Here is a 287,467-nt window from a genome sequence, read left to right as displayed (position 1 = left end):
ATAGAATGTCTATTCAAAATCCTCATTCTAGCTGATATAAACAGCATTAGAAGGAGGATGCAAGATACAGAAGAGTACACTTGCATGCTTTCAATTGATGAAAATTGTGTAATATCCTTATTTTTATTTAAAAAGTTTGGCAAAACAAGTGTATCTGTTATAGTTGCCTGCATAAATGCTTGTTTAAGTTATAATCTGTACCAATGGAACTTATGCTTATAATGTACTGTATCCTCTGTTAAAATAGGAACCCTTCCCTGTACATTGCTTAAGTCTTTGATTGATCTTTTTTTTTTTCTAAGAATATGGTCATCTCTGAGTTATCTGGTTTATACTTACCTAGGTATGAAGATGACATCTATGATCGAAGATGGACCCCCAAAAAATTTACCAAAGAAAGACAAACTACTGAGTTAGACATTAATAATACAAGTCCTTCTCATGTCCCCAAGTCTGCGCTGGAGACCGTCTGCGTACCTGACAAAGTTTCTGATTCCCTGAACAACATTAAGTGGGAAACGACTAATAAAGCTGATGAATTCTATGTATTCATGCACTTCACTGAAACTAAAAAACTTGATACCAATGAATTCAGAGAATTCAACATTTACATAAACGATGAACTATGGTATGATCAACCGGTCGTTCCACCGTATCTAGGTGTGACTTCCATTTACACAGGGAGACCAAAAACAGGCGATGATGTGTACAATATCAAAATCGAGAAAACAGAAAATTCCACCCTTCAACCAATTATTAATGCTTACGAGGTATATTCAGCAAAGAACTTTTCAAACAACGGAACATATGATCCAGATGGTATGTATTTCTACCAAATTGTTTTGTCATTTCCTATATGGGTATTATATAGTCATGGCCTTTATTTGCAATGAAGCCAATAAAGTACCTGCTAGATTAACACACATAAATTTTTATCTGTATGTGTAGTCTCTGCCATTCTTAACATCAAGTCTAAATATGGAGTGACAAAAAACTGGCAAGGAGATCCTTGTGAACCACAAGACTTTGTTTGGGATGGTCTCATATGCAGCTACCCTAGTTCTGATCACTCTGCCAGGATAACATCATTGTAACTGTTTTTTGTAATATGAGTATTAAGTTTTTTCTATATTATATTTTCATCTTTTTACATAATTTGTTACTGTTTTAGACTTCACACATTTCCCACTTTGCAATTTCGTGAGCTTAATTATGTCTATTGTTTAACACATACATATTAATTTTATTTATTTCTAATACTTGATTTCACTATTTCAGGAACTTGTCGGCGAGTAAGCTAACAGGTGAAATACTTGGTTCAATAGTCGATCTCACACAATTAAAAACTTTGTAAGTGCGCATAATCAACAGTAGTCTATTTCCAAGATGCCTGTCTAAATAGTTGCTCCAAGTATATTCAGGTTCAGTTAACTGTGAATTTGAAACCCATCATCTTTGGTTCCTTTTTCATCTAGGGATTTATCTCACAACAACTTAAAAGGGCAAATACCAGAATTTTTATCTCACCTGAAATTAAGTGTCCTGTAAGTTATTTATACCCTTGAACAACCTTTCCTTGATATTACAAGATGCAAGAGTAATTTATGTCATCTTATACTTTTATTACACACGCAGGAACTTGGAAGGGAATAAGTTTACTGGTCCAGTTCCAGCTCAACTCCTAGAAAACCAAAAGAATGGGATTTTGTTATTCAGGTTTATAGTTTACTCTTTCATTATATTTTTACAGAGTACAAAGTTTGTCTACCTATAACACTTCATATCATCATCTGCAAGACTCAGCTTCATATGCTATATATTATATATACAGTTATGACGTTTCCGGAGATGAAAAGAAGAACAATAAGTATATACCTATAGTTGTTGGAACTGTACTTGGGTCGGTATTCTTGGCTGCAATATTTTTTGGCCTATGGATCATCAGAGGGAGAGTAATGCGAGGTATTAAAACAAATATACAGTGCATACCTTTGAAAGTTAAAGTTATTGGTAAAATTAAATATTATTTTGCATATGCTGAGGCCTGAGCTATATAATTTGTTCCATAAACAGTGTTTAAGCAATCTATTAAGAAACCACAAGAAAATATAAGTGACATAGAGGGAAAGGTTAGACGGTTCACATACTCCCAGGTTTTGGACATAACCAAAAATTTGCATGAAAAGCTTGGTGAAGGTGGTTTCGGCGAAGTATACCGTGGCTCTGTAGGTGACATTCAAGTTGCTGTAAAGATGCTTTCTGAATCATCAGATCAAGGCTCAAGAGAATTTCAAACCGAGGTATCCCATCTTTTAGTTTTTCTTATTACCATGAACAATTGAACATGCACTATGAGTTTCAATTGCAGGTCAGTCTGCTGGCGAGGGTTCACCATAAGAACTTAACCTCTATGGTTGGTTACTGCAATGAGGACACACACATGGGTATCATTTATGAGTACATGGCTGAACGAAACTTAGAGGAGTATCTTTCAGGTAAATGTTGTTTCACTTTTGGCAGCATGCTTACTTCCCAATATATATTTAGGTAATTTACAGAACCTGATCAAGTAATCATAGATTGATGTATTCAACAATTCTATTGGAGTAGATGAATCAAAAGGCTGATAATCAGTTTTGAAACTTTATGGACGTAGGAAATAGCAAAGGCATTTCCAGTTGGGTTGAAAGACTTCAGATAGCACTGGGTGCGGCACAAGGTTAGAAGTCAAATCTTAAGAGTATTCTAGTTTATTTCCATTCTGTTGTATAATCTATATATGAGTGATTCTTATTACTGTAAACATGAATAAAGGACTGGAGTATTTGCACCATGGATGCAAACCTGCAATCATCCACAGAGATGTCAAAACAAGTAACATATTATTGAACCAACAATTCCAAGCAAAGTTGGCTGATTTTGGGCTGTCTGAAGCTTATCCGGCTATAGGCGGCACCCATATCTCGACGGTTTTTTTTGCTGGCACTAATGGTTACATTGACCCTGAGTAATTAATTCTTACTTCTTTTTTTCTGAGTTTCATTTACTCAACTAAATATGATTATTGCATACTCTTAAGATAAAATAATTTGACAATGATATCTAGATAATAATCATAGGTTTAACCAGACAGCGTTCTGGTCTTGCCAGAATTCCAAAAATCACAAAGAAATAAACACAAAAGCTTTATTTGCACAAGAATTCGAAAATTACAAGGAAATAAACATAAAACCTTTAATTGTGAAGGAACTTGACTTAAGTGTGACAACCTGTTCAATTCATAAGTTTTTTTCTAAAATCGGGTCAACAATCTAGTCTTACTAGAATTTAAGACTTTCAAAGAAATAAATACTGAACCTTTGCTTGTACAAGAACTTAATTGTGATAACCGGGCCAATTCACAGGTGTTTTCCAAAAATCGAGTCGAGTCGAGTCCCATTTTAAAATCTGAAATAAGCTAAGCTTCACTAATTTAGAAGATTATAATTTGTTGTTGCACTTAATAGTAACACTTATGGTTATTAATTAAACTAAAAGTTTACTGGATATGGGACTGGGATTTAGATTAATAATGCCAATCATTTTGGTTTTTGCAGGTCCAGGAAAAATAATAGGCTTACAGAGAAAACGGATGTGTTCAGTTTTGGGGTTGTTTTACTTGAAATGATAACAGGAAAACGACCACTTTTAGGTCCTGAAGGCAACATTGGCATTGCTCAGTGGGTTGGCAACAATGTCCAAAATGGTTTTATTACACAGGTTGTAGATGTGAGGTTCGAAGAAAATTATGACAAAGATTCTGTCCGGAAAGCAGTTAATTTAGCCCTGACATGTGCAAGTGAAATTTCATCCAGGAGGCCAACCATGGATGAAGTGGTGAAAATGCTAAAAGAGTGCTTGGCTATAGAAACTGATAACCTCGATGCTGATCCAAACGATTCAAATGATATGTTTTCTACTGATCCAGAGAGATCATTGTTCCCAAGATCAAGGCGTGCAAGTTAATGATTGTTATTATCAAATTTTTTGCTATGCAGTGTTATTATTGTTAAGCTCGCACCAATCAAATTGGTTTTTATATTTTCTGTTAAAAATTCGATCATGTTAGAGTACTTGTATCTATCTTCTAAGAAATTACAGGCAGTGAGTACGCGAGGTATATGTGGAAGTCATGATCATACAGTAAGAGAGTTTGTTGTGAAAATTGTATTCAATTACTTACAAACAAGACTGAAGAAATGAACTTATGTACAGGCTGTATCCTCTAACTAACTCATGTACTATGACATAATTACCCCTAACTTGTAACTACCTACTGGACTGTGCTTATTGCTCAATAGTATTAGTTCATTACATATAATCAAGCTTCAACTTAATTCGAAATTTCTAAGTCACAGTCATTGCTAATGTTTTTACTTGAATGCCCACTCCATGTTATTGTCATCAGCAATTCCAGTTTTATGTAGTGTATATATGTGCACAAGTGTCGGAACTCACAAAGATATTGGGATTTTTGAATTTTTACAACGAGTCTCATTGTATGTGTAATTTCTATGTTGTGTTTGGTTGCGGTTAATGAAATGGAATGGAATGGAATGAGTATAAATAAAAGAAAATAGTAGAGTGGAGGAGGGAGGATTTTGAAAAAAAATGAGTGAGTGCAAATTTTGTATGATAAGATTTGGGTGAAAAATAGGTATGATAAGGAATGGAGTATTCCTTCACAAAATGGAGGGTTTGAACTCTAGTTAAGAGGGATAGGAATGAAATGGTTGAATGAATGAAATTATTATACATTCAACTAAATTATAGTTCAAATCTCATTCCATTCCCCCATTTTCATTCACCCCAACCAAACATAACATTAGGGTCCAAATTGTACTTAATATTGTTCATACCCAATTAAAAAAACAAAGATATGTAACATATGAGCGCGAATTGGATTGCTAAAGTGGTAAGAATATAATCTCTGTGATTGTTCGATCCTCTCCCTCACTTCGAGAATTATCTTATCGAATACAAAATACACACAAAGATAAATAGCACGTACTCCCTCCGTCCCAATCAATTCTATACAGTTTCCTTTTTGGGACGTCCCATCATTTCTATACATTCCCAAAATAGCAACTTTTTACAATATAAAACACTATTACACCCACTACTTTCTTACACTATCTCCATTCTATAATAATAAAAACACCATTACACCCGCTACTTTCCTCCACTATCTCAAATCTATTATTAAAAATAAATGGGTCCCACCACTTTATCTACTTTTCACCTAACTTTACTCATTTCTTACCCTTTTTCTTGGTCTCCGTGTCCAATCCCAATGTATATTATTCATTGGGACGGAGGGAGTAGCATGCAAGAGCTGCATTACAAAAATTGCAACAACAATAATAGCTGATGGAATTTAAGCTAGAGCATTACCTGAATGCCGTGAAGTCACCAACGGAGATTCAGCCATTATTTTTTTTTCTTTTAAAAAAAAAGCAGCTAAAAATTTGAAGCACCAAATAATCAAAAATGAGGACTCCATTAACAGGTGGATTGCACGATCAGGAGGAACAGCAGTTTCTGCAATTTCAAAATTTTGAAAGAACGATCAAAGGCTGAAGACTTTAGGGTCTGATTTTTCGAATTTCAGAAGTCATTAAGGCCATGTTTGTTTGTTTCACAGGTGTTGAACTTAAGATTACATAATAATTATAATCGTTTGTTTTTAGTTGATTTTGCGACTGCTTTTAGTGTTTTCATTATTTATAATTTTGTAATTAAATATAATTTTCAACACATTTTTCAAAGTTGTATTTGTGATTGTATATATGATTGCTACCAACGGCATATATGGTTGCAACCACAGTAGTTTTGTAATTTTTTTAAAAGATATTATTTGTATGATTTATTTTAAAAAATTTGTAAAAAAATCTTTTAAATATGAATATATATGAAAAAAAACTCTTTATTTTAATACACCAAATTTATTAGAAAGAGAAAGGTGAAAACAATTAGACAACTTCTTTATTGGTTCGGAAATGATTTTTATTTATATCGCGTTGATTGGGCAACAGAGGTAGGAGCAACTTTTAACATCTACTTTTCGTGACTCGTTTGTGTAAAAAATAAAGAAGTACTTTTAAAAAGTCGTGCGAAAGAAGTTGGAAGTGAAAAATGCTAATTTTTTTTTAAAACTTTTACTTTTTTTCCGAACACTTTATAATCTATAATTATTAATTTATTTTTCATTTGTACATCATTTTTTTATTTTTAAATAAAAAGTGATTTTTTTAAGTTAATCCAAACGATCCCATTTTCTAGTTAAAAGAATAAGACCTATAAAAAGAAGCATATGTGGACTTAACACGTCTGTGTCCAAGGTACTGAGATTAGGGTACATGCCAGTCACTGGCATGACTGTAGGCATGTATTTTGTGAAAAGGCATGCTCAAATGGCATGCCATTTTTCATTAAATATAACAAAAATCGTTGCATCATTACAAGATTGATACTAAAGTGCACTTACAAATATAACAAAAGTTAATAAATATTAACAATAGAATTTAGTACAGTGCTAACTTATATTAATAGTTTATCTAATATTTAACTATGAAGTTGGACTATATTTAAAATTTTCAATATTTATAAGATATAATATTTATATAATATTTATTATTTATATAAAAAAATTAGTAAAAAAGTATACCAAATGGACAAAAAGCATGCCTAGAGCATGCCAGTCTGGCATGCCCGAGCCGCTGCTGTGACATAAACCCTAAGGTTGTGTTTGGTTGGGATGAATGAATTTTAGTAGGAATGGAATGAAGGTGTGAATGGAATGGTGGGAGAATGGAAAGAAGGTTGAATGGAATGATCATTCAAGGCTCTTGTTTGGTTCATTCTTTTAGATGGAATGGAATGAAGCATTCCATTCATTTTAGTTGTTTGGTTAGTCAAAGGAATGGAATGGATTTAATAAAAAAATTTATTTATTTACAAAAAAAATTTATTTTTTTAATTTAAAAATAAACATCATGTGTGAAATAGCAAATTAAATTATAAACGAAATAATATCACCAAGATAATACAAAAAGAAATCCAAAATATTTAGTTGAAAGATAACAAATTTCTACTGTTATCAAAGCATTAAACACTCGCTTTATAGAGTTACCACATACATGGAGTTACCAAATAGTTACCAAATACAGTTGGTGAAATGTGTCAAATGTTAATAAAAAGTGCAGGAAGGACATAAACAAAATATGGTCTCAAATCTCCTTGTTTAGAATAGCATTCACCAAAACAATTTTTTCCGCTGCTGGTGCTTCAAAAAATAGTATCATCAAGTCTTCATCATTGGCTATTCTCTTTGCAACTTGAAGTTTCTGGAGCACTTCGAGTTCTGGAATCTTTGAAAGTTCTTGATTGAGTTGTTTCTTTTTCTCCCGCATATCTTCTTCAGCTGCGATGAGGAGTTTAGTGGAAGCCTCAAACTGATTTGCGAGCCTGTCTGAAGCAGCATAGACAGCCTCTAACAATGCATCTGCATTTCCTCTTTTTCTTTTCTTCATGCTTGTTGACTCGTCAGAATGTGTGACTGGTTGAGCTTCCTGGACTGATAGTTCATCTGCAGCCTCAGTATTAAGTTCTTCCACAACATCAGCAAGATTTTCTGCTAGATTTCCGGTTGCTCTATCTTTTCCAAAAATAGTACAGAGTTCTGTGAACCATGGCATAGCTGTAGTCTGCCATTTAGATGCTCCTGGGTGAACCTGCGATAAAAATTAGATACTAAGATAAAACATAAGAAATAAGAAAGATGATGACATAGAACTAGATACATGTTCATTAAATTTTGATATTGAGATTAGGTAAAAACTACTGTATAACTAAACACAGTTAATTATCTACATGTCCCAGACATTTGTATGGTGTGGGAAGAACTATTTATAAACAATTATTTGGTCCCAGTAGTCAATGTGCTACCAGAAAAGTTAACCTATAGTCAATATCAGAACTTATTAATATCAGAACTTATGTTTATTTTAAGTTGCCTATTGTCGATATTTATTGTTCATATTACTGTAGGTGTTTAAAAGCAAGTGACCTGGCAATGGATGTATCAAGTACAAAATTATTTAAGATTATCTTATTTGATTGTGTGTAAAACAGAGATGCATCCGAAGGGCTTTATTAAACTTAAATTGTAATATTGTCACAAGTTTAGTTTGCAAGTCAGCTACTTGCCTGATAATGGGTCAGGGCACTAAAAGGCCTCGCAAAAATAGATGTACATGAAAAAAAATCTCCTGCTTAACTCCACAAAAAAAAAATGCATAAATAGAATCCTATTAAGCAGCAAAGCTAACTACAATCTACAAGAATAATGCACAAATGATGTGTGGCTTAAGCAGATAGAGGTTGTTTATCAGAGAAAATGCCAATGGTGGCTACTGGCTACATCAGAAGAAAGAAAAATACAAGAACTCCAAGGCAAGAACTATAGTTTTAAAAAGACAGAAAACAATAGCAAGCACCAGCTAACTTGTATTCTAGTTTTTTTTTTCAAACTCTTATATGCTAGCAATCAAGAAAACAAGTCCAATTATATTATTAAGTATTCCATAACAGCATCTCATTTATAAACTTAAATATGCCCAAGTCTGGAGTAGTTAGGATGTTCTTATATGCTAATTTACCATTAACATTTTACCCATAATTTAATTAATCAAAAGTTCAAAACTGAATCTCTTTGCTATTTAAACAAGCTAAGCTTCCTGTACTTGGTGCATTTAATCTCTTTGCTACAGGACATTAAAAGACTGACCAAGAGCTGACAGTTTTCGCTCTTCCAGGACAAGAGCGAAGATTAAGAGAAAACAGCTAGACACCGGACTTCAATATGTTTTTCAGTTTTGTATTCTCTGTATCTAGAATTTACAGAAATCACTACCATTCTGTCCAGGCTCCTTTGGATAGCAAATTTAGGACATGGATGAAACAATAATATCGATAATTAAGACAGTTGCTTTAACCGCCAAACCTTTTCTATTTATTGTCAAAACAGAGGTATTTAAAGAGTTATATAAATGTGACCAAATAATGCAAGTGCTTCTCTAATATATCACATGACAAAAATCCTGAACTGTTACCTTAAGATATTGAAGCCACACGTCCCTTGGAGCTGTAACAACATGGTTTTCTGAGTTCCATCCAAATCCTGAACTGTTAGCACCATATCGGAGATCATAAACTGCAGTAAAATCCTTTTTTAGTGTCTTAATCCGGGATTCTATGTGAGGCTTTCCCTTCAAACCTGCTTCGGGAAGTTTTGTTTGCAATGAAGTCTCAAGAAAGGTCAAATATCCAGGTTTAAACCCATTGTCAGCTTTAAAATTTCCAGAATTCATAAGCTCAATCAGCGATTCAACTAATTTTTCATCTTCAAAATCTGTCCATTTCCTTTTATTCCTTCCTGCACCTCTTTCTACAACTGATTCAGTTGGCTCCATTTCTTATTATAACCTGTGTAAAAGAACAAACAGAGTTCACAACTTTACATTTCAGATAAATACTATCAATCATGCTGGTATTATAGTCTAACTAGCTGAGATTAGGCTTGTCACCACCATACTCGACTTCCTGTCTAGTCTCTCTTGTACTGGTCTCATACAAAAGATAAACTTCTTGCTATAATATCAGCAAACATGTTACAAGTTCTCTACAATTTTCACTTTCTGGGCATTTCTCGAGAAACCTATAAACTTCATTGACAATTTACACTGAAATACAATAGAAAAGCATGCTGGTATTATATATTTGTTGCAGAAAAAGGTCCATTAAATCAAAGGGAGAGTAAAGAAAACTTCGTCATATATTTGTTGCAGAAAAAGGAAAGAAATTAGTAAAGAGTTTAGGCACTGCCAGAATGTAACAAAGACTAGACAGGAACTCCAACCATGCTGGTATTATAGAAAAATTTCTTCATATAAATCACAGCACTAACAGTAGATGGACAGAGAGAATAAGAAATCAAACCAGGTAATAATATGTGACTACTGCATATAATAAGAAATCATTTTCAGAACCATAACTAATCAAAAATTAATGCCTCGAAGAACCCCTCCATTCACTATATATTGTTTCAGCTAAATGATCCCTAAATGATGTCCATTCGGGAGTTGTGCCAATGCTTGTGATATTGTCTTCTATCCCCTCATGCTCCATATTTGTCCTCCCTTCTCTTTCAAAGTCGATTTCACATGGATCATAAGTCATTTCATTTCTAATATAATTATGTAAAACACAACAAGCAAGAATTATTCGACTTTGAATTTTCGGAGGGTAAAATGAAGGACTTCTCAAGATTGCCCATCTCTTCTTTAAGACGCCAAAAGAACGCTCAACTACATTTCTAGCCGTCGAGTGTCTCATGTTGAAATACTCTTTAGCACAAGTAGGTTGATGTTCATCGTTCCAATCATTCAAGTGGTACTTTTGTCCTCTATAAGGTGCCAAGAATCCTTCTCCATTAGTATAACCCGCGTCTACTAAATAGTAAGTACCTTCAATTTGGACATATTTTAGTACTTACATATTATACAAAGCATTTAAAAAAGAACACATTAAAAAACAATTAGATGATTCTTTTTACCTTTTGGGACTTTGAGTCCATTTTTTCTTGACAAAGCATCTTTTAAAACTCTCCCATCAGCCGCGGACCCTTCCCGACCAGTCAATACATAAGAGAACTGTAAATCTGGTGTAACCGCGGCAAGGACATTAGTAGTAATTTCACCCTTCCTGTTTCGATACCTAGCCTTGTCTTCAGCAGCTACATTCATTCTTATATGTGTCCCATCTAGAGCCCCTAGGCAATTCTAATAAACAATAAACATATAATGAGATAATTTTTAACTATTAGATATATTCTAGCATAAATTTTTTCGAATTGTTTGATTGTACCTTAAAGTACTTCCAATTTCCGTCGGTTGAGTCATTTGGAATCGGTTCAGGATGCTTAAATTCTTGTAACCTCAAGACCCCGAGAAGAACCATATGAAAGTGTCGACTAATCGATTCAGTCGACCTTTGAAAAGAGGTGCTTATAACACTCATTTTCTTATGGTGCGCTAATATATATAGAAAAACGGCAACTTGTTCAACAACATTCATATGCTTACTATCACGTATGTATCCTCGTGATTCAAGTGTATAGCATAATTTATGAAATGCTCCCATGTTCATTCTAAGATTCTTAACACAAATGTCATCACTTTGATTAACTAACCTATCAACATAATTAATTCTTTCCATCTTAAAAATGGAATACCTAGGCCTTAATGCCACCCTTAATCCTAACAACACAATCATTTGAAAAAACCAATGAACCGACCCAATCATTTTTAGCTGCTCCAAATATAAAATAAGTCTCTTCCTTTGAATAGTCTTTCTTCTAGTTAGTGGAAGACGTGCCATACTGCATATGATCAGATTTGATCCTTTGAGGATATTTATCAAACATACAGGTACATAAATATATACAAAATACACACAACTGCAGATATATACAAATCTATACACAGAAGATAAGATAAGCTATGAACACAATTGCATATCAGTTAACAAAAAGCTATGAACACAATTACAGATCTGTTACATCTATACACACACATACACACACATTGAGATATAAACACAATCAAATCAAAATTAAAATCGTTAATATTACACACATATGTATACAAATCAACCATAAACACACAAATAATCAACTATAAACACACAAAATTCAAAAAAAAAAAACAAACAAAAACGAGATAGAATGTGTAAGAACAGGCTCGTAATAAGCTATGAACACGCACAAAGCTAAATCTATGAATTAGTTGTTCTTTTTGGATCGATTTCATACCTGTTTGTTCAATAGATTCAAGCTCGAGAATTGATAATCCGAAATGAACGAGCAGAGGCGACGAGAGAGCAACGAGAGGTTTTTTAATTTTTGGACTGAGAAAGGAATGGGCTTGTCCCGGTGTTTTGAGCTGGAATAAAACTTAAGTGGGTCAAACGGAAAGGAATGAGGCTAAGAGTAACCAAACAGCCAAAAAAAATTATGGGCTGAATGGACCTTTCCATTCCATCCTAAACTCATTCCTTTCAGCCCAACCAAACAGGCCCTAACTGAGATGCAAGTTGCAACGTCCAAGGTCTTGGTCTGCTTGGACATATGCAAGTATGAACTAGTACCTTTCACACAAAAAACATTACTGGTATTCGCCCCAAGTCAATGGTAATGTACTACTCGTCCAAGTTGTAATATTGAATGGGTAGAAGCACTTTCTTCACCGAGAAAAGTCACACTTTGTCGATTATATTATACTCCCGGTCATTTGTATACGTTGAGAGACTGCTATAAAATATGATTTCATAATACTTTTTTAATAAAATTTAGACATCAAAAATTTTATTCCAAAATAAAATATTGAAAATAATATTATGAAACAATATTTTTAAAAAGCCTTAAACAGCGTGCCAAAAAGTAACGCATATCATTTTAAACAATATAATTTGATTATTATTTATGAATTAATCTACTTATATATTCTTAAGAAATAAATTAAAATAATTTAACATTCTAGAAAGTAAATTATTCAAATATCAGATAACTTCTTTGTTGGTTCCGAAATTATTCTTATTTATATTTTCTATTTAAAAGAAGAACACGTATAAGAACGTTCATTTAGGAAAATGTTAAATCCAGAGCTGATTTTTAATTTCCAGAGCAAACAAAACTTGAAAAGATAAAACTGCCCGTGCATATACAATAGCAAAAGGAAAAAAACAATGTGGAGGGAATTTCGTCTTTTCATGCCTTTTCAGCTCTGAAAATTAAAAAACAGCTCTGGAAATAACATTTCCCTTCATTTAAACTGCTGTAGTAAGATTTGTTAGTAATCAAAGAAAATGTTCACAAAATACTGTTTACTGTTGACACTTGTTTTCACATGCTCCCAAGATTCTTTACATTTTGCTCAAGCACAGGATGATAATCCTCCAGGTTCAGAGTCTATACTATTTTGCTTATTATGCTCTTGGACCTTGCTTAACTCTTAACCCATGCAAACAAATATGTGGTTAACTGCTTGTCCTGTTATTTGATTCATGCAGGCTTTCTAAGCATAGATTGTGGACTACCTAATGGTTCTGACTACAGGGAAAATTTTACCGGACTATACTACAAATCCGACGCAGACTTGATTGACAGTGGGGAGAGTATCCGTTTATCACCTGCCCTCATAGGCGATGGCCTATTAAAGCACTTGGAGACGGTCAGGAGCTTTCCTGAAAGAGAGAAAAATTGTTACACTATTAAGCCTTTCCGCGGGAAAGGTAGCAAGTATCTGATAAGGGCAAGCTTCATGTATGGTAACTATGATTCGTTGAACCAATTGCCAACGTTTGATCTCGATCTAGGACCAGACACCTGGAGCACAATTGCATTTGAAGATAGTTTTAAGGTTGTGAGAAAAGAGATATTGCATATTCTGTCTTCGGATTATGTACATATTTGTCTTGTAAAGACAGGCTCCACGACGCCCTTCATCTCTGCACTGGAGTTGAGGCCTCTCAATAGTTCCATGTATCCAATTGATGCTGGATCATTGCTGACATTTGGACACATAGACTGTGACTCTACGCGTGGCAATGCAGTTATCAGGTAACTATCCCGCGTAAAATGTTCTTCTATCATAAAACTGTTTTCTTACCAGTTAACTGCTGATATTAGACTAATCAATTTTGAATAGGTACCCTAATGACATCTATGATCGAAGATGGATATCCACAAACTGGACCAGTACAAAAGTAAGCACTTCCTTGGACATTGATAATAAAAATGAGTACCTAGTACCGATGGATGTGTTAAGGACCTCAAGCATAGCAGAAGGAGCCAATGATCCCATCCAGTTCTATTGGGACACGACGAATGCCACTGAACAATTCTATATATACATGCACTTTGTTGAAGTGGAAAAACTTCAAGCCAATCAATCTAGAGAATTCAACATCTACATAAACGGATTCCTGTGGAATGATGAACTGTTGTATAATTTGGTAGTAACTTGGATTTTTCTGAAGTCGTGTGAACACTTTCAGATTGAAGTTATTTGTGGTTCACCAAATAATTCAATCGGATAAAGTCAGAAATTCTGCAAGAAGAGAGAATGTGTATTGTTGTGTATTTCAAATGAACCATATACTTGAAATGATCAATGCAACATCTATATATAGATGTCAATAGATGTGTCTTTTGACAATAGACACGTCTAATCCAAATAGATTTGTCTAATGGCAATAGACACATCTTATCCCAATAAATGTGTCTAATGTCAATGGACAAATCCAATGCCAATAGACACTTCTTTTCCAATAGATGTGTCTAATGCCAATGAACATGCCTCATAAGCACTAATAATCATAATAAACTCGAACTAAGCATACACTCCGTACTCTCCTGACTTGTTCGATGTAATATTATGATTACATTGATCAACTAGTTAATTCAATTTACACTAAAATAACCAACAATCCTCCCCCATTTTAGTGTAATCCATAATCAACTAAACAAAATCACAACAAATAACAGAGTTATGCATAAATGAAATATCATGACGATTGAATTTCACATTAGTATATTACACATTTCAAATATTCGAATATCAAGGTATCGCGATGGATTGAACCTCTACTATTCATAATGAATACATGAAGATAATATACACATAACTTTACATTCTCAAATTTTCTTACTTGACACTATATTTTACTAGCCTTGTGTCCCAATCCTTCGTAAGCATATCAAAGCCAAGTCCAAGCTTCTTGAAGCGGCTAAACTTCATGCTCAAATAGGTAGTTCTTTTATTCTCGCACCTGCATATGCGATTTTTCAAAAGAACTATTAAGAAGATAGACTTCAACCTCTTTATCTTGCAGGTCTGAACACATAACTTGGGATGATGCTTTAATGTGTTCCAGTCTCTAGATGTTAAGTTTCCACATTGAATTCAACACCTGATTTAATCTTAGGTGAGAATTGGGTTTCTCAACATGAGAGACTTTTAAACAGACTTTAATCCCATCCCCACAGCCGACTTGTGCACAAGATCTCTACTCAATCCTTTGGTAAGATGATCGGCTAAATTATGTTGAGTTCTTATAAACTCCACTGATATAACACCGTGAGTGATAAGCTCACGAATCATACTATGTCTAACACCTATGTGTCTAGATGTGCCTTTAAACACTTCTCTATAAGCATTAGACAAGGCAGATTGACTATCACACCTTATTGATATGGGTGATATAGGTTTTGGCCACAATGGAATTTCATATATCAGATTTCTTAGCCATTCAGCTTCTTTACCAGCAGCTGATAATGCCACAAATTCAGATTCCATTGTTGAGTCTGTAATGCAACTCTGTTTCTTTGATGACCAAGAGATAGCACCTCCCCCAAGAAGGAATACCCATCCACTTGTGGAAGAATGATCTTCCTCATTGGAAATCCAACTTGCATCTGAATGACCTTCAATAACCGAAGGAAATCCAGTATACGCCAAACCATAATCCATGGTTCCTTTCAAGTACTTAAATACTCGGCTTAAGGCTTGCCAATGATGTGAACTTGGTTTGCTAGTGTACCTACTAAGCTTTCCAACAGCATAGGCAATATCTGGCCTAGTGCTTATCATGGCATACATAAGACTACCAATAGCCCTTGAGTACTCAAGTTGAGATACTGAAACACCTTTATTTGGTAGGAGTTTAATACTAGGATCAAGAGGAGTGCTAACTGGAGAACAATCCTTAAAATTAAATCTTTTCAAAATCTTCTCAATATAATGAGATTGAGAAATTGAAATACCATTATTCTCACGCTTGATCCTTATACCAAGAATCACTTCAGCCTCCCCCATGTCTTTCATATCAAAATTAGATGACAAGAACTTCTTGGTTTTATCCACTTGATTTTGGTCTGAGCCAAAAATCAACATGTCATCCACATATAAACAAATTATAACTCCTTTACCAGAAGAATCAAATTTGCTATATACACACTTGTCTGCTTGGTTAATAACATAACCATTAGACAAGACCACTTTATCAAATTTATCATGCCAATCCTTAGGTGCTTGCTTTAGACCGTAAATTGATTTCTTCAATTTACACACCTTGTTCTCACAACTAGGCACAACAAACCCTTCAGGTTGTTTCATATAAATCTCTTCATCTAATTCACCATTCAAGAATGCAGTTTTTACATCCATTTGATGAATGACAAGGTTGTGTATAGCAGCAAGTGCTATTAACAACCTAATAGTTGAAGTCCTAGCAACAGGAGCATAAGTATCAAAATAATCAATCCCTTCCTTTTGTCTAAAGCCTTGGATTACCAATCTGGCTTTAAACTTATCTATCGAACCATCCACCTTTATTTTCCTTTTGAAGATCCATCTATTCCCCAATGCTTTACAGCCAGGGGGCAAATCACTCAATTCCCATGTATTATTATTCATGATAGAATCCATTTCATCCTGGATAGCTTCCTTCCAAAATGCAACATCTCTCGATGTCATAGCTTCGGTAAAAGTTTTTGGATCCTCCTCAATAATAAAACAATATTGGTATTGATCTTTAATTTCATCTCTAGAACCCTCAACTAGATAAAGATGAAATTCATCTCCAAAAGACTTTGCTTTTCTAGCTCTAGTGCTTCTCCTTGGTTCAGACGGTTGATGAACATCTTCAGTAGAAACTGAGTTCCTACTAGAAGAAGATTGAAGCATGTCCCTCGGTCTAGGTATAGATGTAAATCTTGTTTCATCAAAGATAGCATCTCTTGACTCGATAATCGAGTTCACAGGCACATAGTCATTAGATTCTAACACATAGAATCTATATGCGATGGAATGCTCAACATAACCAACAAAGATACAATCTATACCTCGTTCACCCAAGTTTCTTCTTTTGGGTTCAGTGAGTCTTACAACTGCTCTACATCCCCAAACTCTCAGAAAACTCAATTTTGGTGACTCTTTATACCAGAGTTCATAAGGGGTAATTTTATTCCTCTTACTAGGAATTCGATTCAATAAATAACAGGCTGTCAACATAGCCTCACCCCAAAAACCCTCACTCAAACCCGAGTAGGATAACAAGGAATTAACCATTTCTTTCAAAGTCCTATTTTTTCTTTCTGCCACACCATTTTGTTGTGGTGTATAAGGAGCCGTGGTTTGATGTATTATACCAGTAGATTGAAAATATACCGGATCATAATACTCACGTCCTCTATCGGTACGTAGATTTTTAATCAAGGTACCATGATGATGTAGCTCTACTTCTTCTTTATATATTTTAAAGGAGTCAAGAGCTTCATCTTTCGCATGCAACAAATATACATAACAATATCTAGAAGCATCATCAATAAAAGTAACCACATATTTTTTATTTCCTAATGATGGTGTAGAATGAAAATCACACAAATCACTGTGTACCAATTCTAATACATCAGACACCCTATTAGCAACTTTAAAGGGCTTTCTAGTTATCTTTGTTAACATGCATGTTTTACATTTTTCATTGTTTAAATCAATAGTAGGTATGAGGCTCATTTTAGACATATCCTTTATTCTTTTATAATGTACATGTCCTAGTCTAGCATGCCATAATTCTGATTTATTCAAATTTAGGCTAGTACTAGTAGAAGCCATGCAAGAAGATTCATCATTAAATGGAGTATTTACATTCAACATAAACATGCCATTACATAAGTAACCAAAGCCAACAAAAGTGCCATGTTTTGACAAGATATACTTGTCACTTTCATAAACTTGCTTATATCCACAATTATTTAATACAACACCAGACAAGAGATTCTTTCGAATCCCAGGAACATACAACACATTATTCAAATATATACATTTTCCAGAAGTAAACACTAGCTTAACATTTCCTAGCCCTTTGATCGGTTCAGTTGCAACATTTCCATCTTTAAGATAGATCCATCTTCAATTGGTTGAAATTCTGTGTACCAACGAAGATCTTTACATACATGACTTGTTGCTCCAGAATCAATCCACCAAGCAACATTATCATCCTGCACATAAAATGCCTCAGATATTGATGATACATAATTCTGACCAGAATTACAATTTTTGATCAAAATCTGACCTTGTTGCTTTTCTGGATCCTTGGATCCACTTGGACCAGCGTTAAGCCTTTCTTGCTTACTTTTACCAACCCGACAATCCTTCTTGAAATGTCCAGGTTTGCCACACTTCCAACATGCAATCTTAGGCCTCTTGTTGGAAAAATTGTTGTTGTTTCCTTTGAATTTCCGTTTATCACCCTTGCTGGTTTTAGGATTCTTATAAGATCCACCATCTTCAACCATATTCACAGAAGAGTTACCGACTTGGTTCTTGCCCTTAGGATTATTCTCATTTTCTTGAGTCCTCAAAGCCTCTTCAATTCAGAAGTGACTTCCAAGTTCAACCAATGTCATATCTTCTTTATTATGTTTCAAGGTGTGTTTAAAATCCTTCCATGATGGTGGCAGTTTGTCAATAACACCATAAACAGAGATAGATTCATCCATCTTCAAATTGTGTTGAACAAACTGTCCCAGAATCCTTAACAATTCATTGTATTGTTCCATCACCGGTCTAGAATCGACCATTTTATAGTTCATAAAATTACTGACAAGAAACTTCTTACTAGAAGCATCTTCTGCCATGTACTTGGATTCAAGAGAATCCCACAATTCTTTCGCTGACTCAACATTTTGATATACATCGAAGAGGGAATCAGACATACCGTTTAGGATGTGACCGCGACAGATGTAGTCATCGTTTTCCCATTTGCAGCGTTGCCTTGTTTGTTCAATAGTTTCATTCTCAATCTCTTCGGGCATGGGAGTACTTAGAACATACACAACCTTTAGCGTGGTCAACAAAAAATGCATCTTCTTTTGCCATCTTCGAAAATCTTGACCCTCAAACTTGTCCAATTTTGCAAACTTACTTGTCATGTCTTTTGCAGATTCTCCGTTCGTCATCTTCAGAATATAATAACTTCAATCTTTGTTGTAGAATTTGGTAGTAACTTGGATTTTTCTGAAGTCGTGTGAACACTTTCAGATTGAAGTTATTTGTGGTTCACCAAATAATTCAATCGGATAAAGTTAGAAATTCTGCAAGAAGAGAGAATGTGTATTGTTGTGTATTTCAAATGAACCATATACTTGAAATGATCAATGCAACATCTATATATAGATGTCAATAGATGTGTCTTTTGACAATAGACACGTCTAATCCAAATAGATTTGTCTAATGGCAATAGACACATCTTATCCCAATAAATGTGTCTAATGTCAATGGACAAATCCAATGCCAATAGACACTTCTTTTCCAATAGATGTGTCTAATGCCAATGAACATGCCTCATAAGCACTAATAATCATAATAAACTCGAACTAAGCATACACTCCGTACTCTCCTGACTTGTTCGATGTAATATTATGATTACATTGATCAACTAGTTAATTCAATTTACACTAAAATAACCAACATGAACCGTTTGTTCCAGGATATCTATCTGTGACGACGTTCTACTCCAGAGGCCCGAAGACAGGTGAAACCAGGTACAGAGTCATGATCAACAGAACAGAGAGTTCAACACTGCCACCAATTGTCAATGGCTATGAGATTTATAAAGCTAAGAACTTTTCAAACCTTGGAACAAATGAGACAGATGGTATGTTTGCTAGAAAGTTTGAATTCTGTTAACACAAAACATACATAAATATAATATAAATTCATCTTCTCGCGTAGTTGCTGCCATCCATAACATCAAGTCAACATACGGAGTGATAAGAGACTGGCAAGGAGATCCATGTGAACCAGAAAAGTTTGCTTGGGCTGGTCTTCAATGCAGCTACCATAGCTCCGATCACTCTGCCAGGATAATATCATTGTAAGAACCTTTCGTATTTACATTATTGGTTAAACTGATTAAGATTTATAGAAAGTCTCATTTGCATTTCAAAACTAAACCATATTAATATATATTCACACATATCTTTCTGTATTCAGGAATTTGTCCACAAGTGGACTGACTGGTGAAATAGTTCCTTCTGTAGCCAATCTCACGCAACTAAAAACGCTGTAAGTGCACATAACCAACTTCAGATCTCTTGTCAGCCTAGCATTTGGTGGCTTCAATCAAGTTCTATCAAGTTTTTAGATTGGAAATCATATTCTTTGGCTTCTTTATGTAGGGATCTATCTAACAATAATTTAAGCGGGCAAGTGCCAGGATTTTTGTCAGAAATGGCTTTAAGTGTCCTGTGAGTTATTACATTCCTTGAATCGGCTTTCCAGTGAGACTCTACAACTGAATAAGGCTAACTTAATCTTCTTATTACACACAGGAACTTAAAAGGAAATAACTTTACAGGACCAATTCCAGCTCAACTTTTAGAAAATAAAAGGAAAGGGATTCTAATATTTGAGGTTGGTAACTTTCTCAGTTACCAACCTTTCAAAGAAATAAATACTGAACCTTTGCTTGTACAAGAACTTACTTGTGACAACCGGGTCAGTTCACAGGTGTTTTCCAAAAATCGAGTTGAGTCAAGTCCCATTTTCAAATCTGAAATAAGCTAAGCTTCACTAATTTAGAAGATTATTATTTGTTGTTGCACTTAATAGTAATACTTATGCTTATTAATTAAACTAAAAGTTTACTGGATATGGGACTGGGATTTAGATTAATAATGCCAATCATTTTGTTTTTTGCAGGTCTAGGAAAAATAATAGGCTTACAGAGAAAACTGATGTGTTCAGTTTTGGGGTTGTTTTACTTGAAATGATAACAGGAAAACGACCACTTTTAGGTCCTGAAGGCAACATTGGCATTGCTCAGTGGGTTGGCAACAATGTTCAAAATGGTTTTATTACACAGGTTGTAGATGTGAGGTTCGAAGAAAATTATGACATAAATTCTATCTGGAAAGCAGTTAATTTAGCCCTGAAATGTGCAAGTGAAATTTCATCCAGGAGGCCAACCATGGATGAAGTGGTGAAAATGCTAAAAGAGTGCTTGGCTTTAGAAACTGATAACCTCGATGCTGATTCAAACGATTCAAATGAAATGCTTTCTACTGATCCGGAGAGATCATTGTTCCCAAGATCAAGGCGTGCAAGTTATTGATTGTTATCATCAAATTTTTTGCTATGCATTGTCATTATTGTTAAGCTCGCCCTAATCAAATTGGTTTTTCGGTTTTTCTAGTGTGTGCCCATGGGCACACAATAAGCACAAAATTTGATAGTTTTTCTATGTTTTGATTGGCTTACACTCCTTTCATAATGATGGCCCCCCTACATTCACACCAACCACACCAATGAAAACACACCAAATTTATGAGTTTCCGTGATTAACACGTGCCCCTGGGCACACACTAGACAAACCCTTGGTTTTTATATTTGCATAAAATTTCGATCATTTTAGAGTACTTACATCTATCTTCAAGAAATTACAGGCAGCACGATGTACGCTAGGTCATTAGTTCATTACATCAAATCAAGCTTCAACTTAATTCGAAATTTCTAGGTCACAGTTATTGCTAATGTTTTTACTTGAATGCCCACTCCATGTTGTTGTGATCAGCAATTCCAGTTTTATGTAGTGTGTGCACACGTGTCTGAACTCACAAACATATTAGGATTTTTGAATTTTCACAACGAGTCTCATTGTATTTGTAATTTTTAGGGTCCAAATTGTACTTAATACTCATTGTTATACTAAATGAGCGCGAATTGGATTGCTAAAGTGGTAACAATTTAATCTCTGTGATTGTTTGATCATCTCCCTCACTTCGGGAATTATCTTATCAAATACTACCTCCAAATTAGATGAGCCAGTTGACTTTGAGCACGTAACTTTAGGTACATTGATCGTCTACTTCCGAAATTTATTTTTTTATTTTTTCTTTTATAAATGAAAATTTTATATTTTAATTTTTATTTGCAAAAATAAAATTTTAAAAATAAATCATGTAGCTATGCGGTCAATGAACCTTAAATTATGTGCCCAAAGTCAACGGGGACATCTAATTTGGGATGGAGGAAGTACAAAATACACACGAAGATATATATTCCCTCCGTCTCAATTTATAGGTCCAGTTTGGAAAAAAAAAATTTCCCAAAATACTTGTCCCTCTCTTCTTTCAATACAAATTTATCTACATATTAATTGTGATTTTTTTGAAACTCAACATTATTCTCATTTCTCAATGCACTAAATCCCTATATTTATTATGATTTTTTTGAAACTCAACAATATTCTCACTTATCAATGCACTAATTAATGATACATGAGATAAGATTCCATCTAACCAACTTTTTTCTTAATATATATGTTTATTCCAAAATGGACTTATAAATTGAGACGGAGGGAGTAACACGTAGCATGTAGCATGCAAGAGCTGCATTACAAAAATTGCAACAACAATAATAGCTGATGGAATTTAAGCTAGAGCATTACCTGAATGCCGTGAAGTCACCAACGGAGATTCAGCCATTAATTTTTTTTCTTTAAAAAAAAAGCAGCTAAACATTTGAAGCACCAAATAATCAAAAATGAGGACTCCTTTAACAGGTGGATTGCACGATCAGGAGGAACAGCAGTTTCTGCAATTTCAAAATTTTGAAAGAACGATCAAAGGCTGAAGACTTTAGGGTCTGATTTTTCGAATTTCAGAAGTCATTAAGGCCATGTTTGTTTGTGTCACAGGTGTTAACTTAAAGATTGCATTTTCCTGAACAATTATAATCGGTTGTTTGAAAAGCATCTCGAGCCGTGTCCCAACTAGATTTTTTAAATATATAATAAACAATTTAAATTTTAAAAAATAGGGATTTTATGTTGATAGACAACTCCAACAATAATTCTTATTCTATATTATTATTATAGTATTAAATTTAAATTCTTTCAACAAAAAGATAATAAGAAAAGCATGGGAAAGAGTGTCTAACAAGTGAAAGTTGAATATTTAATGATTAAAAAACAAATGAGGAATGAGTTACAGATTACTTATTTATGAGGAATGAAAAGTGGATCTTAAAATATAGGGAATATTTATGAGGAATGAAAAGTGGATCTTAAAATATAGGGAATGAGTAGGGACTCTGCTGGAGTGAGTTTTTGTCCATATTCCTTAAAATTTTAGCTTAGGACATGGTATAGCTAATCTGTTTTCGGTGTTTTCATCATTTGCAACTTATTTTGTAATTAAATACTCCCTTTGTTTCATATTACATGTCCATTTTTAATAACTAAAATTATTTCAAATTAGCTATCCCATTTTAACTTTCAACGCAATGTAGTCAATAGTTGTATATCCTAATGAACTTTATACCACATCCTACTAAATTATATTTCCTAAATCAAATATATCACACATATTATACTTGGTCAATGCAATAAATACAATAATAAATGAAAGTTTTCTACAAAAGTTAGTTTTTCTTAATACGTGTGATTTGTTCAAAAGTGGACATGTATTATGAAATGGAAGGAGTATAATTTTCAACAATTTTTTCAAAGTTGCATTTGTGGCGGTATATATGATTGCTACCAACGGTATATATGGTTGCAACCACCGTAGTTTTGTAAATTTTTTAAAAGATAGTATTTTTATGATTTATTTTAAAAATTTGTAAAAAATATCTTTTAGATAGAGTATATATGAAAAAATGCCCTTTATTTTAATACACCAAATTTATTAGAAAGAAAAAGGTGAAAAGAATTAGACAACTTCCTTGTTGGTTCGGAAATGATTTTGATTTACATAGGGCTGCTTGGGCAACGGAGGTAGGAACAACTTTTAACTTCTGCTTTTGTGAATCGTTCGTGTAAAAAATTAAGAGGTACTTTTGGGAAGTCGTGAGAAAGAAGTTTATAAGTAGAAAATGCTAGTTTTTTCTTAAAACTTCTACTTTTTTTATGAACACTTTATAACTTATAATTATTAATTTATTTCTCACTTTGACTCCACCTTTTTATTTTCAAGTAAAAAGTGATTTTTTTTAGTTAACCAAATCGGCCACATTTTCTATTCAAAAGAATACGACGTATAAAAAAGAAGCATATGTGCACTTAAGAAGTCTGTGTCATGAACAGCAGTCATAAAGTAAGTCTACTAGAGAAATTTGCAAACGAAAGGGACTGAGATGCAAGTTGCAGCGTCCAAGGTCTTGGAGACTTGGACACACGCAAGTATGAACTACCTGTTACACAAAAGACATTACTGGTATCTAGAGCCGGCCATTCGGGCGGTTCGGGCCGGTTCAGGCGGTTTCCGAACCGTCGTCGGTGAAACTGTAACCGGCACGTCAAGACTGACGGCCCGGGCCGGGCCGGAGAAAACGAAAATCGTAACCGTGTTATACGGTTTACACGGGTTGGACGGTTCGGGCCGGTTAATGTGGGTTGGCAGTTCACGGTTCCAAATTTGGCGGTTCAATGTGTGTCTCGTGTCTCAGTACAGTGCGTGCGTGTGTTTTATTTTTTTGTTTTTAGTTTATTTAGTGTTGTTTTGTTTATTTGTTTTTAGTTTATTTAGTTTAGTTTAGTTTTTTATTTTTAGTTTTATAGTAACAGGTTTAATTTCATTAATTCTTAAATTTAAAAAATTCGTAATAAAATTGTTTTATATGATATTAGTTTTGGAAATTAGTTTTGTCAAGTATTAATATGAAATTAATTATCAAATTGTAAACTAATAAATAATTACCTAAATTTAAAAACTTAGCCGAAATAAAATCAACTAAATTATTTTTTTAAAAGAAAATTACTTAAGTTTAAAAACTTAACCGAAAGAAAATTGACTAAATTATTATTTTTAAAGAAAATTACCTAAATTCAAAAACTAAAATGAAATGAAATTAAGTAAATTACTTTTGTAGTTAACGAAATAAACTGAACAAACTAAACAAAAACTAACAGAAATAAAAGAAAAACTAACGTATTAAAACCCATGTGCAAAAAACAGAAAGCAAAGAAGTGTAATTATATGGACATTCAGCGGTTCCACGGTTTGAAACCGCGGTTCCAACCGGGCCGGTTCCGCGGGTTCCCGCGGTTTCGGGCCGGTTACGGTCCGGTTCCCCATTTCTCAATCCGGATTCGGCACGTGTTCAGTATCGGTTCGTGCCGGTTTCGAACCGGCCCGTGTTTAGACGGTTCCGGGCGGTTGAAAACACGGTTCGGGGGGTGCCGGTTCAGTCGGTTCGACCCGTTTGCCGCCCCAAGTCAATGGTAATTTACTACGTCCAAGTTGTAATATTGAATGGGTAGAAGCACTCCCTGTTGATTTCTTCACCAAGAAAAGTCAACCTTTGTCGATTATATTATACTCCGGTGATTTGTATAAAATATAGTTTCATGATGTGTTTTTAATAAAAGTTTAAATATCAAAATTTTATTCAAGATAAAAATTTTATTCAGAAAAAAATTGAAAAAAAATTGTAGAACTATAATTTTAAAAAGCGTGTTAAAAAATAACGCATACAATTGAATGAGACATATGGACTATGGAGTATCATATTAAACAACATAATTTGATTATGATTTATGAATTAATCTACTTGTATATTCTTAAAAAATAAATTAAAATAATTTAACATTCTAGAAAGTAAATTATTCAAATAACAGATAACTTCTTTGTTGGTTCCGAAATGATTTTTATTTACATTTTCTATTTAAAAGAATAACACGTATAAGGAAGAAGCATATGAGCACTTAACAAGTGACTCCCTTCTTTTGAACTGCTGTAGTAAAATTTGTTAGTAATCAAAGAAAGATGTTCACAAAATACTGTTTACTGTTGACACTTGTTTTCACATGCTCTCAAGATTCATTACATTTTGCTCAAGCACAGGATGATAATCCTCCAGGTTCAGAGTCTATACTATTTTGCTTATTATGCTCTTGGACCTTGCTTAACTCTTAACCCATGCAAACAAATATGTGGTTAACTGCTTGTCCTGTTATTTGATTCATGCAGGCTTTCTAAGCATAGATTGTGGACTACCTAATGGTTCTGACTACAGGGAAAATTTTACCGGACTATACTACAAATCCGACGCAGACTTGATTGACAGTGGGGAGAGTATCCGTTTATCGTCTTCCCTTATAGGCGATGGCCTATTAAAGCACTTGGAGACGGTCAGGAGCTTTCCTGAAAGAGAGAAAAATTGTTACACTATTAAGCCTTTCCGCGGGAAAGGTAGCAAGTATCTGATAAGAGCCAGCTTCATGTATGGTAACTATGATTCGTTGAACCAATTGCCAACATTTGATCTCAATCTAGGACCAGACACCTGGAGCACAATTGCATTTGAAGATAGTTTTAAGGTTGTGAGAAAAGAGATATTGCATATCCTGTCTTCAGATTATGTACATATTTGTCTTGTAAAGACAGGTTCCACGATGCCCTTCATCTCTGCACTAGAGTTGAGGCCTCTCAATAGTTCCATGTATCCAATTGATGCTGGATCATTGCTGACATTTGGACACATAGACTGTGACTCTACGCGTGGCAATGCAGTTATCAGGTAACTATCCCGCGTAAAATGTTCTTTTATCATAAAACTGTTTTGTTACCAGTTAACTGCAGATATTTGAGTAATTAATTTTGAATAGGTACCCCAATGACATCTATGATCGAAGATGGATATCCACAAACTGGACCAGTACAAAAGTGAGCACTTCCTTGGACATTGATAATAAAAATGAGTACCTAGTACCGATGGATGTGTTAAGGACCTCAAGCATAGCAGAAGGAGCCAATGATCCCATTCAGTTCTATTGGGACACGACGAATCCCACTGAACAATTCTATATATACATGCACTTTGTTGAAGTGGAAAAACTTCAAGCCAATCAATCTGGAGAATTCAACATCTACATAAACGGATTCCTGTGGAATGATGAACCGTTTGTTCCAGGATATCTATCTGTGACGACGTTCTACTCCAGAGGTCCGAAGACAGGTGAAACCAGGTACAGAGTCATCATCAACAGAACAGAGAGTTCAACACTTCCACCAATTATCAGTGGCTATGAGATTTATACAGCTAAGAACTTTTCAAATCTTGGAACAAATGAGACAGATGGTATGTTTGCTACAAAGTTTGAATTCTGTTAACACAAAACATACATCCATATAATATAAATTCATCTTCTTGCATAGTTGCTGCTATCCTTAACATCAAGTCAACATACGGACTACGGAGTGATAAGAGACTGGCAAGGAGATCCATGTGAACCAGAAAAGTTTGCATGGGCTGGTCTTCAATGCAGCTACCATAGCTCCGATCACTCTTCCAGGATAATATCATTGTAAGAACCTTTCGTATTTATACATTATTGGTTAGACTGATTAAGATTTATAGAAAGTCTCATTTGCATTTCAAAACTAAACTGTGATATATTCACACATATCATTCTGTATTCAGGAATTTGTCCACAAGTGGACTGACTGGTGAAATAGTTCCTTCTGTAGCCAATCTCACGCAACTAAAAACGTTGTACGTGCACATAACCAACTTCAGATCTCTTGTCAGCCTAACATTTGGTGGCTCTAATCAAGTTCTATCAAGTTTTATATTGGAAATCATATTCTTTGGCTTCTTGTTTATGTAGGGATCTATCTAACAATAATATAAGTGGGCAAGTGCCAGGATTTTTGTCAGAAATGGCTTTAAGTGTCCTGTGAGTTATTGCATTCCTTGAATCGGCTTTCCAGTGAGATTCTACAACTGAATAAGGCTAACTGAATCTTCTTATTACACTCACAGGAACTTAAAAGGAAATAACTTTACAGGACCAATTCCAGCTCAACTTTTAGAAAATAAAAGGAAAGGGATTCTAATATTGAGGTTGGTAACTTTCTCAGTTGATAAATTTTGTTCAGATTCTTATGTATAACAGGATATAGACTGTTGCTGAGAATAACATGCTGATTCACATGTTTAGTTTTGACGGTCCGGGTAATGGTACAAGTATAGAACTGTGTGGGCCTGAACCCTGTAAAAAGAAAGGGAATAGTTCAACTCCTGCAGTTGCTGGATCTGTAGCTGGTTCAATTCTACTCGTGGCGGCCATATTGTTTGGCATATGGATACTGAGGAGACGATCACGAGGTACTGTAAAAAGCTAATTGTCAATAACTTAAGGTCATTGTTGGTTACTTAGTATACTAATCTAAATTGATGCAGTATTCTTCAACTTAATACTCATGTTTTTGGGTTATATGTTGATCTATTAAACATATTTCCCATACAGTAGCTAGGAAATTGGATAACCAACACCAAGTAAATAATGGTGACCTAGACAGAAAGAATAGACAGTTCACGTACAATGAGGTCTTGAACATCACTGGAAACTTCAAGAGAGTGCTTGGAAAAGGTGGTTTCGGCACAGTGTACCATGGCTATGTAGGCAATACTCAAGTTGCTGTCAAGATGCTCTCTCCAGCTTCAACTCAAGGCTACAAAGAGTTCCAAGCAGAGGTATGCCATCACCACGAGTTATTCTTTAGTTTTTGTATGAACATGTACAATAAGTGTGTCTCAATTGCAGGCTAGCCTTCTTCTCAGCGTTTCCCACAAGAACTTAACCTCTCTGGTTGGTTACTGCAATGAGGGCATGAACATGGGAATCATTTACGAGTACATGGCTAACAGAAGCTTAGATGAGCATCTATCAGGTAAGTGTTGTTTCACTTTCTGGCAGCCTTGTGTTTGTAGGTAGCATACGTTCCAAAAATTATGGTACTCAACTGTTCTATTGGAAGAGATAAGAATAAAACACTGATCGTTTCATACGTACCACAGGAAAAAACTATGGTATTCTGAGGTGGGAAACTAGACTTCAAATAGCACTTGATGCAGCACAAGGTTAGAAGTCAGATTTTACTAGCATTCTAATCTCATTCCTTTTTGAGTACAACTCTTACTCTTAGTATTGTAATTTGTAAATGTGAATGAAGGTCTGGAGTATTTGCACCACGGATGCAAACCAGCGATCATCCACAGAGACGTGAAAACGAGCAATATATTGTTGAATGAACAATTCCGAGCAAAGTTGGCTGATTTTGGGCTGTCTAGAGCTTACCCAGTGGACGGTGGCACTCATGTCACCACCATTGTTGCTGGCACTCCTGGTTACCTCGACCCCGAGTAATTGACATATTCTTCTGCCTTTCTGTAATTTTTAGCTGTTTCACCAAAGCTACAATGAATTTATTTATCATTGACAAAAGCTTTCTTTCTGCAGTTATAACACTTCAAATAGATTAACAGAGAAAAGTGATGTGTTCAGTTTCGGAGTTGTTCTGCTTGTGATGATAACCGGAAGACCACAGATATTAACAAACGAAGATAGGACTCACATTGCACAATGGGTTGACTCTATTGTCCAGTATGGTGATGTTAAACAGGTGGTAGATCCGAGGTTTGGAGGAAAATATGATGTGAACTCTGTGTGGAAAGCAGTTGAATTAGCAATGACATGCGCGTCTCGAATTTCATCTAGAAGGCCAACCATGAATGCTGTGGTGATGGAACTAAAAGAGTGCTTGGCTATAGAGATTGGGAGTAATGATGCAGATCTAGACAATTCAATTGAAATAGCCTCAATGGATCCAGAGAGCTCTTTAGTTCCGGGACCTAGGTAGTTTAGTTCCATACCTTTCTATTAGGTCTTGTACGATCAGTGCATAACGAATAAGTCTTAAGTACATTATTATGGTTAGATTGCTCTTCATGACTGGTATTTGTGTACACCAATGAAATAATGTGACCGATTTTCTATCTCATGCGAAATTTATTTCTGAATTCAGTTCAAGAGCAATACATACATATTAACAAAAAACCGAAAAAATAGCAAGTACTAAAACAGAGGAGTTATGGAGGTGAAGCTTGCAAGAGAAATGCATAGATTCTTCTACTTCTTTTTCAGGTAGAGTGGCTGAGATGATGAACCGCGGAATCCTGCAGCAAACTCCCACTAAACCTTTTGACGATTCAGACCTAAGCACTTTACCAGAAAAATATAAACTCTATATCGAAATTTTCATATTATGTACTAACCAAAGTTTTAAGTATTGCATTTGAGATAAAACGAGTTTCCAGATGGCATTTGGGGTAAAATGGATGTAGAATAAGTTATAAATCACATTGTGAATAGTATTGGATTTTGTTAAGAATATAATAAGATCATCATAAATCTAATTTCAAATATTTTAAAATTGGCGTTCAGGTGAGCCAGATTCTATGTATCCTCAGAAATACATAGGAATCAGTAGTCAAAGGACTACTGATTGCACTACCAATTCTCTTCCATTACACATGAAACAGATGAACATTCTTCAAGAACTTTACAGAAAAATCCATTGATAATAATTAACTATCCAATCAAATTTACGAGACCTGAAAGTTAAAGCACAAACTGAAAATCTGTTTACATCAACAGTCTGAGCTCAAGGTGGCTGAGTTACATTGACCCTGAATAACTAACTCTTACTATTGTCTTTCAAATATTATTATTTTGCTGAATTTGGTTATTGCTTACTCCCCTTATAAAAGGGTTTGCCGATATATTCTTCGTAATTTAGCAAATGGTGGTGATAAATCTAGAAGAGTGCTTCTCTATAGAAATTGGTAGCCCCGCAATGCTTATGTTTTTAACTTGAATGCCAGCCTCGTATTGTTGTGATCCGTGAATCCAATTTAATCTTACATTACTACTCGTATCTCATAATCCGATTCCTACCGGGACTTTCATCCAAGATACTGAGGCTATCTCCGATCACAATTTTATATATAGAGCAACTTCACCTTCATTTTTCGCCTTTTTCATTTTATATCTTGTTTCCATCTCCAACCATTACTTCAAACGCTACTTTATATACCACTTCAAACATTAATTATAGTACAAACCTCTGCTTTATATGTACAGTACAACTTCATATATAGAGCAGTACAGTAAATTACTTTATATATAAAGATAAAGTAATGGATGATTGGAGAATGATTACTTCATTTATTAAACCGAAAGTGAAGAAATATAAAGTTTGAAGCAGTGATTGGAGATGCCTAACAGTTTACATTTCAATCAAGCAAAATTGCTTCATCGGCATAATCTTCGGTGATTAAGCTGTATGTCATCTAAACAGTACTAACCACAGGTCTATGTTAAAGAAGTTACTAGAACTGAACTCAAATCCCAAAAATGTGAAAACGCTATGTGCAGTGCCGGATGGCCTGGACCTAACAAATACTTCGAGAAGGAGACAAATTGCGCTTGTAATACAGCTGTGGTTACAAACAATACTGGACGGAAAAACTATGCAGTCACAACCTTTCTCTAACCTGCCATGAAACTGTGAGAATGCTGCAACTGTTAAAGAATAGGTCTTAATTGGATCATAAATTATATTCATTATTTGAATATATCGACTTTGGACAACCAAAGATACCAAGGACTAATACTAATTTAGCTAGGGATGGTAAAATAATCCGATCTGATAATTTGTCACTAATTTAGCAAGGGATCGCAAAATGATTTACCAATAGTTTGACAGGACAAAAAGGAAGGAATCATGTGGAGCTTGTTGTTAGTGACAGACTGAAAATGTGTTTCACCTTTCAATAATGTAGTAATATTGCTCAATGTGAACAATACGATGGGGGACCTAGAATTGCCTTGGCTCTGGAATCTGGTCGTAACCAGGAGTAAGCTTTTGATTCAGTGATTAGCTTAAGACACTTTAACTTTCAGACATTCGGTCGTGCTATAGCTTTTGTGTAGGGACAAATTCTCAAAGACTGATATAATATCTCCAATATGGTTGATTGCGAATATGTGGAATTTTATTTACTCAGACATTTACGAGTTCTCCAGTCCACAATTTCTGGTATCACAAAGATACAAAATTCACTAAGATTAACAATCAGCTACAAGATCTTACAACCTAATTATGTTGAAGAACCCGGAAAATAACAGCTAATAAATAACAATCAAATTGTATTCTAACTACTTGACAATAGAGACATTGAAGCCTTTACAAATATTTAGTTTTAAGATATGATTAATTTGATTAATAAACCTAAGAATTATTTCCTCAGACCACTCCAAAAAGTAGAAGGAAGCGACATTCTATAACAAATACTGCATGCTAATACCTGTCGGTTCCAATAAGCTTATCCATTGAAGCACTCTGTTAGTGAGAAAAAGGATGTTATCAATAAACTGTTTACTGTCTGTGGTTCTCACGTATTTGATTAATTCAGTACCTCGAGTTCATGCACAGGATGATAATCCGCCAGGTTTGAATCTTATATTACGTTGCTTATTTTCTTACTATGACATATCTGCAGACACAGAAGTATTGAGAGTTGTCCTGTTCTTCCAATCTACCAGGCTTTCTAAGCATAGATTGTGGATTGCCAGAAGGTTCTGACTACACGGTAAGCACTACCGGAATTTACTACAAATCTGATTCAGACTTGATTGACAGTGGTAAGAGTATGAGTTTATTACCTGCCCTCATAGGCAGCTCCTCAGAAAAGTACTTTTCTACTGTCAGAAGCTTTCCTCAAGGAAAGAAAAACTGCTACACCATCCAACCTTCAGCCGGGAAAGGTAACAAGTATCTGATAAGAGCAAGTTTCATGTATGGTAACTATGATTCTTTGGACCAGTCCCCAACATTTGATCTCAATCTGGGAGCAGACACCTGGAGCAAAATTGTATTTGAAGATAGTTCAAAAGTTGTGAGAAAAGAGATCATACATATTTTGTCTTCAGATTATATACATGTTTGTCTTATAAACACTGATACAGGAACGCCCTTTATCTCGGCACTAGAGTTGAGGCCTCTCAATAATTCCAATTCTATGTATAAAATAGATTCTGGATCATTGCAAACCATCAGCCGGGTGGATTTCGTCTCTGTAAGAGGCAATGGAGTTATCAGGTATCTATCACAATATGTAGTATGTGCATCTAATATCATACAAGTATAAAACAATTTTGTTAAGTACCATTTATGTGCAAACTTCTGAATAGGTACCCGAAAGACATTTATGATCGAAGATGGGTATCTTTAAATCTGACAAACACAGGACTAGGTACTATGCTAGACATTAGTAATGGAAATATTTACCTCGTCCCGAAGGATGTACTGAGGACTGCAAGCACAACAGAGAACATCAAAGATCCCTTAAACTTCTATTGGGACACGACTAGCACCAGTGATCTAATCTATATATACATGCACTTTGCTGAAGTTGAAAAGCTTGGAGCTAATCAATTGAGAGAATTCAACGTCTACCTAAACGATAAGCTATGGAGCCATCAACCTATTGTTCCAGGGTATCTAAGTGTCTGGACCGTTTACCCCGAAACACCAGAGACAGGTAATACTAGGTATGCAGTCAAAATCAATAAAACAGAACGCTCAACTCTTCCACCAATTATCAACGGCTATGAGGTTTACGCAGCTAAGAAATTTTCAGAGTCAGGAACAAATGAGACAGATGGTATGCATTCCCAACAACTTTTTTCGTGATATCCTATATATAGACTAGTCATTGCTTGTATGTAGAATTTAGTCAGTAAATAAAACTGTTGAATGGTCATGATTGCTAGAATTCTGAAAGCAAACATATATTTTTATCTGTATGTGTAGTTTCTGCGATTCTAAACATCAAATCTGCGTACAAAGTGATTAAAAACTGGCAAGGAGATCCTTGTGAACCAGAAGACTTTGTGTGGGATGGTCTCAAATGCAGCTACCATAGTTCCGATCATTCTGCCAGGATAATATCATTGTAAGTGCTATAATTTGCATAATGGAAAGGAGTGTTAAGTTTTCATCTTCAAACACACTTATGTATGTCATTTGAATTCAGGAACTTGTCCACGAGTGGACTGACTGGAGAAATAGTTCCTTGTATAGTCAATCTCACACAATTAGAAACTTTGTAAGTGTACATGACCAACATCATTCTCCAGATAAATTTAGCTGGATTACATGTTAGATTGACAATTTTTTGGAGGGGTTTTTTTAGGGACTTATCTAACAATAACTTAAGCGGGCAAATTCCAGGATTTTTATCTCAACTGGCTTTATTAAGTGTCCTGTAAGTTGGTTTAAATCTTACTAGATAAATTTCTATCAGACATTGTGACTGAACTAGGTAATATCTAAATATTCTCACCATTTACACACAGGAACTTAAAAGGAAACAACTTTACTGGGCCAGTTCCCCCTCAACTCCTAGAAAACAAAGAGAAAGGAATACTATCACTGAGGTTAGTAAGTTTTCATTCCTATAACTACATAGAGTATAAAGAATTTATAACACCATTTCAGATTCAGCTACTATGCCATTTTATGTTACAGTATTGATGACAATCATGGAAACAACACAAATATAGAGAAAAAAAGCAATATGTCAACTCCCGTTGTTGTTGGATCTGTGGTTTCCGTAGTTCTACTCTTGGCTGCAATAGCGTTTGGCATATGGAGAATGAGAGGGAGAGGTACTGAAATATTTATACAGTGAAAAATTTCAAAGGTCTCATTATTGTTAAAATAAATTATTATTTCGCATACGTTGATCTATATTTTTTTCCTGTCAACAGTGTTTAAAAAATCTGGTAAGCTGCTACAAGTAAACAGAAGTGACCTGGAGAGAAAAAACAGACATTTCACATACTCCCAGGTCGTGGACATCACTAGAAATTTTCAGAGAGTGCTTGGTGAAGGTGGTTTTGGCAGGGTGTACCATGGCTATGTAGGTAACGATCAAGTTGCTGTCAAGATGCTCTCTCCATCATCGACTCAAGGCTACAGAGAATTTCAAACTGAGGTATGCCATCTATTAGTTTTTGTTTTTAGCACGAACATGCACTACTAGTGAGTTTTAATTGCAGGCCAGTCTTCTGATGAGGATTCATCATAAAAATTTGACCTCTCTGGTTGGTTACTGCAACGAGGGCACGAACATGGGTATCATATATGAGTACATGGCTAACCAGAGCTTAGATGAGTATCTCTCAGGTAAATGCTGTTTCACGGTTGACAGCAATATTTTTGTAGAAAATTCACAGAAGCTGTTCAAAATTTTCATACATGTGGTAGTTAACAGTTGTATTGGACTAGATAAAATGAAGCTATGAAAGGCTAATATTTGTGTCAGCTTTCATGGATACAGGAAAAAGCTATGGCATTTTCAGTTGGGAAATCAGACTTCAGATGGCACTGGATGCAGCACAAGGTTAGAAGTCAAATTTTACGAGTATTAATAATATTATAGTTTAATTCCTTTTTGTTGTATAACCTCTAGTATATATGTATAATAGGACTGGAGTACTTGCACCATGGATGTAAACCAGCAATCATCCACAGAGATGTGAAAACAAGTAATATTTTATTAAATGAACAATTCCAAGCAAAGTTGGCAGATTTCGGGCTGTCCAAAGCTTATCCGGCTGAAGGTGGTACTCATGTCTCAACAGTTGTTGCGGGTACTCCTGGTTACATTGACCCTGAGTAATTGACTATAACCTAAATCTTGGCTGCTTATTTTTTTGTTATTTAGTATTGGTGGCAAACGGCGTTAGAAATTTTCCCAGATCTTTATTTTACTTTTAGAAATCATCCAAAAGTACCAAAAAGATAAATTACTTAACACAGAACCTGAAACTGACAACAGTCTAATTCCTGCAGTTATGAAAATTCAAAGAGGCTTACGGAGAAAAGTGATGTGTTCAGTTTTGGGGTTGTTCTACTTGTGATGATAACCGGACGACCACCAATATTAAGAAATGAAGACAGGACTCACATTGCTCAGTGGGTTGACTTTATAGTTAAAAATGGTAATGTTACCGAGGCTGTAGATCCGAGGTTTGGAGGAAAATTTGATGTGAACTCGGTGTGGAAAGCAGTTGAATTAGCACTGACATGCACATCTAGGAATTCAACTAGAAGGCCAACTATGAATATGGTGGTGATAATTCTAAAGGAGTGCCTGGCAATAGAAATCAGTCGCCACGATGCTTATCCATACGATTCAACTGAAATGTTCTCCACTGATCCAGAGAGGTCATTGGTCCCCAGAGTGAGGTAGTTACCTACCTCAGTATTCTCGGCATTGTCTTATGTCATGTGGTGACTATTGTTCTTAATTCAATGACACAAAAAGTCCCTTTCATATGTCAAGTGTTTCGGATAACTCAGTTTATGAGAAATCTTCCACATTATTGTCTGAGTCGAAATGAGAGAAAGGAATACCTTATGCAGAGGTGGAGGAGTTGTATACTGAGCGTTAATCCACTAGAAAGAGATTCTGTTGAGTAAAAAACGCATAAATAGCATAAAGATACAAGGACTTGTATGAATTCGACAATATCCTGATGGGAAAAAAAGGAGGAAACGATATAAAGCTTGTTCATGATAACATGATTCTCCCAAAAAATTAATAGAAAATCAAAAAACGTGTTTCAGTTCAATGTGTATAGCAACATGGGACCAAAATGCCTTGGCTGGGGTCGTCACAGACAGCAATCGTAACCTGCAGCAAGGCTTTTTTTTTCAGTGATTAGCTAAAGAGACTACCTAAGGTGGTGCTATAGCTTTTGTGTGGGGGCAATTATCAGAAAATTAAGCATGTCATATTTTTAGATTCGGTCATCCACCAATTCCCCAGTCCCTAACTTTAGTTGTAAAGCAGATTCGTAGGTCACTGAAATCAAGTTTGGAGCATAGCATTTGTCGATTTTGGAGCGTAGCAATTGACTCGGGTCGCTGAAATCAATTTTACATTTTAGAAAGGTGCTAAAATTCTCTTACATAAGGTTGTTTACGAATCAGTTGCTTGTGAGTTGTGAACAATCTCGAACTTGATTAGTTAAGGGCTTGATTTGGCTTCAGTTGCTTAGAATTCGAGCCCCATCTCCCACACAAAAAACTCTTCGTCAAGAAAACGAGGTTGAGCTGAGCTATTAGCATATACTACCTCTGTCCTACAATACATGTCACTTTGATTTTTTTCACGTAATTTGAGATGCAAATAAAACATATATTTATATATTATTTTTAATTTTTTTTTTCTGAATAAAAATATGATGTTATACTTTTATTCAGAAAAAGAAAATTTGAAAAATAATGTATAGAATTATGTTTTATTTGCACATCAAATTACGTGTAAAAAGTCAAAACGACATGTATTTTGGGACGAAGGGAGTACGACTCAAGATCATTGGGCTTAGCCTCAACTCGCTAGACACTAAAGCTAAACCTTTTTTTTTTTTTGCATACATCCTAATTTTTTAGTTTCTTAAACATTTTAGGTTTAAAATTACGGTCTAGATATACAATTCGTGAATCATTCTTAGATTTTATTGATGTTTGTTTTTTGTTTTTTAGGTCAAAATTGATACTCCCCCGTCCCTATTTATCTGTCCACTTTGGAAGTAAAAACTTGTCTGTATTTATCTGTCCATTTATATAACCAAAGCAAAAATTTTCATTTTTACCTTTATTTATATTTTCAACGTGACTGATAAACATGTTAGTTTAATGCCAATATCTCATCTAAAAATCAGAAGAGTCTTTGACTTTGTTCTTCTGGCTGTAAATATCATGACTATTACTCACTGCTTCATTAAATTTGTATTGGATAATGGAGTAATCCCACCAGTATTTTCCTACAATTAAAGCATTAAATAAAGGTATTGCTGGAAGTTTCTTATCAAACTTAAATTTTCTTAATATATGTGAAAATATTAAAAGTGGACAGATAAATAGAGACGGAGGGAGTATTTAGTTCTAACTTTACTAGGATCTTTATTTTTCGTGTGCATGTTAATGAGCTGTTCTTGGCCAAGCTCAAGCTCGGCTTGGCTTGCAAGTATTCGATAGAAACTCATTCCAACAGAAAGGGGCGATTCCAATGCTTCATAATGTGTATTCTCGAATTCTGAAACACTTAGCTCGAGCATAAACAAATAATCAAATATTTTATGCGATAAAAAAAACTCGGCTGAGCTCGATTCATCATAAACACAAAAAATTTAACCTCTCGGTTGGTGAACAACCCCAATCTTGGAGATGGTCTGATTTACTTGGCTAATTTTAAAAGGTACAAGGATGACATTTACAATCGAACGTGGAAATCCATCACTGACTCGACCAACACTGGTGCAAGTGGCGGCTTAATTAGTGCGAGTGGTGTAATTTAATTGACTAATTTTATTGTTTGATTATATTTTTAGCTTTATAATTTTGAATATTGTTTGGTTTTAATAGGAATATTCGTAGACTTTAATTTTAGTCATCTTTTAATGCTAAGTTGACATTTTTTAAATTCGTTTATATTTGAAATTTGATTTTTTTCTACGTGCTATAATTTGAATTTTTGTGTCTTCATTACAATATTATTTGATAGTCTTTATTGTTGATTATTATACCTGAATTTAATTATTCATGGGGGCATAAAAGATGGCTTTATTGTGCATTAATGAGATATTATTGCGCCATTAATGGTTGATTGGTTAATTGGTGTATACCAAATTTACATTATGGTGATAATGATAATTAGCTAAAATCGTGATACATTTGTTTTCAATTTTAAATTGTTTTTTCTTATTTATATTTTAAATATTTATTGAGATATCAGTTAGTTATTTTCTGATAAGATTTATATTTTATTTGCTTGACAAGATTTTTTCTTATAGTTGATTATAATCTTACCTATGTTTTTCAATTTTCAATTATTTTTATTTATATTTTAAATATTGATTAAGATAACAGTTAGTTATTTTCTGATGAAATTTATATTTATTTTGTATTATTTGTTTAGGTATCTAACCAAAAAGATCTCATTATCTCTTTGGTGTAGATTTTTTAATGTTTTGTTTTACTTAATTTTATTTTACTTTCGCTATTCTTTAATAATTATATTATATTTATATCTTTTTCTAATATTGAGTTTGTTGACATTTTCTTTTGTCATTTTAGATAATTCGATTATTTTTATGAACTTATTATGTTCTTTTATTTTGTTGTATTTTTTCAGGATACTCGAGTGGAAGGAAGAAGAAAAGTTGAACCTCTTATGGGTGTTTTCTTATCGAACATTTAAAGCTTTATTGTCTAAGCGTCCCCGGTCATCTTTGCATGTCTGAGGGTTAGATGGTAAATTTTTTTTGAACGATCGGAAATCCTGGCAGCAGCTTTTGTATTTTGATACAATTCGTTATACGAGAAAGCATCTTGTGACAAAAAAAAACACAGACGTGTTGAGACTGCAATTAGGCCAAACAACATTCATGATTCCTTGAAGTTCTCCGGGGACACGAATCATGCAAGTGATCCGTTCAAATTTAGATCACTACTGTTCACCGATCCAAAAATTGTTAATATTAAAATATTATTATTTTGATTATTGTTAATGTTATTAAAGCTAGATTAATTATGATTAGAATATAATTAAAACGACGATTAACTAGAAATTAAAATTGTAAACTAAATAAAATTTCAAAACACATGAAAATTAAAAACATGAAATAAAATAATACAACATAAATAATTAAGCAATAATACAACTTTAAATAAAAACTAAATTATCAATTTAGTCATCGTCTAAATCATTTGTTGTTCCTCTGAGATAAGGGCTGTAAACGAATCCAGTCGGGGTCGAGTTTTACCGAGTTCGAGTCGAGTTTTTTTTTATTGAGTCGAGCCAAACTCGATTATCTTATCGATCTGTTTTCTTGGTTCGAACTCGAGTTTGTAAACGACCGAGTCGAGTTCGAGTTCATAACGAACCGAGTCGAGTTGAGTCGAAACCGAGTCGATCGATAAAAATTTCAAACTTTTTTTCATTTCTTCGCTTTGATTTTGTCTACACACTTAAAAAATAATAAATTTTAAAAGTTTAAAATAAAATGAACAAAAACCAAACGTCTTATTGTTAATCCATTCTTTAAATAATATAAATAAAATTATTTTTTAATATATATAACTTACCGAGTCGAGTTCGAGTTTAACGAGCTGAACTCGAATACGAGTCAAAATCGAGTAGAGTCGTGTTGAACATCTAGAAAGCTTAGATTGACTCGTTAAACTTATCGAACATGTTTGGTTGTTCAAACTTGAACTCGTTAACGAGCCGAGCCGAACCGAGTCGAGCTTCTTAACGAGTCAAGTCGAGCTTCTTAACGACTAGCTTGGTTCGTTTACAGCTCGGTTCGTGATAATCAAAATACATTTCATAATTGTTATTTGAGATCGTTGAGTTTTTCTTGAGATGTTCGAGTTTGGGATGTGGATCTTTATTCTTGAACTTCGAAATGTACTAATTAAGTATCTACGGCAAGAATATACTAATTGTGAGAAATATTATTTAATGCTTCTAATTTATGTTTATGTACCGTTTTATGTTTTTCGAATTATTTTTTAATATTTTATCTTTGTTTAGTTGTTGATTTTATTATTATAATTAATGATGAACTATATGAATATAATAAAGATGAATGAATTTGGATCCATATTTGGATCAAATGATTGGAATAGGATTTAGATCCTGCCCTAAACTTGGATCATGTAGTTATCCAAGTGTGTATACATGGTTGGAGTTAGGGGTGTCAAACGGATACGGATTTGCTTATATCCGTATTTGTATCCGCCAACTAAAAATCGAATCTGAATTCGGATCCGAATCCGCAAATTTTTGAATAAAAATATCCGTATCTGCCCGGATATTATTCGGTTACGGATAATATCCGAATCCGCATTTTCACACCCCAGAAACCAAATATACATTCTGAGATTGAGATCAGAAGAAGCCAATGGTGCAACCGCCGTTTTGTATTTAAGTTTATGGTTTGGCTAGTGTGTGTACATGTGCAAATGCTAAGCGCGAAATTTAATGTATTTAACTTGTATTGAATGGTGGAAATTTAATGTTAGAAAATTTTATTTTAAATATTAATTCTTGTTCAAAATTTATATATATATATATATATATATATATATATATAATAAATTTATATAACTATTATTATATATATAAATTATTTCGAATAAGGATACGCCTATATCCATATCCGTATATGCAATACCCAGATTCGAATACGAATAATATCCATTTTATTTCGGATACAGATTATATCGGTTTTTTCTCGGATATGGTAACGAATTTTTTGGATGAATACGGATTTTTCGGATTTTTTGACGGCCCTAGTTGGAGTTAGACTAACCACTCATGCTAAAGGTGAGACAGAGAGACACAAGACGGAAGAAATATTATTATATTAGTCATAATTTGTTTCTATGTTTCATCCAGTACTTATTATCTTAAAACTTATCAAAAATAGTCAATGAGTTCCAGCACTTTCTCACTTTTTCTCCATTTTCACACTACTTTTACTCCACCATTTCCCTTTTATATATTAAAAATCAATAGGTTCCACCACTTCACCCACTTTTCTTTCTCTTTTCTACAACTTTGTACATATTCCATAAGTTCAATGTCCAAACTAGACATACGAAGGGAGTATATAATTATATATTAGGGATGTAATTGAGCTGACGCGCATGAATGAGCTATAAATTGAGCTGATATACTGATGAAAGAATATTTAGCCTTGCAAGGTGGTCCTTGCTGATTCACACGGGATTCCACGTGCCCCATGTTACTCGAGTCAGAACGTAAGCTAGTGATGCTTTGGGCTACCGGACTCTCGCCATCTAGGGTGCAGTACTCCACCGCTTCGCCTAATAGCACGACGCTTGTATTGCTCTCCCACAACCCCGTTTTCACAATTTAGGCTGCTCCCATTTCGCTCGCCGCTACTACGGGAATCGCTTTTGCTTTCTATTGAATCTGACTCATAGTGATCATTTATCAAAGAATAACTCTGGCTATCAAATGATTGAACAACAGGGAGCAATTTACTTATGATACTTCGTTGACATTCATAAGTAACGTTTGACTCGAAAAGAACTCGATCCGGTTTAATTTGATTTATTAAGAACTGAAGCTTAAACACAAAAATGAGATTATTTTGATAAATTTCAAAAAGTGTTTCTTGCTTAAAATAAAAGTGAGAAGTAGAAGTATGAGATAAAAGTTAGTATTCTCAATTTTTATAAGTGTTTTTAGATTTTTTATACAAACGGATAAAGAAAAATTTATCTAAAAAGCTAAAAACACTGTTATCCAAACAAGCTCAATAAATGTTGACTTATTAATAAACATTGAACATGATCAAAATACAGTCAACTGATATCAATAGGTTGCGAATAAATTTTGTAGCAAGTTATAGGTTGTGAATAATGCCGAGTAACTTCACTTTATTGATTTGTTAGGCCATCTCCGGCGGTTGTGATTTAAAAATCCAAATTTCAGTCGAACGCCAGCAGCGTGATCCAAATACTGATTCAAATTATTTTTTTAATAAAATATTATATAAATTTATATTAAATTCTGCAATCTTAAATTTAATTTTTAATCATTATTAACTACTTGTATTATATTAATTACTTAATTTATTATATGTAAAAAGTATTTAAATTATATACTTAATTGCTAATTAATTCTGAAATTGAACACTTTATTGATAAGAATTGAATCATCTACACTTCAAATGGATCTTCAATTAACCATGTTTATCTTCAATAATCATATTAGTGGAAGACTCGCTTTATCGAAAAGGATTTAGATCAATATGGAAGACTCGCTTTATCGAAAAGGATTTAGATTTGATCATATTCGACACATTCTTAAAGATTCTAATGCATTCTATTTCCAATTTCAATGTAATTTGCATTTCTATTATTATAATTTTTTATTAAAACATTAATTTTATTAATTATTAATTATAAATCATTATTAATTAATTATTAATAATCACAAATTAATTTTAAATCTGATAAGCGAAAGATATGAAAATAACAAAATTATTAGTTTATAATAAAGTAGGTGATCCAAATATAGACCAGTGAACAGTGTTGATCCAAATTTGGATCAGTACTAGTGATCCAAATTTGATCACTTTTTGAATCTGGAGAAGAATTTGGGATAATCTGCCCCAAATTTGAATTTTTGGATCACCGCTGGATTTTTAGTCAAAGTAACAACTAAAAAGGGACGGAGGTAGTGTCATTTTATTGATTTGTCACTAATTTATTGACAATTTTAACAATAATTATTTTTTAATTATCGAGTAATGATATATTATTAAATTTGTATAAATGTTTACATTTCAATTATTTGTTTAAGATATTAGTAGTTGGAGTCTGTTAATTAAAAATACATTATATATTATATCAAATATTCATGGTATTGATTTATTCACATTAATAATATATAAACTATATTTAATTTTAATATTTGAAGATTTGTTTTTTAATTTTTGATTTTTATTTATCGAACATTTTATATTTCTCTTTTTTTTTTATGAAACATTTTATATTTCTCTTAGTTAGTACTACAAGTGGTTTAACTGACCGTGAACCAATTTCGGAAATAATATATTTAATTTACATGTGAGTTTGAAAAAACTCGTGAAAGTGGTTATTTGTAACTAATATAGTCATATTTAGGGTCTGTTTGGGATTGCGGTTGAAAATTGCAGTTGTTCTAAGTAAAAATGCTGTTTAAAAAGTGCCGTTTATAAAAGCTGAGACTGTTTGGTAAATTTGATTTCAAATGTGCTGTTTAAGTAAAAGCTGAAAACAAACTGTTTGGTAATTTTTTTTAAATTACTGTTTAGAGTTTTAGTTATAAATAAAATAATATTTTTTATATTATTTATAGACAAATATTGAACAACAAATTATAGTTGTATAAAATAAGAAAATAAAAAATTAATTAAGATAAAAATTAATTTTTTACAAAGGAAAAAAAAAGCTAAAAATTAAGTCAAATTATAACACTCTAGGATTATTCTTTAAAAAAAAAAATAGGATTACGAGTCAAAATCCAACTAAAACACTATAGGAGTAATGGAGAAGGAGGATGCATGATGCTTGCTTTATCTAAATGAAAAGGTAATTTGTTGTAATAAAAATCTTTTATAAGTTTACAACAAGTTTTCTTAACATTTGCAATTTATTAATACTGCTTTTTTAGAAAAAAAATTAACTATTGTTTTTGAATAATGTATCGGGTTTTTAAAAGAATATATGTTTTTTTTAATCAAAAAGAATATATGTTATTAATATTAATATATATATATATATATATATATAATTTGTAATAATATATATTTCATAAGTTTATTTATAATTTATTAAAGTCAATCTCTTCATTAAACTAAAAAAAATATAAAGTAAGTAATGATATAAAAATCATATTTAAAATATAAAATTATGTAGGAATAACTATTAAAATTTATGATTAAAAACTATATTCTATTTGCAAAACTATATAAATAAGGTGAAATATTTTCAACAATAACTTATCATTTATTTTTTATATTCAACTGTAAAATAAAGTAATTTTTAGTATTAAGTATTTTTAAATGCTTAACGGGCAATAATAATCCAGATTAGAATAAAAAAAATATTTCATAAGTGTGTACTGCTTGTTTTGTTTTAAGAAAAAAACAATTACATGTGCTAGGGTTTGATTCCAAGACTTGTAATAGCGGGTTGCAACAGCCGCTTTTGTGAAAAGCAGGGGTATACCTGCTTTCTGTAAAAGCAGCTTTTAGACAAAAAGCGCGGTTAGAAAAAGCTGTTTTGGACGTTACCAAACAACCTTGCACCAGCTTATTGACAAAAAACTGCTGTTGTAGTTGACAACCACAACCCCAAACAGACCCTTAATTTTGAACTTGAATATACAAACTAAAAAAAATAATACCTATATTAGAAATATAAGCGACGAGGAGGACTTTGTAGTCTTCGCGCGGGTGTCTTTTGGCGGCTTATTCAGTTGCGGCCTGTGTCCTTGTACTGTCAAGGAAACGTGAAACTCTGTGTATATATTTGTGAGATTGTTTTTTTTTGTTAAGTCAAATATATATATTAATCTCGGAATGTCTTACAAAACAATAGCAAAAGAACCATTACAAACAGGCATAAGCCAATCCTAACAAAGTAGGCCAAAAGCTGCAAGAGACTCCGAGAAAAACACCGCTAAAAGGAGCACCGAGGCATAGAAACTTAAAGCAACTAGCGAATACATATATATAGCAGGAGCGGGATCACACATAGAACAGATAGACTAAGGGTTGAAAACCCTAGTCTCAGAGACCGCCTTGACAGCATCAGCACCAACACTAAGCAGCGCATTCACATCCAACCCAGTGTCATCCAACACAGGAACCACAGCATCACCAACACTAAAAAGCGCATTCACACCCAACCCAGACTCATCTAGCACAGGAACCACAGCATCACCAAAGTCCATAGCCGCTTCCACCTGGTCGAAAGGCATAAGCTCTATACCATACTCACCAGCTAAGACATGATCAAAAGAATCCTCCAGCATGTACTCGAGCAAACCAAGAGTACCCAGACAGGCGTGGTGCAGAATGTGTTTGACACATAAGCCATTCTTGACATGTGCCTCCAGATTGAGCTCAGTCTCGCCAAAAGCAGGAGAAAAACGCAGAAGAGCACCGGACTCGAGGGCAACAATTACACTTTGGGAAAGAACCCCATTGTCATAGAAGGCAAAAGATTCATAGCCTGTGTTCTTGCCCTTGAAAGCCCTAGAGGGCATAAAAGGATCCAGGAAGGGCGAAACTCGAGTGGAAGGCTGCTTACCCATCACAGAACCACATTCTTCACAGAGAACCCCATGCTTGCGTTTACGAGTGAGAGGGCGAGGAGGAGGCTCCGCATTGTCCACCTCTCCCAGCCCCATGTGTTGCACCATCTCAAAGCCTGGATCAGCAAAAACTAAACCCATGTCCTGGTTTAGAAGAAATTGAAGGTTCCCAACAGAGGCATCACCAGGCATCTCGACAAACTCAGACAAGTGATGAAGGCCATAGTCCGCCAAATAAACTGCGACATAGTTCATGTGGTCAGGAATAAGAGAGATTTTCCTAGACGCAGGAGCTTGGGCAAGGACGTGATGGTTTGCATGGAGAGAGTTAAACACACGGAACGCCTCCAGTAGTTCTTCAGGAATAATAAACTGGTCTTGATCACTAATAAGGTCGAAGATATCCCTATTAGTGGTCTCAATGAGGACAAGATCCCATTTTTTCTCTTTAGCATGCACAAGTGCGGCTTGAATTCCGGCCATAATGGCCTGCTCCTCCGTCAAATGGTTCATGGGACCATGAGCACCCCAAACTTTCTTACCATGTTCCTCCCTCAAAATGACCCCAATAGCGACAGAGTTGCCCAAGGCCGAGGCGGCAGCCAACACATCGCAATGGACATTCGGCAGCCAACACATCGCAATGGACATTGAGCTTGTAGAACCCAGCCTGAGGAATATCCCACATATGTTCCATAGAAACAAACAGAAACTAGAGATGAAAATAGAAGAGAGAAAACAAGAGAAGAAAGAGTGACAAGGCATGAGAGAGTGAACTGAAGAGAGAAGTTATATGGAGGAAGGTACTCATTACAAGTAGCAGAAGGAGTGTTGGGGAATGGGAAACACATGTATTGCCCAATGGACAACTACGAAATCCAAAAGAAAAACCCATTGGGAAGATAAATGTGTGCTGCAGAGCTGTAAACCAGGAAAACCTAGCCTATAGGTGACTGTATGCACAACTGTGTACTAGACATACTAGTCCCTAAAAGCCCAGGAAAACTCTCAACAGAAAGGGAATTTGAAAATTAAAAGCAAGGGAGAGAAATAGATGAACTATGCAAATCCAGTGGCTTATCTCCAATTATTGGGCTTGAGGTGTGGCCCAGAACTCCCAGAAAGACTGCCTGTTAACTCCCAATTTTGCTAAAACATCCGCTTCTTCATTAATACTCGAGGGGACAAAATGAAGGCTAATGGACTCATGAAGAAGACATTTATCACCAGAATCAGGACCAGTAGAGGAAAGTTTTTGTCCAAACCTTCAAAGGAAGCATTAATAGCAGTTGTAGAATCAGAATAGACAACAACCTTGCCCAGGTCGCCAGGGAAACGCTGTACAATATTTAGTACATGCAAAATTGCCATGACTTCAGCCTCATGAATGTTTTGTGCTTGTGTAGGGCCAGAAAAGGTGTAGCACTTTTTCACAGATTTCGACACCAGTACTCCCCTAATACCACCCCTTAACATTCCCCACTCATTTAAACGCCATGCAGCGTCCACCATGCAGACCGTATCAAAAATTTCACGTCGAACTTTCCAGTAGTTCGACACGTCCCTATAATGTTGTGCATGAATGAGCCCAACAAGGTTTACCCTCCAAAGAGGGAATTGGGCGAATGGAATGGTGTTCGAGACCTCTCCCCACTTTGATATTCTGAATAAAATTAAATTCTGGAATTCTACCTTTGTAATCTTGACTTTGTTGAAAATGAAATCGTTGCGGGCCAGCCAAATTGTCCACAGAGATGCAGAAACAACCAGTTGCCAGATCCGCCTAACAAACTTGGCTTTATAGAATTTAAGAATATAAGGTAAGCAGAAACCAAATTTAAAAAGGGCCACATGCTTAATACTCCACCACGATTCGATATAATTCCAAGCCCAAACACCCAAATCACACTCCATAAAAAGGTGCACCAAGGTTTCTTCCTTCTGTCCGCACCAAGTGCACAATGGAGAAACATCTTTTATTCTCCGACTGAGCAAGTGGTTTGTAGGCAGAACTTCCCATAGTAATTTCCATAGAAAAATAGAAACTTTGGGAGAGGTTTTTAGCTTCCAAACTATGCTCCATATCTTTGATTGACTAGGTCCAGTGTCAGTCTGATTGAACATTAAACGTTTTGCCAAAGAAGTGTTGAAAGCACCGCGTGCTGGCTCCCATACCAGCTTATCATCTTTATTGTTCAATGCCACCCTTTCTAGTCAAGCATATAAGAAAAGAAAAATCAGCTTGTTAATCTGGAAGGAGGGGGCAGATCCACAAAGAGTTGCATTCTGGAGAGGAGTGTAATAAGTTCAACATTTCATTGACCGAGCAGTGAGCCATCGCTGATTTACTATATAAACTGGGGAAGCGATCAGCTAGTGCCATGTCAGACAACCATGAATCTTCCCAAAAGAACACCTTAAGACCATTCCCGCACGCCCAACGGAATTTCATTTTGTCCGAAATCAGAGAGCATTAGGCTGCATTTTTAACAGACAGGAAGCTGCGAACTATTGGAGAAGAATTCTTCGAATTTAGTCCTCCCAAGTTATAATTCCGTTGTGGACCGTAACACTGCACAAAGAAATTATTCCAAAAGGAACCCCGTTCATTATATGGCCTCCACCACCATTTGGCGAGCAAAACGTTGTTTCGCTGTTGTACCGGGGCAACCCCAAGCCCCCCGCCTGTTTATCCTTGCAAATACGGTCCCACCCAATCAGGTGAATCTTACGAGGAACATGAGAAGATTCACCCCACGGGAACTGTCGACACAACCTCTCTATGTTATTAGCGACTGAAACCGGTAGTTTGTACAAACTAAGCCAATATATAAGAGTACTATCAAGTGCTTCTTGCATAAGTAATATAAACTTCCCAGACATAGAGACATTATTCGCAGCAAACCCACTGAGTTTGCGTTTGAGACGTTGTAGCAGTGGATCCCAAAACTTGACAGAAGACGGAGACGACCCAATTGATGCACCAAGATACGTGAATGGTAAACTGCCATGCATGCAGTTAAAAACTATAGTTCACCTACTTAAGTGAGCTCAGTGGTGCTAAATCCATATATATTGCTCTTAGAGAAGTTGACTTTCATACCAGATAATAGTTGAAAGCATTGCAAGATACGTTTAATCCCCATAACCGAATAGTCATCATCGTTAATAAACAAGATTACATCATCTGCGAATTGCAAGTGGGAGATGTAACTAGTTGTACCCTTTATGGTGATTCCTCTAAATATACCAGATTGGATCCCAAGCGATAGGAGGGAGGATAACCCTTCACCAACTAGATTAAAAAGTAAGGGAGATAGGGGATCACCTTGTCTTAGACCGCGTGAGGGACAGAACTCTTCAGTTGGGACCCCATTGACTAGGACCGAGATACAGGAGGTTTCAAACAACTTTCGGATCCAACTAACCCATTTAGGGCCAAAGTTCATGGAAGACAGAGTTTCAAAAACGTAGTCCCATTTCACCCGATCAAAAGCTTTCTCAAAATCAATTTTAAAGATGAGTCCCGAAGTCATTTGTTTTTGAAGAAGAGATACCAACTCGCTAGTAATTAAAATCCCATCAGTTATTTGACGCCCTTAATAAACACTGACTGATGATGCGAGACCAAATGAGACATTAGAGGTTTTAGTCTGTTGGCCATGACTTTGATTATTAACTGGAAAACCGTGTTCATTAGATTGATGGGTCTAAATTCTGAAGGATGTAGAGCAGAAGAGATTTTGGGAATCAATGCGATAAAGGAAGAATTACTTCCCAAAGGAAGTTCCCCTTCACGATGGAAATTGTCAAAAACATTCATAACTTCTTCCTTAATCTCTGGCCATAGCAAAGCAAGCACCCCTGCGTTTATCCCATCTGGCCCGGGTGCCTTGGATTTATCTGTCATTTTCAGAGCCTCGTCAACCTCATCCAATTCGAATTTTTGTTCAAGAATGGATCTTTGTATATGGCTTAACTTGCATGTGAATATGTCCCCAAGGTTGAAGATTTTCCTCACATGTGGTTCCGTTAGCCTCTCTTTAAAATGAGAATGTAGAGCCGCTTTTATACTTACTAGAGTAGTGAGTGTAATCTCACCCACCTGAAGCTTTCTAATTGCATTGAAGGCTCTTCTCTTAACCATTACTGAATGGAAAAATTTCGAGTTTTGTTCTCCATGTAGTTGCCATGTCACCTTTGCTTTCTGGAAAAGCATACTCGCTCTAATGTTATATAATCTAGACAGTTCAGAGCGGATTAAGGACGCTTGTTCTGTATTCGCTATATTAAGATCCATGTCTGCTTCTGTTCTAGCTGTTCAATGTTTGAATCAACATTACCCAACTGATACTTATTCCAGGTGCGTGCAACTTCCCGTAATGCCCTGAATATAATCTGAGGATTTGTATCTGAAATAGAGGTCCAACAAAGTTTGAGATTCTGAGCTAAAACAGGGTCTTGTAGCCAGCAGTTAAAGAATTTAAATGGTATAGGGCCCCATTCACTGACCTCGCTCTTAAGGACTATCGGTCTGTGATCCGAAAGTTTCCTATGATGGGCTTGTAGTTTCCATCCTCCCTTGTCAAACCATGTAGGTGTTACCAGAGCTCTGTCCAGCTTTCCTTTTTTATTGCTTGGTCCAAACCAAGTAAATAAGGAGTTGATTAGGGGTACCTCGACTAACCCTGCATCAACTATGAAGCAATTAAAGGCTTTGGAGACTCTGTGGTTATATGCAGCCATGCTTTTCATCCACTGAATGAACAGCATTAAAGTCACCCAGAAGGCATGCTGGAGAACCATTCAAGGCTAAAATCTCACTACACAATTCAGACCACAACTCCTATTTTGAGCCAGCTGATTGGGGAGCATATATGTTAAAGCAAGAGAAAAAAACAGTCATTCGACATGTTGTGTCCTTGTACTAAAATCCAGTGACGGGCCACATGGGTTCGAGTAACCAAAACAGTCCCCTTGGACCAAAGAGTAATCAATCCTCCAGAGAGGCTTCTAGACGGGGATTGTATCCAACCTACATCATTTCCCATTCCTAGTTGCGAAATCATTTTCTCAGACCACTGGGTGCATTTAGTTTCTTGTAAACAACAAATTGTTGGCCTCACCCTCGAGTTTAGTTGCGCCACTTGTTGTCTACTAACCAAACTGCCAGCTCCCCGGACATTCCACGACACATAAGAGTTTAAATCCATTAAAACTTAAAAATGACAGTAGACAGATCTATAGTCTCAGCAAGCTAGATTGCGCCTGATTAATTCCAACGACTCCTCCTTGGAGTTGATAGGTAATAGCCCCATCAAGAGTCCAGTTTCATAAACGGATTCAGCTTCATCATGCGCCGGGTTGAGGAAAAATTGGCCTATATGTGGAAGGCCTTCTCCTTTTGTTTTTCTCCTCCGTGGAACTTTGAAATGTTTATTGACCGAATTCTGCTTTGGTTTCCTGGGTCTCCCTCGCTTTGATTTTATTTTCATCCCACCAAGATTCATTAGCAGGCTCTCAGTGTCAAAATCCGAAGCCTCTCGATTCCGCTCCTCAGGAGAAGAGATTACATGATCAGAGGTGTGAATCATGTGTGATGATATGGAATTACCTTCTCTTGGAATCCAACTGGCAGTATTCAATTGAAGGTCGAATTGAGAACCTTCAGGGGCCTGGTCGTTGTCATTCAATTTTCCATGAAGAGAAGTATGATCATTTAACCCCATAATGCTAATGCTAGCCAGAGTGGTCTTATCAGGAATTTCTTGCTGGAACTCGTGCTGGGATTTGTGTTGTTCCCCCTCTATTCCTGCACTGGCCACATCTTCCTTACCCTTTTCCTCAAAACTATCTTCAACATACACATCCTCTGGACTACCAAGTGGAGTTAAGGGGTAAACTGCAGACTGGGTTGATGGCTCCTTGGTAGAACTAGGCACTTTCAAGGACTCATTAGCTACGGGGAAATCGCGATCATGTTGAAAACTAAGTCTAGGACCATGAGGGAGAGAGTCGTCACAAACATCTGAGAAGACTGATTGTGTATCATTGAGAATAATAGTTTCACCACTGGTTTCTACTATTCGAATTCTCCACATTTTTCCCCAAGCTTGACTTTTTTATATACTGAAATGTCATCCATAAGACTAGTTTCCAGTAAGAAAGTAGGATTCTGGTAGAAATTGTCCAACTCATAAATTTTACCAAAATGAATTATTACCCCTTGATCTATTAAGATTGCTCTGAGATTGGGTTTAGTCCATCCAATTATAGGGAGGCCCCTAATTACGACCCAAGCCTTTCGAGTTGGGGGGAGGTCCTCAATACTTGCCTTACGTACCTCTTCGAGACCTATCTCAAGGAAGTCTCTGTCCAAGCAGTTGAATTCTTCCTCATCATAAAAATAGGCTAAGAAGCTAGTGCTGGAGATTCCTCGAATATGAGTATTCTTAGCTCCTAAACCCCCTGCAATCATCCCAACAGTTTGGACAGTCTCATTCTTCACTGTTATGAGGAAAACACTAGTTTTGAGCATTGTAGTCATGTCTTCACTTAGCATTAATTCAGTTGAATGATCCACCTCCACTGGTGGGGTTTGCTCAGAAGTATTGGGATGTTTTGTCGTACACCCTTTATTGGATTGCAAATTAGTCTGGGAATACAGAATGAAGTACCCGTGATTTGGTACAGGAGAGCCTTGTCCATTCGATTTGAGAGGAGAGACTTTACTTTTCTTACCCATCCTGACATTATTGGCAGGCTTGGCAAAATGTTGTTTCCCTTTTGCTTTAGCCAAATAGAGCTTGGAGGAGCCAAAGTCCGAATTAGAGAGCTTATCAAATATTGAAGCCACCTCCTGTACATTTTCCATAAGCAAGAAACCAAACCGATTGCCATTTTTGTCCTTCCTTCTAGGAAGGATTAGGTCCTTAATTTTCCCTGCCTTTTTAAAGAATTGCCATAAATCCTTGGCATGTGTGTCTTCCTGGAACCCAGTGAAAAACACACATTTACTAGTCTCTTTATCCTCCATTGATTGGGAGGCCTTGCTTGTTCTTTTCCTCTTGTGTACTGTTTGCCATTCCCCCTCCTTTAGCAACACCTCCTTAAAAGAGTTAGTTCCTGTAGGGCTTATGGGAGGCTCCAAGTTTACATGTTCTAATGTATGGTGATGGATTTGTCCCAGGGCTAGAGACAGAGCCCTGTCGTCCCCTTTGAGTGCATCGTGAAGAACTGATTTCTCCACCAGGTGTGCATGCTCCTAGACAAAGGTGCGAGCTATTCCCAGGTTAATGTTAATATTCTTATTGACATATGCTTCTTGTTTGTAAGACCTCCCATCGCCCTGCTTACTAAGTGTGAGGGAGCCATAGTGAATTTGGTTAAGGGCCATGCGAATTCCTTCCGGATCACCTGAAAATGCTAGTGATCTGGAATTCGGATGAATTAGATGTTCATTCGCAGCAAAAAACTGTTGCAGGTAAGTTTCCTGCATCTTGATTGCATTTGGATCTTTTTGCACTATATTTGTCTTCAAGTTGTCGGCCTTGAACCACCAACCTTCATTGAACAGTTGCCGATGAATTTCCCACAGTGATTCCTCATCCCCTTTCAGACCCAATTGTAAAAGCTCAGGATTTAGAGCCTTACTAAGATAATCAATTCGCTCCCAAGCTATCGGAGCCAAACTGTAATTGCCCTTTTCGAAAGATTTAACCATTTCCCAATCCAGGAGGAACCAATACTTACAAGCAGGGGCGGAACCAGGATTCGGAGTTCACCTGGGCTGGGTCATGTTAGCGAAGGAAGAGCTAGTGCGGTGGTCCGGTGGAAGAACAGTATGGAAGAGACTACTAGCATAGTCGATGGAGGCGTGAAGAGGGGAGCAGAGTTTGCACCTCTTTTTATTCACATTAATATTTATTTTGGAAAACAAGCGTATGGACCATGGATTTCTATTACTTATGTAAATAGATTTTAGTGTATTGGGCAGTAATTCATTGGACTGCAGGTTGCAACTTCCACTAAAAAGTATGGGCTCTGACTAATTTTACCTGGGCTGCTTATAATATTGGACAGATATTATGTATAAATTCTATTGTTATTTTTGAGTCTACTTGGGCTGCAGCACACCCCAGCCATGGGCTGGCTCCAGCCTTGCTTACAAGCTTCCATTGCGTCTCTTTTTAGATTATCCCCACCTTTGATACCATTTTGCTGCGTATCTTCATTCTGGATTCTGCGATTGGCATTGTGTCGGACCCTAATTCCCCTTCTTCCAGTCGGAGCTCCAGTCGCCATCTCTCCGTTTCTACCACAATTGTATTCAAGCTGATAATATAACTGAACCAGACGGAGGGAGTATTTAACATAGTTAGTGTTGGAGGAAGCAGGGGTAATTGTGTGGCTAAGAGTTATATTTTATCTTTGTAAGATTGTTGACTGTGATACATTCGGTTAATGCCAAGGGGCCCCTGACTTATGCAAGGAAGAAGAAAAAAACAAGGGCACTTCGGTCAAGTAAAGAGGCCAAGGTCAATACAAGTCAAGAAGCATTAGTACAAGGGCAGACTAGTAATTTTAAGCAAGGGGAGTGGGATTAGATAAGGCTGGGGGAGTAGAGAGATGGGGTATCGAATGAGTAAAGTGTGAGTTGTTTCTTGGAGAGCGTTGGACCTCTCGAATGTTCAGATTTGTTTTTCTTATTCTGTAATTGCTGAAGTTAATCGAAGTTTACAGTAGTATTTACTTAATTTCTCATATCTATATAGTGAATTCATCACAAGTGGTATCAGAGCAATTCGTTCCTATGGGTCCTCCTAGCGTCACTCAACGGCTCGAGGTGCTTGAAGAAAGATTGTCCGATCTCGATTCGGTTTTGTCTGGCATGGTAACGAAGGTCATGGAGTCTACCATGGAGGCGATGCGCCGTTCGTTGACAGATCTGCCTTTGGAGGGTCAAAACCTAGCCACCACAAAGTTGGGGACGGAAGTGGAGGCGCTGGCGAGTCGTCTAGAGGGTCGAATCTCTCGCAGCCGTGAGTTTCAGGAGTCCCTCATCACCTCTTTCAGAAATGAAAAAATGAAGTTTCAGTCTGAGATTCGTAATACTCTTACTGAGATGCAGTCCTTCCAACCCCCACCAGCTGAGAAAATCATCGGGAGCATAAATTTTGCTGGGGCAGGATCGTCTACCCCAGGGGCGAAAAAAGGGTTTGGATCTGGTTCCAGTTTGGGTGGCTCCGGGAAGCGAATTGACGGAGGCACTTATGATGGGGGTGGACAGAACAACTGGCGTTATCGCAAACTGGACATGCCACTTTTCGACGCTAGTGATCCAGATGGGTGGATCCCGCGTGTGGAACGCTATTTTGCGTTTTACCGATTGTCCGAAGCTGAGATGTTGGAGGCTATGGTTGTGGCGCTAGAAGGAGATGCCCTCCGTTGGTATCAGTGGGAGCACAAACGCCATCCCGTCAGGCGTTGGGCAGATTTGAAGATGTTTGTGTTACGACAATTCAGGCCATTGTGTGGTGGTTCGTTGTATGAACAATGGTTGGCAACATCCCAAACCACTACTGTGCACGAGTATCGCCGCAAGTTCATAGAGACAACTGCACCGTTAGACAGTATATCTGAGGATATTCTCATGGGACAATTCATAAATGGGTTAAAGGATGAAGTCAAAATGGAGGTGCGATTGTTGAACCCAATCACGTTAGAGCATGCCATGGAGACAGCCTTGAGGGTGGAAGAGAAAAATCAGGTGCAAGGCTCCAAGAAGACATGACTAGGACCTATACGCTCTGGGGGTTGACCTAGTTTCAGTAAGGGTCCGTCTTCTTTATCTAATTGGGCAGTGGGACAGCCTACTAGTCCACCAGTCAGCCGTCCTTGGGGTTCCACCTCCTCAGAATCTCAGGCTTCGATCACCTCCTCAAAATCAAGCCCCTCATCTCCATTACAGGGGGAGGTTAGACGTCTGACTGATAAAGAGCTGCAAGATAAAAGAGCAAAAGGCTTATGTTACCGTTGCGATGCCAAGTGGGCTGTTGGCCATCGATGTCGCAAGAAGGAGCTTAGTGTATTATCGATTAATGAGGAAGATGAGGTGTTGGAACAAGAGGAAAAAGAGGACACGGCAGAGGTAGTGACTGAGGTGTCGCTGAATTCGATAATTGGGTTTTCGAATCAAAAAACAATGAAATTAATAGGGGCCATAGGAGACTATGAACTGATTGTAATGGTGGACCCATGCGCCACACACAACTTCATCTCCATAGAGGCTGTGCAGTCGTTGGGAATTCCCATAGAGAAGTCAGGTGGATTTGGTGTTTCGCTAGGTAATGGGGACGCTGTGAGAGGGGAAGGCATTTGTAAAGGGGTTTGTCTGAAGTTGGAAGGGGGAATTGAGGTGATTTCAGATTTTCTGCCTTTGGGGCTTGGTTGCTTGGACGTTATATTAGGAGTGCAATGGTTGGAGACGCTGGGTGTTGTCATGACGGATTGGAAGAAGCAGGTTATGATGTACGAATTTCAAGGGGAGCCTGTCATGTTAAAGGGTGATCCCACACTGATTCGGTCACAAATTTCCCTCAAGGCCATGGTCAGGGCGTTGAAGAAAACTGGAGAAGGGGGTTACTGGGTCGAATGGAAGCAGCAGTGGCGAAAGGCCCAGAGGAGAACGCAGATGTGCCATCATTTTTGGTTGCCACCATTATCCAGTACTCCAAAGTCTTTGAGGAACCCACTGGTTTGCCACCCAAAAGGTCTCATGAACATGCCATTGTGTTAAAGGAAGGAAGCAACCCCGTAGGGGTGCGCCCCTACAGATACCCGCAATGCCAGAAGGACGAAATAGAGAGGCTTATCCAGGATATGTTAAAGGCAGGGATAATAAAGCCTTCCACCAGCCCTTTCTCGAGCTCGGTGTTGCTAGTGAAAAAGAAAGACGGGTCGTGGCGATTTTGCGTGGACTATAGGGCTCTCAACAAAGAAACTATACCGGATAAGTATCCGATTCCAGTGATAGATGAACTACTTGATGAGCTCAATGGGGCAAAAATATTCTCCAAGTTGGACTTGCGGGCGGGTTACCATCAAATTCTTGTGAAAGAGGAGGATACTCACAAAACGGTATTTCGAACCCATGATGGCCACTATGAGTTTCTTGTAATGCCGTTTGGGTTAACTAACGCTCCCACCACTTTTCAATCATTGATGAATAATGTGTTTAAGCCCTTCTTACGCAAATTTGTCTTGGTGTTTTTCGATGATATATTGATTTATAGTAAGGATGAGCAAGAACATTCCGACCACCTGCAACTGGTGTTGGGAAAGCTGGTTGATCATTGCCTGTATGCGAACAGAAAGAAATGCGAGTTTGGCAAGAATTCCATAGGGTATTTGGGTCACGTCATTTCAGAACAGGGGGTGGACGTTGACCAAGACAAGGTGACTGCTATTCTGGAGTGGCCCCTACCAACCAATTTGAGGGAGTTGCGAGGGTTCCTCGGGATGACAGGTTATTATCGCAAGTTCGTGGCCCATTACGCTCACATAGCACAGCCACTGACTGAGCAATTGCGGAAGGACAATTATGGGTGGAATGAGGCTGCTACTGCAGCGTTTGAGTTGCTTAAATCTGCTCTCACAAAAGCACCGGTTCTGCGGATGCCAGATTTTCAAAAGCTGTTTATTGTTGAGACAGATGCCTCGGGATATGGCGTGGGAGCCGTGTTGATGCAGGAGGGTCGCCCAATTGCGTATTTCAGCAAGTTGCTGGGAGTTCGGGGACAGCAAAAATCGATATATGAAAAAGAGTTGATTGCCATTGTACTGGCATTGCAGAAATGGAAGTATTTCTTACTGGGCAGACATTTTGTCGTACGTTCGGATCAGCAGAGTTTGCGATTCTTGACCCAACAGAGTGAGATCAACCCAGAATATTAGAGGTGGATTACTAAATTACTGGGCTATGACTTTGAAATCTAATTCAAACCAGGCACGGCCAATCGAGTCGTTGATGCTTTGTCGAGGAAACAGGCAGGCGAGATTGTGTTGTGTGCTTTGATATCATCCCACGGAGTGTGTTGGACCAAACTAGAAGAGGAGCTTAAGTTAGACAAGGAGCTACAACTCATCATTTCGGGGCTACAGGCCAACTCGCCGAATTCGGGGAAGTTTAGTCTGATTGATGGCAAATTGTTGTATAAAGGGAGGTATGTGATTCCTCGGACTTCGAGGTTTATTCTTTCAATCTTAAAGGAATATCACGATTCATTGGTGGGTGGTCACAATGGTGATGTGAAGACATATCTTCGCACAGCTCAGGACTGGTATTGGAGGGGAATGAGGAAGGATATAGAGAGTTATGTGCGGCGTTGTGACACTTGTCAACGGTATAAAGTGACACAGCAGTCCCCTGCAGGCTTATTACAGCCACTTCCGATTCCTCGGCTGGTGTGGGATGAGCTCAGAATGGATTTTATTGAAGGGTTACCGTTGTCACAGGGGTTTAATACCATACTGGTGGTGGTTGACCGTCTCACTAAATATGCCCATTTCATAGGGTTGAAACACCCGTTTGATGCTTTCAGTGTGGCTGCTGTTTTTATTCGCGAGATAGTCCGGTTGCACAGATTTCCCTCGCCAATTGTTTCGGACAGGGACCGAATTTTCCTGAGCACGTTTTGGAAGGAGTTATTCAAATTGCAGGGCACCAAATTAAAGCGGAGCACCTCGTATCATCCTCAAACGGATGGTCAATCCGAGATTGTTAACAAGAGTTTAGAAACCTATCTGCGTTGTTTTGCTGAGGGGAAGCAAAAGGCATGGGCGAAATGGTTGTCGTGGGCAGAATTTTCATATAATACATCCCCACATTGTGCCACAAAAATGAGCCCGTTTAAGGCACTATACGGCAGGGGTCCACCCTAGGTGTTGAAAATATCTAAGGGACAGACTCCTATTAACAGTTTGGAGGAGTTGTTGGGTGAAAGGGACGCCATTCTGGATGAATTACATTTTCAATTGGTGAAGGCTCAAAACAGGATGAGGAGGGTTGCTAATGCTCACAGAAGGGATGAGGTTTTTGCAGTGGGGAACTTGGTCTTTCTCAAACTCCAGCCATACAGGCAGAAGTCATTGGCAAGTCGCCCCTTTGAGAAGCTTGCTGCTCGTTACTATGGTCCTTTCCGCATCTTTCAGAAAATAGGAGAGGTTGCCTACAAACTGGACTTGCCAAGTGATTGCAAGATTCACCCGGTGTTCCATGTATCCCAGTTGAAACGGACAGTTGGAGCCACTCAGGTCTCCACCGAGATACCACCCCACTTGTCAGCTGAATTAGAAATGGTAGTCACTCCAGAAGTTTTATTGGAAGTCAGGCAGCTGCAAAAAGGGAATGAAAAGTGTGGAAGTTTTGATCAAATGGCACGGGCTTCCTGACTATGAAGCAACTTGGGAGGAACTGAGCATGGTAGCTATGCAGTTTCCGGATTTTCACCTTGAGGACAAGGTGAGTCTGTGGGAGCGGGGTAATGTGATACATTCGGTTAATGCCAAGGGGCCCCTGACTTATGCAAGGAAGAAGACGAAAACAAGGGCACTTCGGTCAAGTAAAGAGGCCAAGGTCAATACAAGTCAAGAAGCATTAGTACAAGGGCAGACTAGTAATTGTAAGCAAGGGGAGTGGGATTAGATAAGGCTGGGGGAGTAGAGAGATGGGGTATCGAATGAGTAAAGTGTGAGTTGTTCTTTGGAGAGCCCTGGACCCCTCGAATCTTCAGATCTCTTTTTCTTATTATGTAATTGCTGAAGTTAATCGAAGTTTACAGTAGTATTTACTTAATTTCTCATATCTATCTAGTGAATTCATCACATTGATTTGATAGATAATAACATAAGTACAATAAATTATCTTTGTTATTTATTAAATTTCAAATAATTATTAATATCTGATATTATTCTTGTGATCTTGTACTATTTGACTGAGGGAGGATCGAATACTATTTAATAAGAGGCAAAATAAAATTTGTGCATATTCAGTCATTACTTGATTAACATACGTAAACTTCTAAAATACATATTCATTTTAAAATGCATAGCAAGAAGTGTAAACATTAATAACAAAATTACATGAATATTCATTTTATTACATTGATCATATATTCATATTGATTCAAAATGCTGATGGTGTCCTTAATATTTGCTTATGATGTAGATCTTAGGAATATAAACCGATAAATTAGTATGTGCGACTTAAATTTAGTCTTGGGCTTGAAAATATATACAAATTAATAATACTTGAACAAAAAAAAAGGAAAAAAAGCGACGACGAGGACTTTAGAAGCATCGTGGTGGCGGCTTATTCAGTTGCGGGTAGAGACGAAGATTCAGTGTCTTTTACTGTCAAGCAGACGTTACCTTTATTCTGTCTTTGTTAGGCCATAGGCATGATTCCTACTCACGGACCGTGCACATTGGTCGTTCATGTTCTTTGCACGTATTTTTGAGTATTTTATAAATTATAATTTTATAATATTTTTAAAATTTATTATATTTGGTACTCCCTCCGTCCCACCCAATTCTTTACATTGGGTTTGGGCACGGAGGTTAACAAATATATATAAAGTAGTGGAAAAGAGAAAGAAAAATGTGGGTGGAGTGGTGGGACCCATTGATTTTTAATATATAAAAGGGAGATAGTGGAGTAAAAGTAGTGTGAAAAGGAAGAAAAAGTGATAAAGTGGTGGGACCCTGAGCCTGTAGAATAGTAACGTACTCGGACAAAGGTAATAAAAACAGACACCGCACTATCCAGCAAATACAGAGGAAGAAGGAAAAACATACCATATGCACCAACCATTTCCTCAGTATATATCTACTTAAGTTTGGCATATATATTATCATCAACCACAATTTAGTTCAATTAGTGATCATCAAAAAGATGTTATCAACATCCTGTTTATTTCTGTTTGCACTTGTTGTTGAGTTTTCCATTGATTATCCACTAGTGCTTGTTCATGCACAGAATGGTAATCCGCCAGCTTTAATTGAATTTTATGTATTATATATATATGGTTTTGCTTTAATGTGAAAAACTAGACTTCGAACTGTATATGAGGCTTTATGTTAACTTCATTTCTTGTTTTGTCTTAACTATATCAGGCTTTGTGAGCATAGATTGTGGATTGCCTGAAGGTTCTGACTACACTGTACCTTCTACTGGAATCCACTATCAATCTGACGCAGACTATATCGATGGTGGTGAGAGCAGAAGTTTAGCATCCATAGGCAACTCTCCGGAAACATACCTAAAAACCCTCAGAAGATTTCCTCAGGGACAGAAAAACTGTTACACCATCAAACTGTCGCCCGGGAGACGTAACAAGTATCTGATACGAGCTAATTTTCGGTATGGTAACTATGATGGTTTAAATGAATTACCTGCATTCGATCTCAACCTGGGAGCAGACACCTGGAGCAATATTGTGATCCCAGATAGTGCGACAACTGTTAGAAAAGAGATCATACATGTTCTATCTTCAGATTATGTACATGTTTGTCTCATAAAGACAGGGAATACCACCCCTTTCATCTCATCATTGGAGTTGAGACCTATCGAAAGTGCCAATAACATCTATACCTCTGCTTTTGGATCATTGCAGAGCCTTTATCACAGGGATTGCACTGGAACGCCCGGTATATTTACCAGGTATAATACAGTCATCCTAGCTAGCACTTTAGAGCATTCCATCGACATAATACAATTAATGAATCAATACTCCCTCGTCTCTCCGTCCCTTTGAAATCTATAATTGGATGTTCCACTTAATTCTATATTTTTCAAAACTTTCCCAAAATATTAACTTCTTATAATATAAAAAACGCCAACCACCCGCTACTTTCTACTTTTTCAAATTTATTAATTAAATATTCATGGGTTCCATCACTTTACCCATTTTCCCTTCTTTTTCCCGTTACTTTATACTACTACTGTATACACTTTTCTTAGTTAGCGTGTCCAATCCAAACATATAGAACACAGAGGGACAGATGGAGTATGTGAATAGACAATGTAAAAGGCTGACTGGTTACTTTGAATAGGTACAGTGATGACATTTTTGATCGAATATGGTGGCCGGTTAGCTGGAGCAGTACAGGAAGCAGAACGCAGTCAGACATTAATAATTTGAATAATTACCGAGTACCAGAAAATGTGCTGAGGACTGCCAGTGGACCGGACAACGTAAGTGAACCCTTTGAGTTCTCTTGGGACGCGACGAGTGCCAGTGATCAATTTTATGTTTACCTGCACTTTGCTGAAGTGGTAGAACTACAACCCAATCAATCCAGAGAATTCAACATCTACTTAAACGAACAACTGTGGTATAAAGGACCGTTTGTTCCACTGTATTTGGAGGTGAATACCGTTTTATCTAATTCAGTAGTGACAGGCAAAACCAGGTATACAATCTCACTCAAGAAAACAGAAAATTCAACCCTTCCACCCATTATCAATGCCTACGAGATTTATAGTGTGAAGAAATTCTCAGACTCAGGAACAAATGAGACAGATGGTATGTATTCCCAGCATTTTTTCCGCATATCCTAAATATTAACTGGTCACTGCATCTAAATTCAGTAAATGCAGCTGTTCTTAACATTACCAGATTTCTGATAACACACATGTATTTTATCTGTATGTGTAGTCTCAGCGATTCTTAACATCAAGTCCACATATGAAGTGACAAAAGACTGGCAAGGAGATCCATGTGAACCACAAGACTTTCACTGGGAAGGTCTTAATTGCAGCTACCCTAGCTCTAATCACTCCGCCAGGATAATATCATTGTACGCGCTTTATTTTACATGATGCGACTAAGAGTTTATTAAATTTTCGTGTTTCCTCTGTTCTTTATTCCTACAACTTTTGACACTATTTGAAATCAGGGTTTTAGGTAATTTGTCCAAATGTTGTTGGTATTTACAGGTTGCCACTGGACGTGGCACATGCTCCTCCATTGATTCCTCATTTTCACTGTTCAGATGTGCACTGTGCTTGGTTTGCAGCCCACGTGCGTGGCCCCCGCATGGAACTCTGCTCCGTGATTGGTTAACGCATTTACGTACTGAGTTTCTGATTGCCAATTTAGCACAGTACTGCATGCATGCTTCGTGTACAGGGTGTTTATAAAATTTGTAACTCCGAATGATTTTAGTTGGGGAATAAACTATATATAATTGAATGCAATTCAATAATATGTCCTTAATGTCCTTAAAAAGAATCGAATTATAAATTATTTTTCTAAATGAAAGCCAACAAACAATTTAATAATATTCATTAAAAAATGAACAAAAAAGTGCACCTGCTTGAATTATAAGCCTTTAATAATTAAAAGATGGCTGGACAAAATTATAAAGAAGACCAATTAGTTAATATTTCGTAAATTACACTCCTTTCGTACCCTTAATTGTTTACATCGAGGGACGAGGTCGTGGCAGGTATTTTAATGCTCTCATAAAAATATACAACATTTAAATGGGTACAGGGTGTTTATAAAATTTGTAACTCCGAATGATTTTAGTTGGGGAATAAACTATATATAATTGAAGACCAATTAGTTAATATTTCGTATTTAATTATAAGGGAAGTTGTGAGAAAAAAAGCTTCTTTTCCTAAATTACACTCCTTTCGTACCCTTAATTGTTTACATTGAGGGACGAGGTCGTGGCAGGTATTTTAATGCTCTCATAAAAATATACAACATTTAAATGTGTAAACGTGAGTTAATAGTTATGATATGGAAAATATCATAAATTTATGATTTTGTTTACGATAAAAATGACGAAAACTTTGTACAAAACATAATTTTTTTAATTCACGTCCCATAGTGACGTGGCGAGACCTTTTATGATATTATATGCGCACGTGAGGAAGGCGAAGCAGCAGTTTACTAACAGCAGCTGTTTCTGAAAACGTGTTACACACGGTTTTGCTTTTCATCTAACTCAAAACTATTGATATAAACATCGGGGCCGTTTGGCTGAGCTTAAAAGAAGTGACTTATTGCTTAAAGTAAAAAAGTTGATTAAAAGTAGAATTCAGCTATCATATTATGTTATATATTACAAATATCCAGAGAACGATATTTATCTTGGTTCAGATAAAGTAGTTTACGAAATTGTGTTATATATTACAAATACATTTAGAGTGTGTCGATTCACCTATTTGTAGTTGAAAAAAGTGTTTTATATATATCGAATACATTTTTGTATGTTGTGTTTGTTTTGGGTTAAGAAGAATTTTTATTAATTTTTAATTTCATAATATTGGCTATTATATTCAACTACTAATTTTTCAATATATAATATTCTTTTAAATATTATATTACTAATGAAAGTTTTCCACTGAATATTTTGGTTGCAATTTTAAAAATTCTCTTTCTATGAATTATTTACAGGATCGGTAATGCAAATTCTCGAAGTGATTTTTTATGATCCAAATTGTGTTTCCAAATTTAACAAAGTAAATTAGTGAATTCATCTTAACAACAAACTGTGGAACAAATAATTTCAACTGCACAGTCCACATATGACACGCTAAAACTCCTGTCTGTTCACTTCCCTCTCAATCAAATTTTTTGGAGTAACACAAAATCAGAGCATAGTTACGCGGCCACGCTATCTTTTAAGTCAGTATAAATACCATCCTATCATAACTCGATACAATTGCGCTAACCCAAACATGACTCAGATATCAAGCACACCTCTACAGAAAAAGCGAAAGGTCATTGCATCCAATGCACCTTTGATGTCGTTGGACATCGACATTGTCATAAAAATTTGCAAGCTGCTTCAGAAAGATGGTTTTCTTGATCTCTTCTTCTTCATTCAAGTCTGGTTCCGTTTTCAGTCCCCAGAAGCTGTCACCATACTACTTCACAACCTAGACTGGAGTACAGTTCATCAGGTCGTGGAACCATTTCGGAATCTTGAATGTCGGGTCTTCAAACAATTTCTTAAACACTGCCTCAAAGCAAGGGTTAGAGGCGCTCTCTGCTATTTTGCATGTAAGAAACTAAGTCGAGGTGAGAACCCTGACCATCATCTTCAAATACTGCGTGACCTATCAGCTGATGATAATCTTGCTTTTCTTGCTTACCATATATTTCAAACTCTGTACCATCCGTCCACACTGAAAGAAAATGCAAGCATTCTACATGAGAAGTTAATTCGTCATGCTGAATTTAGATCAGATTTAATGAATAACTGCACAACTTTGAATGGGCGTCATAGGAAATACTACAGGTTCTGGTACGGCCCGGAGGATATGTTTCCACAGAATGGTGTATGCTCCTTTTTTGTTTCTGGCAAAGATGATCATAATATGGATCCTTATGCTCTAGGTTGCTCATACAAGGAGATTATAAGTACATCGTGCCCAGAATGTGTAATTGTAATGGTCATCTTCAAAATAATCAGAGGATTTTAGTCATGACTTTTGTAATATGCAATATATTTTAAAAAACACATTTACGATCTATTTCTCATTTTAATGTCCGTCGTCTCCTGCATTCATGAGCTGTATAGCTCAGTAAAATAACTACTACATAATCTTCCTTGAACATGCATGTCAAGGAAATCCTGATTCATTACTCTTGCATGCAAGCTTCTCCTGCAGTAATTTTTATATTTTTACTGCATCGTTCTTCCAAAGATTAAAGCAGAGTTAATGGTTGAATGCGAAACGCTCATACGTTGTCCATAAAGTAATTATTATGTCCCGGCTGTGAATTTATTTTTATTATCAGTAACTGTAGTGGTGGTGTTGGTAAACACTTAAATAATGAAGCGGCCGCCTGTTAATATTCCAGTAAAGCGTAGATATGCAATTTCCAATATAAGTTTGCAATTATATATTCCAGCTTATATATTTTTGAAAAATTCCTGGATATATATGTGTGACCGCCAAAAAATATATCCCTCCGTTTCAAAAATTATGACGCTTTGGCCATTTACACACATTCCAGATTAATTTAATCAATGGTTCCATTCGGAATTTGTGAGGAACGTCATGACTTCAATAGTCCGACGAGTAGATCACAATGTGGGTTGGAGTAATGTCCCGAGAATAATTCTAGAGGATCGTATTGCCCCGTATTCATACAGAATTTGTGATGGTCATTACTACCGGAAAGAATGGCCTTCTATGTTCGGTGACATCGTCACATGCACATGCGCCAACTGTTTTCTTGATTTTATTTTGATTTGGACATGTAGGCAGGTTGAAAGTATGGTAAAAATTAAATTTTACCATACGGTTTTTTATGATCTAATATTTGATTACATCTTTTTATTTAGGGATTTTTTTTGTTGAAAAGTAATATTTTTTATTATGGACTACCCGGTTAAAGCATTTATAGTATATCATATATACATAAAAGCATTTGTTATTATTTTCTTCGTTATATTGGCGATTATTTATTATCATATATTTGACAACGAGAAACCATACTTAAAGTAATTACATTTGGCTTCCACCTTGAAAAAATAAACATCCAACTGAATATAGGCAAAGTTATCTTCAAACATCACTATCACCATTTATAATTCGAACACTAAAATGATGGAACGAGTTAAGTGGTCCTTCAAACACACATAAATCACCCACTGCTAAGCCCAAATCATCTGCAAATTGATCCCAACCTGAATTGATTGTGGTTCTGTCCCCATTCTGACGTTGTTTAACCTGCAGCTTCCAACAAGCACTTCCGGAATAAACACTGATGTAGTCTGTTCTACTCCACATATTCCACAATAGTCTGTACTCTGCAGATATATTCTTTAACAAACAATCATGTAATACATTGTCAGCAAAAAAGACGTTGCTATATATTCAACACATTAGTATCAAGGAATTTGACTAAACCATAGTATTCTAATGCTAGAAACAAAAAGATAAACATACCACACCAGGACAATTTGGTTGCACATGACATGGTTGTACCCTGATTGAGAACTTTGTTTCTACAGTCGGTGCAGGCATAGATTCATCTGTGCAATATATCCAATTAGATTGCATAAAACACACCCGTGTTAGGATAAATTGAATAATGTAGTAATGACAACAGTTACAACCCATCTTTTTACCAGTGGACATCGGAGTTCCCTGAGACAACACTTCAACAAAATCATCATCAAATACCCCAACTGACAAACTCACGTTACCGGCATAGTTTAATAACAACATGTTATATTTGTTCAAATCAGGAATACCCAAATGTTGACGAACTTGATGAAACCCATGTAGGGCACCAGTAGAACGATTAAATCCACCAGAAACTTTCTTGCCATTGCTAAGAATATAATCAACAAAACAGCGTAGAGACAGATCATTCACACAACGATTAATGAACGACCGAGGAGGTACCTAATTACAGAGCACACAATAAACTTATTTACAAAAGGGCATTATTACAAGGACCATGATATTTAAGTAATCATTCGTACTTACTAATTCATCATGAACTGGATTCCCCTCAGTCAAGAATGTAATACCATGTAGGCCTCCCTTTTGTAAACTTACTAAGCATTTATTCAAGATTAAAACAAAAAACATAAAATCAATTGTAGTTATTTCACATTGAAACAAAGAGATTCGGATTTTAGTTAATGTACCTTTTCGTGGACGACCGTTTTGTGAAACATGGACTATGGCAGGATAATCGATCTCACAAAAATCTCTTCCTAAGAGGTAAACATTGAAACCATCTACGCCGTTGTACTGAAACAAAAACAACTCACCGCCTTCGAGGTCGAAATCATCATACAAACACTGAACACCCAAAAATGTTCCCGAGTCATAGCTGAATGTAATCTGGACCCGGTATCCATTCCGGAATTCAAGAAATAACATCCGAGGAATACGGTGACCATGTTTCTCGCAGAAACGATGAGGGACACGCTACAACATGATAAATGTATATTCCTGTTAGACAGTATACTGAATCGAGACGACAAAGTACAGCAAGAAGATGAAATAGTTGACTACCTACCATTTCATCGGAGAAAATATCATCTTCAGTTACAAACTTGAAAAATCTCTCGGCAATGAACCCAGTCACCTCCATCCTCAACAAGCTAATTGCAGATGTTATCAGATAAAACACAGTTAAAAATAGAAATTCATAGCACTCAGGCTTCAATTCGCCCAAAATATGGTTGACAGTTTCGTATTAAATTATACGAAAAGATTATTTTATCGAAGTACAGTTGTCATAAAGTGCTTACCTAAAACAATGTGAGTGAAGTTAATTCAGCTGGAATATGAGAATTTGTAATTAACGATTTGTCATTTGAAAAACATAGACGTTTGAAATTGAGTCATTTGTGGTTTCATAATTTGTCATTTCCAAATCCAAAAAAAAACGAATGTAAACAATTTTAAAAATTATTTATGATAAACAAACTTATGAAAAATAAGCCATTTCATTATGGCCATTCGTTAGACATTCTGCACACACTGTTTCTGCACAGACTGTTGAAACCAATTTCCAAATATGTTACCCAATTCTATTTGACCCATTTAATAATTGGCTTCTATATTACCATTCGTTATGCATTTTGCACACACTATTGAATCCAGCTTTAATTATTACGAATATCTTATGAAAAATATAATTTGAAAATAAGTGTGATTTTATTTTATTTTATGAAGACGAAGCTTCCATAAACTATGTGTGATTTATTTATTTTTACTGTTCCACTCAAATCATTCTTTGTGGTTATATATTTATATTTATGCAGTATAAAAAGTATGTTTTGTTTGTATTTTAAAACATTAAGTCAGTTTTTAAAATCATTTCGTTTTCTGCAAGAACGAATGCATGTTAAATGTGTGTTCGGCATTTAAAAAAAACAATAATGAATTACAACGCTATAGCTTCCCAGCCCTGTTCGTGTGTATTTTAAATCTCCATTTACTATTTATAGTATAAATTGTAAATGAAAATAAAATTTACTTAAAATAAACCATAACGTATTATATTGTTTCCCTGTTCTTGATACTATAATTTTTCACTTTGAACATTTATATTTAGTGTTTTATCCGAGTGAAACAAAATTGAACTTTTCAACTTTCGGTTTTTCGAATTAGAATTGATAATCAAAATTTTAAATCATAAATACACGTTATGAATTTGAATGGTCAACTTTCATGTGGTAATAATATATTCTAATCGTTGTCAGGAAATAAGATAGATACTAATATTATGTGGTAATAATATATTTTAATTGTTGCTAGAGAACATTTGAAAGCTAAAGATTTGGTCTCACTTGGATAAAACGCTAAACATAGGATGCTTAAATCAAAAAATTAGAGCTGGTATTTCATTTTAAAGTATTATGTAAGTCAACTTCGTAGCAGTTAATCGTGACTAATAATTTTATAACATACAATTAAAATAACCAACGTTTTTTTAATGATCATCAAATATGTTTTATGTTTGGGTTTTCATATTTTGGATGTTCGTCGGCTTAGTGTCTGGAGTATCTTTTAATTGTACGAAAAACCGTAAATTGAAGAAATTGGCGAAAAATAGTTAAAAAATAATGAAATTGGTCAAGATTTTCTAAATGTGTAATAGCGAAAATGTTTTAAATAGTAAAACTAATATATTTGTTGCTGTGGTAATATATATTAACTTTTTTGTTGTAATTGGTTATTGGAATTTGATATGTACGTAAGGCTGTATATACCTAATCGTGTGGAACTGTGTTGTCGGATATTATGGTTATTAATTTTTATTTAAAAAATTGATGTTGGTATACCACTCGAAGATTTGTTGACATATAAAGGAAACCATTAATATTGTAAACTATAATTTTAGAAAGCTCACATTTTGTCATTCTACAAACAAAATGAAAATCCTGACTTTTCCTTCGACTGTAAATGATATCTTTTAATATTCTCAGCGATATATGTGGAAAAACTAAAGCAAATGTATGTTGTACATGTGTAAAGCATTGTTTTGAAACACTGTGACTCTTTGTCTTCTAGCGTCTAGGTCTATATAGTCATTATTTATTTTCATTTTATTTTGTACAAGTAAAACTGCTTCTCTCTCCCTTTCCATTCCAACTCTGCAAGCACTAGCTTTACACATACAACCATTAACTCTTCTATATAGTCATTATTCAACTGTTCAAGATGATGAGGGAGTTCAGAATTAATGAGTTTATGTTTCGTCTAAACATTGAACTTATGATATCAATTTGCAACCTTTTGCTAGAAAACAGTTTTCTAGACTTCAGTAATTTTTTTCAGGTTTTGTGCTTCAGGTGTAGTCGTGCAGAGACATTGGAAGTTTTACATGGTCTGGATTGGAGCTGGATGCACGAGGCCGACAACTCTTGGGTGCCGTTGGTTGTCACACGTTTCACGGCGTTTCTTAACAAGTGCATCCAAATCCGAGTAAGCGATGCCTTTTGTTATGTTGCATGTAAGAACCTGTTTGTTGGCATAAACCCTATGTACCACTTAAACGTTCTTAGAGAGCTTTCGACCACCCATCATTTGTCGTTCCTATCCTATCACATTTTTATGTCTGTTTACGACATAGAATCTGTACAGTTCTGTGCTCGCTCTATTGCCTGTCAGGTTTCAAGAAGTGGCCACTTCAAAGAATATTTGTTGAAGAACTGTCGAATTCTTAATGTGCGCAACGACTATAGTCGTGTGGGATGGGTTCGTGATCCATCATTGCCTCCACCGTTACCTCTGTGTGCGCTCTTCCGTTCCGATTCAGATGGCCATTTCAATCCATATCGATGGCCTGCTCTGTATAAGGATATCCTCTCAACTGAATGTTCGTTGTGTTCCCTTCAGATCTTATTGTTAATTATTTTTCGATGATCCGATATGCTATTAAAATCACTAGCCCTTCTTGATGTACTTCAATTTATTGTTTTGTCACATTGCAGTTTGCTAATATGTTACGGGAAATCTTCTTGATATTTGTCTACAATTTTTTTTATTTTTGTGCGTTTTATCCTGATGGATTTCTGTATAAATTTTGCCCTTTATGGTTTTGTTATTTTATTTGTTCAATGTTTGGAGAATTTAACAATCCTACGATAATGAAAATAATATACCGATGTAATGAGAAGTATAAGTTAACGGAAAATTATTGATAACATTAACTTTAGTTCGCTTAATTAAAGTATGTTTGTTATAATTTACTATGAGATAGTTATTTGTTTGTGGAGAGAGTATTTATAAATAACGGCAAATTAATACGACGACGAATTAATTGTATTTGTATTATTCATCGTAAGCAAATATAATGTTCCTGGTTGTTGGAATTGATTAAATTAATATTCGTTTATCTTAACGGTGGTGGGATCATAAAGATTTGAAATCTAATCTTGTGTTCAATACACGCCCATTCGCAGCAAGTATATGAGTATATGGTTTGGTCTTGCAGTTACTCCATCCATCCATTGATTTTGTCCAATGTTCCCGATTGCTTGGTCAAGGTACTATGTTTTCAATAGAGATTATGAATTGCTTTTTCGTTATTGCGGAAAACGTGAAACACATGTCATACTCTCTCCGTTTGCTTTTACCAGGAGTTTTTTTTTGGCACATTTTGTGCGATAGTTACTTTATTCAATCGGATGTTATGATAGTAGTATCTAAATACAATTTTAATGTGCTTCTTTCTTGAAAATTATTAAATATTAATAATTTAAATTAAATCAATTTTAATTTGATTAATTTTACATTTTGAAGATCATAATGTAACAACAAAAATAGACGGAGGGTAATATGAGTTCATATGTTTCTGTTTGCACGCGGTTTTGTAAGATGAAATCAAGCAGATGTATATGTCTCTTACCTTTGATATGTAAAAACAAAAACGATAGAAGTCATGCGACAAAGATATGGTATACAGTAAAGATATTCGTAGAATTGATCCGAATATAATGTAGAATATTGGTTGACTAACATTGTCTTTATTATATTTGTCCAACGTCCCATGACATTTCAAACCGAGTGTCAAAAGTTGTAGTTACACATAACATAATATGCGTCCAAATGTTTATGTCCAATGTTTTTTAATAAAATATGTTATTTAATTTTTACATTGTGTATTAATGATAATTTGAAATATACGTACGTATATATATAAATATATGCATGTTTTTTTTATAGGAAAAAGTTTATTGGTTAGGACTATTAAAAAAAGGTATAATGTTGTATGTAGTGTGCTATAGTTAAAATGAATAGATACCATTGTTGCGGATATTGAGTGGGTGTTTTGGAGTTGGATATTGAGTGTGTCATTATTTCAACTCTCCCTTCTTTAATGCATGTTTTAATGTTTTTTTATATTTTGCATAAGTATTTTTTCATTTAAATTTTTGTTTTCTATTTAACGAAATAGTCAAATACATGAATACCCATATAATACCTTATAAGTTATAATAAACAATATGAAATATTCGAATATACTAATTGGTTATAAAGCAAAACTGACTTTTAACTTCTAATTGACTTCTCCACTTTAAGCAATAAGTAACTTCTTTTAAGCTCAACTAAACGGTCCCTAAATTCAGAAGGTGGATAAATTTTAAAGTTGGAAATCCAAAATATTTTTGTAGTTTCAATATGAATGGCACGCATGTTAGAATAACCATTAACATATAATTGGAGTTTAGTAGTACGTCACCCGTTTTAATTTAAGTATGAGTTTTTTTAATTCGGAAGATCTCATAATCCAAAATCTATTTGTAATTTTAGTTCGATTTTGGTGTTGAGTAGTACATCCCCCCTTTCCACCTGTTTACATGTATGATTATTATTAAAATATTATTTTAAATGTGAAATATGATATGAATGAAATATGTCCAGTATTGGGCTTTATATTATTATTGTGATGAAAGATTTGTTTTTTTGATTTAGCAGATTATTCGAACCTTTTTGAAAACCGTGCAATTACTTTACATTGGGACAATAACTTATTGATCACAGCCGTTCTCTTTGAAATCTTGCGTGTTACACTATTTATCTCTGCCAAAAGCGATAAGAATCTTTTCAGGGCAAGCAGACTGTTCAATGCAATATTAATTAAAAAATCTCATCATTATATTATATATACACTTCTGGTAGAACAAACCCTAAAACTAAAATTCTCCACACTCTTCACAACCAGCCCCAAATACAATTTAGTGGAATGTCTTCTTCACCTCAGAAAAGGTATTATATGTAAAAATGTCACACACTTTTGTTTTATGAATTGTTTTAATTTTGTTGTGTGATTACTAATTTGTTAGAATTAGCTTAAATGTCGATGCAGATGATGTTTTCCAAATGATTGACGACTACGTGCCTGACCGTAAGGAGGCAATGGAAGAAAAGCTCAGCGAGCTAAACATTGGTATTTCTAGGATTTCAGAGCAGATGGAAGAACTGACTCGCTGTTACAAGGAGTTTGTGGCCAATTTTGTTCTTCAGCAGAAGGTTTTACGCGAAGAGATCCAGGTTCTTCGTCGTGATGCTCAGAGTTTCCGTAGTGACCTCCAGGACCAGTCTTAAATTTGGTGTATTATGTTTCAATATCATCTGTAATACGAAGTGTTGTACTAACTATCATCGCACTCTTGATATTTCGCTATGTATGTTATTTAGTTCAAGATTGTGTTTTATTGAAGTAAGAAATTGAACTATCACAAATTCACAATTGTATGAAACTATTATAATTGTGTGAAACTATTACAAAAGTGTGTTTTATTAAATGTTTTTATATTATCAATTTTTTTTTGTTAGTAGTATGAAACTAATTAATTGTATTTCACCTTGCGAGAAAGGGTTTATTTTTTAAACCAGGTAACCAATATCTTCAAATAACACATTTTGCTCACCTCAGATGGACAGTGCCACAAGTCGCAAGTACGCAATGTTTCAGTAGATATATTGTAACCAATTGTGTTAGTTGGGATAGTGATTTTTGCCTAATTCAAATTCAAAAAAACCTGTACATGTTGTCTGTGCTTTGACATGAATTGGTGGCTGTCCACTTTATCAAAAATCGCGCAATCCATTGTCTGTAAACCTATAAGCTAGCAATGTGATACCTGTCACTGTTACTTATTGCATGGCGCAGCTACTTAAGTGCATTAAGTCAAGACCTATTTCTATAGCTGTTCTTGCATATCTTTTGAACCAGCCTTCGTCGCGGCATTTTGTGTGTAATTGATGTAGTATCATCTTGATTATGGATTGTGGAGTATTAATATCCCGAGAGTATGCCAGCTTTGAAAGTGAAATGTAGTAATCTGATTTCCATCCACTTCTTAAATTTTTTTAAATCGAATACTTCCCATGTTCCATTTTTTAAAGCATATTAATTTTTAATGTACTTTAAGTTGTCATTTTCAAGTTTTCTAAATAATGATAGAGTGATTTGTAATCTTTGGTCAAAATTTGGTTAATTTGACCGTCTAATTGATCTACTAAAACACGATTGATGACATGGTTATTAAGTTACACCAACAAATCCAAGTGTAAACGCAATAATTTGAAACCTCACCAAAATTCAAAGCTAAGAACCAACATAATTGAGAAAAGATAAACATTTCCCGAACTAATAAAATAGTAATTATTTTTTTCTTTGAAATTATTATAATTTCATAAATTGTTCGCCCATATTATATATTAATGTATATATTTTATAGCCGCAAATGAAGCCATATCATCGAACACCTTATTTTTATTTGAACCGTGTGTTGGCGTATGTGAAATATAGTTTCAGGACGATGACGTCATATAATTTGAAATGTGTGGTAGACTTTTTGGAAATCCAGGGACCGTTCGGCAAAGGTTTAAAAAAGTGATTCCATGCTTAAAGTAACGATGTGGAGTAGAAGTGTTCAAAATCGAAAACTTTTTGTTAAAGTAAATAAGCAGAAGCTGTGATTGAGAATCTAGGATTCTCAGATTCATAAAAATGCTTGGTTTATAAAAGCAGAAGTTATTAGCATAAATTACTCCTGCTTCCCAGATAGGCCCATGGTTCTGTTATAATGATGTCATATTATTTTGTCAAATATTAGGTTTAAATTAATATTTTTAGCATGTTTTCATAGATCTTAAAAAATCGTGAAAAAAAGTCAAACGTCTTATATTTTAGAACATGTTAGTATTCACAATATTTTACAGCGTATTTTTTTAAATTTCGTTTTAATATAGTGTAATAATATATTACAACGCTGCACAATTTTCCCAATTCTTTTAATGCATGACGTTGCAAAAGTTGGCACATGATTTCAAATGCTGTGACTGAACAGTTAAAAGCAATATATTTTAAAAACTTATCATCTGCATTTTAAAAATATACGATCAAATTTTTAATTCTACAAAAAACCATTAATTATTTTTTTCTTTGAAATTATTATAATTTCATAAATTGTCCGCCTATATTATATATTTATGTATATATTTTATAGCCGTAAATGAAGCCATATCATCGAACAGGTTATTTTTATTTGAACTGTGTGGTAGCGTATGTGAAATATAGTAATATCCCGAGAGTATGCCAGTTTTGAAAGTAAAATGTAATAATCTGATTTCCATCCATTTCTTAAATTATTTTAAATCGAATACAAAATTGTGTTCCATTTTTTAAATCATATTAATTTTTAATGTACTTTAAGTTGTCATTTTCAGGTTTTCGAAATAATGACAAAGTGATTTGTAATCTTTGGTCAAAATTTGGTTAATTTGACCGTCTAATTGATCTACTAAAACACGATTGATGACATGGTTATTAAGTTACACCAACAAATCCAAGTGTAAACGCAATAATTTGAAGCCTCACCAAAATTCAAAGCTAAGAACCAACATAATTGAGAAAAGATAAACATTATCCGAACTAATAAAATAGTAATTATTTTTTTCTCTGAAATTATTATAATTTCATAAATTGGCCGCCCATATTATATACTAATGTATATATTTTATAGCCGCAAATGAAGCCATATCATCGAACACCTTATTTTTATTTGAACCGTGTGTTGGCGTATGTGAAATATAGTTTCAGGACGATGACGTCATATAATTTGAAATTTGTGGTAGATTTTTTGGAAATCCAGGGACCGTTCGGCAAAGGTTTAAAAAAGTGATTCCATGCTTAAACTAACGAAGTGGAGTAGAAGTGTTCAAAATCGAAAACTTTTCGTTAAAGTAAATAAGCAGAAGCTGTGATTGAGAATGTAGGATTCTCAGTTTCATAAAAATGCTTGGTTTATAAAAGCAGAAGTTATTAGCATAAATTACTCCTGCTTCCCAGATAGGCCCATGGTTATGTTATAATGATGTCATATTATTTTGTCAAATATTAGGTTTAAATTAATATTTTTAGCATGTCTTCATAGATCTTAAAAAATCGTGAAAAAAAGTCAAACGTCTTTTATTTTAAAACATGTTAGTATTCACAATATTTTACAGCTTATTTTTTTAAATTTCGTTTTAATATAGTGTAATAATATATTACAACGCTGCACAATTTTCCCAATTCTTTTAATGCATGACGTTGCAAAAGTTGGCACATGATTTCAAATGCTGTGACTGAAAAGTTAAAAGCAATATATTTTAAAAACTTATCATCTGCATTTTAAAAATATACGATCAAATTTTTAATTCTACAAAAAATCATTAATTATTTTTTTCTTTGAAATTATTATAATTTCATAAATTGTCCGCCTATATTATATATTTATGTATATATTTTATAGCTGCAAATGAAGCCATATCATCGAACAAGTTATTTTTATTTGAACTGTGTGGTAGCGTATGTGAAATATAGTTTTAGGGAGATGACGTCATATAATTTGCAATATGTGGTAGACTTTTTGGAAATACAGGGACCGTTCGGCAAAGGTTTAAAAAAGGTGATTCCATGCTTAAAGTAATGAAGTGGAGTAGTAGTGTTTAAAATCGAACACCTTTCGTTAAAGTAAATAAGCAGAAGCTGTGATGGAGAAATTAGGATTCTCAGATTCATAAAAATGCTTGGTCTAGGAAAGCAGAAGTTATTAGCAGAAATTACTCCTGCTTTCCAGATAGGCCCATGGTTCTGTTATAATGATGTCATATTATTTTGTCAAATATTAGGTGTAAATAATTATTTTCTAGCATGTCTTCATAGATCTTAAAAAATCGTGAAAAAAACTCAAACGTCTTATATTTTAGAACATGTTAGTATTCATAATATTTTACAACGTATTTTTTTTAATTTCCTTTTAATATAGTGTAATAATATATTACAACGCTGCACAATTTTCCCAATTCTTTTAATGCGTGACGTTGCAAAAATTGGCACACGATTTCAAATGCTTTGATCGAAAAGTTAAAAGCAATATATTTTAAAATAACGGCATCATCTTTATTTTTAAAATATACCATCAAATTTTTAATTCTACAAAAAACCATTCATTATTTTTTAATTTCTGGTCAAGCCACTTAAACCTATGTTACCACGGCAAAAGTGTCTTATGGGCAGAAAAACAGAGGGTGTGTATTCAATCATTATATTTCACAATTAATCCCTCGATCCCATTTCAATTGTTAAGTTTTGTATGTCAACTATAGAATTTTTTTATATTTGACCAAGTTTAGAAAACCAATATGCTACTCCTTTTTGTTGGATGTAACAGTTTTTGACTTTTTAATTTTTTACATTTAACTGCTTTGGGTTACCGGTTTTTCTATGGTGTGCCCAAGTGCACACACTAAACACTAATTTTTATGAGTTTGGTGGATTTTTATTGGTCATGTAATCATAAATATGGATCCCCTATGCATTTGCACCAACTCCACCAATTAAAAGCCACCAAACTCATCAAAATTAGTGTTTAATGTGTGCCCTTGGGCACAGACTAGAAAACCTTTATCCCGATGAAAGGAGTATTACTAAAGCCACAGTTTGTCCGTGTTCCACCCAAACCCAATAGTTAAATGGTTACATTTTGAAGCTTAAAATCTTAACAATAGTATTATATTACATATAAGAAGTCAAATCAACATACGCTCCATACACCTAACAAAACACATTTATTCATGCATTGGCCTAATCAGTCTTCATCTATAGGCCTTTTTACATTACAACCTTTGAGGCCATACTGTTTCGCACAATGGAGTCTCTCTTCTTAATGGAACTTGAGAATGAACCATGCAGCAATCGTTTATTAAAGGTACGACTTGCAAGGAAGTGGTTAGAAACGGGAGAAGATGATTCCGTCCTTGGTCTAAATCTCATAATGAATGATCAATATGTAAGTTACTTTAGCATATCACAACGTTTCCTGTTTTGGTAACCATAATGTTTGTACTAATGCCCACGTATTATATATATTGAACTGTTTAGGACAATCGCATGCATTGTTGGATTCCTTCACCAATTTTTGTAGAAATGGATAAGGCTTTTGTGAAGGGTGGGCTATATGCTATTGGCAACTTTCTCATCACTCCGTATACCGGGAAATACCGATGTTTTGAAGCTGGTCTGCATATAGTTTTCACTATTACTACCGTCATTTCTCCGCTGATTGAGCCCTTCTGTTCCATTGCTGAGGAAGTATTTAACTTCACAAATCTAAAGAATATCCCTGCAGCTCTTGAGCATGATTCCCATCTGATAGGTAAGTGAATATATAAATGTTTCGATATTATTTAAAAATTTCTACAGTCTTCATTTTTTTGAATGCATGTTATGACCATACGGAGTCTTTGTAGACGTTGTTGGTATCATTGAAGATGTGAAATACCCTCAGATCGTTTCCAACCGAAACAACAATCAACAAATTTATAGAGATTTTGTTATCACTGACTTGGTGTAAGTGCACAACTGCTGATTACAGGTTCAATAGAATCATAACCTTCTTATTTCGTAACAAGATATCAACTTATTTGCCACCTTTTCGTACTTTTTTATTCAGTGATTCTGTAAAAGTTCGTTTCTGGGATCACTTCGCTCTGCACTTCGATACTCTTTACAACGAAGCCACCGTTCGCCCCGTTATCATTACCATATCCAGCTGCAAAATGAACCGGAACAACTACAGTGGTGTAACTACTCTCACCAATATGCCTGCAACGAGTATTCACATGAACGGTAACTGTCCCCGTGCGGCGACTCTACGCCATAGGTAATGTTAATATGTTACACCAGCTGTTATCTATCCTTTAGTTTTAGTCTCATAATTTATTCTTAATTTTCCAGGTTCTGGGAAGTTAATGGATTATGAAGAAGCTCTGCCTGTAGCCGATATATATATATATTAGAAGTGTTTTCTACTTTTGGTCCATCATTTTGTTTATATCAATGTAAGACAATGCAATATTGGGTATTGCTTTTCCATTTCCCGCTCCGTACTTATTTTAATTATTTTGCGACAATGTTGTCCTTTATAATATAATTCTATTCCAAAAAAAAGCTTGAATTTACTTATGTATGAAGTTATTTTAAGAACTTGACTTTATTGATGGACTCGCTCTGTTCTTTTTGAAATACGAATTTAAGTATTCAAATCGAATATTATATGAAATGTAAATGAAGATGTTGTTGGCCTTAGAGGAATTAGAATAGTAGTATTGAAAGTCTAAAATCAGAATTTATATTAACCCCAAAAAGCAATTAAACTAACATTTTTTATTAGTTGGTAAACTGTCTTAAAAAGCACAAAGTAAAAATATACAAAGCAAAAATATACAAAGTAAAAACTGATATTTCATTTGTGTGTAGAATATACAAAGTATAAACTGACATATGATTTGAAATTAATTTGTAAAGGAATTTTTATAGAAAAGGATGGCACAGTACCTTTTTTTTAGATTAGAATGACTTTATTTTGTGTTGGATATCTGATCATAAAAGGCATGGTTAATATTTAGTAATAATATTTGTTTCCCGTGATTTTAAAAACCTTGCATGTGATTTTTACGTACCAGACCACGAAATTTTTTGACGTTGAACAGTTGAAAGAGTAATAAATGAATACAGTGCATATTTGCATGTAGTATATTAACGGGTAGGTGCATGCATGATAGAAGTGGTTGTAGGTCACCAATTAATGTTAATGTAATCTGGGCTGTTCAAGTTCTTACGCTTTATAAATTGTTCCATTTATTGGTGGTGATGTTATTTTGTGTTCCAACATAGATAAAAGTAGTCCATACATTACTCTGCTTATCTTACCTTTTCCATTAGAGACCTTCGTCAAAATGCCTCGCATTCCACACACCGACCATATTCTATTACACCTAAATTTGGAAATAGTGTTAGCGCTGTTTGCTCTTCTGTTAGAGTCTGATTTTAAAGATTTCTGTCATCTGTTCCAAATATGGTTTCCTTACCAAAGAAGGGAATTCGTTCATCAAGTTTTACAGAATTTAGATTGGAGTGTTATGCATAAATATGATACTCCCTGGTTGGAGGATGAGTACCAGCGGTTCTCCATGTTTATTACCGAGTGCCAGAACCGGGGAATAAGACACGCGCTTTGTTACAATTCGTGTAAGAATGTTCTTTTGGGCAATAATGTTCAGTACAACCTGAATACATTACTAGCTCTTTCGCATACTGACACGTTGTCTTTCTTAGCGTATTATACTATGTTGCCCGTATACAACAGTGCCTTATCGGATTACTGTGCGGGTCACTTATTTCATAAGTTCAAGACAAGTGTACATTTTAGAGATTTAATTTGGAAACACTGTGAAACCTTGAAGGGTCGTAACCAGAGGTTCCGGGGTGGATGGAACTGTACACCTCCGTTTGTTGCAACTGAACCTTTTTGTTCATTTTATTTAACGACCGCTGGCTCCTCTCCAGAAGTGAACATATACCGTTCCCTTCCAACGCTTGAAGAGTTGTTGAGGTGTGATTGCCCGAGAAAGTTTCAAGCCATTTTATTTTTTATAGTTTTTATATCATATTAGTATCCAGCTATATCAGTACAGGCATTTAATGCCCACCTGCTGTTTGACAGTGAAGGATCATTGTGCAGTGTGAGTATCCTACTGACGGCAAGCACTATTGTCATTTCCATAGAGTTATTGAGTGCTACGTAGTTGTGTATCTTTCCATGCTTTGATATTGCTACTCTTGCTTTTTGTTTCAGTTTTATTGTGGCGGTTTACAAACTCCACAAACCACGTAAAGTGTCAAACTAAAGAAACATAAGTCGCGCGCATTGTTAAGTTAGCTGTTTCCCACCGTTTTCAACTTGACAGTAAAATTATTTGAATAACAAATTAATTGAAAATTGAATGTTTGAAATGATCTGGCTCTTACACTAATTAATATATAGGAGTAATAAACAAAGGTGCCGTGTAGTGGACTGTCTGTTTAATCTTTTCATAGGGAAATGTTATCGCTGGCATTTCATTAAATTTGTTTGTTTGATAATAATTTCACGTAAACACAGTAAACAATTGCGTGTTTCAATGCCGTAAAGATTTACGCTCCCAAGAAAACAATTCAATACTCAGTTGTCAACAAGTATAGTAGTATATAATGTTAAATAGTGAATGAATTTAACAAAGAAACACAGTGTTCGAATCATTTTCCAGTGGTTTGCAAGTTGCAAGTATGGCATCCTCATCGCAGAGAATTTGTTCAAGTCAGGGAAGGTATAAACAAAGTTTAAGTCTTGACTAATATACTCGACGTCTGTTCTTATCTGATTGTTTACTAAAATTACGATATACCTCAGATCCATCTAACTTAATGTTGTTTCATGTAGTTCAAAGCCAGAAGGTTTCGATGATAACAATGCTGATGATGAATACGAATCAGGTCGACATGAGGCGTTGGAGAAAAGTCTAACAAATTTGAATATTGGTATATCTAAGATATTACGAAAGGTGGGCGAACTGAGCTGCAGCTACAAGGAGTTTGCTGAAAACTTCGAACTTGAACAAAAGTATCTGTGTGATGAACTGAAGATGCTTAGGAACACTGCTGATCAATTGAAGAAATTTATTTAATAAATCGTTTTATTAAATATTAGAAGTCGTCTTTTATCATCTCCTACCAGTGCATGTTAGATTTCAAATGTTTACGCTATAATTCTGTATTTTTTGACCGAAATTATCGTAATGGCGGTGTTATATATATTTTATATCGGTATGTGTTCGTAAGTTGAAACTAATGAATGAATTTGTATTTGACTTAACATCATATTTGTTTTAGTCAGCTCCAGCCTGCCGTCCTATTTTTACCCTTGGTCTGTAAGAACTTTGCAAATTATGTTTACTACTGTTCATGTTTTAAATAATCGTATTCAGTTTTATGTAGATGCAGAATGCAGTATGTGTAAACTTTTGTTTGAATGTGCAAAGTTTAACTCATCACGGTCTCAATCAGCTTAGCATTGGTCTGTAGCTTTTAGTAGGCGTTGAAAATTGAATGGTAGCCCTTTGTATTTTTGGTCAAATTTTTTTTGGCCTTATATTTTCGACATGGGCAGACATTTGTATACCATATGTAGTTTTTTTTACAGTAAAACTCTATATTGGGACATAAAAATGAAGAATTATATTAACTTTTAATACAGACATAAATATCAATAAGGTTTTCCGTGAAGTGAAGTGCATGGTTTCAATTTTGTTAAACAAATGTTGCAATGTTACTTTCAAGAAGGCATTGAGATATAAATGACCGGCAGAAGTGCACGAAACTAACATTCTTGGATTTGAGAAAAAAAATTACCAACGTGATATAAAAATATTAAATATTCAAGTTATCTAAAATTTCTGATTTTTCGGCCATGATAAAACCTCGATTTTATATGAAGAGATATTTAATTTGGCTAATGAGATCCAGTGACCGACAAATTAATTCAACTATGATGTAACCGTTCTTATTTTTGTAGCTTGGTATTAAAAAATAAAGCTTAATTTTTATACTGTTAAGCAAAATATAAAGAAAAACAGAAATATAATATTTACAAATATTTTGCTCTGTTTAATATCGGTGAATCGCAGTCGCTATGTATTTTACTTTGTGATGCTTCGATTTTGGCGCTTTTTGTCGAGCGACAAGTCCAAGTGATCTGTTGTAAGTCAATTTGTATCAATAAAAGTGGCAAATCAAATTTTATTTTTTGAACAATAGTATTTAAAAAATAAAGAATGTGACTATCCCCTCAACTCACCTACAAATGTGTCCGAAAACCTAAGGCATAGATTATAGAAAACAGAGACATAATCCCAACAAGAGGACTCCCCAAGTACAGAATTTGCTCATTGGTTCAAAATATATATGGATAATACAATAAAATTTGTAATCCAGTTTAAATAAATAGAAAAAATTGTAAGAAACAATATTTAGTACCATTTCGTTAGCCAGCTTAAGGACACGTGCCCGAGTTAATATCGACACGTAAACAAAATAGAGATAGTCTCCCCGTCCCATTTTAGTTGTCACATCTGGGTTTGTGCCGGTCAAACTGATCATTGTTTGACTGGAATTTATCAATATTTTATTGATTGGATTACCACTGTTCACTTAACCAAATTTGGATCACCTACTTTATTATAAAATAATGATGTTGTTATGTTGTTCACCAAGCTTAAAATTATATTGTGATTGTTAATATTTAATTAATAATAGGTTATAATTAATAATTAATAAAAATGTTGTTTTAGTAAAACTTAGAATGATAGGAAAATAAATTTCTTTGAAATTAAAAGTATATAAAATGCATAAAATACAATCACAATACCGGGAAATAACTAGAAAATAGTACATTAAATATTAAATTTTATTTAGTCGAACAGTTTATTTTCGTTTCCTTCGAGATAACCAAAACATTTTATGTAGCTGTCGTGTCATTTGGAGATCCTTGAGTTTAATCTTGATGTTCTTAATTTTGAGATACTTTCATGGAGGTTAAAAAATAATATACAAAATTGGTTGTATATGAATGTTCAAATTTACAATTAAATTTAAGATAAAATTTATGTAATATAATATACAAAAAATAATTTGGATATGAATTTGGATCACGCTGCTAGAGTTGATTAGATATTTGGATCAAAATTTGGATTAGTTGATGATCCATAATTGGATTTTTGGATCACACATGCTGGAGATGGCCTAAGTACTCGCAGCCTTTTTTCAGGACTTGTGTTTATTTCCCAAACAGTTGAATCACTTAAAAAGTTTTAAGTTTCTTTTGACTTCTACTCCCCTTTTTCTTTAACAAAAAACATTTATTTTGAATTGACCTAAACGACGTTAAGAAATAACAGTGTCGAAACTGTATAAAGTTTTTGACTTTAAGCTTAGAAACGTCTATATGCGAAAGAAGTCATAAGTTCACTTGAACTCGGAAATAAGCAAGTAGCTCAATTGAAGTCAAAAGTTAGTTTGAGATAGTTTGTTGAATGACTTGAAATATTTGGAATTTTTTTTAGATAAAAATTAGTTGTAATTCATAACTTACCCACTAATCACTTTTATGTTTTTTATTGTATTTTTAATAACATATAAGCCGTAAATAAGTCAAAATTTCTTAAACAAACATTATTAACCTTAACATGTTAGATTAGCCACATTAAGTCAAAAGTTATGAACTGAGCCAAACGGTTTGCAGATCACTCTTGGAACAAACTTTTGAGCAAAATTTGAATTATGGCTATGCAACTATTATTTAAAAAAAAAATTGCTTCTTATCATATCTTTTCACAATTTTTAATAATCATAGGTTGTTAAACCTCAGATTAGCATATAATTGAAAAAATGACTATTTACAATTTCAAAAACCAATATATATATACATAACGTGTTTCAATTAGTAATATATATACATATATACATATATATATAATTAATACAACTAATTATATATATAAATTATTATAATTAAATCCTCCATCCTATAGTAATATACTAAAGGTAATTGGGATTATAGTTCCTTCAAAACATTTAACTTTGTGTAAATTTTTTATTCACTAATTTAGCAAAACTTGATTTTTTAGATCATACAATTTCACTCCGTCTCAGAACAAGAGTTGCTCTGACTATCTTTACTTAATCTAAGGTGTAAGAAGAACATACCTTTATGCATTATTTATGCGAATGTGATTTTTCCTTAAAACAAGTATAGATGTAAAATTGTTATTGAGAAAATAAAAGCAAAATAATTAATCTAGGGAAGTATGTATGTTCCACTCTGCATATGACATAAAAAGTAAAATACCGTTCGATTTTCCTCGGTTCACATCACGTCATTCATTTACCGTTATTTCGTAACGTTGTCATTGGTACAGTGATGTAGTCTAATTTACTAATATCCAAAATTCAGTGCTTCGCTTCTTAGCTTTATTAAGCGCCAAGCATAGCAGAACCAAAAGTATCCTTTCGTTAAATCGCGGGAACGTTTTCCCGCAAAGTTCAGTTGATCCTGTCTATATCTTACTCCAAATAAGTATGACTACGTTCAAAAGCATACACGTAATCATTTCTTAATCCATTCACCTGTTTCAGGTAAGCATCATTCTTTCAGTTTCCATTGTAGATGCCCTTGCAATGTTTCATGTTCTTACCACTGCAGGTGTTTTCCAAAACAGATTCTACAAAAAATCATGAAAAGAAGAACATATTTGAATCCCCTCTCAGATATTAGTAACGTTTCCACCATAACACAAGGATCTCAATGCCATACACAGAATGAAATCTGCAGAACTTCTGATTTGTTGAATGGTATCTTGCTTTTCTGCTGGATTATAAAACTTAGCTTCGCTATATTTGTCATCTTAATGTTATACATTGACAGGGCGACGAAAACGTAGGGTAATGTGTAAGGAGAACTGGAATCCTATCCTGGATATAAGTGACAACGGTAGCTTTGTTTTTGCCAGATTATATTTAATTTTTGTTAATGTACATTTCATTTGTTAACTACTGAACTAATCCTAGGTATTGGAAGCCAAGCTTCAAACAAACCTTCAAATCAGTTATTGAACATCGTAGACAAGCAAGACGGTATAACTTTTCCACGTTATTATAAGAATAGTTGATTATAAATTGATATAAATATATAGTAGTCATACATAGTGAAATTGTCTTCCATTGGAATGTTTTAGCTATGCCTTCACTATGCAACAATGCAGTATCTGGCGTCGTTGTAAAAGAATCTTCCTTGACTGAAGGTAATTTTTACAAACATTTACCGTATAGATTATCAATCTTTATCACGATCCTACATCAAAGTTTGTATTTTGTATAATCTCTTCACTTATTGGGTGTTACACCTTCCAATCATTGTTTGCTACCTTGCTTATAGTGCACGAAAGCTGTTAGCCTTAAAATTTGGTTGTATTTAACTGTATTTTGTTTCATAGCAAACAAATATAAATTAAAGAACTCATTTTATTATGATTCTCACTTTTGATTTTGTCTTAATAGTCTCACGTGCCAAAAATAAGTTTTCATAACTTATAAATTATGTAAAATCTTCTCATTTTTTGTTAATGTATTAATCCAGCTGAACGGATTTTAAAAATGAAAGTACATTTAACAAAGAAGGGATCAACGACACGTAAAAGTGAGTTCATAGTTAAAACTTATGAATTATAATGTTTAGACAAGCAGCTGTTAACGTCTTATCTAATTTACCGATCTATTTGCAACAGCTCAAAACATACAATATATGTCACTTGGAAGACCAAGTGAAGAATGTGAACATTGTCATTCAATAATGTGGAAAGAAGAACGAAGCAATAAGACTGTGATCAAAGGTAAAGCTCGATTTATGAAGTGTTGTATTGATGGAGAAATTCGTCTGCCCGAAGCAAATAAAACACCTTCATATCTCAAAGCTTTGTACGAAGACCCAGTGCAAGGACCTAAATTTCATGAAAACGTTACAATATACAATCAAATGTTTTCCTTCACTTCAATGGGAGGAAATGTTGACAGATCTATAAATAATGGTGGCGGTCCTGTAGTATACAGGTTGAATGGTGTTAACATTCATCAATTTGGCTCTTTACTTCCCACTGGATCATCTAATCCCAAATTCTGTCAAATGTACATTTACGACACTGAGAACGAGATTGTAAATCGAATGAGATGGATTGATAATCCTGAGAAACGAGGGATCAATCCCCGGATTGTTGAAGGGCTAATCAAGATGTTTGACGAAATTAACGTGTTAGTCCAGAAATTTCGTCAAGCACGTGATCGTTTCAAAGAGGATAATATTGTCCAGTTGAAGATACACTTGAAGGCATCCCGATCAGTTAGTGGTCGTCCTAATAACATATCTCCTTCAGACGAAGTGGCTGCAGTTCTGGTCGGGGATACCAAGTATACAAAAGGAGTACGTGACATCGTTGTTGAAAGCAACATAAAAGGTCTTACTCGAATCCCAGAGATTCATCCTCTGCGAGCTTCTTTACAATTTCCCATACTCTTTCCCAACGGGGAGGACGGTTACCATGAACACCTACATTATTACAAGAAAGGAAAAAGAAAAAATGGAGACAAGAAGAGGGAAAAAATAACGGCGAAAGAGTATTACTCCTATAAACTTCAAGTCAGAAAGAACCAAGGCATGTGTGTGTGGATTTTTTAATAAATTCAATCTTCACCCTATTGACATTATGCAATTATATTACAATTTAATGTTTTGGTATATTTTGCAGATTATACCTTGCGTTTGGGAGGTAGGCTTTACCAACAGTACATTGTTGACTCCTTTTCATCCATTGAGCAAGCACGTCTATATTGGGTTAAAAAACATCAAGAGGAGTTAAGATGTGATCTGTACAACAATATCCGTGATCAGGTTAGAATTGGTGACGGTGATAGTTCAAACGTCGGTAAATCGTACATCTTACCATCATCTTTTACTGGTTCTAAAAGATATATGCAGCAAAACTTCCAAGATGCTCTGGCCGTTTGTCGTGTTATTGGACATCCTGATCTTTTTCTTACTATGACATGCAACACTGAATGGGATGAAATGCAAAAGATGATGGATCTTTTACCTGGTTGCCGTATTGAGAACTGCCCTGATATTATAGCAAGAGTTTTCAAACTAAAAGTTGATCAACTTTGCAACGATATTCAGAAGAATGAAATATTCGGGAAGTGTATTGCACGTAAGCGAATTTGGGTGAAATTACATTTTCCATTAACTGTATGCATCGCTCTCATTCATAGGTGAATAATAGTTTTTGTGTTAATATGCCTCAATTTTTGCAGTTATGTATGTGGTCGAATATCAGAAGCGCGGACTTCCCCATATTCACATGTTAATATGGTTAGACGGCTCAGCTAAGCCAAAAACCTGTGAGAAAGTTGACGATTTGGTCAGTGCTGAACTACCAGATCCCGAGACCGAACCCGAACTTTACGAAATTGTAAAGAAATTTATGATTCATGGTCCATGTGGAAAGCAGAATCCCAAATGTCCTTGCATGAAAGATTTCAAGTGTACTAGACATTTCCCAAAGAAGTGAGTTTTTTTTTCTTTGCTATAACTATCCTATCACATACTGTATTTATTAAAGATTAATAAAATCTTAGCGTTACACAGGTATTCACCGTCAACATCATTTGATAGTTCAGGCTTTCCCATTTACAAGCGTCGTAAAACATCAAGCAATGTCAAATTCCGCAAAGGTGTTTTGGATAACCAATGGGTTGTACCGTACAACAAATATTTACTCCTACGGTACCAATGTCACATAAATTTAGAAATATGTGCTCATGCAAGTAGTTTGAAATATTTGTTCAAATACTGCCTTAAAGGACATGATCAAGCCACTGTTCTCATAAACACACAGAAGGTAACAGATGTACCTGGAACGAAAGAACAAGTCATAGATGAAATCAAAACCTTCCTCGATGGTCGTTACATATGTGGTGTTGAAGCTGCTCATAGGATTTATGGTTTTGATGTTCATCATAGGACCATAGCCGTTCAGCGTCTTCCTTTCCATCTTCCTCACCAAAAAGCCTGTACATTTCGCAGCAAAGATGACCTTGCTTCTGTAGAAAGGCTGTGGTCAATGAAGAAGAGCAAACTAGAAGCTTATTTTGAACTAAATAAAGTTGATATATCCGCTCAGAAATATTCTTACAGTCAAATCCCACAATTTTACGTCTGGGACGGCCAATCATCAATGTGGTGTTCAAGAAAGAAGGGTTATCAGATTGGTAGGCTGACTTACACTCATCATGGTAGCGGCGAGTTGTGGTATTTGAGAATGCTTCTTTGTAAAATATGCGGGCCAACTTCTTTTAAAGATCTTCTTACTGTGGGAGGAGTTGTTTATCCTACATTCCAAGCTGCATGTGATGCTCGTGGATGGCTTGCCAGTGACAAAGAATGGGACGAGGCTCTGACTGAATGTTCTTCTGTAGGCTTTGCTAACCAAGTACGTGAACTGTTTGTTTACATAATATTAAATTGCAAAGTGTATGACATAGGAACCCTGTGGATCAAACATAATCTTAAAATGTCGGAAGATATTTTATATAAAAGGAGGAAGGTAACAGGCAAGAATGACTTGGTGGTGTCTGACAAGGAAATAGAATTTTACACCCTTGCCGGTAAGCCCTCGCAAATATATATATGTTTTTTGTCACTTTGTATTGCTTTATGTCAGACGAGTAGTAAATTAAGTACAATTTTGACATTTATTTTGTTTTTTAGAAATTGACAATCTTCTTCGTTCGGTTGGAAAATCGCTTCAACATTTCAAGAACTTACCTCAACCAGACGGCTCATACTTGAATTCTGGAAATGACAATCTAATTGTTGAAGAAACATCATACAACACTCAAGAGGAGCTCCGGAGACATAATGAAATGTTCAAGCAACTTAACCATGAACAACTACAAGTTTATCAAAGTATAATTCATTCGGTGGAAAACAAAACTGGAGGAATGTTTTTTGTCTATGGTAGTGGAGGTTGTGGGAAAACCTATTTGTGGGGTACTATAATTTCTAAACTTCGATCACAGCGTAAGATTGTTCTTCCCGTAGCTTCATCAGGAATTGCAGCAACATTAATGCCTGGAGGACGCACGGCACATTCACGTTTCAAGATACCTATAATCATTGATGAAGATTCCTCATGCAACATTTCACACAAATCTGACATTGCCCAGCTCTTGAAGAAGACTGAGCTTATCATATGGGACGAGGCGCCTATGCAGCACCGTTATGCTTTCGAAGCATTAGATCGTACTTTACGTGATATAATGAAGTCAGTTTCGCAAGATAGGCATGAAAAAGTTTTTGGCGGGATAACAGTGCTTCTCGGTGGCGATTTTCGCCAGATACTACCCGTCATAAACCGTGCACCACGTAGTGAAGTGGTATCCGCCTCTATCAATCGTTCCAGATTGTGGGATGAATGTCAACTTTATTTGCTTACTGTAAACATGCGAGTGAGTAAAGGCAAATCTGAAAAGCAGAAAGAAACTGCAAGGCGTTTCAATCAGTGGGTGCTTGATGTAGGCAATGGTAAGATTCCCAGTTTCACTGAGACCGGGGATGTTTTTGATGATGTAGACATTGAGATTCCAGAAGAATTTTGCATAAAGTCAGACAACTTTTCCGTGGAGGAAATCATCAATTCAACCTATCCGGAGTTGCTATCAAATTACAAAGATGAGGTTTACATGCGTGGGCGAGCTATTTTAAGTCCTACAAATGAGATAGTTCATGAAGTCAACGCTGTAATTCTAGAAAAGTTGCCAGGCCAAGTCCACTCTTTCCTTAGCATCGACTCCGCTGAAGAGATTGGGGAATCAGAAGAAGAGTTCAATGCATCATTTCCAATTGAGTATCTGAATGCTCTGAATGAACCAGGCCTCCCGCCTCATAATTTGCTACTCAAAGAGAATGTTGTGGTCATGCTTATGAGGAATCTAAATCAGATTTTAGGCTTGTGCAATGGTACAAGAATGATAGTTCGAAAATGTTTGAAACACTGTGTTCTATGCGAAGTAATATCCGGTGCACATAAAGGTACCCTGCACTTTATCCCACGAATAGAGATGTCTCCAACTGATAGTCACCTACCCTTCAAGCTCAACCGGCTTCAACTGCCACTTCAAATTTGCTACGCGATGACTATAAACAAGTCTCAAGGTCAGTCTCTCGACAGTGTCGGTCTTTACCTGCCAAGATCTGTGTTCTCCCATGGCCAGCTTTATGTGGCTATTAGCCGGGTAACTTCTCCATATGGCTTAAAGATTTACATAAAGGGTCCAAATGGCGGAAGTACCAACGTTACCAAGAACGCTGTCTACGAAGAAGTATTCTACAATCTACCCAATGGTTTGAATTAGAATTTAATTTGCCTTACATTAAGTACCACTTTGTTTGCAGTCAGTGTTCTCAGACACTTTTTCATCACCCTAATTAAAAAATTTCCAAGTAGTATCAATGAAAATATGTCTCCCAATATTGTCTCAATAGACCACTAGCTACATAGCAATATCACCTTCTGTTGTAATTGTCTATCAAACTCAAACCACATTCAAGTTTCTTAAAGCATCTGGTGCTCAAATACGTAGAAAATTTGTTCACTTATCATCAGCAGGCAATATTTGTACCTCATACTTCTTTTCGATTTCATTGCAGGTAAATATACACCTGTCTCCTTTCCTTGGCTTCATCATTTCAACAAATTTGTTCCATCCTGCATGAATTGTAATGCTTCCATCATTCCTCCTCACCTCCATGTTAATCGGCCCAGTCGTACAGTTCACAGTGATGATGTCCCTGTTCTTCCAGCTTTTGGTAATATTTTTGTAAACCGTGCTGACACGCTGTAGGGAAAAAATGAAAGGATTAGCAATGTAGTTGGTCACAAATTAAAGCTACATACAACTTAGACTTTCTAAAAAAAAACTCACCACTCCATGAACAACACGATCAAGGTGAGAGGGTTTTATAATAATTTCCCACTTCAGACGGTTTGTAGAGCTACTCTGCTGTAAATCTGGCACCAAAAAAGAAATCAGCATTACATGTAACTGCCATCATGTTATTGTACACTTAACCAAAACCTTAAATTCAATAAGCATTTGATAAAACCTCAGAACAATACAAACCTGGTTGGACACTTTCAACTCCACCAACTTGAGAAGTTCCCTCTTCTGTCATGATTTTAGCCTTTTTTGGCTCATCTGTACGAATATCCAACAATCAATAAGTTTAGAACTTTTTACCATCTGTACGAATATTCATTCTCATTTAAGAAATGTTATTTATTTTACCAGATCTGGGGTTATTTGCCGACACCTGACTATCATTTGCTCTTTCCTTTCTCTTTGTCATAATTTCTGATCGTTGTGTGTTAGTTTTCAACAATATCTCCATTCCTCTCTTTTTAAAAGCTCTCAACTTAAAAACTCCATTTCCCATGTATGAAAAAACAACAATATCAGAATGTTCTATTTTGTTATCGCTAAACAAACTTCTCAATCCTAAAAGTACCCTTTGATTCTCTGAGTGCTTAACAGGAACACTAAAGCCGTCACTCACTACACAAATACAATCACGTGGCACTGAAACACCTGTTTTGACACTGAATGCAAACGGTATAGCCTGGATTAAATAAATTGGATATATATGTCAGGATATGAATAACAACCAACCATGGATAACACATAAATCGAAAGGTATAGTTATGCCACTTACAATCTTCCCTGTGTGTAGCGAATAATAGTTGATGCCACAAATGAATGTTAAGGGGCTAGAAATCAAGCCTGTTACCACACATCAGTCAAAATATATTAGGATTTAATAGAATTTGCTGTAAATAAAGCAATCTAACATTTAGTGAAGTATTATACAATTATCAATAATGTTACCTTCCATCATTGCCGTCATTGATTCTTCCTCTCTCTTCACCGGAAATGCCTGTATAACACATGTCTCAAACATTAAGGACTCTTCTTTTGGTTGGACTACCAATATCTCTCCAATTCGTAATTTATTTTTGTTGTAGAAATTTGTCCACCCTCTAACAAAGCAAAATTCCCCGTTACGGTACTCAAAGATGAAGGGATAAGACCTGAATCCCATAGTCATCCAAAGTGTCCCACTGGAGAGATTTTCATCTCCAATATCAAAACCTTTTCGATCACCTTTATTGCGGTTGGTTAACCGTCTGATAGAATTTTCATTAATTTCATAAAAAACAGGTTGCCTAGCATATGTTTGTCCAAACACAGCCAAAGTTGCATAATCTCTGCAATCACAAATTTGCTGGTCTTCCACCCTGCCATCCTCTATATGTGAGTCCATTGATTCTTTGACAGTCGATGGATCACATTGGAATCCATCATCAGAAAATAAAGTCAAAGTGAAACAGTTTAAATCAGTATAATCTATTAGCACTGGCCAGAATTTGTTTATAGCCACAACCGACAAGATTTTTTCAACGCCCTCAATCTTCCTCTCCATAGCATTGAATTTCAAGGCGAAATCCAATGAATTGCTCATCTTCAACCTGCAATCCCTGTCATCCTCCAAGCACCAACTTTGGACCAATTCATTTGGAACCACCTGATATTTTTATAGGTAAACAAAACCAAATCTATTTCTTAGATTACCTACACAATCGCTACCACACATGGATAAAGATAGTCAAGAAAACCAATACAGTAGAAGTGGCTCACTATTGAATCACTATGTAGATAAGCAACAAAAGATTTTGATTGATTCATTTGTGACCCTGCACAATCGATTACACAATTAAATCAAATTCTTTGAAACAAAAAACTAAACTAAATCTCCTTATTTTAGTATACAATCCGGTCTTACCCAACTCACCAGGTTGTGCATGTGTTGCAGTGGCCATAGTCTCCAACTTTGGATTATAAGTAATACCATTCCTGCCTCCTACCTTCACTAGGAATTTGTTTCCACCTTCATATTCAAACCACAGTATTGAACCATGATTTACATTGAAATGCCTGCAGAACCTATTTAACCCTTTTTTCATAAACAGTCCTGAATCGTACTGTTGAATTCTAACTGCCCATACACTGTTTTCTTTCCAATGTTTAAGCTCAATATATCCGTAATGTATTCCTTCTCTCGGTTCGAACATAGATGACGGTATCCTCTACAGATTAAACCAAACCAGTTTAATTACAACTATGTACAAGAATCCTATGTAGCATGCAAATTGAAATTAAGATATTAGTTTTTGCAATACCATTTTCCTGAATTTGCCTCCACTGTGCTCCACTTTTCTCCAGAAGTCAATTCCTTTTTTAACCTACAATTCGAGTTTATTTGGAATAGTTGAACAATTTCACTGAATATGTAATGCAGGAAACAAAACGTGAAATACTGCAGCTCAATTGCTTAATTAGTAATGAAATTACAAAGTGTCGAAATTAGTTACCTCTGCCGGCCTGTTTCTGGCTGATTCCATTGTTGTACTCCCCTTTTTTTCCTGATATGGTTTGTGCTACTATAAACAGCGGTACAAGAAGAAGACTATTACTTGATCCTGTCAGTTTCTACTCACTTGACTTACGAAAGAAAAAGCCCTCAAGGGCCCACCAAAATAGGTATTTGCAGGGAAAAAGTTAATGGGCTTTTATTGCCTGTATCTGTCACGCCGATAACATTTGCCCCGAGATCTCAAGATTGGTCATTTATACTACAAGCTAAATGTGATATCCTTCTAAATTTTGCAGGAATTATTAAAAAAAATGTTAACGAGAAGGAGTTAATTGACACAAATGATTTCACCTGACAGCCCACCTATTTGATTTATTTTTCGATTAAGATAAATATAAATTGTCTCGGTTGCTTTTTAGGATAATTTGATATGCCGACGGAATTAAAATTTAATATATTTAGTCGAATCCATAAATTAATTACTTAAACAAATGCGGATTCTAATATCCATGTTCTACTAAACTTTGGTTACAAAAGGTTATCATTAATTTAATAACCACAATTTTGTAAACTTTTAATTAAAAAAAAATTGTTCAATAGTATAGTAAATGACCATATTTTTTACCGGCCAAGTTACACAACAATACAAAGCTTTTTTGGATATAGTTGTAGAAGTAATTGCTTATTTTAATGCATTATCTAAATAATGAAAATTTCATGATATGATAACAATACCACTCAGCAAATTTGTCATCAGTTGAATGAAAAAGTAAAGTCATAATTTGTTCTAGAAATAAAAGAAATTCAAGGAAATTCTATTACATCTGCAACTATAAGTGTCACCGTTTAGCTACTGAAAGTCGAACTTGAAGATGCGGGGATAAAATGTATCTAAATTAAAATAAAGCTAAATGTGGTGGTAATAATAATTTCCTCACAATGAAACATAAGACCCGAACTGTTCATAACATAACAGTAAATGTCCTAATTTTTTACCGACCCAATTGTTAATTCCATATGTTTGGATTCATCATGTTTCATAGAATTGGCTTTTCATACATGTTTCAATTTGCACCTCGCACAGTAATAGTTGTAAAATTTTTTTATTCAATCATTAAAATGAAAAAATTTAGATTATAATAAAAAAAAAAAAAATTAAATAATGCCAACGTATATATAGCTGGTGAAGTAAATGCTTACTTTAATGCATTATCTTTATAATGAAAAAATGATAATATAATAATAGTTATGCTCATCCAATTTGTTGGTACTTAAATGAAAAAAAAAAAAAATCTTTTCTCTAAATAAAAAAGTTTCAAGAGAACACTATTAGCTATGCTATTATAAGTGTCTAAATTTTGTTACAGTAAGTTTAACTTAAAGATTTCGAAGGCAAATGTATAAAATCTAAAACAAAGCTAATGTAGGGGCAGTTTGGATTACCTTAAAAGAAGTGCTTCTGACTAAAAATAAACAAGTGGAATAGAAGCTAGAAGCAGGAGAAGAATTATAAGTGATTAAAGTGTTTGGGAAAAAGTAGAAGCCGTGAAACAGAAACGAGCATTCCTAACTTTTTATAAGTGTTTCTTGACTTATTACACAGACGGTACGAATAAGTGCTCATAACTTATAACCCAGAAGCTGGAGTTATAAGTTCTAAACAAACACCCGCGTAGTAACTTCTTCAATTGGTTTTGTACTTATTTACGTTACAGTGTTTTGCACGTAATTTTAAGTGTTTTAAACTACTATTTAAAGTATTTATTTAAAAAAAATCTTTTCTCTCATTTAAAAAATACAATAAAATTTTTGAGTCACCGCAACTATCAATTAAAATTATCAAAATTTTATCACCCGGCCAAATAACCTTATCAATTATGCCAAAAGTCAAAGTGCAATAAAAATTTTAATCTTAGTAAATAAAAACAGCTAAAGGTCGAAGTAATTAGTTAAGCTACTATTATTGCAAATAAAAAAGTCGTCCCTTTTATTCAGCATTGAGCTTCTCTCGCTAGAAACTCTATCTTCATAAAGAGTATTAGGGTTCTTTTTGTTCATCAGTTAATTATTCAGTCTCAAACCCTGTTACAACCTCAATTGTTTGTAATCATGTTAACATACGTTCCATCTTTGAATTTACTTACACCATCTTTCGTCAGATCGGCAGTTGATGTTCGAATCCTATCTCTTTGGATGCTTGACAATTCTGAGGAATCATCGGAGCAGTTCGGGTTGAACATGAAACTATTAGACCAGAAAGTAAGCCTCGCGTCATGAGATCTTTACTTTCCAATATATATGGATCATTCAAATTATATCAAATAATGGATTACGTTGTTCTATTTTAACAGGAAAATTCAATTGAAGCTTACATAAACCCTAGGCTTGTGCGTAAATTCCAACCCTTATTACACCAAGGTGAGATGTATTCGTTATCCAATTTCACAGTTGCTGTTTACACCCAACACATGACTCAACGAGCATCTACAAATCCGTACTATATCCTCTTGCGTGAAGAGTCTGAAATCCAAAAAATCCATGTTGATGATAGAGCAATTCCAAGATATGCTTTTGATTTTGTGTTATTTAAGCACATTCGTCATATCAAACAGGACAACAACATACTTATCGGTACAGTTAATTTAAATCACCATTGTCTCTCCCCTGTTCGCTTATGTGAAATTATAAACTGACTAAAGTGTTGCCCTTTTTTTGATAATTAGATATAGTCGGACTTATTGGCTTTGTAGAACCTCCTTGCGTTGTCATTAACGAACAAGGTCACGAAGAAAAGTCTGTGGAATTCGGAATTACTGATGGAATGTATGTGTTCTAATTTCAAAAATTCTAAAAACTATATCTATTTAAGGTGATGATTGTATCTTTAACCCTGTGCAGTTGATCACATATTTTTGTAGTCAAATTTTCCAGGTGATTCTGAGGGATAACATATGTGAACAATTTCTTGATACTATGTCTGAATTAAACGACCAGTTCTCTGTTATCATACTTCAAAGTTGCAGACTTCTGATAGAATGTGGTAATCAGATGAAATATTTATATTATCCTTTCCTTTTAAACCTTTCATACATTATCAATTAATTTTTCAATTAACGTTAAGAAATTTTCTTTGTTCCCTTTACTTTCTCATTGTTTGATATCTAGGTGTTTACACATTCACCAACCATCCTGCTACTAGGTTTGCTACTAACAGTGACATTTCAATAGTGCAGCATCTTGCAAACAAGTAAGTCCAAATTGTCAGATTTATTTACCATTACATGCAAATACAAATTAAAATGTAGATAGTAAGGTTCAACTGAATTATGTAGATTGTTCTCACTTGGTCAGTCGAAATCGGACAAGTTATACTCCATATGTTACGTTGCTGAACTGAATAATGTTACGGAAAAACAACTTCAGGTTAGACTGTAATACTCCATGTTCTTTAGAATTAAGCCATTTCATATCAACTGGCTAACGGTAATATATTTAGGAGAGCCCCGTCATTTGTCGACTGAGAATCAAAAGCATAGATGTATCCCAGAAATGGTATGCATGCATTTGTACCGAATGTGGCGTCGAAGTTGAAGAAAACATAGGGAATAGCCACTGCCTTCATTGTAAATCAAAGATTATCATGCCAGATAAAAGGTATGATTCATTGATCCATTTTCATCTTACCAATGAGCTCATTTTTCCTCCTGATTTTTTTCACAATATATGTCATATATTTGGAACAGGTATCGCATATTAGCTCATTGCTTTGACATAAGTGGAGAATTATTCATTTGTATTGGTCATACTGAAATCCACAATATAGTTGGAAAAAGCGTATTTGAAATGCTACAGGTATTATCAAATTTCTTTATGTAGTATACTTACTACATGACATACTATGGCCATGCTCATGACGGTAAACTGTTAAATTTCAGATACAAAATTTTCATAACGATGTCCCTTTGTTTATAAGGAATATCGTCAATTCTGAAATGATTGTGGAGGTAAATATTGGAACTTGGGCTACCCACAATGGTTTGCTAAAATTTGACGCTTCCCAAATTCTGTTATTAGACCAGGTTTTTCCCATTCCTTATGCCCCCCTCACTTTGTTAATAGCTAAATTAAAAATAACAAACAATGCTATTAATTTTTTTTCCCAGGTCGACAAATCCTCAGAACCTGGCGGAAAGATAATTGAGATATCTGACTCTGACGACTAAATTACCTTTTTGGACGTTGTAAAATTTATTTCTTCCCCAATTTTTGATAATAATTGTAATATTCAGCAGATTCACGAACTCAATCAAGCGTTAATCTTATTAATAGTTTTTGTCTCATATCTATAACTAATAAATTGTTTACGATTGTGTCTTATCTTGAATAAAAGAACACCCTATACTAATAATTTAAAGTTGTTTTATCTTTATCTGGGTAACTTAATATGGAAGGCACAAAACAATTCTACCCATAAATTTCCAATTTTATTTACATAAAACAATATAGATACTTTGGCTGGAAAAACTGAGCCTGTTCAACATATTGGTTACGTTACTCATATCATGATGATGTAAAACTAAATTAAATTTCGTATCAGCTTTTATCCTATATTTTACCAATTTGAAATCCCCCCATTGCAGAATATCTCATATTCGCCAATGTTCAATTATCTGTTCGTAGACCTGTACAAAAATTTGGAAAGAGCGCAAATGTCAAACATCAATCAGAAGACCACAACCTGTCACAGCTTGCAAACAGTGATATGAGCATAGTCCATGATATCTTTTACAAATACTTTTCAACTTCTCAGCAACCCCATATTACAAAACTTTCTCTTTTCTTACAAACTTCATCCTCTCCTCTATTCAGCAATCACTACGACATAGAATGGCTTTTGAAAAATTTGATCCTCTAGCAGCGGTTGACCCAGGCAGGTACAACTGGAGAGTAAAAGTAAGAATCTCAAGAAAATGGGAAAGCATCCAAAAGAACACTGGTAACATCAAAGGGTGTAACATTATACTCGTGGATGACCAGGTAAACTGGAGAACATGTAGCTATGTGTGACTGTTTAAAAACTTGATTTAACAATTCACAACCTCTTATTATATATATGCAGAACACCCGGAAACATGCTTTTATTGGAGAAGCTTATCTAAAAAAATTTGATGGCTCGCTGGAGGAAGGACAAGTATACATAATTCAGAACTTCAACGTCAAACCTTACACTGAGAAGGAGAAGCACATGTGTTTCAAAGATGAGACGCATATTTACTTTTCATCCTACACCCAAGAATTTAAATATCCATCTGATGATACTCTAATCCCCGCCAATGTATTTGGATTCTACGATATTTCTGAGCTAAATGGCATAGCCAACCAGAATACATACTTGATAGGTATTTCCTCTTCATAACATCATACCTTAATTTTACTAACCCTTGCGTAATGAATATCTATGTTATCGTTATTAAACATTTGATGTCTATTTTATTTTGTTAGATGTTGTTGGTGTTGTTCAAAATGTGGAGCCTCCAAGACATTTCGTAAACAAAAACAACGAAGAGCAGTCGTATGTAAAGTTTGATATTACCGATGGAAGGTTATTTCTATAACTTTCATTCGTTTATATACCGATTAACTGATTCCAAAAGAACATTCCTATATTCACTCATCCTTGATTTTGTAGTCACTGCGTTAAAGTCACACTTTGGGATGGTTTCGGGCACAAATTTTACGATGATTACACCCAGTTCAAAGAAGACCCAATTATTCTAATCCTTTCCAGCTGCAAAGCCAACGTGTGGGAAAGTAAGTATATTTATCTCTCACATGCACGATTTTTTACAACTCATAATATTGTTATAATCTGATATACTCTGCACCACCATTTTTTCAGAGATATTGAGTCTTTCCAACTATCCAGCTACCCGATATTTCTTCAACTACTCTCATCATAGTGTTAACATGCTGCGTGCAAGGTAAACTTACCAAATTATATAACTAAACAATGTCCAATTAACTGTGAACAAAGTTTATCACCTGTTTACTAATATATTGCATATACAGTTACAAACAACCTGGCTTTCGCACAACCCAAGTTGAGATGAATAGATTTGAACCTGACCCAAAGATGACTGTTGCGGAAGTGAAGAACACAATCCCCGACATGGATGAGGTATAAATTTTTTAAATTTAACATATTTTTTAGTTATAAACAAATTAAACGACTCCCTACCTTCATTTTTGCAGATGAAGGTAGTTTGCACCGTAACTATCAACAAAATTACTAACCAGGAGATATGGTTTTATCACATTTGCTGTGGATGTTCAAATGAGATTGAGAAAATAGATGGCAAGTTCAGATGTGATCATTGCCAGAAAACTGAGCCGTACCCCGACACAAGGTTTTTGATATGTTAAAATTTATTCTAAGTAAAAATCTATATATCATTAAACCATGTTTTTTTAGTATATATCTTAACCATTTCCTTAATAGATTCAGAGTTTGCACACTAGCTTCGGATCATACGGGCACCATTGGAATCATCCTATACGATAGAGAAGTTCGCAGAGTAATTGGTCATTCAGTTTTCGAAATCGAATGCATGCAGATCCAGGTTTACAACATTTAACATTACAATCATTAATCCTGGGTACTTTATGTCTTACTGGGGAAGAGAATTTTGAAATGACAATAAAAATACAGGAAGGTACATCTGGCAAGTTCCCACCCCTGCTCCTTACCCTAGAAAAGTTACCATGCATCATAACTCTTTCCCTTAAAAGGTCTCAATCCCAGAAGAAAACTAATATTTTTCATGCTGCTGATCTGAGCATTTCCCCAAAGATAGAATGTCCTTCTCCTACTTCTGGAGGCGATACTTATATAAAAGAGCAACCTTCTGTGTCTGAGGTAACATTCTAAAACCAAGCCCTCCAAACATGTCACATTTGTTATACCATATTAATGTTTATTCTTTTTGTCGAAGGGGACGGTGACACAGACATCGAAACAACGCGGGAAAAACACTCCTGACACCTTGCGCTCGACAAACAAGCCAAAGGGAAAAAAGAAGTTAGTTAAGAAGGTTCGCATGGTTAACCTTGCCAACGACGAAGACGAAGACAACGAAGATATTCCACTAGGCATGTGGAACACTCAGACCGATCCTGAATGAAAGAGAAGAAGGAATTTTACACTTTTGCGGATGTGCTTCACGTAATGTGAAGTTTTTATTGTAAAATATTATGCTATCCAAACCTCTGCCCTTATTATCTTATAGGATAATTTACTGGATAATTTTATTCCTGCTCAATATTATCAACAATCTACCGTTTTAACAGACGCATATATTTACATTCAACAATCATTGCAGAATTACATTATATTCAATACTGGGAAAGTATATGTACAATACCCATGACAACCTTCAGATACAAGGAATGACAGATTATTTTGTTATGTACAGCACTGTCTTAAAGTAGATAAACGATCCTAAAGTAATGAAGTTGGGAAGAATTTCAAGTTCGAATTCTACCGTGTGACCATTAGGCGTCATGGGTTGACATTATTCTTGAACTCATGGAACTGAACACGTAACTGCACCTTTTGATTTTGCATTTCATCACCCTGTTCCTTCAGATCACGTAGCATTTTTATCCATCCCTGTGAAAATGTCTCGAACTCCAAAATCATCTGATCACATGCACCATTGTAATCCTTTGAATGACCTTGCAGGGATGTGTAGATGTCATCCAAGTATCTCCGAACATCTGCAGCATACGCTTTTGGTAAGTTTTCACGTACTTCGGAGGTCTCTCCCATCTTTGGTCGTTTATTCCCTTTCAGTAGATCAACAACTGCCCTGTTAAACGAAAATTTGTAAACGTTACAGTGTTATTTGTAAATATGTACTCATTCAATTACAAAATTTGTAAAGGACATACCCATATTGTTCATTTATCCCCATTGCCTGACAAATGACTTCATTGTGGCTCTTAATCATAGTTTTGTAGTACTCTGCCAATTCTTCGTTTGTGTTCTGAATGTCGCTCACCAACTTTGCAGAATTCATCACCAATGCATGAGTTTCGTCAACGACGTTATCTTTCATTTCGTTGCATCTCTTCCTTTTAGCAGTTCTTGACTCCATTGTTGAGAATGTCAATGATAATAGGAAAATATTATTGGATTCTTCTTATGTGCTGTTGTCTTTTTAAAGAGCAAATTGCAGTTATGGCAAAAGCAGTTGGGAACGGTTGTCGAACATTAACCAACCGTCGTGTCACCTCCACTGGATAGAATCTTTATCTTCCAGACAATTGTTTTCAACTGCTGTAATTATTATTATAAAAAAATTAAATCCTGAGTATATTTCAATTTTTTGGCAGGCATAGACACATGAATTAAAAATTCATGCTTAACCTGTATTACATAGTTATGGTCAAAAATTGTTTCATTTTGCTCCTTTTTTCCATAAATATTACACTCTTTTATTACTAAAGGTATGATACAACAAGTTTCAATAACTATCCCAATAATAATGCTTTTTTTTTTTTGGCTAATTCCATTCACCCTACAATAGTTAAAAGTTTAAAAACTGAATAAATTATAAACTAGATTCTAACTTTATTATAAACTAGATTCTAATTTTATTATAAACTATGCAAACGGAACATTTTACTAAATAATTCAGCATGATATAATGGCACACAATAAATTAAAAAAAAATCTGGAAATGCTGATTTTTTAACTACTAATGCGGTACATTAAAATGAAAGACTTCAAATATAGTATATATTCCCATAAATGCTCGAATTGCGACCATTATAATCGTGAGTAGGTAAAATCTGTCTGATTTTTATGTACCAGTATGTAAACTGTTTTTTTAATTGAATTTTGAATAAAATTGTTTGTGAGCATTTATTTTATTTTATATATAAATCTAGCTAAATGTCTATTACAAAATCAATAATAACTGATTCTTCAATAATGGTAGACAATATAATTTAAGTTATCCCAAATAATTCCAATTCCAATATTTATTAATGAATACTCCCTCCGTTATTAAAACATCTGATTTTTAACTTTTTGGCACGCCTGTTCAATTGCTTTGACTCTATATTTAAATATATTATTTTTGAAATCCTCTTTTTCTAAATAAAAATATTCTATCAACACTTTTATTCCCAAATCGAAATACTTGAAAATAGCGTATCTTAATATTTGGTCATATAGCCTTAAAATGTTTGCTAAAAAAATCAAAAAACAGATATTAAAGAATGTAGGAATTACTAATTTCGATAACTGTTTTCCTAACCGGTCAAATTTGTTGGTTGTATTTTGGTACAAGATTTTTTAATTTGATTACGAGAAATGTCTTTAGGGGCATTTAGGCCTCAGGAAAATACAGTAGTATAAAACTAACCCTGATCTTCATTTTGTAAGTATAAAACGTAAAGCACCATAACATATCCAAATATCTAAATCAATTGTTCGATTACATTGCAAGATGAATCAACACTGTTTATGCGGAAGCTGGGCAGTGGAGAAAACATCATGGACTGAATACAACCCGGGAAGAAGATTTTTAACATGTGTTAATGGGAGATGCAACTTTTTCAAGTGGACTGAGCCTGAGCTCGACCCACGCAGCAAGAAAATAATAAACAGCTTGGTAAGACGTTTCAAGTTGAAGGATGATGAGCATTTTGCAGAGATGATTAAGGCTAAGGAGGAGTATCAGGAGTTTTACAAAGAAGAGATGAATGCTGCCAAAAAAGAAGCTCGCAATTGGAAATGCTTTGCTTTTTTGCTGTTGTTATATGTTTTTCGCTGTTATTTTGCATCAGTTGGGGTCGATGACAACAACGCTTAAAGTAGTTGTGGTGAATTTTCTGTTTTTTTGAGAAAGAAGAAGCTAATTTGTAATGCATATTATTAAAAGTAGTATTTTCCTTAGTTCTTGGGTAATAAAGTGTAAAACATAATCCAATATACTACTTAAAACATAGTTAGTATAAACTTTTCATGTTAGCTTCATTACGTTGAAAATTAAGTGAATCAATATGTGTCATCATTGATTAAGTTATGATTGAATCTAAGTCAAGAACAATGGCAAACAGAAGTAGTAATCAAACTTATAGTTATGTGTGGTCGGCCTGATACTTGTGTCAAAGAGGTAAGCTGCCATTCACAAAATCTTATACCAAGACAGTTTATGAGTTTTACCACACAAAAATCTACAAAATGTAATTACCAAACAGCCCTTGAATATCTTCATATAGGTGGACACAATCCAGTACCGACTTCACATATAACACATCTCATCAGAAAACACAACAACGCCAAGATGGATAGCTTACTTACACTAGAGCCAAATGCAAGACAGGACTGGAAGGTTAGGGTTAGGGTTTCCAGAAAGTGGAGACACATACGTCTCAACGGTCATACGGCCGGAGTGAACATGATATTTGTTGACGAATACGTAAGCCTTTTTAGCACACTTTAATTTTATATCTAACCAAATGAAATTGGTTGGTCAGCATAATCATCAACTTACTCTTTTATGTTAACGCAGGACAAGCGTATTCACGCATGGATGAACTCAAGCATTATGTTAAGGCTTGAACCGACAATGGTCGAGGGAGATGTCTTCGACATTGAGAACTTTATTGTCAGGAGGTACAGAGCTCACGAGAGGAATCAATGTTTTCATGATGATAAGCGTATTTTCCTGACGAACTCCACAGTAGTCACGCGATGCAATGGACCTTATCAGTTCATCCCCAGACATGTTTTCGACTGTGTTCCTTTGAGCACTGTTGGACATCATGCAACGCAGGACACTTATCTTATAGGTTCGTCCGGATTGAGGTTTGACATATGTATGATATATGCTCTGCTTTTAATGCATTTATTCGGAGAAAATTTGTTTGGATTTACCATTTAATTTTCATAGACGTATGTGGCATTGTTATGGAGGTTGAACCAATTCAACATTTTTCCAACAATATTGGAGAAGAACAATTCTTTGTCCGATTCGTTCTCGCGGACAACAAGTAAGAACAACTCTTAGATAAGGTGTAAAGACTACTGCCATCAAATAATTTAATACTGTTTCATTTGTTATTCCTCTAAGCAACAACACCATCAAAGCAATTATGTGGAATGAACTTGCTCTTTCGGTGCACATGACAATGGCTCTCACATCTCAGCGTCCACTTATTGCGATTATATCAAGTTGCAAAGCTCTTATCTGGCAAGGTGGTAACCCTAGATGTAGCAATAAATTGTTTCGAGTACTCCTTAACTGACTAGGCCTCATCTCTTTGGTAACAGGAATACCAATTGTTGCGAATATGCAAGCAACAAGGATTTTCATGAATTCATCGCACCCTGAAGCAGTAACTTTAAGGGTTGGTGAGTATGGAACAAGATTTCACCGTTTGTCAAAGTTGCGTTATTATTAATAAAAAATACAACTATTAATATATTTGTCCTTCATGCAGGTGCAACCCAGTAGAATATTGCTATGACATGCAGACAGGAGCCTCAATGAATGCTCTGAACTGCTCTCCAAATATGCTGTTATTACTGTTTTGAGTAAAGTTCGTTTTGCAGCTTGGCTGTATTGTTAAGGCTATCCTTTTCTTATCAGATGTGCGTGAGATGAGAAATTACCAATTATCCAGTTTGTTCCATGTAACCCTTTTGTTATTACTCTCTATTAAGTATAAAGTTTCAATCGTATTATATGCGTAATAGTATCCTATATGATTTGTTACTTACAAACAAAATTTTGTTTTTAAGTGTACGGTCTGGTATATAGTTTCCATGCAATTTTATGTTATAACGCTGGATAGGCGAAAACATTATTCCATGCCCCGAAGATTTTAATTTATTCCACATAGGGAACAATAGCCAAAATATTGTAAACGGTGTAATTCGTGGAAAGGAGTTGGCAACCCTAGCATGGGGACCGAAACCTTCACCGAATTTTGGATAATCAAACAGTTACACTGGTTGCTAACACTTAGCAACTGCGTTACAGTAGATAATACTGTTGCACAGACTACCCCAGTATGCTTCCAAATTTTTAACCACATGAAGAACTGAAAATTGTATTTCACGATACACCATACATATCAATTTCACTATATAGTTTGTTTGGTGCATACATTTTTTTGTGCTCAGGGGTCTCTACGCAATCATCTTGGACATTATTTCGATAAGTTTAAGTGTTTCGACCACCTTTAAGCAAACAGTGTTACCTCTCAATGTCATCCCTCTTCATCTGTTTGATTCTGTTCCACTACCAAATATTATGGAAATAGTGTTACAACCGTTTAATAATATTGATAAAACAATTATGTGTCGTTTAAGATTTAAACTCAATATGTTAAAGCTGAAATAGTTACTGTAGAAGGAATGGTCTGCTATCCACAAATGATAATTCTAAAACAATAGTGTGGTAAAATACGGGAATTAGACTTAGTCAGGGAGAATATTAACCATGATCAATAATTTACTTTCAGAAATAATTTAAGTCTACCAATTTTGAATGGATTTTTCCAATTAATCCCAATGTCTCCATTTTTCCATAATTAACAAACCTTTCACCGGATAACACTTAATCAAATTCTGACCAACGAAAACAACCACTAAACGGAGATTAATCCCGGATAATCTCCTACTTTCAGAGCACCGCAAAGAACATATAATTCAAAAGCTAAAATATTCTACCCTGCATAACCATTGAAAGCATACAGTACGGCTACAGATAGCCTTTTATTTGGGGGAAAAATTTCACTGTGAAACAAACAATCCCAACGGTGTCACATCAATTATCATTTATTTTAAATAAAATAAACTCGGCAGGATAAAAATTTAGTGAGCTAGGTTCCACGAATATATTATTCAGTTTTACAAACTATTCGTTCATCTGTCACAATATCACATTCCAGAAGCATATTTCATCGCACCAAAACTGGACTCCTTTTGTCAAGCCCTAATTTTCTATTCCTGCACAAAAAATTTCTAGACAAGACAACTGCCTGTCCAACTTCAGATAGTGGTATATATTTACAGATTCGCCTCAGACGCATTGATCATTACGTGCCGACAAACAGTAAACCTACCCACCTTGCGCAGCCTAGAAATCAGAGAGCAGACATAGGTAAAGCAGTCTCCAAGAAAGTACAATACAGTATTTATTAATTTTACAATAATACAAATAATGAATAGCTGTGCCCTAGACACCTTCTACAATATGAGTAGCTAACATTTGTTGTTTCATTTCTTTGATACTAATAAGTATAAATTGATAGATACATCTGTGTTGTATAAATAATAACAATAAGCAAGAATATAAATCGGGTCTTATGCTCGTGTAATATTTTTATACTTGCTCCAGAGTTCCGATTATGGATCACCCATATCATCGCCTTAAAGATCTTGAAGTAGATATGAACAACAGTGGGAAGATCCGCGTTAGGGTGTCCAGGATTTGGAACCACTGTCTACCAAACGGGACTGTAGCGGGGATTAACTTAATCTTGGTGGACGAATTTGTATGTTACTTCCTAAATTCTTTAATATATTCCGGTGTGCTTTATAATGTTGACGTAGAAACCTTTTATCCATTGTTGAATTAACATTTGCTAATTTCATTTTTACCACTAGAATGGTCGGATGCATGCATGGCTGAACTCTGCCTTCTTCAAAAGACTACGTGAAATCTTGGTAGAAGGAAAAACCATTGAACTCCAGAATTTTGTGGTTAGAAAGTACAGGCACGGAGTCACCAACCAATGTTTCGAAAATGACAAGCATATTTCTCTTACAAATTCAAGCATAATAATTCCGGCCGATGTACCAAGTTTTACAATACCACAACACATATTTGATTTTGTCCGGTTAAACAACATTTATAGATACGGATACGAACATTCTCATCTAATAGGTTATACAACAAATCTTACTTTGTACTTAAAATTTAAATTTAGATAAAGTGTTAAAAACTTATAAATGTTTTTGTACATTTTCACATTACAGATGTGATTGGCATAATCGAATTGGTGCACCCTCTTCATGAAGTTAGAGACGCATACGATCAGACTCAATGGTTCACCAACTTCACAATTGCTGACGACAGGTTTATTTTTAATTATATTGGTTTGTTATATCCCAATACTATTTAACAATTTCCAATAAATAATTTTGTGAAGTGCTTTTAACGTCCGAGTATGTTTCACCGCTGAAATGGCAAAATCGTTTTCCCGAAATGTGTCATTACGAAAAGAAGAACGAACTGTTATAATAATCTCGAGTTGCAAAGTCTGCGTATACAACGGTATGCCAAACTACTAAACAATCGCTCATTTCTGCTGTTAATTTCATATTCTAACAATTTTCTATTAGGTCTTTGCACCATGATTAGTACGGCAGCTACTCGATACTTTATCAGTTCAGACTACCCTGGCGCTTCATCGATGTTATCTGGTGCATGCAACTAAAGAACGTTTCAAAAGTGAAGCAACTGTATTCTAACTTGCACAATTCCTGAAATCGTTTCACTATCAACTCTTTATATAAGTATTTATACAAAGCAGTTGTAAAACAGCATATGAATTTTGTACATTTAATCTTTGGATTAACGCAAACATGAGTATTAATCCAAAATGGTACTGCAAACAACATTGTTGTTATAATTCAAACACAAAAGTTTCGACTATGCAGGAACCAAAAAGATTCTAATCACATTGGTCGAGGTCTTTGATAGAACTGTTGTTACGAACATTAAACTTTCAAACCAATTGTCACATTCAATTATTAAATTTTCAATATTTAGATTCATGCATAAATCGTGTTTTAAAATTTTGAATAGGCCAGACATGACAAACACAACCATACAGTAATGCATTGCCTTAACCTTCTTATTATAAATACAATGCCTGTCAAATGTTTGTAAATTATATCATAACTGCGCACAAAACAAGTCACACAACAATGGACAGCTTACTCACTCTCAAGGCAATAGAAAAACAGGATTGGAAGATTAGGGTTAGGGTATCCAGGAAATGGTATCATCTGCGTCAGAACAAAAAAACCGCCGGAGTTAGCATGATATTGGTCGATGAAAACGTCAGTGTTTAAAAACATCTATACATCTAACGTTTAAATGCAAACATATTTTACAGACTTATATTGTTTAACTTTATATGTATTATGAATGCAGGAAATTCGTATGCATGCATGGATGAACTCGAGGATTATGTTAAGGGTTGATGGATCTATTTTGGAAGGTGATATATTTGACATTGAGAATTTCATGGTCAAACCTTACGGGAATAACGAAAGGAACCAGTGTTTTACCGGTGATAAACGCATTTTCTTCACCGACACGACAATAGTTAAGCCATCCACTGGACCTCATGATTTTATCCCGAAGCACGTGTTCAACTGCATTCCTCTGAACATGGTTGGACAACATGCAAGTCAGGACACTTATCTTATTGGTACCTAATTCTTTATAACATTTTAAGACCATATATGGCTCAATCACTGCTTCCAAACCAGTCTTAATATTGAAGCGTATATAATTTCCCACTTTGTTCAGATGTATGCGGCATTGTCAGGGATCTGGAACCCATTCAACATTTTGTCACAATAACTGGAAAAGAACAAATATTTGCCAGATTCGTTCTAGCCGATAACAGGTAAGGATAAAGCTGTTTGATATGATGTTAATAAACTTACAGTAGATGTTTCCTTCTGTAAAATATCATACATGTTTACTTTTCTAAGCAACAACACTCTAAGAGCAACTATGTGGAATGAACACGCCATTTTCATGCACATGTGCTTAGCTATCACAACCCAGCAGCCACTAATCGTCATAATATCGAGCTGCAAACCACTTCTCTGGCAAGGTGTTGACATAACCAACCTATTTTCAACAGTTAAAACTTAAATTTTTTAGGTTATACCATAACTATTCTCTGTTGTCAACAGGAGCCCATATCGTTACAAATATGCAAGCAACAAGGATTTTATTCAATTCCACCCACCAAACTATCACTGCTTTAAGGGCTGGTAACTATCAGTAAAATTGTATTTTTTCTGCTTAGTTATGTAAATGTTTTTCCAAAATATTGACGTTTGGTTTGGCGATGTTCATTATGCAGGAACTCGGAATTAGGCTTTCACATTGCTGCAGCATGAAGATATTTTGGCTAAAATAACTATCTTGGATTTGTTTTTTTGTGGCTGTAATGTTAAGTAATCTAAGATTTTGAAATACATGTGCGATGACATAATCCAATGGCTTTCACTTAAACCTAATATCCCTTTTGAAGTAATATGGTATAATAGTTGGTCGTTTTCATCTCACAGTACATCCAATATAAGTGTAGTAAACAGGAAAATGTCTGGTGCACATAATTGTGTACAAAAACATGTACATAATGACATGTGGTGACTTTTAATTGGATTTAGCTCCATGCATTTACATCAACAACACCAATTAAAGCTCAAACCATTAGTTGCTACATCATTATGTACAAAAATTCTCTACAAGATAATGTGCACCTAGCATTACTCGGTGTAAACATTTTGAAGCAGAAAAAAAAGTAAATACTATGATGGCACCAATGGCGTCTACAATTTATTGTGGTCAGATTGCACCATTGCCGTTGACAATAGGCATACTTCTTTTTTGTTGATAAGTTTGAAGCTTAGGATTAAAAGGAAGTGCAATGTTAGTTACCCTATTATTTAACGATCTTAATAAATTTTATGGATATATGGCATGTGATTAACGATGAGTAGAAAGATATCACATAATGGAATAAGCATGAGGAAAAATCACAAACCATGTTTAAAATGTTAAAAAAATAATGCAGAATTTTATTTATACATTGAATAAGTTAATGGTTAAAAAGTTACTTGAGCCAAATAAATGACTTTCTAATTCTCTTTTAGTATCTGTTCAAAATGACCTATATTCACGTAGAGATATGCAATACACAGACATAAAAAAAATTAACGGAACATTTGGAAAATATATTTAGTCATTCATATTGACCTAACCAAACATCGAAGCCCAAAATATTTCTGTCAAATAACATCAGTTTTCTCATATCTACAATATATCAAATAGCAATAAATATTTAAAAATCTTTAGCTGTGATGTTTACCAATTTTTGGCAAAAATTACATGACCGTAGCATCGATTTTAAAGAATAAATGGCTAGAACATGGAGAAAAGATTTGAGTTGTTCATTTGTGGAAAACACGCGAACCAACAATGGATTCCTCAACTATGCACTGTTGTAGTTAAGTGCTCTCTTCTGCTGTAATTCAGTCTCTGCTCCCAATTTTCAAAACCAATATTGATGCCACAGATTTGAACAGATTTTTACTACAAGTGGCGGCTACATATACACATGTAGGTACCAGGCATAGGCCATCATGACCAGGTTAAATCAAACAGTACACTTACTTTAGGTTCAACGGACATAAACAACCGGCTGGATTTCGAATCTGATGCATAATGCCCAGTTCGTAAAGGAAAAAGTTGAACACAGCTGAATTCTTCGAACATCTCTTCCGAATAAAAATACAAAAATACTAATGTACGTATCCAATCGTAAGGAAAGTTCAAACAAGCTGATAATCCAAACAGAAAAACACACTGAACCAATGGAAACACAAAACATCAAACAACTCGAGATATGTCCCAAAAAAGACTGGGCAATAAAAGTCACAGTTTCCAGAAAGTGGAGAAGAATCCCAATCAACAATCAAACAATAGGCCTCAACCTTATCTTGATCGACCAAACGGTTAGCATATTATTCTTTTATGAATGCATCAACTTCTGCTACCATGCATTGCTTAACCAACTTTATTTTCATGTAAAATACTTTGTTTCATCTTAACGGCAGGATCGTATACATGCTTGGATGAATTCTACTCTGATGCACCGTCTGGAAGACAAGTTCGTTGAGAATTATACGTTACTTCTGTCTAACTTTATTGTCAAGAAATATATTAAATCAGAGAACTTCAAATGCTTTAAAGCGGAACATTACATATGTCTAACTCCATTCACCACAGTATCCGTTTTAGAACCAGTTTTACCTGGTGCATACCCTCATTTATTTGATTGTGTCGCATTCTCAACCTTCCCTGAGAATGGTCGTCAAAGGAAATACTTGATAGGTTATTTTGCCTGCACGGTTTTTTAACATTTCAAGATTATGTTCTAATATAGTTGAGCACCGGTTATTACTAACGGAATCTTTGTTTCTAAAAACGTTTACTAAATGTCAGATGTAGTCGGCATCGTTGAGTCTGTGAAGCCCATCTACCACGTCATGAACCGTTCTGCTTTTCGTAAAGATTTCATACGCTTTGTTGTTCGAGACCTTCAGTAAGTTCACGGCTAGCTAATATCAAAGGAATTTTATTTCCTACAATTCTGTTAATTTTATTTAATATGTTGACAGTAACGCAACAGCTCACGTAGTTTTCGAAAATGGTTTGGCACATGCATTTAACGTTGCCATGATGGAAGCAAATGAGAAGCCGGCTGTTGTTATAATAGCAAGCTGCAGAATACGCATGTTAGGAGGTAGATTCCGATTTAACTATCTAAAATCAGTATTTCTAATATTTTTTTAATAATACGGATTGATAACCATTTTTTTTCCATTACAGCATCTCCAAATATATCTCAGCTGGCTCCCACAAGGTTTTATTTAAACCCAAAACACCCGGCAGCAGAAGAAATTAGAAGAACCATCGAGACATAAAACACTTCTGTCATTATTTGAATGATAAGTTCATGATATCCGTTTGTAATCAGTAAAGCTCCTGCAGCCCTTCCTAAATTAATGTTTGATGTACAGTTATAAGAGATGATATTATGTATATTATATTTTTTCCAAAACCAAGTTCGTGAGATGCTTTGTGGTTTTAGACAAAATACTCATACTCCCTCCGTCCCGAAATAGTTGTCACATTACTTTCTTTCATGCTCAATTTTACTAAGTTTAGACCAAAAATTATAAGTCAATCACAAATTTTTTTAAAAGACTGTAAATTACATCTTAAAATAGATTAAAAGTCCGGTGACATTTTTTTTGTTGTCAATTGATAAAATATTAATAAATTTCATTCACACTTTAGTCAATCTGACCGGCAGAAAACCAAATGTGACAAATATTTTGGGACGGAGGGAATAGCGTCTACCGCGAATACCCCTAAATTTCATAATTCAGACTACATTTATTTCTTACAGGAAACTTGAAACTATCATACCCAAAAAGAATAAACGTTTCCATGCGATGAGTGATGACTCACCTTTAAGCTTATAAAACAAACTTCACTCAGCATACAAGTTGAAAGAAGAAAACCACAAACTTACATTCAAAGAAAATAGTTATGGATACTTTGGCAAATCTTCGCGCAATTCCGAAACATGACTGGAAAGTCCGGGTCAGAGTTTCAAGGTGCTGGAAACGTAATATTGCTAATGCAGAAATAACTGGAATGGGATTCGTTGTAGTAGACCAAAACGTGAGTGTTCCTCACAACATTTTATGTCATGTAAATCTTTACAGCAGTCATAGAATTATTATATTCATATCCCATGCAACGTAAACTGAGTATTTCAAATCTAAATGCAGGGATCTCGCAAGATGGGTTTGATTAGGACTGGCTTAATGAATGGACTTGAAAATCAATTCGTCGAAGGTCGTATTATCGACATAGTTAACTTTGTAGTGAGACCATACACAGAGTCAAGCGTTAACAGATGCTTCCTAGACGATAATTTCATTTTTCTCACTAGCATCACTAACGTCCTTCCGGTTGATGAAATTGTTCCAAACTTCCCGATCCATGTTTTTGGATGCACTCCTATAAACATGATCGCAGATTTCGATGTCCACGAGACTTGCTTGATTGGTAATCTATACACCCTCTTAAAGTCAACTTCTGTACAGCGTAGAATGACAAAACTTCGCCATATTTCCCTTTTTTGCAGATGTACTAGGGTTCGTGCATAATGTCCAAGGTATCAACCGTTTCATCAACAGGAAGAATGTGGAGCACTCTTTCCTTAATCTGGTTTTATCCAGCACCGAGTAAGATCTTAATTATAAAAACATAAATCATAAATAAATGTAGTCAGATGTAATAACTTTTGAAGAATGTATAATGCACTTGATAGTGAATCATCCGTTAGCGTCAAGCTGTGGAACAATTTGGCAAGCTCTTTTCTTGAAGAATATGAAGGAATGGTTGACCAACCCATGAGGGTATTGATTTCAAGCTGCAAGGTTAATTTCCATCGAGGTACACACTTATCATATATTTATTAGCCAACTTCTCCTCATAAAACCAGCTTCCTATTTAGTGATGGTCATTAAATTTTCCAGGGATTCCTATCTTGACCGATGTACCATGCACAAGGTTTTATATCAATCCAATTCTCCCTGAGCCAACTATACTTGCGAATGGTATTTTTCTATTAGTTATTTAGGATTGTTTGAAAAGTTTTTTCGCTACCAAATCATAATTCCACAAGTAGTCATGTTTAATTATATATATTCGTTGACCTTTCTATTTTTTTTTATGCAGGTTTGGAGAAATATGTGGTTGGTTAACGGATGCTTTGTTTCCTCCTCGCAGTAATCGCTATGTGCCATATGCATAGGTTATGGCTATATCTCTAAGAACAAGCATTACTAATGGCTGTTGTTTTGTGCCAAATTTTGGTTTGTATTAATTAGACTTATGTTCGACTGAAGAAAACTTTTGTCAAGTAAATGCGTACGTCGTCTACCGTAACTTTTATTTTACCATTTTGTTGTGTTATAAACTAGAGTGCTTGAACACTGCTCACGGTTTTTTAAGAGTGCACCTCAAGTTTTTTAATCATTGAAACACCAAAAAAAAAAAAAATTTTTAATAATTTATTCGAAAAAACCCAAAAAATTGTAAATCAAACCAACGCAAAGGCTAATGAAATGGCTCCTAAAAATAATATACACTTATATTTCGGTTCACAAAAAATTTATGCATTTTGTCGTTATTTAAAAATAACATTACCAACGGTAAAGTACAATGCATTAAGAAGAAAATAAATGGGATTAAAAATTGAAGGGTTTTTTTAGTGTGTGCACAAGGGCATACAGTAAGCACTAAATTTGATGAGTTTAGTAGAATTTTATGCAAAAATTGAAGGGTTTTTTTAGTGTATGCCAAGGTAAAGAAGAATGATTTTACATCTGCTATTATAGGACACTGAAAATTTCATGAAATAAGGGAGTATGAATTTCGTACATGGTATAAATTATTTGTTTATATTAATTAAATGCTTCTTTTTAAAAATATAAGTTTATTCGCCAAAGTTTAATACGGAACATCCTGTAGTACAACATTTCTGCCGAAATTTAACTATGAATGTATGTGCAAAAAAATTCAAAAACAATACGTAACATTTTGCAGGAGGGCATATAAAGTTAACATAACTTGCAAATTACGCACAGTGTACATCATGCTTTTTCAACTAACATTTAAGTGACTCCATCTGTTCATATTTATCTGTTCACTTTGAAAATAAGATTTTATTCATATTTATGTGTCCATTTTGACTTGCACAGTAAGAATGTGTTCCTATTTATCTGCATGATTTCAATTATCAAGGTTTCACTTATTAAAAACTTTGTTGAATTCATGTATTCAAGACATAAAGTAGGGTTATTCCACCACTTTCAAGATATTAATTATAGGTATTCAATGAAAAAGTCAAAAAAATCAATTAATTCTGTGTATTTTTTAGTTTTTCCAAAATGGACAAATAAAAAAAGACGGGAGAAAGTATATGTAACAAGCTGGGATGTCTTCCACATTAGATGTCACACTTGCTTGGAATTATTAAAATTAAGTTAGCTATGCATAAATGGTCAAATTTGAACTTCCGCACCTACTTTCAATTTTGGACTACTGTGTTCCTTTGGGAAAGTCCAATAATGCGATTTTTTGGGATTGCGTGCAAAGAGTAGACCTTATTACCCAGTTCAAACACTTTTTCACATTACATCTTCATAGAGCTGCGTTTTAGACAACCAACAACAATGGATAGGAAACGAGTGCAACCAGCGTATGATTTTTTCCACATTTCACACTAATTCATTCTCTACATTTCATATGTACTATACGATAATGGCTGATGATTTTATTTTACAGGGAGAAGAGAATTCCAACTACCATCGCTGCTTCCTCGATGAAAAGGGCAAAAGCCCGGTAATTTTTATATCTTTCTATTGACTACAAAGGGATTTTTTTGTAGATATGTCTGACATATTGTTAAACTTTTGCTTTGTAGAGAGAAATACCCGGAGGAAAATATGTGGTCCAGACAATCATCAAGCCAAACAAGTTCAGAGACCGAATGGCTGGAGCCACAAAAGCAAAAAACTAATGCCAGGTCGTTCACCCTCAAGGTAGACATCGCTGAGGACAAGTTTGATAAACTGGGGGAAAAGATCGAGCACCTTTCTGTCGCAATTGAGCGCCTTATTGAAGTCATCCAGTTGAGTCAGTATAGCTGGAAAGACAATGCGGAAGATTAATTAATAGTAAGTCTTTGGACCGAATAATATTTCAAGATTCTGATAAATGTTGGTAGTTTGGCTCTGCAGCACTTAATTAACCAAGGACGACTTGCCCGTTTTTAAATCTATTGTTTGTGTTTTTTCTTCAATGTTGAACCTTTGTGGTACCGGCCGATTGTGTACTTTATCTGTTTACAGTTTTAATGTGAAACTTCAGAATTTGATAGCAACATTACGCAGATAAAAGAATGTGTTAGCGTATTTTAATTAAAACAAGCATACCAGTAACGAAGCTCAAGATTTAAAGTTTAATGTTTGCATTTGCTAATGGATTTAAAGTGGGAACTGAAGGAGTATGTACTGTTAAGTTGATACAATATTACAGATGTAATAGATCCGAATACTATTTATTTTGTCTATTTATTTAGGTCGACTAAATAATGAAATGAGTCCCTTAGGATGTGTATATTTGATCATATTATTGTTACGTTAACGTTTCACTTACCAAGGTAAATTATTAGAATATTTCTGCTTATGCACTAAAATGAAACGGATTCGATAGAAGCATGCGAATGGTCAGGTAGATTGGCATTGAACCAAGAGCGTATCACAATTGTGCAGTTATTTTGAACAAACACATTCAGACGAACCTTTTTACTTATGGAATATGTAAGGACGGCCAGCAAAGTATGTAACGTTATGTCTACTACATTAAGTTACCTAGAACCTTTTAATTACCAACGTTATTAGTCAAGTTAAATGAAAAGCTTCGGCACAAGGTTATATACAAAGTTCCAAAAAGATAGCAGTAATCACATACTATTTGCGTGTTTTAAAATTTTCAACAATGTCTTCTTCCATTCTTCTCAGTTTCGACTATGATATAATAGCTCTTATCTTTTCTAAGCTTATTATTGAATCATTCCTCGATTTTGCTAATCTTTTCTGGGTTTGGCATTTCAATCAATCTATAAGCACAATAAGAAATGTCCTTCGAAAGTTGGATTGGGATCAAATGTACGTCTTGCTTAATGAGCCACTAGATGGCTACCGCGAGAGATTTGAGAGTTTTCTCAAAGTTTGTCTAGAGCTTGATGTTGAACAAGCACACTTCCTCAACTCCACCAAAATGCTGTTGAGGGGACAGTGTGTGCACCATCATCTCGACATTTTGAAAATGAATTCAACAATTCACTTCCCCTCATATTTTTCCTATTTAGTTTTCAAAGGCATGCACTGCCCATTTCACTGGGATGAGACTGTCAAGGAAATGCGATCGGTTTTGGTCAATCCAGCCACGAAGAACAAAGTGCTAGATCTAATAGTCTTGATTCGAGAAATTAATGACGAAGATGCATTCCCTATTTTTCCAATATACAAGCTCTGTCCTAACGCCAAGAACAAGCAATCGTTCTTGCATTCTGCTTGGTTTCCTAATCAAAGTGCTGTTTGGGTTGCTCTATGTGACAAGGTTGTAACACAATCGGCACATGAGGTTGATATTTTTCAACAGTATATTAGAGATGAACACATTTTGCAGACGCGGTGTGCTTATTGTTCAATGCAATGCATACTGTACAGAGTTGCTCATGGCTTATTTGTTTAAATTTGTTTAGTACATCAGTCTACAGCCTTTAATTTGTTGTCATGTTTTGGGTTTGAATTTAATATATTTTTACATATATTAAACCTTATCACCACTTCACATACAAATCATGTAAATTCGTAAGACCAGAAATTTTAATTTATGACACACTATATTCGAAGGCTTTCAAATTGAATTCAATTAAATTTTATGCTCTTAACTATAAAACAGCAAACCTTTTGGTATATAACAATATTAACATTTCACCATTCGCCCACTATAGCATGCAAATTCCATATGTGTATAAGAGATGCAGGATTTTATTCACACGGCTTATTGGTTTCTGCAATACCAATAGAGTCTACTACTTGACGGTCAAGTTTTTTTTTCAGAATGCTAATATTGCTGCATTAACTACAAAGTAATGGAAGTAATGGATTCTATTCTGCACCAAAGCGGAATATACAATTTCTATGGTATTGTCGTATTGTATCACGGTGATAAATTTAAGTTAATCTTCAATTTGTAGTTTTTATAGTAAGAATAAAAACTACAAATTCTATGGTATTCACGTATTGCATGACGATGATAAATTTATGTTAATCTTAAATTATTTTCTTTTCTGCAAACCAGTACATATCATTTATTGGATACTTCTGATTGACTTTTCTAACTATTATGAACAGGGAAAGTTTGATTTTCAAGTCTGTTTAAAGACATAGATAATATTAAGTTCCGAAAACGAACAGCCAACTTCAATTTGAACTGTTTATGTTACGTAGTCTACTGCTCTATCCCATGTCCTGTGTTCATTTTTCAAAGCCAAGAACTGTGGCTTCTACCTATAGCAAATACACATCTACATATAGCTAGCAGACATATCTTATCAGCAGGTTATATCAAACAGTACACCTGCCTGAAGCACACAGCCTGTAAACCAAAAACTGTTCCAAGAGAGCAACCCCCAAATATGCGTGGTTTTTAAGAACAGAACCTGAATAAGACCGCTAAGAAAACCATTCCCTGTACAAACTTTAATAATAGATTTTTACCGTTGAATGTAACATTTCAACTTCAGTTGTCTGCTAAATTTGGTGCTAATATACTATATTCATAGAGTCTTGCTATATTTAGTACAAACTATAACAACAATTATAATTGCCAAGACTTCAAAAGTATAAAGGATTAGGGAAATAAATGAAGAATAGATTTATATTTCAACCTGTTCAAGTCCACTAGAGAGTCGCTGAATCTTGGCCACGGAAGTAGCACAAATCATAGCAGATGTGATATTATTTTAACACCAAAAACCAATTTTTTGTCTTACACTATAAAAATAGCTACACTTTTTTTTAGCTTGAAGTTGGACTTGCTCTAATATGGCCTATAACATGTATGCATTGTTACACTAAGTTGATATTTTTTTAAACAAAATAAGTTCATATCCAACCAAAAACTTTCAGATGGATTCTCTATCAATGCTTCAATCATGCTCGAGAATAGATTGGAAAGTTCGAGTGCGTGTTTCCAGAACCTGGAAACATGTATCAGCCAGAGGGGATGTTATTGGAATTAGTTTCATTGGAGTTGATGACAATGTAAGTTTATTGCTAAATTATTATCCTACATTACATTCATTGGATTATTTCAAGGTTATTAGATAGATTTTTTAGTGTTAAAAAACCTAAATATATATGTATATTCATACAGGCGTCCCGCATGGAAGGTTGGATAAGATCTGCATTAGTCAACCTGTTCGAACCTGAATTCGTAGAAGGCCGGGTTATTGATATCCAAAATTTTGCCGTGCGACCATACCGTGATTACGAAACAAATAAATCTTTTAGAGGTGATAACCACATCTTACTGACTCCCATAACTGTTATCTTTCCCGTTGAGCAAATTCTTCCAAACTTTCCGATGCATGTGTTTTGTTGTATTCCTCTGAATCTCATCCCAGAACATGCTGAACAAGAAAGCTACTTGCTAGGTAAGGTTCATACGTTTAATAACGAATTTTAATCCATGTTAAAAACCCATCATGTTTAAACTGCTTATCACACAATACTTGCAGATGTAGTAGGCATAATCCAATCTGTTGAGAATTTCAACAGCTACACAGACCGTAATGGGATTGAGCAGTCGTCTGTAAGATTTGTTTTAGCTAACAATGAGTAAGATATTTGTTTCTCTATAAATATCCCAACTTAGTTCAATGATATAACAATATCTCATACATTCTTACGATTTCTTATCTTACTCTAAGTGAGACTACCATAAGTGTAACATTTTGGAACAATTTAGCAATCAGTTTTATGAGACAAACTGAAGGCTTTGAACCCTATCCCATAACCGTGATAATCTCAAGCTGTAAAGTTATCATGCATCGAGGTAAAAATTGTTAATTGACTTTTTTACCCTTCTTAGTTACATTACATGTTTTCTATGATACAAGCAAATATTATTGCAGGCAATCCAACTTTGACCAATTTGAATGCAACAAGGTTTTACGTCAATCCATTACTGCCATCTCCTCACATGCTGTTAAATGGTTAGTATAGAAATAATCAATTTATTGGCGTTAATCTTAATTTTTTCAAATGAATCCTAACAATATATAATACTGTTACAAAAAATGTGTTGTATATGTGGCAGGTCATAAAGAGTTTGCACTTTTTTAGCGAATGGTTATTAACGGCGAGCATATTTATGATAAATAATTTGGGTGTTCCACCTAATTCAATGGTATGTTATAGAAAATGTGCAGAAAAATTTTTATTTCTTCCAAAAGTGTATTACAAGTATAAATGGAGTTGTATATAATTAAATAATCTTCATTTTAATTTATAATTTTTGATTTTGTAGGTATTGAAAATTTCGTAGTTGGCTGACGGATGGTCTTTTTGGCGAGGCAATACGGAAGATTATTGTTGAGTGTTTTATGGATATGCATTAGTAATGTTTTTTGTTTTATGACAATTTGTGATATGTAATAATTAATTAAAATTCTGTTGGTCTAATGAATTCAATTGGTTCTTCTATGGCGAGTACATAAAATTATATGTCCTTTTGACCGTTAAGATCTGCTTTAAAACTCGATTATATCTTTGGGTTTTTTTAATACAATATATCAATATGTGATATATTTTGTTTATGGTTAAAAATTGTTTTGAAATGAGTATGGTAATATAAATTTGAATTATGAAAAAAAAATTATATTTGCCATTGACCATATTATGCAACAAAACTTGGCTACTGTTCGATGCAATGCATATTGTACAAAGTTCTTTATGGATTCCATGTTTAATAATCACCACTGCTTTGTAATAATCTCTACATGGTCTAATTCTTCGTTCCATTTTGCTCTCTTTCACTTTACATCCCAAGAAGGACATATATTCACACCTGTTTTAGTGTTGATATGCATCAAAAACACTTGAAAGGAAAATATCTGTTTTTCGCTTACGCTATCATATTCAGTTCGACACTGTGTCACACAGTTTCCCAGTTGTTTTATTCATTAAAGAGAACATTCAACCTATAAACTTTGTGTTGTCTAGAATCCATACGTTATTAATTTTGACATCAGACATTTAGAACATTAATCGATTGCTGCATAGTATGACTAACACCACATTCATTTAAGAGTTCTTTAATTATTTAACCATCTTTTACTTTTTACATGGTTTTCCGAAAAAATTAGGAAAAGTCCTTATTCTGAGTTTATTAAGCCACAGACTTGATGAATGACATGTTATTTATTTTTTTATTCTCCCCAATGATTTACATCTCTTTTGAAATTTTAAAAAGTATGAAATATAATAAAGTTTATTTATTAATACAGTATACTTTTGAAAAAAAAAATAAATTTTCCTATAATTGGTACGTTTAAATTACAAAATATAAAAATTACTTATAATAAAAATTCATTCAAACACTTTTAATAACTTATAAGGCAAGTTCCCTTATCAATTTTATTACGTTACTTTATTTTAAGAAATAAGACACAACTTTAAGTTAATCCAAAGGGCTCATATGCCTTCCAACATTTTGTCATTTTCTCCGGGCATCCTTTAGCTTTGTTATTATATAAGTTATGAGTTAGAAATTATTTCCAAACTAATTCAGAAACACCACAAACAAAACGACAGAACAATGGATAGCTTGGTTACTCTCCTGCCCACTGCAAAACAGGACTGGAAGATCAGGGTTAGGGTTTCCAGGAAATGGGCACAACTTCGTGCAAACGGCCAAACCTTCGGAATTAACATGATCTTGGTTGATGAAAATGTAAGATTTTAAATCGATGTTAACCGTTTACATATTTTTTCTTTCAAAATATCTGAAACTGAAGATATACTACTTTCTATGAATACTGAATGAAGGACGTTCGTACTCATGCATGGATGAAATCGAGCATTATATCAAGGCTAGATGATTCTCTGGTGGAAGGTGGTGTATTTCAGATTGAGAATTTCAGTGTGAGGCGTTACGGGGAAAATGAAAGGAACCAGTGTTTCACAGGTGATAAGCGGATTTTCTTTACGGAGTCCACAGTGGTGATGCCTTGCATCCAGCCTCATGAATTCATCCCACAGCACGTGTTTGACTGCATTCCTTTGAACACCGTTCGTCAACATTCAACTCAGGATACATATCTAATCGGTAAGAAATTTTGCCAACATATTGTAACTATTTCGTCCAGGTTGTCTGGATGCAAAACCCTTTCCACAATTAAAGCGTTATAAATTTCCCACTATATTTAGATGTATGTGGCATTGTTAAGGATCTTCAACCAATCCAACAATTTGTGAGCATTACCGGAAAAGAGCAAATAGTTGTCAAATTCGCCCTATCCGATAACAAGTAAGGAAGAGGTGTTTGAAATAGGTTTTTTTTAACACTTTTATCTTCAGTAAAATAATAGCTATTGTTTTTTTTAAAGCAACAACACTGTAAGAGCAACTATGTGGAACGAACAGGCTCTTTTCATGCACATGTCTTTGGCTTTCACCACCCAGCGACCACTCATCGTAATAATATCAAGCTGCAAACCTCATCTCTGGCAAGGTGTTAACAGAAGAAAAAGATTGACAACATATAATACTTAAAAACTGCAGATGTTGATATAGCTTTTCTCATTTCTTACCAGGAACACCCACTGTAACAAATATGCAAGCAACAAGGGTTTTCTTTAACTCCTCTCACCAAACTGCCGCTAATTTAAGGGCTGGTAAGAAACAGTATGAACCGAATAGTCCAACTCTTATTCTAAAGTTTTCAATAAAATAATTCATCTTTTCAATGTCCATGTTTATCATGCAGGATATGGGAATTAAGCTATTTGCGGGATGCAGACTTATTAGTTGTTGCTGTTAAATTTCCTGGACTCTTAATTATGTTGATGAAATCTTTATTAAATTGTTATTATTTATAAATTCCTCAACTATGATGTCGTGTAGTTTTTCTGGCTCTGATATATGCTTAGGCTTCATAATCAATTTTATAAATTTTCACTTTTTATAAGGAAACTTATATAATATATTAATCATTATCAATTAATTTTGAAAGTGTTATTGCAAACTTTGCTTTGTTTATTCTGGAAATCAGAGGGAAGAATAGTCATTTGTTTAACTACATACTGTTTCAATTTAGTTTATTTCTGATTCACTACATGCCTTTTGTACAATTTTCAAACCAAAGATTTGTGGCAGAGATTTTTAGACAAGACCTGGGCATATAAGCAAAAGCTGTGATCCATACCTCATCGCATTTAAGTCAAAACAGATTACACACTGACTTTATGTTCAACCCTTATAAACACAGTACCGTAGTATTACAATACCAAGCACTAAAAAACGAATGTTTTGCACCAGGTGTTTTAAATACAGTCACCAATTGATGAAATTTTATGTCTACTACACTGAGTTGTAGTAAATTTGTTAAGCCACACTGTTAATGACAAGGAAAAGCTAAAAACACCTTTTCAAGGTTATATGTGCTCTTCCAATTTGGCATCAATGTCTTTTTCCATTTTTCTTATTATGGATTACGACATAATAGCTATCATATATTCTAATCTTATAACCGAATCATTCAACGATTTTACTAATATTTTCTGGGTTTGGCATCTCAATTAATCTATAAGCACCATCAGATATGTACTTCTAAAAATGGATTGGGATCGGTTTTACATAATGATCGACAACCCATAAGAAGTCCAGCCGTAGAGATTTGAACGTTTTGTACAAGTCTGTTTGGAGCTTGATGCTGAACAAGCGCATTTTGTATTCTCCACCACAATGTTGTTGAGACGCCAAACTGTCCAGCATCATCTCCAGGTTCTGAAAATGAATTGGACATATCACTTCCCCTCCCATTTTGCCTACTTAGTTTACAAAGTTATGCACAGTCTATTTCAGTGGTATCATACTGTGAAAGATTTGGGTTCAGTGACTGCAATTCCAACAACGAGAAATACAGTGCCTGAACTGAAAAACTTAATTCGAGAATTTAACGGTGAAGCTAAATATGACAGTAATTATGGATTTCTCTATACGACAAGATTCTATCACGGTTACAAAATGAAGTCAACGTATTCGAAATCAATATTACAGGTCACCATATTTTCCAAACTAACTGTGATTACTGTTCCATGCAGTGCATGCATACCATATCATCCTGCATGCTTTAAATTTTCTCTATATTTTAGTTGGGTGGAATTTATTTTTACATTGCAACTGCATTCCCTAAACGTTTTAGTAATTCATGCAAACACAATGCTGTATAAGATTCTCTGAATCTGAAGTTAAGCAAGGTCTTTTCTAATTTTGGCATTGAAGTTTTTCGCAACTTTAATATTATGACTCAGCAGCACATCAAGATCTCCACGATAGCATTACCCCATGCATTACAGTTTTGGAGAATTCTTAAGAAACACATTCACACAAGCTTTATACTTATGGTGTATGTAACAAAATGAATTTAATGAAGATTTATGCTTTTAACTATAAAATAGCACAGTTTTTGGTATACAGCAATATTAGCAATTTTTCAACAAAATGTAAATTTCAACATTCTCCCCCAAACATCATGCAGATCCCCTATATATGTCCAGAACACAGGCAGGATCTTATTTCAGCGGGTAAATGATAACTGCAACACCAATTTTATTTTAGGATGCTAAAGTTGTTGCAGCAACTACAAAGTGCAACTACTAAGCTTATGATTCATTCAGTCCTTCATTTACTAAGTTGAGAGTTTGCACGATTAAGGATTGGAAAGGATTTCTCCCCCGCGTGCGAAGCAGCGGGCAAGGATTCCTAGTATATATAGTTTGTAGAACAGCTTAGGACTGCACAGAATTCCACCTTGCATTTCCAAAGCTTTTAATTTCTACACATGTTGATCCTATATATTCATCATTTGATTTTTTTAATTCAGGAACTTGTCAAGCAGTCAACTGACAGGAGAGATCATTCCCTCTATAGCCAATCTTACACAACTAAGAACTTTGTAAGTGTACATAATCAACAATTGTCTCTTGTCTAGATTAATTTCTCCTAGTTTAAATTCATTTTATGCGGTTCCTTTTTTCAATAGGGATTTGTCTAACAATAGCCTAAGCGGGCAAGTGCCAGAATTTTTATCTCTACTCCCTTTAAGTGTGCTGTAAGTTGTTTATACCCTGAAACAGCCTTTTCATGAAATTACGCTTATATGAGGAAATAACTCATTTTGATCTTAATCTTCTGATTCTACACACAGGAAGTTGAAAGGAAATCAGTTTACTGGTCCACTTCCAGCTCAACTCTTAGAAAACCAAAAGAATGGGATTCTGTCATTGAGGTTTATGCTTTACTCTGCTAGCTAGAAGATTTTTACAGGTGTGTCCATCTATAACGCTTTATATGCCAGACTGAGTATATGTTATATATTATATACACAGTTATGACGACTCTGGAGATAAAGAGAAGAAGAACAAGTATATTCCTGCAATTGTCGCAACTGTACTTGGTTTGCTACTCTTGGCTGCTATACTGTTTGGCATGTGGATGATCAGAGGGAGAGTGATGCTAGGTATTAAAACATTATACGTGAAAACCTTCAAAGCTTAAATAATGGGTAAAATTAAATATCTTTTGCATATGTTGAGCTATATAATTTGTTCTATGAACAGCGTTTACGAAAGCAGGTAAGCAACCAGAAGCAAGTATAAGTGACATAGAGAGAATTAGAAAGGACAGACTGTTTACGTACTCCCAGGTTGAGGAAATAGCTGATAATTTCCAAGAAATGCTGGGTAAAGGTGGTTTCGGCAGAGTGTATCGTGGCTCTCTAGATGGCACTCAGGTTGCTGTAAAGATACTACTCTCCCCACCAACAACAAGAAGTGATTTTAAAAACGAGGTATGTCGTCTTTTAGTCTTTGTTCTTACCATGAACATGCACCATTACTGAGTTTGAATTGCAGGTGAGTCTGTTGATGAGGATTCACCATAAGAACTTGACCTCTATGGTTGGTTACTGTGACGAGGAACCGAACATGGGTATCATTTATGAGTACATGGCTGGACGGAACTTAGAGGAGTATCTCTCAGGTAAATAGTATTTTGGATCTTTGGGTAGCTAATCAAATTTTCATATATTGAGGTATTTAACAATTCTAGATTTATTTATAAAATTTTATGGATGCAGGAAATAGCATAGGCATTTCCAACTGGGTTGAAAGACTTAAAATAGCACTGGATATAGCACAAGGTAAAAAGTTTATGAGTTTTCTCGTTTCATTCCTCTTTGTTGTATAAACTATCTATTTAATTACAGTTCTTATTATTGTAAACATGAATAAAGGACTGGAGTATTTGCACCATGGATGCAAACCTGCAATCATCCACAGAGATGTGAAAACAACTAACGTCTTATTGAACGAACAATTCGAAGCAAAGTTGGCTGATTTTGGCTTGTCTAGAGCTTACTCAGATCAAGGGGGCACTCACGTATCAACAATTCATGTCGCTGGCACTCCTGGTTATATTGACCCCGAGTAATTGACTATAACTTTGTTCATTTTTGCAAAATAAAACAGGGAACCTAAGCATGACAATAGTTTTCTTTTTACTGCAGTTATCAATATAACAACAAGAAGCTAACGGAAAAAAGTGATGTGTTCAGTTTCGGGGTTGTTCTGCTTGTGATGATAACAGGACTATCACCAAAAATACTATCAGGAACAGAAGAGATTCACATTTCTCGGTGGGTTTACTTGAATGGTAAAAATGGTGATGTTACAAAGATATCAGATTCGAGGTTTGGAGGAAAATTTGATGTGAATTCTATGCGGAACGCAATTGAATTAGCACTGTCATGCACATCTTCGAATCAATCTGAAAAGTCATCTCAGAGGCCAACTATGAACATCGTGGTGAATGATCTAAAAGTGTGCCTGGCTATAGAACTTGGTACCCAAGATGCTGATCCAAATCCTTGATCCAGAGAGGTCGCTAAGATCAAGCTAGTTGCATCTATAGTTGCAGAGTGCAAGTCCTTGATTTTTATTTATTGTTAATGTGGCCCGAATTAGATTCATATTTTATTGGAAGTTTTCTGATCATGTTCCTGTCTTTATAATTTTATATCAATCTTCAAAAAATAACGGACATAAGATATAAACAATGGTTAGATGCTATAACACATTTATCACGTTTTGTTATGTAATGTTTCATCGGCAATAATAATATAAAACTCTCACAAACGTAGAAATCGGAATAAGTCATCTATTATCTATCTAATAGAGCAAGGCTGAGTAATTTAATTCAAAATGCCAAATTTGCCCTTTGCCCATACACATATTTATATACTATATAAAAGGTCATTATTGACTTTAATCCTAACGTATTTATTAGCTATTAATGTCTAATCATTAATATACATTAATTACCTTATAATTAAAACTTCAATATATATATGTATATTATATTTATAATCACGATTTAATAATAAATAAATAAATAAATATCCAATGTTGTAAAAAGCATAAATCAGAAAATCTGTAATTTTAGTCATCAATTTAACCGAATTTTACCAAATCGTATTAAAAATCCGTCTATTTATCGATTATTCGGTTAATTGGCCGATTTTTAGGATATTTAATTATTATGATTTAATAAAATTATATATATATATATATATATTGGAATAATTATAAATATAATATATAACTATACGGCAAAGACTCTAATTCGACAAGAATCTCATTTTTTATATCAAACATTCAATAATTTTAGGTGAGTGATAATTTAATTATATAATAAAATTTTAAATAGTGTATATTTTTTTATTTATATTTAATAAATATCATAATAGTGAGGATATATGTACATTTACACATCAAGATAATATGACTTAAAATACAAATAAATATAAATTTTAAATAGTTTTATTAATTTAAGATTATATATATATATAAATAATATATATCTACTCATTTTTAAAATTTTAAACTTTCCCCGCAAATTTTGTAAATTTTACTCCCTCTGTCCCATTTAATTGTATACGTTTTTTTTTAACTGCTCGACACGCATTTCAATGCTCTTATAAAACTTAGTTCCGTAATTTATTTTTGAGATTTTCTTTTTCTGAATAAAAATATAACATCCAAACTTTAATTCAGAAAAAGAAAATTTTAAAAATAAATTCCACAACTACACTTTACAGGAGCATTAAAGTCCGTGCCGCGTCCCCGTCCCCCAATGTATACAACTCAGGGGGACGGAGGGAGTAATATTCTACCTGCTTTTTGACTGACTAATCCAATTTTGACCAATTAACCATCGACTTAAGCAAAGTTTGCCAAATCGGATTAAGAAATCCGTTTGATTATCGGTTATTCGGTTAATCGACCGATTTTTAGAATATTTAATTATTATGATTTAATAAAATTAGATACATACATACATATATATATACATATATATATATATATATATATATATATATATATATATATATATATAATAGAACAATTATAAATATAATATATAACTATACGATAAAGACTCCGATTCGGTAAAAATCTTATTTTTTATATTAAATTCTCAATAAGTTTAGGTGAGTGACAATTTAATTATATAATAAAAATTTAAATAGTGTATATTTTTTATATTTATATTTTAATAAATATTTGAGGATATGTGTACATTTAGATATCAAGATAATATGACTTAAAATTTAAATAAATGTAAAATTTAAATTATTTTTTAATACCAATGGATCATCACGGATGTTAGTTCGTCGAAAGCTTTGACAAGATTTCACATAGTTTCTAAATGATTTTGACGCGGTACCCGTATTCTTCTGGTGGGATGTTCTGGATTCGTATCACTATAGTCCGCAAAAGTATTACATGGGAGTGGGAGAAGGCAAGGACGAGGCTCCATTGGGTTCGATTAGTGACGGTTAATGTATTGACTTTTGTTGCTTTGGTAGCGTAGATGAAGCAGAAACGGATGGATTACGGAATCAAGTTAATTCAAAAAAGTGTGAAAATAATGGCAGTTCTTGTCCAGTTTGAAATCTCTGTTTCAGATTATTGTCACCCATCATCGATAAACGAGAATTGTTTAGGTGAGTCTCATGTGAAGAAGACCATGAGCTAAAGTATTATATTTATATTATATCACACACTATTTTATGTATCGGGCACTACGCCGGGGGTCTTCACGGAAACAGCCTCTCTACCTTAAGGGTAGGGGCATGGCTGCGTGCATCTTACCCTTCTCAGACTCTAACGGGATATACTGAGTGTGTTTGGTTTGGTTTGGAACAAAAAGATATAACATACATTAAAAATATAATTTAAAGCAACACGTGCTTTGCACGGGTTAAGAAGCTAGTTTATATATAAGTCAGAATTTGGGACAAAATCTTTAATAATAATATGAAATTCTCACAAACGCATAAATCAAATTAAGTCGTTTATGAGACACAATTTTATACTCCGTATTCATCTAACCACCGGCTCATTGGAGTCCCGGCATGTTCGGATTAGGGAGCCCAAACTTGGGATCCTATTCAATTGAGATTTATTCAATTGAGATTTTTAGAAAATTTTCTCAATTTCATAAAATTCAAAGAAATTCAATTCAGATTTTAAAATTTATAAGAATCTTGATTTTAAATTATGCTTTGATATTTGATGTTATTCAATTTGAATTGTTTAAATCTAAATACTATGTTAAATCGTTATTGTCATTTGTTACGTGTGCAGTTAAAACATAAAGGAAATTAACAAATATAAGAAATCTTTATAAATTAATAATAATATTTATTTATTTATCGAATTAGTTAATTAATCAATGTCAAATATATCCATCGCTATTAGATTGGACCAAAAATCTATAACTAAAATATTAATTTTATTATTAATTATTAATTAATCAAGATTTTACTATATCAATATGTGAAAAAAGAAAAGAGACCGACAATCGCAAACCCAGAAACTGCTAAACACGTACTTCCTCCGTCCCAGTCATTTGTATACAAATGGCTGGGACACGGAAATCAAAAAATTGCGTAAAAAATAGTAAAGTTAGATGAAAAGTGGGTAGAGTGGTGGGACCCATTAATATTTAATACTCCCTCCGTCCCCTCCAATTCTTATCGTTTGGAATGGGGTGCTCGGCACGTATTTTAAGACTCATATAAAATATAGTTTTATAACTTATTTTTATAATTTTCTTTTTCTGAATAAAAATTTTAACATTAGATTTTTATTCAGAAAATTTTTTTTTAAAAATAAGTTATGTAACTATACTTTATATGAGCTTTAAAATACGTGTCGAGCTCTCCATTCTAAATGATAAGAATTGGAGGGGACGGAGGGGGTAATAGATTTGAGATAGTAGAGGAAAGTAGTGGGTGTAATAGTGTTTATATTATTATAAAATAGAGATAGTGGAGGAAAGTAGTTGGTGTAATGATTTTTTATATTATAAAAATTTACTACTTTTGGAATATATACAATTGATGGGACGTGCCAAAAAGAAAACTGTATACAATTCAGTCAGAGGAGGGAGTATTGAATTAGTTTATGAGCCAAATCAACTTGACTCACTGACATTGAGCTCAATTAATGTCGCTTGCTATTTTTTTTAATTTTACAATTGTTTTGTTTAATTTATATCAAATAAATAATAAAATAAATTTCATAAAATTTAAATATATTAACATAAATATTAGAATCATAACGTTTCATTTGATTATACTAACAGTCAGGAAAAATGTGTGGAACTCAATTAAAAATAAAGTTTACTTCTCAAAAAAATATTAGAAGTATTTATTTGATGTTTTTTATGATTTTATTGATTCAAATGAGATCCAAAATTTCCAAGTGATCCATTTGATATTTTCTAGTATAAAAAGTGTCATGATTTTTTTTTGAAACGGAAAAAAAAGTGACATGATTAATGATTAACTTTATATTTTACGTCATTAAATTGTGGCACATGAACACGTATGTTTATTACTACCCGGTTTGAATTCAGATATTGTTGGACATGTATATTTGGTACTAATAATTTATATTCGTTATTTGACAAAGAAAATAAAAATTTATTAAAAAAGAGGTACAATTTTATGTATATTTCTTCAGAAATAAATTTTTATTTTTGAAAAATAGAATTAGCCAAAAACACCATTATATGATTTAATAGCTCGAAACTTGAGTTTTTAATCGATCGATATTAATATTATGTTTTTTTTATCAGGATCTACATACTCGGAGATGAGTTGTATCTCGAGATATAATAACCGCATCACGGGAGTTCATTCATTCAAAAAAAATTATCATCTGACCGAAAAACATGCAAGATATCTTCGATCGTTTTGATAATAATACTTTAATGTCTAAGAGGAAAAACCCATATAAATCTCTACCAAGGATCCTGCAAAAAACACATGAAATAAGAAGAACATAAGTATATATATAAAAATTATATACATTACACAATTATAAGCGATAGTATATCCAAAAATAAATTATTTCTAAAAGTGTGTGTTTATATATTTTCTAAAGTAAAAAAATAAAATAAAGTAAACCAAAGAAGGATATTTGGTTAGACACTAAAGTAATTAAAAATCAGTAAATTACTTCTTACAAGCCGAAATCTACGCCATCACTTATGGCACCCATATATGAATAGTACAAATCCGCCTCAATTAAGGCACAATTAACATTTAAATCATTTAAAAAAAATTATTTATGACATGAGCAATGCTAGGTACCCCAAAATATTTTCCCAAAAATTGTTACCAAATGATGTGGCAAACAAGTGGAGAGTTATGATTGGGTGATGAATGAATCTACAAGGAGGCCTCATTATTTTGGGAGTAAATGCAACCAATCAGGATTAGACACCTCATTTGGGAAAAAAATTTGGGACAATTTTTTGGGGTCCCTAGCATTTTCCTTATGACATCAATCAATCAATTCAATTTACGGGAGCCAATCACTACTAAATATAATATATCGCCATAATATGAATTTATTACAGTCAAACAAACTTAATGAATTTAAATGTAGCAATTAAAATTGAAACAAAGCTGTTTAAATCTCAAAAACAGTTTGATGAAATTTAATTAGAAATTTCAAGATCAAAAACGATTTTCAACTTAAAAAAATGAAACTTCTGATTGACTACAAATGAATAATAATACAAGCTAGAATTTAAAACATACATGTACTATCTCAATGAATCAACAATTGACTAAAAAATTATTGACTCATCTCATTGGAAAATTTGATAAAAAAAGAAACAACTAGTGATCACAAAGCCAATCATATATTACACAAATAAACAATTATCTCAAGGTGTAAAAGTGTACAAAAAACTTAAAATTTTAACCAAAAAATCATGCAATAAAATATAGACTTCCAAAGACTATAACAATTAAGCAAAAAAGCTAAGATACTCATCGTGAACATCTCATAATAGAGTGATCGAGAAAAATAACAAGTAGCAGATATATGAATTCAAGACTATCGATATTCACATCTTCATCCAACATTTATAAACACATAACCCAACAAAATGAATATAACAATAAATTTTCAAAAGTTTGAGATAACATACCTCAATTGTGGCCTAAATACACACAACAAACATTCATAATATAATAAAAAACTAAAGAAAAATATGTTAAGACATCAATAATCATATAGCAACATCGCCTAGTCACCATACTCAAGTTTTGACGAATTGAATATGAAATCAACACTGAATTCCGCGTTTTGATGGAGAGCAAGAAGATAGATCTTACCGCGTTTAGTTGCTCATTTACTTGAATTGTGTGGTTTTAGATTTGATTCTTCTTAATTGATTTTGGATATCTTTTGAGGAGCGTTATTTCTTCTTTCGATCTATTATTTGAAGGAGCGTATCTGCTGCTTGTGTTTCTTTAGTTCTGTTAGAGCATCTTCAATGGCGTTAGTTATAATCATTGGCTAAATGGGACCTGTAAAGCATCTCCAATGGTGTTGACTAAAATCGTTGGTTAAATTGGACCTGTAAGACATTATGTAAAATTTGCTGAACCTGTAAGACATTGTGCTTCAATATTGGCTATATTGGTTGGCTATAATTTAAAAATAGTATGTTATTAATATTTAGATTGTTATAAATAGAATATATAAGTTTAATATGGTAATAATTTATAGAAGGAGGAAAATATATTGCGGGAGATGACGTGGAATTTAGTATAGATCTGTAGTGGTTCGACAAATATAGTGATCCATAGATGAATGACTATAATTATAGACAATGGGTTGCTATGGTTGGAGTGGCGTTTTTTGTGGACACTGGCTAAAATTTTTAATTTTGGAAAGCCACCTAGACTTTTAGCTAAGGGCTTCTCATGGTTGGAGATGCTCTAAGACATTATGTAAAATTTGGTGAACTTGTAAGATATTTTGCTTCAATGGTATTGGCTATATTAGTTGACTATAATTTAAAAATAGTATGTTATTAATATTTTAGATTGGTAAAATAGAATATATCAGTTCAATATGGTAATAAATGATGTGCAATCTTTCGACAGATTCTTTACAGACCTGTAGAGGTTCGACAAATTTAGCCATCCAGAGGAAGTTGGCTAAATTTATAGACAACAGTTGGGTATGGTTGGAGTATCAGTTTTTCGAGCTGTTGGCTAAAATTTTTTATTTTTAGCATGCCACCTCATCTTTTAGCTAAAGGCTCGCAATGGTTGGAGAAGCTCTTATATACACTACAGGACAAATATTTTGAATACCGTTTTTTAAACCACAGTTCGTTCAAGTAGATGTTAAATTCTCTGGATTGATTCAGTTGTAGTTTTTTAACTTCAGCAAAGTGCTGGTAAATATTACTCCCTCTGTCCCGGTTTAAGAGTTGTTTTTGTCATTTTTTGTTTTTTATTTTCAAGACACCTAAACTACTCTTATTTATGATACCCTACTTTTATATGTTTCCAAGTTTTATTAGTCACCTATATTATTTTTCAACGCCTACACCTACTCCTTTTCACCTTCTCTTTCACATGTATATATACTCTATATTATACTTACATTTTTCATCTCAGTTATATGTATGTTAAACACAAGATAAATATAGTGGTCATAAAAAATGTCTAGGAGAAAAACAAAGTTGAGAAGAGTACAAGCTGAGATTAATGGGGATGCAAGGGTACAAGCTGATTATGATCTGAATGAGATTCCACAAGATGAAGGAAGACCTCCCCCTTAAGAATCAATATACCAGGTCATTTACATGATGTGGAGCATCTACTTTCCCATTGTTTTGAAATTATTTGAATAATTTCTATTATAATTTTTAGATTACATGTGATGTATGTCTAGAATATGTGATTTGGTTTTTATATGTATGAGCAATGAAAAGCTTTTGATTATTGGAATGAAATTTATCTATTTAGTGCATTTTTTTTTAGTTACTCTTTTACATGTTTGTTAGAATATAAAAATTAATTTATTAACAATAATTTAAAAATGTGGCACTACAACACCAAAAAGACATAATTTTTGTATGTAAAGATATTTTTTTTGTTTGTTAAAGTTATAAAAAATACTCAAAGGTTAGTTGTTAAAATATACTTTTATAAATGAAAAGAATTATTTGACAATATTTGACGACTTTAACTTAAACATGTGATTATTATAAAACTATTATAAATGAAAAGAATTGAAAAAAAAAATTTTTGTGATTTGATTTTCCAGTGATTTAAAAAAAATAGTGTTTTTGTTTGTTTGCTAAAGTTAAAAAATACTCAGAAGTTAGTTGTTAAATATAAAATTCTTTTAACATCAATTTATTAACAATATTTTATGATTTTGATTTAAACACGTGATTATTATAGAGAAGTATTACAAACGAAAAAAAACAAATATTTGTGATTTGATAATCTTAATTTTATATGCTTCCATTTTTGTGGTTTTCTTTCTGAAAGACGTCGCACTTGTAACACCAAAGTGACATAACTTGTCTATGTAAAACATTTTTAAAAAATAGTCAAAATTAGTTGTTTTAATAAAATTGTATTAAAATAAATTTATTTACAATATTTTATGATTTTGAATTAATTGTATAATTATAGAACTATCAAAAACAACCAAAAATTCTGATTGGATATTTTGTGATTTTATATACTTTCATTTTTGGAGTAATTTTGTATTAAAAAATATAGCTCAAAAACAATTTCTTACAGGACATTAGAAAAAAGTTTTTAAATTTTTTAAGGACTTAAAATTTAGTTGTCAAAATATGAATATGCACTAAAAATAATTTTTCTTTAATTTTAATATTATATCAATGAAAAAACTTAAAAATTACAATTTTCTGGTCAAATTTAACTACTTGAGCTTAACCAGAGAATTACACTTTGAATGAGTTGAGCGTCACATCTCATCTGTTTAGGAAGCCTGCCTTGTCTCTCCAAAATGTTTTTCTTAATATGAGGTATGCTATATGTTGATAGAGGAATTTGGTGAATAACCAAACGCGAGGTTCGTTGACGGACTTAGGTGTTTCACGGTGATTATATGACGGAAATCCGCCGTGGGCGGTGGTTTTAGGTGTTTGAGGGTGGCTGAGATCAAGGGAATATATTTCTGCTCTCGTTCTCACAACTCTCGATATATCCCCTTGATGTGCCTATGTACCCCTTTATATAGGGGATCAAGCCGTACGTAGTTCTATGAGACCAAGACTCCTAGTTTGATCAGGACTAGGCCTCTTGGGGATAAGACCAACCTTGGGTCAGTGACTTATCACTTAGAGTTCTACTCCAGTTAGAAGTAAGCCTTGAGGCAATTACCCTAGACTCCTAGTCCAAGTACATCACGGATACAGCATCATCTCCACTACGAGAGATGACACTAACCGCTACTCTTCGTAGCATGGAGTAGACATCGGATAGAGCCGTGACCACTTCCTTGAGGCGTAGGGACGCGTCCTTACCCCCTAATGAAGGTTCTCACTAAGAGGTAAGACCAATGAGGAGCCAAGTTACACGATCGTCCCAGTCCCCCAATGAGGGCTAACTCACCAGAATACAGGACCCGGACATATGATCGGCCTTCATGTTACCCCTGAGGGCCTTCTACAACCATGATCACCCCAAGCCCCCGCACGAGGACAACCCGGCAGATAGCAGGATTGAGGATTATAGATCACGCCCGGTCGTAACCCGGGAACTATCAGATGAGCCTGATAACTTCCAGATGAGCCTGGCACTAGTCTTCATATCCCTCGGAAAGGTCGTCATCGAGACTCCCTCAACCTTACACACACATTACTTACCCGTGGGCGCGACCACGGAGGGCGCGCCCTCTGTCTTCACTATTTATTCCTCTTCATTCTTCAGACATGGCCTCCTGTTCCCGAAACACAAGGCCGCGCCTCCCGGGACCACCCCGTGGAGGGCGCGCCTTTGCCCCCTGCACATGGCCAAAACTGGCCATAACAAGTACTCCCCAGATTTTGTAGATATCGTAGATGTCTGTGAAATCTTCTCAGCGCAACCCTACACCTTCCTTCCTCCAAGCTTGAATTCGCAATTAGGGCGCGCCCTTACTTCGAACGGCGCGACCTCGACTTTTTGAAGAATTTGAAAAGTTGTAACCGTTAGAGGGACAGCTGTCACATTTATCGTTTACTATAAATACCCCTTCTCCTTCTTCACTTCATCATTTTCACACACTCTCTCTCCTCCCGGCGACTTAAGCGGCGATTTCAAATTTCCGGCACCAGAACTCCACTTTCCAGCCACTTTCCGGCGGTTCACACCCCTAAAATCGAATCCCTTCTTCTCAAGGTACGTTTTCATTGTTATTTCATCACATTCCACCGAGTATTTTGTTAGATTTAGCACCATGTCTTTTCATCTTCTCGCTGTTCTTCGTGTTCTTGCGGTTATATATATGCGTATGTATATGTGTATTTAGATCCGCCTGCGTTTGATCCAAAACCCGTAGTTAACAACAAAACATAACTTGTTTGTGTAACAATGCCAAAGCATACGGAGGGCACGGCTATGAACCAAGGCGCGCCTTCCTCGTTAGCCTCTCCATCCTTAGTTAGGCCAACCTTATTCACAATAGTTTCTACCGATGCCTTCCCTTCTTTCCTTTCCAGGAGTAACCAAGGGCGCGCCCCTATGGTGGAGGGCGCGGCCTATGTTACTCACCTAGTGGACCGCGTTCAAACACTATCCCTTTATTTACTTCATCATTCTCTCTCTTTATTCATCTCCAGGGGCGCGCCCTTACAGCCTCTTTTCTTTTTATTTTCAGCTGGCAGACAAGGGCGTGTCTCCCTCTTTTCATCCATTTCGAGAGTTCTTGAGCCGCATCGGAATTTCAGTCTCACCCCCTGAAGTCTTTCCTCCTTCCCCTCCAAGAAGTCCACAAAGGGTTCCTCAGAAATTCTTAGATACGATCAACATGCAAATAGCAGAAGGCACTTTCTGCTCAGACATGGATTCTTCTTCCCCCCATCTTTAGGACATTCCCCAAGCTCAACCATCCAGTCGATGGGCGCGCCCAGATGACTATGATTCCGAAATTGAGTCCTGGTTCTAGGACGTGCCCGTGTCCTCCAAAACCGATAAAACAACCGAGGCCGCGCCCTCCGTGCCTGACACGACAACCGCAGCCGCGCCTTCCAGGCCTGATAAGGGGAAAAGCATAGCTGTTGAGGACTCCCCTGACTCTCCATCACATCCTTCTTCTCATCAAGGAGATTCTTCTGACTCTGAGGGCGCGCCCGAGGAGGGTCCTAGTGAATTCATCATTACTTCTCCTGATAGTTCTCTAGAGCCATACGAACATCCCAAAATCGAGCTGTGGGAGGAAGATATTGACCGGGATGCCCTTTCTGACAACGATACCCTGTCCCCCAGAGCAGTGGAGGCTATCAAGAAAAGGGCAGGAAGAATGTCTTGCGTAGACCAAGACTCTTTTATCTCGTGGGACGAGCTCGAGTGGCTACAAGATTATTATCATATGCAGGGGAAGTCTGTGGTTCCCAAGGAAGGGATGCGCCCACATCGGTTCGATAGGGAAAACATCAGAATCCCCAGGATGGTTACCACATTGAGACACGTTCCCCTGGGCGTGACCGCGCCCTTACCTCAATACTACGTCGACCTGTGCGACTGGTTCAAGGTCGCACCCATCCAATTATCACCCAATTCTTATATGTTAGCCGCAGGGCTATACATTCTCTTTGACAAGGTGGGTCTGGGCGCGCCCTCCATGCGAGAATTGAGCCATTTCTTCAGGCTTGCCTAGAGCCATCCTGGGTACTTCTACCTAGTTGTGCAGCACGAGCACAACAAAAAAGGTCTTTATGAAGGGAGGAACACCCATGTAAAGAAGTGGAAAGATACCTTCTTTTACACATACAACACAACTCGAGTCACCACCCAATTCAACCCCAATCCAGGTACATCTTCAAAACATACCCCTTCAAAGGGCGCGCCTTCTTTCTTTATGAAGGGCGCGACCTCTTTACTCTTTTTTACTTAGGTTTTTTACACTTCTCCTTTTTTAATAGTTTATCACGACAAAATCTCCCTTTCCGCAAAGGAAGCTGCCCGCGTCGCCAAAATATTTGAACTCCCAGCCTCAGAACGGAACATCCCTTCGGTGGTAAAAGAAGAAAACCTAATAAAAGTCAAATTGTTACCCAAAGAAGTGGGAACGAAGGTGGGATGGAGGAAATTCATTGACGGGCGCGCCGTCGGTGACAAAACTAAGGGAACTAAGAGAAAGAGATCTGAGTCTAGCGACTCAGACAATGGTGACGAAGATGGTGAGCTATGGTCGCGCCTTTGATAATGGGCGCGGCCTCTTTTAAGTAATGCTTATATTTACCACTGTCATGTTGTCTCTTATTTTGCACTCCCTATGCATCTTGTATTATTTATCTCACCCTGCCTTTAGTACACATTTCTTTTTAATAAGAGAGGGCGCGACTTTCGTACTTTTGCTGAATTCTAACCCTCGTCTTATGTTTACTTATGCAGACATGCCTCGTCCAAGTTTCCTGAGCAAGAATGGTACCGCCGCCCACCAATCTGACAAGGCCGCGCCTTTTGGGTCTAAACAACCTCAAGAAAAGGCCTTGGCCTCAGCTCTGACTCGGGCCATTCCCGATATCCCTGAGGCTCCTTCTACTGAACATCAGCCTGCCAAGAGGAAAAGGCAGCTGAGCAAGGGCGCGCCTTCAATGAGTAAATCGGTGCGTCACTTTGCCGACATGGGTGATACCTATGTCGAGGATGAGGAGCTTGACAAGTGGAGGGCGAAGCCCCAGGAGGAGAAGGACTCTTTCCTTCTGAAGGACTTTTTACTTATGCAGACATGCCTCGTCCAAGTTTCCTGGGCAAGAAGGGTACCGCCGCCCAACAATCTGACAAGACCGCGCCTTTTGGGTCTAAACAACCTCAGGAAAAGGCCGTGGCCTCAGCTCTGACTCGGGCCATTCCCGATATTCCTGAGGCTCCTTCTACTGAACATCAGCCTGCCAAGAGGAAAAGGCAACTGAGCAAGGGCGCGCCTTCAATGAGTAAGTCGGCGCGTCACTTTGCCGACATGGGTGATACCTATGTCGAGGATGGGGAGCTTGACAAGTGGAGGGCGAAGCCCCGGGAGGAGAAGGACTCTTTCCTTCTGAAGGGCGCGGCCGAATTCTTAGTCCACCTCCACGACAGGGAGGAGCGTCGGTTGGAGGACACGGCCTCACTAAAAAAGGCCGAGGAGAATCTGTCCAAGCTAAGAGAGGACTTCCAATCCCAAAGGGAGCTTCTGAGAAAAGCGCAGGAAGGGTGGAAGAGCTGTCAGAAGCTGCTCAAAGAAGAGAAGGCGCGCCTTGAGCCCCTTCGGAAAGAAGTGGAGAGTCTGAAGAAGTCGAATGAAGACTTGGCTTCTGCCAACCAACAGCTGAAGGAGAACCAAGCCTCTCTTACAGCCGCGGAAAAGGCGAAGATCGAGGGCGCGGCCTTCGATGATGGGGTCAACAGTTACGTGGCCACATTCGTGGCCGGCGCGCCCTCCTTCGACTGGGGTTCTCACTTCGGTTCTGAAATGGCCCAGTGGGTAGAGGAGTTTAAGGCTGAGCAACCAGAGCTCATTGCCACAAAAAAGGCTGAAATTGAGGAGACTTTAGCTAAGGAGGCATCTGCTCGTCAGGCGACCGAAGAACAGGCGCACCCTCAAGATGAGGTCCCCAAGGACGCGTCTGTTGATCACGCCTCTTAATCTCCTTATTTCATTATCTTGAACTTTGGTACAATTTGAGGAGCGGGCCCTCTTTTGACGCCTTGCAAGTTGTACCTAACCAATTTTTTGGCTGTTTTCAAACTTAACTTATCCGGGGGGGTGGGGGTGGGCGCCCTCCGGTTTTAATTGCTAATTTACTATCTTTTCTTGTTTATGAATGTCAACGACCCTTATAATTGGTACAATTATAAAGTTATGCTTAATGTACAGGGGTCCTCGAGGGCGCGGCCTCTCTCTAATTAGTACTTATTCATGTTATGACTGCTACAGGATCGCTGAACTTTTTATCATTTAGTTATGTAGTCTTCACCACTCTGCCCCCAAGGGCGCGGCCTCATATTGTGTTATTTATACAGAAGCCGTTACTTCAAGTCATAACTGCCAACTTAAACATGTGTTTGTAGTTGAGTGTTTCTGAGAGTTAAAAATGTTATAATAACTTTAACATTCTTCTGGCTGCCATTCTTTTGTTAATGCCAAGGGGGGGACGCGCCCTTTACCTGCCTTGGATATTATAATAAATGTTATATCCTTATGCTAGCCATAAGGGCGCGGCTCAGAAGCTATTTCAGTCATCCCATTCGTGCACAGATAGTCAACACATCTTCTCTTGTGGAAAATAGGGTGGCTCTAGGCCTTTATTAAGATGGTTGAAACATAACATGGCCTCTGGCCCATACCTAAATACTTCTAGAAATAATGTGCTCGAGTACGAAACCGCACCCGTCCCAGGGGGCTGTTAACCCCAAGGGGACATAAAAAGACTTAGCAAAAACCTTAGCCAGGAGAGGGCATATATGCGCACTACTCCCCTAGACTAGGGATGACAATAGTGTCATGGCTAGTCTATGCAGCCTTTGGCTACTGGTAGTATTTCTTTAGGTGTTCCGCGTTCCAAGGACGCGGAACAGGCTTCCCTTCTAGGTCTTCCAACCTATATGTTCCCTTCCATAGTATAACCTTTACCCTGTAAGGGCCTTCCCAATTAGCACCGAAGACCCCATGCAAGGGGTTTCTGTTGTTGAGCACAATCTTCCTGAGAACTAGGTCCCCAACTTGAAATAGGTGAGCCTTTACTTTGTTGTTGTAATACCTTGCTGTTCTTTGCTGATATGAAGCTAGTGGTATCTGCGAGGTAGCTCTGATTTACTCAATCATATCCAAGTAGAGCCTTTGGTTGACGTCGTTGTCTTGTTTCTCAAAGTAATCTCGCCTGAATGATCCGGCTCCAACCTCTATTGGAACCATGGCCTCGCATCCATAAGCCAACACGAAGGGCGACTCCCCAGTCGTAGTCCTCGGAGTCGTGTTGTAGGACCATAGCACCATAGGGAGTTCCTCCGGCCAGTTTCCCTTGCTATCCTCCAGCTTAGTCTTCAAAGTGTGTTTGATGATTTTATTCACCGCCTCTGTCTGCCTGTTACTCTGAGGATGGTACACCGCTGCGAAGTCCTTCTTAATTCAAAGGTCATCGCAAAGGCCTCTCAGCTCCTTGCTGTCGAATTGCTTCCTGTTGTCCGAGATCAGCTTATAAGGAATTCCAAACCTGCAAACAATAGAGTTAAAAACAAAATCTTTAATCTTTTTGGCTGTGATGGTGGCTAAAGGCGCGGCCTCCGCCCACTTGGTAAAGTAATCCACGGCTACCACTGCATACTTCACACCTCCCTTGGCTTTAGGGAGTTCCCCAATCAAGTCTATCCCCCACATGGCAAAAGGCCAAGGACTGGTCATGCTGGTCAAGGATGTTGCTGGGTTATGGGTGAAGTTGGCGAACTGTTGGCACTTATCACATGCTCTGGCAAAGTCGAAGGCGTCACTCCTTAGGGTAGGCCAGCAGTACCCTTGCCTCAGAATCTTCATAGTTAACGAGTTGCCTCCCGAGTGATTCCCACATATGCCTTCATGGACCTCTTTCAACACATAGGTGCATTCGTCACCGTCTATACACTTCAGTAATGGTTGGTTGAAGCCTCTCTTATATAGTTTGCCATCATACTCCACATACCGGGCTGCCTTATATCTTAGCCTCCGAGCTTCGGCTTTATCCTCAGGTAACTTTCCTTCTTTAATGAAATCCCATATCGGTGTCATCCATGTTTGACGCTCGATGCCGTCTCCTGCTTCCATGACATCTAGTTCCGGGATGCTAGGCACCTCCTGAACTTCTAATCGAATCACCCCTAACAGGGCTGCGTCTTTCTGAGATCCCAACTTTGCTAAGGCGTCGGCGTCTCCGTTGAACTCCCTAGGTACTTTGTTCACTTGTACCTCCTCGAACTGGTCTAACAACCTTTGGACGTATTTAAGATACATAGCTGTCTTAGGCCCCTTGGCTTGGTACCCCCCTTTGATGTGTTTCACCACCAACATTGAGTCAAGCTTTACCACGAGCCTTCTGACTTTCATCTCGAGAGCCAGCTTTAAGCCTCCCACTAATGCCTCATATTCTGCGTCGTTGTTGGATAGTTGGAAGGTAAAGTGAATTGCATTCAAGAGTCTGTGTCCCTCGGAGCTTACCAACACTATACCTGCACCTGCCCCATCATCGTTTACTGCTCCGTCGGTATGCACTATCCACCACAGCTCGGGGATATCTTCTTTCGGAGCGTCCAGTTGTGATGGTAGGTCGGGATCGTATTTGATTAACAGGCCAGAGTTTTCTCCGTCTTCTGGAAATTCCAAAATGAAGTCAGCTAAAGCTTGTCCTTTGATGGTGGTTCGTGGCTTGTAATCAATGTCAAATTGTCCTAGCTCGATCGCCCATTTCATCATCCTACCTGTGACTTCTGGTTTATGCATGATTTGTCGAAGAGGGTATGCGGTTCTGACCTCTACCGTATGTGCTTGGAAGTAAGGTCGCAGCTTTCGGGATGCATGTATCGAGGCGTATACCAACTTTTCCATACTTGTGTAGCGGGTCTCTGCGTCCAACAACCTTTTGCTTACATAGTAAACGGGGGACTGACCTTCCGCGTCCTCCTTCACTAACACGGCACTAATGGAGTAGTCTGAGACAGCCAGGTAGAGTATGAGCGTCTCACCTTCATCAGGTTTGGCTAAGAGGGGTGGATCGCCCAAGTGTTTTTTGATTTTCACAAAAGCGTCTTCACACTCTACTGTCCATTTAAAGTCCTTGGATGCGCCTTTCACGGCCTTGAAGAACTCTTTGCATTTTTCTGAGGACTTCGACACAAACCTGTTCAAAGCAGCTATCCTCCCGGTTAAGCTTTGTACCTGTTTGACGTTGGTCAGGGACTTCATATCTAGCAAAGCTTTGATCTTCGCGGGATTGGCTTCAATACCTCTGTGATTGACCATGAAACCAAGAAACTTCCCTGACTCTACTCCGAAGACACACTTTTACGGGTTGAGCTTCATCCTGTACTTCCTTAGGATTTCGAACATGTTTGACAGGTGAGACACATGGTCATTGGCTTTCTTAGATTTGACCAACATATCCTCTACGTACACCTCCATGGTCTTTCCGATCTGTTCTTTGAACATCATGTTTACAAGCCTTTGGTAGGTTGCGCCTGCGTTGATGAGTCCGAATGGCATGCCAATGTAACAATATAGGCCTCTGTCCGTAATGAAGGAGGTATGCTCCTGGTCAGGCTCGTACATAGGGATCTGATTGTATCCTGAGTAGGCATCCATGAAACTAAGGGGGGCGTGACCGGCTGTTGAGTCTACCAGCTGATCAATTCTAGGAAGTGGGAAACTGTCCTTAGGGCATGCTTTGTTGAGATCGGTAAAGTCTATGCAGGTGCGCCATTTCCTGTTGGGTTTCTTCACGAGCACAGGGTTTGCCAACCATGTTGGGTAGAATGATTCCTTCACTAATCCTGCTTTTAGGAGGCGGTCAACTTCCTCCAGGAGGGCCTCGGCCCTTTCCCCACTTATTGGTCTGCGCTTCTGCCTAGCACCTTTTTTGGTGGGATCGATGTTGAGGTGGTGGCACATAACGGCCGGGTCGATTCCAATCATGTCCTCGTGACTCCAAGCGAACACGTCTAGGCTGCCTTTCAGGAATTCTATCAGCTCGCCCCTTACCTCCGGACTCAACCTGGACCCTATTTTTAAGATCTTGTCATTACTCCCCAGTGTGACTTGTATATCGACCGTGTCTTCGGCTGGTCCCGTGTTCTGCACTGGCATAGGTAGTCTGGGGTCTAGATCAAAATCGAACTGTGGTGGAGACCCCCCGTGATCTGAGGGTGTGTCTTTGGGGGTTTCTTTGACTGGTGTGGGCTCATCCAATTCCATCACTGCCTCGTCCTTGTCTAACTTCCTGATTTTCCTGGGGGTGTGACCTCTACCTCCATGACTTGTTCTCCACATTGTTCTATCTTTTGCTCATCAGAAAGAGGCAGCTTAACCTCATGGTGAATGTGTCCTTCTGAGAGTGGGAGTGAGGGCGCGCCCTCCGTATCGCTTTCTGGATATTGAATGAAGTAGATGGCGTGGACTGAATGGAGCTCTTCATGGGGTGGTACCCCTCTTCTATCTTGGAAATTTTTGAGGGATCGGCCATAGCAATCGCGGGACTCATACTGAGACCCCATCACACATCCAACTCCCCCGGGGGTGGGAAACTTCAAAGTGAGATGATAGATGGAGGTGACTATTTTCATATCCTTCAAGAGGGGTCGTCCCATTAGTGCGTTGTGCGCTGACGGGTGGTCAATGATTACGAATTCAGATATCTGGGTGGCTGTTCGTGGAGCTTCTCCTAGGATCACAGGTAAGCGGATGGTTCCCTTGGCTTTAATGGCCTCTCCTCCAAAGCCATATACGTAGAGATTCTCTGCCGTCATGTCCTTGTCCGGTAGTCCCATCTTCTTGTAGGTGTCGTAGTAGAGGATGTTAACTGAACTCCCATTGTCCACGAATACTCGATGAACGTTCATGGTGGCGATGCGCATGGCGACCACTAGGGCATCATTGTGGGGATGGTGTACCCATCTAGCGTCATCCTCCGTGAAAGTGATGTCCATAGTCTCCCCTTTGAACGCCCTCGGGGCCCTGGCCGACAGATGATTCACATTAGTAAGAGAGTAGTCCTTTGCCTCTTTGGCGTACCTCTCCATCGCTTTTCGACTACCTCCCCCTGTGTAGGGGCCTCCAAATATGCTCCTAATACTACCCTCCCTCACAAACTGGGTATCGTTCTGTTTCTCGTCATCCTTGTCTTCTGGTGACATCCCCCGGGCGCGCCTTTCTGGCGGGTGATCCATTCTGTATTTCTTTACCCATTTCGTCAAGTAGCCTGCCCTGAGTAGCTCCTCAATTTCTTCTTTAAGGTGCCTACAATCCGTGGTGTTGTGCCCGGCTGATTCATGGAAGTCACAATACTTCTTCTTGTCTCTAGCAACGTTATAGGGAATAGGCTGCGGCTTTCGGAAAGGGGCCTTATCCTTGGTTACTGCATATATGTGCTCGGCTGATTGTCTCGGGGGACTCCAATTTCTTCTGTCACTCGCCATGTGTATCCTTGCTGGGGAACGGCCGCGCCCTTTTGGTTCCGGGCTAGGGGTATGGTCCTTTCTCTTACCCCTCGACTTAGCCATCTCTTTTTGATTTTCGGCGAGTGACTGCTCTACCTTCTTGAAGGACTCAGCTGCTGCATATAGCTCTGACAGGTTGGACGGGTCTTTCCCTTGGAGATGTTTCCAGAAATCAGTACCGACCTTCAAGCCAGCGATAGGGAAATTTTTGAAGGTCTCGTCTGACGCTCCTGTAACTCCCATAGACTCCTGGTTAAATCTCTTGAAATATGCGGTCAGGGACTCGTTATCACGCTGCTTGACATTGGCCAAGGTGGTGACCGGTGGAGCGTATTTGGGTGCGGCCTGAAACTGCGTCATGAACATTCGTTGCATGTCTACCCAAGAAGAGATCACACCTTCCCCTAGTTTCTGAAACCATTGCTGAGCGCTTTCCCTCAGACTTGCCGCAGGGAACCTACACCTGACGAGGTCTGGGATTTGATACAAGTCCATCTCAATGTTGAACCGGATTATAAATTCTCAGGGGTTCGAATTACCATGGTAGCGAAGGTCTGCGTTCACGTGTCTGAATCCTGTTGGAAGCTGGGCGTCACGAACTGCAGCAGTGAACGGCGAAGGGATGTTTGGTACTGCGGTGGAATGTCCAGCTTGTAGGAGGGCAAGTAATTTCTTCAGGTCTTCTCCATTAATGGCTCCGAGTCCAGGGATAATTTGTGTAGTCGTTTGGGTCGTAATGGGGGTGACGACTGTGCTGGCGTTATTGGCCGGGGTAGTGATAGGCGTGGCCACTGTGTTGGCATTGCTTCCAGGGGTCTGAGTGACAGCCGTAGAGGGTCGTCTGTGTACCCGTGGGTGTCTGCTGTGGTTGGGTTGCAGTGGCTTGTTGGTTGGTTATGATGGGAGTGTTTTGCTGAGGGTTAGTGATGATAGGGATAGTTTGCTGAGTATTGGCTTGGGGGTTCACGCCCGTATGATCGTGAAGGGTGGTCTGAATGGTTACGCCCGTCTGACCATTAGGTGTAGTTTGGTGGGTATTGGTTTGAAGGGTCGCGCCCGTCTGGCCATTAGGGGGGCGCGACCTTCTCCGGCCTTGCTGGTTCGGCGTGTGCTGGCTAGATTCGCTCTGCGAGGGGAGGTATTCAATTATGGGTGGTCTGCGACCTCTTCCTCCGACCGACGTATGGTCTCTGCCTCTCCCTCTTACTCCCCGGTAGGTTCTGCCAACACCTGTGTCGCGTCTTTGCTCCGAGGGCGCGCCTTGGGTCCCCTGGCGTCCTCGTTGTTCCTCTCCAGCCAAGTGTACAATCATGGCTAGGCTGTCTTGTGTGATCCCCAGTCTTTCGGCCAACGGTCGGGTGTTTGTGTTCTAATTTCCTACTCCTTGCCTCGACCCTTCTGGCTGGGTTAGTGGTATGGACACGGTCAAGGGCGCGCCCTGAGTGCCATGAGCCCTATGATCGACGGTTGTTCCTTGGGGATGGTTAGCACCAGGAGTTGCATCTCCATATTCCAACATCCGAGGTGTAGGGCGCCTGAAACGTCTGCGTCCTCTCCTGTCGTGGCTCCTAGACTGGTGAGAACGTCTAGGTGCGAGTTCTTCTAGTACGGACTCCAGGGTATTTAACCTTGTGTTGTATCTTGCTTGATTTTGTTCCATTCGGTGAAGGGTACTAAGAAGCTCTGTGTTACTAACCACAACCGGAGGTGGGTTGTTTGGCAAGGTGCCGGGGTCCTGAATGTGCACCGGTGAGTATGCCTCCACTGGTTCATCTTCGACATAGTATTCTCCTTCATACAAATCATCGTCGTGATTGGCCATCTCTTCCTCTTTGAGATTTCACCTGGTGCCCCTCCTTCTAGCGCCAATTTGTTGATAGAGGAATTTGGTGAATCAACAAACGTGAGGTTTGTTGACGGACTTAGGTGTTTCACGGTGATTATATGACGGAAATCCGTCGTGGGCGGTGGTTTTAGGTGTTTGAGGGTGGCTGAGATCAAGGGAATATATTTCTACTCTCGTTCTCACAACTCTCGATATATCCCCTTGATGTGCCTACGTACCCCTTTATATAGGGGATCAAGCCGTACGTAGTTCTATAGGACCAAGACTCCTAGTTTGATCAGGACTAGGCCTCTTGGGGATAAGACCAACCTTGGGTTGGTGACTTATCACTTAGAGTTCTACTCCAGTTAGAAGTAAGCCTTGAGGCAATTACCCTAGACTCCTAGTCCAAGTACATCACGGATACAGCATCATCTCCACTACGAGAGATGACACTGACCGCTACTCTTCGTAGCATGGAGGAGACATCGGATAGAGCCGTGACCACTTCCTTGAGGCGTAGGGACGCGTCCTTACCCCCTAATGAAGGTTCTCACTAAGAGGTAAGACCAATGAGGAGCCAAGTTACACGATCGTCCTAGTCTCCCAATGAGGGCTAACTCACCAGAATACAGGACCCGGACATATGATCGGCCTTCATGTTACCCCTGAGGGCCTTCTACAACCATGATCACCCCAAGCCCCCGCACGAGGACAACCCGGCAGATAGCAGGATTGGGGATTATAGATCACGCCCGGTCGTAACCCGGGAACTACCAGATGAGCCCGATAACTTCCAGATGAGCCTGGCACTAGTCTTCATATCCCTCGGAAGGGTCGTCATCGAGACTCGCTCAACCTTACACACACATTACTTACCCGTGGGCGTGACCACGGAGGGCGCGCCCTCTGTCTTCACTATTTATTCCTCTTCATTCTTCAGACATGGCCTCCTGTTCCCGAAACACAAGGCCGCGCCTCCCGGGACCACCCCGTGGAGGGCGCGCCTTTGCCCCCTGCACATGGCCAAAACTGGCCATAACACTATACTTGTCAAAACCTCGACCTTTCAGAATTTCTATCATGCATGTCTGTAAGGTGCAAAATATTCTGTTCAAAATTCTTGGAGGATATACCTGATATGATCTTTCAACTGCATCAATAAGCTCATCAATGGTTTTTGGACTCTCCTTATATCGCAATGATTGAATGGCATTAAAAAACCCAAGGTCTAAGATGTTTAGATCAGGAGAGTTTGATGGTTGACACCTCAAACGAATATCAAACCCATACTGTGAGGCCGCTTGATAGAACTGTGCATCATTTGGATCAAGATGTGTCCGTGCATTGTCTTGTTGAATGTATATCGTCACCCTATTTCCATCTGGCCATTTTGCTCGGATGTCTGGTAGAACTTTGTCGATCATATATGATCTTATTATGTCCCTTTCAACTGAAGTCATGACTTTTGTTTCAAGAGTACTTGCAGCTCTATTAACGCTACTCCTCCTGGCTGGCTCTTTAGTAACAAAAGGATATATTCCGATTTTACCTGAAAAAATTTCTTTTCCATGTATGTCAAACCGTGGTCTCGCTACCGCAGCCAAAAACATGACTTTCATGACAAAGTTTTTACTTTTACATGTTCGGTAAGGCTCCTCTTCATCAGTAAAAAGGTAGTAAGTCTCTAGTTTTTTGTCAGATAAAACCACTTCTCATCAATATGTATGATATTCTCCATACTGACAAAGCGATGATTGTTTGGAAAACTATTTGCATCCAACATTGACAAACAAAACTCAACCCGATTTTTCTTGTTCTTGTTTGTCAACAGTGGCTTGATAGAATTAGAGTTTCTCCTTAATTTCCCATCTTTGAAGCACCTGTGCAGTGTTGATTTGGAGACTTTGATGGAATATGCAGTGGAACTGATGGTTGTCCTCTTAGACAAAGAAACAATTTTAAGTTGCTCAAGATCAATTTGTACTCTTTTACGACCACAATTTTTTACTTTAAGATGTGACACATCAGTCATCCCGTTGATAGAAGCCTCCCTGGCCCGTTTCCAAATTCTTTGAACCGTACGCATTGTCACAGAGAACTCATTTGCAACTGCTTTTGTTGTGCCTCGCTTTAGTTTTCCATTCACACTTTTTCTTAACAGAGCCATATATATAGCAGTACGTTGATCATTGGACGAATGTTTTGTCTTGGTTCCGGTGACGGCCACTCTCTCTGGACCACTAGTTACATCACCTGCAAAATCAATTTTTTGAAAAAGAAATTAAACACTATTAACAAGAATAAATAATGGCTATTAATATACTAACATAAAAATATACAAAATTAACAAGAAGAAAATTATAAATAATCACTATTAATTTACTAACATAGAAATATAAAAAATTAACAAGGAAAATGATAAATAATCGCTATTAATCTATTAACATAAAAGTATACAAAATTAAACATCATTAACAAGAATCTAATTTAAATATTTAAAACATGTTAAATAACAACCAAATTATTATTTATTAATTTGGTCTAAACAATGTTATTATTTAATAGTTGTAATACAATAAAATAAATTAACTTTCTACCTTACTTATTAACATACACTTGATTCATAATATTAAAAAAATTAAAAATAGTAACTCAACATTTAAATATTAACTCTTATAAAACATATCTAATACAACAAAATTAATCTTTATTAACTTGGTCTAAACTCATTCTTGCCAAAAAAAAAGTGCACTTTGTAAATTAAAAATAAAAATTCTACCTTGTATATGAGGAGGTGTAGGAGGCTCTGGAGGAGGAGCTTCATTTAAGTCAAAACCTGGAGGGTTGTTTAAATCAAAATCAAAAGGGTTATGTCTTGCATTTGTGATGAGAGTTGCTCTATCACTTGTTTCTTCTTCCTGAAATATATTTTCTCCATGCAAAACTTCACCTGGCAAACAAAATATAGTTTGTGAATTGTGAGTATAAACAATAGTTGAAAATCCTAAAATAAAAAGATAGAAGAGACTTTACCTGTTACATTTGATGAAGTTTCTTGAAGATTAAGAGAAACATTCAAATCAAACCTATATCTAACATTCATTTTTTTACGTATCATAAAACTCCCTACTAATGTTGAAAATGTTTCATGATTCTCTTTATGTATATATAATCTATATTGGAGGGAAATCTAAAACTTGAAAAAATTCAAACAAACAAAATTTAACTCAAATTGAAAATTTTGGAGGGAATGAAATTTTTTGTACAGCACAAAACATGTAAGCAGATTAAAACTTGAAAGGACGGAAGAAAAAAGAAAAGGAAGAGACTCTTTTTTATTCCAGTGTATTTAATACATATGAGAGTAGTTATGCATAGGTGATGATATCTAGGTCAAAATATGAAAACAAGGGTGAATTAATAACAAAATACGTGGAATAGATATACTTCTTAATATGTGTGTAAAATGAAAGAGCGACTAATAAACTGGACAGAGGGAATAATAAAAAACTAAAGAAAAATATGTTAAGATATCAAAATCATATAGCAACATCGCCTAGTCACCATACTCAAGTTTTGACGAATTGAATATGGAATCAACACTGAATTCCGCGTTTTGATGGAGAGCGAGAAGATAGATCTTACCGCGTTTAGTTGCTCATTTACATGAATTGTGTGGTTTTAGATTTGATTCTTCTTAATTGATTTTGGATATCTTTTGAGGAGCGTTATTTCTTCTTTCGATCTATAATTTGAAGGAGCGTATCAGCAGATGGATTGCTTGTGTTTCTTTAGTTCAGTTAGAGCCTCTCCAATGGCGTTGGTTATAATCATTGGCTAAATGGGACCTGTAAAGCATCTCCAATGGCGTTGACTAAAATCGTTGGTTAAATTGGACCTGTAAGACATTATGTAATATTTGCTGAACCTGTAAGACATTGTGCTTCAATGGTATTGGCTGTATTGGTTGGCTATAATTTAAAAATAGTATGTTATTAATATTTAGATTGTTATAAATAGAATATATCAGTTTAATATGGTAATAATTTATAGAAGGAGGAAAATATATTGCGGGAGATGACGTGGAATTTAGTATAGATCTGTAGTGGTTCGACAAATATAGTAATCCATAGAGGGATGATTATAATTATAGACAATGGGTTGCTATGGTTGGAGTGGCGTTTTTTTGTGGACATTGGCTAAAATTTATAATTTTGGAAAGCCACCTAGACTTTTAGCTAAGGGCTTCTCATGGTTGGAGATGCTCTAAGACATTATGTAAAATTTGGTGCACTTGTAAGACATTTTGCTTCAATGGTATTGACTATATTAGTTGACTATAATTTAAAAATAGTATATTATTAATATTTTAGATTGGTAAAATAGAATATATCAGTTCAATATGGTAATAAATGATGTGCAATCTTCTTACAGATTTTTTACAGACCTGTAGAGGTTCGACGAAGTTGGCTAAATTTATAGACAACAGTTGGATATGGTTGAAGTATCAGTTTTTCGAGCTGTTGGCTAAATTTTTTTATTTTTAGTATGCCACTTCATCTTTAGCCAAAGGCTCGCAATGGTTGGAGAAGCTCATATATACACTACGGGACAAATATTTGAATTCAAAATATGAATAAAATACTCCCTCCGTCCCTAAATACTTTTCCCATTTGTCCTTATCACGTTTGCCAATACACACTTTTGATCATTAATATCTTTGATTTTATATTAGTATTAAATATAAAACTTTCACTGTATTAAAGTACTCATAAATACGAATCCAACAAGATCACTCATGACTATATTTTATTTTATAGATTAGACGTAAATTAGTAATTTGTCTCGTGTTATGAACAGTGCCGACATTTCAAACGGGAAAAGTAATTAGAATCAGAGGGAGTACAAGTTAACCCGTTCTTTAAACCACAGTTCGTTCAAGTAGATGTTGAATTCTCTGGATCGATTGAGTTGTAGTTTTTTAACTTCAGCAAAGTGCTGGTAAATATTATATTGATCGCTGGCACTCGTCGCGTCCCAAGAGAACACAAAGGGAAAGGGTTCACTAACATTGTGCGGTCCACTAGCAGTCTTCAACACATTTACTGGTACTCGGCAAGTATTAAAATTTACTATCAATTATCAGGTGGAGGGTTCGAATTTGATGTCCTCAATGACTGCGTAAGTTATAAGAAACCAAGAGAATGCATTAAAAAAAATTGTTACAAGAGGTCGAGGATTTGAATATTGATGTTTGTCACTGACTCTGTAATTTATATGAAACCAAGAAAATACAACAAGAGGACAATACAATAACAAAGGTATGAAATACCTAGGTTCTGGAACCAAAGAGCTCTCCGCATCTGTAGGGAACATTTCTATTGCATTGTTTGAATTTGCATCTAGGCCACCGAATTCTATAACCAAGCAGTCTTTTAATTCCAGCACTACTATGTCCATGGGGGGCCTGTTAGACGCGCAAGCCAATGCTAATTCAACTGCTTTCCATGCAGAGTTTACATCATATTTCCCTCTTAACCTCGGATCTACAACCTGTTTAACATCGCCATTTCTTACAATAGATCCAGCCCATTGAGCAATGGGAGTCCTGTTCGTTAATAATGCTGGTCGTCCTGTTATTAGCTCAAGAAGAACAACCCCAAAACTGAACACATCACTTTTTTCCGTTAGCTTATTTGAATTGTAATATCTGCAGTAGAAAAACAAATTCCAATTTTGAGAATATATAAGTGATGGGAAAAAGTGACCACAACGGCAACAACTAAGTGCGGAATTAATCTTCGTTGGACAATACTTATCCCTACTTGTATGAACCTTCGATGAAACAAACAAGTAAAGCAACAATAAACAATAAACAAGACACCAAGAATTATACGTGGAAAACCCCCTCAATGAAAGGAGTAAAACCACGGGACCGTAGTCCACCCAAACAATTCACTATGATAAATTATATGGGTAATACACCAAGTTCTTCTCCAGATAAAACTAGAGGAATACAATCACCTTCACACTCTTGGAATAACTCGTCAAGAAGTATGGAACCAAATAAGCAACAAAAGAACAAAGACCCACGGCTAGGTTCAGCCTCTCCACGGCTCTTTAGCTACTGCCCAGCCCCTCAAATACACCTCCGAATCCGATCTCCACCGTTCAGAATTTAGATATCGGTGTTAGGAAGATGCTGTCCGAAATTTAGGACGATCCGACCGTTGGAACTCCGGGAAACGCAAAAACAAGGCAGCCAGCGCAACCAGAAAATTACCTACGAATTTTCACACAATATATCTCTTTTGCCTATTTTCTCTCTTGCTTATTTTCACAAATATCCTCCTATATTTATATATAGGGTTCCCTTTATTTTTATCTCCTTGTGGGCCAAAACAAGGGTAATCCTATTGGGCTTTTAATCTCATAGATAGAAACTAAAACCCAACAAATCTCCCCCTTTCTAACTATGAGAAAGAGTTCGCCATTCCGGCGATCGAACAACATACCTTTAGCTTCCCTTTAGCTAAAGACTTTGTCAACATATCAGAACCATTATCATCGGTGTGTACCTTTTCCACTTCAAACAACCCTTCTTCAAGAGCGTCTCTAATCCAATGATACCTCATGTCGATATGTTTCGTCCTTGCATGAAATGTTGGATGCTTAGCTATATCGATAGCTGCTTGATTATCACAAAGAACCACATAGCGTTGTTGCGGGAAGCCAAGCTCCTGCATCAACCGCTTTAACCACAACAACTCTTTACAAGCTTCGGTTGTTGCTACATACTCTGCCTCCCCCGTAGAAAGTGAAACACCCTTTTGCAACCTAGATTGCCATGAGACTGCTCCCCCTGCAAAAGTCATCAAATATCCAGAAGTGGATTTCAATGTATCCTTATCACCTGCCAAGTCAGAATCTGTATATCCAATAAGCACTGGTTTATCATTCCCAAATGTAAGACCCAATTTGGAAGTACCTCGAAGATATCGCATAATCCACTTAACTGCTTCCCAATGCTTCTTACCCGGATTTGTAAGATAACGACTGACAACCCCAACTGCAAAGGCTATATCAGGTCTCGTAGATACCATAGCATACATCAAACTTCCTACTGCTGAGGCATATGGAACTCCATCCATCTCTGCAATTTCTTCCTTCGTAGAAGGAGAATCCTTTTCAGTTAACTTAAAGTTGGTAGTAAGAGGAGAACTAACAACTTTAGCTTTATCCATGTTGAACCTGCAAAGCACCTTCTCAATATATTGCTCTTGTGATATATGCAACTTCTTGGCCACTCTATCTCGATGAATACGAATGCCAAGAATCTGTTTCGCTGGCCCCAAGTCCTTCATGGCAAAGGACTTACTCAACTGTTGCTTCAGTTGGGAAATCCTTTCAGTATTTTTGCCAACAATAAGCATGTCATCCACATAAAGCAATAATATGATAAAATCATCATCTGAAAATCTCTGAACAAAAACACAATGGTCAGAAATAGTCTTACGGTAGCCTTGCTTCTTCATAAATGACTCGAACTTTTTATACCATCGCCTTGGTGCTTGCTTCAAACCATATAGACTTTTTAGAAGTCTACAAACATACCCCTCTTTACCTTTAACCTCAAAACCTTCAGGCTGCTCCATATAGATTTCTTTGTCCAAGTCACCATGTAGAAAAGCTGTCTTGACATCCATTTGTTCAACCTCCAAATCAAGACTAGCTGCTAAACCAAGCACCGTACGAATTGATGTCATCTTAACAACGGGAGAAAAAATCTCATCAAAATCAATACCCTTTTTCTGACTGAATCCCTTGACGACCAACCTAGCTTTGTACCGTGGTTGTGAAGTATGCTCATCTTGCTTCACTCTGTAAACCCACCTGTTCTTCAAAGCTCGTTTTCCCTTAGGTAGCTTCACCAACTCAAAAGTATTATTCTCATACAAGGATTTCATCTCATCTTGCATGGCATAAACCCACTCCTTCTTGTGCTCATCTTCTATAGCTTCTGCATAAGATTCAGGTTCACCACTATCAGTCAATAGAACATACTCATCAGCAGAATACCTGTTGGAAGGATGACGATCTCTGTTAGACCGCCTAAGTGGAACGAATGGTGGAACATTTTGTACCGGTGACTCCTCATGGGCATCATCATCCATGTCACTATTTTCGGGAGTATCAGTATTAGTGTCATGTTGGTCATTATCATGAGCATCATCTCCAACCTGCGAGTCCACATGTCTTGCAGGAACTGGATCCAAATCAACCAGATCATTGTTATGTTGAGGAACTGACTCTGCCTTCCCAACATCTTTCAAACTCTGATCTTCAACAAAGATAACATCTCGGCTTCTCACGATCTTCTTTGAAACTGGATCATAGAGCCTATAACCGAACTCATCTTGGCTATAACCAAGGAATATGCACTCTTTAGTCTTCACATCTAGTTTAGACCTTTCATCTTTGGGAATATGCACAAAAGCCTTGCATCCAAAGACACGCAAATGATCATAAGAAACATCTTTACCACTCCAAACTCTATCTGGAATATCAAACTGTAAAGGAACACAAGGTGAGAGATTTAACACATTTACCGCAGTATTCAGTGCCTCACCCCAGAAAGACATCGGCAACTCAGCATGTGAAAGTAAACATCTGACCCGCTCCACTAGTGTTCTGTTCATCCTCTCTGCCAAACCATTAAGCTGAGGTGTCTTTGGTGGAGTCTTTTGATGCCGAATACCCTGCTGTCTGCAATACACATCAAAGGGACCTGTATACTCCCCTCCATTATCTGTCCGGATACATTTCAGTTTCTTCCCAGTCTGTCTCTCAACTAAAGCCTGAAAATGCTTAAACACGTCTAATACTTGATCTTTAGTCTTCAAGGTATAAACCCACAACTTCCTTGAATGATCATCGATGAATGTAACAAAATATAATGAACCACCATTGGTTCGGGTTTTCATGGGACCACAAACATCGGAATGCACCAAGTCAAGTATATGCTCTCTACGAGAGGGAGGACGACTCTTAAAAGAAACTCTGTTTTGCTTGCCAGCAACACAGTGAGAACATCTTTTCAAATGTATATCAGTCAGACCAGATAGTACCTTTTTCTTCGACAGCATATTCATTCCTTTTTCAGTCATATGAGCAAGTCTCTTATGCCATAAATCGATCATATCAACATTCTCCACAGCGTTAACAATGCTAGTAGAGACTTTAGGTTGTGTCATATATAATTTTGGACACCTCTTTCCTCTTGCAACAATTAAAGAACCCCGAGTGAGCTTCCATTGACCATTACCAAAGCTGCTAACATACCCTTCATCATCAAGAAGGCCAGTCGAAATTAAATTCATTCGCATATCTGGAACGTGCTTCACATCATGAAGAAATAACTCCATGCCCGTGTCAAACTTCAGACATACCTCACCGACGCCAACAACTTTTGATATGTCACTGTTGCCCATTTTAACATCTCCAAAATCACCAGAAGTATAAGATGTAAAGAAGTCCCTTCGTGACGTAACATGACACGAAGCACCACTATCAATAGCCCAACTCATATCATCTTGTGCAAGGTTAACAATATCTCCATCACAACAAATCAGGTGCTCATCAGTAGTAGCAATCACCACAGAATTATCATTACTACTGTCAGTTTTCGTCTGATCGTTGTCTGAGCTCTTTTTATTTTCTCGCTTCAACTTTCTGCAGAACTTTTTCGTATGTCCCTTCTTACCACAATGATAGCACTCAACATTAGAATACTTACCTCTAGAACTACTCCGTTGATTACCTCTATTGGCTGGACCTCTACTTTGAGCTCTCCCCTTCCTTTCGGTGACTAGGACTTCTAACTGTGAAGAGGAACCCTGTGACTTTCTTCTCATCTCTTCATTCAGAATACTGCTCTTAGCTAGTTCCATACTGATAATACCATCCGGAGCTGAGTTCGACAAAGACATCCTGAATGTCTCCCAAGAATCTGGTAAAGTACCCAAAAGACACAATCCCTGTATCTCATCTTCAAACTTGATACCCATTCCAGCAAGCTGATTCATAATTCCTTGGAATGCATTCAAGTGATCAGAAATTGTAGTGCCATCTTGATATCGCAGAGACATCAACTGTTTAATCAAATACAACTTATTATTTCCCGTCTTTCGAGCATAGAGTTGCTCGAGCTTGTTCCACAAAGTACGCGCATGTGTCTCTCCACTAATATGGTTCAAAACATTATCATCCACCCATTGCCGTATATACCCACAAACCTGTCGATGCAAAATAGTCCATTCTTGCTCGGTTTTATTTGCAGGCTTCTCCGTAGTAAACACGGGAAGATAATATTCCTTCACATAAAGAAGATCCTCCATCTTCCCTTTCCAAACATGATAATTAGAACCATTCAAATTAACCATTCTACTCGTATTCGTTTCCATCGTTCAAACAAGTTCAAAAACAATAACCTCGCTCTGATACCAATCTGATGGGAAAAAGTGACCACAACGGCAACAACTAAGTGCGGAATTAATCTTCGTTGGACAATACTTATCCCTACTTGTATGAACCTTCGATGAAACAAACAAGTAAAGCAACAATAAACAATAAACAAGACACCAAGAATTATACGTGGAAAACCCCCTCAATGAAAGGAGTAAAACCACGGGACCGTAGTCCACCCAAACAATTCACTATGATAAATTATATGGGTAATACACCAAGTTCTTCTCCAGATAAAACTAGAGGAATACAATCACCTTCACACTCTTGGAATAACTCGTCAAGAAGTATGGAACCAAATAAGCAACAAAAGAACAAAGACCCACGGCTAGGTTCAGCCTCTCCACGGCTCTTTAGCTACTGCCCAGCCCCTCAAATACACCTCCGAATCCGATCTCCACCGTTCAGAATTTAGATATCGGTGTTAGGAAGATGCTGTCCGAAATTCAGGACGATCCGACCGTTGGAACTCCGGGAAACGCAAAAACAAGGCAGCCAGCGCAACCAGAAAATTACCTACGAATTTTCACACAATATATCTCTTTTGCCTATTTTCTCTCTTGCTTATTTTCACAAATATCCTCCTATATTTATATATAGGGTTCCCTTTATTTTTATCTCCTTGTGGGCCAAAACAAGGGTAATCCTATTGGGCTTTTAATCTCATAGATAGAAACTAAAACCCAACAATAAGTTCTGGATGACTTATCTCTCTGTAACTTTTGATAATTAATCTTGAGAGTGGTTTGTGGCTATATTTAACTCTCTACCATTGTTGTATGAATTTTATAAGTAAAATATTTGAATAAGAAACAAAATTAGGAAAATCAAAAAAGACAAAGTTAAGATTTAATTACTCTGGATCGATGTAACCAGGAGTGCCTGCGATACCCGTTACTAAATGCGTGCCACCTTCAGCTGGGTGAGATTTGGACAGCCCAAAATCACCCAAGTTCGCTTGGAATTTTTCATTCAGTAAGATATTGCTAGTTTTCACATCTCTGTGGATAATTGCTGGTCTACATCCATGGTGTAAATACTCCAGTCCTTTGTGTTAGAAAATGGAAAGTTTAAAGCATATTTTTTAATATGTTCTTGATGTAATTTCCGGGACATTTTCTTAGTGAAATCCATTGAGAAATAGAGTTGAATACAGTGGCTTGAAAGAGCTTGAAATGAGAATGTGATTCATTTAATCTGGACAAATGAATCTGGTCAGTATATCTGACAGATACAGATTCATTGAATCTGGACAAATGAATCTGGTCGGTATATCTGACAGATACAGATTCATTGAACCTGGACAAATGAATCTGGTCCGAATGTCTGACAGATACAGATTCATTGAACCTGGACAAATGAATCTGGTCAGAATGTTTGACAGATACAGATTCATTGAACCTGGACAAATGAATCTGGTCAGAATGTCTGACAGATACAGATTCATTGAACCTGGACAGATGAATCTGGACGGTGTGTTGGTGCCTTGGCCTCACTATAAATAGTGAGCCTCGACACTTGAGTTGTAGCACGGGAAAAAACAAAAACACCATTCTCATTCTTCTCTCTTACTCTCTCACCCTCTACTCCGATATATACACATATACATACTGTTCTCGGGCGAACTGAGGTGTTGATCGCTGTTGATCGTACTCGTGTCTGTGAGCAGTTCGGTCTGTGCTGTTTTATCCTGGGAGCGATATTGCGACTACCCATCACAGCGTAGTGGGGCAATAATCACTTCAAGAACAGTCTAGTCTTCATCGAAGGGCTAGGCGACTCAGCTGTTCTGTATACTAAATTCTAACGACGGTGTAAGGTGCGCCTTTCTCTTCTTTTCTTGTAATTTATCAGTCACTGATTATTGTATATACGATCTTCGTGCATGCTATATTGTTGTGGTTTCGTTGGCCTACTCTTGTTTATATAATATAACTGCTCTATACATTGTTGCTGTGATTTTCACTGTGACTTTTATCCTGGGAGCGATATTGCGACTACCCATCACAGCGTAGTGGGGCAATAATCACTTCAAGAACAGTCTAGTCTTCATCGAAGGGCTAGGCGACTCAGCTGTTCTGTATACTAAATTCTAACGACGGTGTAAGGTGCGCCTTTCTCTTCTTTTCTTGTAATTTATCAGTCACTGATTATTGTATATACGATCTTCGTGCATGCTATATTGTTGTGGTTTCGTTGGCCTACTCTTGTTTATATAATATAACTGCTCTATACATTGTTGCTGTGATTTTCACTGTGACTCCCAACAATCTTGAAGTGATTATCTGTTATATTGTGTAGTAAGCAAGATGGTTAATGAGATTGCGGATTCTGTTGTTGGTGGTGGTGCTGGTTCTGGGTCTGGTGTTACTAGTAACATCGATTGGACTACGTATCGTTTTCCACAGCCCATTGATTTATCAGGTATTCCTGATAAATTCGGTGGGGGAGTTTCTTTTTCTCGTTGGCAGAAAAAGATGAAACTGTGGCTTACGGTTAAGGGTCTATGGCCGGTGTTGCAGTATGAGAAACCAGTTGTGGTACAGGAAAAGGCTGAAACCCTTAAGGCCTATGCTATGTGGGAGGAAAAGGATGGGGTGGCTAGGGCTGCTATTCTAGCAGCCTTAACGAACACTCTGTTCGATGTTTACTCATCTGACTCCTACACTGCTAAGACCTTGTGGGAGAAACTTGATCAGACACACAATACTGACTCGCAAGGGTTGGAAAAGTATTCTGTGGCTAAGTTCCTGGACTTCAAACTGGTGGATACAAAATCCATGACTGAGCAGGTGCATGAGTTTGAGACGTTGGTGCATGCTTTGAAGGAGTCCGGAATGGACCTTCCTGAAAAGTTTTTGGTTATGTCTGTGATTGAAAAACTCCCTAAGTCTTGGGAAGAGTTTGCACTCTCCCTGAAAAGGCAGAAGGGAGAGATCACTTGGACTAGCCTGATGCTGGATATCTCTGTGCAGGAGCAGCACAAGTCCAAACAGGGACATGTGATGCCAACTGAATCTGGTAGCTCGAAGGTCAATGTAGTGACTGTGGGACAGAAAAGAAAGTCTGTCGCTAAGAAGGTGAACACTAAGCCCAAAACTGACAAGGGCAAGGCTAAGAAATCAAAGGCCAACAAACCATGTTGGTCTTGTGGACAGGTTGGTCATTGGAGTAAGGACTGTCCTGTAAAGAAAGCAAAGAAAGCTGAGGTGGTAGCACAAGCAAATACTGTGCTTGGAACCACTGATGGGCCTGTGCTTAACATGGTTGTTGGTGAGGCTGTTGCTTCTGAAACCAATGACGGGTATGTTAAGTACAACCCTGAACTATTTTCCACTTATCTGTCTAATGAGTGGTTGATTGATACGGGAGCTAATGTGCACATTTGTGCTGATATTACTCTGTTTGTATCTTATCAACAGGCTCATGGGATGACAGTGACGATGGGGAATGCTAGTGCGGCTCAAGTTCGTGGAATAGGAAACGTGGACCTGAAGTTTGCTTCAGGGCGTGTTCTATCCCTTACTAGAGTGCATCATGTTCCCGAGATTCGTAGAAATATTATTAGTGGAAGTTGTTTAGTTAAAAATGGCTTTGAACTTTCTTTAAAGTGTAATAAAGTAGTTATTACTCAGACTGGTGTGTTTTTTGGCAAGGGCTACTTGTCAGACGGCTTGTTTTTAATAAATGTGGAGCCTGTTTTAGGCGGTTTTATTAATGATATTGCTTCTCCTTCTGTTAATAATATTGAATCATCCGATTTGTGGCACTCTAGGCTTGGTCATTTAAATTTTGGTGCTCTAAAGAATATGATGAACTTAGAGTTGATTCCAAAGCATGCCATTGATAAGACTAAATGTCAAGTATGTGTGACAGCTAAACTAACAAGGAAACCTTTTCATAGTGTGGTTAGGGATTCTGACTTGTTAGATTTAGTGCACTCGGACATATGTGAATTTGGTGGTGTGTTGACTAAGGAACACTGTAGATATTTCATTACCTTTATAGATGATTGTAGTAGATATTGTTATGTTTATTTTCTTAAACATAAAGATGAAGCACTTGAAAAATTCATTAGATTTAAAACTGAAGTTGAAACACAAACTGGTAAAGTACTTAAACGTTTGAGATCTGATAGAGGTGGTGAATATACGGGAAACACCTTTAATGAATTTTGCAAGAGCAATGGTATAATTCATGAGGTGACTCCACCATATACACCTGAGTCTAATGGGGTGGCAGAACGAAAGAACAGAACTTTTAAAGATATGATTAACAGTATGTTGATTAATTCGGGGTTGCCCAAGTACATGTGGGGGGAGGCTCTGAATACGGCTTGCCATATTCTGAATAGAGTCCCTCTGAAACATATGGACAAGACACCTTACGAATTATGGAAAGGCAGGAAAACTAGTCTAAAGTATCTTCGTGTGTGGGGGTGCCTTGCGAAGGTACTTGTCCCTGAACACAAGAGAAAGAAACTAGGGCCGAAAACTGTTGATTGTATCTTTCTGGGCTATCTCGAAACCACTACAGCTATGAGATTTTTAGTATTAAAATCTGACATAGATGGTATAGTGGCAAACACGATAGTTGAGTTTCGTGATGCAACATTCTTTGAGGATGTCTTCCCTATGAAGACTGGTATACCTCAAAGTTCTTCTAGTGTTGATCCTACTCACACATCTAGTTCTATTCCCGATCAAGTGGAAAAGATGACAAATGTGGGGGCAGATCCTACTAGTAGCTCTACTCCTAATGAAGTTGAGGAACCTAGAAGGAGCAAGCGTGCAAAGGTAGTTAAGGACTTTGGAAGTGATTTTATCACTTACAATGTCGAGGACGAACCTTTGACTTTCCGACAAGCCATGGATTCTTCGGAATCTAGGCACTGGAAAGGCGCTGTGAAGAGTGAAATTGACTCTATTGTTTCTAACGGAACATGGGAGTTGGTTGACCTCCCTCCTGGGTGTTCTACTATAGGATGTAGGTGGATCTTCAAAAGGAAGATGAAACCAGATGGCTCAATAGATAAGTATAAAGCTAGATTGGTTGCTAAAGGTTTTAGGCAAAGAGAAGGTATTGACTACTTTGATACATACTCTCCTGTTGCAAGATTGACAACGATCCGAATGCTTGTAGCATTGGCTTCCGTACATGGTCTTATCATCCATCAAATGGATGTAAAGACAGCTTTTCTTCATGGTGATCTTGAAGAAGAGATTTATATGGATCAGCCTGAGGGATTTGTTGCATCTGGCAATGAGAGCAAAGTATGTAAGTTAGTCAAATCCATCTACGGCTTGAAACAAGCACCTAGAGACTGGCACAAAAAGTTTGATGACACTGTTTTGACTTTTGATTTTATAGTTAATGATAATGACAAGTGTGTCTACTATAAGGTTAAAGGAAATGAACATATTGTGTTGTGCTTGTATGTGGATGATATACTACTGTTTGGAACCAATATTGAGATTATTAACGAGACAAAGAATTTCTTGAAAAAACACTTTGAAATGAAGGACATGGGTGAGGCGAATGTGATTCTTGGACTCAAGTTGACTCAGTCAACTGAGGGAATAACCTTGTCACAATCTCATTATATAGAGAAATCTATACTTGAGAAGTATGGTTATTCAAATTGTAGAATTGCTAGTACACCATATGATCCTAAAGTTGCTCTTATCAAGAATGCTTCAGGTGTACCTGTGTCTCAGTTAAGATATTCTCAGATTATTGGTAGTTTGCAATATCTTGCTAATGGTACTAGACCAGATATAACATATTCTGTGTCTAAGTTAGCAAGATATACAAGCTGTCCAAACAGAACTCATTGGGATGCTCTAGATAGAGTACTTAGATATCTGAAAGGCACCATATATCTTGGGTTGCACTACAGGAGATATCCGAGTGTGCTTGAGGGATATAGTGATGCAAGTTGGATAGCTAAGAAGTCTGGTTCCAATGGAGTGACTGGATATCTGTTTACCCTTGCGGGTGGAGCAGTATCCTGGAAGTCGACTAGACAGACTATAGTAACTCGGTCTACGTTTGAGGCCGAGTTGTGTGCATTGGATGCCACGGGTACGGAGGCTGAATGGTTACATGGACTCATGTCTGTGTTACCTGTAGTAAGTCGTCCGCTACCGGCAATTTCTGTTCATTGTGATAGCCGTACAACTATCGACAAGATCAGAAGTGTCAAGTATAATGCTAAAACAAAGAGACACATCCAAGTTAGACTTAAGTCTATAAGGGGTTTGGTGTCTGATCGGACTATTGCTATTGAGTTCATTGGAACTCAAGATAACATAGCTGATCCGCTGACTAAAGGGCTTGAGCATGCTGTTGTCCTTAAGTCAAGGTTGGGGATGGGACTGATAACCCATCATGATTCATCTACAGCGGGAACCCAATACATCTGAGAGGAGATCCCTCAAAGTGTATTCAATGTGGTAAACAAGCTGTAAGGGTGGATCGGTAGTACCTTTAACTACAATGTAGATACTTATGCATCTGAGTCTATCCCCTGCAAACCTAAAAGGTACTGACACTGCAAGTATAGCAAGAGTTTTTAGAACTCTGAATGGGGTCAAGTCATTTGACGAGATGGTTGCAGTACATCTCTGGAGATGCCCAGCTAAGCGAATGTAATTGTGAGGTCGCAATTAGAGGAAAGGGTTATTCCTTGAAACATTCGACGAACAGGATCGAGACACGACCATTAATGTCTCAAAGCCGTAGATCGGCACCATAGCCTTTGACCTGTCGTCGTCTATGGAGTGTGGTTACACCCAACGGATAGAGATTCAAGGTGAAACAATCCATCTATATCCGGTAGCCATCGAAGTAGGGGACTTAGGAGGGTTCAAACCCGGAAGGGTACCTACTCTGAAAAACAAGTCATGATGAGGACTAATATGCATATCTATATGGATTTGTGGGGGATTGTTAGAAAATGGAAAGTTTAAAGCATATTTTTTAATATGTTCTTGATGTAATTTCCGGGACATTTTCTTAGTGAAATCCATTGAGAAATAGAGTTGAATACAGTGGCTTGAAAGAGCTTGAAATGAGAATGTGATTCATTTAATCTGGACAAATGAATCTGGTCAGTATATCTGACAGATACAGATTCATTGAATCTGGACAAATGAATCTGGTCGGTATATCTGACAGATACAGATTCATTGAACCTGGACAAATGAATCTGGTCCGAATGTCTGACAGATACAGATTCATTGAACCTGGACAAATGAATCTGGTCAGAATGTTTGACAGATACAGATTCATTGAACCTGGACAAATGAATCTGGTCAGAATGTCTGACAGATACAGATTCATTGAACCTGGACAGATGAATCTGGACGGTGTGTTGGTGCCTTGGCCTCACTATAAATAGTGAGCCTCGACACTTGAGTTGTAGCACGGGAAAAAACAAAAACACCATTCTCATTCTTCTCTCTTACTCTCTCACCCTCTACTCCGATATATACACATATACATACTGTTCTCGGGCGAACTGAGGTGTTGATCGCTGTTGATCGTACTCGTGTCTGTGAGCAGTTCGGTCTGTGCTGTTTTATCCTGGGAGCGATATTGCGACTACCCATCACAGCGTAGTGGGGCAATAATCACTTCAAGAACAGTCTAGTCTTCATCGAAGGGCTAGGCGACTCAGCTGTTCTGTATACTAAATTCTAACGACGGTGTAAGGTGCGCCTTTCTCTTCTTTTCTTGTAATTTATCAGTCACTGATTATTGTATATACGATCTTCGTGCATGCTATATTGTTGTGGTTTCGTTGGCCTACTCTTGTTTATATAATATAACTGCTCTATACATTGTTGCTGTGATTTTCACTGTGACTCCCAACACTTTGTTCATGAATAGCTCCAGTGGTAAGAATTTTACGTACTAGTAGAGTAGAGAAAAATCAACTTGTAGAAGAATTTATAATATTAATTCAAACCTTCTGCTACATTAAGTGCTATCTCAAGTCTAATTCTCCAACTCAAAATGTCAAAACTTGTTCCTGCATTCGTGAAAGTTGGCACCAATCGGTTAAAGCTTAAATTTTAATTAATTACACCAATTTACAACTTTTGCTTCCATAAAATTCCTTAACAATGATGAAAACAAATGTGAAACAACATTTACCTGAGAGATGCTCATCTAAGCTCCGGTTTGCCATGTACTCGTAAATGATTCCCCTGTTTGTGCTCTCGTTGCAGTAACCAAGCAGACAGGTTACATTCTTATGGGAAACGCTCATCAAGAGACTGGCCTGCAATTCGAACACACTATGACACTAATATGACATGTATATGAAAAAACATAAAAGATAAAAACAATACCTTATGACGACATACCTCAGTTTCAAATTCTCTTTGACCTTGAGTTGATGTTGCAGAGAGCATCTTCACAGCAACTTCAGCGTCGCCTATATAGCCATGGTAAACTTTCCCGAAGGCTCCTTCCCCAAGCACTCTCTGGAAGTTTCTTGTGATGTTCAGGACCTCGGAGTATGTGAATTGTCTGTTCTTGTTCTTTCTCTCTAATTCGCTATTTCCTGCTTGGGTTTGGCTACTGGTATCATGGATATGGCTACTGGCTTCTGTAACTATTTTATCTGGAAAGGACAAATCGGATGATTTACACGTACAGTTCTTTTTACATTCACGTAATTTCTTTTTATTACTAAAATATGTGTAAAAATGAACTAAGTGAGTAGTATACGTATTAAGTTGTTTATACTTATTTTTGGTTGCTTACCAGATTTCTTAAACACAGTTTATCCAACCGATTATATAGCTCATCATGTGCAAAATAATATTTAATTTTACCAATTATTTAACCTTCGAAGGTTTTCAGTCAATTTCCGTTAATACCTTGCATTTTTCTCCCTCTGATTATCCATATGCCAAACAGTATTGCAGCCAAGAGTACCGAACCAAGTACAGTGCCGACAACTGCAGGAATATACTTCTTCTTCTTCTCTTCATTTCCAGAATCGTCATAACTGCATAAGTGCATATATAATATATAAAGAGGAAGATCAGTCTGGCATATGAAGTGTTATAGATAGACACACTTTGTACTCTATGTAAAAATCTTCTAGCTAGCAGAGTAAAGCATAAACCTCAATGACAGAATCCCATTCTTTTGGTTTTCTAAGAGTTGAGCTGGAAGTGGACCAGTAAACTGATTTCCTTTCAACTTCCTGTGTGTCGAATCAGAAAATTAAGATCAAAATCAGTTATTTCCTCATATAAGCATAATTTCGTGGAGAGGCTGTTTCAGGGTATAAACAACTTACAGCACACTTAAAGTGAGGAGAGATAAAAATTCTGGCACTTGCCCGCTTAGGCTATTGTTAGACAAATCCCTATTGAAAAAAGGAACCGCATAAAATGAATTTAAACTGGGAGAAATCAATCTAGACAAGAGACAATTGTTGATGATTATGTACACTTACAAAGTTCTTAGTTGTGTAAGATTGGCTATAGAGGGAATGATCTCTCTTGTTAGTTGACTGCTTGACAAGTTCCTGAATTAAAAAAATCAAATGATGAATATATAGGATCAACATGTGTATGTACTGAAGCTTTGGAAATGCAGGTTGGAATTCTGTGCAGGCCTAATTAAGCTGTTCTACAAACTATATATAAACACGAAAATTTAATAAACTCTTAGTCGCATCATGTAAAATAAAGCGCGTACAATGATATTATCCTGGCGGAGTGATTAGAGCTAGGGTAGCTGCAATTAAGACCTTCCCAGTGAAAGTCTTGTGGTTCACATGGATCTCCTTGCCAGTCTTTTGTCACTTCATATGTGGACTTGATGTTAAGAATCGCTGAGACTACACATACAGATAAAATACATGTGTGTTATCAGAAATCTGGTAATGTTAAGAACAGCTGCATTTACTGAATTTAGATGCAGTGACCAGTTAATATTTAGGATATGCGGAAAAAATGCTGGGAATACATACCATCTGTCTCATTTGTTCCTGAGTCTGAGAATTTCTTCACACTATAAATCTCGTAGGCATTGATAATGGGTGGAAGGGTTGAATTTTCTGTTTTCTTGAGTGAGATTGTATACCTGGTTTTGCCTGTCACTACTGAATTAGATAAAACGGTATTCACCTCCAAATACAGTGGAACAAACGGTCCTTTATACCACAGTTGTTCGTTTAAGTAGATGTTGAATTCTCTGGATTGATCGGGTTGTAGTTTTTCAACTTCCGCAAAGTGCAGGTAAACATAAAATTGATCACTGGCACTAGTGGCATCCCAGGAGAACTCAAAGGGTTCACTAAAGTTGTCCGGTCCACTGGCAGTCCTCAACACATTTACAGGGACTCGGTAAGCATTTGAATTCTCTATGTCTGACTGCGTGCTGGTTCCTGTACTGGTCCAGCTAACGGTCCACCATATTCGATCAAAAATGTCATCACTGTACCTATTTAAAGTAACCAGTCAGCCTTTTACGTTGTCTATTGACATACTCCCTCTGTCCCTTAGAGTTCTAAATGTTTGGATTGGACACTGTAACTAAGCAAAGTGTATAAAGTAATGGGAAAAAGAAGGAAAAATGGGTAAAGTGATGGAACCCATGAATATTTAATTGATAAATTTGAAAAAGCATATGAAAAAGTAGAAAGTAGTGGGTGGGTGGGGTTTTTTATATTATAAAATTTTAATATTTTGGGAAAGTTTTGAAAAATATAGAATTGAGTGGAACATCCAATTATAGATTTCAGAGGGACGGAGGGAGTATTGATTCATGATTGTATTATGTCGATGGAATGCTCTAAAGTGCTACCTAGGATGACTGTGTTATACCTGGTAAATGCACCGGGCGTTCCAGTGCAATCCCTGTGAAAAAGGCTCTGCAATGATCCAGAATCAGATGTATAGATGGAATTTGTACTTTCGAGAGGTCTCAACTCCAATGATGAGATGAAGGGGATGGTAGTCCCTGTCTTTATGAGACAAACATGTACATAATCTGAAGATAGAACATGTATGATCTCTTTTCTCACAATTGTCGCATTATCTGCAGTGATCACAATATTGCTCCAGGTGTCTACTCCTAGGTTGAGATCGAATGCAGGGAATTTATTTAAACCATCATAGTTACCATACTGAAAATTAGCTCGTATCAGATACTTGTTACCTCTCCCGGGCGACAATTTAATGGTGTAACAGTTTTTCTGTCCCTGAGGAAATCTTCTGAGGGTTTTTAGGTATGTTTCCGGAGAGTTGCCTATGGATGCTAAACTTCTGCTCTCACCACCATCGATATAGTCTGCGTCAGATTGATAGTGGATTCCAGTAGAAGGTACCGTGTAGTCAGAACCTTGAGGCAATCCACAATCTATGCTCACAAAGCCTGATATAGTTAAGACAAAACAAGAAACGTAGTTAACATAAAGCCTTATATACAGTTCTAAGTCTGTGCTATAGATGTCACACCAAGGCCTCTTTTGGAAGTCAGAGGTTTTGGGCAAAATTAGAGGTTTTTGGGGTGTTTTAGAAATTTGACCACTAGAATCCGCTAATATTACTGTTTGGTAGTTAGTGGATTGAAAAAAAAAGGTTTGGATCCAAAAAACTAATTTTGAAAAAACTACTTCAAGGAGTTTTTTGAGTTGGTGGTTTTAGTTTGTGTCAGAAAAAACTAATCAATCAGCTATTTACCAAACAGTTTTACTAATTCAATCCGCTAGTCAAAACATCTACTTCACTTGGCTAGTCAAACATCTAATTCAATCCGTTAACCGCTAATTCCTAAACAAGATCTAAAGCAAGATGATAAGCAACGCATATATATAATGCATAAGATTCAAATAAAGTTGAGGATTACCATTCTGTGCATGAACAAGCACCAGTGGATAATCAAGAGAAAACTTAACAACAAGTGCAAACAGAAATAAACAGTATGTTGATAACATCTTATTCATCACTAATTGAACTTAATTATGTATGATGATAATAAATATGCCAAACTTAAGAACATATATATAGTGAAGAATGGTTGGTGCATGTGGTATGGCTTTTCTCCTTGTTTCTCTCTGTGATGAATTTGCTGGGACAGTGCAGTGCAAAAGAGGTACTTGTACATCTTTTCAAGGTAGGTAAAAGAGGTGCTTGCTCATAATATTTTTTCGTGATTTCTTTTTTGTATTAAAATTTAAATTTTAAAATTTTATACAAAACCAAACTATGAAAAAATATTATATATAAATATATCTATCGAATACATTGAAATACATATAAATAGTAAAGAGGTCATATAAGGTGGGATGAAGGGAGTATAAACAAGACAAAGACTTTCACGTCTACATGACACTAAAAGAAACGGAATCTTCGTCTGCTCCTGCAACTGAATAAGCCGCCATGAGAGTCCCACACGAATCACGATGGCTTATAAAGTCTCGTCGTCGCTTAAGTATTTTGAAAATTGTATTATCAAACTCTAGATTATGGGATCATTTGGCTGAGTTTAAAACAAGTGACTTATTACTTAAAATAAAAAAGTGGATTAAAAGTGATAAGTTGGTTTGGACTTATAAGCTACCAGAAATGTTTGGATACCGTGATTTATAAGCTACAAGAAGTTTTTTAAGTGTTTGGATAACTTAACTTATAAGTTGGTATTATTTGGTAATTTTGTAATATAAATAATTTGTTTCATTTAAAAAATCAATTATAATTGCAAAAGATCTTTTATTGTTAATACATGAAATATTTTACAAGTGCCAAATTTTAAACGCTGCATTAAAATTAAAAAATTAATAACCGCAAATAATACAAGTAAAAAGGTGCATCATTTATTTAATACAAGCTGCAATTCCATCACGTTTTGCATTCCAAATTTCATCATTATTGCCTTCGCTGCTGTATTCTCCACGGTTAATATTGGTTCTTGAAGTTGAATTTTCCGGCATATAATTTTCCTGTTCGGCAGTTTGAAAAGCGTTATCTGCAACATTTGATTTCCTGATATAATTATGAACTGTCATTGTAGCCAGAACGATATCTGTTTGCGTATTTATCGTATACATCGGCATTTTGCCAAAATAGCAAATCTAGCTTTCCACACTCCAAATGTCCGTTCGATAACCATTCTACACGATGAATGTAAATGATTATATCGCTCTTTTGCATTTCGCGGTTCACGTGCAGTACCATTAGCGCGACGAAAATCTTGTAAATGATATCTTATTTTTGAACCCTTGTACGGAGCCATATATCCTTTTTTACGTGCATAACCTGCATCAACAAGATAATATTTATTTCCGCTTGGATGTGGAAAATTAAGTTCAGGATTAGTTCTGGCCTCGTTCAAAACACACACCACTTTCAATTGTCTGTGGAGTTCCTGCTCGACATTGCTCCAGCCTTCCTTGTTCAGGGCAGTCCCAACCCGGTTTCCCTTGACGACCTCACTGGCGCATAGCTCGACAAAGAGGGTGTGAATCTCTTCAGTCCACTTAAACGATCCAGACATCTACAAGTATATACAGATCGAATCAAAAAAAAGTCCAGAATTGAAGTTGCAGATCGACAAAAGAGTGTGTGAAAATTCATTACTGTTGTTTCGATGCGAAGGAGAGCTGAATCGATTACCACCAGTTAATTGAAAAGCAGCTCCGAGAGAGAAAGAAGAGATACGAGAAAGAGCTGTTAGTCGCCGCTCGAGGTCAGTTTTCTATTAGAACGAAAGAAGCAGAAGTCAGGTTTTGAAAAATAAGCTAGGTTTCGTGACTTTTTTTGCTGGGCTTATACTCCACTTAATTGACAGCTTCTTTTTATGCCAAACGGCACTCTGAAAAGCTGGAGTGGGCTTCTCAGGCTTTTAAGCCCGGAAGCCACACATCCAAACACCCACTATATCTACTTGTATATATTAAGAGTTACTCCTTCCGTCCCTCTGGGACGTTTGGAATGGACACGGAGACTAAAAAAAGTGTATAAAGTAGTGTAAAGTGATGAGAAAGAGAAAGAAAAGTATGTAAAGTGGTGAGACTCATGCATATTTAATTCATAGATTTGAAAAAGTAGATGGAAGTAGTGGGTGGATGGGATTTTTATATTATAAAAGTTTACTATTTTGGGAAAATTTTGAAATGTATAGAATTGAATGGGACATCCTGAAAAGGAAAGTGTATAGAAATAAGAGGGACGGAGCGAGTATACAATAATATGCTATATTATCTTCAGAAACTTAATTTATAATTCATTAGATCTTGTAAGATGTTTTTAATTTTTTATTATATTTTTTTTAAATAATATAATACAGAGTAATTATTCCTGCTTCTATATATTAAAAAAGGATAACAAATAAAAATAAAAAGAGCCTGTAAAATGAATGAAAAGTGTCCAAGATATAAAAATTAAAAAGTAAAATAAAATTTATTTATTTTATCTCTAACCAACTCGAGTTCGCGTTTAAAGAGAGTTCGAATTGAAACTTTAATAAAACGTTACTCGAGTTCCTTTAACATACAACTTTTATTATATGAACTCGATGATGAACCGAACTGAGTCGAGTCAAATTTCCGACAAACAATTACGTCTAGCTATTTACAGTCCTAATATCGTTCTTACTTTATTTTAGAATTATCCATTAAAAAGATCGATAATTCTTGAACACCGGAGAATTGAAGAAATCATTCTGATATTCGTTCAAATTCAGGTACGAAGAAATGCGATCACCTTCTTGAGACAAAGAATATCACTATATTGGTATTTGAAACTATCAACGATTATTTAAAGATCGCATGAACATCCTATAAAAAAGCGTATAAATATGAAATATGAAGTTTCGCCCGTGACCAAATGACACGATTATTTAAAGACATGTCACTTATTTAATTTTAAAATTTTTACTCAATTAGAAAGAAAATTCGATTATTATTCAACTAAAAATTTTATGTTAATTTTCAAATCTAAAATTAACAAATATTCAGACACATGAATAGAGCGTGTGCATGTGATATTGAATATGAGTTTCATTTTCTCATGTCGAACACTTAGATTAATAAATTTTGTCAATAATGTCACATGTAACATCATTTAACTTTTCCAATTACAAAATATATAATATATGCATGAATTAAAAAATTATATATTATTAAAAATAAAAAGAAAATCAACTAAATTAAAATTTAAAATTATTAAATAGAATAATTAACCAACTTAGAATGTGATTAAATCAGACGCACAGGTTCTTATGCTAGTTTAATTTGTATTATCAAAATTATAGCTTAAATTGAAATGATTAATTAAGTCTGTGAGACACGGGCCTGTATAAAATTTTATTAGAAATATGGTGGTTGATAATATTTTTATTTTGTCTTATATTTTTTATAATAATTCATGTCGTTTTATTGAAATTATTATAGTTTGATTAGATTTTATAAAAATTTGACTGATATTTATACTATAAAATCATATGATTATGATTAATTATCAAAATGTTTGTTTAATTTTCGATGACATGAAATGAAATCTTTTTGAATTAAATAGTTAGATATAATAAAAAAAATCATTTTAACATAATAGTTCATATAAACGTGTAATGAGAATAAACTAAACTAAATATACATAGCTAAACAAGCAATTGCGGAAGCGAAAACAAAGGCGTATCAAGACATGTATAGGCGTCTAGGTACTAAAGAGGGAGTGAATGAAATTTTTAAACTTGCAAAAGCACGTAACAAGCGCAATCATGATATTGGTGCGGTTCGATATATTAAGGACGAGGGTGACCGGGTTTTGCTTTATGATAGGGATATTATAGCGAGATGGGGCAGGTATTTCTCTGAGTTATTTAACGCAGCTCGAGGGAGGGAGATTGTATTTGAGCAAGAGAATGTCAATGTTTCTCACAATGATGTTGGTATGAGTCAAGATATTACTATGGCAGAGGTCCGCGTAGCTTTAGGCATGATGGGTAAAGGTAAGACAGTTGGGCTTGATGAGATTCCGATTGAGGTGTGGTAGTTTTTGGGGGAACAAGGTGTACGATGGTTAACAGCTCTTTTTAATGTTATATTTCGGACATCCAGGATGCCGAGTGAGTGGCGGTTAAGTGTTGTTGTACCCATCTATAAAAATAAAGGTGATGCTCAAAGTTGTAGTAATTATCGTGGTATTAAGCTGCTTAGTCATACGATGAAACTTTGGGAGCGAGTTATATATTGAGTGCAGGATTCGAAGAATTGTTACCATTTCAGTGAATTAATTTGGTTTTATGCCTGGGAGGTCCACCATTGAGGCGATTTATCTCATTCGCTGTCTTATGGAGAAATATCGCGAGCGTCGTAAGGATCTTCATATGGTGTTTATAGATCTTGAAAAGGCTTATGATAGTGTACCACGGGTCGTTCTTTGGTGATGTTTAGCAGCGCGAGGAGTTCCGGAGGTGTATATTCGGACCATACAGGATATGTATTCAGCAGCGGGGACGTGTGTTAGGACACCCGTTGGGGATAGATACTCAGTATTTTCCAGTTGAGGCGGGTCTTCATCAAGGTTCAGTATTAAGCCCTTTGCTTTTTATAATTGTTTTGGATGTGATTACGCATGACATTCAAGCTCCGGTGCCTTGGTGTATGCTTTTTGCTGATGATATTGTGTTAATCGCCGAGTCTCGAAGTGAGGTTAATGTGAAATTGGAACAGTGGCGTATATCGTTGGAGGGTTATGGATTGCGTCTGAGCCGTTCTAAAACTGAGTATCTCTGGGCCAATTTCAGTGAGGAGATTCATGAGGAGGATGTTGCTGTATGTATTGCGAAGGCCCGTGTACCACAAACTAATACCTTTAAATACTTGGGTTCTATCATTCAGAGTAATGACGATATTTCTGCGGATGTTACACATCGTATTTCGACAGGATGGCTTCGTTGGCGGGCTGCTACAGGGGTGTTGTGTGATAAGAGTGTACCTTTGAAGTTGAAAGGTAAATTCTATGGTGTAGCAATCAGACCATCATTATTATATGGTTCCGAGTGCTGGCCATTGAGAAAGGCTCAGGAACGTAGGCTAGGGACAGCGGAAATGCGTATGTTGCGTTCGATCTGTGGTAACACCATGACAGATCATATACCGAATGATACTTTTCGACGTCTTTTAGGTGTTGAGTCTATCTCTAAGAAGATAAGGGAGGGACATTTACGTTGGTATGGACATGTTCGGCATAAATGTAACTCAGCACCGGTTAGGAGAGTAGAATACATATCGGTTCGGGGTAAGAGAAAGAGGGGTCGGCCTCGTCGGACATGGGCTGATCAATTAAGTTTGGACATGGGAGCATTAAATCTCACGGGTGATATGACATTAGATAAGAATGATTGGATACGGCGTATTAGAGTAGTTGAGATTAGGTCTCGTGGCTCACAGAGATTATGAGGGTTATGGTGTTATGTTTTAAGAGAAGGGTTCAGCTCAGTTATTACCAGATGCATTCGCGCCAATAAAAAATGTTTGGGTAAATCCCATGTGAAGAAGGCCATGGGCTAAGGTATTATATTATTATTACACACACTATTTTATTTATTGTGCACTAAGCCGGGGGTCTTCACGGAAACAGCCTCTCTACTTTAAGGGTAGGGGCAAGGCTGCGTACATCTTACCCTCCTCAGACCCTGCTCTAAGCGGGATATACTGAGTATGTTTGGTTTGGTTTGGTTTGGTAAATATACATAGCATATCGCCATATACCGCTTTAGTAGTGGGCCTATAAGAGTGTCCAAGGGCAAAAACACCCCAGGTTCCTCTACTTTTTTCTTTTTAACATTATAATAAATATATTTTGCATAAGGCCCCTTCGAAAAAGAGTTAATCCAAATTATAAAAATTTCTCTTTCATCTATATTAATATGAATATTGCTGGTCATATAATTTTTTAATATATAAATGAATAATATATGAATATTGCTGATCATATAATTTTTTAATATATAAATGAAGTCCCGCTTTTAGTGGATTTCCAGATTCGTCACTGTCCTGCTTCGAGCATATAAGTAGGATAAAATTTATATTCACCATGCTGGTGTATGCAAGGAAGGTGTATCACATACACATATAAAATAAAAAACTATATAAAATGGATGATTATAGAAAAATTAATTAGTAACGATATAATAGAAATGCAAAAAAAAAAACCTTTTTAGAAACCCAACCTTTTAAATTATATTATTTATAATATGAAATTAAAGATTTTATCCACATGCATCTAATAATTTATGTACGCTCTCTCAGTACTTTATGTGTAACAAATGTTTAGAGAAAATTGTTGAAAGCTTCCGTACTTATACAAGCAAATTTCAAATGAAATGAGTAAATGAAGTGAGCAGTTGAAAGAATTTAAATAGAATACTCATCTCAAAATCTACCTGCTCACACGGGTCAATCTAAATAAGTTTTCTAGATTAAAGAATTTAGGTTTTTTTTTGAAACAAAGGTGTTAATCTAATAATAAAAGACCATACGGCATCTACACCAATGATCGAGTCGAACAAACAGTAAATTGCAATCGCCTATTCTCACAAAGAGACAGTTAAACGATATTTTGAAGAAAATGTATGTACAAATACAAGTACCCGCTTCATGCATTCTCGTTGAATTACTGGTACCTTCTTCATCATGCCCCGATAGAGCTATCGTTTGAGCTATCGACCAGAACTGCGATTCCATATAAACTTTCATCACCAAATCCAACCCCGCTTATAATTAAGAAGCGAAAAACAAAGCTCTCACCAGGGAGAGAAAACAACCTTAGATGGAACCACAGAAACAAGAGGAATCCGACTGAAAATCCACCCACTTGAAATAGAGAAGAAAGACAGCGAAATCTCCGATGGTTTTAGATCTAAGAATCTCCCGAGAATAGATCTGGAGCAGAACCATAAAAACAAGAAAAATCGGACTGCAACTCACCCGCTTGGAAGAGAGACAGCGAAATCTCCGATGGCTCTGGATCTAAGTTTCCCTGTTAGGAATCAATAATTTTTGATGATAACATAAACATTTTGTAACATGTCTTACTTAGTATCTTTATCAAATTTCAGTTGTAATTTTTATATTTCTTATCTTTGGGAATTATCAACGGATGGGTAGAATAGGATGGCTAATTGTAAATATCCAATGCCATGTAATTTTATCTAAGTGAAGGATATTCAACTGATGAGATGTAACTATTCAACTGATGAAGACTGGATCATGTTTCAACTGATGAGAACCAAGCATTCAACTGAAGACAAAGTATTCAAGTGATGATGCTAAGGAATTCAACTGATGAAACTGGAACAACATTCAATTGATGAAGCTTGTAATTCATTCAACTGATGAGACTAGCGCAACATTCAATTGATGAGATCAAGAGTAGTTGAAAGTAACCAGAACTTTTAACTGATGATGCAAAGAGCAGTTGAAAGCGACTAGAGCTCAAGTCTGAAAAATCACATGGATCGAAAATCACATGGATCGAATTACACTAAAATGGACATGGAAGCCTGATTAGGAAAATAAAGAAGAAGCAGAAACATTCTTATCTCATGCAATGCAATCTGGATCAAATCAAGATGATGGTCAAAGATGAAGACATCTCAGAAAGCATGCATAAGACAAAGATGTGCAGCATTGTTTTTTTATTAGAGTGCATTTTGTAATCTAGCTAAAAGCTTTGTAAAACTTGGAGTCTATAACCAAGTTAGAAGCATCAGTTGAACTTGTTCAATCTACTTGAGAGAAAATCTGAGAGTTAGAACTTGTTTGAGTGATGAACCAGCAGCTCTGCGAATTGTAAACAATCCACAGATTCTTCTATATAAAATCTCACGGGTGGATCATTCAATCCACCCGTATTTTTAATACTTGGTTTTTTTCTATTTGCTGTGTTTTAAGTGTATTGTTCTTGAATCTTTAAATTTGTAAAAGATTGTATTCAACCCCCCCTTTCTACAATCTTTCTTATAGTTAGTGTAAAATAACAATTGGTATCAGAGCGAGGTTCCCAACAAATAGGGAAAAATATCAACACTGCTAAAGAAAGATGGGAAAGAAGGATGCTGGAGTGAAGATTCCTGTTCTTGACAAAGATAACTACTTTCACTGGAAAGTAAGAATGCATTTGCACTTGTTGTCTATTGATGAAAGCTATGTTAACTGCATTGAGAAAGGACCTAATGTCCCAATGAAGGTCTGCACTAGTATGGGAGCTGATGGTGAGGATATGGTAGGAAAAATGGTTCCAAAACCTATCCATGAGTATTCTCAAGAGGATACTGAGGAAGTGCACAAAGATAAGAAAACCATGAACCTCCTGTTTAATGGTTTAGATCAAGAAATGATTGATAGTGTCATTAGCTGCACAAGTGCAAAAGAAGTTTGGGATACCATCAGAACCATCTGTGAAGGAAATGAGCAAGTAAGAGAAAACAAGATGCAGTTGCTGATTCAACAATATGAGTCATTCCATTTCAAGTCTGGTGAAGGTTTGAGTGACACATTTAACAGATTTCAAAAGCTGTTAAATGGTCTAAAACTCTTTGGAAGAGTATATCAAGTTAAGGATTCAAATTTGAAGTTCTTGAGAGCTCTTCCTAAAGAATGGAAACCTATGACAGTCTCTCTCAGAAACACTCAAGAATTCAAAGATTATACTCTTGAGAGACTGTATGGAACTTTGAAAACTTATGAGCTTGAAATGGAACAAGATGAAGAAATTGAGAAAAGCCAAAAGAAAGGGCAGTCATCTGTGGCTCTAGTTGCATCTCTTGAGGACACTGTCAAGGACAAGGGAAAGTCTCAAGTTGAAAAAACTGAGAAGCTGGTCAAAGAAGAGAGCTCAGAATCAAGCAAGGGAAAAGGAAAAGAGAAAGATGTGGCTGATTCTGGTGAAGAAAGTGATGGAATTGATGAGCACCTAGCCTTCCTGTCAAGAAGATTCTCCAAACTGAAATTCAAAAAGAATTTTAATCCTGCAAAATCATTTAAGGGCAATCCCAAGTCTGATAGAAGCATGGTAGACAGATCAAAATTCAAGTGCTTCAACTGTGGGAATGCAGGCCACTTTTCTAATGAATGCAGAAAGCCAAAAGCTGAGAAGAGATCCAGTGATCACATGGATTACAAAAAGGAATATTATGAACTTCTCAAGCAAAAAGAAAGGGCATTCATTACAAAGGATGATTGGGCAGCTGGAGATGATTCTGAAGATGAGGAAGAGTTTGTCAATCTTGCTCTAATGGCCAACTACACAGATCAAGAAGAAAACACTAGAAGCAGTAGTCAGGTATTCACTACAAACTTAGTTGAGTTAACTAAAGATGAATGCAATGCTACCATAAATGAAATGTCTACAGAGTTGTATCATTTGCATGTTTCTTTAAAATCTCTCACTAAGGAAAATAGTAGAATTAAGGAAGCTAACACCTTTCTTAGTGACAGGAACAGTGCTGTAGAAGCTCAATTTATTGAGTTTGAGAAACTGAAAATTGAGTGTCAGACAGCCAAAGATGATCTCTTGGTTGTTCTGAAAAGAGAAGAGATCATAAGAAAACAGCTTGATAGGGAACAAGAGATTATTGCAAAATGGAAATCTGGGATAGATGTTTCCACTAATATCATCAACATGCAAGGCAGAGAAACCTTTGTGGAAAATGAATGGAAAAGGAATAAGAAAGTTCTTGAGATATCTGAGAACAGTTCAAGTGATGAGAATACTGATGATGATCATCAGTTGAAAAGCAAAGTCTCAACTGATGAAAGTCATCAGTTGACAAGAAAGTTCTCAAGAAGCTCAACAAGAAATATGGTCCTATTAAAAAGAACTTTGTTAAAGGTGAGAATAGTTCTTCTGAGACAAGTGATAGTGTTAACAACACTCTTAACTCCAGTAATAAGAACAAGAAGAAGTTGGATGCTTGTGAGCATAAATCAGAAGAGACTAAGAAGAAGAAGGGAAATAGAAATGGTAAGATAGGAGTTAACAAGCACACTAATTACACACCCAATGCCAGTGCTCCTAGTAAAACCTGCAGTAAATGTGGTAGTGTAAATCATTTATCTGCTAATTGTAAAACTGTGATTGCTCCTAATTTATCATTGCCTATTCCTATGCCATCTGTTTCTCACATGAATTTATCAGCTATGAACATGATGCCTGGTTTATTGCCTCACAACTCATATTCTCAGCCCAGCATGCCATATATGTTCAATCCATATTTCAATGCTTTTAACATGCCTCAATTCAATTCAAACTTGCATGGTATGAACAATGTTTGCATGCCTCAAATGCCTGTGTTTAAGAACAATGTGGATGTTCCAATCTCTCAACCAAAACCAAAGATTGAACCACTTCAATCCAAGGGAAAAGTTGAGAATGAGGGAAAAGCTGTTAAGACTAACAAATCTGGACCCAAAGCAATTTGGGTACCAAAATCAACTTGATCTGTTTGTGGAATGTGTGCAGGGAAACCATAAGAAGAATTTGTGGTACTTGGATAGTGGATGCTCCAGGCACATGACTGGTGATTCTTCCCTGCTCATAAAGTTTGTAGAGAAAGCTGGCCCAAGCATTACCTTTGGAGATGACATCAAAGGATATACTATGGGATATGGCTTGATTGCAAAAGAGAATGTCATCATTGATGAAGTTGCATTGGTGTCTGGTCTTAAGCACAACTTGCTTAGCATCAGTCAACTCTGTGACAAAGGATACAAAGTAAATTTCACTCCTGCAGCCTGTGTTGTCACCAAAGGAGATGACAACAATGTGGTACTAATTGGACAAAGGAAAGGTAATGTGTATGTAGCTGACTTCAATTCTGTAAAGTCTGAATCTATCACTTGCCTTCTCAGTAAGGCAAGCTCAGATGACAGTTGGCTATGGCACAAAAGGTTGTCTCATTTAAATTTCAAAACCTTGAATGAGTTAGTCAAAAAGGATTTGGTAAGAGGGATACCAAAGCTGGAATTCTCCAAAGATGGTTTGTGTGGAGCCTGTCAGCAAGGAAAGCAAAAGAGAAGCTCTTTCAAAAGCAAATCTCTTTCTTCAATTGTGAAGCCCTTTCAGCTCTTGCATATGGATTTATTTGGACCAGTCAACATAATGTCCATTTTAAAGAAGAAATATTGCCTAGTAATTGTTGATGATTTTTCAAAATTTACTTGGACTTTCTTCCTGCATTCTAAGGATGAAGCTGGGAAAATTATTATCAATCATATCAAGGCATTGAACAACAATCCAGATGTCAAAGTTGGAAGGATAAGAAGTGACAATGGAACAGAATTCAAGAATTCTGTGATGAAAGAATTTTGTGAAGAAAAGGGAATTATTCATGAGTTCTCTGCACCAAGAACTCCACAACAAAATGGTGTAGTTGAAAGGAAGAATAGAACTCTCATTGAGGCTGCAAGAACCATGATTAATGAAGCTGAACTTCCAACCTATTTTTGGGCTGAAACTGTGAACACTGCTTGTTTTACTCAAAACATTTCTCTAATTACCAAACCTCACAATCTAACTCCTTTCCAACTCTTCAAAGGAAAGAAGCCAACAATTAGCTTCCTTCATGTATTTGGATGCAAGTGCTATGTTTTAAGAAATCAAGGTGAAAATCTTGGAAAATTTGAGGCCAAGGCAGATGAAGCTATTTTTGTTGGATATTCTAATGGAAAATCATTTAGAGTATACAATCTGAGAACCAACATTGTTATGGAATCAATTCATGTAGTTTTTGATGATAAAAAGATTCAAGGACTGACGGATGAAGGATTTCATGATAATCTCAGATTTGAGAATGAAGGTGAAGGTGATATATATGACAGTGATGATCATTGTGATGACACTGTTCAGAATGCTAGAATTAATCCCGGAATTAATATTCCAACTGATGATTCTCTGGTGCAAGAAACAACTGCTATTGAAAACTCAACTGAAGCATCAGTTGAAACTACATTGGAGGCATCAGTTGAAACACCTCAAGGATCATCAGTTGAAAGAATATCTCAAAATTTCAATCAATCTAGAAATAATGAGATGTCAAATTTAGGGGGAGCTTTCCAACATGGAAATATGAACTTCAACAATGAAGCTACATCATCAAGGCAATCACTTCCACCTCAAAGAAAATAGACAAAGGATCATCCTTTTGAGGTAATTATTGGAGATGCAAATGCATATGTACAAACTAGAAGAGCCACTCAAGATGAGTAAACGTTTGTACAGTGCATTTCTTTCACAGGATGAACCTAAAGTCATAGAAGATGCTCTCAAAGATGCTGATTGGGTTCTTGCTATGCAAGAAGAATTAAATCAATTTAAGAGAAACAATGTATGGAAGCTGGTACCCAAGCCTAAAAACAGAACAATTGTAGGCACAAGGTGGGTATTCAGAAACAAGATGGATGAGAATGGAGTTGTCACCAGAAACAAAGCAAGGCTTGTTGCTAAAGGATACTCTCAATCTGAAAGAATTGATTTTGATGAGACATTTGCACCAGTTGCAAGATTGGAAGCAATAAGAATCTTCTTGGCCTATGCTGCTCATGCAAACTTTAAAGTTTATCAAATGTATGTCAAAAGTGCTTTTCTAAATGGTGAACTGGAAGAGGAGGTATATGTCAGTCAGCCTTCTGGTTTTGAAGATCCAGAATTCCCAGAGTATGTTTACTTTTTATTAAAAGCACTTTATGGACTAAAGCAAGCACCAAGGGCATGGTATGACACTCTATCTCAATTCTTGTTGGATAATCATTTTTCCAGAGGAACTGTGGATAAAACACTATTTTACAGAAATGTAAATGGTGCCTTTATTCTGGTTCAAATTTGTGTAGATGATATAATTTTTGGTTCTACAGATGAAAGACTTTGCAAAAAGTTTGCTAATTTAATGCAGAGTCAGTATGAAATGAGCATGATGGGAGAGCTCACCTACTTTCTTGGTTTACAAGTTAAACAAGTAAAAGAAGGTATATTCATAAATCAAACTAAGTATATCTATGATTTACTTAAGAAGTTTGATTTAATGGATTGCAAAGAAGCTAAGACTCCTATGCCAACTGCCACTAAATTGGAGTTAAGTCCTAATGAGAAATCTGTGGACATCTCTAATTATAGAGGCATGATTGACTCACTTTTATATCTGACAGCTAGTAGACCAGACATTATGTTTTCTACATGTCTCTGTGCTATATTTCAATCTGATCCTAAAGAATCACATCTTATTGCTATAAAAAGAATATTCAGATATCTTAAGGGAACACCAAATCTTGGTATTTGGTACCCTAAAGACTCTGGATTTGATCAAATTGGATATTCAGATGCTGATTTTGCAGGATGCAAAATTGATAGAAAAAGCACAACAGGAACATGTCAATTTCTTGGAGATAGGCTGATTTCTTGGTTTAGCAAAAAGCAACATTCTGTATCTACCTCTACAGCTGAGGCTGAATACATTGCAGCTGGAAGTTGTTGTGCACAAATATTGTGGATGAGAAATCAATTACTTAATTATGGATTAAATCTCTCTAAAATCCCAATATTTTGTGACAACACCAGTGCTATTGCTATAACTGAAAATCCAGTACAACACTCAAGAACCAAGCATATTGACATCAAATATCACTTCATAAGAGAACATGTGATGGCTGGCACTGTTGAAATGCATTTTGTTCCAAATGAAGAACAAATTGCAGATATTTTCACAAAACCTCTTGATGAATCCACATTCACAAGGTTGGTAAGTAAATTAGGTATGTTAAATTTCTCCTAATTTATAGTGAATTTTTCTGTAATTTGGCAGCCAGAAACTAATTTTAATTTATCAAAATTAAATTAGTTATAATTCTGGATAAAATGTGTAATATTTCAACTGATGAAATAGTGAAATTCTTTCAACTGATGTCTGAAACAAATGCGCTCTTCTCTTGTTTTTCATTCAACTGATGACACCCGTTGAATGCACTTTCAACTGATCATCATCAGTTGAATAGGAAGTTTAAAGAGGCGCTTATTTCATCCGTTGAAAATATTATCAGATCTGAGCCGTTGAAATTACTTTTATCTCTCACCTGCTTTATACACACAATCGTGTGTGTAATTTTTGTAGAGTTAAATAAGTGTTATTTCTTCTCAACATTAATTTCTCAGCCAATCACAGCAATTTTCTGAGAAAGTATTTAAGTGTTTTAATTTATTTTCATTTCTTTTCATCTCACTCTTTCGAATTCACAAACCCTCTACTCTCTCTCTGTGCAAACACAAGTTCATATTTTCTTCAAGCTTTTTCTGTAAACTGTAATTAATGGCGCCAATGAAGAAATACACTTCACAAAGTGGGTTCATCTATGAGAAGAACAATTTTGCTTCTTGTGTGGACACGAAAGCTGTGAAAGAGAAAGAGTTTCACAAAATGATGGAGTTTATCAAAGTCAGCCAACTCTCCCACGCCGTGCTCTCAACTCCCACAATTTATCATGAAGTCGTGGAAGAGATGTGGACTTCAACTGAGTTCAATAGTGAGGATGAAACTCTAACTTTCTCTCTTAAAAATAATATGCATACTGTTAATTCTGATGTCATGAAAGCATGTTTTAGCATTCCTGAGGATATTGTCTCTTCATTACCTAGTGATGTTCAGTTGATTAACTTGTTTTATGCCATGAACTATGTTTTACCAACTGATGCTTTAGGTAAAATTGAGAGGAGAGGTCTTAGGAGAGAATGGAGTTATCTTTGTGATGCTTTTGTTAAGTCATTCTCTGGTAAAATTAGTAATTTCAATGCTATTACTTCTCAGATTTTACAAATGCTTTATATGTTCTTGACAGATGAATACTTTAATTTTGGTGGTTTGATGATCTAAGAAATTGGGGAGAAACTAGGTGATAAAACTGATAGACCTAAGAATATATATTATGTTAGGTTTCTCATGATGCTAGCTAATCATATTGATGAGAAGCTAGTTATCACTAACCAGGAAGCCAAGATTCCCAGTTTTGTGCAGGAGAAGAGAGTCTTTAAAGACCTCTTAAGGATGAATCTCTACCCCTCCTTGGAGGTGATTTACCTGCCAATCATGGAGCCTGGAAAAGAAAAAGAGGTACATGGCTATCCTACTACTCTTTCTCAACCCTCACCTTCTTTACTTTCTGCCATCAGGGCTGTTGAAGAGGCCCATCAACAGTCCACACAAGTGGCACAACCCTCTAAATCCAAGTCTACTCCACCAACCTCAGGTGCCTCCCAAAAGGCATCTGTTGTAAAATCCAAGAAACAAAAACCTGAGGGGAGTGTGATTGGAGAAAGTGAGGGGGAGGGAAAGGGTGAAAATCAAAGAAGCCTTAAGGATAAGGATGGAGAGAAAAGTGATGCCTTGCCAAGCCACTCTGCAATCTCCCAATAGACTGCAGAGCTTAAAATGGATTCAAACTCATCCCTAGCAGCATCCTCCCAAAAGGATGCTGTTATTGAAAATAGTCCCCATCCAGGGACACAGCTAAAGAGGGGGAGGGACACCACTTCTTCACCTATCAAGGCCTATGGGAGAAAGAAGCAAAGAAGTGATAAGGTAAAGCACACTGCACACACACAGGATTTTATGCCTGTTTCTTCTTCTCAAAGTCAGCTTGATATGACTCCAATAAATGTGGAGTCATAACCCCCTTCTTCCTCTCAACCAATTACACATATACATGATCTTACCATATCTACCACTCAAACACAATCCCCAACCTCTTCCGTGGATGTGGAATTAATCCACACCACAGTTGTAAATTCTCCATCTTTAGATTTCATGGAGAAGCCAACTTCTGAGATTGATCATCATCATTTTGATGATTTGTTGGATCAATTTCATCCAATTTATTCTACTGTGACAATGTGTTCTGTGGATTTACATGTAAAGTCAATCACCACAGACTCAACTGTCACAGCTTCCAAGCCCATTTCTTCATTATCTTCAACTGATCTCCTTCATCAATTGAATAGTGTTTGTCCTTCAACTGATGTGCTTAACAGCTCTCATCAGTTGAATGTCTCCACTACTCATGTTTCAACTGATGTCCCTCATCAGTTGACAACTGCTGCTACTTCACTTACTTTACCTCTTTCTACAACAGTTGATCACATGGTAGCACAACACTAGAGTGGAGAGGCAGCCTTGGGTGCTGGCAAAAGGAGAGGGTGTGGAGAGTCTGGCAATTTCTTCTGGCCAGGAAAAAGGAGAGAAAATGAGTGATCTTTTAGTAAGGATAAGTGAGGGAGAGGTGAGCTGTGAGGTGAGCCAAGGGGAGCCCTTGATGCAAGAACAGAGAGAAATTGAGAGAATTGCAGGTGTCAATGAAGGGTTTAGTGAGCAAGCTTATCAAGCGGAATACAGATCCATGTTGGATAGTGTGCCACTAGACCCTGAGACTTTTACTCATGGGATGTCTTCTGTCCAAGCCTTTGCAAGGATGGATAATCAAGCAGTTGAGAGGAGCCTAAATTTGATTCACACTTCATCATCAATGATAAGAGCAAATGAGGCACTTGCAGCTCTGCCTACCAATGCTGGAGATGATTTCCACTATGATGACAGTGATGAAGACCTCAATGATGCTCTTGAGGAGTCTCTTGGTGAAGAACCTACAACCTTTCTTCCATCTTGGCTCTCCATACAATCTGTCAATGCAACTGCAGTTAGCCTTGAGTGGCAAAGGCAAGCTACATCTCTACTTCACCCTCAAGCTGGAAGCTCTTCTTCTCCATCTATTACTGCTACTTTTGCCAGTCAAGCTCTTGAAAATCTAAGACTGCATAAGTACCACTTTCTCCATTTCCAGAAAGAAGTTGAGCATCTAAACTCTCTCATCAAATCTGTCAAATCAGATTTATCCAAAAAGATTGATGAGAAGTTTTCCACTCAAGTCCAAACAGCCATTTCTGCCTCTGACAAGAAACAAGCTCAGCTAGAAAAGAAAGTGGATGCTCTGGAAGAGAATGTCCAAGTTTTAAATTCCAGAATAGAAGAGATGCTCCAACACCAAAGGGTGCAAACTGGTCTTCTCCAACATCTTTTATTGGCATCTGGCATCTCTCTTCCCAGTGCTTCACTTGATGCTAACAAAAAGGGGGAGAAAGAACCCTTACCTTCTCCTGCTGAGTTGGTGAGCAGAATTCCTCCTCCTTTTCATACTGCAAAGGAGCAAAAGAGGATTAAAAGGCTTGAAGCCTTAGATACTATTGAAAAGAGATTGGCTCTGCTAGATAAGAAGGCTGCTTCTGCAACTTCAAATTCTCAATCTACATCTGCAGTTCCAACTTCTTTTCCCACAACAACTACAATTCTCAGGGTGATCACACCTGAAATTGTCATCCCCTCCAAGAAGGAAAAAGGTGAGCCATCAAGTGTAAATAAGTTCAAGGCCATCTTGTTTCCAAACAACTGTGGGTACTCCAGGCCTGGAAAAGATTCAAGCTCAATCTACTTTCCACTAGCCAGGCCTGACAAGAATGAGTACAAGCTTTTGGGCCAAGAAATTAAAAGCTACAAAGATTCTACAGATGTGGCCCTGAAATCTTATTTTGCCATCATCTACAGAGAAGGCCAAAAGCTGTTTATTGGAACTGGCCATCCTCACTACTCATTTGCAAAAGCTGAAGAGGTGGCCAGAGACTGTGAAAGAAAGGAGTATGAATCTCAACTCTCCTTGAATCAAGAAATAGAGGTTGATGAAAGGTATGCTATTGAGCTAGAGGAGGAGTTGGCAGCTGAGCTTCAAACTCAGAATAGATTGGCTCTTTTTTTTTGACAAGAGAATAGATTGGCTCTTGAATCTTCTCCAAAGAAAAAGAGGGTCAAGTCTAGATCAAAGATGCCTGAGGCAGCCAAGAGAAGAGAAGAAGTGCCTGAAAAGTCTGTACCTATCTCAAAGCCTTCTTCTCCAATCAAGGACACCACAGTGGTACATCCAGATGTCAACTTCCATGATGAGCCAATAATGCCAAAGGAGGAGCCAATTGACCTTGAAGATATTCTTATCCCAGCCTTTCTTGTTCAAGAAACTTCAAAGCCAAAGAAGAAAGGGAAGACTGTGGCTAAGAGAATGGCTAACCCTCCTAAACCTCCAAAAGAACCTGAAAATCCAGATGACTATCTTGTCATTGCCAATATTGAAGAAATTTCTGAGTTAGAGCTGGAGCTGGATGATCTTCAAGAAGTGAGAGGAATAGAAGCAACTTCCAAGCATCCTGAAAGATTGGTGTTCTCTTACAAAAGCAAGGGTGATGTCACCTGGCCTCTTTACAGAGTTCTGAATTCTGAAGGATTCAGCTCTTTGACAAAGATATATGCTTCCATGAAGAGGACAGGAGGATTTACACCACCTGCAAAACAAATGATATTAAAGAGAATCCTTGAAATCAGGAAGGAATGGTCCTCAGATGCTAGTCTGCAAAGAAGGTTGAAAATCCCCTATACTGGAAAAAAAAATTCACCATGAACCTACTCCAATGATGGAGTTTAGGGACAGTCAAGGTGTTAGGAGATTTTTCAGACCTAAAGATCAACTCAAGGTTGCTAGCTTGAATACTCTGAAGACTCTGCAATCCAAGCTCAACAGGCAAGACAGTGATGAAGAATGGTTCTACAGGATTTTTCAGAAACAGATTGATATTCTTGAAGAAAAACTTAAGTCCAGAAGAAGAAGATATCTAGGAACAAGTAACTGCTCAGTCTAGAGGAGCATGATCATCTGTAAACTTTTCTAACTCTTGTATTTAATTTCTACATTTTATTTTATTTATGTTTTGTTATCATCAAGTGTAGAATTTATGTATGCATCTTCTCCAATCATAAATTGAGGGAGATTGTTAGGAATCAATAATTTTTTATGATAACATAAACATTTTGTAACATGTCTTACTTAGTATCTTTATCAAATTTCAGTTGTAATTTTTATATTTCTTATCTTTGGGAATTATCAACGGATGGGTAGAATAGGATGGCTAATTGTAAATATCCAATGCCATGTAATTTTATCTAAGTGAAGGATATTCAACTGATGAGATGTAACTATTCTACTGATGAAGACTGGATCATGTTTCAACTGATGAGAACCAAGCATTCAACTGAAGACAAAGTATTCAACTGATGATGCTAAGGAATTCAACTGATGAAACTGGAACAACATTCAACTGATGAAGCTTGTAATTCATTCAACTGATGAGACTAGCGCAACATTCAACTGATGAGATCAAGAGCAGTTGAAAGTAACCAGAACTTTCAACTGATGAAGCAAAGAGCAGTTGAAAGCGACTAGATTCAACTGATGAGATCAAGAGCAGTTGAAAGTAACCAGAACTTTCAACTGATGAAGCAAAGAGCAGTTGAAAGCGACTAGAGCTCAAGTCTGACAAATCACATGGATCGAATTACAGTAAAATGGACATAGAAGCCTGATTAGGAAAATAAAGAAGAAGCAGAAACATTCTTATCTCATGCAATGCAATCTGGATCAAATCAAGATGATGGTCAAAGATGAAGACATCTCAGAAAGCATGCATAAGACAAAGATGTGCAGCATTGTTTTTAGATTAGAGTGCATTTTGTAATCTAGCTAAAAGCTTTGTAAAACTTGGAGTATATAACCAAGTTAGAAGCATCAGTTGAACTTGTTCAATCTACTTGAGAGAAAATCTGAGAGTTAGAACTTGTTTGAGTGATGAACCAGCAGTTGTGCGAATTGTAAACAATCCACAGATTCTTCTATATAAAATCTCACGGGTGGATCATTCAATCCACCCGTATTTTTAATACTTTGTGGTTTTTATTTGCTGTGTTTTAAGTGTATTGTTCATGAATCTTTAAATTTGTAAAAGATTGTATTCAACCCCCCCCTTCTACAATCTTTCTTATAGTTAGTGTAAAATAACATTCCCAAAAAGAAGTATTATTCAAAAACTAAGAATAAAACAAAGTAGTTAACTGATTCAGGGCTTTCCACCGGTGAAAACCGATGGTAGCCCCAGGCGGCTACGACAAGAGAGAGGCTAGAGAGAATTAGGGTTTTTTTGGAAGAGAGGAGTTTTCTTAGTTTTGATTAGGGGTTTTTTTGGGAGAGAATTAGGGTGTAACTTAGTTTTGATAATAACTTTATAACACCCCTGTCTTATATTAAACAAGACTATCTAGTACCTACATATCTGAAAGTGGCAAACGGAATACTAACATATTCCAAATAATAAAAACGAATCTAATAATCTCTAAAATAATTCAAATCCTTCAGAATAATTCAATCTAAAAAATGTGAATAAATAAAACCTCTAAAAATTAAAATTCACAAAATGCTAGACGTTCATAAATCCTAATCATGTAGTTGAGCCTTGAGGGTAGCTCTCCAGCACACATTCCTGAATCCCCTTACATACCTGCCAATACGAATTAGAAAAATTTATAAAGTAAGAAATATTTAAAATATTTTGACAATAATATAAAACAATAATCTAAAAATAAATAGGATGAAACAAAAGGGTTAGGATATTTCATACCGAGATCTGAACATATACATATACAAATATCATAAAATATCTAATGTGTGTACCAAATCGAATAACGTGTCCAGCATATACAAAGTGATCACCACCAAATCACAAATCAAATCAAACTGGGTGCACACACATATCCTGAACAAATGATCAAAAAGGTCAAAACTCTTCCCACAAGCTAACAGATGGATACGTCGTGCCTAATCAAACTAACACGGAGGGTCTGGCCACTGGTGTCGCAATGACATGAGTATAATACCTCTACAACTAGCTTACACGGTATACCCTATATATCTCTAACGGTCCAAATAAAATAATTTCTGAAACTTTAAAAATCGCATGATACAAATATTTCAATAAACTGAGCAAATTATAATTTGAAATTTTCTAGAAAATTACAGAATAAAATAGATGGAAAAGAATGAACAGACCGAACTAAAATAGAACAGATCAAATATTAGGAATATGCCAATCTTGATGATAAGTCAAAACACTTAGTGCACCTTTACTTGTGTTAAAATATAGCTGATCGACGGATAACATACTAACTGAAGTATCCGTTGATCAAATAACCCATGAACGGATGAGAAACTGTAACAAAATAGGTTCTTTCAATATTAGTAGTTGATCCACTGATAAAATTGCACATATATCAACGGATGTGTACTTAAGATGTCAAATTATAAATTTTCCAAGTCATGTAAACTACACACGTGAGATGAAGAATAACGGTAAATCAAGCTATCAACAAATATGGAAATAGAAGATTCATCGACTGCTATTCAATCCATCAATGGCTAGTGAAAAATAAACTATCAACTGATAATTTGAAAAGCCATCAACAACTAGTTAATAAAGTTATCAACGGCTGATTATTGACTCATCAATTGCTAAATTTGGAGGTAATTAGTTGACAATTACAACAAAGTAAAGGGACAGTAGTCACATGGATTGATCTGAAAAAAAAATACAAACAATTCTGGAAGCTAAGCTAAAAATAGTCTTAGTCTTATGTTGAAGAACTTGAAGCCTACCAATATTCTAAGCTACACAACATGGAAATATTCAGAAAAAACTATTCTGTCAAGAAGACAAATATTTCCAAAAATGTGCAAGTAAGAAAAAGATTAGGAGGCAACTGCTTCTCTATTATTATTTTATTTATCTTTAGACTACAAACCCCCGAACTGTCAACTACAATCTGATTGTGAAGCAAAGCACGAACTAAACAAATAGTCGTTTTTCAGATCGCTTAACAAATAAAATATTCATAAGTTTTTTATATAAAAAGCATTACAACAATATCTCGAGCAATCCAACCTAGAAATTTAATAAAGAAGAGTAACCTAGAGCAGTTAGGAAAAATCTTGGAAGGCCAGCTCTTTTAATCCTTTGTGTGCAGCTAGCTCTTTTAATCCTTTGTGTGCAGTTGTATTGAAAATACAAAGTGTTCTTCAATATGGAAAAATTCATCAGGTGGAGAAGAAAAACCCCACTTGAATTTTTAAAAAACTCTGTTTTATTTCAGATTATATTGTAGCACATATATTTACTTGTTTTCTGTTGAATGAATATAATTGATTATTTTTTAAAAAATCTTAAGATTGTGGGACTGTTTTTGCCACGGAAGCGGCTTCAACTTCTAGCTTTTTTTTTTTGACCCGTTTGTGTAAAGAAGTAGAAGCACTTTTAAGAAGCTGAGAATGCTAGCTTCTCTCACACAGCTTCTACTTCTTTTCCAAACACTTTATTAACTCATTTACTTCTCACTTCTACTCCACTTCTTTAATTTAAGCAAGAAGTCACTTTTTTTAAGCTAACCCAAACGGCCCCTGTATGCAACTCCTCTTCCACAATCTTGTTATGTAGCTGAATTGTTATATAACAATTAGTATCATAGCGGCTTTTAACATACAACAAGTAAAGATCTCAAACAATCAACTATGAGAAAAAAAGATGACGGTGTGAAAATTTCAATGCTAGAGAAGGAACATTACTCTCACTCGAAGGTAAAGAATAGGATGCATCTTTTGACTCTTGATACTAGTTACTTTAACTGTACTGAGAAAGAACCAAATGTTCTTGTTAATATCAACACTGCTATCAGACTAAATGAAAATGAATTTGAATATGAATAAGTCCTAAAGAACATCTCTGAATACAATGAAGAAGATAAAAAAAAAAGTGTACAAGGATAAGAAAGCCATGAACATTCTGTTTAATTTCATAATATGCAACTGCTTGATTATTTGGTCTGTTATCTTTCAACATTCAATATATATGATTTTTACGGTGTTTGTCACGAGAATACGTTAACACCTACTTTTCCACCAATTTCATAAATATGTTATAATACGCACTAACAATTTTTTTTATTAGTTCTAATATAATTTACATATTCATTACAAAGCGGGAGCAACTACGAGTCTATACGACATTTTATACATCCCAATCTGAAATTATTTCCATTTGCAACTTCACACAAAATATTTTACATGTGTAAACAACCTTTATTTTTTCTCACAAGCACACTTGACACTTTCAACTTAAGGTAATTAATCAACCCTTTTACATTTTACAAAACCGGAGACAACCTGGGTAATATCCATCAGGGTTGAGTTACAAGAGGAACAGGGTAATAACCATGAACATGCACCATTACTGAGTTTCAATTGCAGGTGAGTCTGTTGATGAGGGTTCACCATAATAACTTCACCTCTATGGTTGGTTACTGTGATGAGGAGCCACACATGAGTATCATTTATGAGTACATGGCTGGACATAGCTTAGAGGAGTATCTCGTAAATGGTATTTTGGATCTCCTGTATAGCTAATTTACAAGAGCTAATCATTATATATTCACACACCCGATACAGATATACACACAAATACTTTAGGAACGGGTTGCTCAAAATATATTCTACTAATCGCGGGGAAGGGGAGATGTAGACAAACAAAAGACAAAGTTCTCAAACCTGGTTTGCGAAAGCACAACAATATATACGATATTCCTGGACCCGTCAAACACGAAATTGGCCTCTCTGACGGAAAATATTTGGAAGACTAGAATGGATGGAGACACAACGATCTCACTTTGTTTGCTAATAATCTACGTACTTGTCCAAACTCCCCAGATACCCTTAACCATCAATTTAATCTTTTACACGTAATTTCAATTGATTAAAAACCATATTCTTATTTATTATATTTTAATTTTTTTTATGAATAAAGATATAAACTATAAATTTTAATTCAGAAATTTTGTTGGTTCAACATTGTTTTGCAGGTCCCAATGGAATTATGGGAGAGAGAAGTGAGTATTATCACATACCATACACAACACAATTTCACATACATAAAATATATAATTATCTGAACTCGTAGTTTCTGCCATCCTTAATATCAAGTCCACATATGGAGTGAGAAAAGACCGGCAAGGACTTCCATGTAAAGGCTTACTTTGGGATGGTCTCAAATGCAGCTATCACAGTTCTAATTATACTGCCAGGATAATATCATTGTAAAGGAGTATTAAGTTTAGAAAAATATTTATTTATTTTGCTAGCACTCCTGCAATCATCCACAGAGAACTACAATTAACATTTACCACAAATCATCAGAAACTACAAAGAAGTAAATTAAAGAGCAATAGACATAAAGCAGGAAATGCAAAATATAGATCTAGTTTTGAGCAAAGATAGCAGAGCTTATCATTTCATTCATAACTCAAAATAATAGTGCCATTAGGTCTATATAGAAGACTGCATCAACTCTAACGGTAGGAAGCTAATCAGACATAAAAGGAAAAGACAATGAGCCTAACAGAACATAGATAGAAACAATATAGTCTAACAGAAAAGCAAGTGGTCCATGCAGAATGACAGAGAGACAAGGAGGCTGAAATAACGCATTGACATGGACAAGAGACATGCAAGCTGACAACGTTAATACTCCCCCGCAAGCTGAGCAGAGGATGGAGTGAATGCTCCAAGCTTGTGTAGAAGGTGATGATGTTGTTTAAGTGACAACGGTTTGGTAAGGAGATCAGCAACTTGCTCTGAAGAGGGAACATGAGTTGTAGTGATGCTGCCAGTCTTAAGCTTCTCCCTTATGAAGTGACAATCAACTTCCACATGTTTTGTTCGTTCATGGAGAACTGGGTTCGCAGCAATGGATAGAGCAGCCAAGTTGTCACAATGTAAGACAGTTGGAGGAAGATTTTGAAGTCCCATATCCTTGAGTAAGGCATGTAACCAAGAGACTTCACACACAGTCAACGCCATAGCCCTGTATTCGGCTTCGGCTGTGGATCGAGCGACCACACCTTGCTTTTTAGCTTTCCAGCTTATTGGAGAATCCCCCAACAAAATGAAAAATCCAGTTGTGGATCGGCGAGTAACTGGGCAGTTTGCCCAATCGCTGTCACTATAGGCTTGTAAAGCTATAGCAGATGAAGTAGCAAGTAATATTCCTTGACTTGGATTGGCTACCAGATATCGTAACAAACGTCTAGCTGTTTGCATATGAACCGAGGTCGGCTGATGCATGTATTGGCCGAGCACATGAACAGGAAAAGCTATATCGGGTCGAGTCACCGTGAGATAAATTAGTTTGCCCACAAGCCTCTGATTTGGATGCGCATTTGCCATGATAGTGCCCTTATTTGGGGTCAGCTTTAGATGAGAATCCATGGGAACTTTGAGAGGTTTGGCATCACTGACACCGTATTCCTTGAGTAAGTCCATGCAGTGCTTTTTCTGGGACACAAAGAAGCCACTCGGAGATCTGAAAATTTCGAGGCCCAAGAAATAACTTACTGGGCCTAAATCTTTCATGTGAAAGGTGGAAGATAGCATGGTTTTGATGCTTTGAATTTCCTTCTCAGAATTTCCACAGATAAGAATATCATCCACATAGACTAAGATTAGAGTGACTTCATCAGCTTTATGCTTAACAAATAAGCTGTGATCTGCTTGAGATTGAGTGTAGTTCATTCGGAGAAGAATGGAGGATAGCTTGCTAAACCACTGTCGCGGTGCTTGCTTGAGTCCGTACAGGGCCTTTAGGAGCTTACATACAAATTCTGTAACTCCTTTCAACGAATTTTCTGCAGTAATTTTTGAACCGTAACCAGTGTATCCAGGGGGGAACTTCATATACACTTGTTCCTCTAAATCACCATTAAGAAATGCATTACGCACGTCCATTTGCACTGTGATCCATCCTTGAATGGCTGTGACAGCCAAGAGAGCCCGAAGTGTTGTCAATTTTGCAACAGGGGCAAACGTCTCCATGTAGTCAATCCCATACGTTTGCCTGCACCCAAGGATGACCAAACGTGATTTGTAACGCTCCACACTACCATCTGGTTTGTATTTCGTCTTGTACATCCATTTACATGCAATCGACTTCTTCCCAGGTGGTAAAGTAGTGATGGTCCAGGTTTTATTTTCTTCCAAGGCCTGCAGTTCCTCATTCATAGCAGTGATCCAGTGAGGATGTTGAACTGCTTGATTGAATGTCACGGGGTCTTCTGCTTTCTCAAGAGCAGCAAGGAAACAATGAAACACTGGTGTAACTTTGTGTTCTATAATTTCAACAGCATTGGCAGATGGGTTTTGAGGTGTCACATAATCATGTAGCCATTCAGGTTGCTTGTGAGTTCGTGTGGATTTTCCGACTGGTGGTTGAGGTGGTGTGTTGGTAGTTTGAGAGTGTGATTCTATTGTTTGAGGTGGTGAGTGTATGGGAGAATCGGAATCAACATTGCTTTGAACAATAAAGTCATCACAGGAGAAAGTGTGGTTGGTTTGATATGGTAAGAGAACAGGAGTTGGGTGTATATATTTGGCTGGACTGGAAGCATTGTATGGAAATATAGTTTCAGTGAATGCAACATCACGAGAAACAAAGGGAGTTCGAGTTGTAAGATCAAACAACTTGTACCCCTTTTGAGAAGTAGGATAGCCGATAAACAAGCAAGGCACACCTCTAGGTTTGAATTTATCTGTTGTGTGCTCAGGATTAATGGCAAAGGCAAGGCACCCAAATGTTCTAATTTCTTCATAGTCTGGCAATTTATGAAAAAGAGATTCAAAGGGTGATTTGTTACCTAGCACAGGGTAGGCAGCCTATTGAGAAGATGAACTGCAGTCATTACGCAGTCTCCCCAAAAGCTTAAAGGCAGAGAAGCTTGAAATCTCAGGCACCGTGCCATTTCCAGAATTGTCCTGTGACGTCTCTCAACTCTAGCATTTTGATAAGGACGTCCTACACATGAGGTTTGGTGAAGAGTTCCCATCGAGGCATAAAATCTTTTGCATTCTGGATCAGAGAATTCAGGAGCATTGTTTGTCCTTAAGTGTAGCACAGGTTTGTCAAAGTGAGTCTTAACATACCGATAGAATTGTTTGATCACAGCTAAGTAGTCAGATTTATGCTTCATAAGAAATACCCATATAAATCTGGTGCAATCATCTACAACGGTCAGAAAATACCTGTATTTTCCACGAGTTTCGACCTTGTAAGGGCCCCAAGTGTCCAGGTGGACAAGCTCAAAGGGAACAGCTGCTTGGCTAGTGCTGAGATCATAGGGGAGCTTTGTAAATTTTGACATCGGGCATGTGATGCACACCTGAGTTGTAGGTTGTGCCTTGATGCCAAGGGCAGGAATATGCTTGAGTCTGGATATGGGGGCGTGCCCCATCCTGTTGTGCCAAAGAGCATAAGAGTTGTTCATAACAGAGCTAGTGTTGGCGTAGACAATATTTTCCCTCCTTTGAGCTTTATCCAGCAGATAATAGAGTCCCCTATGCAGTTTTCCTGTAGCTTTTACAATCTTGGAGCTCGAGTCCACAATGTCACATGGGTCAGATTTGAAGTTGACAACACAGTTGGAGTCTTTTGAGAGCTTATGAATGGACAATAGGTTGTGCCTAAATTGTAGGACATACAACACCTTTTGTAGAATTAGACCATTCTTGAGGTGCACATCTCCAATGTGAGTGATTGTAGCTGTATCTCCAGTAGGCAGCTGAAAGGCATATGTTCAGCCTATTTGTATTTAAAGAGGTACAACTCAACTCAGATAAGAAAGCTCAGTAAATAGCAAGTCAACGGAATCCGTACGAAGAACGTCAAATGATTTATGGGAATTATATGTCAGATAAATTCCAGGATGCTGCTGCACACCACTGAAAGAAGTTCATTAATATGTTCAAGCCTCAGTGAACAAATAATCTTTTGTGGCACGTCCAGGAGTTCAGAAGATATAAAGTTTCTATACTTTATTTTATCAGAAGATTCCATTTAATGAAGAAGTACTTACAAGACGAAGACTCGACGAACAAATCAAATTCTTAATGTTTATTTGACAAAGAATATTTGAGTTAACTAGATACAGATGAACCAGACAGTGCATTTGTGTATCAGTTATTCAAATTGAATATTTGAAGTCAAGCAGAGTTGGTGGTTCGTTCGTCCGACTGATCAAGACGGAGTTATTAATGTTTAAAGAAGACGGGAAGCAAATCTACTGAAGAAGGTGTGATTTAATATTTAATTGATTATTATCTCACTTCTCAAGTAATTAAATTAATTATGTAATTTATTTGTTAAATTAATTCATTCACGAATTAATTTAATTTATGAATTTATATGATTAAATTAATTAAGTGGATAATTGTCTATTTAAATATAATCTACAAATTACAATCAATCATCCACTCAAGCTCAGCAAGACAATCAAAATTGTCTTACCGAATATTTCTGCTGTCAAGACAATCAAGATTGTCTGCCCGAATGATTGTCTGGAAGACAATGGCTGTGGCTTCCCAGACAATTCTCAATTGTCTGACCGAATGGTTCACCGCAAGACAATTTGAGATTGTCTGCCCGAGTTTGCTCTGCCAAGACAATGGTGATTGTCCTACCGAGTTTTTGCAATTGTCTGAAAGACAATTGTCTGTGTCTTCCTAGACAATCTATGATTGTCTGACCGAGGCAATGCTTTCAAGACAATTCTCAATTGTCTGACCGAATGGAGATTGTCTGACCGAGTGTTAAATTGTCTTGCTAGCCTTAAAATTGTCTTTCTGCTGTGTCTTGTGCTTGCAAGGCAATCTGAAATTGTCTTGCCCTTGCTACTTTGTCTTTGCAACTCACAATTGTCTTGTCTTTCAATTGTCTTACATGTACAAATGCTTTGCCTATAAATATGGCATTGCATCCTTCATTTTCAAGTGTTCATTCACTTTGTAATCAAAGCATTTTGTAAAGCTTTCAAGTTGTTCGTAACTTGCTTGATCGTTATATCCACAGTTTTCTGTGCTTTGATAACCCGGTTGTTTTAATCACTAAATCTAGAATATACCCTGTCAAATTTATTCTACGAACTTTAGTGGACATTAAAACTGAACCATTTTAATTATATAACGACTTCAAACATTGTTATATTAATTAATTTTAATCTGATTAACAAATCATATTCAATCAGATTAACTTCCGCGACGATTTGGTACTGATTGTATTCAACCCCCCCCTTCTACAATCATATCTGGACCTAACAATTGGTATCAGAGCGGTTGATACCATTTTTCCGTATCAGATCCTATACACACTCTGTAACGTCCAAATATTTTTTATTCGAATTAATTTTATTCCAAAAATTAATTTTGATTAAAAATATTTTTCTTTCAAAAATCTAAATCTCTCCAAACACTATTCATTTCAAATCCTTAAACATGAGTACACAAAAGATCAGTAGCATCAAAATCCCACCGTTCAGCCAGGAACACTTTGGCCTATGGAAGAGGCACATGTTCCTATTCCTCCGCACTGCGAACAGAAAATACATCGGGATTTTGGACAAAGGTGTTACTACTCCGATGAAGGTCATATTAGCACACGAAGAGGATGGTGTGTTGATACCTCATCAGGTCATTCCGAAAGAACTTTTTGAGTACACAGACGAAGAGAGTGATCAGATGAACTTAGATGATGCTCTTCAACTAATCTTGGTTGAATCTCTAAATCCAGTGATGTACAATGCTGTTGTAAATTGTACGAACGCCAAGCAAATCTGGGATACATTAGAGATTATCAATGAAGGCTCAGAGGAAGTTAGGGAAAACAAGAAAGAGATACTGATGGCTCAGTATGAACAGTTTGGTTCCCATCCTGGTGAAGGGATTTCAGAAGTATTTATCAGACTTAATAATTTGATAAATAATTTAAATCTGAATGGGAAATTCTACGACAAGAAAGAGGTCAACATGAAGTTTCTCTTAACCCTTCCTGAACATCTGGAACACAGAATCACTGCCATCAAGGAAAGCAGAGACCTGAATGAGATTTCTCTGGAAAGACTCTACGGAGTTTTGAAAACTTATGAACTGGAGCAAGTTCAAAGTAAACAGTGATATGGCTGGGGAAAAACACAGAACCAGTCAAGAGCTCTAGTTGTTGAGTCACCTGTACTGGAGGAAAAGAAGAAGGATGTTGTTGTTCCTTCTAAGACTACTCAGGAATTTGTTGTACCTGAGATGGGTCAGACTGCTTCTACCAGTGGTGACGAAGAGTTCTATACAATGGAAGAGCTTGAACAGTTAGAAGATCAATCTCTATCACTGTTTGCCAAGAAGTTTGGAAACATGAGATTCCGGAAGAACCCTTCCTATAAATACAAACCTACTGTTAGTAAGTTTCAGAAGGGAGGCTATTCATCTTCTACAAGCAAAGGAGGATACAAGACTGGGATGGTGGACAGAAGCAAGTTCAAATGCTTCAATTGTGGTGAACCTGGACACTTTGCAACTGAATGCAAACAGCCCAAGGTTCAAGGAAAAAGAAAAGATTCGTATGATGAGCTGAAGCAGAAGTATGATGCACTGGTTAGAAAGCATCATGGTACTTCTGGAAGTCAAAGTTTCAAAAGCAAGTCTTATCTGGCAGAAGGCAAAAGCTGGGATGATACAGATAGTGATGAAGAGGAGCAGCTAGGGAATGTTGCTTTCATGGCTACTACTGGATCATCTTCACCTCCTCCTGCTGGAAGCTTTCAGGTAGATCCTACATGCCCTAAACTGTTTATGCAATTAGGACTTGAAAGAGATGATGCTATTAAAAGGATGAAAGCTGCTAATCTTAAAATTGATACTTTAGTCTTAGAAATTCATGCTTTTAAAATGAATGAGATGAAAGTATTAAAACCTAAAATAGAACAATTGACTATGGACTTAGGATTACAATGTGCTAAAGTCAAAGTTCTAGAGAAAGGTGAGATTGCCTTAAGACTTCAGCTAGACGAAGAGAAAGTGAAATGTAAAGCCTTTAAGGATGCCTCCTTGATAGTCAAAGAACTTAATGATAAACAAGAGATCAAGAGAACTGTTGGAATAGGCTTTGACTATAACAAATCTGTAGGTAAGGCTAGCAACATTACTCCTTTTAAGAAGAGTGCTGAAGAGAGAGGGATTCCTTTTGTTTTGAAAGATTCCCTTAAACCTTTGTTTAAAACCTCAGAAGCTGAACCTCTTTTAGAGACTCCTGTTGTCATTAGATATGAACTAAAACAGGAAGACCTTAAAATGAAAGAGAGTAATGAGATGAGAGATGAGATTCTGACAAACCTGAAACCAATTAAAGTGAAAGGCAATGTTAGGTTGCCTAAAGCTGGTTTGGGTGTCAACTCTGAGAGAACTAAATTCAACAAGCCCAATAATTTTGTTATTAGTAAGAACAAGAACAATAGATGTCATTCTACTGAGAACTTTAAATCTGATAACAAGGTTAGAGTAGAATCTATTGATGTTCCTACTACTATGACTGATACTTCTGATGTTCCTGCTTTTGATGCATGTCATAAATCTTGTAGTGTTGATAATTGTATGACTTGTGCTTTCAATTTGATGTCTGCTTATTTTAAAAATTTGCATGCCAAAAATGAAAACACATCACCTAGACAACACACAAACAACAAGCATGCTAGATCAAAGACTACTAGTCCTACTCATGTTAGGAAGGAGACTTATGTTCCAAAGTCTAAAACTAAGGTTTATAAGGCTGTTGTTAAGGAAGTAAGTTCAGTCAAGTCTGAACCAAGTATCAGTCCAAGAGGCTCCGTTGTATTACCTAATAGAAATCAGTTCTTTAAGACTGCCGGACCCAATCAAGTGTGGGTCCCAAAGACTGTCTAATCAAGTTGTCTTTTGCAGGGTGCCAGTGGAGTTGTTCGTGTTACCTGGGTGCTTGACAGTGGAGCATCAATGCACATGACTGGCAATAAATCCCTGCTGGAGGACATAAGAGAAGGAGCTGGCCCTACAGTCAGTTTTGCTGATAATAGCAAAGGTCGTACTGTGGGATATGGCAAGTACAAAATTGGAAGGATCATCATAGAAGATATTGCAATAGTTGAAGGACTTCAACATAATCTCCTGAGTGTCAGTCAATTCTGTGACAAAGGTTATTATGTTCATTTTGAAAAAGAGATATGTATCATTAAACATATCAAGGATAAGCGTCCTTCACTATGTGGCATAAGGAAAGGCAATATATTCGTAGCTGATTTGTCTTCAGGCCCAGGAAACGAAGTTCACTGTTTCTACGCCAAAGCGTCAGCTGAAGATAGTTGGTTATGGCATAAGAAGCTCTCACACCTCAACTTCAAAACCATGAACTCTCTTGTCAAGAGAGATCTAGTGAGAGGTTTGCCTTCCCTGGAATTCTCAACTGATGATCTTTGTGAAGCTTGTCAGAAAGGAAAAGCGAAGAGAGCATCTCACAAAGGAAAAACCATCAATACCATTACAGATCCACTTCATTTGTTGCATATGGATTTGTTTGGCCCCGTGAATGTTGCATCTATTGATGGAGGAAGATATGCCTTAGTCATTGTGGATGACTTCTCTAAATTTACTTGGGTTTACTTCCTGGCTTCTAAGGATGAAACTCCTCTGACAGTAATTGATCATATCAAGTTGGTTGAGTTGGAAAAAGGTGTTCCTGTAAGAGCTGTAAGATCAGACAATGGAACTGAGTTCAAAAATCAAACTCTAATCAATTTTTACTCTGAAAAGGGAATTAGAAGGCAGTATTCAGCACCAAGGACTCCTCAGCAGAATGGAGTCGTCGAAAGAAAGAATCGTACACTGATCGAAGCTGCAAGGACTATGATTGCTGAAGCAAAGCTTCCTCTGTACTTTTGGGCTGAAGCTGTGTCTACTGCCTGCTATACCCAGAATAGAACTTTGATCAACAAGGATCATATGAAAACTCCATTTCATCTGTATAACAACAAGAAACCTTATGTCAAACATCTTCATGTCTTTGGAGCCAAGTGTTATGTTCTCAAGGATGGTGAAGAGAACTTGAACAAGTTTGAGCCAAAGGCTTCTGAAGCAATTTTTGTTGGTTATACAAATAATGCTTATAGAGTTTTTATAATTGATACTCTGTCAGTAAAAGTTAGTGTCAATGTTACATTTGATGACACTAAACTTCCAAGTATACAATCTGCTGATCCATCTGAGTCTCTGAAGTTTGACAACTATCCAGACTCTGATTCAGATGATGATATTCCACCTGAGGTTGCAACAGGAGATGACAACAATGATAATGATCCAGGCAATGGTGGAGGAAATGGCAATAATGCTGGAGATTCCTCTAATGCTAGTGGTGGATCATCAAGTCAACCTGGCAACAGCTCAGGGGGAGCTGATGGATCAACTAGTCACACACATCAGCCTAATGATGATACTGCTGAATCATCAAGGACACAACTTCCAAGGGAAAGGATTTGGAGCAGAGATCATCCCTTTGATCTAATTATTGGTGATCCTGATGTTGGTGTAAGGACTAGAAGTGCTACGACAAATGAATGTCTATTCTCTGGTTTTCTTTCACAATTAGAACCAAAGAAAATAGATGAAGCACTTGCTGATCCTGATTGGGTTCTTGCCATGCAAGAAGAACTCAATCAATTTGAGAGACAAGAAGTCTGGGCCCTGGTTCCAAGACCAAAAGGAAAATCTACAATTGGATCTAGATGGGTCTTCCGTAACAAGTTAGATGGTGATGGCATTGTTGTAAGAAACAAAGCCAGACTGGTTGCAAAAGGTTATTCTCAGGAAGAAGGAATTGACTACGATGAAACCTATGCTCCAGTTGCTCGTCTTGAAGCCATCAGAATATTTCTTGCATTTGCTGCACACTCCAACTTCAAGGTATATCAAATGGATGTGAAAAGTGCATTTCTGAATGGAAAGCTAGAAGAAGAAGTATATCTGGAACAGCCCCCTGGCTTTGAAAATCCAGAGTTTGCTGATTTTGTATACTTCCTATTCAAAGCTGTCTATGGACTCAAGCAGTCACCAAGGACATGGTATGACACTCTCTCTGAGTTTTTAATTGAAAACAATTTTACTAGAGGTGTCATAGACAAAACTCTCTTTTACAAATTGCATGATAAGGATATGATATTTGTACAAATATATGTTGATGACATTATATTTGGTTCTACTAACGATAACTTGTGCAAGAGATTTGCTAAGTTAATGCAGAGTAATTATGAGATGAGTATGATGGGTGAACTGTCCTACTTCCTTGGTCTTCAAGTAAGCCAAAAGGATGATGGAATATTTATTTGCCAATCCAAGTATGTCAGAGATCTTCTTCGAAAGTTCAATCTAGAAGACTCTTCACCGGCAAAGACACCCATGGCCACTGCCACAAAGCTTGACCAGGATAAATCTGGTAAGAAAGTTGATATCACAAGCTATCGAGGTATGATTGGCTCTCTACTTTATCTTACTGCAAGTAGACCAGATATCATGTTTGCAACATGTTTGTGTGCTAGGTTCCAAGCTGATCCTAAGGAATCACATCTTATAGCCGTCAAAAGAATCTTTAGATATCTTAAGGGTACACCTGGTTTAGGTATTTGGTACCCTAAGAATACTGGTTTTGACTTAACCGGCTATACAGATTCTGATTATGCAGGATGCAGGATTGATAGGAAGAGTACGTCTGGAAGCTGTCAATTTCTAGGACGTCGGTTGGTTTCCTGGTATAGCAAGAAGCAGCACTCTGTGTCTACTTCTACTGCTGAAGCTGAGTATATAGCTGCTGGAAGCTGCTGTGCTCAGATCTTGTGGATCAAGAACCAACTGAATGATTATGGTGTTGTAGTAAACAAAATTCCCATATTTTGTGATAATACAAGTGCCATAGCCATTTCCAACAATCCGGTTCAACATTCAAGAACCAAGCACATTGATATCAGGTATCATTTCATTCGAGAACATGTCATGAACGGTACAGTGGTGTTACATTTTGTACCCACGACTGAGCAAATTGCTGACATCTTCACTAAACCACTGGATGAATCCACTTTCTCTAAGCTGGTTTGTGAGTTAGGGATGTTAAATATGACATAGTTCTCTTGTATATATTTTTCATATGTATTATATGTTTTTATATATTTTTGTGAATTTTCTGTATAATTATATCGATATTATTAGATTTTATATGATTTTCTGTATGTTATCTGATAATATTCTGAGTAATTATGCATGTTTGTATATTAGTCTGTAATTTTCTAAGTGCTCATACACTCCCCTGTACTATTCCCTAAGCATTTAGATAATTATCTGTAGGTATTTTGTATTTTTCAAAATTAGTTAAGCATAAATATTTGATTTTAAGTTAATTCATTTTATTGAATTAAAGTTAAAGTCATAAGTATTTATATTTAATTAAAGTTGAAATTTACAAAATATTTGTGTAATATATACTATTGTTTTTTATTATAGATTTTTGATTTTAATTGCAAAAGGTTTTATCTTTTAAATTAATCAAAAATCATATTATTATTATTTGTTTTTCTGTTAGACAATTAAATTGTCTACTGATTGGCTCGGCAAGACAATTGAAATTGTCTTGCTGAACCGGTTTTTCAGTATAGTTTCAAACAACTCGGCAAGACAATTAGATTGTCTTACCGAGCATGCATTGTAACCGCCTGTTGTATCAGTAAGACAATTGAAATTGTCTTACTGACACTTGATTTGTCTGCTTCGATAAATCTCGGCAAGACAATCTTAAATTGTCTTACCGAGACTTAATTAGCGTTTGTCTTGCTGTTTGTATATAATTGTCTCAAGGCAATTCGAGCAAGACAATCTCGTTTGTCTTGCCCGTTGCCTTCATCTTCTACACTGAGCATATACACACACGATCACATACATACATACACGCTTTCGAACTGGGTTTTCAAGTTTATACCTAAAACTTGCTGAGATTCGTGTTTTTCAAGCATTCAGCTTGCTTTGTTACTTTTAATCCGTCGATTTTGAGTCGAATCTCTGTCGATTTTTTTTTTTTTTGGATTAAGTTGTTCTGAGTTTGAGCTTTTAAGGATCGTTCTTGGCTGATTCTTGACCGTGTGTTGTTGACTGTGTGCATCTGCTACTGAAACCGAAGAATCGAGTTCGTGATTGCTTGGATTTTGAAATTAGGGTTCTTGGTTTTTGAATTTGGGGATTTTCTAAGTTAAGGGCTTGTTTGGCTTGTGATTATTTGATTTTGGGGTGTTTAATCTTAAGGCTGCGTTTGGCAAATCTGGGTTATTTGGACTTAAGGATTTGTTTGGTGATTATCTAGTTAAGTTTTATTTGATTAGTGCCATTCAAATTAATTAACTTTTAATTCGATATTATTCTAATATTTCGAATTATTAATTAATTAATTAAGCTTTAATTAATAGTTGAAATTTGCGAGACATTTGAGAATTCACATTTAATTTGAAAAATTCTCGCTTAATTCAATTTTTAATTATTAAAAATGGCCGGAGAATTTGTGGTTGCTGAGACTAACTACTGTGCCAGCCTTAACCCCGATGACTGTTCTGATAGATTCCGGACTTGGGTTAGATTTCTTTCGCGACAGAGTTTAGTCAGTACGGCACTGACTGCAGATATTTCGATTAAGCTGCAACCTCTTTTTGACTTCTACTCAAATGCTGTCAATTCTACGACTCTGGAGAATTACAAGATAATAGGGGATTTACCTAACCGGAAGAGGATTGTAATCACTGTCGATGATGTGAACCGGATCTTAGGACTTCCAAGGGACAATTTTGAGCCAGATCCCTCAGAGGATGAATTGAGACAGTTCTTTCAGGATATTCACTATCAGGGTCAGATTTTTCTCCCGAAGATGTCAAAGGGAAATCTGAAAGCTGAATGGGATGTGTTCTTTGACACCCTTGCCAAGGTGTTTGCTCCCACAAATAGAAAGAATTTTGGCAATATATCTTCAATGCTGCAGATCTTTGGATTCAGCATAGCTTACAACCGTCGAATCAATTTTGGGAAGATATTGCTGAGGGAGATTATCAGGAAGATGGGGTCTGTTGCACAGAGATCAATTCAAAAGAATGACAAAGTTGAATGCTTCTACCCCAGATTCCTGATGTTGTTTATGAATGATAAGATGAATGCTGATGATAGGCACATGTACGTCGATTCTCCTGTTGTTCCTATTCAGAGGACTTGTGCCAAGATCCAAACTAGGCTGGTCAACAAGAAAAAGCATGACAACGTACCACTTGTGGTGACTCCATTCATGCTCGAGCAATTCAGTGTTCCTTTTCAGCCAGTACAAGTTCCAGAGCCACTACAACAGCAACAATATCAACCACAACAACAACAACAAGCTCAACAACAAGAACAACCGCAACAACAATCACCTCCTCACAACTATCAACCACTTCAACTCCTCCAAGACTATCAATCATCCAGCCAATCCTCACATTACTCTCCCTACAACCCTCCTTACAATTCCCCACAACAATCACCTCACCAATCTGATTACATTTCTCCTCACCAATCTCAACATCAATCCCCTCCACAATACAACTTCTTTCCAGACCAACAAGCCTCCATTCTTCCCTCTCAATCTGAACCAACACCTTCACCTACACATACACATACCATACCTCAACCTCAATCAACCTCTCAGCCACTGCCTGCTGATTCTGCTATCAATCCTGCCCTACAGGACTTCAGGGCTGATTTACAGGTAGCTCAGGTACTTTCTAATCTCACTGATACCTTTAATATTGATATTGCAGATTTTGATTGTGATATTGGATTTGATTTCCAGACTCCCAGCATTGAACCTGTCAACACCCAGGTTCATATCCAAGCTGATGTTTCCACTTCAACTACTGATTCTTCTTCAAACACTTCAAACAACACTACTTCTACACCAGTTGTTCGAAAGGTTGCCCGGAAACGGAGTGGGAGTGCAATTCTGAGAGAACCCGCAGCTCTGTCTCATAAGAAGCAAAGGGTGGCAGAACCAGAGACAACTGCAGCCACATCCATTTCCTCCCAAAAGGATTTGGACACTGACATGGTAAATATACCGTCTCTAGATTCATTCTCTCCACAGAATGCATTTATTGAAATTGGCCGTCCGACCGCGGTATCCTGTAAAGAGTCAAGCACACAACTAGCACTCACGCTAGTAAACACTGAACCTGTGTCTTTTGATTCTTCACTTAGAGAGAGCACAGAATTTCAAAATATGTTATATGAAAATCTTTCTGATCACTCTTTCTTTTTGGATCAGGATCTACTTGGCAACCTGCAAGTACATCAGCCTTCACAGGCATCTGAAGGACAATTTGTTCCTTCACAACCTACAGTTCCATCTCAGGGAACTATGGTTGTATATACAGGTACTGGTGACGGTGTGAAAACTACGAGTGAAATCAGGCAAACACCGAGCGAAACACATGCACGAGAGGATAGTGAAAAATCTTTGAGTGTTCGTGAGGTGAGTGCACACACCAACACAGATCTGTTACAGGAACAAATGGCTGCTCTGAGAGCTGAGATAGAAAGGTTGAATGCTGAGAATGCCAGATTCAGAAGTGGAGAGCTGGTGACTCTACAAGAGAAAGTTGTTGATCCTTCATTTTCTTCCCTCAAACAGGAACTAGATGCTCATGTCAAGGGTATTCACTCTAGGATGGACAAATTTGATACAACTCAGGAGCTCTGTTTGACGAAGCTTGACAACTTGGAGCAAACTTTGGCTCAAGTTGTTCAACACTTAAAGATCAATCCGTCAACATCTCAGTCTACTCCAGAGGATCCCTCAACTAAGGGGGAGAAGGATAAGGATGACAAAGATAAGGATGACAGCAATGCTGGTGGTGGTGGCAATGGTGGTGGTGACAATGCTGGTGGTGGTGGCAATGGTGGTGACAAGGGTGGTGATACTGATAAGGGTGGAGTAGGAGCAAGTGAAAAGGACTCTTCTGAAGCTAGCAAGTCTAAAGGCAAAATGCCTGAAACTGAGAACATCTTCACTAATCAGGATTATGACAACATTCCTGAGGATGTTGATGATGATGATGCATTTGACTCTGCTTATTTTGAAGCTGAGGAAGAAGGTCGTTTCGAGGAAGGCTTTCTTTTCAATGAAGATCAGTCTGTAGATCCTGAGCACATGGAAAAGGTCAAGATGTTCAAAGCTCAACATGAAGCTAGCAAAGCAAAGCTTCAGGAACTGCAGAAACTGGTAGATGAAAAGAGGACAACTGATGAGTTGGTTAAGCTGGAGAAACAGAAACTGTGGGATGCTAAGTGCAAGGAAAAGAGAGAGGATATCTCCAGGAAAGTTGGTGAAAGCTGGGATATTGCAAGGCAAATCCTCTCTGGACCTCAAAGGGAACCTTTCAATGATGGTAAATTCAAATCCTTCATTTATGACCTGAGAGAGGCTAACCCTAATGAAGATATGTTTATGCGTGCTCTTGCTCTCGAGTTAGAATATATAACTATTGGTGTCAAGAATCTTCTCAATGAATGGGAGATCATTATTTCTACTCAGAGAAACGGAACATTCAGGGTTTCAATTGATTTATTCAAGTTTCTATCTCTAACTGAAATCTGGGTGATTCGTAACAAGATCAGACGCAGTTCAAATCTGAATGAACTCCTTCGTGACAAACTTATGGATTGTGCTATTCATAACAGTCCACAAGTTGTCAGAAAGCCTTACTGTGTCAAGTTCATTCACGAGAGAAAATTTGGAACCTTCTACCTGGACCACCAACATCTTCTTAAGTATGATGTGAGTCAGTTGGTTCTTGTATCTACAATTCTACGTACCAAGGGCTTCGCTACTAAGGTCAAAGCTGATGCTGATACTGAGATTGTGAACTACTGCACAAGGAGAAACATTCATCAATACTTCAGGAAGATGAAGTATATCAACCAATCTCAGCCAGCAGATTTCATCGAAGACCCTGTGGATATTGAGGTTCAATATTATCTCTCTTTGGCTCGTGAAAGAAAGAAGCGTGGAGAATCCACTGCAGCTGAAGAGCCTACTCAGAATGAGCCTTCTACTCCAATTATTCACTGTTCAGATGCTGAAGAAGGAGAAGTCACTCGTTCTGAGTGAATAGATTGATTAGGATATTTTGTTAGATATGTTCAAGGAACATCCTTTTGTAATCTATTATGAATATGGTTTAATGTTTAATGCAAGCCATAAACTTTTGCTATTTACATTCCTTTGTTTAAATCTTTGTCTTATCTGTTAGTTGAGTTATCCTCTAGGAAATTTGCATGTTATGTTAACAAACAAATAGGGGGAGATTGAAAGGCATATGTTCAGCCTATTTGTATTTAAAGAGGTACAACTCAACTCAGATAAGAAAGCTCAGTAAATAGCAAGTCAACGGAATCCGTACGAAGAACGTCAAATGATTTATGGGAATTATATGTCAGATAAATTCCAGGATGCTGCTGCACACCACTGAAAGAAGTTCATTAATATGTTCAAGCCTCAGTGAACAAATAATCTTTTGTGGCACGTCCAGGAGTTCAGAAGATATAAAGTTTCTATACTTTATTTTATCAGAAGATTCCATTTAATGAAGAAGTACTTACAAGACGAAGACTCGACGAACAAATCAAATTCTTAATGTTTATTTGACAAAGAATATTTGAGTTAACTAGATACAGATGAACCAGACAGTGCATTTGTGTATCAGTTATTCAAATTGAATATTTGAAGTCAAGCAGAGTTGGTGGTTCGTTCGTCCGACTGATCAAGACGGAGTTATTAATGTTTAAAGAAGACGGGAAGCAAATCTACTGAAGAAGGTGTGATTTAATATTTAATTGATTATTATCTCACTTCTCAAGTAATTAAATTAATTATGTAATTTATTTGTTAAATTAATTCATTCACGAATTAATTTAATTTATGAATTTATATGATTAAATTAATTAAGTGGATAATTGTCTATTTAAATATAATCTACAAATTACAATCAATCATCCACTCAAGCTCAGCAAGACAATCAAAATTGTCTTACCGAATATTTCTGCTGTCAAGACAATCAAGATTGTCTGCCCGAATGATTGTCTGGAAGACAATGGCTGTGGCTTCCCAGACAATTCTCAATTGTCTGACCGAATGGTTCACCGCAAGACAATTTGAGATTGTCTGCCCGAGTTTGCTCTGCCAAGACAATGGTGATTGTCCTACCGAGTTTTTGCAATTGTCTGAAAGACAATTGTCTGTGTCTTCCTAGACAATCTATGATTGTCTGACCGAGGCAATGCTTTCAAGACAATTCTCAATTGTCTGACCGAATGGAGATTGTCTGACCGAGTGTTAAATTGTCTTGCTAGCCTTAAAATTGTCTTTCTGCTGTGTCTTGTGCTTGCAAGGCAATCTGAAATTGTCTTGCCCTTGCTACTTTGTCTTTGCAACTCACAATTGTCTTGTCTTTCAATTGTCTTACATGTACAAATGCTTTGCCTATAAATATGGCATTGCATCCTTCATTTTCAAGTGTTCATTCACTTTGTAATCAAAGCATTTTGTAAAGCTTTCAAGTTGTTCGTAACTTGCTTGATCGTTATATCCACAGTTTTCTGTGCTTTGATAACCCGGTTGTTTTAATCACTAAATCTAGAATATACCCTGTCAAATTTATTCTACGAACTTTAGTGGACATTAAAACTGAACCATTTTAATTATATAACGACTTCAAACATTGTTATATTAATTAATTTTAATCTGATTAACAAATCATATTCAATCAGATTAACTTCCGCGACGATTTGGTACTGATTGTATTCAACCCCCCCCCCCTTCTACAATCATATCTGGACCTAACAGCAGCTTGATAAGTGGCTTTGATTCAGCTGGCTGCACATTAACCAATTGATGAAAATTTGCCGTCATGTGATCACTGGCACCTGAATCGATGATCCAGATGTCATTTTCAGCAGCAGAAAAGTTACATGTGACCATGCCAGAGAAGCAGTTTTCCAATTCGTCTTCAGTGTCATACCCCTTAGTTTTTGACACATGAGGATTTGGGAGTAATTGCAGCAACTGTTGTAGCTGTTGTTGTGACAATACTACCTCTGATTTTTCACCACTTCCACTTGCTTGAGCATTATTAGCTCTGTAGTTTTCATTTTTCGGATTTGACCCTTTGTAGTTTCTTGGGGCTGGTTTCTTGTGTTTGTGGTGCCAGTTGGGGTATCCCACCACTGTCCAACACTTATCGGCAGAGTGGCCTCTCCCACCACAAGCAGTGCAATAAACATTTCGAGTCTCCAAATTACTTTTACGGAACAGTGCAGATAGTTCAATGTCAGCTGGACTCAACAGGTCACTTTGGGATTCTTCTTGTTGGATGGCTGCATATGCCACTTCAACAGTGGGTAGAGGTTGAAGCATTAGGAGCTGACTCCCCAAGGCTGAGTAACAATCATCCAAGCCATTGAGGAACTGAAATAGTTTTGACTCAGCTTTCTGGGACTGAAGGGCTGTCATAAACTTCGCAATATCATCAGTAGTAGAGGTCACAATAGGTAGAGTGTTAATAGAGTCTATTTCTTCCCAAAGACTACTAAGAGTAGTGAAATAATCATTTATCTTCATTTTGTTTTGTTTGAGGGAAAATAGATCTCTAGTGAGTTTATACTTGCGAGACCCATTAGTGAGCATAAACCATTTTTCTAGGTGAAGCCACACAGCATGAGCAGAGTTTATAAAGAGAATAGACTGCTTGATATTTTCAGAGACATTATTATGAAGCCAGGATATTACCAAGTCATTGCAGGTATCCCATTGAGTGGCTTGTGTCTCATCATCTGTGCTGCGTGTGACCGTCCCATTGACAAAGCCTAATTTCCTCTTCGATGAAAGCTGGATTTCAAGAGAACGTTTCCATGACCTGTAGTCACTCGCACCCTGCAACTTTGACACACTAATACACATGGGTCCATCAGAGGGATGAATAAAAAGTGGGTTTTGCATATCAGAAAACGAGAAACGATTTTGAGTAGTCATTGTCAAGAACACTGTTTAAGAAAGAAGGGTTCTGAGCTCTCAAATCTGAATCACTCGAATAGTGTTTAGAACGAAAAAGATGCTTCAATTTTTGTGAGTGAGAAGAGAGTCTATATTTGCATTGTTGGGTCTGATACCATAAAGAGCAATAGACATAAAGCAGGAAATGCAAAATATAGATCTAGTTTTGAGCAAAGATAGCAGAGCTTATCATTTCATTCATAACTCAAAATAATAGTGCCATTAGGTCTATATAGAAGACTGCATCAACTCTAACGGTATGAAGCTAATCAGACATAAAAGGAAAAGACAATAGAGCCTAACAGAACATAGATAGAAACAATATAGTCTAACAGAAAAGCAAGTGGTCCATGCAGAATGACAGAGAGACAAGGAGGCTGAAATAACGCATTGACATGGACAAGAGACATGCAAGCTGGCAACGTTAATATAAATTACATGGGCAATTTAAAATTAAATTGAACTTGTTAAATTTAAAATTGTGAAGTTAATCAGGTTAAATATCCGAGGTTCGGAAGAAAATACGATGTCAACTCTGTGTGGAAAGTAGTAGAATGAGCACTGTCATGCATATTACGAAATTCATCTGCGACAAGTCTTAAACAGTGCTTAGCTATACAGTCGGATATGTCCTTGGTCCCGAGACCAAGGTAGTACCGTAGCGCTGTAATTTTGACTTAGTGTTGTATTAGTGTGTGAGTGCTTGATATTATTGTTAACATGGTCTTAATCAAATTGATCTAGAAAATTTTGATCGGCTATATCATTAACCAGATTTTAATTGATTTGTCATCTTTCAACATTCAATACATATAATTTTTTTGGTGTTCGTCACTAAAATACGTTAACTACTTTTCCACCAATTTGAATATGGGTGTACACACTTTTTTTTTGACGGATATGGGTGTACACACTAACAATTTCCTTTTTATTAGTTTCAATATAATTTGCATATTCATTACAAAGCGGGAGCAACTACAGACCGACATTTCATACCTCCCGATGTTGGATTATTTCCATTCACAATTTCACACAAAATATTTTACATATGTATAAACAACCTTTATTTTTTTTTTCACCAGCACACTTGACACTTTCAACTTAAATGTAATCAACGGTTTTACATTTTACAGATGTTGAGATATTACATGGAGTCTCTTTTCTCTTAATTTCCAACCCCTTTCTTTAGATGTGGATCAGATTGTTTTAGAAAGCATTTTTACAACATGTAATTTTTGTTGCTTGACAAGTTCATTGTGGCGTGGAGGCTGTGAGCCATTTTTGTAAGGAGGTACATGAGGTGATGAGGTTGATTGTGACCGTTGTGGCGAGGACTGTTGATATGCAGAAAAATATGTACTGAACTTGGGAGGCAATAGAAGCTGTGAAGTTGAGGAGCTGGAAGCAAGTATTGGTGAACTATTGCATACTGATAATGAAGTTAATGTAGATGCCTTGATTCACATTCTAGTTTGCGCGCAAAGCGGGCTTATCTCGGAGGTGATGTGCTTGGGCAGATGAAGCCTTAGGGCGTGATACCTGACACCCGTTGTAAGGCTTTGCCTGCCATTTGAAGGACGCTCGCTGAGCTAGTGAAGCAACGATGTAGTGAAGAGGCGTGATACCCGAGACCCGTTGTAAGGCTTTGCATGCCATTCGAAGGACGCTCGCTGAGCTAGTGAAGCGATGTAGTGAGGAAGCGTGATACTGGAGACCCGTTGTAGGGCTTCGAAGGACGCTCTTTGAGCTAGTGAAGCGATGTGGTGAAGAGGCGTGATACCCGAGACCCTTTGTAGGGCTTTGCCTGCCATTCGAAGGACGCTCGCTGAGCTAGTGAAGCAATGTAGTGAGGAGGCGTGATACTGGAGACCCGTTGTAGGGCTTGCCTGCCATTCGAAGGACGCTCTCTGAGCTAGTGAAGCGATGTAGTGAGGAGGCATAATACCTGAGACCTGTTGTAGGGCTTTGCCTGCCATTTAAAGGACGCTCGCCGAGCTAGTGAAAGAATGTAGTGAGGAGGCGTGATACCTGAGACCCGTTGTAGGGCTTTGTCTACCAATTGAAGGACGCTCGCTGAGCTAGACGCTGAAAGAACTGTATTAAGATGCTTCATGAATTGGACGCTCAATGAGCAATTGAGAATGCTTCATGAATTGGACAATCAAAGAGCTATTAAGAACGCTCCAAGAGCTGTATTTAAGGACGCCTCATAAGCGAGACGCCTCACAGGCGGGGCGCCTCATAGGCGGGACACCTCACAATCGAGACGCCACACAGGGGGCGCTTCAAAAATTGGACGCTCGAAGACCTGTTGGAGCAAAGAGCCGAATTATGGAGCCATTTTGAGGCTATGCCTTTACTTTTAAGGATGCTCAAAGAGCTGATGGAGCGAAGAGGCAAAATATAGAGTCATTTTGAGGCTATGCCTTTTACATTCAAGGATGCTCCAAAAGCTGATGGAGCGAAGAGGCGAAATATAGAGTCATTTTGAGGCTATGCCTTTTACTTTCAAGGATGCTCCAAGAGCTGATGGAGCGAATAGGCGAAATATGGAGTCATTTTAAGGCAATGCCTTTTACTTTCAAAGATGCTCCGAGAGCTGATGGAGCAAAAAGGCGAATTCTAGATTCATGTTTTTTTTTGGATTCCCATAGGGATGTATGTTTGTTTCCTTTGGATCCCGTTGGGATTTAAATTTCTGTATGCTCTAAGAGCTGATGGAGCGAAGAGGCGAAATATGGAGTCATTTTGAGGCAATGCCTTTTACTTTTAAGGATGCTCCGAGAGTTGATGGAGCAAAGAGGCGATTCCAGATTCATGTTTTTTTTTTGAATTCCCATGGGGATGTATGTTTGTTTCCTTTGGATCCCGTTGGGATTTAAATTTCTGTATGCTCCAAGAGTTGATGGAGCGAAGAGGCGAAATATGGAGTCATTTTGAGGCTATGCCTTTTACTTTCAAGGATGCTCCGGGAGCTGATGTAGCAAGAGGCGAATTCTAGATTCATGTCTTTTGGACTCCCATAGGATGTATGTTTGTTTCTTTTGGATCCCCTTGGGATTCAAATTTTTGTATGCTCCAAGAGCTGATGGAATGAAGAGGCGAGACGCCTCATAAGCGAAATGCCTCACAAGCGGGGCGCCTCACAGGCGAGACGCCTCACAGAGGGGCACTTCAAAAATTGGACGCTCCAAGAGCTATTAGAGCGAAGAGCCGATGAGCCGATGGACCATGAGAGGCGATAGAGCATTTGGGCAAATCGTTGAACCACCTAAGGCCTGTGCTAGATACTTTTCTGAAAATTTCAGTGCTATCTCGGTTCAATGGCTCCACGCCTCCATTTTCGATCAGATCTAAAGAGATCAATTCTCCGCTCAAACTCGATTGTGGCTCCTCATCGAAGATTTCTTATGCTTTAACTCACACCTGGACAAATCGAGCTCTTAATTGCCTTTACTCCTTTTCTGGTTGTAATATCGTCTATTTTGGAGCTCTGTGGCGGCCTCCGCCTACCGAATCTAAGCGTGTTGGTTGTTGTTCTTCGTACCCTGCCTGGTGTTCATCGTCAAACAACCTCCGCGGATGAATTCTCGCTGTTGTATAGTCCAGATCTCATGTGTTTATGGCGCCGCTGTGTTTTCAGATCTCGAAACTTCATCTTTGTTGGTCTTTGTTGTTCTTTGATGCTCCGATTTTTGTTTCCATTCTCCATTTGAAAAGTCAGTGTGCGTGTGTTTTAGTGATGATACATATTGGATATTGTATGTGTATGTGTTGTTGGTGGTTGGATGAAAAGAACCCCTCCTTCTAGCGCCAAATGTTGAGATATTACATGGAGGCTCTTTTCTCTTAATTTTCAACCCCTTTCTTGGGGATACATGTTCTATATTTATACTACTTGTCTAATACTTGTGTGTGTTTTGGACCACATGTCCTTGGGCCCGTAAATGGGCTCCTAGTCTAGTGGGCTGAGGCCCAACAACAGAAACCGAACCACCTGGGTAATATCCATCAGGGCTGAGTTCCAAGAGGAACAGGGCAGGCGCAGAGGCAACAAGCTGGTGTGGATGGCTGGCAACAGACACAGGGGCTAGGGATGGCAATTGGGTCGGATCAGGTTTCATGAAATCCATATCCAATCCGTTATAGTTCGGGTAGGATCGGGTTCGTGTTTGGATATTAAAATGTAAAATCCAAATCCAATCCATCAGGTTTTTTCGGGTTTCGGATCGGATTCGGGTTTCAATCGATATCTTAAAAAATTATTTAAAAATAAAAAATTATAAACGTGTCTGAACTATGATAATTAAGTTTTTTTTTCTTTCAAAATTAAGATTATTGGATGCGATTCTATTTGTTTAAATTAGAATAATATAAACTTAAACCACATAAATTTCATTATTACTAATATACAATATATTTTACACAATATATTATTAATGAAGTATTTGTGTTAAATAGAATCCCTTATTCCTTTAACCTAATGTATTGATATTAAGATCATTATATTACATTCATCAAAAAAATTAAATAACATATGTTATATATATATACACACACACAATCATATTAAATTATTTATAATATATATATATATATATATATATATATATATATATATAATAATATTTTGGGTTGTTTCCGGGTTTCGGGTTCGGATAGGATTTCGGGTTTCGGATCGGGTTTCGGGTCGGTAGAGGTCATATCCATATCCAAATCCAAAAAATTTCGGTTACAAAAATCAAATCCAAATCCAAATCCAAAAAATCGGGTTCGGTATATCCAAAAATTCAGGTTTCGGATCGGATATCCATCGGATCGGATTATTTTGCCATCCCTAAGAGGGGCCAATACACTTGTTATAATCTACGAGATCTGAACCAACAAAATTTCGAAAACCAATTAAATTTAACACCGGAAGTTAACAGACAAGTATACGACGAAAAGAAAAGAGTTGCAGGTACATGTACCTCTGCGACTCGATGGAGCTGTCAGAGCTGTGCATGGCATAGCAGGTGAAAAAATAATGGTGAAGATGATAAGTGTAATCAACGTAGAACGCGTTGAAGATGAGTAGCTCCTGTTTGTTGCCATTAATAATTAAGCCTAGCTTAGCTTAATTACAATAGTATTCAACTTAATCAAGTAAATTGTACACAAATCCTCTTAATTATATAGCTACTTGAGGATTAATGAGCTTCTTAGTTGAATTTTTGTTAGTCAATGATTCATTTAGCAAAGCTTAAAAACGGGGTCAATGATTTGGCAGATTATAATACAGTTGATGCAGATGCTTGAATGGGTCCAAATAGAATCGAAGTAAAAGACGATAATTCCTACAAATCACATCTTAGTGATTACTTTGTTTCACGCTTGCTATATAGTGGATGTTTGTTTAACACTTATAAGTCCAGCTTCTGGGATTATAAATTAAGAGCACTTATTCGTACCGTTTGTGTAATAAGTCAAGAAACACTTATAAAAAGTTAGGAATGTTAACTTTTGTTTCAGGGCTTCTACTTATTTCCCAAACACTTTAATTACTTATATGTCTTATTTTGCTTCTAACTTCTACTCCACTTACTTATTTTAAGCAAAAAATATTTATTTTAAACTCGGCCAAACGACCCAATAGTCAACTATTAAGCTTACAATCCCAAATTTCTTGGTTGATTGAATAATGAGGATAAAACCAAGGCAAGTTGACAATGGTGCTAGCAAGACCTCTTTGTAGTTATAAGGTAAACTAGTAGAATTTTCATGTAATTTACATCATAAGACCTTTGCTATACCGAGTGTTAGGTTTATACGAGTTCTTTTTAATTACTCGTATTTGTGTTTTATTTGATAAATTCTAAATTCTCGACAACTCGAGCGAAAATCGAATTTATGAATGCTAGTAAAACCAAATTAACTACATCTCACCCTCAGCAACCTGCCGAGAGATTAAGAGACCATCTGACTAAACTTATTTTTCAGAAATACTCCCTCCTTCCCATTTTAATAGTCCACTTTGCAAAGAAAAAATTTTCCATATTATTTGTCCTACTTCTTTGTCCAATACAATTTTATACAAGTTTCAATGTTAACATTTATTAGCATGTACAATTTTCATGATTTACAATGCAAACTATGTTGACTTTTAACAAAATGAATGAAAATTTAGTAGTGTTTTTGTATAATTAATGCATAACAATGATAACAATATATCATATTTAATTTTTCTTAATATGTGTGATTTGAGCAAAGTGGACAATTAAAATGGGAAGGAGGAAGTAAGTATTTTTCAGAAATAAAGACTTATTTCTGAAAAATAGTGCATACAGATTCCACTTTAGTTTGAAACAAGCTTTGTTCTTTTGTCAGGTAACGAATATGAAACACCTCTTTAACATTAATATCCAAAAAAATTATAAATAATTCATATTTTTTTTTAAAATAAGGACTTATTTTTCGAAATAAGTAGTTGCCAAACCGGCACTAACTGTTCGCCGGAATGCTTCACTTGGTGAAAGATGTCAACTGTTTAGCCAGTATTTATTGTATATTTCAGCCATTTCCTCTGGTCCTAGGAATAGAATGACTTGGTCATATTCATAAAATTGTAGTTTGGTGGAAATAATGCCCTGATCATGTTCCTAACACTAACTTAGCAGATGCTTAATCCTTAATTTATGATTGTCTCGCATGTTTCCTGGTAGTACATTCTATCCGTAGTAATTGACTTGGTCGCTCCAAAATGTCAAAAGGAATCTACTTCTATAATCAATACTATTCCAGACTGGAAATTATGCCTCATTCAATACAAGTAAGTTTCGACAAGAATTTCCGAAATGAATTTATATTACTTTCGAAGAAAAAACGTACCAGCATAGTGTGAGAACTCCAGTATATATAAAGGGCATTTCTATTCTTCTATAGTGTCTGTTTAGCTAGTGAGGGAAAAATGATAGCGGAATGTGGTATATTGTTCGCACTTGTTCTCACGCTTTCTCTTAATCCGGTACCTCTTGTTCATGCGCAGGATGATAATCCGCCAGGTTTGAATCTTATACTATTTTTCTAACCTGTAAACACCTAGCAGCAGACACATACATATATGTAAACTTTTACTTGACTACATTTCATGTTTTTTCGATTTTATCAGGCTTTTTAAGCATAGATTGTGGATTAGCGAAAGGTTCTGACTATAAAGATGTTACAACGGGACTATACTTCAAATCGGATGCAAACTTGATTGACAGTGGTGAGAGTAAGAATTTGTTACCTTCTGTCACTAGCGACACCGTAGAAAAATACTTGTCCAATGTCAGAAGCTTTCCTCAGGGAAAGAAAAACTGTTACACCATTAAACCTGCACTCGGGAAAGGTAACAGGTATCTGATAAGAGCAAGTTTCATGTACGGAAACTATGATTCGTTGAACCAATTCCCAGCATTTGATCTCAATCTGGGAGCAGACACCTGGAGCAATGTCGTAATTACAGGAAATTTGTCAGTTGTGAGGAAAGAGATCATGCATATTCTCTCTTCAGATTATATTCATATTTGTCTAGTAAAGACGGGTACTACGACACCCTTCATTTCTGCACTAGAGTTGAGGCCTGTCAGCAGTACCAGTTCCATCTACAAAACAACGTCTGGATCCTTGCAAAACCTTTATCATGTAGATTGCGACACTACAAGTCCTACTACTGCAATCAGGTACCTATAATGCCTGTCAAACAAATGAAACAAGTTTGTCACTAGTTGATGGAAATTATAGTTGACAAACTAATTTTTTTATATAGGTACAAAGATGATATTTATGATCGAAGATGGTTTCCCTTTAACTGGACTGGCACAGGAGCAAGTACGAAGCTAGACATAAATAATGTAAACGGTTACAGAGTACCAGTGGATGTGTTGAAGACTGCCAGCAGCCCGGACAATGCCAGTGAACCCTTTCTGTTCTCTTGGGACACGACGGATGCCAGTGATCGATTCTATATGTACCTGCACTTTGCTGAAGTTGAAAAACTAGAAGCCAATCAATCCAGAGAATTCAATATCTACGTGAATGGAAAACTTTGGAACAGTGAATTGGTTGTTCCAAATTATCTAACTGTCACAACCTATTACGCAGAAGCACCCCAGACAGGTAACACTGAGTATATAGTATCACTGAACAGAACCGAAGATTCAACCCATCCACCTATTATCAATGCCTACGAAATTTATTCTGTTAAGGATTTTTCAACGTCAGCAACAGAAGAGACTGATGGTACGTCTTTCCAGCAATATTTGATTGTTCAATGACTAGGATCTATATTTCTACTAACACATGTATATTTGTCTTTTGCGTTTAGTTGCTGCCATACTTAACATCAAGTCTCAGTATGGAGTGACAAGAGATAGCTGGCAAGGAGATCCATGTGAACCAGAAGACTTTATTTGGGAAGGTCTAAAATGCATAAACCATAGTTCTGATTCCGCCAGGATAACAACATTGTAAGAGTTTTACTTCGGATGATATGTATTTAGTATTAGCTCCTCATCTTTCTAAAATTTGGACTTCTGAAAGCTTCATAAATTTTTTATCTGCACTTTGAGCTTAACGTGATATATCATAAATGCATTATTCTCTTTCAGGAATTTGTCCACGAGTGGACTGACCGGAGACATAATTTCTTCTATAGGCAATCTCACAGAATTAGAAACTTTGTAAGTGCATCTTAATTCACAGTATGCTTGAGAACTAGAATTTCATATCAAATGATGAATTTAATCTAAATGACATGTTTATGGAGCGTAATGTGGTTCAATTCCACGACATTCAAATATAAGCTCAAGTGTGAGAACTTGAATGATTACTCAATTAATGTCTGAAAATGCATTTCATACTCACAAACACGATCCTAAAGGAAATCAATTGTTTAAGTGAAATTTCATTTCTTTGTTCCCTTCTTCAGGGATCTATCTAACAATAACTTAAGCGGACCAGTACCAGGATTCTTATCGCAGTTGGCTTCACTACGTGTGCTGTAAGTTAGTTTATAGACTGACACAACAGATCTTTAAGACTCTATAACTGAATTAAGGAATATCATTGTTATGTTAATCTTCTTATTTAACACACAGGAACATCAAAGGAAACAACTTTAGTGGACCAATTCCAGCTCAACTCCTGGAAAACAAAAGCAAAGGAATTCTATCATTAAGGTTAATAACTTTCTTCCTTCAACTTAAGAAAGTCGCAAGACTTGTTTATATAAGCTATATAGACTGTTAATAAAAACACCATGCCTGACTTAGCTTTGATATGTTATGTATTATATAAACAGTTTTGACGGTCCTGGAAATGACACAAATACTAACGGAAATGACACAAATACTGAGTTATGTGGGACGGAACCATGCAAAAAGAAGAGCAATAAGACGATTCCTGTAGTTGTTGGCTCTGCAATTGGTGCAGTTTTATTGTTAGCCGCAATAGTTTTTGGCACATGGTTACTACGAAAAAGAATATTACGAGGTACTGAAAGAAACTAATGCTCAATAACTAAGGTTTAATACTATTCTGTATATGTTGATCTAAAATCTGTTGTCTGGATACTGTAGATAGGAAAACGGGTAACCAAACACAAGTAAATATCGGTGACATGGAGAAAAGGAACAGACAATTTACATACTCCGAAGTCTTGAACATCACTGGAAACTTCCAGAAAGTGCTTGGGAAAGGAGGCTTCGGCACAGTGTACCATGGCTATGTAGGTGATACTGAAGTTGCTGTGAAGATGCTCTCTCCATCATCAACTCAGGGCTACAAAGAATTCCAAACCGAGGTATGTAGTCATCATAAAGTTATGCTTTGTTTTGTTTTGCCTAAATATGCACTACTAATGTATTTCGATTGCAGGCCAGCCTTCTGCTGAGTGTTCACCACAAGAACTTAACTGCTTTGGTTGGTTACTGCAATGAGGATGTGAACATGGGAATCATTTACGAGTATATGGCTAATCGGAGCTTAGATAAGCATCTCGTAGGTAAGTATTGGTTCACATTCTGGCAGCATGCTTTCTTTTCATTCAATTTGTTGCTAATTTACAGAAACTCATATTTTTTCAGATTGTGATTATTTTAGTTCTATATATCAGATAAAATCAGAAAGAGAGGCTGATCATTTTCCACAATTGCAGGAAATAACGATGGCGTTTTGAGCTGGGAGACTAGACTTCAGATAGCAGTGGATGCAGCACAAGGTTAGAAGTCAAATTTACTGGAATTCATAGTTTGTTATGCTATATGTTCTATTCACTGGTTTCAAGTAAAATTCTTACTACGTACTCTGTAAACATGAATAAAGGATTGGAGTATTTGCACCATGGATGCAAACCTGCAATCATCCACAGAGATGTCAAAACAAGTAATATTTTATTGAACGAACAATTCCAAGCAAAGTTGGCTGATTTTGGCTTGTCCAGAGCTTACTCCGATGAAGGGGGCACTCACGTATCAACCGTTGTTGCTGGCACTCCCGGCTACCTTGACCCTGAGTAAGTAACTGGAACTTCTGTCTTTTTGTTTTATTTATTTATTTCATTTGAAGCTGAATATTACATATTAATTAGTGATATAAAAAGACTCAGTTACATATGCTAATGCAATTTTTTTTCCAATTGCAGTTATTACATTTCAAGCAGGCTAACGGAAAAAAGTGATGTGTTCAGTTTCGGGGTGGTTCTACTTGAGATGATAACAGGACAAGGAGCAATATTGAGAAATGCAGAGAGGACTCACATTACTCAATGGGTTGAGTCCAGTGTTAAGAACGGTGATGTTAAAGAGGTTATCGATCCGAGGTTCAGGGGAAATTATGACATAAACTGTGTGTGGAAAGCAGTAGAAGTGGCACTTGCATGCGCATCTCGGATTTCATCTGAAAGGCCAACTATGAATATGGTAGTGATGGATTTAAAAGAGTGCTTGGCTATGGAGATTGGGAGCCATGATGCAGATACAAACAACTCAATAGGAATGGTTTCTATAGATCTGGACAACTCCTTGGCTCCAAGGCCAAGGTAGTTCCCAGCATTTGTGTTGATGTTGTGTTAATGTAGTCATCATTTGATTGCTCTGAGAAGTGTAAGTAGTTTGTTTAAAACTGTCATATTGGCCCTTGAGACATTTGCAAACTCATATTTGCATTATCTTTCGATGTTGTGTGATTAATAAATAATGATCAAGTTGTGTGTACTTTCATATTTGAAGCATTATACAACCAAAATAGTATAAGCATTACTCTAGTAGATATTGGATGATGTGATTTTTATATTCTTTTAATATCATAATCACATCATTTATAAAATATAATAGCTATATGTATAGCTAATCCATGGTTTTTCAATTAATATTTTGATTCAAGTTTAATCCAGGTGATTGCATATTGCTTATATAAAAATTAAAAAAAAAATTAATAGTTGACCCAATATCAAGTCAATATAATCAATTGTTGTTATAGTATTGTCTATTGGCTGACACACAATCGTTTATCCAACTAAACTCATAAAGTAATTATCAATGACATAGTGGCTAGTTTATATGATTTGAAAATTACAGAAATTGTTCAAGAATCTCACTGTGTGTATCCTTTGATCAAGTCATTTGCTACCTCTCCAAACATGCAATGATAGTATATTTCACAATTTCGCAGAAAGAATCATTTTCAGATCAGTTCAATTTGAGTTATAGTATATTTGGATACGTTAATCTTTAGATCTCATTTAGACTTGTGATAAGTATTTTAATTGGGTTTATATATTTTGATTAAATTTGTTGAATGGGTATTTTTATTAAACATATAAAATAAATTTTTAATATCCGACCCTGCTAAAAATCTTGAAAAACACACACATATTTATTGATGTAAATTAAAAAATTCATTAATATGTTTTTTTTAAAAAAGGTTGTTTACAAGGTTTAGTTATAAACCAACCTGCTCACTGATATGCTTCAGTTGACTATCATATAAGGTTTACTTGGTCGATAGCCTTGATAATTTTAAACTAACAAGTAAACAGCTCTAACAAATATGAATAAGACTTGACAGATTAACAAAATAAAACTACATGCAACTATGCAAGTACCTTGATCAGTTGATCTTGAACAATTACATTACCAGCATAAAGCTGAGAGATGACGTTTGATTTATATTCTGCAAGCTAATTGAGTTGACATGGTCGTTTCATAATGTCAAAAGTAAGAATGCTAATTCTATATATACTTCACATTTAGAGTGGGGAGGAGCATGCTTGAAAGAATTTACAGTTTTTTCGACTAAAAGATCTCCAACAACATAAGGATATGGATTCGAATCCATGATCTTAGACAAAATATTCCCACAACACAAGATTCTCTTCTAGAATCTGTTTGCTTAGTGTCGAAAAGATGTTATCAAAAAGCTATTTATTGTTTGAGCTTGTCCTCGCGTATTTTCTTAATCCAATACCTCTTGTTCATGCACAGGATGATCCACCAGGTCTGTATCTTATATTATGTTGTTCATGTTCTTGGTTAATGATGCATATTTGTAGTTAACAATGTTTATTTTAAAACTCTGCCAGGTTTTCTAAGCATAGATTGTGGATTGCCAGAAGGTTCTGACTACAAGGAAACTTATACAGGACTAAACTACAAATCAGATGCAAACTTGATAGACAGTGGTGAGAGTAAGAGTTTATTACCTTCCCTTATAAGCGACTCGTATGAAACATACTTGGGTAATGTGAGAAGCTTTCCTAAGGGGAAGAAAAACTGTTACACCATTCAACCGTCAGGCGGGAAAGGTAGCAAGTATCTGATCAGAGCAACTTTCATGTACGGGAACTATGATTCTTTAAACCAGTTCCCAATATTTGATCTCAATCTCGGACCAGACACCTGGAGCAAAGTCACAATTGAAGCAAATTTATCAGTCGAGAGAAAAGAGATCATACATGTTCTGTCTTCAGATTATATACATGTTTGTCTCGTAAACAAAGGTACTGGGACACCCTTCATTTCAGCACTAGAGTTGAGGCCACTCAGCAGTACCAATAGCATGTATACAATTGAATCCAGATCATTGCAAACCCTAATACATGCTGATTGTGACTCTAAAGTCACCAATACGGATACCAGGTATGTACAAAACCAGTCACTTTACAAACATGTGATCGATGTATTTCTCACCAGTTCAATGCAAGTAATTGACTGATTAATCTAAACAGGTACAAGGGTGATATTTATGATCGAACATGGTATCACTTTAACGTGTCAACCAACAAAGAAGTAAATACTTCATTAGACATTAATAATGCAAATGATTACCGAGTACCAACAAATGTGTTAAGGACTGCCAGCATACCAGAAAACGCAACTGATTCTCTGCAGTTTGAGTGGACCACGAATAACGCCAGTGATGAATTCTATATGTACATGCACTTTGCCGAAGTTGAAAAACTCCAAGCCAATCAATACAGAGAATTTAACATCTACATAAACGGAAAACGCTGGAACAAACAACTGGTAGTTCCAGAGTATCTAAGGGCGACCTACTATTACCCCCTATCTCCACTGACAGGCAATACAGAGTACATAGTCACCCTCAACAAAACCGCAAGTTCAACCCTTCCTCCCATCATTAATGCCTTCGAGATCTATACGGGGGTGATATTTTCAAAATCAGGAACGAATGAGACAGACGGTATGTATTTCAGGCAATTCTTATTATCATTTAATCTAGTCATGGTTTAGTCAACAAATGAAACTGCAGACCTTAACCAGAAATCCGCTAACACGTGTATGTACTTTTATGTATGTGTAGTTGCTGCCATACTTAACATCAAGTCTACCTACAAAGTGACAAGAGACTGGCAAGGAGATCCTTGTGAACCAGGAGACTTTCTATGGGATGGTCTTAAATGCAACTACGATACATCTGATTCTGCAAGGATAATATCGCTGTAAGTGTTCTATATTGCATAACATCAGGATCAGGTATCACCTTTCCCTGTTTATAAATAACAGGTTAAATTTCTTTAGACTTCAAGTCTCAATTTCATTTCAGAGCTCACCTAGAGTATACAATTTATATTATCTCATTTCAGGAACTTGTCCATGACTGGACTGACTGGTGAAATAGTTCCTTCTATAGCTAATCTCACAGAATTGAAAACCTTGTAAGTGTACTTAACCAACATCTGTCTCTCATAAACTATTACCCTGTCTATGAAAGATGTGAATCTAGCTGTTCCAAATAACTCAAAGGATCAATTGTTTTGTTTCATTTCTCCTCTTTGGTTCCTTTAGGGATTTATCCCGCAACAACTTGAGCGGCCAAGTGCCAGACTTTTTATCTCAATTGGCTTTAAGTGTCCTGTAAGTTACTTTATACCTTCAACTTGAAAGAGCTCATCCACAGGACACTATGACTGAACCAAGGGATAAACAGTAAGTGTTATCTTAATCTTCTTATTGCGCGAACAGGAACTTAACAGGAAATAACTTTACTGGGCCAATTCCAGCTCAACTCCTCGAAAATGAAAGACAAGGGATTCTATCACTAAGGTTAATAGTCCACTCGTTCGTAAAATTACTTCTAGAGTTGTTCAACATAAACTATACAGACTGTTCTTGAGAACAGTATCTTAAATATAACTTAATATGATCTGGTGTAAACAGTTTTGATGGTCAAGAAAAAGGAAACGATACAAGCAAAAAAAATTGTGAGCAGGAACCATGTAAAAAGAAAGGCAATAAGTCAAACGCTGCAATTGTTGGAGCTGTAGTTGGTTCAGTTCTACTCTTGGCTGCAATTTTGATTGGCATATGGATATGGAGGAGCAGGAGAGCATCACAAGGTACTGAAAGAAACATATGCTCAATAACTTGAACGTCCCATTCTATGTATGTTTATCTCTATTCTTTTGTCCATAAATGATAGTCAGGAAATTGAGAAACCAAGCGCAAGTAAATAATGGTGACATAGAGAAAAAGAACAGACAATACACATATTCCGAAGTCTTGAATATCACTAGAAACTTCCAGAAAGTTCTTGGGAAAGGAGGTTTCGGCACAGTGTACCATGGCTATGTAGGTGACCTTGAAGTTGCAGTGAAGATGCTCTCACCATCATCAACTCAAGGACACAAAGAATTCCAAGCTGAGGTATGTCATCAGCACAGCTTATCCTTTAGTTTTGATTGAAGATGCAATATTAGTGGGTTCAATTGCAGGCTAGTCTTCTACTGAACGTCCACCACAAAAACTTAACCACTCTGGTTGGTTACTGCAACGAGGGCACGAACATGGGTATAATTTATGAGTACATGGCTAACCGGAGCTTAGATAAGCATCTCAAAGGTAAATTCTTTTTCATATTCTTTCGAGTACATAAAAATGAAGAGCTGACCAATTGGTGCCTACTTTCACAGATGCAGGAAATAGCTTTGGCATTTTAAGTTGGCAATTCAGACTTCAAATAGCACTGGATGCAGCACAAGGTAGGTATCAAATCTTATGAGAACTTACAGTTTTATTCCTCTGTTCTATACTTTAGTTGTAGGTATATCTTACCACTTTAAACATGAACGAAGGACTGGAGTATTTGCACCATGGATGTAAACCAGCAATCATCCACAGAGACGTAAAAACGAGTAATATTTTACTGAATGAGCAATTCCAAGCAAAATTGGCTGATTTTGGGCTTTCAAGAGCTTACTCGGCTGAAGGTGGCACCCATGTCTCAACAGTTGTTGCTGGCACTCCTGGTTACCTTGACCCTGAGTAATTACCTTTAATTTTACTCCTAATTTTGTAATTTTCATTTAATTTATTCAATTAAGTACTACGTGTTAGTAATAAGTAAATTTCAATTTACCTCATATTTTACTTGAAAAAGAAGTTAGCACTGACTGTACTTGTAATTCTCTGTTGCAGCTATTACACTTCAAATAGGCTCACAGAAAAAAGCGATGTGTTTAGTTTTGGGGTTGTTCTACTTGAAATGATAACAGGACGGCCAGCAATACTAACTGAAGACAGGACTCACATTGCTCAGTGGGTTGACTCTGTTGTTCAAAATGGTGATGTTAAACAGGTTGTAGATCCAAGGTTCAGAGGAAAATATGATGTAAACTCTGTGTGGAAAGCAGTTGAATTAGCAATGACATGTGCATCACGAATATCATCTAGAAGGCCAACGATGAATAAGGTGGTGATGGATTTAAATGAGTGCTTGGCCATAGAGATTGGTAAGCATGATTCTGATTTATACTCCTCAAACGGAATGGTCTCAATGACAGATATGGAGAGCGCTTTGGCTCCAAGACCAAGGTAGTTCCCCTACATTTGAATTGTTTTAATAATGCCATCAAGTGATCATCTGATAGCAAGAAGAACACTGCATGTACTTTATTGTTATTGTTGTAACCAGGGCCCTGGTTAAACTGATATTTGTTTGATGTACTTTATTGATATTTGTTTGATGTTTTCAAACCTGTTTCCACATATGTGTTCATTAATCTTTTAGTAAATTGCACTTAATTCTAGAATATCTCAATAGACAATATAATACACACATTATAAATTGCATTTTGGTCACTACTAAACTAAGGACTAAGGAGGAATGTGTCAAGTAACGAACTCATCTAAAACGTCTTACTTATATAATTCACTCTCCATCCCTCGAATTAACTGAACAAAAATACATCAAACTAGACCCTCCATACAAAGAAATAATTAAATTAAATCAATGGAGGTAACAACTAAGATGGCACTAACAGAGGTCACCTTCCTAGAAATTGAACTATATATGAAACCTTGTTCACTCTTAACTCATTAAAAACTTTATGACATAAAAAAATATTAGGATTACACAGTATTCAAATCTCTAGGTCATTTACACACGCACGCATGACTTAGACAAGATGAAGAAACAAACAATTAAACAAAAATCGATGAAACTAGACAAGATAAACAAACAAAGAATTAAATTGAAGATGGGGTGGTAGAATCTCTTCCTTAAATAACCCACTCAGATCAAAGTGTTTGGAGGGATGCATTACCACGATCATATACTATTTAACACATACTATTTAACACATGATGAACACCGCAAACAATACATTCAAGCGCAGAAATATATATATATATATATATATATATATATATAGATATAGATATAGATATAGGGGGCTTCTCCTTGAGTAACCAATATAGATGGGTAACTAGGAACTAATATCTTAACCGTACATTACTTAACCAAATTAGCGGATGTGATCATACAGATATATACTACTGTATCTTATCCTAGGGCTCATCTTATCCAATCCTATCCACTAGCCACACCATAAACCGTTAAACAGTTATCATGACTCTTTTCTGCTTATTACGTGCATAATTCAAAATATTGTTCTGTATTTTGTAAATCTATTCTATTAAATATTTTCTTTTAAATATATTTTGTATTACAATTTTAATTCAGTTTCGTAAATTTTAAACATAATTATTTTGTAAATCTCATATATACATTTAAATTTTTAATGAAAAATATAGAACGTAGCTTAATAGAAAATACAATAAAATATGGAATATAAGAAGAATTATTTTCTTATGAATTTTTTTATATATATAAAAAAACTTATATTTTCATATAATTTTTATTTAATGAAAAATAACATGTAATATTTTTTATTTTAAAATTTTAGGGACGTATATGCACTTTTGTATATATTTTCTTTCTTTAAATTTTGTATTTATTAATTTTTTTTCTTTATTTAATAATATGTAACTTATCTTGTTCTGCAATTTTTTAAGTATCTTGTAAATTTTCAATTTGGCAAAATTTATTATAAATATTTATGTTCTGTAAGAATTTCGTAATTTATAATTCTATCGTAGATTTTAAATGATGTTATGTTATGATTTTTTATTATTTAAATACTGAACATAATTTGTTTAAATATGTAAAGTTTTTAAATTTTTTATCGACTTTTGTTTGTGTTCTTTTGTTTTTTATAAAGAGCTCATATAGCATTCTGTGTTCTGTAATTTTTTAATGGTTTTTTATGTGGGATAACAAGTCAATATAAATACGTTTGAGAGACATTAAACTAACTAGACATATAAACTGGAGTTTAAGTAAAAACACCTATATATCCTAAAACCTACTATGTTCTGTAGTCCTGTATAATATCCTAAAACCTATTATGTTCTGTAGTCCTGTATAATATCCTAACCTATTATGTTCTGTAGTCCTCTATAATAAATCTATGTTCTGTAGTCCTGTATAATAAAGAAGTTTGAATAAAAACACTTATATATTCTAAAACTTACTCTGTTATGTAGTAATGTATAATAAATATAAAATATTTATAAATATTTATTAAAAATAAAAATTGGTGTACTATAAAAATTTAAAATTAGGTATTGTTAATATTCATAACACGTTCATATTCTATAAATAAATATAAAATTACTACATGACACATTTATATTTGGTAAATGGTTTTAAAATTAGGTATTGCTAAAATACATAACACATTCAATTTCTTTTATTCTTTGTATTTATTATGTTTTGTAATTTATATTGTCAAATATTTAATTTTATTGTGTGTTTCTTTAAATTCTAACATGTTTCGTATTTTTTCTTATTTGGTAATATTTTCTAATTTTTTAATCTTTCTTGCTTGTAATATTTTAAATATAATATATACTTTTCATATTTCTTTCTTAGAAAAATTATTTTTTATACTAGTTTTGTAATATAATCATTTAATTATTTGATGTGTTATATAGTCGGAAATTTCATTTATGTTATGTAATACTAATTTTTTTTATCATTGTTCTGTGTTCTATTTTTTATGTTCTATAATATTAATGTTCTGTAATTTTTTAAAGGAAAATAAATAAGCACACTAAACACCATCTGATAATGCGGCAGTTAACATTAGATAACAGTTACAGCTCGTCAAAGTTGACCATCCTGTGTCTATACTACACCCTATCTATGCTATACCCTATCATTCAACCGTTAAATTTTATTTAATTCAACCATCATGATTTAGTTACCAAGTTACTAGGGTAATTTAGTTCCTCGTTGAACCATCCTCTATATATATATATATATATGCACCCAGAAAATCGAGAAAGAGACATACTTGAAAGAAAACATGTTAGCAATGGTTGTAAGTATTGTAGCATTCTCACAAGGGTTCTCACGGCATCAATGAATTTAAGGCTACAAAGAACCAAATCTAGCAATCTATTGTATTTCAAATTTGACAAGACAATGCGCGTCAACCTAGCCCGGTGGATTTCAAATCTTGGTTCCCTTCCGGCTCATTAGTCATCCCTATAACTAGGAATCCTTGCCCGCTGCTTCGCACGCGGGGTAAAAATCCGTTGTAATCCTTAAGAATGCTAACTCTCAACTCTATAAGTTTACATTCCCAAACTGGGATGCATGGGATTCTGCTCACTGGAGATCTTGATGTCTTGATGAGTCATGATATTAAAGATGCAAAAAGCTTCAGTGCCAAATTTACAAATAGGTTGCTTAACAGAACATTTATAGTATTTTATGCACCTTTGATTCTACATGAATTACTAAATTCTATAGGGAATGCAGTTACAATGTAAAATTATATTCTACTGAAGCTTAAAATACCAAAATTTAAAGCACATAGGATGATATAGTAAACATACTTAAACGCATATACCATAAGCAACTCTATAAAGCATGCATTGCATCGAACAGTAAGCACAATTCATTTGCAAAATATGGTAATCTGTAATATTCTGGTCAAATATGTCAACTTCATTTTCCGATTGTGATACAACCTTGTCGCATAGAGAAATCCATACGTCCCGTTGATTTGGAAACCAAGCTGAATGTAAGAACGATTGTTTGTTCTTGGCCTTAGGATAGAGCTTGTATATTGGGAAAATATCATATCGATCTTCACCGTTAATATCTCGAATCAAGTATATTAGTTCAGGCACTATCTTCCTCGTTGTTGGATTTGAAATCACTGAAGCCATTTCTTTCACAGTCTGATCCCACTGAAAGGGACAGTGCATACCTTTGAAAACTAAGTAGGCAAAATATGAGGGGAAGTGAAATGTTGAAACTTTTCACTTTTCCTTGTCATTAACACTGTAACTTAAAAGATTCTCTCCAACTTAATATAGTAGACAAAAAGTTTCATCCATTGGTGGCTGTCTTTACATATACCAAGAGTAAAACCATTCGTTTTTTAGGGCTTGATCGTCAAATACTTCTGTGATGTGTTTAAAAGCGTTGTACATAAAGTAGGTGTATCATCTGTTTTGACTTAATTATGATGAGCTATGTATATCACAGCTTTTGCTACATGCACAGGTCTTGTCTACATATCTCTTCCACGAATCTTTGGTTTGAAAATTGTACAAAGTGCATGTAGTAAATCAGAAACTAAACTAAACTGAAACAGGATGTAGTTAAACAATCCACTAAAGAATACATTCAAGCGCAGAATATATATATATATATATATATATATATATGCACCCAGAAAATCGAGAAAGAGACATACTTAAAGAAAACATGTTAGCAATGGTTGTAAGTATTATAGCATTCTCACAAGGGTTCTCACGGCATCAATGAATTTAAGGCTACAAAGAACCAAATCTAGCATTCTATTGTATTTCAAATTTGACAAGACAATGTGCGTCAACCTAGCCCGGTGGATTTCAAATCTTGGTTCCCTTCCGGCTCATTAGTCTTCCCTATAACTAGGAATCCTTACCCACTGCTTCGCACGCGGGGTAGAAATCCGTTGTAATCCTTAAGAATGCTAACTCTCAACTCTATAAGTTTCCATTCCCAAACTGGGATGCATGGGATTCTGCTCACTGGAGATTGTTATTTTACACTAACTATAAGAAAGATTGTAGAAGGGGGGTTGAATACAATCTTTTTCCAACTTAAAAGATTCAAGAACAATGCACTTAGATACAGCAAATAGAAAAACACCAAGTATTAAAAATACGGGTGGATTGAATGATCCACTAATGAGATTTTATATAGAAGAATCTGTGGATTGATTACAATTCGCACAGCTGTTGGTTCATCACTCAAAACAAGTTCTTACTCTCAGATTTTCTCTCAAGTAATTTGAACAAGTTCAACTGATGCTTCTAACTTGGTTATATACTCCAAGTTTTACAAAGCTTTTAACTAGAATACAAATTGCACTCTAATCTAAAACTATGTTGCACATCTTTGTCTTATACATGCTTTCTGAGATGTCTTCATCTTTGACCATCATCTTGATTTGATCCAGATTGCATTGCATGAGATAAGTATGTTTCTGCTTCTTCTTTATTTTCCTAATTAGGCTTCCATGTCTATTTTAGTGTAATTCGATCCATGTGATTTTCGATCCATGTGATTTGTCAGACTTGAGCTCTAGTCGCTTTCAACTGCTATTTGCTTCATCAGTTGAAAGTTCTGGTTACTTTCAACCGCTCTTGTCTTCAGTTGAATGTTGCGCTGGTCTCATCAGTTGAATGAATTACAAGCTTCATCAGTTGAACGCTGTTCCAGTCTCATCAGTTGAATTCCTTAGCATCATCAGTTGAATACTTTGTCTTCAGTTGAATGCTTGGTTTTCATCAGTTGAAACATGATCCAGTCTTCATCAGTTGAATAGTTACAACTCATCAGTTGAATGTCCTTCACTTAGATAAAATTACATGGCATTGGATATTTACAATTAGCCATCCTATTCTACCCATCCGTTGACAATTCCCAAAGACAAGAAATATAAAAATTACAACTGAAATTTGATAAAGGTACTAAGTAAGACATGTTACAAAATGTTTATGTTATCATCAAAACTTATTGATTCCTAACAATCTCCGCCAATTTATGACTGGAGAAGATGCAGACATAAATTCTACACTTGATGATAACAAAACATAAATAAAATGCAAAATTTAAATACAAGAGTTAGAAAACTTTACAGATGATTATGCTCCTCTAGACTGAGCAGTTACTTGTTCCTAGAAGATCTTCTTCTTCTGTAAGTTTTTCTTCAAGAATGTCATTCTGTTTCTGAAAAATCCTGTAGAACCACTCTTCATCACTATCTTGCCTGTTGAGCTTGGATTGGAGAGTCTTCAGAGTGTTCATGCTAGCAACCTTAAGTTGATCTTTAGGTCTGAAAAATCTCCTACCACCTTGACTGTCCCTAAACTCCATGATTGGAGTTGGTTCATGGTGAATTTTCTTTCCATTGTAGGGGATTTTCAGCCTTCTTTGTAGAGTAGCATCTGAGGACCATTCTTTCCTGATTTTAAGAATTCTCTTTAACACCATTTGCTTTGCAGGTGGTGTGAATCCTCCTGTCCTTTTCATGGAAGCATATATCTTTGTTAAAGAACTGAATCCTTTAGAATTCAGAACTCTGTGAAGAGGCCAGGCGACATCACCCTTGCTTTTGTAGGAGAACACCAATCTTTCAGGAAGCTTGGAAGTTGCTTCTGTTCCTCTTACCTCTTGAAGATCATCCAGCTCCAGCTCTAACTCAGAAATTTCTTCAATATTGGCAATGACAAGATAGTCATCTGGATTTTCAGGTTCTTTTGGAGGTTTAGGAGGGTTAGCCATCCTCTTAGCCACAGTCTTCCCTTTCTTCTTTGGCTATGGAGTTTCTTTAACAAGGAAGGCTGGGATAGGAATATTTTCAAGGTCAATTGGCTCCTCCTTTGGCATTATTGGCTCATCATGGAAGTTGACATCTGGATGTACCACTGTGGTATCCTTGATTGGAGAAGAAGGCTTTGAGATAGGCACAGACTTTTCAGGCACTTCTTCTCTTCTCTTGGCTGCCTCAGGCATCCTTGATCTAGACTTGACCCTCTTTTTCTTTGGAGAAGTTTCAAGAGCCAATCTATTCTCACTTTGTAGCTCAGCTGCCAACTCCTCTTCTAGCTCAATAGCATACCTTTCATCAACCTCTATTTTTTGATTCACAGAAAGTTGAGATTCATACTCCTTTCTTTCACAGTCTCTGGCCACCTCTTCAGCTTTAGCAAATGAGTAGTGAGGATGGCTAGTTCCAATAAACAGCTTTTGGCCTTCTCTGTAGATGATGGCAAAATGAGATTTTAGTGCCACATCTCTGTAGAATCTTTGTAGCTCTTAATTTCTTGGCCCAAAAGCTTGTATTCATTCTTGTCAGGCCTGACTAGTGGAAAGTAGATTGAGCTTGAGTCTTTTCCAGGCCTGGAGTAACCACAACTGTTTGGGAATAGGATGGCCTTGAACTCATTCACAAATGATGGCTCACCATTTTCTTTCTTGGAAGGAATAACAATTTCAGGTGTGATCACCCTGAGAATTGTAGTTGTTGTGGGAAAAGAGGTTGGAACAGTGGTGGCTGCAGATGAAGATTGAGAGGTTGCAGAAGTTTTCTTTCCCAATAGAGCTACTCTCTTCTCAATAGAATCCAGAACTGCAAGTCTTTCAAGTCTTTTCTTTTCTTTCTCAGTATGGAAAGGAGGAGGAATTCTGCTTACCAACTCTGCAGGAGTAGGCAAGGGTTCTTTCTCCCCCTTTTTGTTAGCAGCAAGTGTAGTGGAAGGACTGGGAAGAGAAATGCCAGAGGCCAGAAGAAGATGTTGGAGAAGTCCAGTTTGCACTCTTTGATGCTGGAGCATCTCTTCCATCCTAGAATTTAAAATGTGGACATTTTCTTCCAGAGCCTCCACTTGCTTTTCCAACTGAACTTGCTTTTTCTCAGTTGCAGATATTGCAGACTTGACTTGAGCAGGAGTCTTCTCATCAATCTGTTTGGTGAGATCAGTTTTGACAGAAGTGATGAGAGAGTTGAGATGCTCTACCTCCTTCTGAAAGTGGAGAGATTGATACTTGTGTAGTTTGAGATTGTCCAGAGCCTGACTAGCAATAGTAGCTGAGATGGATGGAGAAGAAGATGAGCTCCCAGCTTGAGGTTGGAGAATGGAGGAGACTTGTCTTTGTAGCTCCATGCTGACTGCAGTTGCATTGACAGACTGAATGTAGAGCCAAGAGGGAAGAGAGGTTGTAGGATGTTCACCAAGAGATTTTTCAAGTGCATCATTGAGGTCTTCATCACTGTCATCATAGTGAAAATCATCTCCAGCATTGGCAGGCAGAGCTGTAAGTGCCTCCTTTGCTCTAAGCATAGATGATGAAGCGTGAATCAGATTTAGACTCCTCTCAGCTGCTTGATTATCCATCCTTGCAAAAGCTTGGATAGAAGACATCCCATGAGTAAAAGTCTCAGGGTCTAGTGAAACACTATCCAATATGGATCTGTATTCTACTTGATATTGTTGTTCACTAAACCCTTCATTGACACCTGCATTTCTCTCATTTTCTCTCTGTTCTTGCATCAAGGGCTCCCCTTGGCTCACCACACACCTTACCTCTCCCTCACTTACCCTTTCTAAAGGGCCACTCTTTTCCTCTCCTTTTTCCTGGCTTGAAGAAATAGCCAGACTCTCCACTTCCTCTCCTTTTGCCAGCTCCCTAGGCTGCCTCTCCACTCTAGAACTCACTTCACTCAGTCCTAAAAGTGTTTGTGCTACCATGTGATCAACTGCTGTAGAGAATGGTAGATTAGTTGAAGTAGCAGCAGTTGTCAACTGATGAGGGACATCAGTTGAAACATGAGTAGTGGAGACATTCAACTGATGAGAGCTGTTAAGTAGATCAGTTGAAAGACAAACACCATTCAACTGATGAAGGAGATCAGTTGAAGAAAATGAAGAAATAGGTTTAGAAGCCGTGACAGTTGAGTCTGTGGTGATTGATTTTGCATGTAAGTCCACAGAACACATTGTCACAGAAGAATAAATTTGATGAGATTGATCCAACAAATCAACAAAATGATGATGATCAATCTCAGAATGGGGCTTCTCCAAGAAGTCTAAAGATGGAGAATTTACAAGTGTGGTGTGGATTAATTCCACATCCACAGAGGAGGTTGGGGATTATGTTTGAGTGGTAGATATAGTAAGATCATGTATATGTGTAATTGTTTGAGAGGAAGAAGGGGTTGTGACTCCACATTTACTGGAGTCACATCAATCTGACTTTGAGAAGAAGAAACAGGCATAGAATCCTGTGTGTGTGCAGTGTGCTGTACCTTGTCACTTCTTTTCTTCTTTCTCCCATAGGCTTTAATTGGTGAAGAAGTGGTGTCCCTCCCCCTCTTTAGTTGTGTCCCTGGATGGGGACTATTTTCAATAACAACATCCTTTTGGGAGGATGCTGCCAGGGATGAGCTTGAATCCATTTTAAGCTCTGCAATCTTTTGGGAGACTGCAGAGTGGCTTGGCAGGGCATCACTCTTCTCACCATCCTTACCCTTAGGGCTTCTTTGATTTTCACCCTTTCCCTCCCCCTCACTTTCTCCAATCACACTCCCCTCAGGTTTTTGTTTCTTAGATTTTACAACAGATGCCTTTTGGGAGGCACCTGAGGTTGGTGTAGTAGACTTGGATTTAGAGGGTTGTGCCACTTGTGTGGACTGTTGATGGGCGATGATGGTTGAGAGAGAGTAGTAGGATAGCCATGTACCTCCTTTTCTTTTCCAGGCTCCATGATTGGCAGATAAACCACCTCCAAGGAGGGGTAGAGATTCATCCTTAAGAGGTCTTTAAAGACTCTCTTCTCCTGCACAAAACTGGGAAGCTTGGCTTCCTGGTTAGTGATAACTAGCTTCTCATCAAGATGATTAGCTAGCATCATGAGAAACCTAACATAATATATGTTCCTAGGTCTTTCAGTTTTATCACCTAGTTTCTTCCCAATTTCTTGGATCATCAAACCACCAAAATTAAAATATTCATTTGTCAAGAACATATAAAGCATCTGTAAAATCTGAGAAGTAATAGCATTAAAATTACTGATTTTACCAGAGAAAGACTTAACAAAGGCATCACAAAGATAACTCCATTCTCTCCTAAGACCTCTCCTCTCTATTTTACCTAAGGCATCAGTTGGCAAAACATAGTTCATGGCATAAAGCAAATTAATCAACTGAACATCACTAGGTAAAGAAGAGACAGTATCCTCAGGAATGCTAAAACATGCTTTCATGACATCAGAGTTAACAGTATGCATATTATTTTTAAGAGAGAAAGTTAGAGTTTCATCCTCACTATTGAACTCTGCAGAAGTCCACATTTCCTCCACTACTTCATGATAGATAGTGGGAGTTGCAAGCATGGCGTGAGAGAGTTTGCTGACTTTGATGAACTCCATCATTTTTTGAAACTCCTTCTCTTTCACAGCTTTTGTGTCCACAAAAGAAGCGAAATTGTTCTTCTCATAGATGAACCCACTTGGTGAAGTGTATTTCTTCATTGGCGCCATTGTAGTTTACAGAAAAAGCTTGAAGAAAATATAAACTTGTGTTTGCACAGAGAGAGAGAGAGTAGAGGGTTTGTGAATTCGAAAGAATAAGATGAAAAGAAATGAAAATAAGTTAAAACACTTAAATACTTTTGAAAGGCCTTATTGCAAGGTACATGTCTAAGCCTATTTGTACAACCAGTGATAACTCAACTTGTATCTGATAACCTCTCTACTTGTAACTCAACTTGTAACTCAACCTGGATTAGTCTCTGATAAGTTATGTCAGTAGATAGTAAATAGTTTAGCTGGAATCAGATCAAGAAAGTAAAGTAGATACAAGAATCAGAATGTCAGAAGAATTCCATGATATCAGCTACAAGCCACTGGAAGAAGTTCATTTCATATGATCAAGCCTCAGTGTCAAATAAATTGTGTAGCAGTTTTTGGAGTTCAGAAGGTACGAAGATTCAAGTATTTATTTCATCAGAGATTCCGTATATGTACTGAAATGAAGTTGAACTAGAAGACAAAGATTCGAAGACCCGACCACAGCTCAAATGTTTAATTGATGGAGAATATTCAATTTGGTTAGGCACAGATGAACCAGACAGTACATTTGTGTGTCAGCTGTTTATATTGAATATTTCACATCAAAGGAAGGTGATCGTTCAAGCGAAAGATAATCAAAGACGAAGATTTCAAGACAAGAAGACAAAAAGATCTGAAGAAAAGAATTAATTATTTATTTATTCTCTACCCTCATATTAATTTAGTTGCTTAATTTATTTATTAAATTAATTCACCTTGAATTAATTTAATTCTTGAATTATTCAATTAAATTAATCAAGTAGAAAATAAATAAATTAATTAATATATTGATAGAAGACAGGAAGCAGTTCTACTGAAGATTGGGTGATTAAATATTTTTTAGACTATTATTTCACTTCTCAAATAATTATATTAATTATGTAATTTATTTATTAAATTAATTCACTCTCGAATTAATTTAATTTATGAATTTATATGATTAACTTAATTAAGTGAATAATTTTCTATTAAATATAAACTACAAAATTACATTTAAATCATCCAAAACAAGCTCAGCAAGACAATCCAAGATTGTCTTCCCGAGCTTGCTTCAAGGAAGGAAGGAGAAGTGCAAGACAATTCAATTGAATTGTCTTGGCGAAATGGGTTGGTGGCAGCAAGACAATCTGGATTGTCTTGGCGTTTGCTTCATGTGTGGCCAAGACAAACACACTTTGTCTTTCTGCCATGTGCTATGGCTTGGTAGACAATCAGATTGTCTTACCTTCCCTCTCTCAGCAGGACAATCTCTAATTGTCCTACCTTCCCTCACCATCAAGACAAACCAATTGTCTTACCTTCCCTCTCTCAGCAGGACAATCTCTAATTGTCCTACCTTCCCTCACCATCAAGACAAACCAATTGTCCTACCTTGTCTCAATTTGTCTTGCCCATGCAGAATTGTCTTGCCCTTCTTTATAATTGTCTTTCTGGCTTGTTTTAGGCTTGTTAGGCAATCCAGAATTGTCTTCCCTTGCCTTGTAATTGTATTGCCCTTCTTGTTTTGTCTTTGCAAGCTTATTTGTCTTGTCTTTTATTTGTCTTACAAGTACAAATGGTTGCCTATATATATGGCACTCCATTCTTCATTTCAAATGTTCATCACTTTGTAATTCAAAGCATTGTTAAGCTTTCAAGTTGTTCGTAACTTGCTTGTTATATCCACAGTTTTCTGTGCTTTGATCACTCGGTTGTTTTAATCCCTAAATTAGAATACTTCCTGTCAAATTTATTCTAAAATATTTAGTGGACATTAAAACTGAACCCTAATTAATTTAATAACGACTTTCAAGTTTAAATTACTTTTTACTTGAACCTTGTTTATTTAATTAATTAAAATCTGATTATCCTATTTTATTCAAATAAGATTTATTCCGCGCGAATTTTGTGACGATCGTATTCAACCCCCCTTCTACAATCGTATCGGGACCTAACAATTGGTATCAGAGCGGTTGATATAATCTACCTTATCAGATCCTACACTCACTCTGAAAATTTCTAAAAATTCCAAATAATTTTTTATTCGAAATAATTTTATTCCAAAAATTATTTCTGACCGAAAATTATTTTTCCTTCAAAAATCCAATCTTTTCCCAAATAATTTTTTATTCGAAATAATTTTATTTCAAAAATTATTTTTGATCGAAAATTATTTTTCTTTCAAATCTTTTTCCAAATAATTTTTAATTCGAAATAATTTTATTCCAAAAATTATTTCTGATCGAAAATTATTTTTCTTTCAAATCTTTTTCCAAATAATTTTTAATTCGAAATAATTTTATTCCAAAAATTATTTCTGATCGAAAATTATTTTTCTTTCAAATCTTTTTCCAAATAATTTTTAATTCGAAATAATTTTATTCCAAAAATTATTTCTGATCGAAAATTATTTTTCTTTCAAATCTTTTTTTCAAATAATTTTTGATTCGAGATAATTTTATTCCAAAAATTATTTTTGATTGAAAATTATTTTTTCTTTCAAAATCCAATTTTTTTTCCCAAACACTCAAACACCTAATCTTCTATCATGTCTACCGCAAAAATTAGCAGCATTAAAATTCCACCTTTTGACAAGGCTAATTTTGGTCTTTGGACGAGACACATGCTTTTGTTCCTCCGGGCGGCGAATAAAAAATACATAAATATTTTGACGAAGGGTCTTTCGCCCCCAATGAATATTATCTTGGAACATACTGAAGATGGAGTTACTATTCCTCACAGAACCTATCTGAAAACACCTGCTGAGTTCTCGGATGAGGATAATGAGCTGATTCAAATCGACTTGAATCTACAGCTCATTCTGATTGATTCTTTGGATCGTGTCATGTACAATAATGTTGTTAATTGTACAAGTGCAAAGCAGATATGGGATACTCTGCAAATAATCAATGAGGGATCTGAGGAAGTCCGGGAAAACAAGAAGGAAATTCTTGTGGCTCAATACGAGCAATTTGGTTCTAATCCCGGAGAAGGGATTTCTGAAGTGTTCATCAGATTCAACAATTTGATTAATAATCTGAATCTGAACGGGAAACACTATGATAACAAAGAGGTGAACCTAAAGTTTTTACTGACGCTCCCTGAGCATCTAGAACATCGGATAACTGCCATCAGAGAGAGCAGAGATTTGTCAGAGATTTCACTAGAAAAACTCTACGGCGTTCGGAAAACCTATGAGTTGGAACAGGTCCAGATGAAACAGAGATACGGATGGGGAAAGACGATCAACGTGTCTACATCTATCAGCAATTCTACTGCCCTCATAATACAATCACCTCTTGTGAAAGAAATGAAGGTTGTTGTACCTTCAAGAAGCTCCCAGGAGTATGTTGTGCCGGAAATGGGACATACTTCAGTAAGTACGGGAGATGATGAATTTTACTCGATGGAAGAGTTAGATCAGCTGGAGGACGAATCTCTTGCTATGTTTGCCAGGAAGTTTGGTAACATGAGATCTAGGAAGAATCCCTCCTACAAGTTTAAATCTTCTGGTAGTAAATTTCAGAAAGGGGGATCTTCGTCCACAACATCAAAAGGGGCTTACAAGACTGGGATGGTTGATCGAAGCAAGTTTAAATGTTTCAACTGTGATGAGCCTGGTCACTTTGCATCGGAGTACAAGAAGCCCAATCAGCTGGTAAAGAAGAAAGAATCTTATGATGAGCTAAAGCAGAAGTATGAGGCTCTGCTAAAGAAGCATCAAGGCCAAAGTAGCCAAGGAAAGTCCTATGTGGCCAAAGGGAAAAGCTGGGATGACACCGATAGTGATGAGGAGGAAGAGCGGAGGAATGTTGCTCTAATGGCTTTCATGGAACCTTCTAAACCTCCACATCGCACTGGCGGATTTCCGGTAGATCCTACTTGCCCTAAACTTTTTATGCAATTAGGACTTGAACGTGATGATGCTCTTAATAAGCTGAAAGCTTTAACTCTAGAACACAAAGCTTTAAAGCTGGAGGTTCATGAGTTAAAGTTAAAAGAAAAACTAGTGCTCACCCCTAAAATTGAACAACTAACTAGTCAATTATATATTGACTCAGACTAATAAAGTCGAAGTGTTAGAATTTAGGGAGAAAAAGTTGAATGAGCAGTTAGCTGAAGAGAAGGTTAGGTGCCTTGCTTATAAGGAGTCGACTAATATTGTTAAGAACCTAGTTGACCAACAAGTGATTAAAAGGAAAGTTGGTATAGGTTTCGATTACAACAAGTCGGTAGGTAAGGTTAGTAATATAACTCCTTTTGTTAAGAGTGCTGAAGACAGGGGTATCCCACATGTTTTAAAGGATGCTCCCAAACCTTTATTCAAAACCCCTGTCGCAGAACCATTACTTGATATGCCCGTGATTATTCAATATGAAATGAATTTAGAGGATATTGAGAATGAGAGGGAGATTTTGGCATCTGTAGAGCCAATGCAAGTTGAGGGCACATTCAGTTCGTCCAAAGCTGGCATAGGTGCCAATGGCTTAAAAAATAATTTCAACAAGCCTAATAAGTTTGTTAAATGCAGGAATGGTAACAATACATGCTCATCTACTTATAACATTAGAACTTCTGAAAATGTTAATGTAGAAACTATTAAACCCCCTGTTGTTCTGAATAACATGCCTACTGTTCCTTTAGTTGATATGTGCCATAAACCTTGTGGTGTTGATAATTGCATGTTGTGTGCGTTTAATGTAATGTCTGCTTATTTTAAAAGTATGCATGCTAACAAAGAAAACACAACACCTAGAAAGCACATGAATAGTAAGTTCCCAAACCTTTATTCAAAACCCCTGTCGCAGAACCATTACTTGATATGCCCGTGATTATTCAATATGAAATGAATTTAGAGGATATTGAGAATGAGAGGGAGATTTTGGCATCTGTAGAGCCAATGCAAGTTGAGGGCACATTCAGTTCGTCCAAAGCTGGCATAGGTGCCAATGGCTTAAAAAATAATTTCAACAAGCCTAATAAGTTTGTTAAATGCAGGAATGGTAACAATACATGCTCATCTACTTATAACATTAGAACTTCTGAAAATGTTAATGTAGAAACTATTAAACCCCCTGTTGTTCTGAATAACATGCCTACTGTTCCTTTAGTTGATATGTGCCATAAACCTTGTGGTGTTGATAATTGCATGTTGTGTGCGTTTAATGTAATGTCTGCTTATTTTAAAAGTATGCATGCTAACAAAGAAAACACAACACCTAGAAAGCACATGAATAGTAAGTTTGCAAAAACCAAGACTGCCGGTCCTTCTCCTATCAAGAAGGATACTTATGTTCCCAAGCCTAAACCTAAAGTGTTCAAGGCTGTTTGTAGGAAAGTAAGTACAGTCAAGGTGGATGCTGATGTTATTCGAACAAGATCTATTGTCAAAGCTGACAAAGGTCAATTCTTTAAGTATGGCGGGCCCAACCAAGTTTGGGTTCCGAAGAAGGTTTAATTCGTTTGATATGTGCAGGGAGCCAAACAAGGTTGAAAAGGTTGTATGGATTCTCGATAGTGGATCTTCTAGACATATGACCGGTGATAGAGCCCTGCTATCAAATGTGATTGAGAGAGCTGGCCCGATTGTCACCTTTGGAGATAACAGCAAAGGTCATACTACGGGATATGGCAATTTATTTGCTGGAAATGTTATCATTGAAAATGTTTCTTTGGTTGAAGGACTCAAGCACAATCTTCTGTGACAAGGGATTCCATGTAAACTTTGTCAAGGAGAAGTATTTGATATCTCACACTAAAGATGACCGTCTTGCTCTCTGTAGAGTAAGAAAAGCTAACTTATACTTAGCTGATCTCAATTCAGGTGCCAATGATGAAGATAATTGTTTCTATTCAAAGACTTCACCTGAAGATAGTTGGCTATGGCATAAGAAGATGTCTCACCTTAATTTTAAAATTGTAAACTCTTTGGTCAAGAGGGATTTGGTGAGAGGATTGCCTCCTTCGGAATTCACTGTACAAGGACTTTGTGAGGCATGTCAGAATGGGAAGGCTAAGATAGCATCATACAAAGGCACAGACACCAGTAACATTACTGAACCACTTCAACTATTACATGTGGATTTATTTGGTCTAGTCAATGTGATGTCTTTATCAAGAAAGAGATATGCTTTGGTGATTGCTGATGACTTCTTTAAGTTCACATGGGTTTTATTCCTACATTCCAAGGATGAAACTCCGCAATTGGTAATTGATCTTATCAAGTAGATCGAGTTGGATTCGAATGATAAACTTCGTGTTAGAGCAATAAGGTGCAATAATGGAACCGAGTTTAAGAATAAAACTCTCAACAGATTTTGCTCCGACAAGGGATAACAAGACAATATTCAGCGCCAGAGACTCCTTAACAGAATGGAGTAGTAGAAAGGAAAAATCGTACCTTGATTGAAGTTGCAAGAACAATGTTAATCAAATTAAGGTTGCCCATCTACTTTTGGGCTGAAGCTGTGAATACTTCTTGTTATACTCAGAATCGAACTCTGATCAACAAAGAACATATGAAAACTCCTTATGAGCGTATGAACGGAAAAAAACCAACAGTCAAGTACTTTCATGTATTTGAGATGTGCTTAAGGATGGCAATGAACATCGTGGCAAGTTTGAACCTAAAGCACTTTAAGCAATTATTTGTTGGTTATTCTCATCAAGCATATAAGGTGTTTATCATTGATCAATTACAAGTCAAGGAAAGTGTCAACGTTACTTTTGATGACACTAAACTCCCAAGTATCCAATTTGAAGATCCATCTGAGTCACTAAAGTTTGATAATTATCCTGACTCAGACTCGGATGATGACGATGAATAACCTGATGCTGCAACTAGTAATGAGACTAACAATGCTGATATTGATCCAGGTATTGGTGGAGAAAACAATGGAAACACTGTGGACTCTACTAATGCTAGTGGTGGATCATCTAGTCAACCTGGCAGTAACTCAGGGGGAGATGGTGGATCAACTGGTTAAACACAACATCACAATGATATTTCTGACGAATCATCAAGATTAAATCTTCCAAGAGAGAGGATCTAAAACAAAGATCATCTCTTTAATCTAATTATTGGTGATCCAAATGTTGGTGTTCGGACTAGGAGTGCAACTCAAAATAAATGTCTATATTCGGGTTTTCTATCTCAAGAAGAACCGAAGAAAATTGAAGATGCACTAGCCGATCCGGATTGGGTTCTTTCCATGCAAGAAGAACTTAATCAATTCGAGAGACAAGAAGTCTGGGCCATGGTTCCAAGACCAAAGAAAAAGTCTGTTATTGGAATTTGATGAGTCTACCAGAATAAGCTTGATGGTGATGGCATTGTTGTACGGAACAAAGCCACACTGGTTGCTAAAGGTTACTCCCAAGAAGAGAGAATTGATTATGATGAAACCTACGCTCCAGTTGCACGTCTTGAGGCGATCAGAATTTTTCTTGCATTTGTTGCACATTCCAACTTTAAATTCTATCAGATGGATGTGAAAAATGCATTTCTGAATGGAAAGCTTGAAAAAGAAGTATATCGCCCCTGGCTTTTAAAATCTAGAAATTGCTGATTTTGCGTACTTCTTGTTTAAAGCTGTTTATGGCCTCAAGCAGTCGCCAAGAACCTGGTATGACACACTCTCTGAGTTTTTAATTGGAAACAATTTCATTAGTGGTGTCATAGACAAAACTCTCTTTCACAAATTGCATGATAATAATATGATATTTGTTCAAGTATATGTTGATGATATTATATTTTGTTCTACTAACGATAGCTCGTGCAAGAGATTTGCTAAGTTAATGCAGAGTAACTATGAGATGAGTATGATGGGTGAACTGTCATTCTTTCTTGGTCTTCAAGTAAGTCATAAAGATGATGGGATCTTCATTTGCCAATAAAAATATGTCAGAGATCTTCTGAAGAAATAATATCTAGAAGACTCTTCACCGGCAAAGACACCCATGACCACTGCCACTAAGCTTGAACAGGACATATCTGGTAAGAAGGTTGATATTTCAAGCAATAGAGGTATGATTGGCTCATTACTCTATCTCACTGCTAGTAGACCTGATATAATGTTTGCAACATGTTTATGTGCAAGGTTCCAGAGTGATGCTAAAAAGTCACATCTTATAACTGTTAAAAGATTTTTAGATATCTTAAGGGCATACCAAATTTAGGTATCTGGTACCTTAAGAACACTGGTTTTCACCTAACAGGCTATACAGATTCTGATTATGCAGGATGCAGGATTGATAGGAAAAGCACTTCTGGAAGCTGTCAGTTTCTAGGACGATGTTAGGTCCCGATACGATTGTAGAAGGGGGGTTGAATACAATCGTCACAAAAATTCGCGCGGAATAAATCTGATTTGGATAAAACAGGATAATCAGATTTTAATTAATTAAATAAACAAGGTTCAAGTAAAAAGATATTTAAACTTGAAAGTCGTTATTAAATTAATATGGTTCATTTTTAATGTCCACTAATGTTTGTAGAATAAATTCGACAGGATGTATTCTAGATTAGTGGTTAAAACAACCGAGTGATCAAAGCACAGAAAACTGTGGATATAACAAGCAAGTTACGAACAACTTGAAAGCTTAACAATGCTTTGAAATCAAAGAGAATGAACACTTGAAATGAAGAATACTAAGCCATATATATAGGCAAAGCATTGTACTTGTAAGACAATGCAAAGACAAGACAAATACAAGTAGAAAAGACAATCTAGCAAGGGCAAGACAATTGTATGGCAAGGGAAGACAATTCCAGATTGCCTTCCAAGCACAAAACAAGGCAGAAAGACAATTCTGGATTGCCTAACAAGCTTAAAACCTTCCAGAAAGACAATTCTAAAGGGGCAAGACAATTCTGACACAATGGAAGACAATTCATACCTTCGGTAGGACAATTGAATTGTCTTGACAAGATGCAACCTTCGGCCAGATAATCTGATTGTCTTGTAGGAGGGAAGGTAGGACAATTCTGATTGTCTTGCAGGAGGGAAGGTAGGACAATTCTGATTGTCTTGCAAGAGGGAAGGTAGGACAATTCTGATTGTCTTGCAAGAGGGAAGGTAGGACAATTCTGATTGTCTTGCAAGAGGGAAGGTAGGACAATCTGATTGTCTACCAAGCCATAGCACATGGCAGAAAGACAAAATGTGTTTGTCTTGGCCACACATAAAGCAAACGCCAAGACAATCTAGATTGTCTTGCTGCCACCAACCCATTTCGCCAAGACAATTCAATTGAATTGTCTTGCACTTCTCCTCCTTCCTTGAAGCAAGCTCGGTAAGACAATCTTGGATTGTCTTGCTGGGCTTGTTTTGGATGATTTAAAAGTAATTTTGTAGTTTATATTTAATAGAAAATTATTCACTTAATTAAGTTAATCATATAAATTCATAAATTAAATTAATTCGAGAGTGAATTAATTTAATAAATAAATTACACAATTAATATAATTATTTGAGAAGTGAAATAATAGTCTATAAAATATTTAATCACCCAATCTTCAGTAGAACTGCTTCCTGTCTTCTATCAATATATTAATTAATTTATTTATTTTCTACTTGATTAATTTAATTGAATAATTCAAGAATTAAATTAATTCAAGGTGAATTAATTTAATAAATAAATTAAGCAACTAAATTAATATGAGGGTAGAGAATAAATAAATAATTAATTCTTTTCTTCAGATCTTTTTGTCTTCTTGTCTTGAAATCTTCGTCTTTGATTATCTTTCGCTTGAACGATCACCTTCCTTTGATGTTAAATATTCAATATAAACAGCTGACACACAAATGTACTGTCTGGTTCATCTGTGCCTAACCAAATTGAATATTCTCCATCAATTAAACATTTGAGCTGTGGTCGGGTCTTCGAATCTTTGTCTTCTAGTTCAACTTCATTTCAGTACATATACGGAATCTCTGATGAAATAAATACTTGAATCTTCGTACCTTCTGAACTCCTTGAACTGCTTGATCATTTGAAATGAACTTCTTCCAGTGGCTTGTAGCTGATATCTTGGAATTCTTCTGACATTATGATTCTTGTATATACTTGACATTCTTGATCTGATTCCAACTAAACTATCTACTATCTACTGACATAACTTATCAGAGACGATTCCAGGTTGAGTTACAAGTTGAGTGGTTATCATACACTAGTTGAGTTATCACTGGTTGTACAAAATAGGATTAGACATATACCTTTGAATAAGGCCTTTCAATCTCCCCCTATTTGTTTGTTGAACATTAACACACAAATTCTGATGAGGATAACTCAACTAACAACAACTAACAACTTTCTTATGACTCAATAAACATTAATACCAACTCAACCTATTAGGAAACAGTCCCAGTTGATAAGAGAAAGATAAAACATTAAAATGCATAGTAGATGGTTTCTGGTAATACATATAACATTGTACCAGTCTCCATTTTTCTTCAGACAACTACTTCTTCTGGAATACCTTTCAATCTCTCAGTTTATAGGTAAAGGTGTCTCACAAAAACATTCTGTAGGTGTATCACTCGACACTCAAAATATCTCTCAGTTTATAGGTAAAGGTGTCACTCACAAGTTCTGTAAGTGTTTCACTCCACACAAATCCTGAGCTTCAAAAGTGTGATGTACCTGCAAATAAGATCACCTTAGCCTCCTCATGGAAGGTCATTGGTGGTCCAATGGGAGTTCGTAATTCCCAGTCCTCGTAGACTCGTCGGATAAATCCAAGTCATAGTCAACAAGTTGCCTACTACTTTCAGAGAGTAGTAAATCCTTCAAGGATCCAGACTTTGATTCTGGGAGGGTAGACAATAGGCTTTTTAATGGCATGAAACCTATGTTTCCCTCAGATACCTGTTAAGGCACTTGATCCTTAGAAGAATCCTCTACCATAGTAGATTGCCTTTCACCTACAAGGGTGAAAGATCCCGTTGGAGATCCGGAAATGTTCCTTCCGAGAGGGTAGACAAGGACGTTTTAGATGGCAACGTGTCCAAGTTTCCCTCGAATGCCTATGAAGGCACTTGGTTCAATAAAGAACCAGCAATTCCAGTGTCTATCCCTGATATGGACGACAAAGTTATTGCAACCGTCAATTACTTGAATATTTACCAACCACAAAAATATTCAAAATATTAGTATTCACGACATAGATACCAATAAGAAATACTTTACAAGTATGCAACAAAATTAGAATAGAAATAAAAATAAAAATAAAAATAAAACTATTTACAAGAGCTCATGTCATGTTTAACATTCCAAGTCCACAAACCAATCTTGAGAAAGTGGATTCATCAAGTGGTTTAGTGAAGATGTCAGCAATCTGATTAGCCGATGGTACAAAAAGTAGCACCACAGTTCCATTCATGACATGTTCTCTAATAAAATGATACCTGATGTGGATGTGCTTGGTTCTAGAATGTTGTACAGGATTGTTGGAAATGGCTATTGCACTTGTATTATCACAAAATATAGAAATTTTGTTTAATACAAGTCCATAGTCATTAAGTTGATTCCTAAGCCACAAGATCTGAGCACAACACCTACCTGCCGCAATATATTCTGCTTCGGCTGCCGAGGTAGATACTGAGTGTTGTTTCTTGCTGTACTAGGAAACCAACCGTCGTCCTAGAAACTGACAGCTTCCAGAAGTGCTTTTCCTATCTATCCTGCATCCTGCATAATCAGAATCTGTATAGCCTGTTAGGTCAAAACCAGTATTCTTAGGGTACCAGATACCTAAAATAGGTGTACCCTTAAGATATCTAAAAATTCTTTCAACATCTATAAGATGTGACTCTTTAGGATCACTCTAAAACCTTGCACATAAATATGTTACAAACATTATATCAGGTCTACTAGCAGTGAGATAAAATAATGAGCCAATCATACCTCTATTGCTTGAAATATCAAGTTTCTTACCAGATATGTCCTGGTCAAGCTTAGTGGCAGTGGCCATGGGTGTCTTTGCCGATGAAGAGTCTTCTAGACTGAATTTCCTCAGAAGATCTCTGACATATTTGGATTGGCAAATGAAGATTCCATCATCTTTCTGACTTACTTGAAGACCAAGAAAGAATGAAATTTCACCCATCATACTCATCTCGCAGTTACTCTGCATCAACTTAGCAAATCTCTTGCACAAGTTATCATTAGTAGAAGCAAATATAATATCATCAACATATACTTGAACAAATATCATATTATTTTCATGCAATTTATAAAAAGAGTTTTGTCTATGACACCTCTAGTGAAACCATTTTCAAGTAAAAATTCAGAGAGAGTGTCATACCAGCTTCGTGGTGACTGCTTGAGTCCATAAAAAGCTTTAAATAAGAAGTACGCAAAATCAACAAATTCTAGATTTTAAAAGCCAGGGGCTGTTCTAGATATACTTCTTCTTCAAGCTTTCCATTCAGAAATGCACTTTTCACATCCATATGATAGAATTTAAAGTTGGAATGTGCAACAAATGCAAGAAAAAATTCTGATCGCCTCAAGACGTGCAACTGGAGCGTAGGTTTCATCATAATCAATTCCCTCTTCTTGGGAGTAACCTTTAGCAACCAGTCTGGCTTTGTTCCGTACAACAATGCCATCACCATCAAACTTATTACGGTAGACCCATCTAGTTCCAATAACAGACTTGTTCTTTGATCTTGGAACCAGGGCCCAGACTTCTTTTCTCTCGAATTGATTAAGTTCTTCTTGCATGGAAAGAACCCAATCCGGATCGGCTAGTGCATCTTCAATTTTCTTCGGTTCTTCTTGAGATAGAAAACCCGAATATAGACATTCGTTTTGAGTTGCACTCCTAGTCCGAACACCAACATCTGGATCACCAAAGATTAGATCAAAAGGATGATCTCTACTTTAGATCTTTTCCTTTGGAAGATTCAATCTTGATGATTCGCCAGAATTATCATTGTGATGTTGAGGCTGACTAGTTGATCCACCATCTCCCCCTGAGTTGCTGCCAGGTTGACTAGATGATCCACCACTGGTACTAGTAGAGGCTTCATTGTTTCCATTGTCTCCTCCACCATTACCTGGATCATAATCACCATTGTTAGTCTCATTACCTGTTGCAGCATCAGGTTATTCATCGTCATCATCCGAGTCTGAGTTCGGATAATCATCAAACTTTAGTGACTCAAATGGATCTTCAATTTGGATACTTGGGAGTTTAGTGTCGTCAAAAGTAACGTTGACACTTTCCTTGACTTGTAATTGATCAATGATAATCACCTTATATGCTCGATGAGAATAACAAACAAAAAAATTGCTTAAAGTGCTTTGGGTTCAAACTTGCCATGATGTTCATTTCCATCCTTAAGCACAAAGCATTTAGCTCAAATACATGAAAGTACTTGACCGTTGGTTTCTTTCCGTTCATACGCTCATAAGGAGTTTTCATGTGTTCCTTGTTGATCAGAGTTCGATTCTGAGTATAACAAGAAGTATTCACAGCTTCAGCCCAAAAGTAGATGAGCAACCTTGATTTGCTTAGCATTGTCCTTGCAGCTTTAATCAAGGTACGATTCTTCCTTTCTACTACTCCATTCTGTTGCGGAGTCCCTGGCGCTGAATATTGTCTTGTTATCCCTTATCGGAGCAAAATCTGTTGAGAGTTTTATTCTTAAACTCGGTTCCATTATTGCACCTTATTGCTCTGACACGAAGTTTATCATTCGAATCCAACTCGATCTCCTTGATAAGATCAATTACCAATTGTGGAGTTTCATCCTTAGAATGTAGGAATAAAACCCATGTGAACTTAGAGAAGTCATTAACAATCACCAAGGCATATCTCTTTCTTGATAAAGACATCACATTGACTGGACCAAATAAATCCATTTGTAATAGTTGCAGTGGTTCAGTAATGTTACTGGTGTCTGTGCCTTTGTATGATGCTAACTTAGCCTTCCCATTCTGACATGCCTCACAAAGTCCTTGTAGAGTGAATTCCAAAGGAGGCAGTCCTCTCACCAAATCCCTCTTGACCAAAGAGTTTACAATTTTAAAATTAAGGTGAGACAGCTTCTTATGCCATAGCCAATTATCTTCAGGTGAAGCCTTCGAATAGAAACAATTATCTTCATCATTGGCACCTGAATTGAGATCAGCTAAGTATAAGTTAGCTTTACTTACTCCACAGAGAGCAAGACGGTCATCTTTAGTGTGAGATATCAAATACTTATCCTTGACAAAGTTTACTTGGAATCCATTGTCACAGAAGATTGTGCTTGAGTCTTTCAACCAAAGAAACATTTTCAATGATAACATTTCCAGCAAATAAATTGTCATATCCCGTAGTACGACCTTTGCTGTTATCTCCAAAGATGACAATCGGGCCAGCTCTCTCAATCACATTTGATAGCAGGGCTCTATCACCGGTCACATGTCTAGAAGATCCACTATCGAGGATCCATACAACCTTTTCAACCTTGTTTGGCTCCCTGCACATATCAAACGAATTAAACCTTCTTCGGAACCCAAACTTGGTTGGGCCCGGCATACTTAAAGAATTGACCTTTGTCAGCTTTGACAATAGATCCTGTTCGAATAACATCAGCATCCACCTTGACTGTACTTACTTTCCTACAAACAGCCTTGAACACTTTAGGTTTAGGCTTGGGAACATAAGTATCCTTCTTGATAGGAGAAGGACCGGCAGTCTTGGTTTTTGCAAACTTACTATTCATGTGCTTTCTAGGTGTTGTGTTTTCTTTGTTAGCATGCATACTTTTAAAATAAGCAGACATTACATTAAACGCACACAACATGCAATTATCAACACCACAAGGTTTATGGCACATATCAACTAAAGGAACAGTAGGCATGTTATTCAGAACAACAGGGGGTTTAATAGTTTCTACATTAACATTTTCAGAAGTTCTAATGTTAGTAGTAGATGAGCATGTATTGTTACCATTCCTGCATTTAACAAACTTATTAGGCTTGTTGAAATTATTCTTTAAGCCATTGGCACCTATGCCAGCTTTGGGCGAACTGAATGTGCCCTCAACTTGCATTGGCTCTACAGATGCCAATATCTCCCTCTCATTCTCAATATCCTCTAAATTCATTTCATATTGAATAATCACGGGCATATCAAGTAATGGTTCTACGACAGGGGTTTTGAATAAAGGTTTGGGAGCATCCTTTAAAACATGTGGGATACCCCTGTCTTCAGCACTCTTAACAAAAGGAGTTATATTACTAGCCTTACCTACCGACTTGTTGTAATCGAAACCTATACCAACTTTCCTTTTAATCACTTGTTGGTCAACTAGGTTCTTAACAATATTAGTCGACTTCTTATAAGCAAGGCACCTACCTTTTCTTCAGCTAACTGCTCATTCAACTTTTTCTCCCTAAATTCTAACACTTCGACTTTATTAGTCTGAGTCAATAACTGACTAGTTAGTTGTTCAATTTTAGGGGTGAGCACTAGTTTTTCTTTTAACTTTAACTCATGAACCTCCAGCTTTAAAGCTTTGTGTTCTAGAGTTAAAGCTTTCAGCTTATTAAGAGCATCATCACGTTCAAGTCCTAATTGCATAAAAAGTTTAGGGCAAGTAGGATCTACCGGAAATCCGCCAGTGCGATGTGGAGGTGTAGAAGGTTTCATGAAAGCCATTAGAGCAACATTCCCCCGCTCTTCCTCCTCATCACTATCTGTGTCATCCCAGCTTTTTCCTTTTGCCACATAGGACTTCCCTTGGCTGCTTTGGCCTTGATGCTTCTTTAGCAGAGCCTCATACTTCTGTTTTAGCTCGTCATAAGATTCTTTCTTCTTTGCCAGCTGATTAGGCTTCTTGCACTCCGATATGCAAAGTGACCAGGCTCATCACAGTTGAAACATTTAAACTTGCTTCGATCAACCATCCCAGTCTTGTAAGCCCCTTTTGATGTTGTGGACGAAGATCCCCCTTTCTGAAATTTACTACCAGAAGATTTAAACTTGTAGGAGGGATTCTTCCTAAATCTCATGTTACCAAACTTCCTCGCAAACATAGCAAGAGATTCGTCCTCCAGCTGATCTAACTCTTCCATCGAGTAAAATTCATCATCTCCCGTACTTACTGAAGTATGTCCCATTTCCGGCACAACATACTCCTGGGAGCTTCTTGAAGGTACAACAACCTTCCTTTCTTTCACAAGAGGTGATTGTATTATGAGGGCAGTAGAATTGCTGACAGACGTAGACGTGTTCAGTGTCTTTCCCCATCCGTATCTCTGTTTAGGTTGAGCCTGTTCCAATTCATAGGTTTTCAGAACCCCATACAGCTGTTCCAATGAGATCTCTGTCAAATCTCTGCTTTCTCTGATGGCGGTTATCCTATGCTCCAGATGCTCAGGGAGTGTCAGCAAAAACTTCAGGTTCATCTCTTTGTTGTCGTAGTATTTCCCGTTCAAATTCAGATTGTTTATCAAATTGTTGAATCTGATGAATACTTCAGAAATTCCTTCTCCGGGATTAGAACCAAATTGCTCATATTGAGCCACAAGAATTTCTTTCTTGTTTTCCCGTACTTCCTCAGATCCTTCATTGATAATTTGCAGAGTGTCCCATATCTGCTTAGCACTTGTACAATTGACAACATTATTGTACATTACTGGATCCAATGATTCGATCAGAATGAGCTGTAGAGTTACATCCAGATTTATCAGCTCATTATCCTCATCCGAGAACTCAGTAGGTGTTTTCAGATAGGTTCTGTGAGGAATAGTAACTCCATCTTCAGTATGTTCCAGGATAATATTCATTGGGGACGAAAGACCCTTCGTCAAAATATTTATGTATTTTTTATTCGCCGCCCGGAGGAACAAAAGCATGTGTCTCGTCCAAAGACCAAAATTAGCCTTGTCAAAAGGTGGAATTTTAATGCTGTTATTTTTTGCGGTAGACATGGTTGAAGATTAGGTGTTTGAGTGTTTGGGAAAAGATTTGGATTTTGAAAGAAAAATATTTTTCAATCAAAAATAATTTTTGGAATAAAATTATTTCGAATTAAAAAATATTTAGAAAAAGATTTGAAAGAAAAATAATTTTCGATCAGAAATAATTTTTGGAATAAAATTATTTCGAATTAAAAATTATTTGGAAAAAGATTTGAAATAAAAATAATTTTCGATCAAAAATAATTTTTGAAATAAAATTATTTCGAATAAAAAATTATTTGGGAAAAGATTGGATTTTTGAAGGAAAAATAATTTTCGGTCAAAAATAATTTTTGGAATAAAATTATTTCGAATAAAAAATTATTTGGAAGTTTTAGAAATTTTCAGAGTGAGTGTAGGATCTGATAAGGTAGATTATATCAACCTCGCTCTGATACCAATTGTTAGGTCCCGATACGATTGTAGAAGGGGGGGTTGAATACAATCGTCACAAAAAATCGCGCGGAATAAATCTGATTTGGATAAAACAGGATAATCAGATTTTAATTAATTAAATAAACAAGGTTCAAGTAAAAAGTTATTTAAACTTGAAAGTCGTTATTAAATTAATATGGTTCAGTTTTAATGTCCACTAATGTTTGTAGAATAAATTCGAAAGGATGTATTCTAGATTAGTGGTTAAAACAACCGAGTGATCAAAGCACAGAAAACTGTGGATATAACAAGCAAGTTACGAACAACTTGAAAGCTTAACAATGCTTTGAAATCAAAGAGAATGAACACTTGAAATGAAGAATACTAAGCCATATATATAGGCAAAGCATTGTACTTGTAAGACAATGCAAAGACAAGACAAATACAAGTAGAAAAGACAATCTAGCAAGGGCAAGACAATTGTATGGCAAGGGAAGACAATTCCAGATTGCCTTCCAAGCACAAAACAAGGCAGAAAGACAATTCTGGATTGCCTAACAAGCTTAAAACCTTCCAGAAAGACAATTCTAAAGGGGCAAGACAATTCTGACACAAGGGAAGACAATTCATACCTTCGGTAGGACAATTGAATTGTCTTGACAAGATGCAACCTTCGGCCAGACAATCTGATTCTCTTGTAGGAGGGAAGGTAGGACAATTCTGATTGTCTTGCAGGAGGGAAGGTAGGACAATTCTGATTGTCTTGCAAGAGGGAAGGTAGGACAATTCTGATTGTCTTGCAAGAGGGAAGGTGGGACAATTCTGATTGTCTTGCAAGAGGGAAGGTAGGACAATCTGATTGTCTACCAAGCCATAGCACATGGCAGAAAGACAAAGTGTGTTTGTCTTGGCCACACATGAAGCAAACGCCAAGACAACCTAGATTGTCTTGCTGCCACCAACCCATTTCGCCAAGACAATTCAATTGAATTGTCTTGCACTTCTCCTCCTTCCTTGAAGCAAGCTCGGTAAGACAATCTTGGATTGTCTTGCTGGGCTTGTTTTGGATGATTTAAAAGTAATTTTGTAGTTTATATTTAATAGAAAATTATTCACTTAATTAAGTTAATCATATAAATTCATAAATTAAATTAATTCGAGAGTGAATTAATTTAATAAATAAATTACACAATTAATATAATTATTTGAGAAGTGAAATAATAGTCTATAAAATATTTAATCACCCAATCTTCAGTAGAACTGCTTCCTGTCTTCTATCAATATATTAATTAATTTATTTATTTTCTACTTGATTAATTTAATTGAATAATTCAAGAATTAAATTAATTCAAGGTGAATTAATTTAATAAATAAATTAAGCAACTAAATTAATATGAGGGTAGAGAATAAATAAATAATTAATTCTTTTCTTCAGATCTTTTTGTCTTCTTGTCTTGAAATCTTCGTCTTTGATTATCTTTCGCTTGAACGATCACCTTCCTTTGATGTTAAATATTCAATATAAACAGCTGACACACAAATGTACTGTCTGGTTCATCTGTGCCTAACCAAATTGAATATTCTCCATCAATTAAACATTTGAGCTGTGGTCGGGTCTTCGAATCTTTGTCTTCTAGTTCAACTTCATTTCAGTACATATACGGAATCTCTATTGAAATAAATACTTGAATCTTCGTACCTTCTGAACTCCTTGAACTGCTACACAATTTATTTGACACTGAGGCTTGATCATTTGAAATGAACTTCTTCCAGTGGCTTGTAGCTGATATCTTGATATTCTTCTGACATTATGATTCTTGTATATACTTGACATTCTTGATCTGATTCCAACTAAACTATCTACTATCTACTGACATAACTTATCAGAGACGATTCCAGGTTGAGTTACAAGTTGAGTGGTTATTAGACACTAGTTGAGTTATCACTGGTTGTACAAAATAGAATTAGACATATACCTTTGAATAAGGCCTTTCAGACGACGGTTGGTTTCCTGGTACAGCAAGAAACAACACTCAGTATCTACCTCGACAGCGGAAGCAGAATATATTGCGGCAGGTAGCTGTTGTGCTCAGATCTTATGGATTAGGAATCAGCTTAATGACTATGGACTTGTATTAAACAAAATTCCCAATATTTTGTGATGATACAAGTGCAATAGCCATTTCCAACAATCTTGTACCATATTCGAGAACCAAGCACATTGACATAAGGTATCATACTATTAGAGAACATGTCATGAATAGAACTATGGTGTTACACTTTGTACCATCAGCTGATCAGATTGCTGACATCTTCACTAAACCACTTGATAAATCCACTTTCTCAAGATTGGTTTGTGAACTTGGCATCTTAAACATGACATGAGCTCTTGTAAATAGTTTTTATGTTTATGTTTAATTCCATTTTAATTTTGTTGCATGCTTGTAAAGTATTTCTTATTGGTATCCATGTTGTGAATACTAATATTGTGAATATTTCTGTGGTTGGTAAATATTTAAGTAATTGACGGTTGCAATAACTTTGTCGTCCATATCAGGGATAGACACTGGAATTGCAGGTTCTTTATTGAACCAAGTGCCTTCATAGGCATACGAGGGAAACTTGGACACGTTGCCATCTAAAACGTCCTTGTCTACCCTCCCGGAAGGAATATTTCCGGATCCCCTAAGGGATCTTTCACCCTCGAAGGTGAAAGGCAATCTACTCTGGTAGAGGATTCTTCTAAGGATCAAGTGCCTTAACAGGTATCTGAGGGAAACATAGGTTTCATGCCATTTAAAGGCCTACTGTCTACCCTCCCAGAATCAAACTCTGGATCCTTTAAAGGATTTACTACTCTCTGAAAGTAGTAGGCAACTTATGGACTATGACTTGGATTTATCCGACAAGTCTACGAGGACCGGGAATTACGAACTCCCATTGCACCACCAATGACCTTCCATGAGGAGGCTAAGGTGATCTTATTTGCAGGTACATCACACTTTTGAAGCTCAGGATTTGTGTGGAGTGAAACACTTACAGATCTTGTGAGTGACACCCTTACCCATAAACTGAGAGATATTTTGAGTGTCGAGTGATACACCTGCAGAATGTTTTTGTGAGACACCCATTGTTTACCAAATTTAAACCTTATTGTTTAAAATTGGTATCTATAATATTTTATCAAAGTGGATGCTTACTATGGTTACTTTTCTACTGGATGCACCTTCTGCGAAGCCTTGTCTTCTTAATACTGGATTCTGTCATTCAATGTTTTATCTAATCAGTTGGTATCATTATTGATAACAATTGAGGATTCCTCAACTAAGGGGGAGAATGTTCAATGATGTTAAAGGGGAGAATGTTCTGAGAGAATATTCTATGATCCATGCTCCAAGGGGAAGAATGTTCTATGCCTCACTTAGGGGGAGTGCAGAGTCACATATGGGAAGGAGAATATCAATGTTCTGATCTATTATCTAAGGGGAAGAATATTATGAACCTATGAGGGAGAAGATTAAGGGAGAATTACATGTTATATCTTGGAAGGAGATTGCAAGGCCTCTAGGGAGATTTAAAGGTCTTAAGAGATTTAAAGGTATTCCAGAAGAAGTAGTTGTCTGAAGAAAAATGAAGACTGGTACAATGTTATATGTATTACCAGAAACCATCTACTATGTACATTTTAATGTTTTATGTTTCTCTTATCAATTGGGATTGTTTCCTAATAGGTTGAGTTGATATTAATGTTTATTGAGTCATAGAATGTTGTTAGTTGTTGTTAGTTGAGTTATCCTCATCTGAATTTGTGTGTTAGTGTTTAACAAACAAATAGGGGGAGATTGAAAGGCCTTATTGCAAGGTACATGTCTAAAAGCCTATTTGTACAACCAGTGATAACTCAACTTGTATCTGATAACCTCTGTACTTGTAACTCAACTTGTAACTCAACCTGGATTAGTCTCTGATAAGTTATGTCAGTAGATAGTAGATAGTTTAGCTGGAATCAGATCAAGAAAGTAAAGTTACTGATTTTACCAGAGAAAGACTTAACAAAGGCATCACAAAGATAACTCCATTCTCTCCTAAGACCTCTCCTCTCTATTTTACCTAAGGCATCAGTTGGCAAAACATAGTTCATGGCATAAAGCAAATTAATCAACTGAACATTACTAGGTAAAGAAGAGACAATATCCTCAGGAATGCTAAAACATGCTTTCATGACATCAGAGTTAACAGTATGCATATTATTTTTAAGAGAGAAAGTTAGAGTTTCATCCTCACTATTGAACTCTGCAGAAGTCCACATTTCCTCCACTACTTCATGATAGATAGTGGGAGTTGCAAGCATGGCGTGAGAGAGTTTGCTGACTTTGATGAACTCCATCATTTTTTGAAACTCCTTCTCTTTCACAGCTTTTGTGTCCACAAAAGAAGCGAAATTGTTCTTCTCATAGATGAACCCACTTGGTGAAGTGTATTTCTTCATTGGCGCCATTGTAGTTTACAGAAAAAGCTTGAAGAAAATATAAACTTGTGTTTGCACAGAGAGAGAGAGAGTAGAGGGTTTGTGAATTCGAAAGAATAAGATGAAAAGAAATGAAAATAAGTTAAAACACTTAAATACTTTTGAAAGGCCTTATTGCAAGGTACATGTCTAAGCCTATTTGTACAACCAGTGATAACTCAACTTGTATCTGATAACCTCTCTACTTGTAACTCAACTTGTAACTCAACCTGGATTAGTCTCTGATAAGTTATGTCAGTAGATAGTAAATAGTTTAGCTGGAATCAGATCAAGAAAGTAAAGTAGATACAAGAATCAGAATGTCAGAAGAATTCCATGATATCAGCTACAAGCCACTGGAAGAAGTTCATTTCATATGATCAAGCCTCAGTGTCAAATAAATTGTGTAGCAGTTTTTGGAGTTCAGAAGGTACGAAGATTCAAGTATTTATTTCATCAGAGATTCCGTATATGTACTGAAATGAAGTTGAACTAGAAGACAAAGATTCGAAGACCCGACCACAGCTCAAATGTTTAATTGATGGAGAATATTCAATTTGGTTAGGCACAGATGAACCAGACAGTACATTTGTGTGTCAGCTGTTTATATTGAATATTTAACATCAAAGGAAGGTGATCGTTCAAGCGAAAGATAATCAAAGACGAAGATTTCAAGACAAGAAGACAAAAAGATCTGAAGAAAAGAATTAATTATTTATTTATTCTCTACCCTCATATTAATTTAGTTGCTTAATTTATTTATTAAATTAATTCACCTTGAATTAATTTAATTCTTGAATTATTCAATTAAATTAATCAAGTAGAAAATAAATAAATTAATTAATATATTGATAGAAGACAGGAAGCAGTTCTACTGAAGATTGGGTGATTAAATATTTTTTAGACTATTATTTCACTTCTCAAATAATTATATTAATTATGTAATTTATTTATTAAATTAATTCACTCTCGAATTAATTTAATTTATGAATTTATATGATTAACTTAATTAAGTGAATAATTTTCTATTAAATATAAACTACAAAATTACATTTAAATCATCCAAAACAAGCTCAGCAAGACAATCCAAGATTGTCTTCCCGAGCTTGCTTCAAGGAAGGAAGGAGAAGTGCAAGACAATTCAATTGAATTGTCTTGGCGAAATGGGTTGGTGGCAGCAAGACAATCTGGATTGTCTTGGCGTTTGCTTCATGTGTGGCCAAGACAAACACACTTTGTCTTTCTGCCATGTGCTATGGCTTGGTAGACAATCAGATTGTCTTACCTTCCCTCTCTCAGCAGGACAATCTCTAATTGTCCTACCTTCCCTCACCATCAAGACAAACCAATTGTCTTACCTTCCCTCTCTCAGCAGGACAATCTCTAATTGTCCTACCTTCCCTCACCATCAAGACAAACCAATTGTCCTACCTTGTCTCAATTTGTCTTGCCCATGCAGAATTGTCTTGCCCTTCTTTATAATTGTCTTTCTGGCTTGTTTTAGGCTTGTTAGGCAATCCAGAATTGTCTTCCCTTGCCTTGTAATTGTATTGCCCTTCTTGTTTTGTCTTTGCAAGCTTATTTGTCTTGTCTTTTATTTGTCTTACAAGTACAAATGGTTGCCTATATATATGGCACTCCATTCTTCATTTCAAATGTTCATCACTTTGTAATTCAAAGCATTGTTAAGCTTTCAAGTTGTTCGTAACTTGCTTGTTATATCCACAGTTTTCTGTGCTTTGATCACTCGGTTGTTTTAATCCCTAAATTAGAATACTTCCTGTCAAATTTATTCTAAAATATTTAGTGGACATTAAAACTGAACCCTAATTAATTTAATAACGACTTTCAAGTTTAAATTACTTTTTACTTGAACCTTGTTTATTTAATTAATTAAAATCTGATTATCCTATTTTATTCAAATCAGATTTATTCCGCGTGAATTTTGTGACGATTGTATTCAACCCCCCCTTCTACAATCGTATCGGGACCTAACAACTTTCTCATAAAATTGCTGTGATTGGCTGAGAAATTACCGTTGAGAAGAAATTACTCTTATTGAACTCTACAAAAATTACACACACGATCGTGTGTATAAAGCAGGAGAGAGATAAAAGAAATTTCAACGGCTCAGATCCAATAATATTTTCAACGGTTGAAATAAGCGCCTCTTTAAACTTTCTAATCAACTGATGATGATCAGTTGAAAGTGTTTTCAACTAGTGTCATCAGTTGAATGAAAAACAAAACAAGAGGGTATTGTTTCAAACATCAGTTGAAACAATTTCACTTAGTTCATCAGTTGAAATATTACAGACTTTATTCAGAATTATAACTAACTTAATTTTGATAAATCAAAATTAATTAAATTCTGGCTGCCAAATTACAGAAAATTCACTATAAATTAGGAGAAATTTAACATACCTAATTTACTTACCAACCTTGTGAATGTGGATTCATCAAGAGGCTTTGTGAAAATATCTGCAATTTGTTCTTCACTAGGAACAAAATGCATTTCAGTAGTACCAGCCATCACATGTTCTCTTATGAAGTGGTATTTGATGTCAATATGCTTGGTTCTTGAGTGTTGTACTGGATTTTCAGTTATAGCAATAGCACTGGTGTTGTCACAAAATATTGGGATTTTTGAGAGATTTAAACAATAATCAAGTAATTGATTTCTCATCCACAATATTTGTGCACAACAGCTTCCAGCTGCAATGTATTCAGCCTCAGCTGTAGAGGTTGATACAGAGTGTTGTTTTTTGCTAAACCAAGAAATCAGTCTATCACCAAGTAATTGACATGTGCCTGTTGTACTTTTTCTATCAATTTTGCATCCTGCAAAATCAGCATCTGAATATCCAATTAGATCAAATCCAGAGTCTTTAGGGTACCAAATACCAAGATTTGGTGTTCCCTTAAGATATCTGAATATTCTTTTTATAGCAATAAGATGTGATTCTTTAGGATCAGATTGAAATCTAGCACAGAGGCATGTAGAAAACATAATATCTGGTCTACTAGCTGTCAGATATAAAAGAGAACCAACCATGCCTCTATAATTAGAGATGTCCACAGATTTCTCATTAGGACTTAACTCTAATTTGGTGGCTGTTGGCATGGGAGTCTTAGCTTCTTTGCAATCCATTAAATCAAACTTTTTAAGTAAATCATAGATGTACTTAGTTTGATTTATGAATATACCTTCCTTTACTTGTTTAACTTGTAAACCAAGAAAGTAGGTGAGCTCTCCCATCATGCTCATTTCATACTGACTTTTCATTAGATTAGCAAACTTTTTGCAAAGTCTCTCATCTGTAGAACCCAAAATTATATCATCTACATAAATTTGAACAAGAATAAAGGCACCATTTACATTTATGTAAAATAGTGTTTTATCCACAGTTCCTCTGGAAAAATGATTATCTAAATAGAATTGAGATAGAGTGTCATACCATGCCCTAGGTGCTTGCTTTAGTCCATAAAGTGCTTTTAATAAAAAGTAAACATACTCTGGAAATTCTGGATCTTCAAAACCAGGAGGCTGACTCACATACACCTCCTCTTCCAGTTCACCATTTAGAAAAGCACTTTTGACATCCATTTGATAAACTTTGAAGTTTGCATGAGCAGCATCGTCCAAGAAGATTCTTATGGCTTCTAATCTTGCAACTGGTGCAAATGTCTCATCAAAATCAATTCCTTCAGATTGAGAGTATCCTTTAGCCACAAGCCTTGCTTTGTTTCTGGTGACAACTCCATTCTCATCCACCTTGTTTCTGAATACCCATCTTGTGCCTACAATTGTTCTATTCTTAGGCTTGGGCACGAGCTTCCATACATTGTTTCTCTCAAATTGATTTAATTCTTCTTGCATAGCAAGAACCCAATCAACATCTTTGAGAGCATCTTCTATGACTTTAGGTTCATCCTGTGAAAGAAATCCACTGTTCAAACATTCATCTTGAGTGGCTCTTCTTGTTTGTACAGATACATTTGCATCTGATGTGCTAAAAATATGATTTTAATCGCAAGTGCACGATCCCGTTTTAGTAGTATAAGATTCGTTCCAAGGACTAAATTTATTTTCACGAACACCTTAATTTTTAACTTAATCGAATTAGACCAAAAGATTTTGAGGAAATTTTTTGATTAATCTAATTCGATAATTAAAATGAGAAAACAATATCTAATTATTAGTCCTTAACGTAGGATTAACAAACCACTAATTAATTAAAAACTAACTAATTACGAGAAAGTCAACCGAAAAATCAAGCAGCTGTTGAAAAAAACTAAAGAATAAAACAAAGAAAAAGAAAAAGAAAGAAAGAAAAAAAACAAAATGAAGGCACGTGACGGCGGTAACACAGGATACATGCGCATAAACAAGCAGACAAGTAAACTGTAATGTGACAAAACAAAGAATTAACTCGGGCGCATACTCATATCGCAGTCCCGTTGAAATCCATGGAGGTGACCGGAAAAAGCTTTGATCTCGCCGGAAAATTGATTTGACCGGAAAACAAAGCCATTCCAAATATAACAAATCAAACCCCATTAACCTCTAAACCAAATTCAACACTAATTTTAACACTAAATAGCTCCTAAACTACTCATTTTTTAACCAAAACAAGACTCAAATCAAGCCAAAACAAATCCAAATTATACCAAACTTTAAATCTAACCTACATAAAATATAACTAACCAAAACCCACTAACCTCAAGTCAAAATCATAAACTAAAATTTACACTAAGAAACCCCAAAAAAAATACCAAAATCAAGAACAAGAATAACACCAAATAATACCAAACTAACTCCAAATCACATAAAACTAGCTTATATACCATGTTTCTAACAAAACCCCATCAAACTACAAACCAAAATATCAACTAAATCATTGAACCCACCAATAATATTGAGAATTAAAAGGGGCTCAAGCTAAATTCTAAAAATGTAAGTTCAAAATACAAAATAAAGGCTCTTCAACCCACAAGTGGTTGGCATAAATGCCACTTTATCCACTTGTTAGAAAGAAGGTTGGTCATAGCCATAAATTTTAACAAGGTAAAGATGTAAGAGATGAAGAAACTAAACTTGAAATTATATTAACTAGAAAGTGTTTACAATATTTGAGAGATTACAACTTGAAAGAGAAAGCTATGCTAGATGTAGAAGATGATAAAGGAGACTACTAAAAACTAGGTAAAAACTAGGGTAAACTAAGGTAAACTAGGTTGGTGGCTAATGAGAGAATAGGATGTTTATATATGCCTAGATTAGGGTTTTAGGGGTAGAAGGGTCTTTGTGTCTTGATTTTCTTTTTCTTCTTTCTTCTTCTTCTTTTTCTTTTCTTTTTCTTCCTCTTTTTCCCTTCTTGCACCTTTTTGTTCCTTTTTCTCTTGAATTCTCGATTTCTCTAAAAATTCCTGAAAACAAAACAATTAACTAATAAAAATACGAAAACAAGCAATAAATAGGTAGTTAAAATGTGCAACATAATGGACCTATCAAACGTCCCCATACCTATCTTTTGCTCGTCCTCGAGTAAAAATCAAAAGAAGAGAAAATAAACTAAGAAAACTAAATGCAAGTCCTAGGCTCCTTTTCGTAGGCGTGACGGGTGATTTTAGGTTCACCAACCCGTTAAACTCATAGACGATCTCTACGAGAGGAGTGTTGTCTCCTAAGGGTTTACAGAAGATATACCCATAAAATCTGTGAGAGATTCTCGCAAGCGTCCTACTCGACTCGACTCTACTTTCGTTGGTGTTAACAAAAAGCGTTTTTAAGGAAAATACGACTCAAAGACTCTTCTACTAATAATCAAGATACAATTGCCTCTAATCTACTTGAATCGACACAAAAATTTACTAGAAATCCAAGGTGTGTAATGAATTTAAGGCTTTTGATGGATCCTAATCGTCTAAGAACATTTTCTCTTTTTCAACCAATTTTGAACTGACCCAATCTCTATCGAAACAAATATCTAGCCAAACTTTACAAACTCTTATTCTTTTTTTTTTGCATTGACTTTATTTTGTCCGTTTTCTTAGGCAAACAATGTTACCCATGTAGCGAGCTTTAGGTCAGTGACTCCCAAACCAAACGGTCTTAGGGCACTAGGTTTTAAAATCCCCCTACGGACTTAATTGCTCGAGTAACAAAGGCCACAAAACGCGACTAGTCAATCTACTTTTGCCCATCTATCTAAAGATTTTATCTATAAAGAACAATGGGTATTGATGTAGTTTATTCTTTTTCTTTTTTTTTCTATCTCTTTTTTTCCTCCCTTTCTTTTTTCTTTTTTTTTTTTATTCGCAAAGGTTCGATTCGACATTGTTTCAACATGTGGGTTCTCTCTCAGGTATCGAATAATATCACTAGACAATCTCTCCATCAAAGGTCTTGTGCAAATGTGTGTGCCATCTTGGAATTACGAGTACAAATCGGTCGATACAAGTTTCAAAAAGACAACCTTACTCAACTACGTTCAAATTATCTAAAAGACACTACATATATATACTTTTCGAAAACATGCTAACACCAACTACTCCTAAAGTTCAAGTGAGGGAAAGACAACTTAGCTAAAAATATCTCTATTTTTGGATTTTTCTATTTTTTCATTTTTTTGGATTTTCATTTTTTAAAGATTTACACTAAAGCCCTCCTCATACCTAAATCATGCATTGTCCTCAATGTATGCAAAAGAGAGAATTGAAATGAGAGAGTAAAGAGGAAAAATACCTGAAATGGATATGAAGGAGATTTTTATTAACAAAAGAAACACTTAATCAACCCACACACTCACACATTTCCTTCCCCATACCTGAACTTCACGGGGGAAGGTTCGAAGATGGAAGCAAGTCAGCCAATTCCGGAAGGAAAAATGGGAGGAAGCTTCGAGAAATAGTCAAAATGTGTGCGAAAATTTCTAGGTACAAAGACTTTCTCAAGCATGTGACCATCGTTTACCCATATAGGACAAGTATCACTAATGTTCTCCCTAAACCAGCTTAATGCTTCTTTATTATCAAGCAAATTAGAGAAAATGCAATTTTGGTCATGGGATAAATCACTTGGAATGATGTAAGAAACGGTTTCAGCTTTTCCAAAGGCACTATGTGAATAATGGAACAATGAGTCAAATGTCGGTGGTTCACCTACATGACTCTCAAAATTGGGCCTAAGGTTAACACTAACAATCTCGGGAGGAGTTTCCCATTTTGAACAAATGTCGTTCAATTCGTCTAACAACTCCTCCGAGGTCAAATCTTTCAAAGACTCATGATATGTCCTATTATTCTCGTGGTTGACTTTGAAATCCTCACTAAGAAGAGACTCAATCTCACTATCCTCAAAACTAGACCATGTGACAAACTTGTTGACCACATTGACCCCTGTAGGTTGTTCATAAATTTCGTTGGGTTCTTTTCCTACATTGAAAATGTTTAAGTCAATGGTCATGTTTCCTAATGTGAGTTTCATTGAACCATTCCTACAATTGATTAAGGCATTGGATGTAGCAAGAAAAGGTCGTCCTAAAATGATAGGAATTTGGTTCTTAGGATTCGAGACGGGTTGAGTCTCGAGAACAACAAAGTCAATAGGAAAGATAAAATCACTGATTTTTATCAACACGTCCTCAATAATTCCTATTGGCATTTTGATAGATCGATCGGCAAGTTGAAGGGTCATATTGGTGGTCTTGAGATCCCCTAAACCTAGGGCTTGGTAGACCGAGAATGGAAGAAGATTCACACTCGCTCCTAAATCAAGTAAAGCCTTATCCACAAAAGTATTGCCTATGACACAAGAAATTGTAGGACAACCGGGGTCCTTATATTTCACGGGAATTTGATTCGAGAGAATCAAGCTTACTTGCGAGGTCAAAAAGGCTTTCTTTGGAACATGAGTGGTTCTCTTATGGGTACACAAATTTTTTAGACATTTAGCATAAGAAGGAACTTGTTGAATGGCATCTAAAAGAGGAATGTTTATCTTGACTTGTTTGAAAACCTCTAGGATTTCTTCCATTTGGGCCGATTGTTTAGGGCGAATGAGCCTTTGTGGGTAAGGAACCCTTGGCTTGTAAACTTCTTCATTGGGCTTTTGAGAACTGGGTCCGGGATTAGGTTCACTCATAGACTCGCGGATTCTAGAACATTCGGGCCTATCATGATTAGTGCTAGACAAAGAAGGATTTTTTTTTGAATCGACTCCTCATTTTCATTAACGTTCTCACCAACTTTGTTATCCACTTGGTTTGCCGACCTTAGAGAAATAATTGCATTAACATTCTCGTGAGGTCTTTGATTGAGAGGAAACTTAGGATTTACCTCGGGTTGACTCGGCAACTTGTTCTTCTCTCGCTCACACAACGTGCTAGCTAATTAACTCAATTGGGACTCTAACTTAGACACAGCTTGGACATTAGAATGCAAAAGTTGCCTATCTTGGGTTAGGGTTGTCATGAAAGTTTGTTGTGATTGAGTCAAATTAGTTTGAGATTTCACTAAGGCTTTCAAACTCTTTTCTAAGGAATTAAGGCGTTTATCCGAATCATTAAAATCGGGAGGATTCAAAGATGCTGGAATTAGGTTAGGAAATGAATTCGGACTTCGGTTTGAGCAAGAGTTTGGGTTGGGCATTCGTTGAAAATTTGGTTGATGAGTTTGAAAAGAAGTTGGGCCTTGATTTTGAAAAATTTGTCCTTGGGTCCATGAGAAATTTGGGTGATTTCTCCAATCCGGATTGTACGTGGGTGCAAATAGGTCATTCCTAGGATTTTGAAACATTGAGTTCACTTGTTTAAACTCGTGCCAGGGTTGGGTTGCGGGATTACAATTCGGGTATGTTGACATTTGTGGGGGAGATTTACTAGTTTCCAAAGCTTCGAGTCTCTTAGTTAGGGTAGCTAATATGGCATCGGTTGCCACATTGTTTCCTATCGAGTGCAAATCCCTAGAGCTAGATGACTCGATCGACTTTTTGGGCTCCCTAGTAGACTCCCACAACATTGTTTTCTCGGCTAAATCTTCGAAAAATTCCCACCCTTGGTCCTCATCTTTATCCATGAATTTGCCTTGGCACATAGACTCTAATAAAGCGGTTGTTTGACTATCTAAGGCCTCGTACACAATCTTACAAAGTCTCCATTTTTCTATTTCATGGTGGGGGCATTGTGATAAAAGATTTTTGAAACGATCAAAAAATTTCCAAAAAGACTCATTTTCCTTTTGACGGAATTGGTTTATTTCATTTGTAATTCGAGTAGTCTTATGGTTTGGAAAATACTTTTTAAGAAACATTACCACAAACCCTCCCAAGTGGAAATAGAATTGACGAGTAGACTATACAACCATTTTTTAGCATTTTCTTTTAAAGCAAAGTTGATTAGTCTAAGTCGAATGGAGTCTTCACTCAATTGTTGGAGTTTTTCTAAACCACAAACCTCCTCAAATTCTTGGATAAAAAGGTATGGATCCTCACCTTCACTCCCTAAAAACTTAGGCAACATACTAATGTGATGTGCCTTAATCTCGAAATTATTCCCATTAATGGGAGGAAGGGTGATACACGAAGGTTGAGCGGAACGGGACGGGTAACAACGGTCTTTAAGAGACAACGCCATGTTAACTATCGGTTCGCTAGCTTCTATGGGTTCGGAGTTCGAAGAGGATGACGAAGGAATCTCGATTATAGGTCTTACTAATCTAGATGATTCGTTCCTAACCCAAGTAGTTCGCATAAACAAGATAGTAAACACGTAGCAAGTAAGTGCGATAAAGTAAAACACACAAAAAAAGGGTGTAAAAGAGAAAGAAAAACCTAGTTCTAGGGTTACCTAATAAAATGAACTAGACCATGCTCCTAACTTTAAGGACCACCAAAAACTCGATAAGTCCAAAATTATTCGGACCGGTTTGGCTAGTTTGGAGCAGGCATTGCCAAGAGGCCAATCTCCGCGCTTAGACACCAAACCTTAATCGGCCAGGTAAGCTTTCGCTAGCCTTAGACACCGAAGAGTCGGAATAATTAAAGATTACCTCGTCTTTTAGGTACCTTCCAAATTGAGCGCGAAACCCTAGGGGCTAACGTCTAATTCATTTTATTAAAAGTTAGGTAAATGCAAAATGAAGAATTAAATCGTTGTGGGCTAAGGAAAGAGTGATGAAATCCCTTCCCTTATCTTATGAGTGGTTTTGCCCTTAAGATTTATTTGAATGATGCTCCACACAACGAGATAATAAAAGCGTTAACATTTATGGATGCTTCTACACTATGTGATTTAATCTAAAGAAAGAAAGAAATTAACGTACCTTGGGGTCCTCCAGCGATCACCACAATTATAGGTACGAAAATTTAAAAACAAAAATTAAAATCCAGATAATGTGCCCTAAGTGATTAAATGCATGATGCAACAAGTATGTAGTCTATCTAATATTTTTGGATTTTAAATATTTGATTTGTTTGTGTTTTTTCAATTTTCAGATTTTTTTGGTGATTTTCTAAATAAAAAAAAAATGAAATAGGAGAGAGATACAAGTTACCCAAGCAAAGCTTCCAATACTCCAAGAATATTCTCCACTTATTCCAAGCTAGCTCATATTCCTCCAATTTCCTAAAATTCAACCAAAAAGAAGTGAGAGAATATAAAAAAAAACTAATCCGAAAAATTAAAAATTAAGGCGCGAAAATTAATTTTAGTCTCCGGCAGCGGCGCCAAAAACTTGATGTGCTAAAAATATGATTTTAATCGCAAGTGCACGATCCCGTTTTAGTAATATAAGGTTCGTTCCAAGGACTAAATTTATTTCCGCGACCACCTTAATTTTTAACTTAATCGAATTAGACCAAAAGATTTTGAAGAATATTTTTGATTAATCTAATTCGATAATTAAAATGAGAAAACAATATCTAATTATTAGTCCTTAACGTAGGATTAACAAACCACTAATTAATTAAAAACTAACTAATTATGAGAAAGTCAACCGAAAAATCAAGCAGCTGTTGAACAAAACTGAAGAATAAAACAAAGAAAAAGAAAAAGAAAGAAAGAAAAAAAAACAAAATGAAGGCACGTGACGGCGGTAACACAGGATACATGCGCATAAACAAGCAGACCAGTAAACTGTAATGTGACAAAACAAAGAATTAACTCGGGCGCATACTCATATCGCAGTCCCGTTGAAATCCATGGAGGTGACCGGAAAAAGCTTTAATCTCGCCGGAAAATTGATTTGACCGGAAAACAAAGCCATTCCAAATATAACAAATCAAATCCCACTAACCTCTAAACCAAATTCAACACTAATTTTAACACTAAATATCTCCTAAACTACTCATTTTTTAACCAAAACAAGACTCAAATCAAGCCAAAACAAATCCAAATTATACCAAACTTTAAGAGGGGTGTATTGGATTGGGATTTTAAAGCATTTTTTTTGCATTCATGAAATCCGAGGGTATTCGATTGGGATTGTTTGAAATCCATTAAAATCTTGAGGTATTCAATTGGGATTTCAAACTATGCTACAAAATCTGGTGGTATTCAATTGGGATTTTAAATTATGCTTTAAAATCCGATGGTATTCAATTGGGATTGTTTAAAATCTATTAAAATCTGATGGTATTCAAATGCAGATGGATTTTTTTGCATTTCATAAAATGATGGATTTTGTGGCATTCTTCAGTGTATTTTAAGTTTTTTGAAATCCCATCAAAATCAATGGGATTTTGAAGCATTGTACTTAAATCCTATCAACTCTGCGACATTTTATCAAGAATCCGTACAACATCAAAATCAGACACAATCCATTAAAATCCATAAACTAAAAACAATCCATTAAAATCCCAATCGAATACACCCCTCATAATCTAGCCTACATAAAATATAACTAACCAAAACCCACTAACCTCAAGTCAAAATCATAAACTAAAATTTACACTAAGAAACCCCAAAAAAAATACCAAAATCAAGAACAAGAATAACACCAAATAATACCAAACTAACTCCAAATCACATAAAACTAGCTTATCTACCATATTTCTAACAAAACCCCATCAAACTACAAACCAAAATATCAACTAAATCATTGAACCCACCAATAATATTGAGAATTAAAAGGGGCTGAAGCTAAATTCTAAAAGTGCATGTTCAAAATACAAAATAAAGGCTCTTCAACCCACAAGTGGTTGGCATAAATGCCACTTTATCCACTTGTTAGAAAGAAGGTTGGTCATAGCCATAAATTTTAACAAGGTAAAGATGTAAGAGATGAAGAAACCAAACTTGAAATTATATTAACTAGAAAGTGTTTACAATATTTGAGAGATTACAACTTGAAAGAGAAAGCTATGCTAGATGTAGAATATGATAAAGGAGACTACTAAAAACTAGGTAAAAACTAGGGTAAACTAAGGTAAACTAGGTTGGTGGCTAATGAGAGAATAGGATGTTTATATAGGCCTAGATTAGGGTTTTAGGGGTAGAATGGTCTTTGTGTCTTGATTTTTATTTTCTTCTTTCTTCTTCTTCTTTTTCTTTTCTTTTTCTTTCTCTTTTTCCCTTCTTGCACCTTTTTGTTCCTTTTTCTCTTGAATTCTCGATTTTTCTAAATATTCCTGAAAACAAAAGAATTAACTAATAAAAATACGAAAACAAGCAATAAATAGGTAGTTAAAATGTGCAACATAATGGACCTATCAGCATCTCCAATAATTAACTCAAAAGGATGATCCCTTGTCCATTTTCTTTGAGGTGGAAGTGATTGCCTTGATGATGTAGCTTCATTGTTGAAGTTCAGATTTCCATATTGGAAAGCTCCCTCTAAATTTGACATCTCATTATTTCTAGATTGATTGAAATTTTGAGACATTCTTTCAACTGATGATCCTTGAGGTGTTTCAACTGATCCCTCCAATGTAGTTTCAACTGATGCTTCAGTTGAATTTTCAATAGCAGTTGTTCCTTGCACCAGAGAATCATCAGTTGGAATATTAATTCCAGGATTAATTCCAACATTCTGAACAGTGTCATCATAATCATCATCACTGTCATACAGATCACCTTCACCCTCATTCTCAAATTTGAGATTATCATGAAATCCTTCATCTTTCAATCCTTGGATCTTTTTATCATCAAAAACTACATGAATTGATTCCATAACAATGTTGGTTCTCAGATTGTATACTCTAAAAGATTTTCCATTTGAATATCCAACAAAAATAGCTTCATCTGCTTTGGCTTCAAATTTTCCAAGATTTTCACCTTAATTTCTTAGAACATAACACTTGCACCCAAATACATGAAGAAATCTAATTGATGGTTTCTTTCCCTTGAAGAGTTAAAAAGGAGTTAGATTTTGATGTTTGGTAATTAGAGAAATATTTTGAGTAAAACAGGCAGTGTTCACAGCTTCTGCCCAAAAATAGGTTGGAAGTTGAGCTTCATTAATCATGGTTCTTGCAGCCTCAATGAGAGTTCTATTCTTTCTACCACTCCATTTTGTTGTGGAGTTCTTGGTGCAGAAAACTCATGAGTAATTCCCTTTTCTTCACAAAATTCTTTCATCACAGAATTCTTGAATTCTGTTCCATTATCACTTCTTATCCTTTCAACTTTGATATCTGGATTGTTGTCTAATGCCTTGATATGATTGATAATGATTTTCCCAGCTTCATCCTTAGAATGTAGGAAGAAAGTCCAAGTAAATTTTGAAAAATCATCAACAATCACTAGGCAATATTTCTTCTTTGAAATGGACATTATGTTGACTGGTCCAAATACATCCATATGCAAGAGCTGAAGAGGTTTAATAATTGATGAAAGAGATTTGCTTTTGAAAGAGCTTCTCTTTTGCTTTCCTTGCTGACAAGCTCCACACAAACCATCTTTGGAGAATTCCAGTTTTGGTATCCCTCTCACCAAATCTTTCTTGACTAACTCATTCAAAGTCTTGAAATTTAAATGAGACAATCTTTTGTGCCATAGCCAACTGTCATCTGAGCTTGCTTTACTGAGAAGGCAAGTGATAGATTCAGACTTTACAGAGTTGAAGTCAGCTACATACACATTTCCTTTTCTTTGTCCAATTAGTACCACATTGCTGTCATCTCCCTTGGTGACAACACAGGCCGCAGGAGTGAAACTTACGTTGTATCCTTTGTCACAAAGTTGACTAATGCTAAGCAAGTTGTGCTTAAGACCAGACACCAATGCAACTTCATCAATGATGACATTCTCTTTTGCAATCAAGCCATATCCCATAGTATATCCTTTGCTGTCATCTCCAAAGGTAATGCTAGGGCCAGCTTTCTCTACAAACTTTGTGAGCAGGGAAGAATCACCAGTCATGTGCCTGGAGCATCCACTATCCAAGTACCACAAATTCTTCTTATGGTTTCCCTGCACACATTTCACAAACAAATCAAGTTAATTTTGGTACCCAAATTGCTTTGGGTCCAGATTTGTTAGTCTTAACAGCTTTTCCCTCATTCTCAACTTTTCCCTTGGATTGAACTGGTTCAATCTTTGGTTTTGGTTGAGAGATTGGAACATCAACATTGTTCTTAAACACAGGCATTTGAGGTATGCATACATTGTTCATACCATGCAAATTTGAATGGAATTGAGGCATGTTAAAAGCATTGAAATATGGATTGAACATATATGGCATGCTAGGCTGAGAATATGAATTATGAGGCAGTAAACCAGGCATTATGTTTATAGCAGATAAGTTCATATGAGGAACAGGTGGCATAGGAATAGGCAATGATAACTTAGGAGCAATCACAGTTTTACAATTAGCAGATAAGTGATTTACACTACCACATTTACTGCAAGTTTTCCTAGGAGCACTGGCATTGGGTGTGTAATTAGTGTGCTTATTGACTCCAATTTTACCATTTCTATTTCCTCTCTTCTTTTTAGTCTCTTCTGATTTAGGCTCACTAGCATCCAACTTCTTCTCGGTCTTATGAGTGTTGTTAACACTCTCACCAGTCTCAGAAGAATCATTCTCACCTTTAACAAAGTTCTTTTTAACAGGACCATAGTTCTTATTAAGTTTCTTGAGAACTTTCTTGTCAACTGATGAGTTCTTGTTCAACTGATGACTTTCATCAGTTGAGGCTTTACTTTTCAACTGATGATTATCATCAGTATTCTCATCACTTGAGCTGATCTCAGAAATCTCAAGAACTTTCTTATTCCTTTTCCATTCATTCTCCACAAAGGTTTCTCTACCTTGCATGTTGATGATATTAGTGGAAACATCTCTCCCAGATTTCCATTTACCAATAATCTCTTATTCCTTATCAAGCTGTTTTCTTATGATCTCTTCTCTTTTCAGAACAACCAAGAGATCATCTTTGGCTGTCTGACACTCAATTTTCAGTTTCTCAAACTCAATAAATTGAGCTTCTAAAGCACTATTTCTGTCACTAAGAAAGGTGTTAGCCTCCTTAATCCTACTATTTTCCTTAGTGAGAGATTTTAAAGAAACATGCAAATGATACAATTCTGTAGACATTTCATTTATGGTAGTATTGCATTCATCTTTAGTTAACTCAACTAAGTTTGTAGTGAATACCTGACTACTGCTTCCAGTGTTTTCTTCTTGATCTGTGGAGTTGGCCATTAGAGCTAGATTGACAAACTCCTCCTCTTCATCAAAATCATCCCCAGCTGCCCAATCATCCTTTGTGGTGAATGCTCTTTCCTTTTGTTTGAGAAGTTCATAATATTTCTTTTTATAGTCAATGTTTTCACTTGACCTCTTCTCAACTTTAGACTTTCTGCACTCATTTGCAAAGTGACCTGCATTCCCACAGTTGAAGCACTTGAATTTTGATCTATCAACCATGCTTCTATCAGACTTGGGATTGCCTTTAAATGATTTTGCAGAATTGAAATTCTTTTTGAATTTCAGTTTGGAGAATCTTCTTGACAGGAAGGCTAGGTGCTCATCAATTCCATCACTTTCTTCACCAGAATCAGCTACATCTTTCTCTTTTCCTTTTCCTTTGCTTGACTCTGAGCTCTCTTCTTTGACCAACTTCTCAGTTTCTTCAACTTGAGACTTTCCTTTGTCCTTGACAGCATCATCAAGAGATGCAACTAGAGCCACAGATGAATGCCCTTTCTTTTGTCTTTTCTCAATCTCTTCATCTTGTTCCATTTCAAGCTTATAAGTCTTTAAGGTTCCATACAGTCTCTCAAGAGTATAGTCTTTGAATTCTTGTGTGTTTCTGAGAGAGACTGTCAACCCATTCTTTGGGAAGAGCTCTTAAGAATTTCAAATTTGAATCCTTAACTTGATATACTCTTCCAAAAAGTTTTAGACCATTTAACAGTTTTTGAAATCTGTTAAATGTGTCACTCAAACCTTCACCAGACTTGAAATGGAATGACTCATATTGTTGAATCAGAAGCTGCATTTTGCTTTCTCTTACTTGCTCATTCCCTTCACAGATGGTCCTGATGGTGTCCCAAACTTCTTTGGCACTTGTGCAGCTGATAACACTATCAATCATTTCTTGATCCAAACCATTGAACAGAAGGTTCATGGTTTTCTTGTCCTTGTGCACTTCTTCAGTATCTTCTTGAGAATACTCATGGATAGGTTTTGGAATCATTTTACCTACCATATCTTCACCATCAGCACCCATACTGGTGCAGACCTTCATAGGGACATGAGGTCCTTTCTCAATGCAGTTCACATAGCTTTCATCAATGGACAACAAATGCAAATGCATTCTCACTTTCCAGTGAAAGTAGTTGTCTTAGTCAAGAACAGGAATCTTCACTCCAGCATCCTTCTTTCCCATCTTTCTTTAGCAGTGTTGATCTTTTTCCCTGTTTGTTGGGAACCTCGCTCTGATACCAATTGTTATTTTACACTAACTATAAGAAAGATTGTATAGGGGAGGTTGAATACAATCTTTTTCCAACTTAAAAGATTCAAGAACAATGCACTTAGATACAGCAAATAGAAAAACACTAAGTATTAAAAATACGGGTGGATTGAATGATCCACCCGTGAGATTTTATATAGAAGAATCTGTGGATTGATTACAATTCGCACAGCTGCTGGTTCATCACTCAAAACAAGTTCTAACTCTCAGATTTTCTCTCAAGTAATTTGAACAAGTTCAACTGATGCTTCTAACTTGGTTATATACTCCAAGTTTTACAAAGCTTTTAACTAGAATACAAATTGCACTCTAATCTAAAACTATGCCGCACATCTTTGTCTTATGCATGCTTTCTGAGATGTCTTCATCTTTGACCATCATCTTGATTTGATCCAAATTGCATTGCATGAGATAAGTATGTTTCTGCTTCTTCTTTATTTTCTTAATTAGGCTTCCATGTCTATTTTAGTGTAATTCGATCCATGCGATTTTCGATCCATGTGATTTGTCAGACTTGAGCTCTAGTCGCTTTCAACTGCTCTTTGCTTCATCAGTTGAAAGTTCTGGTTACTTTCAACCGCTTTTGTCTTCAGTTGAATGTTGCGTTGGTCTCATCAGTTGAATGAATTACAAGCTTCATCAGTTGAATGATGTTCCAGTCTCATCAGTTGAATTCCTTAGCATCATCAGTTGAATACTTTGTCTTCAGTTGAATGCTTGGTTTTCATCAGTTGAAACATGATCTAGTCTTCATCAGTTGAATAGTTACATCTCATCAGTTGAATGTCCTTCACTTAGATAAAATTACATGGCATTGGATATTTACAATTAGCCATCCTATTCTACCCATCCGTTGACAATTCCCAAAGATAAGAAATATAAAAATTACAACTGAAATTTGATAAAGATACTAAGTAAGACATGTTACAAAATGTTTATGTTATCATCAAAACTTATTGATTCCTAACAGAGATCTTGATGTCTTGATGAGTCATGATATTAATGATGCAAAAAGCTTCAATGCCAAATTTACAAATAGGTTGCTTAACAGAACATTTATAGTATTTTATGCACCATTGATTCTACATGAATTACTAAATTCTATAGGGAATGCAGTTACAATGTAAAATTATATTCTACTGAAGCTAAAAATACCAAAATTTAAAGCATGTAGGATGATATACTAAACATACTTAAACGTATATACCATAAGCAACTCTGTAAAACATGCATTGCATCGAACAGTAAGCACAGTTCGTTTGCAAAATATGGTAATCTGTAATATTCTGGTCAAATATGTCAACTTCATTTTCCGATTGTGATACAACCTTATCGCATAGAGAAATCCATACGTCCCGTTGATTTGGAAACCAAGCTGAATGTAAGAACGATTGTTTGTTCTTGGCCTTAGGACAGAGCTTGTATATTGGGAAAATATCATATCGATCTTCACCGTTAATATCTCGAATCAAGTATATTAGTTCAGGCACTATCTTCCTCGTTGTTGGATTTGAAATCACTGAAGCCAAATCTTTCACAGTCTGATCCCACTGAAAGGGACAGTGCATACCTTTGAAAACTAAGTAGGCAAAATATGAGGGGAAGTGAAATGTTGAATTCATTTTCAAAACCTGGAGATGATGGTGGACAGATTGGCGTCTCAACAACATTTTGGTGGAGAATAGAAAATGTGCTTGTTCAATATCAAGCTCCAAACAGACTTTTACAAAACGTTCAAATCTCTCAGGCTGGTCTTCTTCTGGGTTGTCAATCATTATGTACATCCGATCCCAATCTATTTTACGAAGGACATATCTTATGGTGCTTATTGATTGATTGAAATGCCAAACCCAAAAAAGATTAGCAAAATCGTTGAATGATTCGGTTATAAGATTAGAAAAAATGAGAGCTATTATGTCGTAATCGATACTAAGAATAATGGAAGAAGACATTGATGCAAAATGGAAAACACGAAAATTGTATGGGATTAGTGCTATATTTATTCAACAGTATATATAAGCTTGATAAGAAACTTTTCACTTTTCCTTGTCATTAACACTGTAACTTAAAAGATTCTCTCCAACTTAATATAGTAGACAAAAAGTTTCATCCATTGGTGGCTGTCTTTACATATACCAGGAGTAAAACCATTCGTTTTTAGGGCTTGATCATCAAATACTTCTGTGATGTGTTTAAAAGCGTTGTACATAAAGTAGGTGTATCATCTGTTTTGACTTAATTGTGATGAGCTATGTATCACAGCTTTTGCTACATGCACAGGTCTTGTCTACATATCTCTGCCACGAATCTTTGGTTTGAAAATTGTACAAAGCGCATGTAGTAAATCAGAAACTAAACTAAACTGAAACAGGATGTAGTTAAACAATCCACTATTCTTCCATCTGTTTTCCAGACTCAACAGATCAAAGTTTGTATGAACGTTTTGAACATTATTTAATAAAGATAGATATATTATATAAGTTTCCTTATCAACATTGAAAATTTATAAAATTCAATTTCAAGCCGAAACATATATTACAGCAAAATAAATTCCAACAGACCATAGTTCAGGGATTTATATAAAAAAACTTAATAAATATTTCAACAACATAATTAAAGGTCCAGGAAAGTTAATAACAACAACTGATAATCCTGCATCCAGCGAGTAGCCTAATTCCCATATCCTGCATGATAAACATGGACATTGAATTGTGAATTATTTTATTAAAAACTTTAGAAAAATAGTTGGACTATTCCCTTCATATTGTTTCTTACCAGCCCTTATAGTAGCAGCAGCTGGGTGTGAGGAATTAAAGAAAATCCTTGTTGCTTGCATATTTGTTACAGTGGGTGTTCCTGGTAAGAAATGAGAAAAGTTATAGCAACATCTGAAGTTTTTAAGTATTCTATGTTCTAACCAAATTTGTTTTGCTAACACCCTCCCAGAGATGAGGTTTGCAGCTTGATATTATGACGATGAGTGGTCGCTGGGTTGTGAAATCCAGAGACATGTGCATGAAAAGAGCATGTTCGTTCCACATAGTTGCTCTTACAGTGTTGTTGCTTTCAAAAGAAACAATATATATTATTTGAATAAAAATGAAAGAGTAAATAAAAGCATGTTTCAGACATCTATTCCTTACTTGTTATCGGCGAGAACGAATTTGACAACTATTTGCTCTTTTCCAGTAATGCTCACAAATTGTTGGATTGGTTGAAGATCCTTAACAATGCCACATACATCTGTGGATACTCAGAAATTATAAACGCATTGATAGTAGAAAATGTTTTGCATCCAGACTATACGAAATATAAATTACAATATCTTAACAAAATTACTTACCGATAAGACATTTGTCCTGACTTGCATGTTCACGAACCGTGTTCAAAGGAATGCAGTCAAACACGTGCTTTGGGATAAATTCATGAGGTTCAAGGCAAGGCATAACTACTGTCGCCTCCGTCAAGAAAATGCGCTTATCACCTGTAAAACACCGGTTCCTTTCGTTAGCACCGTAAGGCCTGACTATGAAATTCTCAATCTGAAATACACCACATTCCACAAGAGAATCATCTAGCCTTGATATAATGCTCGATTTCATCCATGCATGAATACGAAGGTCCTGCATTTATGATTCATAGAAAGAAGGACAACATGAGTTTGAAACATTTGTAAAAAACTCAATGTAAACAGATAACAGTGATTCAAACACTTACGTTTTCATCAACAAAGATCATGCTAATTCCGAAAACTTGTCCGCTGGGACGAAGCTGTTCCCATTTCTTGGAAATCCTAACCCTAATCTTCCAGTCCTGTTTTGCAGTCGGCAGCAGAGTAAGCAAGCTGTCCATTCTTGTATGGTTTTGTTTGTGGTGGTTATGATTTACTTTGAGATAAATTTAAGAGCCATTCCAGTTATAATAAGAAACCTAAGGGCTGTTTGGTCAAAATGACAAAATGTTGGAGGATATAATGTTTTGTCTTTGTTCCTGTTTGACTAATAATTGAAGCTGCTACCTTCGTTTGATAATATACATCGCTCGCCTAGTTGCCTTTCTTCCATGTATTTTTAAATCTTTTTAGGGAGTTTTTAAAATCAATGTTTTTAAATTTGTAGCTCTTGTCATCATAATATGAATGTAATAAAGTTCTATCTTCTGAATTCTAAATTTAAATCGCTTGTCATGTGTTTATGTGTCACATATTTTAACTCCCAAAAATTAAAATATTGAACCACTCATTTGAATAGAAAAATATGTACAATTTTATGAGAAAGATTTGGCTCTTTATAATAAGGACCAGTGGGGTATCAGCCACGACAAAGGTTGTGGTGGGCTGTAGCACAGAGCATATTTTTCTAGTTTAACTTTCTACTATCGAGACCATTTTTTTGAAGTTCAGCACATGATAAAATGTAGCTCAACATATTATCTTATGTAGACTTTTAGTTAGGAGCGCAAAAAACATAATAAAAATTTGAAAACATAACTCAGTTATGTATGTATGATCTAAAATTATCATGTTTTATTGTTTTCCGTTTTCAATGCCATCATTGTCAAATCAATTATTTTTGTTATTATAGTATTTCCAATTTATAGAATCAACTCAAGGATTTATTGTTTAAAAATTGGGCAATGTTTAATTTATTTCCTTGCTCCGCTCTATATAGATCTTTTCTAATTTATATTCGTTTTGACATTAAACTAATGGAATGTCTAATATAATTAACCAAGGAATAATAATTGATTCATTGTTCGGATTGGTCGATACAATTAAATTCATTGAATCAGTGTAGTGTTGCTCGTAATCTGCAGGTTTGCATTCATGTTCAAATTGTCTGATGTAATTTTTCTAAATGTATGGATTTTGGAAAGGACAAAGTATATTAAATGCATGTTGTTTGTTAATGAATAAAACTTCTTGGAAACTTAGGTAAACACTGTTAAACTAAAGACAACGACGTAATTAAAAAACAGATATTTAACTTTACAGTCTTTTTGTAATATTGCATTATTTCATGCATGTTATCAAGATTCTTACATAAATTTACTCATATCAAACATTCACATGGTTCTGATGTTATGTCTTTTGGAAATGTATATTGGAAAAGAACGAAATGCAATGGAGATTTAAAGCATGCAGGCTATATTACAAAACAATGGTGGGTACTAAACATGTACTCCATAAAGAACTTTGTACAATATGCATTGCAAAGAACAATAGCCACATTTTGTTTGCAAAATATGATCAATAGTAATAAACTGATCATACGGATCAACTTCATCCGGGGACTTGTTCACGACCTTATCACATAGAGACTGCCATACATGATGGTTAAATGGAAACCACCCGGTATGTAAAAACGACTGCTTGTTCCTTGCGTTTGGACAAAGCTTGTAGATTGGGAAAATATCAATCTCTTCATCACCAGTAATATGGCGAAGTAAGTTTATCAACTCAGGTACTCTGTTCCTCAGAGTTGGATTGGCGATGATCAAAGCCATTTCTTTAACAGTGTCGTCCCACTGGAATGGACAGTTCATGCCTTTGAAAACTAAGTAAGCAAAGTTTGACGGAAAGTCTATGGTAGAATTCTTCTTTAAAAGCTCAAGATGATGGGGGATAGATTGCCTGGGAAACAACATTTGGGTTGAGAGCAGAAATTCAGCTTGTTCAATTTCTAGCTCCAAGCAGACTTTCAAAAAACGCTCGAATCTCTCACGTGGTATCTCTTCTGGGTAATTAATCATTTCATACATTTTATCCCAATCCATATTTCGAATCACATACCTTATAATGCTTATGGATTGCTTAAAATGCCAGACCCAAAATACATTAGCGAAATCGTTGAATGACTGTGTTATAAGTTGAGATAGCAGTAGAGTTAAAACATTGTAGCTAGTCAAGGTTTAGCAAATTCGGAGAAGTCATTTTGGAAATTTGAAAGGAAGAGATGAACTTGGTTACTGTGATTTCGGTGACTGTGTCTATATATCTTAAACCAGAGTCTCTTCAGTTTTGCTTATTACTCTTATTAGTGATAATTAAACCACAGTGTAAAGTTGTTTGCAGGAAACATTAAGTCAATGAATAGTTCACTGATTTTACATGTGCCAATGCTTAACCGTTCGTTGAATAGTGTATGAGAACAACGTTTTGTTAGTCCAGTGGTTACGACTTTCCATGTTGTACTTTTAAGCTTATAAATATTTTACAATTATTAAAAAATCTATTACAAAAAAATGCGTTTTAATAAAACGTAGTTACTTTGCTGAAATAATAGTTTTTAGAAACCGAGTAAATTTATAAACCAAGTTATTCCTCCATTTGACAACAATCTTAAATAGATTTAGGACAGTGAAATTGTTACAATAGAGTGCCTAAACACATTCTATTGCCTAAACAAAGTCATCACTTGGAAATATGTTTTATTAGTTTAGAAAAATTAAATTTTTTCCCCTTTTAGTTGTAAATTTTTTATTCAACGTATAAAAATATGTATCTCGAAATTTATAGTAGTAGTACAAATAAAACTATAAATTAGTTTAAGGTGGTATAGCAATAACGAACAATACGTGAGTACTGCAAAATATATCATGGCTAACAGTGCATGAATCTACTATAATTTGTAAACATCAGAATGCTGGATCCAAATTTGGAATACCAAATTATCCAAATTTAAGGCGGGATCCAAATTTAATCCCAAACATTTAATCCAAATATGGATGCAAATTCATTCATCCTTATAATATACATTTACTTACATTTTATATATTTTACAAACTGATTAACAAATTTCATCATTAGTTATAATATTACAATTAACGACCAGAAAAAGAGAAAATATTACAAATTAATTAGGAAAAAATAAAAAAATTGCATAATAATAAATTAATAGCATTAAATCATTACATAAAAAATACTAATTCTCAGAATTCGTATATTTTCCTTACAAATGCTCGATTGGTGCATTCCAAAGTATTTATTTTTGATTTTTCTGTAGCATTGATAAATTGATAAAATTTTATGTTTTTTGAAATTTTATATCTTTTGAAAAATTAATTTATAATTACTCTTTGTTTTACTTATATTTTATTCTTAATTCATCTATTTTTAATAACATTACCAAAATCATCAAATAATAAAATATATAATAATTAAATATTAAAAAAATTTGGATAAGTTAATAGTAGTGGTCCGAATTTGGACCAGTACTATTCACTATTCCAAATTTAGATTACTTTTTAGTCCACAGATGGAGTGGTTTGAAGTTGAACTGTCCCAAATATTGACTTTTGGATGAGGGTAAGAAATGCTCTAAAGGCAGTAAATAATAGAAAATGTGCATTTTACTTGTACGCAAAGGTCACATTTAATATATTCGATATAAGATTTGTTCATTCAATTGTACAAAATTATATAACTCTGATATTAGCATTTTTACTAACAAAACGTAAAATGCATCATATGTAATGGATTTCAGATGTGGTTGAATTTGTAATATAAAAAGTTTAATGTTCAAATATGTGAAGAGAAATGTATATAAACTTAAAACCTGTTCAATAAGTTGAATAGAAGGTGAAGTTCGTATAGAGAATAATCTTGTACTGTTAGTTCATACTTGAAATTTATGTTACTATAATAATTTAAAACAATTTTTAATCCAACACAAAAAAATGTAAGAGATTAATAACAACCTTGTATTAATAAAACTAATGGGAAGTCCAAAATAAATAAGTAAAGATTGATAATTTATGCCTTGTTAGACTTGTGCATAGAAATAAAAACATTAAATGAATGTAGTGTTACTCATAATATGCAGGATTCGATTCATGTTCCAAATGTCTAATGTAAAGATTAAAAACGTATGGGTTCTGGAGAACACAAAATCTATTGAATGCATGTTCTCTGTTAACGAATAAAACTACTGGGAAACTTTGTTACACAATG

At 36.1% G+C, this 287,467-nt stretch overlaps 11 protein-coding genes across 17 annotated transcripts in view; 6 read left to right on the top strand and 5 right to left on the bottom strand.

The window, feature by feature from the left end:
* The window catches only part of LOC108192667 (probable LRR receptor-like serine/threonine-protein kinase At5g59680), a 10,692-nt gene extending 6,536 nt beyond the window's left edge, over positions 1–4,156 (top strand). For 2 of the 3 annotated variants that reach the window (XM_017372524.2, XM_064078899.1), the window contains exons 3-13: positions 344–819; positions 949–1,090; positions 1,279–1,350; positions 1,476–1,544; positions 1,636–1,716; positions 1,832–1,962; positions 2,074–2,300; positions 2,369–2,495; positions 2,657–2,719; positions 2,815–3,007; positions 3,597–4,156. In XM_017372524.2, the coding sequence (XP_017228013.1) occupies positions 344–819; positions 949–1,090; positions 1,279–1,350; positions 1,476–1,544; positions 1,636–1,716; positions 1,832–1,962; positions 2,074–2,300; positions 2,369–2,495; positions 2,657–2,719; positions 2,815–3,007; positions 3,597–4,005 (1,990 nt within the window). In that variant the 3' untranslated portion in view covers positions 4,006–4,156. The remainder of the gene's footprint in view (positions 1–343; positions 820–948; positions 1,091–1,278; positions 1,351–1,475; positions 1,545–1,635; positions 1,717–1,831; positions 1,963–2,073; positions 2,301–2,368; positions 2,496–2,656; positions 2,720–2,814; positions 3,008–3,596) is intronic. The other variant, XM_064078898.1, reaches the window with a different exon arrangement.
* A 3,006-nt stretch (positions 4,157–7,162) lies between these two features.
* Positions 7,163–9,616, bottom strand: LOC108214262 (uncharacterized protein At2g29880-like). The gene is made up of 2 exons (XM_064079966.1): positions 9,153–9,616; positions 7,163–7,772 (listed from the first exon to the last, which is right to left on the bottom strand). Exons 1-2 carry the CDS (start codon positions 9,510–9,512, stop codon positions 7,269–7,271), a joined length of 864 nt encoding a protein of 287 aa, XP_063936036.1. The 5' UTR covers positions 9,513–9,616; the 3' UTR covers positions 7,163–7,268.
* A 3,307-nt stretch (positions 9,617–12,923) lies between these two features.
* On the top strand, positions 12,924–29,948 carry LOC108203545 (probable LRR receptor-like serine/threonine-protein kinase At5g59680). The gene is given in 22 exon segments (XM_064080067.1): positions 12,924–13,057; positions 13,168–13,717; positions 13,806–14,112; positions 14,829–14,907; positions 19,648–19,815; positions 19,893–20,034; positions 20,154–20,225; positions 20,339–20,407; positions 20,862–21,265; positions 26,132–26,681; positions 26,770–27,242; positions 27,320–27,368; positions 27,370–27,468; positions 27,585–27,656; positions 27,772–27,840; positions 27,927–28,007; positions 28,105–28,271; positions 28,414–28,640; positions 28,711–28,837; positions 28,965–29,027; positions 29,120–29,309; positions 29,407–29,948. Coding segments are annotated over 22 exon segments (4,452 nt in total). The 5' UTR covers positions 12,924–12,963; the 3' UTR covers positions 29,807–29,948.
* A 2,225-nt stretch (positions 29,949–32,173) lies between these two features.
* LOC108192577 (probable LRR receptor-like serine/threonine-protein kinase At1g05700) lies at positions 32,174–36,355 on the top strand. 5 transcript variants are annotated; one of them, XM_064080341.1, is made up of 14 exons: positions 32,366–32,459; positions 32,554–32,600; positions 32,720–33,109; positions 33,202–33,674; positions 33,824–33,965; positions 34,047–34,118; positions 34,206–34,277; positions 34,369–34,449; positions 34,541–34,680; positions 34,783–35,009; positions 35,074–35,200; positions 35,340–35,417; positions 35,503–35,692; positions 35,870–36,355. In XM_064080341.1, exons 3-14 carry the CDS (start codon positions 32,805–32,807, stop codon positions 36,267–36,269), a joined length of 2,307 nt encoding a protein of 768 aa, XP_063936411.1. In that variant the 5' UTR covers positions 32,366–32,459; positions 32,554–32,600; positions 32,720–32,804; the 3' UTR covers positions 36,270–36,355. The 5 variants fall into 5 exon arrangements, with proteins under 5 accessions (XP_017227997.1, XP_063936410.1, XP_017227995.1 ...); XM_017372508.2 differs by having other exon boundaries at positions 32,174–32,459; positions 32,554–33,109; positions 35,503–35,667; positions 35,870–36,086; XM_017372506.2 differs by having other exon boundaries at positions 32,182–32,459; positions 32,554–33,109.
* Positions 36,356–60,765: 24,410 nt separating this feature from the next.
* LOC108192585 (probable LRR receptor-like protein kinase At1g51890) lies at positions 60,766–128,219 on the top strand. Its single transcript, XM_017372529.2, has 13 exons — positions 60,766–60,967; positions 61,101–61,647; positions 62,040–62,512; positions 62,645–62,786; positions 126,050–126,121; positions 126,209–126,277; positions 126,374–126,454; positions 126,555–126,685; positions 126,786–127,015; positions 127,080–127,206; positions 127,304–127,366; positions 127,460–127,652; positions 127,733–128,219. Exons 1-13 carry the CDS (start codon positions 60,880–60,882, stop codon positions 128,094–128,096), a joined length of 2,580 nt encoding a protein of 859 aa, XP_017228018.2. The 5' UTR covers positions 60,766–60,879; the 3' UTR covers positions 128,097–128,219.
* Positions 128,220–142,901: 14,682 nt separating this feature from the next.
* LOC108203548 (uncharacterized) lies at positions 142,902–144,761 on the bottom strand. Its single transcript, XM_017372531.2, has one exon. The coding sequence runs from the start codon at positions 144,759–144,761 to the stop codon at positions 142,902–142,904; it is 1,860 nt and encodes a 619-aa protein (XP_017228020.2).
* A 965-nt stretch (positions 144,762–145,726) lies between these two features.
* Positions 145,727–147,445, bottom strand: LOC108203549 (uncharacterized). Its single transcript, XM_017372532.2, has one exon. The coding sequence runs from the start codon at positions 147,443–147,445 to the stop codon at positions 145,727–145,729; it is 1,719 nt and encodes a 572-aa protein (XP_017228021.2).
* A 2,262-nt stretch (positions 147,446–149,707) lies between these two features.
* LOC108203550 (uncharacterized) lies at positions 149,708–150,397 on the bottom strand. The gene has a single exon (XM_017372533.1). It carries the CDS (start codon positions 150,395–150,397, stop codon positions 149,708–149,710), a length of 690 nt encoding a protein of 229 aa, XP_017228022.1.
* Positions 150,398–153,920: 3,523 nt separating this feature from the next.
* On the bottom strand, positions 153,921–169,789 carry LOC108192457 (probable LRR receptor-like serine/threonine-protein kinase At5g59680; the record flags this gene model as incomplete). The annotated part of the gene is made up of 11 exons (XM_064080066.1): positions 153,921–154,488; positions 160,160–160,349; positions 167,275–167,337; positions 167,463–167,589; positions 167,675–167,934; positions 168,194–168,324; positions 168,445–168,525; positions 168,622–168,690; positions 168,781–168,852; positions 169,026–169,167; positions 169,300–169,789. Coding segments are annotated over 11 exons (2,193 nt in total), but the record flags the coding sequence as incomplete, so codon positions are not given.
* Positions 169,790–221,131: 51,342 nt separating this feature from the next.
* LOC108192270 (putative leucine-rich repeat receptor-like protein kinase At2g19210) lies at positions 221,132–225,518 on the top strand. Its single transcript, XM_064078896.1, has 13 exons — positions 221,132–221,316; positions 221,424–221,983; positions 222,070–222,538; positions 222,624–222,765; positions 222,907–222,978; positions 223,227–223,298; positions 223,396–223,476; positions 223,599–223,789; positions 223,876–224,099; positions 224,174–224,300; positions 224,454–224,516; positions 224,621–224,810; positions 224,940–225,518. Exons 1-13 carry the CDS (start codon positions 221,223–221,225, stop codon positions 225,337–225,339), a joined length of 2,685 nt encoding a protein of 894 aa, XP_063934966.1. The 5' UTR covers positions 221,132–221,222; the 3' UTR covers positions 225,340–225,518.
* Positions 225,519–226,413: 895 nt separating this feature from the next.
* Positions 226,414–230,790, top strand: LOC108192317 (probable LRR receptor-like serine/threonine-protein kinase At1g05700). Its single transcript, XM_017372537.2, has 13 exons — positions 226,414–226,792; positions 226,878–227,433; positions 227,523–227,998; positions 228,119–228,257; positions 228,402–228,473; positions 228,604–228,672; positions 228,781–228,861; positions 228,976–229,154; positions 229,238–229,461; positions 229,530–229,656; positions 229,728–229,796; positions 229,890–230,079; positions 230,233–230,790. Exons 1-13 carry the CDS (start codon positions 226,702–226,704, stop codon positions 230,630–230,632), a joined length of 2,673 nt encoding a protein of 890 aa, XP_017228026.1. The 5' UTR covers positions 226,414–226,701; the 3' UTR covers positions 230,633–230,790.
* The last annotated feature ends 56,677 nt before the right edge of the window (positions 230,791–287,467 follow it).

This window comes from Daucus carota, chromosome 6 (genome assembly GCF_001625215.2).
Source record: "Daucus carota subsp. sativus chromosome 6, DH1 v3.0, whole genome shotgun sequence".
Lineage (NCBI taxonomy): Eukaryota > Viridiplantae > Streptophyta > Magnoliopsida > Apiales > Apiaceae > Daucus > Daucus carota.
The sequence above is the reverse complement of the archived record's forward strand: the minus strand, read 5'-3'. Positions and strand labels throughout refer to the sequence as shown.

What these genes read in the sequence shown, in the direction of transcription:
- LOC108214262 (XM_064079966.1), bottom strand. Translation starts at nt 9,512, where the DNA reads ATGGAGCCAACTGAATCAGTTGTAGAAAGAGGTGCAGGAAGGAATAAA. An exon ending in TGTGGCTTCAATATCTTAAG is followed by an intron (nt 7,773 to 9,152) that starts GTAACAGTTCAG and finishes TTTTTATCGCAG; the next exon opens with GTTCACCCAGGAGCATCTAA.
- LOC108192577 (XM_017372506.2), top strand. Translation starts at nt 32,369, where the DNA reads ATGTTATCAATAAACTGTTTACTGTCTGTGGTTCTCACGTATTTGATT. An exon ending in AGGAACAAATGAGACAGATG is followed by an intron (nt 33,675 to 33,823) that starts GTATGCATTCCC and finishes CTGTATGTGTAG; the next exon opens with TTTCTGCGATTCTAAACATC. An exon ending in CCTGGTTACATTGACCCTGA is followed by an intron (nt 35,693 to 35,869) that starts GTAATTGACTAT and finishes TAATTCCTGCAG; the next exon opens with TTATGAAAATTCAAAGAGGC.
- LOC108192585 (XM_017372529.2), top strand. Translation starts at nt 60,880, where the DNA reads ATGTTATCAACATCCTGTTTATTTCTGTTTGCACTTGTTGTTGAGTTT. An exon ending in AATGGGATTCTGTCATTGAG is followed by an intron (nt 126,455 to 126,554) that starts GTTTATGCTTTA and finishes TTATATACACAG; the next exon opens with TTATGACGACTCTGGAGATA. An exon ending in GAAGTGATTTTAAAAACGAG is followed by an intron (nt 127,016 to 127,079) that starts GTATGTCGTCTT and finishes TTTGAATTGCAG; the next exon opens with GTGAGTCTGTTGATGAGGAT.
- LOC108203548 (XM_017372531.2), bottom strand. Translation starts at nt 144,761, where the DNA reads ATGGTCAATCACAGAGGTATTGAAGCCAATCCCGCGAAGATCAAAGCT.
- LOC108203549 (XM_017372532.2), bottom strand. Translation starts at nt 147,445, where the DNA reads ATGGACTTGTATCAAATCCCAGACCTCGTCAGGTGTAGGTTCCCTGCG.
- LOC108203550 (XM_017372533.1), bottom strand. Translation starts at nt 150,397, where the DNA reads ATGAAAGTCATGTTTTTGGCTGCGGTAGCGAGACCACGGTTTGACATA.
- LOC108192270 (XM_064078896.1), top strand. Translation starts at nt 221,223, where the DNA reads ATGATAGCGGAATGTGGTATATTGTTCGCACTTGTTCTCACGCTTTCT. An exon ending in CTACTACTGCAATCAGGTAC is followed by an intron (nt 221,984 to 222,069) that starts CTATAATGCCTG and finishes TTATATAGGTAC; the next exon opens with AAAGATGATATTTATGATCG. An exon ending in ACAAAGAATTCCAAACCGAG is followed by an intron (nt 224,100 to 224,173) that starts GTATGTAGTCAT and finishes TTTCGATTGCAG; the next exon opens with GCCAGCCTTCTGCTGAGTGT.
- LOC108192317 (XM_017372537.2), top strand. Translation starts at nt 226,702, where the DNA reads ATGTTATCAAAAAGCTATTTATTGTTTGAGCTTGTCCTCGCGTATTTT. An exon ending in TGCACAGGATGATCCACCAG is followed by an intron (nt 226,793 to 226,877) that starts GTCTGTATCTTA and finishes AAACTCTGCCAG; the next exon opens with GTTTTCTAAGCATAGATTGT. An exon ending in TCTGCAAGGATAATATCGCT is followed by an intron (nt 228,258 to 228,401) that starts GTAAGTGTTCTA and finishes ATCTCATTTCAG; the next exon opens with GAACTTGTCCATGACTGGAC.